The 265,983-nt window shown below is 46.0% G+C and overlaps 6 protein-coding genes across 10 annotated transcripts; 4 read left to right on the top strand and 2 right to left on the bottom strand.

The window, feature by feature from the left end:
* Positions 1-9,564: 9,564 nt before the first annotated feature.
* On the bottom strand, positions 9,565-46,286 carry IQCG (IQ motif containing G). Of its 5 annotated transcripts, XM_054040759.1 has the most exons (12): positions 46,142-46,199; positions 45,451-45,531; positions 39,363-39,595; positions 33,851-33,998; positions 31,026-31,273; positions 30,102-30,230; positions 27,524-27,605; positions 19,591-19,752; positions 19,153-19,227; positions 14,198-14,329; positions 12,728-12,829; positions 9,565-9,815 (listed from the first exon to the last, which is right to left on the bottom strand). In XM_054040759.1, exons 4-12 carry the CDS (start codon positions 33,989-33,991, stop codon positions 9,678-9,680), a joined length of 1,209 nt encoding a protein of 402 aa, XP_053896734.1. In that variant the 5' UTR covers positions 33,992-33,998; positions 39,363-39,595; positions 45,451-45,531; positions 46,142-46,199; the 3' UTR covers positions 9,565-9,677. The 5 variants fall into 5 exon arrangements, with proteins under 5 accessions (XP_053896734.1, XP_053896736.1, XP_053896735.1 ...); XM_054040761.1 differs by lacking the exon at positions 14,198-14,329; XM_054040760.1 differs by lacking the exon at positions 39,363-39,595.
* A 180-nt stretch (positions 46,287-46,466) lies between these two features.
* RPL35A (ribosomal protein L35a) lies at positions 46,467-54,154 on the top strand. The gene is made up of 5 exons (XM_054040590.1): positions 46,467-46,532; positions 46,988-47,030; positions 49,146-49,298; positions 51,860-52,004; positions 54,096-54,154. The coding sequence occupies exons 2-5, from the start codon at positions 47,020-47,022 to the stop codon at positions 54,117-54,119; spliced, it is 333 nt and encodes a 110-aa protein (XP_053896565.1). The 5' UTR covers positions 46,467-46,532; positions 46,988-47,019; the 3' UTR covers positions 54,120-54,154.
* A 4,068-nt stretch (positions 54,155-58,222) lies between these two features.
* LOC128842964 (uncharacterized protein C2orf72 homolog) lies at positions 58,223-60,325 on the top strand. The gene is made up of 2 exons (XM_054039356.1): positions 58,223-58,805; positions 60,234-60,325. The coding sequence occupies exons 1-2, from the start codon at positions 58,223-58,225 to the stop codon at positions 60,323-60,325; spliced, it is 675 nt and encodes a 224-aa protein (XP_053895331.1).
* Positions 60,326-68,232: 7,907 nt separating this feature from the next.
* On the top strand, positions 68,233-94,536 carry C9H2orf72 (chromosome 9 C2orf72 homolog). Its single transcript, XM_054040881.1, has 5 exons — positions 68,233-68,250; positions 73,989-74,588; positions 74,967-75,375; positions 89,012-89,125; positions 91,221-94,536. The coding sequence occupies exons 1-5, from the start codon at positions 68,233-68,235 to the stop codon at positions 91,310-91,312; spliced, it is 1,233 nt and encodes a 410-aa protein (XP_053896856.1). The 3' UTR covers positions 91,313-94,536.
* Positions 94,537-97,807: 3,271 nt separating this feature from the next.
* Positions 97,808-218,211, top strand: PSMD1 (proteasome 26S subunit, non-ATPase 1). The gene is made up of 25 exons (XM_054039301.1): positions 97,808-97,951; positions 100,962-101,005; positions 102,302-102,375; positions 102,641-102,810; positions 103,501-103,706; positions 105,045-105,188; positions 107,060-107,286; positions 110,189-110,249; positions 112,215-112,343; positions 113,413-113,501; positions 114,666-114,744; positions 116,766-116,939; positions 118,693-118,804; positions 119,714-119,910; positions 120,334-120,429; positions 121,062-121,126; positions 174,369-174,483; positions 177,452-177,568; positions 194,329-194,431; positions 204,583-204,752; positions 208,417-208,509; positions 210,549-210,641; positions 213,020-213,166; positions 216,836-216,991; positions 217,990-218,211. The coding sequence occupies exons 1-24, from the start codon at positions 97,936-97,938 to the stop codon at positions 216,980-216,982; spliced, it is 2,868 nt and encodes a 955-aa protein (XP_053895276.1). The 5' UTR covers positions 97,808-97,935; the 3' UTR covers positions 216,983-216,991; positions 217,990-218,211.
* Positions 146,912-160,774, bottom strand: HTR2B (5-hydroxytryptamine receptor 2B). Its single transcript, XM_054039302.1, has 4 exons — positions 160,548-160,774; positions 159,285-159,989; positions 150,510-150,710; positions 146,912-148,077 (listed from the first exon to the last, which is right to left on the bottom strand). The coding sequence occupies exons 2-4, from the start codon at positions 159,631-159,633 to the stop codon at positions 147,188-147,190; spliced, it is 1,440 nt and encodes a 479-aa protein (XP_053895277.1). The 5' UTR covers positions 159,634-159,989; positions 160,548-160,774; the 3' UTR covers positions 146,912-147,187.
* Positions 218,212-265,983: the final 47,772 nt, after the last annotated feature.

Raw genomic sequence — 265,983 nt, 5'->3', positions numbered from 1 at the left:
GTATTATGTTCTCATGTTATTTATCCCGTCTAGTTTTCAATTCTGTGAAGTTTGCACCAGTATTCCCCTCAATAATAGGAAAGTTTTTCTGATGGCACAAAATGTTTGTTCCTCCCTCCTTTCCTTCCTCCCTCATAACTAGAGTTTACAGCAAACAAATGAGAGGCCTAAAAGTTGCTAGCAGCCACAGAACTTCCTACCTTGCTTCATACACGCTGCTCTCCCTCCCACCCCACCTCCGGTTGGTCCACAGTGCTACCACATCAGCCGTGTCCCCCACTCCAGATCCACTCTTCAGATCCCTTAACTTTTGCATCAGTTTTCAGGCTCCGTGTTTTCACCTTCAGGACCCTGTACAGCTTGGATCCGGCCTCCCTCTGCCCTGCCCCGCCCAAGCCTCATGACTTAATCAGCCCTTGTGTGATCTTCTCTCAGCTAGTCATAGAGCTTAAGGCCAGAAGAGATTAACCACCAGATCATCTAATTTGACCTCCCATACCACAGTCCATTCTTCATGCTGTCTCTGGCCCTCTATACCTGGCATCTCTTCTTGACTGCCCTACGAAGGCCGCACCTGTTCCTCTGTGTGCCTCCCTCAAACACACTTCCTCCAGAAGGCCTATTCCCCCTTCCATATGGAGAAGTTTTAGTTTTGGATGCCTGATCTTCCCCTGCAAAATCCAAACAAAAATGGTGGCTGTACTAAGAACCATGCTAGACTCCCATTTTTCACTCTTGCAGCTCTTTGTTGCACTCTATTTCCTTGCATTTTTACATGTAATATTGTAAGACTTTCAAGGCAGGTGCTTTATCTTCTGTCCGTCAAGCATCTATCTTATTGTTTGGGGATGTAGACAAGTGGTGGAGACGAGGTCCCTTAGAGCTCACAGGCAGAGTTGGCTATAGAACGGGTGCAACCTAGTTGGGGGGAGGGATAGCTCAGTGGTTTGAGCAGTGGCCTGCTAAATCCAGGGTTGTGAGTTCAATCCTTGAGGGGGCCACTGAGGGATCTGGGGCAAAATCAGTACTTGGTCCTGCTAGTGAAGGCAGGGGGCTGGACTCAATGACCTTCCAGTTCTAGGAGATAGGATATCTCCATTTATAATAATCCCTGAGTCTTTAATTTAGATTGTTCTAGGTGACGTGTTGACAACCTTTTCCCAGCAATAATAAGTCGTCCTCTCCTTGCACCAAGAACTTGTTGGCTTCATTTCTTTTAAAACCTTTAAAATGTGTTGATGAACTTTAATACTGAGTCAAGCAACAGAATTGGCAGCCCTGAAGAGTGAAGTCCTCCGTTTTTATCTACAGATAAGTATTGCAGGTAAGTAGGAGTAGTGTAATCTTCCCCTCTGTGTCCTGATCTTCACTCGGACCTGGGGAGCTATTGCTGGGCTGAGAGAATAGTTGACTCTCCATTTAGTCCTTGTCTCTGCTAAGTTGTAACCGTCTATTTGGCTGCCATTTGGTGGTGGTGGTTTTGTGCCATAGATACTTGTCTGCTGAGAACTACATGGAGACCTTCCATGTCATTTTATATAGGTCACTGAAAAGTCATTGTATGGTAACTTTCAGCTGCTTACTAAAGTAGGCTGAATTTGATCAAGTAGCCTAAAAATGACACTGCTTGTCCCATGACTAATACCATTCTGAGCCATTCGGCCACTGATTTGCTGTATGACGTTGGGCAAGCCGCTTCACTGTGCTTCAGGTTTCACATCTGTAAAAAGTGGGTAATACCCAGTTCAGAAATACCCAGCTTAGAAATTACGGGATTTCCTGACCTCAGTCCTCTGCCCCAGTCACCAATTCTGATGTGGATTCTATTTCCATGGCACCTGTGTAATAACAATAATTTAATAGCAACAAAATTACTGGCTGCTTTCTGAGCAACGTGCAGCCTTATCAATTCATTTCCCAGGTTTCTAACAGTTGTATATTTAAACTCTATGTTCAGAAATATACATTCAAATTAGGGCTGTCGGTTAATCGCAGTTAACTCACGCAATTAATTAAAAAATTAATCGCAATTTAAAAAATTAATCACGATTAATGGCAGTTTTAATCGCACTGTTAAACAATAAAATACCAATTCAAATGTATTAAATATTTTGGATGTTTTTCTATATTTTCAAATATTTATTTCAGTTAAAACACAGAATACAAAGTGTACAGTGCTCAGTTTATATTATTTTTATTACAAATATTTGTACTGTAAAAATTATAAGAAAAAATATTTTTTCAATTCATCTCATACAAGTACTGTAGTGCAATCTCTTTATCGTGAAAGTGCAGCTTACAAATGCAGACTTTTTTGTGACATAACTACACTCAAAAACAAAACAATGTAAAACTTTAGAGCCTACAAGTCCACTCAGTCCTACTTCTTATTCTGCCAATCGCTAAGAGAAACAAGTTTGTTTATATTTATGGGAGATAATGCTGCCCACTTCTTATTTACAGTGTCACCTGAAAGCGAGAATAGGCGTTCGCATGGCACTGTTGTAGCCAGCATTGCAAGATATTTACATGCTAGATGCACTAAACATTTGTATGTCCCTTCATTCTTCAACCACCGTTCCAGAGGACATGCTTCCATGCTGATGATGCTTGCTAAAAAAAAATTAACGCATTAATTAAATTTGTGACTAAACTCCTTGGGGGGGGGAGAATTGTATGTCTCCTGCTCTGTATTATACCCACATCCTGTCATATATTTCATGTTATGGCAGTCTTGGATGATGACCCAGCATGTTGTTCATTTTAAGAACACTTTCACTGCAGATTTGACAAAACGTAAAGAAGGTACCGATGTGAGATTTCTAAAGATAGCTACAGCACTTGACCCAAGGTTTAAGAGTCTGAAGTGCCTTCCAAAATCTGAGAGGGACGAGGTGTGGCGCATGCTTTCAGAAGTCTTAAAAGAGCAACACTCCGATGCGGAAACTCCAGAACCCGAACTACCAAAAAAGAAAATCAACCTTCTGCTGGTGGCATCTGACTCAGATGATGAAAATGAACATGCGTCGGTCCACACTGCTTTGGATTGTTATCGAGCAGAACCCATCATCAGCATGGACGCATGTCCTCTGGAATGGTGGTTGAAGCATGACGGGACATACGAATCATTAGCGCATCTGATACATAAATATCTTGCAACGCCGGCTACAACACTGCCATGCGAACGCCTGTTCTCACATTCAGGTGACATTGTAAACAAGAAGCAGGCAGCATTATCTCCGGCAAATTGTAACCAAGCTTGTTTGTCTCAGTGATTGGCTGACCAAGAAGTAGGACTGAGTGGACTTGTAGACTCTAAAGTTTTACGTTGTTTTATTTTTGAATGCAGGGTTTTTTTGTACATGACTCTACATTTGTACGTTCAACTTTCATGATCGAGATTGCTCTACAGGACTTGTATTAGATACATTTAAAAATACTATTTTTTATTTTTACAGTACAGATATTTATAATCAATATAAAGTGAGCACTGTACACTTTGTATTCTGTGTTGTAATTGAAATCAAGATATTTGAAGATGTGGAAAACATCCAAAAATATTTATATAAATGGTATTCTATTATGGTTTAACAGCTCAATTAATAATTAATTATTTTAATCATGATTAATTTTTTTAATCGCTTGACAGCCCTAATTCAAATCGCTAATATGTGCCTGCAGCCGTAACTCCTGCCTTATAGTTTGTGTGGGAATTAGGTGTTAAGCTTATTAACATCTTTGTCAACGGAAGTCAGTCACCAGAGAAAGCAGCATGTTGTGTGCACGGCAGATAGGTACGAGAGTGCAGAGGCCAACAATTGTTAAATACGTATTGTATGGACTTGAACAGCTTGATTCTGCAGTTGTTTCATGGCACAAGGCACTTGATGGCTGTACAGCTTATGGGTTTGTTTATGGATCATGGAGAAGCTTGTTATATCTTCCAAACTCCTCTGACTACAGTATTTAATTAAGCACCTTTAGTCGCTATTGATGTTTCGAGGCGAAACAGTCTTTTAGCCAAGTCAGCATATCCTTTCTGCTCTGATGCAGTATATACTTACCACCAGTTCAGAGAGCTCCACTGCTCCATTTGCTCTCTATTGGGGGATACTTGGGCACGCTGGTCCTCTGAGCCGCAAAGCAGCATCCCTTTCACCTCTCCACTTAAAATTGCAGGGTCTGAATTTTTTCCAACAAAACTGGAGAGGTCGTTTTGGTTTTGAACCTTCTTTGCTGGAGTTATAACCGAGCAACATTTGGCTTTGACGCTTGGGGAACCCTTAGCTTCCCCTCAGGAGATTCACTCTGACATATCAGACAGTCACTCTCAGGGAACTGATGCTGTTAAGTCCCCGCAAATCTACCTCAAGGCAAATCTTCCAAATATGGAACTTAGTATGGAATCATTCCACAAACCTGCGTCACTAATCTCAACCCTCAGACCCAGAACTTCCTCCCCTCCAAATTACTGGGAAGTATCCGAAGTCCTGGCCTGTGTATAATGCAAGTGTGCAGCCACCAAAACATCTACTCCTATTAGTGGCACTGGGCGGCCCTCCCCTGCTACTGTCTTATTTTTTGCCAAGCTGTGCACACATACAGGTTCCGATGCCAAACTCCACCAAAATGTCTACTTTTCTGGGCAGCTCAACTTGTCCACTTACCCATTTGACTTTCCTCTGGGTCTGTTTCACCAAACAATGGGGACGTTCAGTGGGTTTCCTGTTCCACTGCCTTACCAAAGGACAGAGCGGGAGGCCGGGGGGAGATGGTTCGCAACTCAGAACAGCAAGTAGTGAGGAATGAGCTGGCCCTCCACAGCTTCTCTCAAAGATTAAACTGGAAGCCCTGGGCTTAGCAGGCCGTTGATTTCACGGAGGAAGGGGAAGCAAATGAACACAGAACAAATCTATTTTTTACATCTTAAGGTGGCAGCCGACGGTGCAGCATGAGTGACAGCCATACCAGTATGACGACGATGGGTACCAATCATAATATACCATCATCTGCCAAAAGGCAAGGGGCTGCTGCTGTGTAGCAATGCAGCCCCACGTCTGCCAGCCCCACGTCCGCCAGCACCCAGCATCGCCCTCGGCCTCTTCTGGGTGCTTAGCAGACAATATTGGGCAATTGGCAGAAAATAGTATATTACGACTGGTAACCGTCATCATCAAAACAGTAGCATGTCTGCCCAGGTGGCCATGATTGACAGCCATACCTGTATGACGACGACGGGTACCAGTCATAATATACCATCGCCTGGAAGGGGCTGGTGCAATGCAGCCCTACGGCTGCCAGCCCCACGGCTATCACTCATGCTACACCGTCTACCGCCAAAAGGCAGTTAGCAGCTGCTGCTGTGTAGCAATGCAGTCCCACGTCTGCCGGCACCCAGAGGACATATGGTGACGGTGAGCTCAGCTGAGCTGAGCGGGCTCCATGCTTGCCGTGGTATGTTGTCTGCACAGGTAACCCAGGTAAAAAGGCGCGAATCTATTGTCTGCCGTTGCTGTGACGAGGGGGGAGGGGCCTGACGACATGTACCCAGAACCGCCCGCGACACTGTTTTGCATCATCCGGGCATTGGGATCTCAACCCAGAATTCAAAGAAAAGGCGCGAACCGCTTCTCGGCTCGAGCTGTGGCGCAAACGTAGTATCTGACGGCCTAGGGGAAGGAGGGAGGGGGGCCGAGTGACGACATGGCGTACAGGCACAGGGAATTAAAATAAAGAACGGTGGCTGTGCATCAGGGAGAGACACAAACAACTGTCACAGACTGGTCCCCCCCAAAGATTAAACTGAAAACCCTGGGTTTAGCAGGCCGTTGATTTGACGGAGGGAGGGGGAAGCAAATGAATACAGAGCAAATCTATTTTTTTACATCTTAAGACGACGGTGCAGCGTGACTGATAGCCCTCGGCATCTTTCTGGGTGCTTGGCAGCAAATACGGGGCGGTGTATGACGATGGTCTTCAGGCCTATTGCACGAGCTGCTGCTCAGGGAAGACTCTGCTAACGTGCGATGACCCGACTTGTAATAGGCCGGCTAACAGTCGTAATACACCATTTACTGCCAAAAGGCAAGCCCCACGGCTGCCAGCACCCAGATCGCCGATGAAGGCTACCAGTCTACTGCACCGTCTACCGCCAAAAGGCAGTTAGCAGCTGCTGCTGTGTAGCAATGCAGTCCCACGTCTGCCGGCACCCAGAGGACATATGGTGACGGTGAGCTCAGCTGAGCTGAGCGGGCTCCATGTTGTCTGCACAGGTAACCCAGGTAACCCAGGTAAAAAGGCGCGAATCTATTGTCTGCCGTTGCTGTGACGGGGGAGGGAGGGGCCTGACGACATGTACCCAGAACCGCCCGCGACACTGTTTTGCATCATCCGGGCATTGGGATCTCAACCCAGAATTCCAAGGGGCGGCAGAGACTGCGGGAACTGTGGGATAGCTGTGGGATAGCTACCATAGTGCAATGCTCCGGAAGTCGACGCTAGCCTCGTACTGTGGACGCGGTCCGCCGACTAGAGCACCTAGAGCATTTTATTGTGTGGACACACACAATCGGCTGTATACAACCGATTTCAATAAAACCGGCTTCTATAAATTCGAACTAATTTCGTAGTGTAGACATACCCTCAGAAAGAGACAGGGCAGCCGTGACTGAAGTACTGACATTGGGGATGGAGGGAGGCTGCCCTTGCGGCTCTTAAGTTACTTTGGAGCAGGGCACTGCTCTGTGGGGCTCAGAAGCGCTGCCCAGCAGGAGATCATCTCTGGAGCTGGGAAGGCAGCTGCTTTGAGGAATTTGTAAGAAGGCCTGTCGGAGCTTGAGCTCTGTTCCTCTCCTGTTAGACCTGGATGACCGTAACCTCCCCCTACAGCCCTATGACAGTGCTTCAGCCTCTCTGCCACGGTCTGTCCCAATTCTACCTTCCAAACAGGGGAGAAAGGGTAGGCAGCCGCCCTGGGGGGCTGCTAAGCATTTCACTCACTGGAAGAGATGCTTGATCAGATTTATGTCCTCTAAATGTATAGAAGAGGGCTGAACTTTCTTAAAATGTTCTGCCTTTTTTTACATTAGAAACATTAGAAAAATATGAATGTAAAGGCTGATCTCCCCAGCTTCTGGTGGACCTCTTGCAGCTCCTCGTGTATTGTGAGCTCTTACACCAGCTGGAGTGTTGAGTTGTTAACAAAATCAAGTGTTCATTCGGCATTTGATTTATAAACGCTAACAAAGGGAAAACACCCACTTCTAAGCAGTCTGACTAAAGACCCTTTCTCCTCTCATATGCTTAATTTTCACTCTTTAATTTTATTAGTTTTCCAATTACCATGGAGTCTCCCAGGGTATGTTTGATAAGAAACAGCAAAGTGTGGGGAGAGGATGCTTTTTTGATGAAAACCATCCAGGCCCCATTTACCCTCCACAAATGAACACAAACCCAATGTTATTGTTCCTTTAACTGACATTTAAAATGTCCTCCTAATTTCAGAAACAAACTAACGTTATAATTGGAGTGGATTCTGGTATTTATGGATGTTTTCCCTTTTGAGACATAGTCAGAACCATTTCACTAAAAGTGATACCTGGATAATTTCATAACCACCATTACTGCCTCCTTTCCAGTTTGCATCATAATTCACTGCAGCTGGGTCACACAAATGGGGGCTTTGCATGTAATTTACATCTAGCACCTACCATGTGATACCCACTGGCTTGCAGTGTACCCCACTACAGTAATCCTCAAGGGTCAAAAACCTTGGAAGAGCCAAGGCAGTGCCAGTGGATTCGTGCTAAGGAACTGGAGCCCAGAAGTGAAGTTCCAGAACAATGTCCTTAGAATGAGAAGTGCTTTTTCACTCCCCTGTTGCCCCGAAGCAAGCAAAGGTGCTAATCCATACTCACCATCCTGCCCAGGCTGTTTCAAACTTTAGCTCTTTGTGCTGGAGCTGTCTCTAAAAAGGTGTGGTTAAGATTTTTTTTTTTTTTTTTACAATAGGAAAAGTGCATTTTCCCTCCTTTTCCATAACTCTCATGTCTGAAGGGATTTTGCTCAAACTTCACAATAAAATAAATAAATAAAAATCACCTGTCAGCACAGACCAAGCCTGGACAGTTTTAGCCTCAAAATGAAATGTTTCTAAAGGTTCTGAGCGCATGAAAAGGGGGAGTTAAAATTAAACTTAAACTGCAGCGGTTGCTGTGAGGCGCCTGCTAAAGACGTGTGACGTAATCATCATCCAGGAGTAAGGCCTGTTCTTGCCCCAATGTGGCATGAGGAAGACAAGTTACAATGTGTTCTCATTTGGGATCAGTGACTGAAAAAGGAGTGCTTCCTGATTAACGTAGAGTAATGATGCCAATGACTGTAACTCCAGCTTGCCTGACGTGTGTGAATTTTCAGAAGGCCACTGTCACTTCCATGATATATTAACGCAGAATAAACTCCAGGCTCCAGCCACCACTGAGCTCTCCGAATTCAAAGCCCAACAGCTTTGCCACTTGCAGTTGAAGTACTTTTACTTGAACTTAAGAGAACTTTTGGTACAGTTTGACTCTCCGATGTACATGTATTTGGACAGCTACACGCTCCTGATACCGCTCTTAAATGGTCTCAGAGTGAAAACAGCCTCTGATCCATCTCTTTCAGTGTGGGCGTATTAAAAACCCCCAACCCCCCTCAGCCCCTCTGCAGTTTTACACGGTTGATTGTTTCCACTGTGTACACGGATTGCAGTACAATCTCATTTCAAAGAACTGGACCCACAGCGGGGATAACAGAGCAGAACTCTGCCTTCCCCCCACCCCCAATTCTCTTTCAAGATAACAGCCAGGCTGTCATCACTTCACTGCACTCTGGCGTTTGAGAGAGCAGCTCTCGGGTACCAGATGCCAAAGGATGTCTTGCTCTGTACCCAGGACATTCTGTTACCTCCCCACAGTTACACCTCACTAGGGCATGATTCTTTCCTTTTTTCCTGCAGGGCTACAGGGACTTCTGGCAGGAGGACTGTGAGAATGGAAACAAACACTCTGAACAAGGCTCCATCTACACTGAGAATCTTTAGCAGTTCTCCTACCATTGATCTAGCACTGGCAATAACAATGGAAGCCCCACCCAAGACCAGCTGTGAGTGATGGCCACCAAGCTGTCTAGACCTGCTCTGAGCGGCATTAGCCAAAGCAGTGGTGAAGGACGAGTGCCCCCAGACCACCCTAGCATTTCGACCATTGCCAGCGCAGTGACGGGGAGAAGTGGTGAATATTCGAGTGCACAGTGCCTTTAATACAGTTGCATTTTCAAGCTTGTGAACAGGGTGTGAATTATACCCAGATGACTAATTAGTTTAAGGCTGCAGAAAAATCTTGAGGGCGATATCGTTCCAGCTTCCTGTGCTCTCGGGATAATGTGTGCGCTCAGCACAAGGCAGGTTCAAAATGGCAGCGGATTGCTAAGCTCTAGTTACCTTGAGCTGGAGAGGTCAGACCTGTGCAAGAAACTTCATCTTAAACTCCTTCCTGTCAAGAAAATGAACTCCAGCCTGGCCCAGAACGCTGCTGAGGGCTTTATTTCTTACTCTGTGCACACAAGCCAGTGTTCCTCCCTGACAAGAGCCCAAACGTCCAGGGCCCTGTGGGTCTAATGAGAGCAGGAGTCTATGGCCATCACTTCTTTTTCTTAGCTCCAGCTTTTCCCTTTTTCCCTTTGTCTTTGCCCTTTGGCTCGTCCTCTTTAGACTTCTTGAGGGCCTTATAGGGGCCGATGTTATGGCGAACCATTGTGCCTCTCCACCAGGCCTGTAGCTGGAAGCAGGAAAGGAGGAGAGTTAGTTTTCCAAAGCTAGAGTCAGACTCCCCCCTGTTCAGAGCGGCTGGTCTTGGGGAAGTCAGCTGCCATCGTGACATGCCTCCCCCTCTAGGGGGTATCGAGTACACCCCATTGGCTCAGTGCTGTGGGAAAAGGGACGGGCTTTCTGGTTGTCTGATGTTACATTTATGTAAAAACATTACAAGAAAATCCGAATGGTGAACCCGAGAGTGCCAGGGAATATTGCTCTGTGACACGTTCTGATCTCCAGCCTCCTCGAGGCACCCGCTGGGAGTGCCGGAGCCTGGATCCCGCCCTAAGTCTGCTGTCTGCCAGCGTCTCCTAGGCCAGCAGCCTGGTGCCGGCTGCCAGTGCTACCTCAGCACTGACCCGTATGCACCAACTCTTTGCCTTGGAAACATTCCAAACCTAAGTGCTTAGATCAGGGGTCGGCAACCTGCAGCACGCGAGCTGATGTTTGATGGCACGCTGCTGCCTGCCGGCGTCCTGGCCCCACTCAGCCCCCCTGCCCACCGATTTCTCCTGCGGGGGCAGGAGGCAGAAGCTTGGTCCTCCTGGCAGTCAAGCTCCCCCTCCCTCGCTTCTTCCCCCAGCGTGGTGCTTTCCTGCCCCTCCCACTCCCTCTCCCTGCCACCGATCAGCTCATCGCCCTTGCGAGGGGGAGGGGGAGCCGAGCCGAGCCACAGTGTGCTCGCTGCTCCTGGAAGGAGGCAGAGAAGAGGTGGGGACGGGGCCCTGGAGAAAGGGGTGGGAACGGGGCATATTCCCTCCAGCCCCCTGCCGTGAGCACTCCCACAAGCCGAGCACCCCAGTCTTCTGCCCTGACCCCTGAACCCCTCCCCCCACACACCCAGCCTTCTGCCCTGACCCATGAACCCCCCCCACACACACACACACAGCCCTCTGCCCTGAACGCCCTCACACACACACACAGCCTTCTGCCCTGACCCCTGCATCCCTACACACACACAGCCCTGACCCCTGCATCCCCTCACACACCTCCAGCTCCCGTTCTGACTCCTGCACCCCCCACACATACCCAGCCCCCCCCACACCCCATGCCCTGACACTTGCACTCCCCCACATCCCCACCCTGAGCACTAAACGAGAGCTCCTGCAACCCCCCCCACCACCAATTCCCACCTGCACCCCCAGTCTGGGGTTCCGGCTGCCAGCCCCTTGCCAGCCGGGGTCCCACAGGCCCCGCTCCACCCGCTGCCAAACTAGGTGAATGGAACCCCAGGCCGGCAGCGGGCTGAGTGGGCCGGCGGAATAAGATCAGCATTTTAATTTAATTTTAAATTAAGCTTCTTAAACATTTTGAAAACCATGTTTACTTTACATACAACAATAGTTTAGTTATATAATATAGCACAGAGAGAGACCTTCTAAAAAACGTTAAAATGTATTACCAGCACGCAAAACCTTAAGTTAAAGTACATAAGTGAAGACTCGGCACACCGCTTCTGAAAGGTTGCCGACCCCTGGCTTAGATACTAAGGTGATGGGTGCTACAGAAAACCCCTTGATAGATTTCCATGCAGTCTAGATTATAGACTAGCTGCTTTGGACTCTAGTTTACGGGCTGCACCCTGCTCAATTGCTAGTTCAGTGTTTTATTCAAGTAACAGCCTAGAGTGGAGGAGACTCCAGTGAGTCCTTCCGGCAACAGCAGAAAAACCCGACTAAGTGTTCCTGATTTTTTTCTGCCTTAAATTAAATATATGGTACAGATCTGTCTCATCTTACGCTGGGGTTACGTTCCGCAGTCAGCGCCTAAAACGAAAATCGCCAATAGTCAAAATTACATTGAGTGTAATGGCGGGCAGAATCGCCCGCACTACAGAAACAGTATTTAAATTGTTATTTTTCTCTTTTTTGTTGTTTTTTGTTTTGGTTTTGCCGACCGTGTAAAGCTGAAATCGCATATGTTAAATGCACCTAAGATGCGACAGACCTGTATGTTCACATAGAATCATAGAATATCAGGGTTGGAAGGGATCATCTAGTCCAACCCCCTGCTCAAAGCAGGACCAATCCCCAGACAGATTTTTACCCCAGTTCCCTAAATGGCCCCCTTAAAACCCAAACTATCATAAAGAAGCAAACAACGGGCCCAACCCCACTTGCCTTCCTTTTGCAGGTCATCTTTAAATCCTCTCTCATTAGCTCTTGGGGCCGCATTTTCTAAAAGTCCCATGTGCACAGGCAGTTGCCCACCTATGCTGGGACTGCACATGTAATCGGTACTCCCATCACCCACTGCTTCCGACATGTCCGTACTTGTTCTCAGCAAGTACTTCAATGCTACTTTTCTTAACCACATTCAAAAGAAACCCAGTACCAGTGGCCCTGCAACAAACCCTGTGAAAGGCCAGTGGGAGGCAGCTTGAAAGCAAGAAGGCCGCCAGGTACAGTGTAGACTGCGGCACCTGCTGTAAAGGGACCAATGTCCTAAGCTGTAGCAGGTTGGGCTCTTCCTGGCCTGTGTAGTCACTAGATGGTGGGCGGTTCTTGTACTGATGGAAGGGATTACACTGCAACCCTCCCTCTGTGGCGTCATCCTTGCTGCACAGATGGTGTGATGGACAAAAGGCCCCCAAATCTTCACCCTGGGAGCCAAGACTTTCCCTTTATTTCCTTCCTGATTCAGTAGGTGACTATTCACTTTGTGGCTGTTCTACCCAGGGAGGGACGAGAAGGGTGGGGAGAACAAACAGCAGCTTGGACATGCGGCAGACCCCTCTCTTCTCCCCACCCCAATGGCGGCGCTTGCCAATCCCAGGCCATGCTGGCCAAACCTTTCAGTACGTGTTGCTGACTGAAAGGAGCCCCTCGTGTACAGATAATTCATGAGCCATATAACTGGTAGCACTTTCCCTTTTACCTTCTTGACGCTCTTTAATTCCAACGCATCCTGCTCTACCTTCCTTCTTGCTGCCTCCTTTTCCACCCGATCCTCGATGATGACTTGTTCAAATAACTGGCACTGCAGAAATGCACAGAGACGCTCTAGAACATGCTTCGCTTAGAAATGGACTGAGGGCATCATGATGTCTTTGAATTCAGGAGCTCCCCGAACAAGGCTTGTCCCTCATAGCTATGCCATGGGGGCTGATGTGCAAGCCACGGGCCTTCTCCCTCGGTTCCTTTCCCTGTCGGCTGTCCCAGCTCTGCAGTGCAAATGCTGCATATAACTGTGTTCCCCATCATAAACCTGTAAGTTGCCCCATTCACTGCCTGAACATATTGAACCCCCTGATGTGTCTTGTCTGGCTTCTGGTGGAACAGGTGTTGGTAGCACGTCACCCCGAGCACATGGGGACGTGGCAGAATGATTGGGACACAGGGATGACAACTGACCTACGTTTTACATGCAGAATGGAAGATGAGTTGCTCGACGGGGCAAGGAGTTGAGTGTCCTCTAACTCCACAAGCAGGCGCTTAGAACTTAGTAAACAAGCTATGTCTACACTGCCCCGCAGTTCTGACTACCAGGGTGGGGACAAATAGTGTGCACTAGTGTAACCCTCTTCAACAGGACTATGTTCATGTGAACTAGGAACCTTTTTGTTAAACTACTTCTTTAGGAAGTTTTCACATGTTTACAAATCCTTGCCATGTAAATATCGGAAACAGAACAATCATTACACCAGTGAGATTTTGTTGAGAGATTCTCCAGGAACATTGTCATCAGAGCTTTCTATTTAACAGGGTGTTACCAGGGTTCAGAGTGAGCATCATTACAACACCTACAATAACCCTTTAGTTAATGCCCACGGGGGGGGGGGGAGGGAATTACACGCAGCACTTTGGTGCCACTGCTATTCATGCCCCCACAGTCCGAACTGCAGGGCAGCCAGCAAGCCCTCAGAGATAGCCCTTAGTCTGCACCGCCAGCGGTCGCTAGCAAGCGGGTTAAAATTCCACAGAGCCCCTCTCCCCCGGACTAGCAATAGCTTGTGTGACCCAAGGTGAGGCACACATTGGGAAGGGAGTTTGTCCTCCCTTGCCCCTCACAAAAGCCCTTCAGTTACTTGCCACTCTCGTACACCCAAAACGGCCATAGGAAAAACAACAAACAATGGCATTTCTTGACCAGAGTCACATGCAGAGAACAGAGGATTCATGCCCCCTGTGGCGCCCTCCTGACACCACTTGCTGTGTTGTTCCTGCCTATTCTATTGAACAGCTCCATGGGTTACTCAATCTTTTCTCTCCCGTAGTTCTCTTCCCTTGTTCTGGGTGAATGAAAAGAGTGAGGGTGGGGAAGTGCCCAGGGCCCAGCTTTTGGGATGTTGCCTGGGCAGTGAAATGCTGGTTCACGGAATCCTTTAGTCCGCTGCTGATCTCATACCTGCTTGGCTAGTTCCTGCAGTGCTGCTAAATCATTTGCCTTGGATGCTTTTAGAGTGTTCAGTTCTTGCTGTTTAGCTTCCGTGTCCTTTTCATACTTCTCCATCCAGTATTCTAGCTTCTCTTCCAACTTCTGTGTGGGGGACATAATGTGACACTTAGCACAGCAGACAGAATGCACTGAAAGGATTAGTAATGCTACTGAAAACTTTCTATCATCTGATCAGTCTGCCATCTTTCCGTCAGAGTAACATTGACGTTACACAGCACGGCAATTCCTCAGCATACCCCAACTCTTCAAAGAGCCAAAATCCTGGAGCTAGTGCGGAGCTACTAGTGGACTGCAGAGCCCATCCTGGAGGTCAAAAGCTTTGGAGAGCCAAGCCATGGAGGGCTAAGGGGATGTGGGGCAATGTCCCTCAGAGGGGTCTGAAGAATGGAAAAGTTGGAGAACCGCTAGATGTTGGCTTAATACATGGTAAACCCCAGTGCAATAAATGACAGATATCACCCCAAAAGTGCTGGCCAAAAGAAGTACATATGGCTCATAGCTTCATCACTGATGATTAGGCCCTACAGATTCTTAGAATTACAAAGGTAAACCTCCATTTAGGGCCTGCAAGCCACTTCCTGGACTTATCCCCAAACACGGCAGGGATAGGATCCATGGGACAGGTGCCCATGCCTTTTCAGGATGTGGACCGCATTTCAGTATGTAGATTGTTTCACGAACACCTGCACAGACTGCTTCCTCCCATTAACAGTTGAATAACATCCCTGGGGCAACAATCACTCACATGGCAAAGTAACCCGAAGAAAGTGCTGAATGACTTTTAAACTCTTACTGTGATTTAGCAGCCTGGAAAAGAGGAGTCAGCGCTGTATGCCCGGCCAATTCCCTGTGGAGCACAGACTACGGTATGACACCCTTGGATGAAGGACTCATACTTCTGCCTACATGTTATCACCTTTACTGGGAAATCCCCTCACTCCTGAACCTTGGTGGTGTCCAATGTCTCTGGGACGTAGGGAAAAACTACCTCAAAGTAGTCCCAAAGATGCCTTTTCTGACCACTGAGCCACTTGGCACCTGGCGTCCCCTAGAGATGAGGATGATAGTTCTCTATACCAGACACAGTACAGTATAATATGGTACAGTTAGTATATTTTCAGCTCATTCTCAGGTGGTGTCAAACAACGATCATGTATTGGGACTGCCAATGATGAGTTATAGTTCCCGTAAGTCCTCAGTGTGTCTTAACACTTTAAAATGTTGCCATTCTGGAAAGTGAACTAAACGTGGACCTACTGATTGCTGGGATACATGTTCCCTGTTTCCCCTTGGAAGAGATGTGAGATGTCGTGTTAATATGTGGCTTTTACCTTTTTCGGCTAAGAAGTTTGAGAGACGCTAAAAAATATTAATAGGCTTTAAAAGGCAAGCAGTATTTACTTACCATCAGAGAAGTCACCTGTCTGAAAGGCCCTGGTTCAGTGCTGGGAAAGCTTTGTTTGGACAGTTGCATCAGAGGTGACACAAGGACATGCTGTGATAATTGGGCCTACAAAGGTACCCTCATTATGGGCCTAACTGTGGGGAAGTGGACAGAAGTTTATAAAGCGAGACAGACTGAATTAGTTCAAACGAAAAGGCCTCCTGATATAATTCAAGGACTGTGTTAAGATCCTGCCTGGTAAACAAGAGAATTGTATGACTGGAAATCAATTGACCAAAACTGGTGTCGGAAATTAGTCCTAACTGATTAACAAAATGATGAGGGCATGGGATGTTCCACCCAGCACTCCCTTTTGGGGTCCTCGAGAAGAGACTTTGGGGAAAAAGCCAGCTACCGCAATGCTGGCAAACTGAATGGAGGGGAATTGTAGAAATGTATGGCTGGAAGGGACCTTGAGAAGTCATCAAGTCCAGCCCCTTGCGCTGTGGCAGGACCAAGTAAACCTAGACCATCCATGGCAGATGTTTGTCCAACTTGTTTTTAAAAGCTTCCAGTGATGGGGATTCCACAACCTCCCTTTGAAGCCTATTCCAGAGTTTAACTACCCTGAGAGTTAGAAAGGTTTTCCTAACATCTAACCTAAATCTCCCTTGCTGCAGATTAAGTCCATTACTTCTTGTCCTACCTTTACTGGGCATGGAGAACAGTTGATCACCGTTCCCTTTATAACAGCCCCTAACACATTGGAAGACTTAGCAGGTTCTCCCTCAGTCTTCTTTCCTCAAGACTAAATGTGCCCAGTTTTTTTAACCTTTCTTCATAGGTCAGGTTTTCTAAACCTTTGATCATTTTTGTTGCTCTCCTCTGGACTCTTTTCAGTCTGTCCACATCTTTCCCAAAGTGCAGTGCCCAGAATTGGTCACAGTCCTCTTGCTGGGACCTCACCAGTGCCGAGTACAGTGGGACAATCACCTCCTGTGTTTTACAAACACTCTTGTTAATACACTCCAGAATCATACTAGCCTTTTTTGCAGCTGCATCACATTGATGACTCATTCAGTTTGTGGCCCACTATAACCCCCAGATCCTTTTCAGCAGCACTACCATCTAGACAGTTATTCCCCATTTTGTAGTGGTGCATTTGATTTTTCCTTCCTAAGTGAAGTACTCTGCACTTGTCTTTATTAAATTTCATCTGGTTAAATTCAGACCAATTCTCCAGTTTTCCAAGGTCATTTTGAATTTTAAACAGACTCTCCCAGATTGGTGTCATTGCAGATTTTATAAGCATACTCTCTACTCCATTATCCAAATAATTAATGAAAATATTGCCTAGTACCAGACCCAGGACTGACCCTTGCAGGACCCCACTGGATACGGCCTTTCAATTTGACAGCAGACCATTGATAACTACTCTTTGAATACGGTCTTTCAACGGGTTGTGCACCCACCTTATAGTAATTTCATCCAGACCACATCTCCCTGGTTTGCTTATGAGAATGTCACATGGGACTGTGTCAAAAGCCTCACTGAAATCAAAATATATCACCTCTACTGCTCCCCTTAACCCACCAGGTTACTAAGCCTATCAAAGACGGTGAATAAAGGAAGTGAACACTGGCTGACAGAAGGGGAAGGAGTGAGCTTCAACCTGGGACCTTCTTTGTCCTAATCCTGAGAGATGTCCTGACCAGACTGAGCCACCGTCACATTCACTGGCTCTGGCTAAATCCTAGAACACAACCTGGGATGTGAGACAGTCTCTCTCTCTCTCTCTCTCACTCTCACTCGCACACTTTTTTCCTTCCTTACCTTCTTTCTTTCCTATCCCTCTCCTTTTGCCTAATAAGAGTCAGGCTTAGCTGGCCAAGACTGCATATTTTGCAACACTGCTGTAAGCCTATGACCAGAAAGGCAGCTAAAAGCAATGCCCTCAACAGGCTGATGCTGGTACAAGTTTTCCAGCTCTCAGAATGGGTGATAAGACCATGTGCTGGGCCTGTGTTTGTCCAACAGTGAGGTTGCAAGTGAAAGCAGGGCCGCCCGGGGGGGAAGGGGCCCTGCGAGCCCTGGGCCCCGCAGGGGCCCTGCGAGCCCTGGCCAAGAATCCTTTCCCTGGCTAGCGGCGCCTTTTTAATTTTTCCTCACCCGGCGGCGGTCTGGGTCTTCGGTGGCGGGCCCTTCAGTCGCTCCGGGTCTTCAGCGGCACTTCGGCGGCAGGCCCTTCAGTGCTGCTGAAGACACGGAGCGAGTGATGGACCTGTCGCTGCCACAGACTCGGAGCGCCACCCGGTGAGTACAAGCGCCGCAGCGGGTGGCGCCTTTTTTTATGTCCGCTCCCCCGCTTTGCCCCAGGCCCCCTGAATCCTCTGGGCGACCCTGAGTGAAAGTCAACTCCAGAGACAGACACTGCATTGTCTCTTTTCCCTTTTGCGCGTGTTTCTTGTTTTGCCTTCAAGGAAATGGGATCGGACTTTAACAACAGCAAGGACAGCTCCAGCTCATCTCAACTAATGTCTTCTCTCTTCCCCCAAAAGGACAATTATTACCATTTTTAACACCATCTTAGAGACCGTCAGACATGGGTTTTCTTCTTCTAAAGACTCTCTACAGCTTAAGGGAAGGGAACAGGTTTTAATTTTAACATCCCCTTACTTAATACCTTACATTTCAAATGCTTTAACTGCTTTGCCTCCTTTTTCTGTATCTTTAATAAAAGGTTTTAAAGGATTTTTTATAGTATGTTTGCCATGGTACTAAGCAGGCTGAAGTCTCTCTAGAGCAAACCCTGAACCTTGTCCAATGCTGTTGAATGTTGAACAGTTTCAGGGTTGTGTTAACATCTTTGACTCTTTGGGTCCTTTCTTCCATATAAAATAATACAACAGACATTATGGATCGTGGGCAACCTGAATTAATATAACAGACGTTATGGATGGATTGCAATCTGAGTCTATCAAAAGAGTTGTGAATCGATATTTATCCTACCCAGCTGGATTTCCCTCTGAGCAAACAGGCTAGGATAAAGCAAAAACAGATTGATGGCTTCTATAACGTCTTTCCTTGCCCCCAGTGTCCTAGTTTACATGTGCAACTCCTGGGCCTGTGAAGCTGTAGTTCTATTGCATGTATTAATGCCAGCTCCTGATGCTGCTGGAAGTCTGACCTGTTTGCAATGAATGTACTTTAACTTAAAGCCCAATTATCTGAACATCTGTGGTGGGGGGGGAGAACCCGCAGCATCTGGATGAACAAATCTGTCCCATCTCAATTTTGATTTGGAGGAAATAGATCCAGATTTAAAATAATCCAAAATTCAGGTAACCAGTGTTATGTTTTGGGGGCAAATGGTAATTCCAACAACAGTCTTGAAGCTGGTTGAGGGATAGATGGACATTAACTGTTTTCCTTAAAACACTAATTGCCACCCTAGGAATAAGCGGATGTGATTTTTATAGGTTGCTGCCTTAAGTGCTAATTGAAAACATTTGTCACCCACCATCTGTTGTTGCCTGAGGAAATTTTCAATCTCCACGTGGACTCTAATCTCCTCATCATTTTTGATCCTCAGCTTCTGTGATCAATAAAGACAGAACAGGTCAGAAGCTATCTTGGCACGCACATATGCATACACTGTGACGAGGTGCGCCGGCGAGCGACTGGTCGTAGTGGTGAATGGACAGCACGTCTGAAAGTGACAGGTTCTTGCTCTGCAGTGTCAATAAAAAGCCAGTTGTTCTATATAAGAGAGTGAAATCTAGGAACAAAAGGCTGGTGGGTGAGATGGAGGAGCTTGTGCCACCTGCGTGTAAAACAAACCTCTCTTTGCAGGGTGAGTTTCATGTTGGCTGTTTGGTGGCAATGCAATCTGCAGTCAGCCAGCTCTCGCCTTACTAGCTGGAGATACTTTACACGCAGGCCTAAAGACAGTGCTTACCTCAATTTCATTGAACAAGTCACTCTCTGCGTTGCTGCACTTTTTCTGGGTCTGGTAGACCTGGAGCTCTGTGTCTTTCTTCACATAGCGGCTCTCCATGTCTGTCTTGGCCTTCATTTCTTGAAGCTGGTCTTTGAGGTATGCAATCATCTCGTTCCGGTTCTGAGGAATAGGCAGGAGGGAGGGGCATATGGGGGGGCATACAAGCGAGCTTCAAAATGCAAGTCACCTCTCAATCTCTTGTGCCCACTACTCCAGGCAAACTCACCTGTGTCCCACCTCACATGTTTAAAAATCATAGTGCTGAAGGCTTCTCCCCCTCATCAAGACAGGGGGTTGGCGCCGAGTTATTGACTCTGGGAGATGGGAGAGAGGAGGGGCTGAGAGGGATTTTGCTCCCCACACTCTGTAGGGCCATGTTCAACCCTGGTAGCCTCCATGTTACCTTATCCTCCACCATCCCCCATGTGTCTCTGCTCATGTGTCAGAGTGTCACCTTCTGTTCATAATGCCACTGGCCTCAGCAGAGCTCCCAGACAGGAGCTACATCACGATGGGGTTACGGTACTGAGAGTAAAATACATCACCATGAGGGTGTAATTATCCGCCAAGCAAGCATTACAGTCTAGGAAGTGAAAGAATTAAAGTACTTCATTACTTAAACATATGCTTGAAAGGGTTGGATTTTTATGAATAAATTGCAGTAAATGTTGATTTCACTGTACACACACACAGAGATGAAAAAATATGTATAAAGATAAAATACAGAAATGCTTCTGGAGAAAGTAGAGTTTGATATAAGGATATTTATACTGTATATTTTGCATGTGACATTGACAATTTGTTTTTGAATGGTTATATGATTTGGCTTTTAGAATCTCAACATTTACTGTAATTAAATAATTGTTGTCTGACCATCCCCATAATTTCCCACAGCTTTGAACATTGAAATTGCAAACATTAAAAAGGACTTAAAAATAAATATCAATATCTATTGAAATTAAAAAAAGAAATAGACAAAATGAGTTTTGCCAAACCCACTTAACAGCAATCAGAATATGCTAGGGGATGGAAATTCACACCTAAGGCACCCAACCTTAATTCTGCCCTGTAGTGACACCATATTTGTTCCCATAATATAAGAACTAGGGGCCACCAAATGAAATTAATGGGCAGCAGGTTTAAAACAAATAAAAGGAAGTTCTTCACGCAGCGCACAGTCAACCTGTGGAACTCCTTGCCTGAGGAGGTTGTGAAGGCTAGGACTAGAACAGGGTTTAAAAGAGAACTAGATAAATTCATGGAGGTTAAGTCCATTAATGGCTATTAGCCAGGATGGGTAAGGAATGGTGTCCCTAGCCTCTGTTTGTCAGAGGGTGGAGATGGATGGCAGGAGAGAGATCACTTGATCATTACCTATTAGGTTCACTCCCTCTGGGGCACCTGGCATTGGCCACTGTTGGTAGACAGGATACTGGGCTGGACAGACCTTTGGTCTGACCCAGTATGGCCATTCTTATGTTCCCCCAGAGCGTTGTCCAAGTTCAACACGAGCTTCAAAGAGAAACCTAATTTTGAACCAACCGTACAGAAGGCAGCAAACCAAGAGGGAAGGCATGATTATCTATCTAGAGGTTGCAGTGACAGACAGGTCACCAGGCCTCTAGAGCCCTGATTCAGGAAGGTATTTAAGCACTTGCATCACTTTCAGTAGTTCCATTGATTTCAATGGCTTAACCTCCAGCATATGCTTAAGTAGTTTCCTGAATTGGGGTCTATATCTGGCTCTGCCACAGACCCCTGTGTGAGCTTGGACAAGTCACAACTTCCGTGCCTCAGTTTCCCCATCTATAAAAAAAAAAGACATCTCGGTTGTGAGGGTGCTAAGGTTTAATTCTTTAGTTTGCACAGCATGTTGGGCTCCTTGCATGGAAGTTTTTGTGTAACCAGAAAAACTAAACAATTGCAAAGCAAATTTAAGAACAGATGAAAATTGACCCTTGCTCTGTTCATATGTGCCACTACTTCTGGGAAAGCTTATCAGGGTGCACAGTATACATTTTGTTGCAAAAGCACATGCTCTGGGTGAGTAAGGCAAGCTAAGGGAAAGTAGCTGGCTATGTGCTGTCACCCCTTCCCTGCTCACTCTCACTACAATGGAGAGCTGATATTTCCAGATGCAAGTTGGGTCTGAGCGTGCTCCCCTGGCAGAAGGGACTCCGGAGTTGAGAGGTACTGAGCTGATGTCTGCGGCTGAGTGTGTTTCAAGATGTTTGAACGCACTGGGGAACTGAAGAATGATTCAGTTTAGGAGGGGGCTTTTTAGTTTTACTTCGTTTCTCGGGGTAACAGATGAAGATTAGCAATGCAGGATCGTAACTAAAGGAGAATTCTCTTTAATATGAAAAGCACAAGACGTGCTAAGAATCTAAAGATCATAGCAGACTAGTTTGCAGTTACGTAAGACTGAGCTTAATGCATCTGGTTTTACTTCTTGTGCCACCACGTGCCTTTGATTACTCAATCAGATTCTTCCTGTTTGCTTGCATATTACAATGGGTTCAACATTCATCAGCTGAAGCTTGTGGCTGAAGATGAAACACCGAAGTGCTGGTATTATTTAGGTGATTTGAAGCCCACAGAAAGGCTCACATCTTGTCGCTCAAGCACCATCACATTCCTTAACTGCATAAACATGGAAAGATTCCCAAAGGAAAAAGCCTGCTCCGTAGCACGGTGTTTAAAGGCCATGAGTCACTTGAAAAAAGTTCCTTTTCAGAAGAGTTTGGAACACTCAAAAGGAAAATCCTTCCTCCCCGTGCGCGCGCACACACGCTATCCCATCAGATATAGTCAGGGAAAGCAACGATGTTATAAGGCTCAGGACAATTAGGGCCCTTGGATGAGGTTTGTGTGTATGTTAAAGTCATGCATCCACAATTGTTTTATGGTTTCTCAGTCTGACAGCCCACACTGTCATATGACTTGAGACAAATGACTTTATAACAAGCAGAGACATGACCTATTTATGCTCCATAATATAGCAAGGTTAGCTGGTAATGGCTTGTATTTTCTTCCGTGAAACAATGCAGGAGGTGGGGGGGTTGTTGTGCTTCCAGCAGACAGAAAGGGGAGCTTGTCACATGGCTGCATTATCCGTGGTTTTCAACCTTTTCCTTTTGCGGACCCCTAAAAAATTTCGAACGGAGGTCCAGCTCAAACCCTTCCACTGATAGCAACTGCAGCAGGGTCACACACAGAGAGGGGGTCACTATGGTAAGCAAGCCCCAAACCATTTTAAGGCTTATGGGTTAAAACCAACACCTTGAATTAATATAAGACATAAGAAAGGCCATACTGGGTCAGACCAAAGGTCCATCTAGCCCAGTGTCCTGTCTTCCGACAGTGGCCAGTGCCAGGTGTCCCAGAGGGAATGAACAGAACAGGGAATCAAGTGATCATCCCCTGTCACCCATTTCCAGCTTCTAGCACTGCAAAGGCTCCTAATAAACAATTAAGCCACAACCACCCTTCCCCTAGTCCTGATCCGCAGCACCATGCTATCCCAGCCCTGGGCTCCGCGCACACACAGCTCTGCCTACACCCCTCTGTCCCAACCTGCAATCCCCTGCTCTCCCAGCCCCAGGATCTCCAGGGTGGCTCGTACAAAACATATACTTGCCCCCCTGTAATTATATACACATTCTAACTACCCTTTTATAGAACAGGACTACACCAAAAAGGGCTGAAGTTTGAAACGTGCCATGGATCTAGCTTTTCTTGAAGATTAGGCCCATTCTATGGTTTGAAAGAAACTTGTTTTGATTTACCAAAGAGACAGGCCTGTGAAAATGGCCTGGGGCTTCATCCAAAGTCAATAATAGCCTGTCCACTGACCTAAATGAGCTCTGGATTGGGCCCATGCTGAGCATGCATAGTAGGAAATGTCCTTAACTCTCTACAGGTGTATACTTAGAGAAAGAATGTGCTTGCGTGTGCCATTATTTAAATACTTGTTTTAAGGAAATTGCAAACTCCAGCAGAACTTGAGAAGTCTGTAAGACACGTCAGTCTGGATTGTTTCTTTTCCTTTTTTAAAGCATTAGGAACTTAAATCCAAGAAACAGTTAATGTAACACTAAGGCTATAACCGTAAGGAATGAGGAGTTGCAGAACAGGGGACGGAGCTTTCTCAGGGGACAGACCAAGATTGTGGCATGAACTCCCATAGGAACTAAGGACCATCACAAACCTCACCACCTTCCACTCCAAGTTCAAGGCAAGTTTCTATGACCTGGCTGCTTTACAGTAAACGCATAGGGGTGGGGAGTGTAAAAATTTCTAAAACAAAATACTACACGGCACACATTTCTCTTCTCTGCAAGAGGATGAGAGAACAAACATGACAAATGTTGGTCATGCTACTTTGAGCACCTTCTAGCAGTGCATTAATATTAAGGTGATGAGCATGGTATAAGAACCTCTACAGAAAAGAATGAATGAAAGCTAAGTAGCCAATCTAAATGTTAACTTGGTGTGTGTATAACCTACTCTCCCGCACACACCACGTTATATTCTTAGTTTTCTGCTACAGGTATGTAGCCTACTATATTACTGATTGCTGCAAAATGTATACTGTAAAATCTACAGGATGGGTAAAGAGTGCTGCTGGAACGTAAAAGTTTTCATTGCCTGACATTTTGATACCTACTGTGCAACCTTAGGGTTACATTTGCACAGTTTTTGGCATTCAATAATCAATAATCATAATCTGTATAGAATATCACCACTTCATCAATGAAAAGTTAAAAGGAAAATGCTACACAATATAAGTGACTACTGCAGCAGCTATAGCTAACTGAATAAATCTTATGCCTAGAGCTGAACTAAAGTCATTAATGATGCGGGTGCACAAAGAGAAGGGAAAGAACAAAAAGAGCCTTGTTAATTTCAGCTCTATTAGAAATACAGGTGAATGAGGAATCAATGTTTGCCAAAAGGACAAAATCAGTTGGGGAGAGTATTTGAGACTCATTACAGGGAATGAGGAGAGAAAAACAGCTGAATAGCCCTGTAAGTTACTAATTAGTGTCTTGTTAAGAGCTAACACAGCTCAAAGTCAGAACAGACAAGGAACAGCCCCAGAACAATTCATTTTCTTTTCTAAATCCATGATTATACCTGCTTGTTCTGTTTTCTCTTTCACACTCAGTCCGAAGGCTGGAGACTGCCAAGGGGGCTATAGTCCCCACCTCCCTCCCTCTATTGTTGTTGCTCACAATGCTCCATAATCAACATGCTGTTTTTTCCTTTTGTAAATTAGTTGGCAATGTGCCAAATCATGAAAGGCTCGGTAAAGTTGCCTATCGGAAATTCCTCAATGGACTGAATAGAAATCATTCTCCCAGGGAGACCTAATCGGAGCAGGTTATTTTTTAGCAATGGGAGGAAAGAGGATTTGAAAGTAACTTCATCTTGATTTGTTATCAAGGATCAGGCTATAAGGAAACCCAGGAAGAGGACTTTAAGTTGGAAAGAAAACGACTGCAGGCCACACGTTGTGAGGCGATCGCAAAGACAGAAGGAAGGTACTCAAAGAGCAGAAGGTAAAGTCTGAAAAACAAAGGATTATCACCTACAGCAAACGCAAACAAGTTTAACAAAGCTGAGGCCAAAACAGGGCCGCCGGGAGGTGGGAGGGGGGAAGGGGGCAAGTGGGGCAATTTGCCCCAGGCCTCGGGCCCCACAGGGGCCCCCACGAGAGTTTTTTGGGGCCCCTGGAGCAGGGTCCTTCACTCGCTCCGGGGGCCCCGGAAAACTCTCGCGGGGCTGGGCCCCCAGAGCTTCTTCCGCTCAGGGTCTTTGGCGGCAATTTGGAGACGGGGGGTCCTTCCGCTCCGGGACCCGCCACCGAAGTGCCCCGAAGACCCGCGGTGGCGGGTCCTTCCGCCCCGGGATCCGCCACCGAAGTGCCCCGAAGACCCGCGGTGGGGGGTCCTTCCGCCCCGGGACCCGCCACCAAAGTGCCGGGTCTTCAGCGGCGGCCCCCCCGCCGAAGACCCCAGGGCCCCTGAATCCTCTGGGTGGCCCTGGGCCAAAGAAAGCTCCAGCGGGTGAGGCACTTTTCCTAGTACTGGAAAGAGTTGTGGAAACTACATTAAAACAGAACAGCATGTGTAAGTTGGGCATACAAACACTGCTGGGCTTCTACAGCACTAACTTTGGCACCAGCTCTGCTCCTTATGTTGGTACAGTGCATGGAGAGCTTCCCAGCATTACCCTATGGGTGACCTGAATCTGAACTGGAGGAGACAACGTGCGCTAAGAAATGGACAAAATATAATCCTCAAGTAACTGCCACACTACTTGAGGCCAAATGAAACAACTAATTTATTTCTTCTAACTGCCAAACAGAGGTCAACAGACTTTTAAACTGTTCCGTTTTCCCCCTTAGGGCCTGGATATAGGCTTGAGTCCAGTTTCAGCAGCAGAAAAGAAATATCTATTAAGTCACACATCTCCCTTTTGCAGACCAGTCTCTGACCTCAGATTCCTTTAGACGCGGTGCCAAACTGAAGACACTGAAATCCTCTAGAAAAGTAATCCTCACTCTCCATTTCTCCTGGAAAACCTTTGAGCTCCTGCGTCTGTCCTTCCTTGGTTCACTACCTATCTTATAACCATTTGTTCCTTCAATATTGCCTTCAGTGGTTCCTCCTTTCTGCAAGGTTCACCTGGGTTCTTTTTGTCTCCTCCTTTTCTTCCTCCTACACTTACCCCAATTTATTTAATCTGCCCCCATTTGTCTCTTCTAGCCCCTCTATGCTGATGACTCTCAAACCTACTTTCCACTTCAACATTTCTTCCTGTCTCATCGATGTCACGTTTGGAGGTTCCTCAAACTCTACACCGTTATATCTGAGCACCTCATCTTTCCTCCCAAACCTTCTCTTCTCTTCTCCAATGCCAATACCATCCTTGTCCGACTTGCAACCGTAGGGTCGTTTTTCAGTGGCTCTTGCTCTTCCATGCGCATCCAGGCTCTCACCAAGTCCTGCTGCTGCTTCCTCTTCAACTTTTATAAAAAGTAGCCCTTCCTCGATGTGCCTTCAACTGGAAAAGTTTTTCCATACCCAAGTAATCTTCTGGCTCAACTACTGCTACGTCCTCCCCTCTGGACTCCATTTTCCATCTCACTCACCTCTAGTCCATCAAGAATACTGTAGATAAAATGACTCATTTATCACTCAACCGATCACTCCTTTGTACAGATCCTCTCCTGCCTCCTCCTCCCCTACTGAATCAAGTGTCAGATTCTTGTCCTTGCCTTCAAGGCCCTGCATGGCTCTGCCTCTATCTCTTCTGGTTTCTTTTCGCACACTCCTCACTCCATCAGTGTGCAGCAGCATCACTCCCTTCATTTCCCTCTCACTCTCTCCTCTTCAGGCTTTCTCCCTTCTGCCTGGATCAACCCTTTATCACAGAACATTATGCCCCCACCATCTCCATTAACGCCTTCCTTAGAACCTATTTATTCCACTAGACCTTCAAATGCTAATCCCTGTCGGTATTATGTCATCCCCATCCCAATTAGCACCATCCTCTGGGTTTCCCACTGCATTCAAATCTGATCTGCGTCTCTTTTAAATTGTAAACTCCCTGTGGAAGAGACTATTATAGCGGTACAGCACTGATTGGTGCTTTAACAGTAATTAACAATCATTCAACACCCAGAACACTGGTGATGTAGCTACACTCGCTCTTGTTTTGTTTCTATTTTTCCCTGCCTGCCCCCAAATGAGAGAGTGTTACTTGTGTGCTCACACCCTTTCATCAGAGACTGTGAACCTCCCTAGGAAGGAGAGGTCCCGGTCTGGGCGTGCTCAGTAACACATTTCCTCTCTAGCATGCTGCCCATCTCGGATATTCTCACCTGAAGTTCTAATTCCTTTTCTTTCTTGACATCTTGCAGGCGTTTCTGGAGGGACTTTATCTCCTTCCTTCCTTCCTCCTCCCTAGAGGAAAAAGCAAAAGGGGAAAAAAACCTACATTCCTTGAATACAGCAGGAGAGAGTAGGGTTAGCTTTCCCCAGGAAGGGGACTTCCTCCCTTCTGATGCAGTGTTGCACCTTACAAAACACAGCCCTACTCCTCCTGCTTGCGCTGAGAGCTTGTAGGTTGGAAAGCTCCCCAGGACTCTGCAGTACCACAGGGTGAGCCATCTTTCCTTGGCTGGTTGGCAAACAGGCCATTTTTTGTCCACTTTAAGCTTCAGTATCTGAAAGTCATAAACTGGGATGTGATCATAGCGCTGATGACGTGGTAAATAAATCCACAGTGCAGTGATGTATGGTTCATGTACAACTGCTGAGCCAGACAGGTGGGACTGATTGGGAGAATGAAGCAAAAAATGCAGATTTCTTCCAACAGAAGCCTGTATAGACTCCACAAAGACTTGATGTATTTGGTTGAGAGAGTAGAGGAAGGAATCCTACTATCTGGGGACAGCTTCTATACTAAAACTCCCATAAATTTCAATGCAGGATCATGTCCCTAATCGCTAGCCATTTCCAGATTACACAGGCTTCAGTTTTTGTATAAGACTATTTTTGTTAAGGGTGAACTGAAAATCTATATGTTTAAAAAACAAACCCGTTCAAATTCTCAAATCAGTAAGGGGAGATGTATGGACACCAAAATTGACAAAGATGTTTACATTTAAAAACAAAATCTTGGTAGTCTTTGGTGCAGGCATATTTTCTGTTATTGATGGGCAATTGGAATAGTTTTTTATTTGCACCAGCTTTCCACTTTATCCTTACAAAAGAAGAAGAAAAAAAATCTGTGCCTTAAAATGTATAGCCAGTAGCCTTCCAGCTTGTGTTACCCTAGCCCATGTCACTCTGATTTTTTTCTAAGGTTTTCTGCTTATAATCTAATATCCATACAGGGGCTTGGGTGCATATGGCACTTCATTAATCAATTTGACAGGTCCCTGCCCTAAGGAGCTTACACTCCAACATACATTCCATCTTGAAGAGTCACCATCTGGGTGAACGTGATTGAGAGAATGAATTTCCAGTCTTATTACAGGATAAAGACTACTTGTAGACTCTCACAGGTTGACACTTAAAAATCAAATACGTAAATTTCTCTGTAGACGTCCAAAAATCAGGGGGGCTCGGGGCTTTTGCATATACTGTAATGAATAATCTCTTTGTAATGTTCCCTAGTACACTTTAATATAGTACTGTTTCGAACAGCACTATCTTAAAGCGTACCAAGGAACCCTTAGTGTCTACACAGACCAATTAATCCACAACACATTGGTGCGCTTTAGAAACCACACCTCTGTAGCCCACATTACTGCTCCATTTAGACAAACCTTTAGACACATGTAACCATTTCCGGGGTTTATCGGTGTTGGGATTTTTTTTAATCGAGTGTTTTATCTATGTTTATTGGACAAAACCAAAAATCAGAAGCCATGTTATACTGGAAGACATATAGGGCTCACTCAAAAAAGTGCAAAGGAAGGTGAACCCTTAGCACTGATTAGACACATCTGATGGATGGGGAATAAACTGAGATGCCATTTTCAGGTGTTGTAATTTGTCCATTTTCTGCTTGAACTATCTGATGGTTATTCCACAGACAATCACCACTCGTCATTTTTCTTCTGCCCCCTGCATGGGTAAGCAGAACAGATCCCTCTAGTTTTAGATAGTGGGACAACTGTTGTATGCAGCAAGTATCCACTTGAGGAAATTAGACACTTCTCACTTAGGCCTCCTCTGCTTTGGGGATTTGCCTTGATCACAGCCGTTGGTGGCCACCACTGTAGCTGCTTAAAGCCATAGTGTGCACTACTGGTGCTTACATTTGTTTGAAATCAGGGTAAGCTTCACCCATGCAAATCGCAGCATTGCCTGCCTACGCTAGATGCAGGATTCTGCTGTTTGCTACACAGAGCAAAGCAGCCTTCAAACAGTGGGAAATGCTGGTGGTGAATTCCCCTCGCGTGACAGCTGCCATCTTGGCTGATACACCTGGGATTGAACTGAGGACCTCCAGAGCCAAAAAGCATGACCTACAGCTTGAGCTAAAGCTCTGTACTCGGGGCTGTAACAAACTCCTATTTGCTGCAGATCGCTACAGAGGGGAACCTGTAATGCACTCACCAGTGGGTTACACTTGCCTAAGGTAACGCTCTGCTGATGGAGGCAGCTCTGCCAACTCTGTGCTCCCTGTCCCCAGCATAAAGGGAGGCAGGGGGCACGTCAGTAGCATTCTGGTGGCAGGACATGGGCAGGAGGGGGGCGTTCCCACCGGAGACAGGACAGTAGGCCCAGAAGTGACTTCTCTCCCTAAATGTAATGTAGTGAATGTTTACGAAGTACACAGCAATGCTCAGATGGAAGAAGCCGTGTTCTCTTGTATCCTGTAAGTGAGAACATGTACTCAGGAGCAGTGGTGATTGAAGCTGGGAAAATGCCTAACACAACCCTAACCTGATGATGGTGGTGTAGAAGTTAGACTTCCTCTCCTCCTCTCTCCGCACAGCTTGCAGCAGACTCTGAAACGTTCCTGAAGTCTGCATTTCCTGCAGAGTTTCTGCAATCACATCGCTCGCATACTGCCTGCCGACAAGAACAAGGAGGAACACAACAGCAACTTAGACAAAGATGTTATTTTCTGGCAAGTCAATGCCTGGCTCAAACATACTGGCCCCTTTATTGTTCACTGCTAAAAAAGTTACAGTAACGCAATGTCCTGCTTTTCGTCTGTTCAGGTTCTTACACCAAATCCAAGGCGTTTCGTCTGCACTACACAGTTTTGCTGACATAGCTATAATGGCTAGGGGTGCGAAAAAAATCACTCCCCTTACCCACGCCGGCAAAACCTCTGATGTAGATAGAGTTATGTTTCCCCCTATAACTCCCACTTGTGCATCTGGAGTATTTTGTAGTATGGTGGAGGGATTACGTTTATGCCTTAAGACCGTCCAGTGTGGCTGAGTTATCATTTAACATTTATATTACAGTAGCACCAAGAGGCCCCACTCAAGATGGAAACCCATTGTGTTAGGTGCTGTACAGGCATTCACACAAACATGGTCCCTGCCCTGAAGAGCTCACAATTTACCAGCATGTAGAATTTCCTGGTGCATATGTGATTACATTCTCAGTGGCAATTCTGCATTCATTTGGGAATTTTTTTTGCACTGAATTTCCTTGAACTCCTTCATTTGATTTTGCTGCTTAATTATACAGGCCAAGATTTTCTAATATATGTGCCTCATGTTAGATTCCTTAAATCAATGAGCTGCTATGTGCTCAGCACTCTTTCAAATCAAGCCATCTAATTAGGAGCCTAAATATGGGCTAACATCTGGCACCGTTCACTAAAAGTCACAGTCCTTTCTGATCACTCACCTATCAGCTTGAACTTTTCTGAGGTTATCGGAGGACACAGCACTCTGTTTTGCAGCCCTACTAAAAAGATGATTGGCCCTTTTTAGATCTCCACTTGTCTCTTGCAGCTGCTGCCCCAGTTCTGTGAACTTCAGTGACTCGGAGGGAACTGTTGGCCTGTTCTCTGACCTTGCTGACATGAGATGTTCAAACTTAACCCCCAACTCCTTCTGGCTCTTGACGATTTCACTAATTTCTTGGGCATCAATCTACAAGGGAACAAAAGAGATGTATGTGCATAAGGGACAGAAGAGAAATGAAAAACTCTGCAATGTTATGTAACAGAAGAGGAAAAAGTTGATTAAACAATAAACGAGATTAGAATCATGCCCACAGCCATTGATATAGTGTATTAAATTACACACCAAAGAGACAGGAGTCTGAAATCCAAAAAAATGCAGTCTTTATTTATTTATAATGCATGCTTGATTTTGCAAAGACCTTTACCCCTCTTTAACTTTAAGCACAGGGTCAGGAGGGGAAATTCAGAATATTGGCCGCTACCTTCGTAACAAGCTATATGGAAACATTTTGGATATTTTAGGGCAGTCTAAGGTGTGAGTTGGAAAACAAACGATAGAGATCCTCCGCTGATGTAAATTATCATAGCTCCATTGAGTTAGGACAGTTAACCAGCTGAGGATCTGCCCAGATGTACTGTGTGTATGTGTATTTGTGTGAATAGGTATATAAATTGTATACACTAAATGTATACAGACAGGTGCAAATAAAAAAAAACTACTTTAAATGAACAATATTAAAATAGCTTGAATCTTAAGTTCTTAAATGACCGAACTTCAGAAAAACCTGAGCTTGGCAAAGAAACTGCTTTAATGTAATGTAGTATCTACAGGCCCTTTGATAGGTACCTTAAAATCCCTAGAATAGTTCAATTACCAAAGGATGGAGAGTTTGTAAATTGCATGAGGTGCCTTTTGTTCAGTCCGCTAGCAGTTTATTTTTTTGCGGCACAGTTTAGGAGGCAATTGCACTAAATTCAGCAAATGGAAACACTCCATTCCTCTGGGGGGGCACATGAAATGGAACAGTGCGCCCTAGTCATTGATTGAGAAAGTTAATGAATGATCAGCTGACACGGTGATTAATGTTATATAAAATGTCATAACTATGATTGACTTCTACAGCTATGTGCTAGGCAGAAGATAGGGTGCCTTGAAGTGAAACTGACAATTTACAATTGAAAAATATGGGATGGGATGCAGTGCAAAATGACAGAGCAATGGAGTTAGCACATAGCTGTTCTCTATATTGGGCATGACTTTCATTGACACTATCACAAACTGAACGTGCGCGTCAGGAGAACACCCCCTAGAATCCTTGGGAATGTGTTTTCTCTGTGGGCGTTCAATGCCAATGCTAATATCAGAAGCTTTCCACACGCTATTGAGAATTCATATCTGGGAGTAGGTGGAACTAGTCCATAGATCTCATTTCAGGGAAGGAGTGCCCTCTACTGTATGGCTTAAGCATTAGTCAGGCTCTGAATCCAGTACACACTTCAGATTCTGAGTATTCTCTGTCACAGTATAATAGACTTCTTGTTCTTGAAAACAGATAAGAGACAAAGGACTGGCATACAAAATTAAATTTTACTTTACTCTTCCTCTTTCTTTCTCTGCTGATACTTTAGGCTTGGTGAGAAGAATAAAACAAAGCCGCATTAGACCAGATAAACTAAGTTCCAGTAGTTTATGCCACCTCAGTCATGATGCTTCAATTATTTCCAGTTCCTTACTCAGAAGGAAAAGTTTTATAACTGCTCAGCCTGGAAATTGGCTGCTGCCTTAGGTAAAAGTTAAGATTCTTGAGGTGATAGCAGAGATCAAAACAATTTGCCTCTCAAGATAGTTAGACCCACTCTTGGGTCTTACCACCTCATTCGCCACTCTACCATCACCTGCAACTGCCTCCTTCTCCAAAAACATCTCCGCACTTCCAGTAGGCTGCCTCTAATACATGGAACACCCTTCTGAGCTGCCCTCTCCTTCAAATCTCCCCTCCAGACCCATTTATGCTGCGATGCCTAATGTGAAATCAGCCAGCTAATGACTCTAGGCTGAGGGACAGTTGGTTAGTTATAGATTTAGGGCGGAATTTTCAAAAATGTTCAGTGTTGGCCCAACTCTGTTCCCTCTGAAGTCAATGGGAGTTTCATTAGTGACTTCTATGGGAGCAGAATTACATCAGTACTGAGTGTTTTTGAAAATCCTATTCTTATTTACTTTTTAAAAAGAAATGCATGTATGTATATACAACTTAGCTATGTTTGATGGTTTTCCTTTCCCTACTCCTTTGCATTTTGTCTGTTATCTTAGATTGTAAGTTCTTTGGCATAGGAATCATGTCTTTGTTTATGTCTGTGGAGTGCCTACCTGAATGGGACCCAAATCCTTATTAGGGCCTCTGGATGCTACTGCAATATAAGTATTAAAATCAGTCTCCAGCTGAACAACAAGATGATGCATTTATAATAAGAACGGCCACACTGGGTCAGACCAAAGGTCCATCTAGCCCGGTATCCCCTCTTCTGACAGTGGCCAATGCCAGGTGCCCCAGAGGGAATGAACAGAACAGGGAATCATCAAGTGATCCATTCCCTGTTGCCCATTCCCAGCTTCTGGCAAACAGACTGTTCCTTCTCTCACGGGCTGTGGAGCGCTTTACAATGAAAATATATCCACGTTTATTTTTAAGAAGAGTCAAAAGAAGGTGTAGCATAAAGACAGGAAGGAAAATAAGAGAATTTTAAAAATAGAGGCACCTACATTGCTGATGTCTGTCCTGCCCTCATAGGAAACTGGCATAATATATCCAAGAATAGCAAGCTGATCGAGACAGTCCTCCAGCACAGCACAGATTTGCACAGCTTCCAGAGGCGAGAATATTTCCATCTTTTTATTTGCCATGTTCTTGCTAAGAGGAACAAGCACAGCATGTGACAATGAGAGAGAGCGTGGAGTTAGCAATAACAGTGTAAGTAATACTAGATACTGAAATAGCCTTACACCTGCAGCCTTTCATCTCTTTTCTAGTTTTTTGTATAAGCTGTCCTGCACTCATTACCCCAGAAATCCTGCTCCCCTAAGGGCTGCATTTGAACATAGCAGGAACCTTAACTCACATTAACAAACTAGTTTCATAGCCCTGCTCATCTTAGATATGTTTGGGCAGCCTGAATCCTAGGGCGCAATGCTCCAAATTGGGTCAAGTGGCCTGGCCCTCCCAGCTCAGATTGGAGCATCCAGTGCTGAGATTTGCAGACTCACCATCCATATTGAAAATGAAGGTGCCTGCTAGCTATGTTGAACTCCATAGGTTGCACTTTTGCCAACTTATGCTTTAAACTGTTCCTCATCATTACCTTGAATATTTTTGGATCATCCCATTGACCTCAATACGAGCTGTTGGGAGCTCAGTACTTTTTGAAAATCAGGCAAGAGCCTATGTAGGGACTGGGGAAATTAACTTTCGCCTCCTATTTTTGAAATCTTGAACAAGTTTATTTCTATTCAAATGGAAAAAGTATGTTTATATACAAATAAGCATTCCCATGCCACCTTTGCAAATCAAACAACACAGCATTAGACCACACTGAAACTAAATGGAAATCGACCAGTCGATTTTCTTTGTCCAAGCTGAGCAAAATGCATAAGTAAACATCACCATAAACAGTGGGGAAAGTATGTTAGAGTTTTTCAGTTTTGAGTTTGTCATCTAAACTGTAACATAGTTAAAGACATTTTTATTGTACATACATGGGATTTTTAATCACACTATCCCTTTTAACAACAAAACTTAGAAGGAATGTGTCTTAGATTTAGCTTTTTGCAGACAGTGGGGTTTTTAAAAGGAAAAATAAACATGATTGTGCTGAGATCCTCATACAATTTAAACTATCAATTTGTGCCAGTTATTTTTAAAGAAAAAGGAACAAATCCCAGTCAAGATCTTACGCAATTTTTTTATTTTTGCTTAGTAAATTTCCAGAATTATTATTTGGTATTTGAATAGCAGCTTCTCGTCCATGTTACAACCCCCCTTCCCACCCCTCACAAACAAAAAAAAACCCCATCACACATGCACACACGCATGAGTGCACACACACACAAAAGAGATTGTATTTGTACAGCAATCTAGCACAATAGGACCCTGATTCTGATTGGGCCTTCTGGGTATTACAGTAAAGTCTAATAATAGAAGTCTCCACTGGTCCTTATCTGTCTACTGTTGGACTTGGGCCATGTTTAAAATCTCTTGAACAAACACTCGAGGTCTGCAGAACATTACAGTCCCGGTCTGCAAGCACACTCTGGAAATGAAGCAGAGCCGTGATTAACAGGGTTGAGGCATTGTTATGCTCTATGAATACTAAAGAGTTTTAGATTAAGCCATTCTCTGTATCTGCACTGGAGTTAGAGTGAGTTACTTTCTTCAGCAACTTCCTGACTTGAAGAAACTGTAATCCTTTAATATTAGAATATGAAATTAGTTTCAAATAGGCAGAAGATGAATATAATTTGTTAGTTCAGGTCTACCAGGTTTCCAGCATCACAAGAGGTGGGGTGCAGTAAAAGGACCCTCTATTTTTAATTTGTCTGTTTCTTGACATTCTGTTTCATGGAGTATGTTCCTTGAAGATATTAATCCTTTCCAGCAGGTTTAACTAGCCACTGATGGCATCTTCAGTTTGACTCTATAGAACAGGGGTGGGCAAACTACAGCCTGGGGGCCCTTCAAACGTTTAAATCCGGCCCTCGAGCTCCTGCTGGGGAGCGGGATCTGGGGCTTGCCCTGTTCCACATGTGCCTTGGCTCCACACGGCTCATGGAAGCAGCAGCATGTCCCCCCTCCAGCTCCCATGCGTAGGGGCAGCCAGGGGGCTCTGCACGCTGTCCCCTCCCTTAACGCCATCCCTGCAGTTCCCATTGGCCGGCACTCCTGACCTCCAGTGCCTCAACCCCCTGCCCCAACCCTGATCCCCCTCCCACTCTCCGAATCCCTCGGTCCCACCCTCCTGCACCCCAGAGCCTGCACCCCCAGCCGGAGCCCTCACCCCCCCACCCACACCCCAACCCTCTGCCCCAGCCCGGAGCACCCTCCTGCACTCTGAATTCCTCATTTCTGGCCCCACCAGAGAGCCCGCACCCCAAGCCAGAGCCCTCACCCCCTCCCACACCCCAACCCCCAATTTCATGAGCATTCATGGCCCGCCATACAATTTCCATACCCAGATGTGGCCCTTGGGCCAAAAAGTTTGCCCAGCCCTGCTATAGAATCATAGAAATGCAGGGCTAGAAGGGACCTCAAGAGGTCATCTAGTCCATCTCCCTGTATTGACGCAGTGCCAACTACATCTAGACCATCCTTGATAGGTGTTTGTCCAACATGTTCTTAAAATCCTCCAATGGTGGGTATTCCATGACCTTCCTTGGAAGCCTATTCCAGAGCTTAACTTCCCTTAGAGTTAGAAAGTTGTTCCTAATATCTAACCTAAATATCCCGTGCTGCTCATTAAGCAGATTACTTCTTGTCCTACCTTCAATGGACATGGAGAACAATTGATCACAGTTCTCTTTATAACAGCTCCTAACTTAGCTGAAGATTGTTATCAGGTCCCCCTTTGGTCATCTTTTCTCAAGGCTAAACGTCCATTTTTTTTAACCTTTCTGCATAGGTCAGGTTTTCTAAACTTTTAAGCATTTTTGTTGCTCTCCTCTGGACTCTCTGCAGTTTGTCCACATCTTTCTTAAAGTGTGGTGCCCAGAACTGGACACGCTACTCTAGCTGAAGCCTTACCAATGCTGAGAAGAGTGAAACAATTCCTTCTCATGTCTTATCATGCTCTTGTTAATACACTTGTAGTAGGCTATACCTTTCTAGCACCCCCTTGGGGAGAGGGTCTCAGGAGGCAGCTGTGTTAGTCTGTATCCACAAAAACAACAAGGAGTCCGGTGGCACCTTAAAGACTAACAGATTTATTTGCCCAAATAAATCTGTTAGTCTTTAAGGTGCTACCGGACTCCTTGTTGTTTTTTTGGGGAGAGGGGTGGGCACTGCCCCGTCTCTCAGCCCAGGGCACAGGCCTCCAGCTGTGCTGTTCAAGGCACCTTGCAGGGGAGAGGGGAGCTAAAGGAATCCAAACAAAAAGTCAGTTTGCTTCCACAGCCCACAAAAAAACAGAGTCCAAGCCTTTGGGAAGTCAAAGAAAAGTACCAGCCCTTCTCCTTTCTGAGAGGACCTGAGAAGCCAACCCATTTCCCCAGTCAGTAACCCCTGCTGCCAGGAAGCTCTTACTTGCAATCCTGCTCCTACAGAGTACCACCCTGCACTTTGTCTTTGTTAGTGTTTTGACACAGCAGCCTCCTCATACGAAGCTCTGACCACCACCTTCTTCATTCATTGTTAGTCACGTTTTGGTTTTTTAAATATCCTTCTACAGCAAGGCGTTTTTTGCACTATTGCATTTCCCTGACATTCTCACTAGTCCCTGTAGGGAAAAATCTTTGATTCTGGGCGGACTCGATTTTTCATCCAGAAACTTTCCTTCCATAGAATATTTTCCACAATGCCATAGAACAGTGGTCACCATCCCATAGATCGCAATCGACTGGTCGGTCGTGATCTCCAGCTACTAAAAGTCCGGCAGCGTAGTGGGGCTAAGGTAGGCTCCCTGCCTGCCCTGGCCATGTGCCGCTCCCTGAGGTCCCAAGGAGGTGGGGCAGTGGTCTCCATGCGCTGCTCCTGCCTGCAAGCACTGTCCCCCGCAGCTCCCATTGGCCGGGAATGGGGAACTGTGGTCAATGGGAGCTGCGGAGGTGGTGCTTGCAGGCAGGAGCAGCACATGGAGCCACATGCCCCCCATCCCCCAGGGGCTGCAGGGTCATGCGTGTTGGTTGCTTCCAGGAACAGCGTGGGGCCGGGGAAGGCAGGGAGCCTGCCTTAGCCCCGCTGTGCCGCTGACTGGGAGTTGCGTGAGATAAGTGCAGCCCGGTGGGACCCCGCACCCTAACCCCCCCTCCCAGAACCAGCACCCCATACTCCCTCCTGTATCCCAACCCCCTGGCCCAGGCTCAGCCCGGAGCCCCCTCTCACACTCCAAACTTCTCGGCCCCAGCCCAGAGCCTGCACCCCCTCCCAAACCCCAACTCCCTGCCCCAACCCAGTGAAAGTAAGTGAGGGTGGGGGAGAGTGAGTGACAGGGGGGGATGGAGTAAGCAGGGCGGGGCTTCGGAAAAGGGGCAGGGTAGATCCTGGGTTGCACTTAAATTCAAAAAGTGATCTTGTGCGTAAAAAGGTTGGAGACCACTGCCATAGAACATCACCAACAGTTTCTTTGGCTTTGCACACATTACACAGCCCATCTTTATTTCTTTTTAATACAGTTAACTTACTATTTAAGGCACAAGGACCTGTTAGCCCTTTAAAAATGACTACTTCATTTTTTCTAACATAACTCTGGAGCATGGTATTATCTTCAATTCTTGAGCATACATCCTAAAACCTTAGTCCTTTTTTCCCCCTTAGTCCATAGTTCTTGCCATTCCTTCGCAAACTCCTCTGTTACCCTACTTTTGAATTCTTGTCTAGTTAAAGATATCTTAATATCTATCTCCTCATTTTTTCCAGAGCTTGTTTTGCTGCTTTGTCAGCCCTCTCATGTCCAGATATTCCGATATATACCAGAATCCATGCTATTGTTACAGATACCTGCTTGCATTAGTTCTGTAGTTAGGAACATTATTTTACTTATGTCATTTCGGCTTTCCCAATTCTGATTGTCATAATGCCTGACAGGTGCAAGTGCAGGTCAGTCACACATCTTTTACCCAGGTGTAACGATGCGGTTCTGGCGGGACCCAACTGAGAGTGCCAATTTAGGACAAATTGCTCCAACAGAGCAGTTACAGCCCAAGGCTGGGGTTTCTCCACCTCTAAGGCAAACCAAACCAGCCAGACAAAGAGGACTTCGGTCTTACCCCACTGGCTAACCACAAGTCACACAAGCAATTTCCTTAGCCACTCCAGTTTCCCAGTATCATCACCAGTGCCACTCATCATGGGGACAAATGGTTATGAAAATCAATACTCTAGTAAAAGAAAAAAGGTTCTCCTGATCCCACAGGACCAAGCCCCAGACCCAGGTCAATATACAAATTAGATCTTACCCACAAATTACGCTGTTGCCAATCCTTTAGAATCTACAATCTAAAGGATTATTCATAAAAGGAAAAAGATAGAGATGAGAGCTAGAATTGGTTAAATGGAATAATTACATACAGTAATGGCAAAGTTCTTGGTTTAAGTTTGTAGCAGTGATGAAATAAACTGCAGGTTCAAATCAAGTCTCTGGAGTACGTCCCAAGCTGGGATGGGTCCTCAGTCCTTTGTTCAGAGCTTCAGTTTGTAGCAAAGTCCCTCCAGAGGTAAGAAGCAGGATTGAAGACCAGATGGAGGAGAGGCATCAGCCTTTTATAGTCTTTTCCAGGTGTAAGAGCACCTCTTTGTCCTTACTGTGGAAAAGTACAACAAAATGGAGTCTGGAGTCACATGGGTCAGTCCCTGCATACTTTGCTGAGTTGCAAGGTGTATTTGCCTTCTCTCAGTGGGTCAGTTGTATAGCTGATGGTCCTTAGTGGGCCATCAAGCAGGCTAGGCAGAGCTAACACCAACTTGTCTGGGAAGTTTCCCAGAAGCATAGCATAAGTTTGAAATACAGACAGTATAGAGCCAATATTCATAACTTCAACTACAAAATTAATACACACATATAGACAGCATAATTATAACCAGCAAGCCATAACCTTGTCTTACACACCTCATTTGACCCCCTTTATACAAGATTTGGTGCCACTACAGGACTTTGGTTGCAACCGTGTTCTATATGGTCCCAGTTCAAATCAATAACGTGACACCAGGTTAGTGCCAACATTATCCCTATTAGTTCAGCCATCAGTATGGTCACACAATTCGACAGTCTTTTAGGGTTCTGGATTCCAAAACTAGGAACACAGAAGGCTGTTCCCACTCTACTTGTGCTGTCATCTTCTGAGCCATCTGTATAGACTTTGCAAAGCTGGTCCCATTTTTCATAAATAAATTCAGAAATGGCATTGGTCATAATGAGTGGGTTTTTCCTTCCCTCGTTTTTTCATATAGTTCCAAATCCACAAATGGGGGAATAGCTGGTGAGCTGTAGCGCTTCAGTGTAGACACTTACTATATAGACGAGAGGTTTTCCCATCACTGTAATAGTTAAGCCACCTCCCCGAGAGGCTATAGGTAGGTCAACAAAAGAATTCTTCCGTCGACCTAGCACTGTCTACACCAAGGGTTAGGTTGAGGGTTAACTGCTTTGTGGATTTTTCACACCCCTGAGCAATGTAGCTGGGTCAACTTAACTTTTTAGTGTAGATCTGGCCTAAGAGTTGTTTCTGAGACCGAACCTAAAGCTTGGCATCTATAGTCTAAAACTGATCTGATCAATGCTCTGTACATCATCGTCAATACCTTCTTATCTGCACCCCATTTGTTTCCAGCTATGCTTTTGAGTAAGTTCATCCTACTTTTACACTTTTGTATGATATTGTCTGTGAGTTGTACAAGCCAAATTATCAAACACTACTCCTAAGACCACAACCTTCTGAACTATCTGAATTTTTTCATCATAAAGAAATAAGTTCCAAACTTCCCTAATTTTCTTACTGGTTAAAGGCATTCCCTTATTTTTAGAAAGTAAGAATTTAAATCCCCGATCATTTCCCCACTTAGAAATTCTCGGAGTACCTCATTTGTCTTTTCCCGTCTAATTTAAGTGTATTATGCTTAGTCTATATAGCACAGACAGCTGCACGCTTTCTGGGAAGTCATTTATCATAAGGGAAAACAAAACAAGACTATAAATATTCCTTTGTGGAGTTCCATTTGTAAGCTTGTAGGTTTTTGATAAAGCTGTTCCCATTTTTACTAAAAAAAGTCCCTTATCCACCAAACCATTTCCCCTTTTATTCCAATTTTGGCTAGTTTATATAGGAGGTCTTCCCTCTATAGCATGCCCTATGCTTATTCAATGTCCAGGAAGACTGTTATCACAAAGTTCTTAGTTCTTATGCTTTTTTGACCTCTGTTTCTAGTCTCATGATATGGTCAACTCTGAATCTTCCTTTTCACAAACCACTTTGTACCTCAGTTAGACAGCAATATCATTTTTCTCCAAGTAGTCCACTAGTCTTACATTTATACTTTTCCCCATGATTTTACCCCACATGGCATGTGCGAGCAATAGATCTATAAGCATCAGATCTTGTATGAACCTTGCCTAGTTTCCTAACTGGCATCACCAATGTTTCTGTTCTACTGGCAGTAGTCCTTTCCCCCATATATCATTATCCACCCTACACTGACCAGGCATCTTCCTTTTTAAGAACCTGCCCATATATAGGCTTTGCAAGCCTCACAGATGTACTTGGTTGAAGCTGATTGTGCCCTGAGAAGCTCTTTAATTATTTCCTGATGTGGGTGGGGATCTGTCTCTCCACAACATCCCAGAATTATATTAACCTTTTTTGCAAGTGCAACACATTGTTGGCTCATATTCAACTAGTGATCCACTATAACCCCCAGAGTCTTTTCTGCAGAATTACGGCCTAGCTAGTAATTTCCCATTTTGTAGCTGTGCATTTGATATTGCCTTCCAAAGTGAAGTACTTTGCACTTGTCTTCACTGAATGTCAGCTTGTTGGATTCAAACCAATTCTCCAATTTGTCAAGGTAGTTTTAAATTCTAATCCTGTCCTCCAAAGTACTTGCAACCCCTCACAGTTTGGTGTCATCTGCAGATTATATAAGCACACTCTCCACTCCATTATCCAAGTCATTAATGAAAACATTGACTAGTAAGAGACCCAGAGCTGACCCCTTTAGGACTCCACTAGATACACCCTCCCAGTTTGACAGTGAACTATTGATTACGGCCTTTCAATCAGTTGTGCACTCACCTTACAGTAATTTCCTCTAGACCATATTCCTCTAGTATGCTTATGAGAATATCATGTGGGATGTGTCAACAGCCTTACTAAAATCAAGATATGTCATGTCTACTGTTTACCCCCATCCACTAGGCAAATAACCCTATCCAAGAAGGAAATTAGATTGGTTTGGCATTTGGCTATTATTTATTAACCTGTTATTCTCTAGGTGCTTACAAACGGATTGTTTAATAATTTATTCCAGCATATTTCCAGGTATCAAAGTTAGGCTGACTAATATATAATTCCCCAGGTCCTCTTTGTTCCCCGTTTTAAAGACAGGCACTATGTTTGCCCTTCTCCAGTTCTCTGGACCTCATCCATTCTCCAGGAGATCTCAAAGATAATCACTAACTAACAGTTCCAAGATTGTTTCAGCTATGTCTCTTAAATGAACACTGTCAAAAGAAATCACATTTTAAAAAATGCCTTTACCACTGTTACTGATATGACCTAGATTGTTAAAACAAAGAATGTAAAAATACCTCCTACTTCTCATCATTAATTATGTCTGTTTATTCTTTTCACTTAACTCTGACAGTGAAATTAATCTAGTAAATAAAGTTAGTACAAAAAAATAAAAACTTAATTTTTTCTTATACTCAGAAACTAATAATCCAAGGAAGAAGTGGAAAATACAAGTCCCTCTGACTGAATTTTGCTTGTTATAAATGACTTAGATAGTTTCCCTTTGGGGTAACATGCACTAGTACAATGTTGTGGTAGAGATATGTTTTAAATTAAAAATATGTTTTATTCATATTAACATTTTCTAAACACAACCGAAATTTTGGGTCTAAACTACATGAGACGAGTCCCTTTGCATCTGGTTTATATAAAGTTTGCAGCCACAAAGATGACAATATAGTTCAAAAGATTTTCTGTGGAAGAGCTGTGACAGATTATTATGCCAGCACTTTTAAAAGAAGAATAAAATAGTTGAAGGTTCTTGTAGGAAAAACTGATTTATTTTGATATACAGGTAGAATTTAATAGCTTCACCTCCTCCCCATCAGCAACTTCTATCCAGGAGAGAATTAATTCAAGATATTAATGCCTTTTAAGAAAATTTAAAGCTGGAATGTAATGTTTCTCTAAAGCCTAATGTTGTCTTGGTTCCTCCTGTATGCTTCCTCTTATATCCATATACTCAGCAGATGTTGGTGCCAAACCAGTAAGCTCTGCCAGGATTTATGTTCTATTATAGATGTAGAGGAAACCACTGTCTGGTGTACTGAGAAATATTACAAATAAGGAGCTCCTCTAGTTGAATTCTACTTTTAAAGCTATACACCAGAGGTAGGCAACCTATGGCACGCGTGCCGCCTTCGGCACGCGAGCTGATTTTCAGTGGCACTCATACTGCCTGAGTCCTGGCCACCGGTCCGGGGGGGGGGGGGTCTCTGCATTTTAATTTAATTTTAAATGAAGCTTCTTAAACATTTTAAAAACCTTATTTACTTTACATACAACAATAGTTTAGTTATATATTATAGACTTATAGAAAGAGACCTTCTAAAAACGTTAAAATGTATTACTGGCAAGCAAAACTTTAAATTAGAGTGAATAAACGAAGACTCGGCACACCACTTCTGAAAGGTTGCGTACCCCTGCTGTACACACAGAAAAGACAATCCTAGCATCAACACTAATTATTGTACTCAACCGAACTCCTTGATCAAATCTTAATTACAAGACAAGACAAGGTATGTGAAGAGACTCAGAGCTTCCCCCAAGATTGTGAGGTGATGAGCAAACTATCGTATGCTCTCCCTTCTGTCCTAAAGGGAGGAGAAATCTGGAAATTTAAAAAACAATATAAATGGTTTGGCCGGGTACCCCTTTGGGGATTACAGCCCACACGCTGCTAGCTGAGAGCCTTGTAGTCATGCCTTTCTCTATCCTGCCACCTGGTTGCATGAAACAGCTGCAGGGGTGGGAAAGTCAGGAAACACCTTGCATCTGAAATGCCCCCTTCGGCCAATTAAGAAGTGATGATAATCATGGGTACCAGTGAGGAAATTCAAAGCAGAGGCTGCCACTTGACCCCAACTCACTGTGTTTTGCCAGCATATTGGCAGAGTCAGACTGCTGAGTTCACATAGCAGCTGAGCCTTAAATAAGAAACGCCCTTGCTTTTATTGGACAATGGCTGTACAGAACCCTGACTAGCACTACAAATGTCAGAAAGCAAGTTGCTGATTTTAAAAAATAAATATTGATACGTGGCTGGAGGGGATAAGAACCTAGTGGAATTGAGTGGGGGGAGCATGGAAGAGCCCCCTTTGCAGAAGCTACTACATAGAGTTTAGCCTGCATAGTATGCGTGAAGACAGGACTTCGGGGACATCTACTCTCTGTGGCACCAACCCCCTTGGAACCTGTGGGGTTTTTCAGGTAAGTTAAGTTTGTCAAGGCAGGGATCACATCCTTTGGCTGTACAGAGAGGAATCTAGCATGCTTTTTGGTGCTGTTAAAATAAGAAGAATAATTCCTTCAGCATTAACTTCCTTGCTCCATCTCCAATGTAGAACCCTGTGAGGGGAATCCAGGAGCAGCAGTTCGGTGCCTGCGAACTCTTGCAGGAATCATATTATCAGGGCATGCTAGTGTAGAGGCAAGCATTCTCAGCATAGCTGGACCTCACCACACTGGATCTTCTCCAAGATCCAGTGGTTCTAGGGCTGAACTCACTGATGCTGACAAAATAAGAAGCATTTGGCAAAGGGAACATCACTGATTTTCATGTTCCCTATGTGGGAGCAGCTGTGAACACAATCAAACCTGGCAAATGTGCTCTACATCACATTATCAGATGCCTCAAACAGTTCCTCCAGTGCTTTATTTAAAAATGTCATTAATAGTGCTAGATCTTGCAAGTTGCTGAGTGTGTTTAAGTACTTTATTGCATCAGGGCCAGAGGGCTCAGCACCTTCACAGATCGAACCCTCAGCCTCCAGGGGTGAGGGGCTATCATAGAGTCGGTTAACATTTTCAAAGCACGTGAGCTACTTGGGAGCCTAAATCACATTTTCAAAAGTGACTTAGTCACTTAGGAGCCCAACTTCCAGCAAAAGTAACTTCTGAAAATGGAGTTTAGGCTGCTAAGTCACTTACGGCACTTTTCAAAATTTTATCCTCATTCCCTACAATGGCATTAGCTGCATGGGGGAAATGATAGACATCAGAGACAACGCCCTGATTCCGGAAAGCAGTTAACACATGCTTACGTCCATTCCTATTCAGGGAAACATTTAAGAATGTACTTTTGTCCCAGTGAAGCCCAAATCCTCAATCCAGACCTAAATGAAGGATTAAAAGTAAATTTTAAAGTTACTTACTATTACAGTAGCACTGAAGAAGCACCAGGGGCTGTCCCGGTGCATAGGAAGACACAGTCTCTTCTCCAAAGAGCTCACCGCCTAAAAAAAGACCAAACACAGAGGAAGGGTTGTGGGTACACTACACAAGCAGAGTGATCAGCGTGATGGCTCATGCACAGCTTGTTATTGGACAGTTTGTAATACACCCCCCAGCTGCCCCTCAACCCGGCCATCGTTTGCTGGGTTAAAGGCCCCTTTTTAAAAGCTACTAGTTGGGGTTTAATCCTCTGCAGTTGCCTGTTTGTCCATTGTAACCGTGGCCTTCCCGTGGCTGGGATTGCCTTGGCTCGGCTGCACTTTGCCCCCTCTCCAGTTAATTCCATGACTTGTGCCTGGTTTATTTACGTTTTTAACCCAGCCCCTATCTTCCAGGCTGTGTTTAACGGCAGGGGTGTGAGTTTCCGGGGCGTTGTTGCACCCACCATGACCTTGGCATGGGCAGCCCCTGGGCAGGGGAGAAACAACAGGAGGGGTCGGCTTGGCTGGTCTGCGCATCAGGTCTGCAGGCCTGTGTGCTCCCTGGGGCCAGGGGCAGCAGATGGGGAGGGACCCAATGGGGCACCCCCGCCTTCCCCCGCAAGGGGCTTCGCCATGCTCCCAGTGGGTGGGCTGCCTGCTCCCTAGCTCCAGGGGCCCCACTGCCACCCACCCTGGGGGGCCTGCACTGGGATGCGCTCTCCCCTCCCCCCACTGGGGGTCTATTATCAGCGACAACCAGGAGAGACTCACACACAGGCCTGAGGCTGGACAGAGCTTGTCTCCATAGCAACCATCAAACTCAGGGGGCCTAGCATCCAGATTGGTTTAGCAGGTGCCCGTCAGGCGTAGACACTAAACCACGCCCTTCTAAGGTTTATGCCTATGGAGAAAGGGGAACAGAGGGATGGAGGGGCCGTCGCTGGATTTTATTCACCCTTCCACGGGGCGTTTTCTAGTCAGGCAGTAATTACGGTCGCCTAAAGGGTCCTTGCGATGTCATATCCCGGCGTGCTTTGCGGCCGCTCTCCCTTTCGCCGCCATCTTGGGTCGGAGGCGCGGGGGTGAGTCCGGGAGCGGAGGTCCCGGGGCCGGTTAAGGGGGCTTCTCCCTCCACCATGGGGCGGGGGCAGGTGCGGCGGGGGGCGGGCTGTGGAGCGGGGGCCGTGTGCAGCGGGCAGGCGGCGGGATGAAGCCGATGCGGGGCGGATGGCGCTAGGCCCTGGGCTGAGCCGGCTCCGACTCGCCCGAGAGGGGCCCCTGGGGGAGGCCCCTTGACTGGACATCGCGGGGTGGGGGCCTGGCCTGGCTAAGGTAGCCGGCCCGTGCAAAGCTGGGTTCCGCCTCAGCCGGCCGGGGTCTAGCTGGGAGCCCCTGGGACTGCTCCCCTCTCCGGCCACCTGGTCTGGGGGGGTCGCCTGGGATCCCCTGGGGCGTGTGGCCGCTGCGGGGGGGCTGGTACAGCCGTTGGGTGCTAAATTCCCTACTGTGGCGTCTAAAGTCTTTTTGTGCTTCTCAGGCCTGCTGGGAGCAGGACTTCAGGACGACACCATGTCTGGGAGGTGAGCGATGGGCTCTGAAAACTTCCTTTCGCCTTTGCTGTCGCTGGACGTGTTACACGGGCTGGGGGGCTTCATACATCTCACACATTTCCTCTCCGTCTCACCATCTCCGCTGTAGAATGTGCTGTGTTAAACATATCTAAGCTCTGACCCTCTTGTGATGTGGTTGTCATAACCAATACTATTCTTCCCATCCCAAACATCGGTCAGCTATAACATCTTGCCAAGCCTGTTCCACTGCACAGTTGTACGGATCAGTACGTTCTTGGACATCTAGACTCCTAGCCCATGCTGCCGCACAGCTTTTCGCACAGTGCACCACACTTTGCAGAGTGCTCCGCACAGACAGGAAGTAAGACTGGATAATTAGGTCACAGACCTAGTAACTGGCCCTGACTGTGTCAAGAGTTGTTAGAATCTGATTGCAACCTACTGATTGTGTTACAGTTGGAAGCTACTTGTCTTGTGCATGGATGCAAACTGCATATGCAATTACCCATGTTACAGTTTGGTTATGGACTTAAGTGCAGCCTGGACAGATCTCTACTGTAAAAATAACCATGTTAGGAAACTCCTTTATAGCATAATTGCATAAACATAGTTTCTCAGAACATAAAAAACACCATACTGGGTCAGACCAGTGGTCTGTCTAGCCCAATATCCTGTTTTTCAACAATGGCCAATACCAGGTGCCCCCCGAGGGAATGAACAGAATAGGTAATCATCAAGTGATTCATCCCCTGTTGCCATTCCCAGCTTATGGCAAACACAGGCTGGACACTTCAGAGCATGGTTTTGCATCCCTGATCATCTTGGCTAATAGCCTTTGATGGGCCTATTCGTCGTGAACTTAGATAGTTCTTTTTTGAACCCTGTTATAATTTTTGGCCTTTAGAACATCCTCTGGCAAAGAGTTCCACAGTTTGTGTGGAAAAAATACTTCCTTTTGTTTGTTTTAAACCTGCTACCTATTAATTTTCATTTGGTGACTCCTAGTTCTTGTTTCAGAGTAGCAGCCGTGTTAGTTTGTATCCGCAAAAAGAACAGGAGTACTTGTGGCACCTTAGACTAACAAATTTATTAGAGCATAAGCTTTTGTGGGCCACAGCCCACTTCTTCGGATGAGGATGTGTTATGAGGAGGAGTAAATAAAACTTCCTTATTTACTTTTTCCACACCAATCACAATTTTATAGACCTCTATCATATCCCCCCTTAGTCGTCTCTTTTCCAAGCTGAAAAATCCCTGTTTTTATTACTCTCTCCTCATATGGAAGATGTTCCATCCCCCAGTCATTTTTGTTGCCCTTTTCTGTATGTTTTCAAATTCCAATATATATCTCTTTTGAGATGGGGTGGCCAGATTTGCACACAGTATTCAAGATGTGGGCTTACCATGGATTTATATAGAGGCAATATGATATTTTCTGTGTTCTTATCTATCCCTTTGCTAATGATTGGCTTTTTTGACTGCTGCTGCACATTGAGTGGATGTTTTCAGATAACCATCCACAATGACTCCAAGGTCTATTTCTTGAGTGGTGGTAACAGCTAATTTGACCCCATCTTATATGTATATGTTTTCCAATGTGTATTATTTTGTATTTATCAACATTGAGGACGTTAAGCATATGTTAAGTGTCCTGAATTGTGCTAATGACTTGGACTGATCACCGTGGGCATGTTTATGTTCTCTCTGAGGGAGAACATTTTAACTAGGTTGTTTGACATGGTGACTTCTGTGGCATAGCAGGCCCCAAGTTCCTTAGTATATTCTATACATGGTGAAGTAGATTATCTATCCCTTTTGGATGTTCGACAAGTGTTTGTGTGTTTTAAAAAAATGAAAATGTAACTTTTTTTAGAAATGGTTCTAGTAAAAGGAAGGAAGGAAAAGGCTAGTACAGGATTTTTATAATTGATGTTTTGTGCTAAAGAAGCTGCACTTTGTGAATGTGGGGGTATTTGCTCATGTGAAGCACTGTTCCTTTTCCCCCCTGTATGCTTTCTACTAGCACGGTATCTAATTATTTCAGAAAGTTTTGTTCAGAAAACTTATTCACATGCAATACGCTTTCGTGGTTGGCGATTCATTAATATGCTCAATATTTCCTAGACTATGGTCCAAAGCCATTTTTGCTGGCTATAAGCGTGGCCTCCGAAACCAGAGGGAGCACACTGCCCTCCTGAAAATTGATGGAGTTTATGCCCGTGATGAGACTGAATTCTACTTGGGCAAGAGATGCGCCTATGTATATAAAGCTAAAAAGTAAGTAACTGAACTCCTTGTTGTTATGCTAAATAGGCCTTGTAAAAATTGTCATGAAAATGTATCAGGCCACAATAAATGTATTTGCATACCTGTTGCCATGATAATGGTGAAACAAACAAAATGGCCAAGTAGAATTGTGCAAGACTGGGTTCCGTTTTGGGATTCAGTTTTAACTTTCACAATTCTAGATACCAAATTAATTCAGGTATTAAATGATGATGTATTAAACATCACTATGATTGCTCTTGTAGAAATACGGGATTAGAAGGCTAATGGTTCTGGTAGGAGTGATGGGTTCGGCATGAGTCATCTCACCTCCAGGATGCTGGTGTGAACTGAAGTCAAGTCAGTAGTGGACTGAACTGTAGTGTCCTTCCCTGTGATACTTCAGTGCTTTAAGTGGCAGAATTAATATAATCCCCTTCAGTGAGGGTTTGCTTTGTAACCTGAAGGGATTTAATAAATCCTCTTCTGCTTCTGGGCCTGCATATATCTGATCACTATCATTGCTGTGGCTGATGGATGCCCTGGAAGTACTTCAAGTTTGAGAAGTTTGGGATTATTCCCATCTCTGCTTGCATAGCAGGTTGACTTTTTCTATTGACATGGATCTTGGTGCAGATATCTGTGCCTTTGTTACCTCCTGATTAGATTAAGGCAGTGATTTTCAACCTGTGGTTGGACCCCTTAGGGCCCGCAAACTATGTCTGAGGTGTTAGCATAGAACAGTGGTTTTCAATCTAGGAGTCCACAGACTATGTCTAAGATTTCCAAAGGGGGTCTGCACTTCCATTTGCAATTTTTTAGGGGTCCACAAATGAAAAAAGGTTAAAACCACTGCTTTAAGGCACAGCTAGTGCAGAATGTGGTTTCCCATTTAGAATGTTTGATACAGCGAGTGCTTTTTCCCTGTGCTCCAGAGACCATTCTGGCTTTCATTATGTTTCTGGGTGGAATTCAAGGTTTTGGTTTGGACCTGGACATCTTCGAAACCTCTCCTTTTCCTCTACAGTTAGTCACTGGAGTCACTCAAACTGATAACTTCTAGATGAATACATCTAGAAGGGTTGGGGGAATCAGGGCATGCTTAGTGGGAAGCCCTCTTCTCCCCTTTGATAGTTTGCCAGACGCACAGAGCAAAGCGTTTCTCTTCTCGTGTTTTAATAGAAGAGGGTTGGGCTGTGTGAGAGTTTTGATTTTTCTTGCAGGTGGTCTGGGGATGGGTTAGTGCCTTATTACATGATGTGAATTGTAACTACCGTTGCATGTGACTTTAAACTGTGCTGTGCTCCCAGTGGTTTCGATTGCACCTCAAGATAGTGAACACTAAGCTTATTGCATATTGAGGGGAAATATGCTGTGCTTCGCAATGCTGTCAAATGTGAAATTGGCATACTTCATATTGTACTGTTGACACCGCAAAAGCTACGTGTTTTGAGTTACAAACAGCTATTAGTTCTCATTTGTAAGCTGCTGAGGTATATGAGAATACTGTGTTTTGAAATTATAAAAACAAAATTATGCTGTCATTGTTAGGTTTACATTTAGCAGTTTGACCCACATGCATGTAGAAATAGAATTCTAATGTGTAATATTGTTTGCATGAATATATATTATATAGTTATTTGCAAATCATCCAATAAATCACTAGGCAGAATACTTTTCCCAGTTAGTACCAGTACTTGAAATAGATAGTGTTTGGAATGGATGAGAGGGGAGTGATTGAAGCCTGCAAATCCCAGATATATCAGTTCTGAAAGGTAAATCTAAGGACTTGTCTACACTGGCAATTAACAGCACTGCAACTTTCTCGCTCAGGGATGCGAAAAAACACACCCCTGAGCGCAGCAAGTTGCAGTGCAGTAAAGCGCCAGGGTAAACAGTGTCCCAGCGCTGGGAGCTGCACTACTTGTGGGGGTGGTTTTTTTTTTAGAGCTCTCTCCCAGCGCTCTGCCGTGACCACACAAGGCACGTTAAAGCGCTGCCGTGTAGACTAGCGCTAAGATAGGAGGGTGATCTACACACACAACTTGCACTGGTTTAATTAATAGAATTAGTTAAACTGGTGCAAATCTCTGTGGACACAGTTCAACAAGTGTGCCAACTGGCTTATATCTACTTAGTTTGATTTAATTCTGTAAATTACTGAATTAATATAAGCCAGGTAGAAGACTGTTGCTTGAAGGGTGTTTTGTAAAGGGACACTGTTAGGTCCACCCAGAGCTTGACATGTTTTCGTGCTTTTATATTTGGGTTTAAACCCATTCCCCTGCTGCATTTGCAATTCAAACATCACAACCTCAGGCTAATGAGATCACCAAAAAAATCTCTTCACAATGTGCATGTCTGTCAGCTTGGATGAAAGCAAATCTGCGTTATGGGTGACCAAATAAATGTTTCTAAACTTTCAGATTGACTATCCCGGGGAGCCATGACAATAGAGGGAATGAAACTTTTTAAAAGAAGATGGTGTTTTTAACCTGCCACTGTTGCTTTAAATAGACCAGCACTTGGTTAGGAGTGGAATGCCCAGGATTTAACAGTCTTCTGTTTGTTAGCAACACCGTGACTCCAGGTGGGAAGCCCAACAGAACACGAGTGATCTGGGGGAAGGTAACGCGTGCCCATGGAAACAGTGGTATGGTTCGTGCCAAGTTCCGGTCCAACCTTCCTGCTAAGGCCATTGGACACAGAATCAGGGTGGTGAGTACGGTACTCTAGTAGTGAATTTTTTCCTAACAGCTGAGAGAGAACACTGAGAAAATGCTAACTTGACTGTTATCACCCCTCAAAGATTATTTACTCTTGCCTCTTTTCCCTCTCCCTCAAACTTTGTACATCTAATTCTTTCTTCTCCTCCTCTCTCCCCCAGGCTTTTATTTTCCGTCTCCTGGTCCACTCTCCCCATTTTGGGCGGGGGGGGGGGGTCAGGGTGTTCTGAGGTCTTTATTTTTCTTTCCCTCATCTTCCCCAAATGCCCTCACCGTATCAGCCCTGCTTCTGGCTGAGGACTAAATGAATCTCTCCCGAGTCTGGTCATGGACCCAAAACTCACATGTGCTGTTATCCATGCACCTCCAGGAGAACCTCCTCCTTGGCTGTCTGTGTCACCACTCAAACTATTGCTCCTGTACACGGTCATCCTAGTGATATTGTCAAGAGCAGTATCGGAGTGAGATGTGACCCTGCTCAGCTTTCATTATCCTATAGAAAAACCACTGTAGGAGGAACACAAGTGCTATCCTTCATTGCAGCTGGGCAAAAGAGAGCAGTTATCCTCTCATTCCCCCAGCTAGGCTGGAAGATGGTGCATGGGCTACCCCTGCAAAGAGCACTTCCCAAAGACTGAGCTATGTTCTGTGCTCTTCCGTTCTTCCATGTAGAACAGGGGTGAGCAAACTACGGCCCGCGGGCCGGATCTGGCCCACCAGACATTTTAATTCAGCCCTCGAGCGCCTGTTGGGGAGTGGGGTCTGGGGCTTGTCCCACTCTTCTGCTCTAGCCAGGGAGCAGGGTCAGGGGCCACTCCACGCGTCTCCCGGAAGCAGCAGCATGGCCCCCCTCTAGCTCGTATGTGTAGGGGGGGCAGCCAGGGGGCTGGGCTCTGCTCTGCTCTGCATGCTGCCCCCGCAGCTCCCATTGGCTGGGAACCACAGCGAATGGGAGCTGCAGGGGCGGTGCCTGCGGATGGGGCAATGCGCAGAGCTGCCTGGCTGCGCTTCCACCTAGGAGCCAGAGAAGGGACATGCTGCTGCTTCCGGGAGACGCTTGAGGTAAGTGCTGCCCCGGAGTCTGCACCCCTGAGCCTCTCCCCGTGCCCCAACCCCCGCCCCAGCCCATATCCCCATCCTGCCCTCCGAACCCCTTGATCCCAGCACCCTCCTGCACCCCAAACCCCTCATCCTCTGCCCCCCCCCCCGAGTCTGCACCCCTTCCCACACCCCAGCCCGGAGCCCCCTCCTGCACCCTGAACTCCTGATTTCTGGCCCCACCCTGGAGCCTGCACCCCCAACCAAAGTCCTCACCCCCTCCCGCACCCCAACCCCAATTTTGTGAGCGTTCATGGCCCACCATACAATTTCTATTCCCAGATGTGGCCCTTGGGCCAAAAAGTTTGCCCACCGCTAATGTAGAATCATCATCACTTCATGGCAATGTAGGGCTGGAAGGAATCTTGAGAGGTCATCTAGTCCAGCCCCCTGCTCCGGCAGGGCCAAGAGAATCTAGACTGTTTCTAACAGGTTTTTGCCCAACCTGTTCTTAAAAACCTCCAAATGCTGAGGATTCCACATCCTGCCTTGTAAGCCTATCTACCATTACAGTTAGAAATTGGAGTCCCCTGCAAATTATGTAAGCATATTTATTTGGGTAGTCTATTATCCAAATCATGAATTAAAATATCGACTAGTACCAGACCCCAGATTGACCCCTGCGTGACCCCACCCCCAAATACCGCCTCGCTGTTTGATAGTCAGCCTTTGGTAACTACTCTTTGAGTATGGTCTTTCAGCTGGTTGTGCTCCTACCTTGCAGTAATTTTGTATAGACCTCATTTTCCTCGTTTGCTAATGAGAATGTCAGGTGGTGCTGTATCAAAAGCCTTACTAAAATCAAGATCTATCACACCTACCGTTTCCCTCCATCCACTAGACCAGTAACCTGTCAGAGTGCTCTGTGCAAACTGCTAGCTATCTGTGTGGGTATTTAGAGAGAGATTAATTAGAAATGTGTGTTAACATTTTAGTTTAGTAACAAGATCTCTAACCTGATTTTTTTTTTGTTTTTGTTTTACAGATGCTGTATCCATCTCGGATCTAAATTTTTACTAAAAATAAAATTCAGAAATTGTTTGATTTTGTTTTTAATGATTTCTTATGACCTTCAGTTGGTGTGGGGAATAACTAGTTCATTTTCTGTTGTTTCTACAACAAGTGTTACATAATCCACAAAACAGGACAATGATCTAGTAATAGCAGATGATAAAGGGAGGAATTGGATTTGATACTGACCAAAGCATCAAAAGAGAAAATTACCTCTTAAATGAAAATATATCACAATTAATCTGACTGTTAGTTACCAATCTGTGGGTTTTTTCCTATCACTCCCATCGTGGTATCTAAGAGTGCTCTTCAATAAAAGTTTAACATCTCAAAATTGTGCATGTAAATTGAAAACAAATGCAACTTCCATACGGTATTTGAAAAACACTTTGCCGACTTACTAAAATGAAAGCTCAAAGTTTTGTTTCTCTTGCACTAGTTGATTCTTCTGCCAGATCGATGTAGATACAGTTTGTAATTTCAGGTGTAATACAGAACTCAATTTATTTGCCAAGATTCAAATTCGTTCAGCTCACATTTAAAAATGTGGCTTCTTGAGATACTCACGAAGAACAGGACTTCAGCACCCCTGAACAGTCCTCTTTGGCTCTCACCTACCTCTTAAGTCACTTCGGCTTTATGTAGTTTAGTTCCACACCTGCCTCCTGTTTGACACCCCTTCATTCTCCATCACCACAGTGCATGTTTCCTCTGCACAAGTCTTGACTTCCTGTTTTCCTGGATTGTTAGATACTGGTTATCCACTAGACTTTTAACAAGAAAAAAATTCTTATTTAAAGGCATAAGGGTCGTATTTGGTCATACCAATGGTCCATCTAGCCCAGTATCCAGTCTTCCAGCAGTGGCCAGTGCCAGGTGCTTCAGAGGGAATGAACAGAACAGGCAATCAAGTGATTCGTCCCCTCTTGCCCATTCCCAGCTTCTGGCAAAAGCGAGGCTAGGGACACCATCCCTGCCCATCCTGGCTAATAGCCATTGATGGATCTATTCATGAATTTATCTAGTTCTTTTTTTGAACCCTGTTATAGTCTTGGCTTTCACAACATCCTCTGGCAAGGAGTTCCATAGGTTGACTGCGTTGTGTAAAGAAATACTTTTTTGTTTTAAACCTGCTGCCTATTAACTTCATTTGGTGACCCCTAGTTCTTGTGCTATGAGAAGTAGTAAACAACACTTCCTTATCTACTTTCTCTATACAAGTCATGATTTTATAGACCTCAGTCATATCTCCCCTTAGCCATCTCTTTTCCAAGCTGAAAAGTCCCAGTCTTATTAATCTCTCCTCATATGGAAGCTGTTCCATACTCCTATTCATTTTTGTTGCCCTTTTCTGAACCTTTTCCAATTCCAGTATATCTTTTTTGAGATGGGGCGACCACATCTGCACACAGTATTCAAGATGTGGGTGTACCATGGATTTATATAGAGGCAACATGATATTTTCTGTCCTATTATCTATCCCTTTCTTAATGATTCCCAACGTTCTGTTCGCTTTTTTGACTGCCGCTGCACATTGAATGGATGTTTTCAGAGAACTCTCCACAATGACAAATTTTGCCACCTCACTGTTTACCCCTTATTCCAGATAATTAATGAATATGTTAAATAGGACTGGGCCCAGTGCAGACCCCTGGGGGACACCACTATTTACCCCTCTCCATTCTGAAAACTGACCATTTATTCCTACCCTTTGTTTCCTCTTTTAACCAGTTACCAATCCACGAGAGAACCTTCCCTCTTACCCCATGACTGCTTACTTTGTGTAAGAGCCTTTGGTGAGGGATCTTGTCAAAAGCTTCCTGAAATTCCAAGTACACTAGATCCCCTTGATCCACATGCTTGTTGACTCCCTCAAAGAATCTAATAGATTGGAGAGGCGTGATTTCCCTTTACTAAAACCACCACTATTGACCTCTCTCCATTCTGAAAACTGACTTAAAATCAATATACTGCATTTGTTTTATTTCTTCATGTCTGTTTAAGACTGGGTTTGTTAAACATGCAGAGAAGAAAACTGATTTTAAGCTCTTTGGGGCAGAAGCTGTCACTGTAAAGTACCTAGCACACTAGGGCCCCGAGTCAGGACCACTGGGCATTAACCATAATACAAATGTTAAATAATTTAAGTTTGATTTCAAGACTAACGGGTCATTTTGGGAAAGGGTGGGATTGTGACATCAGAGATAACCTGGCCAATCAACATACAGTTGACCAGCGAATTTGCCTACTGCAAAGAGTTTGATTGCGAGACCATTAGAAAAAGCTTTCCTCTCTAGATGGTAACACAGGTAAGTTATCTTAAAACTGGCTTTAGGTAACAGGTACACTAACCCTGTTTAAGATGCTGAAAATTGACACTCAGTCACATTGTGTTAGTGAAATGTAGCCCTCTGTCCATGCTTGTGGAATCAGGGACTTTTTAATCTGGCAGTGGAACTGCTGCTAATCTGTTAAATATCAATTATATGTCCTTTTCCTGGCGAGTGACACAAATGTGTATAAAGCGACAGTCCTGTGGTACCTTCTAGACTAACAGACGTATTGGAGCATAAGCTTTCATGGGTGAATACCCACTTCATCAGACGCATGTAGTGGAATGTGTATAATTCACCTTCTGGTCTGTTTCTGGTGTGAGAAGTAGGAGTGTCTCCCAACCTCCCTTGTTAGGGGAGAGTCTTTCACATTATCTCCCTTCTGCCTGTGGAGGCAGGGTAGCAGAGTGTATACAATAGCCAGTTTTCACTGTCTGAGGCCCTAAAGCGAGAACTTCTGGGCTCTTCCTTGTCTCACGCTATTTAAATGTCCTCTCTTTTAAAAGATACAGCAGAAATTAAAGCTGGTCAGAGGTGACACATCAGATGGTTAGATGTGTGGCCTGTGAGGGGAGAGTGAGAACTTTAACATGTCTATAGAGGCAACAAAGCAGAGGGGACATAGAGATGCAGAGAAGCTCCCTGGTGGGCTTCTCTTACTGTGAGAACAGGGACACTCAAGGAAGCTGTAAAACAAGTTTAAACCCGCTAGTTTTTCTTTTAAGCAAAAACACAACCTGTGCAATTCTCTCCCACAAGATATCCGAGTCCAAGAGCTTACCAGGATTTGACATGCTCCACTAGATAGGATTTTTTAAAAGGGGGGGGGGGGGGGGAGGAGATGAGAGAGAGAGAGAGGTATTGTTATGCTTCCAGCCATAAGCCAACCTCCACCTGAAGAAGTTAGTCAGAAACTTCCCAGTGGTTGAATTATTCCATATTTTCATATCAGCTGGATTCTAGCCCGTTCGGCTGCAGCATTTGTTCATGGACGCAGTTTGTAACCACGTACTGTGCTGCATGGGCTCCTGTCGGAACTGGACTGGCAATTCCCCTTTGGTCTGCCTCCCAGGGAGAAAATCCATGCACCACACCTCCAACAGCTTGGGTAGCTCACAGCAAAAATGGCCAATGACACCGATGTTTGGATCCTCCTGTGGTGAAAGCTCCCATTCGTTCTTATTTTTCCTCTTTGCTGTGCAAGACTTCTGATCCCTTGTTGAATAAACTCACGATATTTGAACTCTCAAAGAAGCAGTTCATGTCTACACTGCAGCTGAGAGCAAGCCTCCCAGCACGGGTAAAGAGACTCATTCTACTTCTAGCAGAGCTAGTGATGCTAAAAATCACTGTTGATGTAGCCTGGGTGGAGGCTCGGGCTAGGTGGGCAGGCTTGGACTCGGGCGCCTAGCCCATGCTGTAATGTTCACACTGCTGTTTTTATGTGCTCGCTCTGCCTGAACTAGTGTGAGACTGTCTACCTGGGCTGGGACTAGAGTGACCAGATGTCCTGTTTTTAAAGGGACAATCCCGTTTTGGGGACTTTTTCTTATATAGGTGCCTATTACCCCCCCCCACACACACACACACACTTCCTGTCCTGTTTTTTCACAGTTGCTATCGGGTCACCCTAGCTGGGACCCACAGAGTCTTAGCTGTTCTCTGCACACCCTTCCCACTCCCACAGAAACATTGGCACAGGCTTCCCTTGCGCTCCCTGTAACACGCCCCTTGCCGTTCTAGTGATGCTGTAGTCTGGGAGGAAGATATGGAGTCGGAGCTGCTAGGGGAGACCCCTGTGTGCTCCCCGGCAGAGCCAGTGCACTGGCAGTTCCTGACTCTGCTGGACACTGTGGGCAGGCGGAATGGACAGGTGCTAGTGATGGAGATGGATGATGTACATGAGGCAGCCCCGCTCGTGCAGATGGACTTTGCCCAGGAGCTCTTCAGAGGGATCGACCTAAAGACCAAACTCCACCGGAAGGAGGAAATCAAGGAGGAAGAGCAGGAGATGCAACCGCAGCTGGTCTTCATGCTCTGGCAAGCTGCCACGCTGAGGCAGCTCATGCAGTGGGAACACCTGGATGAAACACTCTGGAACTTAAGGAATCTCTTTCCCTGCATGCCAGCGGCTCTGGTCCTGGTGATGATCCAGCCAGACCTGCAGCACCAGCAGGTGGAACCAGGACGGGCAGCCGGGGCGCTACGGAGAATGCAGTGCTTGCTGGATGGTGGCTTCCAGGAACTGGTGGTGGAAGCAGCTGTTTACAGCCCAGGCCAGCCAGATGGGACCCTGGAGGTCAAGAGAGCTGCCTGCAGAGCCCTGAGAGAAGTTCTGAAGGGCCAAGAAGGTACTGGAGGGGTCAGAGGTCACACAGGACTGGGCATCATGTGAAGGGGAACGTGAGAGCTGGTCTTGCTGGGGAAGGGAGACAAGAAGAGCGAGGTGGGTGGAAGGAAATGTGGAAGCATGAGCCGGGTGCAGAGATCAAAGCAGAGTCGGGTGGGATACACCAGAGAGACATGAAAATCAGGGATGTGGGCACACAGGGTGGAGCTGAGCAAGGGGGTATTTGGGAGGCTGGGGGGGCACATGAGCTGGAAATTAGAATGGGGAAAGGGAACAGCCGTGTCCCTTTCAGCAAGCCATGGCACTGCAGGGCCTGAGGAGGGCCTTCAAGAAAGTGCATCAGGAGCTGCTCTTTACCCACCTTTCGAGCTGTGTGGCTCAGAGCCCCATAGATTTGCTGCTCCCTGTTGCTAACTGATAGGAGGAAGCAGCTCTGGGAGAGGAGGCATCTCGCATGTGCCTGAGAGCTCTGAGGAGAAAGTCTTGGTTCAGGGGCCATCCAGTATGTGTCCGTGGGCCTTTGGGGAACTCTGTGGTGGTGTCGATAAATGTTTGGGCCTTTTATCGTAGGGGCAACCTGTCCCAGTCACCTCAGTCCACCAACCCTACTTGGTGTGAGGGCAGGGGGCATGTTAAATCAGTGACGAGGAGGATTGTGGGTTGGGCTCTGTTTGAGCAGGGTTTGGGGGGATGTTCGGTCATTGCCCAGCAGGTCGGAGAGAGCTGGGTGCTGTCATAAACTAGGACGTAGGCAGTCAGGGCTGGAGTCATGAGCTAGAAAGTGGAGGTCAGAGACGGGGACAGAATGGGGAGTCAAGCCAAGGGTCAGAACTAGAGTCAGGAATCAAGCTAAGGGGTGGGAGGGGGGGGTGTAGCAGCAGGGATCTGGAATGGGGCTGGAGGACAGGAGCAAGGCAGGGCTCAGAAGGTAGCCGAGAAGGCAGGGTCCCGCTGCATGCCAGGGATTCACCTAGTTGCTTGGACAACTTCCTGTGCCGCCTCCTGGCTTAAATAGTGAGTGTGAGCCAATCTGAGAGCCTGGACGTCTCCTACCATTGGGAGCTTCATAGGTGGAGCCTATGGTGAGCGAGGGTGCACCAGCCTAAACTCTGGTACCAGCAAGCTGCTGTGAGGTTTGCCTGGGGACCTGGGTTCGAGACCTGAGATTCCTCACACAGGTGCTGGTGAGTCCCCTGTGATCCCTGAGCCCGTCTGCATCCCCTCCGTGGCCCACTTGACAAGCTGAGATTGCCAGGGACAGCATGCTCTGGGAGGAAGAACAGGTGGGAGGGGCTGCGCTGTGGTGTGGCTCTTCTGCCAAGGAATGTCGCAGGCTCCTTCGCTCAGTGGTTCATGCTCAGCGCAGCCTCCACCTTGCAGCTGATGCTCCCCCAAGCCAGTATTTACACTGTTCCTCCCCTCCCCCCAGAAATGACTCCCCAGGATCCAGTTACCATCCGACTCAGCCTGGGGGTGTGCAACACAGGATACGAAAGACGGTATGAGGACAGGCTCCCTTAGGCCGCATTGCAATGTGCCTGGAAGGTGGGTGCATCTCATCCCGTCCCTTCATAGCAATATCCACCCATTGCTACTGCACTAGCAAACCTGTTTAGCCGGCTGCTCCTAGCATACTTGTTGGAGGAGTGCTCCCAGGCAGGCCAACTCCTGCAAATACCTCTGCCTGAGGTGCCCTCCCCACTCCCCCAACTCTCCCCTGGCAGTTTGGGAATTCTCCTTCCTGCCTGCCTGCGACTGCAAGCAGGCCGTGCTGTGCTGGGGGAAGGAGGATGGGGGAGAGCAACGGGAGGGGGCTTAGATACCGTGGTAATGGTGCTATAGAAAACCTAGGCCAGACAGATCTTTATAGGACACCTCTTCCTCCCCCAGCCACGCACACCTTCCTGCAACGCTGCGCAATTCCCTGTGGTGTCACATACACTCCCCTCGCTGGGATAGCAGAGCTCGCAAGGGGAACGTGCTAGCAGCTAGATTGGGAGCCTGCATGAACCACCTGTCGTCAGCAGGGAGAGCTGCTGCTACAGCAACCCAGCTCCAGTCCCTTTCTTCCCTTTAGTTCACCTTACAGTAGTTCTGTGGCCATGAACCCTTGGCACGGTGGCATTTGCCAGGCTGTCCTCCACGCCAGTGCTCAGGGCAGCTGGTAGACAACAAGCCTAGCCCTGTTTGTTTCCCTGCATGCTAGGGGCCTGATCCGAACCCTTCTGAAGTCAATGGCAGGTCCTCCAGGGACTTCAGAGGACTTTGCATCCGCTTCCTAGGTCCCCTCCTTCCCTGTGCATCAGCAGAATTTTGATGTGCATGGTGCAGCTGCCGTGAGACGAGTCAGGTGGGAGGTAGAGCGCTGAAAAGCTATGGCAAAGTAGGAGCAGATATGGTTAGGGTCCTACCAAATTCACAGCTGTGAAAAAAGCATTATGGACCGTGAAATCCCATCTTCCCCCATTAAATCTGGCTACTGTAGAGACTAGATTTCACGGAGCTGGTCAGCTGGAGAGCAGCGGCTGCTGGCCGGGAGCCCACCTCTGAAGGCAGCATCACTGCCAGCAGCAGTGTGGAAGTGAGGGTGGCATGGTATGGGGGGGTTGTCATTATGGGTGGGCAAGTGGGTGACCACCCAGAGCCCCATGATCAAGGGGGCACTGAGGTCAGTCTCTTTCGCGCGCGCGCCAGCCAGCCAGCAGCCCCTTTAACTCCTGAGAGGTGGGGCTGCGACTGTGCGCTGAGCTCCAACTGCTAGTCCCGGCCAGACGGGGCAGGGACAGGACTTTCTCTTCTCCTGCACAGGCCACTCCCCGGGCCAGGTCAGACCCACCTCCAGGAAGCTCCATGGATGTTGGCCAGGCGCCCAGCTCTGAAGACAGCAGCACAAGAGTCAGGGTGGCAAGACTGCAGCCCTCCTACAATAGCCTTGTGACACCCCCCCTTGGCCCCCCCCCGTGAAAGTTCAGATTTAAATATCAGAAACCATGAAATTTACCATTTTAAAAATCCCCTGACCATGAAATTGACCAAAATGGACCTGAATTTGGTAGGGCTCTATATATGGTGATTGGGTATTCTAGCTGGTCTAGAGAGATCTTGCATCTTGATATGTGGCTTTGTGTGAATCAGTTTCGCTAGGTTCCTATGTAACAAATAGTACCTACAGTGCAGGCATATGAACTCCCTGTTCCAAGTAAAATGGACTGTGTTTAGCACATTCAAGTGTACACGACCCCCTCTATGGAGTTTCTCTCCATAGAGGGATAGCTTAGTGGTTTGAGTATTGGCCTGCTTAAACCCAGGGTTGTGAGTTCAGTCCTTGAGGGGGACATTTAGGGATCTGGGGCAAAAAATCTGTTTGAGGATTAGTCCTGCTTTGAGCAGGGGGTTGGACTAGATGACCTCCTGAGGTCCCTTCCAGCCCTGATATTCTATGAAATAAACTGATTTCACCATGTGTACAATGATCTTGTTAAATAGTCACTAGGAGTGGCACAACCTGCCTATGGTTGGATACAATCTGATGGAGAATGGCCGTGGGAGATATTTAGAGATTTTTTATCAGGGGAGGGAAGAGGCAATGTGGGAGGCAGGTGATTTGAATCTAATATCAAATAACCCCATTGAATAGCTGCATCCTCACCGGTATGGTGTAGAGGTTATGATTATTGCTGGCTGGGAAACTTTTCCTTTCCCCTGAAAATGTTGAGATTCCAGACATTTTCCCATTCTGCACTGGGACAAAACTGAGACCAAAAAAAGAGGGAGGGGAAAAAACCTACACAAACACCCCTCCCCATCTCAAAATATCCAGTAGTCTGAGGTTTGGGCACTCACCTGGGAAGGGGAACTCATGTTCCAGTCTTTGCTCTGAATCAGATAGAACAGGGACCTGTATCTGGGTTCCCCAATCTCAGCTGAGTGCCCCAACCCCCAGCCTGTTGGCTGTTCTGGGATCTCAGGGTGGGGTTTTTATGTGAAAATTTTTCAAAAAAAATGTATTGAAAAATTCCCAACCAGTTCTAATTATGCTGAATTGATTAACTTGACAACAGTTGGACTGCTGGTGGGCCGATACCACCGCCTATCGTGCTGACTAATAGTGTCTCATTGTTTCCTTGTCCCCCCTTTCTGTCTGTATCCATCTGTCCTCTTGTTTTATACTTCGATTGTAATCTCCTTGGGGGCAGGGAGAGTCTGTTTGTTCAGTGTTTGTACATCACCTAGCACAATGGGATCCAGGCCCATCCCTGGGTTCCTAGGTGCTGCAGTTATACAAATTTTGTTACAAATTATGCATTTTTGCATTAGAGACTTAATGTTTGTGTCTCGTTCGTTTTTTTACAGCTCCTGTATCCAGCTAAGATCTGAACTGCCACCAAAATTAAAAAAAAACAAAAAACAAAAAAAAACAAAATTACACAACAAAAAAACCCCACACATTAAAATTTGGAGTTTATTCTCTGCTTGCATGCCTGTGTGTATGTATAAACTTCAAACCGTTTATCACTTATAGCAGGGCAGACAAAACACCCTGGGACGGTGTTCATGTGAGGAATTATGTAAGGACACTGGACTCATCTTTATATTTACAGCTGCTTAAATATTTATTTTAAACCCTTGACATAATTAAATATTTTTTTAAATATTTCACAGCCAAAAGAAGTGATTTCTTGTTTAGTTGTATCATTCTCTCTCTCTATTTTAAGCTCACGAACGCTTCAGTCTGGAATCTATGTCTACACAGCAAAAACAAAGCAATGGCGGCGAGTCTGAGAGCCTGGGTCAACTGACTCAGGTTTGAGCTATGGAGCTGAAAATAGCATGTAGATGTTTCCGCTCGGGCTGGAGCCCAGGCTCTGAGACCCTCCCCGCTTTCCGGGTTGCAAAGCCCAGCTCAATGTTATTTTTGCAATGTAGATGTACCCTTGTATGCTTTGTAATGCACCTAGCACAGTTCTGGGAGTCGCACAAAAGCAACCCTGATTATTCTGAAGGAAACGTTCTGGCCTGAAGTGGCGTAATTTGCCTCCCAGGTTTCATTTTTTTATGGTTGGTTTGCATTTTGAAGGAATTTAATCAGCATCTGTGGGCATGGGAGGATGTTGAGTGCCAGCTAATATCACCAACTCCAAGCATTCCTAACTCACAAGTCAAGCTCCAAAAAATCATGAGCTTGGCTTAAAAATGGCAAGTTTTTAAAAAACCGTAACTGCTGTCCAAGGTCACCCTGCAGGCCAGTGGCAGAGAAAGGTGACCCTTTGCCGTGTCCTGGGCTTCATGGTATGAGTTCAGCTCAGTCCCTTGAGTAGCACAGCAGAAGTGGGTTTACAAGAGGGTTTTAAATGCAGAGAGGAAGAGGTCACAGAGGCTGGACCATGCGCAGGGGACAGTGTGGAAGAAGGCACGGAGATGTTGGAGAGAAACTGACACGTGTGGGCGGATGCCAGAGCAGAGGTAGCAATGGTGACGGGCCAGGGAAGCAGGGTGGGGCAGAGTTCTGCCAAGCTTTGGAGGCGGTGAGGAGAAGCTTGAATATGATGTGGTAGCAGAGGGGGAGCCAGGGGAGGGGTTCAAACAGTTGATTCACGAGCAGCATTTTGTGTGGGGCAGGTGGGTGTCTGGGAGGCCGGAGACAAAAGGGGTGCAGCTGGTGATGGACTAGAGGAGAGCTAATAGGGCTCTACCCTCTAACTTTTAGGATTCCTGCAGAGCACAATTTCCAGAACGCTGGGATCAGGCTGCTCCACCCTCTTGACGTGCCCTGGCGAAGGCTGCACCGTGCCAACGGAACAGGAGGGCTTGCTGCTCCGTTCGGGCACAATCACAGGCTGGGAGCACTGCCAGAGGGCTAGAGCCTTCTGCTAGGTTTCGCTGCCCCGTTAACCTCCAAACTTGGATCAAAAAGGGGCACGTGCCCAGGACTCTAAGCCGCCCCAGCTTTATCTGCCTCCAAACAAAATCTTGCTAAATCCCTCCGCCCATCGATCCAGCACTGTTTACTGACACAACGGGGCAAGGTCCAGTCGCCCCCTGGCCTTTTCATGTAGTGCCCCAGAAAGGAACATTCCCAGGGAATTCTCTCAGCCTTGGTCCCATTTAGGGCTCCTTATCACAGGCCAGTGTTGGGCTGCTCCCACATCCTGTATGGCTAAGGAGTCTGCATTCTTTAAGGTGAACAGCTTCCTGTTCTGACAGCCTGGAGTTCTGGCTTTCTCCACAGGCAATGAAATACAAGTGGGCCAGGCACTGTTTGGTCACAGCCAAACGGGCCAAACTCCATCTCAGCTTATCCCTTTCGACAGGGTCAGTGGGAGTGGAGACTGCAGACCAATCGGACTCTCCGGGAAGAAAGCAGGAGGCTCTGTGTAGGTGCTTGGGGGATGGGAGGAGTTGCATTTAGCACTGACCATGTAACACATCCACTGGTATCAAGCCTCTGTTGGAGGAGAGAGAGGGAGAGAGACACTAGTCTCTTCCATCAAATACCCCGGTAAGCTATGGGGACGTTCCCTGAACTGGGGAGGCGATAGCCATGAGTTCAGATCTCACCTCTGCTGACTGGTTTGTGTTCCCTTCTACCCTTATTGATCAAGGCCAGGCATCCAATTATGAGCTACAGTTCCATTTCACAGTTAACAGAGTGATTACACCAGGTCACTGCACGCACTGTCGGGAATAAGAACCCGCTAACATAAGATATCCAATTCTTAGCTGCTCCATCGCACTGCCTTTCAGGTAGGATAACAAAAGCACGTTCTGCCTCTAACCAATAAGCTACCCTCTTCTCCCCAAACCAAGGCCGGAACCCAGGATTCCTGATGTCCATGATGATCCTGACGTCTAACACAATTGTGTCCCCCTCTGAAGGAGTGTGTCGAGTCCTCCTTTAGTTGCTGAACTCAAGAGGCCTAAATTAGGGGTCTGATAGGCCAGGCTTCAAACCTTGCTGTCAAGGATATTGGTTAAAGTCTCTTATTCACAGTATCGTGAGTCTCACCATAACATTGCAAGTGTTGACAACTCTGTCAGCACCCATGAGGTGAAAGGCCTATGTTAAGTGAAGGAAGCCCATACTCTGAAACCCCTTCATGACCCTAATAAAAGTAAGACTTTGCTCTGTGAGGGCACCCGAGTTTATTACCCACCTGCTCAGCTATAAGATGAATTCCCCTCACAAGTTGGGTTGTGGCCTGCTTTTTGGGGCAGGAGCAGCAGTACCATGATTCTGGGGGAAGACATAGTCATGAGGGAAGAATCATGGCCACACACACAATGAAAGAAAAGCTATTCTACAGCATGTTGCTGTGTTACAAATAAACCCCCCCACGGGGAGAGCTCTATGCTGTGGGGTTTGGCTGCTGTGGAGAAATGACTGGCCCTTTTGGAAGCAGCCTGGCTGGTCTAGAACCTCTGATATGGACTAAGACTATGAGTTTAGTATGATTTTTCCAGGGCCTTGTATCGCTCTATCCGAAATGGATTTCCTACGTTGAGTGTGATTGTGTCCAGTGAGCGCAGATGGTATGGGCTATGTGGCTGATGTCTAGTGGGAAGGAGAGGAGCTCATTAGGGGCTAAAGTCATTGGTGCCTGGTGACTTTCAGAATATCCACTAGTTTTTGATAGCTAACCCCTGGCAGCCCCTAAACTGTCTGGATCCCATCTGTGGCCCCTGAAGGACATTCTGAGCTGGGTAGGTACAACATGAGCTGGGAGTACAGACTGGTATGGAGAGCTCTATAACAATTCAGACCTTGGGTAAGGGGGGAGAGAACATCTGAGGCCTTTCTGCTGTGGTTGCGTTAAATTACATACAAGGTGCACAGTCTAAGCCGGTGACAGTGGGTTGCTTTCCATTTCTGTAGCAGGGTGATGGGCCCTTGCTACCACCAGCTGATGAGGGGTATCTGGGGTGTTGTGTTTTTAGATTTTTACAGTAGGCACCTCTGCAGTATAAAATAAAATCGTTCCTGGCAGAATTCCGTCCCTGGAGTAAAATTGACATCGCAATGCTCTGTCTAGTGTAGGGATTCTTCTACGTGGGCTCCTTCTTCTGGGTCTGATCCATGTGCCTCCCTCGACCCCACATGGGTTTCTCTCTTTCTGTTTCCTATTTTGATGTTAGATTTTCTCATTCATGCTCAGCATGCCTGCAACAGCCACATGCCTGTGTTCTCTAAGGGAACAAACTCTTTCCATGACTCAATCAGTTTTTGCAGCCTATGAGACTGTGGATTTAGGGGATTTTGTGCTGTTTGTGCAGTGATATACAGAGTGGGTTTGGACACAATAAACCGCTGTAGAATCTGACAACACATAACACTAGGATCTGATTAATGACAGGATCCTTTTCATTTTAGGAATTCAGTTTGTTCCATTTTTGTGACGACATGTTCCCCTCGTTCTCTCTGCTTGCAGACATAGGGCATGGTCCTGGCTCATTCCTCTTGATCGGATTTTCACCTTGATAAAGACTTTACTGCTCTTCAGTAGCAACACAAAGGTGACAAGGAATATCAGACTTTCAATTGGCTCCATGTGGAATGTCAGGGGTTCTGTTCAGCTTTTGAAATCCTATTGTACAAATGGAGAGTCACGCAATCGCTGTGATTTTCTTTGAACCTGTGTGTTAGCTGGTTTGTGAAGGAGAAGGAATAATAGCAGAGTCATTAGGACCAGATTCTGTGTCCAGTGACGTTCATGGAAAGACTGTCCATTGAGATCAATGGGATTGAATCAAGCCCACAGCCAGATATGCTGAGAACTTGCCTTTGTTAATTGTTAGCCTAACTGCTGAAAAGTAGGTAAAGGTTTATGAATTGTTACAATGACCTTTGATATAAAGGTCTGTTTAAAAAAGATATGAGAAGGAGCTAGACCAACTGACTTAATTTAAACAGAAATGGTCGTCTGATCTCACGGAAAGACTGTGTTAAGATTATGACTGGTGAACAAGAGGAGCAGAGGATTGGAAATCAATGAACCAAAATCGGTGTGTTGGAAATTAAGCCTGCTTGGTGGACAAAATAATGAGTGGCTGGATTATTCCACCCATCGCCTCTTTGGGGACCATTCAAGAGACTTTAGAGGGGAGACTAAACCTTACTGACATCACCGCAGCTGCAGTGGAAGGATTGTTGCCTGCATTGATACTCCAGTAGGGACGCTTGACCATCAGTGCTGCAAAAGCGAGGACCTCAAACTGATACATGTGAGATCCTGCTCTGTCTTCTCCTCCCTTGTGTACTTCTTTTTGCCCCCCTATCTTCCTCCTGAGTTATCTCTCTCAGCTTTTCACCTGATTCTGAAATCAGCTGTACTGCCCGGCACCAGGTTGGTGAGACGAGAGACAGCCCGTCCAGCATTTCCCAGTCTGAGAAGGAGCAGTGATTGAGAGGGACTGAGCAGACCAACCAGATGATGCCCCTGACCCAGAAGGTGAGCCAGGGTCCAGGGCAACAGCTGTCATGGCCACCTGCCAGCATCCGTCTGTGCCTGGCCAGCCACTCTGTATCCCAAGAACATCAACAAAAGCTGAATTTCCCCCAGCTTTATTGTCCTATCTCTTCTCTCCCTGTGTGTGTCCCCGATTTGTCTAAAGCAGGAAAGTGATGATTATTCCCTATTCAGAATTGAACAACAGCACTAACCCTTTCTTCCCCACCACGAAGCACGGTTTGACTGACTGAATAAGAGACTTTAGCCAATATCCACTGTCTCCAAAAAGGGACCTTGCTAGGTTTTGATTGTTTGTTTTGCCTAACAGGCAATTTCAATGGCAGTGCTCTTTACTTCCTGTGGATTATTTTCCTTTGGTGTGTTTCAGTCAATAAACTTCTGCCCTGTGGCATGAATTGAATTATGTATTTGCCATGGCACTAAGCAGGCTGAGTTCTCTGCATACCAAACCAAACAAGTGATTGGGTGTTAACACCTTTAGCCCATATATTCCATCTAACTTAATATAGCAGGGCTTAGGAGGAGAGCTAATAGATGGTCCATAAACCTGAACTGGAACTGTTGGAGAAAAACAGAGTTTTTACTTTTAGGTTGGGTGCAGCAAGTTAGATACTTTATTCTTTTTAGCAATTGCGTGGAGGGAGAGAGCAAAACAGGTGGTTTTTTTTAGATAAACAATTACAGCAAGCATTTCTACCTTTTGTTATAAACAATAATGGGCAACAGCTGCATTTTGTTTATACATAGGTTATTTTGATTTTTTTTTTTACCAATTTAAACTATAGTTTAAAGTTTATACTTATTTAACTTATGGTTGCAACAACTTTTTACCCTGTTTTTTTTTACTTGCCTAACACAATTTTTGCTTTTACAAATGTTGTGTTATTAGGGTTACAGCTAGCCTGACTTTTGCTTACATAAAAATATGAAATTTTCTTTAAATTTCTGTTAGTTTTTTTTTTACTTTTACAAGGACTTCTTGGTCAGATTAACTTTCCCTGCTCAGGAGAGATCCAGGATGGGAATAATTGGCAACACTGCAGATCATATCTCTTTAGTTCGGTGCCTAGCTTTAGTCAGGATCCCACTTCCAATTGCTAACAAGTTGGGCCTGTAACCAGTGCAGCGTGGAAAAGACCAGTGTTGTCTACTACTTCCAGGTCTCATAAGCACCTTTGATATAATTGCTTGGGTCTGAAGAGATTTAGTTTGGGCTACATGAAAGTCACTTGCAATGTACCACTAAATTGGTAGCTGTTTTAAATTCTGTTTGTTAGGTGCTAGCTCTGTTTCTTGAAAAACAATGAATAGGAAGAGAAAGCTGCATTGGCAATTAGAGCGAACCTTTGTTAATGAATAGAGAAATGTAAACACAGTTGTTTGGAAACGGTGGATTATGTTCACGTTCCCTATGGACATAGTGACAAAGGAACATCTAAACAAAACGAGCTGTATTACGGCTGAGCATAAAAAAGAACGGGGTCTTTACAGACACTTTCATTTGGAAAAGTGGTTGATTTTTTTATTCAAATAAGCCAGGTATCTGCTGCCAAGCAAAAATAATCCGTGATGCTCATCCAATTTAAGTATGGATTCTTTTGCCTTTTATGTCTAGGATGTCCCTACATTAACCACAGGGCTTCCAACCGGAGGGGTTATTGTCCCAGAACAGGTCAGGGTTTGGATGCTACTCATTGAAAAGCTATATAGGAGCTAGGGATTGTTCATACTCCAGGTAAGGATTCTTCTTTTAGCTTCAGGGGATAGGACTTGAATGGCACAGGACACTATTTTGCATACTAAGGCACAATTTAAACACCTTTGTGTGGTGGGGGGCTTTGTCATTAGTTAGCATAAATAATGTCCTGCCCCCTTAAGGCCCAAACATAAATAGAGAAGGGCTTTCATCAGTCAAAGTCCAAAGCAAAATTGTAAAGCATGGCTCACTCCTGCCGGGGCGAGGGAGCTAAGAAGAAGACCTCACCTCTGGTTCTCTTCTCAGCAACAGGGCTCTTTCTAGACAGCTTTCCTTCCTGACGCACTGCTGGAATAAGTTCCCAGCTTCCCACAGCACTTCCCTGGGTGCTATGAAGTGGGGGGTGGAGAGAAAGAATAAATTTCCCCCAGCTCCATCTCTAAATAGAGTCGATCTCCTTCCTGACCCATTACCTGCTTCAGCCAAAGGAAAACTATAATAAATTAGGTATTGGGTATGGAGTTCCTAGAATCTAGCAATGAGAAGCGAAAGCCAGGGGGCCCCAGCTATGTGTCTGTTGCCTGTGATCCTTCCTTGTTGTTTTCAAAGTCTGTAGTATTAGAGACAGAATGTATCTACACCAGATTAGATAAAGGGTGATTGGCAAGACTTGAAAGAAATGAAAATAAATCCTTACACAAACTCCAACTAAAGCCCATTCCTGTCTATTAGATTGTATCTGATTTTATAGCTTTAGTACATGGCCCATTCTTTTCAGAAGTGGGTGACCTTGCTGTCAGTGAGGTAGGTCAACATAAGGTCTTATGACAGCAGAATGTGATCCCTAGTTAAGATTCCCCCCCCTTTAATCGGTGCTTGTCAATTACTAAGTTACTTTCACCAGTCACTTGCCTATGACTCACCTGGGCTAAGCCAGCTCTTTCTGGCCTAACTCAGGGGGCAAGCCCCTGTGGAAGAAAGCATGCTTGGAGCAGAGTTGTGATGGTGCAAAGCGCTCACAACCCTTGTTTCAGCAGGGGCGCTGCAGCCAGCATGCTTGCAAATTGAAATGGGGCTGGTCAGGGTGCACAAGCAGCCATACATTTTACAGCCCTTCTTTTGTTGTAAACATCATGGAACTCCATTGGAGGAAGGAAGGGGGGATGTCATTGCCACTCCCCAAACTGGTGATTCCTGCGACCTGAGAGCTTTCAAGCCTGATGTTTAAACCACTGATTCTTTCACACCTTGGCCAGGCCTTCGAGGTGGAGCAGTACCCTTAAAAGAGTTTGGGGCTTTGCCAGCCTGGTGTTAGGAATTTATGTAGTTTTTATTATTATTCTCAGAGTGCAAAGCATCATAAAGTCACATCACAGTGAACACAACGCAGGAGAGTCATTGGCCAACGATCTTTCTCCATGTTTTGCTGTCTTCACACAGTCTAGAGAAGGGTGCCACACCACATCCCGCCCAGTTAGCCACATCATCAAACCACACTCGCTGTGGGCTTCCCTGGCACCAGTCATTGGTAGGGAGAGAATGTAACATAGTCCCCTAACGGAACGGTTCTCAACCGCTTCCATAGCATGACCTCCTTGTCTATATTGGGAAACCCCCAACCCCCATGACTTGCCTTCCCATTTAGCAATAGGGAACGGCAGGGTGGTCGGGACCTTCATCTCCAGGTCGAGAACCTCTGCCCTGACTCTTCCTCTTAGCCTGTCTGTGTCTGGCTGGGCGATAACTGTGGAGTGAAAGTAAATGCTCCACCCTCCCATTATTCCCTGTTCCTTTAATGTTAAAGAGAACTGCACACAGCCACTGGTGGCTAAATAGATTCCAAATTCTTTGCAAAGCAGATGTGGCTCCTTAAACATACGGTGCTGGGTGTCACCGTAACTCCCATCAGCTGGAAGCCCTGTAAATTATTAGCATTGCATCTTCTGCGGGGGGACTAGGCCTGTGAGTGGCCCTGTTTATCAAGGAAAAGCAGCATGAGAATCCCATCGGCTGTGATGCCGCTGCTTTCCCAGCCCGGCTGACACACATTTGTCCATTTTGTAAACTTCACGGTACGTTCTCCCCTGGCTGTTTGTCACTCGATGTTCTTTCATGTGAACAGGGCTTCCTTGTATGCTTAGTGGTCAGCGTGTGCCCCTGCAACCGTCATGGACAAGTTCAACTACAGTTATTTCCCGGCTCACAACTGAGGCTTTATATTTGGTAACACAAAACCTTCAGTAAGACTTTGTGCTCCCCCCACAAACACTCAGGGCCGGCTCTGGCTTTTTGGCCGCCCCAAGCAAAAAAAAAAAAAAAAAAAAAAAAAAAACCGGGGCGGCCAGAACGTCAAAGCAAAAAAACAAAACAAAAACCAAAACCAAGCAAAAAAAACCCTGTGGCGTGGCCGGAGCGCGGGTGCAGGGGGACCGGCTGGGGGAGGGGGGGAGGGAGCGGGTGGGAGAGAGAGAGAGAAGGGGGCGGCCAGGGCTACAGCAGGGCGCTGCCACGCGGCCCCTCCCGCTGCGCTGCCTCCTGCCGCGAGGGCTCCGCTCCGGTCGGCGGGGAGGGAAGGAAGAGGACTGCCCTGCAGGGCGCTCTGGTTCTCCGCGCTGCCGCCCCCTACAGGGCAGCGGGAGCAGAACAAGAAAGCAGGCAAGCAAGCAAGCAAGCGGCCGTGCCACCCTAGGATTGGGCAGAATGCCGCCTCGAACAATCTGCCGCCCCAAACCCCCGCTTGCTCAGCTGGTGCCTGTAGCCGGCCCTGCAAACACTGCACGCTAAACATGTACCCCCGTGTTAATACTGAATATTTGCTAACGCTGCCGACCCTGTGATTAGAGGTTTGCATTCTGCTGGGAGGGAGATTGATGTGTTGTGTGTTTATGGCGCTGTTGGAAATGGCTTGTGAAGAGGCTGCAGGGTCTGTCAGTGTCCGTGGACCTAAGCTGTGTGGGTGTTAGGGTACAATTAGAAAGTGTCCTATAACTTGGCAAGTCGTTGCTTTTAAGGCTTTTGGCTAGGAGGAGGTCACACTCACCTATACTGTATATCACCAACTGGATGAACTAATGCACTTTGCCTTTCTCCTGTCAGGCATGTTCCTCTTTGCCCTCCGGTCCCATCACCCCCGCACCCAGGAGTCTTTCTCCTGCGCCTGGTCAGGCTGTATCCGTCACACTCCACCTTCAAATCCCTCAAAACTCCCCTTTGCTGCGAGGCCAGGAGGCCTACAAAAAACTTGACAGTAGTTAGGTTGCTGGTGTGTGGTGACCACTGCCTATCACCAACATTGTCTCCTTCTGCTCCCCCATTTGCCTGAATCCATCCATTATCCTTGATTGCAAGCTCCTTGGGGCAGGGACTATCTTTGCCTTCTGAGTTGGCACAACGCCCAGCACAATGGGGTCCTGGTCCATGACAGAGGCCTCTAGCAGCTCTACTATAATAATACTAACAAACCTTGGGGGTCACTCAGTTATCAGGGCAAGATTCACAGCAGGAAGGGGGTTGATGTACTGTGTGCAGTTGCTTGTGCTGTTCATTTCTCATTCTCTCTTCCTCCTCCCAGTGTCTGAGGGACTCAGAATTCGGGGCAAGAGGACTTTTCTCTATTGTCAGCTGGCTTCTGCTTCCCAAAGCAGAATTTTCCCTCCACTCAATGCGCAATTAACCTATGGAATTCCTTGCCAGGGGATGTTGTGATGGCCAAAAGTACAACTGGGTTAAAAAAAGAAGGAGATAAATTCATTGAGGAGAGGACTGTTAGCCAAGATAGTGAGCAATGCAATACCATGCTCAGGGTGACTCTCCTAAACCTCTGCCGGGAGAGGAAGAGGGGGGAGGATTGCTTTAACTACCCAGTTCTGCACACTCCCCCTGAAGCTCTGGTACTGGCCACTACTGGAGACAGCAGAGGGGGCTAGATGGAACATTACTTTTAATTGATGCCCCCCCGGGGCACCTCTTATTTTCTGAATTTTCCTTTTATTCCCGGTGTGGCTGTTGGTCCGATTGGGAGACTGCAACCAGGGCAGGCCTGACCCCCGGCAGCACCCCTTGGTTCCAGCTTATCCTAGAAGCCTTGGGCTGGTGGAGATCTTTTGCCCACAAAAGCGGGTGGGTCATAAATGTGCTGGGCCCCTATTTCCCCCTCCCTGCACCCCACACGGAGTTAGGAGCAGGAGCCGCGGGGGAAGAAGCCAGGGAACAACCTGAAGTGGCGAGGGGCGGGCTGTGCCCGGATCCCGGGGCGGGGCAGGCGCGGAGCCCCGGCCCGGCGCTGCAGAGGGAGACGGGGAGCGCCCGGAGGGCGATGGAGGGGGAGCCCCCGGGTCCCGGGGAGCAGGCGCTGCAGGAGTTCCAGACCCTGGTGGAGCTGGTCGGGGGGAAGCCAGAGGTGCTGCTGGTCGGGGAGGTGCTGGAAGGGGGGGAGACCCGGGCGCTGCTGGGGGCTTTTGCCCAGGAGCTCTTCGGGGAGCAGCCCGGGGACCAGGCGGGCAGCGAGGGGAAGCCAGGGGAGCAGCCCGGGGACCAGGCGGGCAGCGAGGGGAAGCCAGGGGAGCGGCCCGGGGACCAGGCGGGCAGCGGGGGGAAACCGGGGGAGCGGCCCGGGGACCAAGTGGGCAGCGAGGGGAAGCCAGGGGAGCAGCCCGGGGACCAGGCGGGCAGCGGGGGGAAACCGGGGGAGCGGCCCGGGGACCAGGCGGGCAGCGAGGGGAAGCCGGGGGAGCGGCCCGGGGACCAGGCGGGCAGCGAGGGGAAGCCGGGGGAGCGGCCCGGGGACCAGGCGGGCGGCGGGGGGACGCCGGGGGAGCGGCCCGGGGACCAGGCGGGCGGCGGGGGGAAGCCGGGGGAGCGGCCCGGGGACCAGGCGGGCGGCGGGGGGAAGCCGGGGGAGCGGCCCGGGGACCAGGCGGGCGGCGAGGGGAAGCCGGGGGAGCGGCCCGGGGACCAGGCGGGCGGCGGGGGGAAGCCGGGGGAGCGGCCCGGGGACCAGGCGGGCGGCGGGGGGAAGCCGCCTCCCCAGGTCCGGGTGTGCCTCGGCCCCGGCGGCGCCGGCCGGGAGATCCGCTCCCCGCTCATCTTCCTGCTGTGCCGGGCCGGCTCCTTGCAGCCGCGGCGGGCCCGGGCCCGCCTGCGGGAGATCGCGCGGGACCTGCGGAGCCGGCTGCCCCGGGGCCCGCCGGCCGCCCTGGTGGGGGTGATCGTGCAGCCCGGCCCCGGCGAGGAGGAGGAGGCGGCGGCGCTGCTGGAGGCGCTGCTGGGCGAGGTCTTCCAGGAGCACCGGGCCGGGCTGCAGGACACGGTGCAAGCCGCAGCCTACAGACCCGGCCGCCTGGACGGGACACTGGAGGTCCGGAGAGCCGCCTGCCGAGCCTTGCGAGCGGCCCTGCAGCACCGGGCAGGTACGGGGGCGGGGAGCGGGGAGACATCATGCTTGGGGCGTCGGTTTCTTTCTTGCTTCTGGTTGCCATTTGCTGCCCCATTCCCCTGTCTGTGTCAGCACCGGTTGGCATCCAGGAGGGCTGATTCTGCCTGTCCCCACCAGTCCCCAGCCTCTTGCAGATGACACAGTGGGGCAGCCACCCATGGCTGGGAGGCGGTGGGTCTCCCTGGACACGCAGCAGTACTTGGGTGGGGGTAAGGGAAGCAGAAGGCCCTGGGATTTGCAAGGGGAATGTGGCTCCCTGAGTTGGAATTGGGCAAGTTCCTTCAGTGAACGCCCTGGGAATGATCCCATGCCAGTCGCACAGCTTTCCTTGCTGGGACATTGGTTCAGAAGAAACATAGCCCCCGGTGCCCCTGTTTTACGGTATCCCGGAGGGTTTCCCAGCCCAATACTGACCCATCCTGACTGCTCAGTTCTTAGGTCTGATGGGATCACAGCACAAGACAGGACTGCGGGTATAAATGTATTATAATAATTCATAGCTGTGAGGAACACCACTGGTTACAGCGGATCGGTGCTATGGTCTTGAACCCACTTCTGTCTCAGCAGCATGGTCTTGGGGCTTGGCACAAGTTGTTCTGGGTTTACTAGACCGGTATAATTAAAGCAGTACAAGTGTGGATGCAGGTCGTGTCTACAAAGGGAGCCTTACCAGTATAGGTATACTGCTATGTTATACCAACAGGGCGCTCCTAGTCCGGATGCGGATTATACCGGCATGTAATGATGCTGCCTTTGGTAGGACACAACTGAGAGTATCGATTCAGGACAAATTGCTTATTAGGGTATGTCTACACTACGAAATTAGTTCGAATTTATAGAAGCCGGTTTTATTGAAATCGGTTGTATACAGCCGATTGTGTATGTCCACACAATAAAATGCTCTAGGTGCTCTAGTCGGCAGACCGCGTCCACAGTACGAGGCTAGCGTCGACTTCCGGAGCATTGCACTATGGGTAGCTATCCCACAGCTATCCCACAGTTCCCGCAGTCTCCGCCGCCCCTTGGAATTCTGGGTTGAGATCCCAATGCCCGGATGATGCAAAACAGTGTCGCGGGCGGTTCTGGGTACATGTCGTCAGGCCCCTCCCTCCCCCGTCACAGCAACGGCAGACAATAGATTCGCGCCTTTTTATCTGGGTTACCTGTGCAGACAACATGGAGCCCGCTCAGCACAGCTGAGCTCACCGTCACCATATATCCTCTGGGTGCCGGCAGACGTGGGACTGCATTGCTACACAGCAGCAGCTGCTAACTGCCTTTTGGCGGTAGACGGTGCAGTAGACTGGTAGCCTTCATCGGCGATCTGGGTGCTGGCAGCCGTGGGGCTTGCCTTTTGGCAGTAAATGGTGTATTATGACTGTTAGCCGGCCTATTACAAGTCGGGTCATCGCACATTAGCAGAGTCTTCCCTGAGCAGCAGCTCGTGCAATAGGCCTGAAGACCATCGTCATACACCGCCCCGTATTTGCTGCCAAGCACCCAGAAAGATGCCGAGGGCTATCAGTCACGCTGCACCGTCGTCTTAAGATGTAAAAAAATAGATTTGCTCTGTATTCATTTGCTTCCCCCTCCCTCCGTCAAATCAACGGCCTGCTAAACCCAGGGTTTTCAGTTTAATCTTTGGGGGGGACCAGTCTGTGACAGTTGTTTGTGTCTCTCCCTGATGCACAGCCACCGTTCTTTATTTTAATTCCCTGTGCCTGTACGCCATGTCGTCACTCGGCCCCCCTCCCTCCTTCCCCTAGGCCGTCAGATACTACGTTTGCGCCACAGCTCGAGCCGCGAAGCGGTTCACGCCTTTTCTTTGAATTCTGGGTTGAGATCCCAATGCCCGGATGATGCAAAACAGTGTCGCGGGCGGTTCTGGGTACATGTCGTCAGGCCCCTCCCTCCCCCGTCACAGCAACGGCAGACAATAGATTCGCGCCTTTTTACCTGGGTTACCTGGGTTACCTGTGCAGACAACATGGAGCCCGCTCAGCACAGCTGAGCTCACCGTCACCATATGTCCTCTGGGTGCCGGCAGACGTGGGACTGCATTGCTACACAGCAGCAGCTGCTAACTGCCTTTTGGCAGTAGACGGTGTAGCATGAGTGATAGCCGTGGGGCTGGCAGCCGTAGGGCTGCATTGCACCAGCCCCTTCCAGGCGATGGTATATTATGACTGGTACCCGTCGTCGTCGTACTGGAGTGGCTGTCAATCATGGCCACCTGGGCAGACATGCTACTGTCTCGATGATGACGGTTACCAGTCATAATGTACTATTTTCTGCCAATTGCCCAATATTGTCTGCTAAGCACCCAGAAGAGGCCGAGGGCGATGCTGGGTGCTGGCGGACGTGGGGCTGGCAGACATGGGGCTGCATTGCTACACAGCAGCAGCCCCTTGCCTTTTGGCAGATGATGGTATATTATGATTGGTACCCATCATCATCATACTGGTATGGCTGTCACTCATGCTGCAGCGTCGGCTGCCACCTTAAGATGTAAAAAATAGATTTATTCTGTGTTCATTTGCTTCCCCTTCCTCCGTGAAATCAACGGCCTGCTAAGCCCAGGGTTTCCAGTTTAATCTTTGGGGGGACCATTCTGTGTGACAGTTGTTTGTGTTTCTCCCTGTTCCTGTACCTGTACGCCATGTCGTCACTTGGCCCTCCCTCCCTCCCTCCCTCCCTCCCGCCCTCCTTCTCCTGGTCCATCAGATACTACTTTCGCACCTTTTTTCTGACCAGGCGCCATAGCTAGCACTGGGATCATGGAGCCCGCTCAGATCACCGCGGCAATTATGAGCACTATGAACACCACGCGCATTGTCCTGGAGTATATGCAGAGCCAGAACATGCCAAGGCGAAACCCGGACCAGGCGAGGAGGCGATTGCAGCACGGCGACGAGAGTGATGAGGAAATTGACATGGCCATAGACCTCTCACAAGGCACAGGCCCCAGCAATGTGGAAATCATGGTGTCACTGGGGCAGGTTGATACCGTGGAACGCCGATTCTGGGCCCGGGAAACAAGCACAGACTGGTGGGATCGCATCGTGCTGCAGGTATGGGACGATTCCCAGTGGCTGCGAAACTTTCGCATGCGTAAGGCCACTTTCATGGAACTTTGTGACTTGCTTTCCCCTGCCCTGAAGCGCCAGAATACCAAGATGAGAGCAGCCCTCACAGTTGAGAAGCGAGTGGCGATAGCCCTGTGGAAGCTTGCAACGCCAGACAGCTACCGGTCAGTCGGGAATCAATTTGGAGTGGGCAAATCTACGGTGGGGGCTGCTGTGATCCAATTTGCCAGGGCAATGAAAGACCTGGTGATAGCAAGGGTAGTGACTCTGGGCAACGTGCAGTCAATAGTGGATGGTTTTGCTGAAATGGGATTCCCAAACTGTGGCGGGGCCATAGACGGAACCCATATCCCTATCTTGTCACCGGAGCACCAAGCCACCGACTACGTAAACCGCAAGGGGTACTTTTCAATGCTGCTGCAAGCCCTGGTGGATCACAAGGGACGTTTCACCAACATCAACGTGGGATGGCCGGGAAAGGTACATGATGCTCGCGTCTTCAGGAACTCTGCTCTGTTTCGAAAGCTGGAGGAAGGGACTTTCTTCCCGGACCAGAAAGTGACCATTGGGGATGTTGAAATGCCTATCGTGATCCTTGGGGACCCAGCCTACCCCTTAATGCCATGGCTCATGAAGCCGTACACAGGCAGCCTGGACAGGAGTCAGGACCTGTTCAACTACAGGCTGAGCAAGTGCCGAATGGTGGTGGAATGTGCATTTGGACGTTTAAAAGCGCGCTGGCGCAGCTTACTGACTCGCTCAGACCTCAGCGAAAAGAATATCCCCATTGTTATTGCTGCTTGCTGTGCGCTCCACAATATCTGTGAGAGTAAGGGGGAGACCTTTATGGCGGGGTGGGAGGTTGAGGCAACTCGCCTGGCCGCTGATTACGCGCAGCCAGACACCAGGGCGGTTAGAGGAGCACAGCAGGGCGCGGTGCGCATCAGAGAAGCTTTGAAAACGAGTTTTGTGACTGGCCAGGCTACTGTGTGAAACTTCTGTTTGTTTCTCCTTGATGAACCCTCCAACCCCCCCCCCCGACCCGGTTCACTCTACTTCCCTGTAAACCAACCACCCCACCCCACCCTCCCCTCCCCCTTGCAGAGGCAATAAAGTCATTGTTTTTTCACATTCATGCATTCTTTATTAGTTCCTTACAGAGGTAGGGGGATAATTGCCAAGGTAGCCTGGGATGGGTGGGGGAGGAGGGATGGAAAAGGACACACTGCATTTTAAAACTTTAACTCTTATTGAAGGCCAGCCTTCTGATGCTTTGGCGATCATCTGGGGTGGAGTGACTGGGTGGACGGAGGCCCCCCCACCGTGTTCTTGGGCGTCTGGGTGAGGAGGCTATGGAACTTGGGGAGGAGGGCTGTTGGTTACACAGGGGCTGTAGCGGCGGTCTCTGCTCCTGCTGCCTTTCCTGCAACTCAACCATACGCTCGAGCATATCACTTTGATGCTCCAGCAGACGGAGCATTGCCTCTTGCCGTCTGTCTGCAAGCTGACGCCACCTATCGTCTTCAGCCCGCCACTTGCTCTGTTCTTCCCGCGATTCAGCCCGCCACCTCTCCTCTCGTTCATATTGGGCTTTTCTCATCTCCGTCATTGACTGCCTCCACGCATTCTGCTGTGCTCTATCAGCCTGGGCGGACATCTGCAGCTCCGTGAACATCTCGTCCCTCGTCTTACGTTTTCTCTTTCTAATGTTCACGAGCCTCTGCGAAGGAGAAACATTTGCAGCTGGTGGAGGAGAAGGGAGAGGTGGTTAAAAAGGACACATTTTAGGGAACAATGGGTACACTCTTTCATTACAAGGTCGCATATTTCGGCTTGCAGGCAGCCATCGTAGGCCACAGTGTTTTGGCTTTTTTAACCTTCTTAACATGCGGGAAAGGTTGCAAACAGCAGCGCATTTCCCATATCAAGGATGAATTGGGTTGTCCATTTAAAATGGGGTTTCAATGTAAAAGGAGGGGGCTGCGGTTTCCCGGTTAACATGCGGCACAAACACAAGTAAACCACCCCCCCCCACACACACACACACGATTCTCTGGGATGATCACTTCACCCCTCCCCCCCACCGCGTGGTTAACAGCGGGGAACATTTCTGGTCAGAAGAGCAGGAACGGGCGCCTCTGAATGTCCCCCTTAATAAAATCACCCCATTTCAACCAGGAGAGCTTTCTGGAGATGTCCCTGGAGGATTTCCGCCCCATCCCCATACACGTTAACAGACTTGCTTGCTTTTTTTTTGTAATGTTTACAAATATTTACAAAGTTACACTCACCAGAGGTCTCCTGTGTGCCCTGAGGGTCTTGGGTGAGTTCGGGGGTTACTGGTTCCAGGTCCAGGGTCACAAACATATCCTGGCTGTTGGGGAAACCGGTTTCTCCGCTTCCTTGCTGCTGTGAGCTACCTACAGTACCTCCATCGTCATCTTCCTCGTTCCCCGAACCGTCTTCCCTGTGTGTTTCTCCAGTGAGAGAGTCATAGCACACGGTTGGGGTAGTGGTGGCTGCACCCCCTAGGATCGCATGCAGCTCCGCGTAGTAGCGGCAAGTTTGCGGCTCTGCCCCGGACCTTCCGTTTGCTTCTCTGGCTTTGTGGTAGGCTTGCCTTAGCTCCTTAATTTTCACGCGGCACTGCTGTGTGTCCCTGTTATGGCCTCGGTCCTTCATGGCCTTGGAGATCTTTTCTAATACTTTTCCATTTCTTTTACTGCTACGGAGTTCAGCTATCACTGCTTCATCTCCCCATATGGCGAGCAGATCTCGTACCTCCCGTTCGGTCCATGCTGGAGCTCTTTTGCGATCCTGGGAGGACTCCATGACGGTTACCTGTGCTGATGAGCTCTGCGTGGTCACCTGTGCTCTCCACGCTGGGCAAACAGGAAATGAAATTCAAACCTTCGCGGGTCTTTTCCTGTCTACCTGGTCAGTGCATCTGAGTTGAGAGCGCTGTCCAGAGCGGTCACAATGAAGCACTGTGGGATAGCTCCCGGAGGCCAATAACATCGAATTCCGTCCACACTACCCCAATTCCGACCCGCAAAGGCCGGTTTTATCGCTAATCCCCTCGTCGGAGGTGGTGTAAAGAAACCGGTTTAAAGGGCCCTTTAATTCGAAAGAAAGGGCCTCGTTGTGTGGACGTGTCCAGGCTTAATTCGGTTTAACGCTGCTAAAGTCGACCTAAACCCGTAGTGTAGACCAGGCCTTAGAGCAGGGCAGTTACAGCCCAAGGCTGGGTGTCTTTATTATTAAGGCACCAAACCAGCCAGAGAGACTTTGGCTTTACCCCGCTGGCTAACCATCAGTCACACAAGCAATTCCCTTAGACCAGGGGTGGCCAACCCGTGGCTCTGGAGCCGTTCAGAGGTTAATATGCAGCTCCTTACCTAGGCACGGATTCCGGGGCTGGAGCTAGAGATGCTAACTTTCCAGTGTGCTGGGGGGTGCTCACTGCTCAACCCCCTGTTCTGCCCCAAGCCCTGCCCGCACTCCACCCCTTCCCCTGAGCCTGCCATGCCCTCGCTCCTCCCCCTTCCCCCCCATAGCCTCCTGCGCTTGTGAAATAGCTGATTGTGGTCGGGGGGGAGGTTTGCGGGAGGAAGTGCTGATTGTTGGGGGCTGGTGGGAGGCACTGGGAGGGGATGGGGGGCTGCTGACGTATTACTGTGGCTCTTTGGCAATGTACATTGGTAAATTCTGGATCCTTCTCAGGCTTAGGTTGACCACTCCTGCCTTAGACATTCCAGTTTCCCAGTATTGCCACCAGCACTGCTCCTTATGGGGACGACTGGTTATGAAAACCAATACCCCAATAAAAGAAAAAAGGTTCTCCCGATCCCAAAGGACCAAGCCCCAGACTCGGGTCAAATGATAACTTAGATCTTACCCAAAATACACGCTTATAACCAATTCTTATTAACTAAACTAAAATTTATTAAAAAAGAAAAGAGAGAGTGTGTTGGTTAAAAGATCAATATACATACAAACTTGAATTCAGTTCTTGAGGTTTGGGTAGTTGCCAAAAGTCCTTTTAGAAATAGTCCACAGGTTATAGTCCAATGTCCGTATTCAGGGTGACTCCAGTCAGTGACTGGGGATCTCAATTCTTATGGCTTAGGGTTTCCCCTTCTTGAAACTCAAAGCAGATCTGAGATGAAGAAAGATTTTTCATACCCAGGGTTTTTATACATTTCCAGCAGCCACTTGGCCTGAGAAAACAATAGGCTTAACTTTGTCTCCCAAACATCCTGGCAATTAGCATAGGGTAATTTATCCAGTAAACAGTTCAGATCCAGGTTACCACAACCTTCAAAGAGACATAGAGACAATAATACTATTTCACTCAAATGTCTTCCTAAATGTTAATACTCCCTTTTTGATCTTTGAATGAAAGTAGTACTAAAAGTAGTAATAGACTAGACTTGTTTGCTTACATCACAAGACCTGAGCAAACAGCTCCCCTTCTATCTCTAACAATGCAGGCGGCATTTCAAAGCGCCATTCATTTACAGATCTTCCTAACTAGTCTTTAATGTTCGGCCATGGGTCAGGTCAGTGTGGGAGGTAATTAACTCTTTCTGGCCCTGTCACCTTTCAATGAGATATTCTATTACACTCATAATGTCACATAGAATATCAGGGTTGGAAGGGACCTCAGGAGGTCATCTAGTCCAACCTCCTGCTCAAAGCAGGACCAATCCCCAGACAGATATTTACCCCAGTTCCCTAAATGGCTCCCTTGAGGACTGAACTCACAACCCTTGGTTTAGCAGGCCAATGCTCAACCCCCTGAGCTATCCCTCCTCCCAAAATTCATAGAGATATCCTATCTCCTAGAGCTGGAAGGGACCTTGAAAGGTCATCAAGTCAAGCCCCCTGCCTTCACTAGCAGGACAAAGTACTGATTTTGCCCCAGATCCCTAAGTGGACCCTTCAAGGATTGAACTCACAACCCTGGGTTTAATAGGCCAATGCTCAAACCACTGAGCTATCCCTCCCCACAACTGTGGCATAACTGTGCTTTTCCTGGTACAGCGTATTCCAGCTGCTCACACTGGTTCTCCCGGAGCGAAACAAGCAGCATGCGCAGAAGCTTGGTGTTGCCAATATAACTGCATCTACTCTAGGGACGTTTGCCTGCACAGCTGCATCAGTCACAAATGATGTCTTATCACACCCTTGACCAAAGGAGCTAGGCTGGCCGAAGTCTGTAGTGTACATGTAGCCACATTGACATTAATGTAAAGATTCCGGTATAGTTTATTCCTGTAAGGGGAATAAGCTTTACACATATAACTACATCCCCATTAGGGGCGATACAGGTAAAAACACTTTGCTAGATGATCATACCCCTAACTGGTGTGGTTATACCAGTACCTCATCTGCGTGTTTATGTGCAAACAAATGGCAGTTCAACCCCTCCTCCACACCCCTGGAGCTCCCATCCTTTTTTGACAGTACTTGTCTTAGGCCTGGGCTACAGTAGCGGGGGGTGGGGGGTGTTTGAACTAAGATACGCAACTTCCACTATGCTATTCGCGTAGCTGAAGTCGAAGTATCTTAGTTCAACTTACCTGGCCGTCCTCACGGCGGCGAGTCGACTGCCGCGGCTCCCCCGTCGACTCCGCTTACTCCTCCTGCCAAGGTGGAGTACGGGGGTCAATTAGCAGATCGATTTATCGCGTCCAGACGAGATGCGATAAATCGATCCCCGATACATCGAACACTATCCACCGATCTGGCGGGTAGTATAGATGTACCCTCAGTCTGTCCCATTTTCTCTCTCCCCCTCGCTTTCCCTGCTTTCCCCGCATGCTTGGATCCCATCCAAAGGCTCCTCCCTGCCCTTCTTGCCCTAAGGGCCCTGCAGCCATAGGTGCTGGAACTAGGGATGCCATTTCACCCCCCAGCTTGAAGTGGTTTCCATCGTATACAGGGTTTACAGTTGGTTCAATGACTCTCAGCACCCCTACTATACTAACTGTCCAGCATCCCTGCCTGCAGCTGTCCTCAAATGCATTTTCCTCAGACCCTCTCCAGATCCATAGGGCCCCAGCCAGGATTCATAGGCTCCCCAGAGGCGGCAGCCCCACTTCAGCCTCTGTAGTCCCCCCTCAGAGGACCCACCTCTTCACCCTTCTTAGTGCTTTTATTTTTCCCCCTTGGCCCAGTTGGCTCCTTCTCATGGAGAAACCTATGGGGGTGGGGCAGAGGGGCAGAAAAGCTCCCTTGCTGAGTTTCCTGACAAGGCCTGTCAGCTTCCCTGGGTCAGGAGCCAGCTGCATGGCTGCTGCCGTGGGGCAGGGGAGACATTTGCAGGGTTTGGGGTTGGGTTGTGTGGTGTTTGCCTTTTGCCCCCCTGTCCCCACTCCAGTGCATACAGGAGGAGACGCTCAGTGTCTGGGTTTTGGATCTTGGGTATCAAATAGAATACCCCTGGTCAGGGTTCTAGGCATGTGTCTGTACAGATTTGTTCCTGTGCTTTGTCAGGGAGTTTTTTTTTAGCAGATGGTGTAGTTTCTTTAGGTAATCCTCAGTGGGATCAGAGGATAATGGCCTGTAGAATGTGGTGTTAGAGAGCTGTCTAGGTTCCTGGGTGTTTCCTACCCACGTCTCAGATCCCTGCTCCCTGATGTTATTTCTTGGCTTCTCGTCATGTCCCTGTTGTTTGCCCTCCTTGTCCTGTCTCTAGTTTCTTTTCTCCGGCTGGGGGAGCTGCCAGGCCTTCGCCCCCTGCTGGCTCTGTCATTAGCTGCACATGCAACGGCTCAGACCCAGCTTGCTGACACGGGACTCTCTGCCCCCACAAGCCTTGGGAATACTGGCCTGGCTACCCCCCTTCTGCGCTCCACAGAACCGTATTGGGCTGACGTTCTGCATCTTCTGTCACAAGGGGCCTGACCCTCATCCCTATGTTCCCCTTTGCCCCGATAACTCCACAGAACTGGTCTCACGCTGTTGCAGGTGAAACTTCCGTTAGGGATGTATCCAGACTGGGACGTTGGATCCCGCACCCCAGGAACCTGGGGTGTCAGAGAGATCCAGCAGTGAGATTTGGAGCCAGATCTGGAATTCACGACTCGGGCCTGTCTCTATCCAGATGGAATCAGAAGCAATCCAATTACTCTCCCCTTTCCCTGAAGTCCAGGTCTGAATGAATCCGGCCACGATCTTCGTGGTTCAGGTGCTATCTCTCTAATGAGCTGACCTGGAACCCTGAATCTGCACTTTGGGGAAGCTTGGATCTGATCCCGGCCTAGTCCCTTCACCCCTTTCAAGCCCGTACTGCCCCCTTCTGGTGCTCCAAGGCTAGTGGCAGTTGCAACCTTTGCACCTGTGTCTTTGTACTGAGGCAGGAACACACAGCTTTTCCATCCCTCACTTCCACGTGCCTGACACTGCTCTCCTTCGCCCATCTCTCTCCCATCAAGGGAATCCTGCTCGGGTCTCGGCATCTGCTTCACACCCTCTTCTTTAAGTCACTCTCCCAAGTGCCCCAGAACCCTCTGGATCCTTTCGATTCCAACATCCCACTAGAACAGCAGCAGAGATGGAAAAACATATCCCTCTTTGCGTTATCATGTTGCCCTAGCAGCTTTGCTTTGACGTTAGGGCAACTGGTGCTTGTGGATTCTCACAAATATTGATAGACACACCCCCCCCCCGCTCTTAATTCTGGCAGTGGTGGGGATAATCTGGCAGGTAGCAAAGAAGAGAGCAGCATCTCTAGGAGCCTTCAGTGGGTGCTTCAGAAGGCCTGTTTGCATAGGGCCCCGGGCTGTACGCTCATGTTTTAGGTGTCTGGAGGATGCTTGTCACTGCAGCTGGCCTGCCTGAGCCCTCCCAGGGGGATGATCGTTTTAAACTGGTGCAGGTGATAACAACAAAGTACCGATCCTACAACCCATACCCGTGCTAGTAGCACTAGTAAGCTTACTCGTGTACATGAGGAGAATTCACAGGAGTCAGGACTTCAGGGGTTGGCCCTAATTGCTTTCACCACCAATACAATGGGGAATAGTATTTTTAAACTTGTGCGAGGGATGAACAGCAGTGATTTGAGCCTGTTGCAGTGTTATGAGGGCATGCCATGTCTACCTGGGAAAGTTACATTGTTATAAATAAGGTGTGAATTTAAACTGCTGGAATTATACTGGTATAACTCCCAGTATGGGCGGGGGCATGCTTATTCTGGAATAAGTGTGTGTTGGTCTTGGTTTGGTTCATGTCATTTGGGAAGGGGTGTAAGCTACGCTGAAAAAAGCCACTCTTATGCAGGAGTGTAACTATATTGGTATTACTAGTACAACTTTCCTGTGTCGACAAGCCTTTGCCTTTCCCCTTTCATCTCAGTTTTGCTCTGCAGCTTTCTACTACTATTCAAGCCATGCCACCACCCAGCTTCTCACAGTGCAGACCTGAACTACAGCACCCCTTTGCTATTCTGGTCCCACACCTCTCTTGAACTTAGGGTCTGTAGTGTAGATGCAGCGTATGCTGATGGAAAGAGTTTTCTCGATCACTCGATAATTGTCCTGTTCTGTTCATTCCCTCTGAAGCATCTGGCACTGGCCACTGTTGGATGACAAGATACTGGGATACATGGACCATTGGTCAGACGCAATATGGCTTATGTTCCTGCTGATGTAGGAACACCCTCCTTCTCCCCCTCCCCTCCAAAAAACCCCCAATAACAACAACCCACTTCCCCAACAACCTGACATTAGCTATGGTGACAGAAGCACTTTGCACTGGTGGTTTTGTTGGCATAGCTGGGTTGGTCACACCCCTGACCAATGCAGCAACACTGGTAACAGTTTTAAGTGCAGACCAAGTCAGATGTGGATGGAGACAATGGATATCCACTTACACTTACGACCTTAACTAGATTGTGCACCCAAGCGCTAAGAGGGGAAATGCTAGTGTGCTAACCTGCTTTCCCTGAGCATGACATTCATCTATGTTCACTAGGGACTAAAGGGGGGAACAGTCATGTTGTAAAAATTATTTTATTGAGGGATTTGTTTTGTTAGTCAAGAGGATCACTTTGTGCGGCTTAATGTTGCATAAGATCGATTGCCTTAGTAAGGAGAGTCACTGCTAAATCGGCTGATAAACTTAAGTTTCTTGGAGATAAGGTTTGATTGGTGGATGAGATATTGCATATTTTAGGATTTGGGGATACCCGATTGCTCCAATAATCTGTTTGTCATGTGAGGCTGTGTGAGAGTAAAACTACCCTTGTCTAATATCCTAGTATTTTACAAAAACAACGAGGAGTCCTTGTGGCACCTTAGAGACTAACAAATTTATTTGGGCATAAGCTTTTGTGGACTATAACCCACTTCATCAGATGCATGGAGTGGAAAATACAGTAGCAGGTATAAATATACAGCACATGAAAAGATGGGAGTTGCCTTACCAAGTTGGGGGGTCAGTGCTAACGAGGCCAATTCAATTAGGGTAGATGTGGCCCATTTCCTACAGTTGACAAGAAGGGGCTCTGGTACCCAGAAGTCAACTACTACAGGACAGGCCCAACAAAGAAAGTAACAGAACACCACTAGCCGTCACCTACAGCCGCCAACTAAAACCTCTCCAGCGCATCATCAAGGATCTACAACCTATCCTGAAGGACGATGCCTCACTCTCACAGACCTTGTGAGATGGGCCAGTCCTTGTTTACAGACAGCCCCCCAATAGTCTTGACTCCTGTGAATTAGCCCACGAAAGCTTATGCCCAAATAAATTTGTTAGTTTCTAAGGTGCCACAAGGACTCCTCTTGTTTTTGCTGATACAGACTAACACGGCTACCCCTCTGAAACCTAGTATTTTACAGTAATGGCTCAAGATCTAATAGTAACTCACCTTCCACTGGAGTGTTCTTTTCCTTATGCAGATTCTACAGCATTGTCAAGTACAATACAAATCTATTTCCAGCAGGTCTCCCTGGGAGGGGGGAACTAGTCAATCAATAGGAAGCAATAATATAAGTGTCTGGGGCCGAGGCCCAGACGCAGGATGTGAGGTTTCTGCCTGCCTTCTCTCTTCATTTATGTTTTAGCTCTCACAGCTGCTCTGTGTGTGTGCACGAGCAAATCCGTGCCAGCTTCCTTGCTGTGCTTCCTGAGGCTGCCAACAATCCTCTCATTGAAGCAAATACAAAACCCATCCAAACCCAACTGTTAGTGAAAATCATTAAGGAAATTCTTGGCAGCAAGAAAGCGTGGACAAATAGTGCTTATTCCGAATGTGTCCACTCTAGGTAAGAATTTTCACCAGGGGAGGAATGGATTTCTGGGTACCGTTTAATGATTTCACATGGTGAGTTCTATCTAGAGGCCCAAATTTCCAACACCCCAAGGTTGAGGAGCAGGGGGTACCACTGTCTGCCAGCAGGGAACAGCCGTACTATACGTGACCCAGAATAAGGCAGGTCCCGCTATTGCCAGCAAGGACTTGAGAAAGTCCTGTCTCTTGCTGATAACTCCCCGTGCTCTTTTATTTCCAAGGTGGGGAGGAGAGAGAAAAGCGGAGATTCCCCTCCCTCCTGCGGTGCGTCCCCTGGGGCAGGAGGAGCCGGAGAAGAGGCCGATCGGCTAATGCTGCCAACAACCTTCATGAGGGTATGCTCAGCTCCCTTGAGGTGCTTCTGTTCTCCACACGTCCAGCAGTGGGCTCCTAGCAGGACAGTTGTATTTTATGATGTGCGGCAACCGTGTTTTTTTTCCCCGGCAGCATTCCCAGATCTTTCCAGTCTAAGGAATGGTCGATCGGGAGAAGCCTTGGAACCCGAATCTCCCCTATGATGATGCCGAGTGCTCCCACTAAGCCACAAGGTCTGGCCTATGGTCCTTTTCTAGTGAAACCCCAGCAGGCTCTGATTCCCAAGCCTAATGTGGGCTGGCTTCCTTAGGGAGAACGTCTCAGTACGCACGGGCTGATGCATCAGTACTAACTGCCCCTGGAATCTATCCTCTGCTGGCAGCACATATAACACCATAGGCACAGCCATCCCCACAACATCCAAATGCTGAGAGACAATCCCTGTAGCATGCTGGCTGGGGTGTTTCTTTTAGTGTTGTCTTGCCCCGGTATTTTATGAGCACATTGCTGGGTCCCTCTATCTGCCTGTGCTCACTGCAGTGGCCTGCACGCAGTGTTGGTTGTAATGTGGCAGTGGAGTGGCAATGGATTTGCCAGAACATGTCTGAACTACAAATCGCTAACTGGGTCGCACCACTCGCAGCACTTTGAAGATGTTAATTGCTGGGCCTGGCCTACCTGCACAGCCCCAAGGCAGGCACCCCCTGCTATATGTGCATCTGTACCCTCCTGGACTTCTAAACTCACATCCACCCCTGTTCTGCCCACCCGCTTTTTTCAGTCTCTCACCGTCTCACCACCATGAATGTTCCAGTTCTCTCTCGCCCTGCTGGGTCTGACTCATTACCTCTCCCATCCATTGTCTTTATTGTAGTAGCAAAGGACCCTGTGTTGGTAGGTGCTTTGCCAGCATCTCTTAGGTATTTTATCTGGTCCAATAAAAACTCAGTGGGCCCAGTTCTCTCTTTATTTACACACGTAATGTCACTGAGGTCAGTGGACTTCTATGGGTGTAGCTGAAACTTGGTCTACACTTAAGTTTTGCTGGCAGAGTGATGTCATTTAAGAGTGTGAAAAAATTCACACCGCTAACTGACATAGCTGTGCTGGCAAAAGCCCTCATGTAGATGCAGTTATACTGCCAACAGGGTCCTTTTGCTGGTATAGATGATTTATTTTGTTCACCGAACTGGTGTAAACTATACCGGCTAAAGAACTCTTTTGCTGGTATAAGATGCATCTCCACTAGGAAGGGTTGCTGGTATAACTATGCCACTGTCTAGTGTAGACAAGGCCGGACACAGAACGTATCCCTCTTTCTAAATAATGACTTAGAGCCCTACTCCAGATCACTCTTGAGGTTCTTTGGAAATGCAGTTTCAAATACTGTTCCCGCAATTCTTGCATTTCCCAGCAATGATCCCCTTTCTGCAGGGGCATTGTTGGCCAGAGGCTACAGACTGCTTTGGGAGGAGTCCTGAATAATACTCTTTTGCCTTGCTAATTTCCAAACTGATCCATGACCAATGGTGAGGAGGACACCCCACGTGGAGAACCCTCTTGTTATAATAATTCGTTATGTGACGGGGTGCAACTGGGGGCTTCAGATTAAACAGGAGCCTACGTGGGCAAATCACTGAAATGCCCAGTTTGTGAAACGTTTGGTACAGATAGGGCATTTGCTCCATTGAAAATTGTGGTGGCAAGAAAATCCAGTCCAATAAACATTCAAGGCCCTGGTCCTGCAATCGATTTCAGGCAGACAGACCCTCTTGCCCGTGTGGAGTCCAATGGAAGTTGATGAGGCATCACACGGGAATGGGGGTTGTCTGTGTGGATCAGATTCCAGGATTGGGACCCAGAGCGCCTTACCCACGAGCGGGTGAGGTGAGTCACCTTCTGGTGTTAGTTTAAAATCCTGTATGCTGCCAGAATGCCCCAAATTGGAGCCGATTATGAAAAGCCTCCAACTTATGGTTAATTTATTGCTTAAACCTTGATCCTTAATTAAAAATGAGTCACAATTTGCATAAAATGAGAGTGTTGAAAACCGGGACTCCTGTATGCATCTTCCTCAGTGACCGTGCTGTGTCTCCCTTTCCCTGCTCCCTGTAGGTGGCCTGCAGGACCCCGAGGAGGGAGTGGCTCTGACAGGCATGTCACTTAGCGGAAACCATGAAGAAGCAAGCAGAGGCACAGGCGCTTAAAGCTGTTGGATGGCGTCAAGGCACCACCCTTGCTGATTTGCTCTTATAGCGTGAGGACGACGGGCTGAATTCACCCAGGTGATCTTCTGGAAAGGGGACATGGAAGCCATCGTGCAGCTCTCGGGAAAAGCTGCTACCTTCTGTAGCAACAAACAGTGTCCGAACCAGATAACCGTCCTGCTCCCACCCCACCATTGCTGCAGCAAAACCCAGAGGGGGGTCATGTTCTACCACCCGGTAGAGTTCATTTCTAGATGCTAAAATGGACTGTGGACCTTTAAGAAATCCCGTTGGATGCATTTCACTGGGGATGTGACAGTGCAGGAATCCCAGGTATAAAAAGTGCCCAGCTGCTAAAAGAGAGAGTCTCTCATTTGAACAACAAAATTCCCCTCCAAGAGGCCTTCTGGGTTTCTTTGCTGATGAAACCAATCTTCTGCCTTGCCCTCGTGCTTTATTGCTGTTCTAAAGCTCCAGATAGCGGCCTCAATAGACCTTCCATTTTCTGTTCTAGCTCCCCCGTTAGGAAACAACAGGCAAGTGGGGGAGAGAGCGATAGAGCTGCAGGGAGGTCACGGTGGGACTGGTCATCTCCATGTACAGGCCTTGGGACATACTGGCGAGTTGAAGAGGATTGAATGCAATAATCTAATGTGAAGAAAGGCAATAATTGTTGCTGTCATGCCGTACGATCCTGTGCACGGTGCAGAAGTCACTGATGATCATGTCAATAGGAGAGCGGTCTGAGAGAGCAGATCATGCCACACGGCTAATCCTGGTGCTGAGTGAGTGATTTACAGGTTGCATTGGAGGCAGAGCAACCGACAACGCTTATAGCATTTCCACGTTCTGATGGGGGTGACAGATGTCCATCTCCCCCCGCCAACTTCTCAACCGTGGGATCCCAACAACCACATGGCTTTCAGGCCCCGCAGATCACCCCATACATTCCTCTCTCTTAAAGATGTGACTTAATATATTGTTTTTAGGAAATACAATCTATATATTTTATAGTTTTCAAAGGTATTTTTTTAACCTGTCTGGCAACCAATTGTTTTAATTAGGCTTTTACTTCCATGGAGTATTAATGGGACACTGGGTATGTCCAGCTACAGCATAACACAGGTTTGAGTTTGGCTTGGTTTTCCGTTCTCTCCGTTGCGAGTTTTCATCTGGATCAGGCTGTTGGCAGGACTGTCTCGCCTCGATTACGTCCCATTTCACTGTCCTCCAGGCTGGCTGAGCGGCTCTTTCATTTGGGTCAGTCCATCTACAATCGTTTTGTCTTCCGTTGTTCTTTGGTTGGCAGAGAAGCGGCTCATAGCTGAGCACTGTGTAATCCTAGCCAATCCAAACTCCTGATCAGATGAAAATTGGTCACGTCCCTCCTGAGAGCAATGTGCCTTAGGCATTCCTTATCTATTGTGTAGAGTAGGGGTGGGCAGCCAGGACACCTGGGTTCTGTACCCAGTTCTGACCACGGACTAATAATTTAATTTCTCTGTGCTTCAATTTCCTCAACTGTAGAATGGGGATTTTGATATTTACCTACCTCACACAGGCCTCATTAATCTCTGACAAGTGCTGTGAGATCCTTGGAGGTGCCAGAGAAGGGCAATGGGAGAACAAGAGTGTACTATAGCCTACATGTTAACATTTTTCCCTTCTGGGGTCTCCCAATGGTGCTGCAGTGATGTTTCTGCTGAATGAAAGCGGCTCGCTGCATCTGGGGTGATTCGGTGGCTGCTGAGCAGTGGAAAAGAGCATTAGGGTGTCAGGGTGGGGGGGGAGTGGGAGGGACAGAGTAGCTTGGTAAATGGGGAAATGTTTTCTCTGATCCTCGACTGGTGTTTGGAGAAATTCTTTGGTGGAATTTTATGTTGTAATTCAGGTCACTTGAGAACTTTGCTGCTGAGAGTCTTTGTGGCTCATGACTTAGGCCTTGTCAACGTATGTGTGTTCATAACTCTGAGGTTCTACTGTAGTGTCATAGCATGTAAGAGTTTATATATGGGGGACCAACACCACCCCGCTTCCAGATCACGAGGTATTCTGTACGTTAAATTTGCTTTGAGGGAACATGGTTACAAGCAAATTGAAAATACAAATGTAATAATGTGATTTAGTAAAGTCATTTATTGTGGGTGGCTGCGTATGTGATGCTGAATTTCAACACTGAGTGGGAAACAGTTGATAGTTCCAGTACTTGAAGTGAGCGCATTAGCTAGCATTGTCTTCTAGCACAGCTCATCTGTGGAGCTTTGCAGGTAGATAGAGGGCATGTCTACGCTACAAAATTAAGTCAATTTACGTTAAGTTGATGTACAGCCACCGTGGTAATTAAAGTGGTGGTTCACATCCACACTTGCTCCTTCTGTCAGTGATGAGCGTCCTCACCAGGAGCGCTTCCACCGACTGAAGTGGGGCATTGAGAGACACTGACAGCTGGAGCCTGGTAGCCCTGAGGTTCACAGCTGTGCCCGTTCTCCCCTGCCCCCCGCTGACAGCCATGCGCGGGCTCACAGTCAAAAGGCAATGTAAGTAAAGTCTACATGGACATTGCGTCACCTCAACTACATCGACATATGTGCTACGCCGTTCGTGGAGTAGTTAGGTCGGTGTAGCTGGTCACTTACTTGGGCAGAAGCAGCATTGAAGTGTACACACTGACATAATTAGGTTGACGTAAGCTGCCTTACCTCGACCATAACTGTAATGTAAACCAGGCCTGAGTCTGTTATGTATTTACGTTTCTTTCTGTTTGTCTCTAAATTAAGAGCAGGTCACTTATTCGAAGTCTTCCTATTAATTTAAATGTTTACTCCCATAACAGCGGTGACGGTGTTATGCAAATCTTTGTAATCTGTTAAGGCCTGATGAATTAACCATTTAAATTATCGCTATAGAGACCAACAAAATGTATACGGACTTGGGCCCAAATTCTGCTCCAGATTTACACACGTAGTACTTTATTGAAGTCAATGGAATCATTCTAGATTTATATGGAAGTAAACAGGAGCAGAGCTGGCCCCATGTACCTTCCACTGGACATTAGTCTAAAGAAGGAAAGTGACTTGGATGATTTTTTTTTAACAGGTTAACTGGCCTTTTATAGGTGAAACAGGTGTTTTATGTAATATTTAATTGGGGGACTAATTTGGGACATTGTTACCTTAAATACTTGATGTCAGGAATAAATAAACCGATTTAAATCCTGTACTGTAGTTGATTGCTTCTGAAGTTTTATTGGTGTCTACCAGAATGTTCCCCCCAATAACATGGATGTGCGGCTTACTCTGACTTTCAATTGATTTGATTTAAGCTAAGCTGGGGGAGATGACAGTCACTCTATACCCCTTTGAGGACGGAAGGGAATAGTGAAACCTGTCTTTGGTGGCAATCCACAGCGCACAAGTGGGCTTTAACTAGTGACCGAACACATGTACTTGGCTACCTGGGGATGTTCACTGAGGAGGGGGACCACTCTGCTGCCTTTTCAGGCATGACCATTACAATTCCAACGCCAGGGTTTGATTGTGTAGGATGCTGAGCCCCTCTATATTGACTTAGTGGGTTGTGAGACTCCGCCTATAACGCTTTTCCTACTAGGTCAGAATCTGCAGAAATTGACTGTGCTAGAGAAGGGTCAGAATTTTGTAAAACTTCCAGTTTTCGGTTTGGCCTGACTTTCCCCTCCTCCGAGTTTCCCAACCGGAATGTCAGATCTGTCCAAACTGGACCCAGAGCACGAGTCTACAAGCCTAACCGCTGTGCTGATAACCAGGGCACTACATGAAAAGCAGAGGGGGCGTTTGGACCTTGCACTGGTGTGTCAGCAAACAGCGCCAGGCTGCTGTGGAGAGGGATTTGGTAATGGTTTGTTAGAGGCAGATAGCTGGACTGGCTGCTTTTCTGGGCAGGTTTCCCTTTTTTTCAGCTTGTGAACTTAGATACGATGAGAGAGAACCTGCCATGAGGGCCCTTGCTTGCTGTAGTTCCTGGCCTTGCCCTGTGATTCCTGCAGGTGTGGGGTAAAAAACCCTCCTCCTTCCTCCCCCACCAACTTCTGGGAGAAGCTGGGAGCACTTCTCACTGGGTAGGCTCTTCAGGGCAGCAACCATCTTTTTGTTAAAAAACAACAAGGAGTCTGGTGGCACCTTAAAGACTAAGGTGCCACCAGACTCCTTGTTGTTTCTGTAGATACAGACTAACACGGCTACCCCCTGATACTTGACATCTTTTTGTTGTGTCTGTACGGCACCTAGCCCAATGCAGCCCGAGCCATGACTGGACAGTTATATTGCTATGAGCGCTTATAGCAGCAAAGCTTGTTTCAGTGAAGAGCTGGGGGTAAACGAGCCCTTAGGAAGTTCCCCTGATGTTCAGCCTAAGCTTTCCCATTCTTAACTTCACAGCTCGCTCAGTGTTCCTTTTCTCCTCCATGTTTCATGGCTCCTGGTAGCGGTGCCAACGTTTTACCCACACAAAACCACCCTTGCCCCGCCCCCAGCCACGCCCCTCCTCTGAGGCCCCGCCCCGCCCCTATTCACTCCATTTCCCCCCTCCCTCTGTTGCTTGCTCTTCCCTCACTCACTCATTTATTTTCACCGGGCTGGCTCAGGGGGTTGGGGTGTGGGAGCGGGTGAGGGCTCTGGCTGGGGGTGCGGATTCCAGGGTGGGGCCAAAAATGAGGAGTTCAGGGTGCAGGAGGGGACTCCAGGCTGAGGCAGTGGATTGGGATGCAAGAGAGGGTGAGGGTTCCAGCTGGGGGTGCAGGCTCTGGGGTGGGGTTTGGGGTGCAGAAGGGGGCTCCAGGCTGGGGGGTGGAGCTGAGGGGTTCAGAGTATGGGAGGGGGCTCCTGGCTGAGGCAGGGAGTTGGGGTGTGGGGGGGTATAGGCTCTGGGCTGGGGGTGTGGGTTCAGGGGCCAGAAATGAGGGGTTCAGGGTGTGGGAGGGGGCTCTGGACTGGGTTTGGGGTGCAGGGGGGTGAGGGCTATGGCTGGGGGTGTGGGCTGTGGGGCCAGGGATGAGGGATTTGGGGTGCAGGAGGGGGCTCCAGGCTAGTGCTGAGGGGTTCAGAGGGTGGGAGGGGGCTCAGGGCTGGGGCAGGGGGTTGGGGTGTGGGGTGGAGTGAGGGCTCCGGCTGGGGATGCAGGCTCGGGGGGGGGTAGGGGATGAGGGGTTTGGGGTGCAGGAGCATGCTCTGGGCTGGGATCGAGAGGTTCAGAGGGTGGGAGGGGGATCAGGGCTGGGGTTGGGGATTGGGGGTGCAGGCTCTGGGCGGCACTTACCTCAAGCAGCTCCCATTGGCCAGGTGGCTCTATGTGCTTCCCCATCCGCAGGTGCTTCCCCTGCAGCTCCCATTGGCCACAGTTTCCCCTGGCTGCCCCTACGTGTAGGAGCCGGAGTGGGGACATGCCGCTGCTTCTGGGAACCACACGGAGCTACGGCAGGCAGGGAGCCTGGCTTAGCCCTGCTGCATCGCAAACCGGACTTTTAACGGCCTGGTCAGTGGTGCTGACTGGAGCCGCCAGGGTCCCTTTTCGACCGGGCATTCCTGTCAAAAACCGGACCCCTGGCAACCCTAGCTCCTGGTCTACAGCGACACCGGTGGGCTGGGTGCCAGGGACATGCAGAGGTGACGGGATCTTGGAGCAATTGTGCCTCTAGTACGTTGTGTGCAGCAGGGGCATCATTTCAGTTTTGTGGGGACAGAGAAGTTGTATCAGCCCACACCCCCTATCTCAGGGTAGTCAATAGGTGAAGCACCCTACAGGCCAAATCCCGATTGACAGATGCTTTTGAATGGACCCTGAAGTCTTTTTATTGACTTATCATTTTTAAAAATGATTATTTCTTTGGAATCTGGACCTGGCCTATAACTTGACCAAGAAATTTAGCCCTTGACCAAAAATAATGGATTACTCTGGCCCTGTGTGATTATATTGCATCCTGGAAAGTCGGGGGTGACGGTTTGGGGGGAGTGGAGCCAGACCCATGAAATGTCTTGGGGGGGGGGGCAACTGCCCGAGGGCAAATGACACCCCTACTGCAATGCAAAGGGGTCTAGGCACGAGTGTGTGTGTGTGTGTGTGTGTGATGGGGGGCGGGGGGATCTGCCTGCCCCAGCTGCTATGGGGGCTGGGCTAGGGCCGTGCATTGCCTTCTCCTCCAGCGGGGAACCGGCCCCTGTAGGGCGAAGAGGCTGGTCGGTCCCCCACCTGCCCGGGCTGGGGCTGCCTGCCCCATGCTCCCCGGGAGGGGCCCACGCCGCGCGGGGAGGGAGGAGACAGTAGTCCAGCTCCTGCCTGACAGTTTTACCGGGCCCATGCCCGCAGGCCGACGGCCGGCTCGGCCCCTGCCCCTTCTCCCCTCGCTCCAGGGCCGAGCCCCCCATTTTCCTAACGGCGCCGCCGGGTGCTTTGTGATCGGGCAGCTGCGAGGGCAGCCCGCTCGCCGGGGTCCTCTAGGGTCCTTTGACGACACTTCCGGTCCGGAAGGAGGCGACGGCGGCAGTGCTGGTCACGGCGCGGCCCCGAGTCCCGGCGTCGGCGGCCCCCGAGCCCCCAGCCCCCACCGCGGAGCAGCGAGCACCCCGGGCCGGGCGAGGCCAAGCGGCAGCATGATCACCTCGGCCGGTGAGCGCTGGGCCGGGGCCGCCAGCCCGCCCGGGATTTAGCTGAGTCAGGGCCGGTGACTGGGCATGGCCCGAGCCGCCCCCGCCCCTGGGGACCGACCCCTCCCCTCCAGGGGGCGGCCTGGCGGCAGCAGAGTCACCGTGAGGGCATCGCCGTGTAACCGCCCCCCCCCCCCGCGCGCCTGCCTCCCCCCCCCCCGCTGGGCTCGCCCCTCTCGGCCGCCTGTGAGGGGTGGGGTGGGGTGGGGGTGGGGTGTGGGGGGAACTGGTCAGGGAAACTCGGACTCCTGGGTTCCGTTCCTGTCCTCTGCCCCCTGCCTGCTGTGTCACTTCCCGCCTCCATGTCCCCGTCTAGACCGGAGATAGCCCGGAGGTACCTGCCTCAGTTTCCCCATCTAGAACAGAGACCGCAGGGGCTTGGCTGATGTTCCCAAAGAGCTTTTAAGATCTCGGAGGAGCCTGGCGATAGAAGGGAAACGTGTTTTTTTTTTTTTTCTGGGAAGCAGCTCTTTCCCTTCACTTTGTCACGGCCCTGAAGATCAGCAGCGGAAGTGCTTAGTGTCAGGAACTGAGTTTAAAGGCTCTGACTTGCAGCTGGGCTCCCTCAGAAGAGGTTACCCTCTTTAGATCTTGCTCTCTGGCTCATCAGATCAGCTCCAGGTTTAGCAATATTCATCTCAAGACACATTTATTTGTCTAAACATTTTAGTAACTTGATCTGAGTTTGTGCTTTTTCTTTTAACTTCCTGTAGTTAACACAGGGGTGGCCAACCTGTGGCTCCGGAGCCACACGCAGCTCTTCAGAAGTTAATATGAGGCTCCTTGTATAGGCACCGACGCTGGGGTTGGAGTTACAGGTGCCAACTTTCCAATGTGTCAGGGGGTGCTCACTGCTCAACCCCTGGCTCTGCCACAGGCCCTGCCTCCACTTTATCCCTTCCCACCCCCTCCCCTGAGCCTGCCATGTCCTTGCTCCTTCCCCCTCCCCCCCCTGCATGCCACAAAACAGCTGATTGGGAGGGAAGGGGAGGTGCTGTGCTGATCGGTGGGGCTGCTGGTGGGTGGGAGGCACTGGGAACGGGCGAGCTGATGTGGGGCTGATGCCGTATTACTGTGGCTCTTTGGCAATGTACATTGGTAAATTCTGGCTCCTTCTCAGGCTGGCCACCCCTGAGTTAACATGACTCACTGCCTGCGTGATAGACATTTTAGGGACTAGTTACAGTAATCACAAAATGTGTTTAGCCCTTGACATCCACTGTTGCACGTCAGCTGCTACAGCTGGGAGAAAGATCCACTTTCACTGGTGCTCTGAACTCCATTGTGACTTAGCAGGATTCCGTCCTGAACTTCTGGCGCTGCAGTGTGGATGCCTAGTCATAGGCAGACCATTTGTCCAGTTTTATACCATGGCCCTACTTTTCTAATGATCTTCCCCCATCTGGTGCTGAGCCAAAATCAGACCTGGCTTTGTCTGGTATCATGTGGGGGACACAGTTTTAAAGAGAGCACCGCTCTGCCCCCACTTGGCATGACCTTGCTCACACCATGTGTGGGAGATCATGCCAAGTGGGGGTGAGGTCATGCCAGCAGGGGCAGGCCCACATCATTCACAGCTCATTCCTGGGAATGTGGTGAGCTGCCTAGTGGGAGAGGTGCTAATCCCTTCCATCTGACTGCTCCAGTCACCTGAAGCGCTAGGGCTGCTGCTCTTTGCCTTTGCAAAGTGTCACTGAAATGAATAGGGCACTTGTGCTTTGCATCTGAATGGGGCTTGGCGCAGTAAGAATAATACTGTTAGTAAGATCCTGTAGAATAACAATGTGGTTTCTGGCTTAGTCTTATAGCAACAGTTATTTAAATTTATTTATTTTAAATTATATAGTACGATCATTGTCCACTGTATGCAAGTGACTGTGCCAAACCAGTAACAGATCACTGTCCCAGGGAGGTTGCAGTGTAGAGACACGAGGCTATTGTCCAGAATAAACACGGGTGTTTGGATGTTATAGCTGAAAACTGAATAGATGAGTTTTTATAGCTTTCTCGAAAGCAGTGAGGGTGGTGAGCAGTGTGCTTGGTGTATGGGTGACTGGGAGCCTGTTTCAGATCTATGGAAGACCTGAAGTCTGGAGTGGGTGAAAGAGATGAAGGGTGAGGTTAGCAATTAGCAGAGTATAGGGCTCATCAGGAAGTAGAGGAGGAGAGGAAGGCTGAGAGAGGGGCAGGTGCAGAGTTAGGGGGAGCTTTGAAGTCAACAAGAAGTTTGACTATATGGAAGAAGGGAAGCCAATGTAAAGATTCTAGAATGTGGGAGACCTGGGCAAAGCCAGCAAGAAAGGAAAACATATATTTTTTGGCTATTGAGGTATTTGCTATTGAGGTATTTGTTGCCTGAACACTTCTCAGGAGAGAGAAAAAAAAGTTCATGGAAAAATTAATGGTTATTCTTTCTAGTCTGCAATCATGATTTCCTGTCCCCAAGAGTTAAAAGCTCAGTTCTAGGTCTAAATCCCATTTCTGACTGGGGAGAATCAATTGGGATCATGTTTTGAACAGGTCATTTTAAGAATAAAAAAATGGTGTGTGTTGGAGGGAGATAGAAGACAGGAAGCAAGCCTATGCTATTTCTGGTAAATCAATAAGGTATTGAAATTTACAAGAATCCTGTATGTGGAGTAGGATTGTATAAGATTCATTCCCCTACCTGTTCTCCCCTCCAGGAAGGGCATGGGCAGGCTGAATAGTGCATACATCAATGATAAAGGATACATTTTCAAGTGTCCTAGCGATTTAATATTTTGATCAAGAGGCTTATACAAACGTATATGCTGTTTTAAAGGATAGATTTGCTATACGTTCGCAGTCAGTCTTTAAGTCTTTACCTAATAACTAAAACCATAAACTAGAACCATGCTTTTTCTTTTCACCGTATTGTTTTGGGACTAAGTTAAATTTTCTGTTGCAATGCGTAAAAGTTCATCCCGGATGACAAGCTTCTTGTTTTGCAGCTGGAATTATTTCTCTTCTGGATGAAGAAGAGCCACAGCTCAAGGTAAGCTTGAAAATGCTGATTAGGCCTGAGAGCAACAAACCACAAGTTGAAACTTTGTACCTTTTTTTTTTTTTTTTTTTTTTTTTTTTAAACAGTAGAAATAGGCAGATTCTAGCAACCAAAATAGTTAGAAAAGGACAGGTAGCATTCAAGCTGAATCCAGTCAAAAGGACTCATTGCCAGGAGCCTGAGATGCACAGGCAATCCATGTGAAATGCAGCTAACTGCAACCAATCTTTTCTTTTAATGCCCAGGATGTCTGCAGGTGCCAACATGGGTCATGCTGGGATCTCTAGTTTCTGGAGACTCTGCCTCTCTAATGATGGCAGGAGTTTCTAGGCTGCATATGGCCCAGGGGTGCACTTTGGATGTTCTTTTGCTCTGTATTTTACTGTTTGAGTCACAGTTAATCTCTTCTCACAAGTCTCTAACATAATTTGGGAGTGGGAGAAACCAAAATAATCTAATATCTCCATATAGTCTTCTAAAAATGTTTAGTTTTCAGAGTAGCAGCCGTGTGAGTTTGTATCCGCAAAAAGAACAGGAGTACTTGTGGCACCTTAGAGACTAACGAATTTATTAGAGCATAAGCTTTCATGGACTACAGCCCACTTCTTCGGATGCATATGGGCTGTAGTCCACGAAAGCTTATGCTCTAATAAATTCGTTAGTCTCTAAGGTGCCACAAGTACTCCTGTTCTTTTTTTTAAAAATGTTTAGTAACCCTAGTGGAGGGAGAAGACAATAACCATGGAGACCTTACAGTTTATAAAATATACATGTAGACTAAAAAGGCAACAGAGGGCGGAACACAACAAATAACCCAAATCAGCAGAACAAAGAGGCAGTTGGCAGGTTGATGCCATCATCTTGCCCACAGGTTGTAATCAGGGTGGTCTGTATTCCCTGCGGGATATGTGTTTTTCAGAATAGGCTGCTTTAGCCAGCCTGCAAGAAAACAGGGACAAAGACAGCTGTGAGTCCGTTCTGGAGACTCCGAGCTTTTTAAGGAATCTCGGTAAATGTCAGTTTGGCCCAGTGCTGCTCCCAGTGAAGTTGGGGGGAAGCAGCATCAGGGTTCCATATCCCCACCTATAAAATGGGGATAAAGAACCCTACATTTCCCCCAGGGGAGTCATGAGAATAAATTATGTTTGGAAAGCAGTGTTAGGATGTAGATTGCTCTGTAAGCAGTGGTGTTGGTGGCTTTGAGATCTTATTGTAGGATGCAGTCATAAGGAGAAAAATAGAATGAATGCTGCTCTTTAACAATGAAACTTCTATTACTTTCCATAGGAGTTCGCTCTTCACAAACTGAATGCTGTTGTCAATGACTTCTGGGCAGAAATCTCTGAGTCAGTGGATAAAATGTAAGAGAAGAAATAATTTATTCCTGGAAGGGTGGGTGCTCAAACTGAACATGGAATATAATGCATCTGCCTTTCCTCTGGCTGCTTGATCCCGGTTAACGTAGCAGTTATCTCCCCATTTTCCAAAAAGTGTTCATTTTAGCTGGCTTTGGTTTGAGAATCTATTCTCCCAAAGATGCTGGTGAGGTTGAACATTTCAGTTGGCCTATGCCTTTGCGGGGAGCTTTGCATGCTCAGCTGATTGTCTTTTCTCTGACCTTTTCAGCGAAGTTCTCTATGAAGATGAGGGCTTCCGGAGTCGCCAGTTCGCTGCGTTGGTGGCTTCCAAAGTGTTTTATCACCTGGGAGCCTTTGAGGAGTCTCTGAACTATGCCTTGGGAGCAGGCGATCTCTTCAATGTCAATGACAATTCAGAATATGTGGAGACTATCATTGGTAATTGACAGTGGCTCTAAATGGAAAGCCTTCTAGTTGGTAAAACTACTAGAACTTGAGATCCCACTTGCCTTTGCTGCTGTCCTCCAAATTCCCTGATCTCTGCTTAGAATTAGCTAAACAGATGTTGTAGCTGCTTTTTCCAGCCTAGTATTTCTTGACTTTCTTTGTTTATAATTCTGTCTAGATTGAAGAACCAGCTTACCTAGGTGCTGTGATAATACAAATAAATATTGTGCATCTGGGAAGTCTCCTGCTGTTATATCCTCATCCAGAGTCTCCTGTTTGAAACAGTCATGTAAAACATGTGTGCCTTCAGCACTGAAATCAAGACTTTGGGACATATAAGTGTTCCCCCACTTAACAGAACTGGTGCCCACCCAAGTGATTTCCATGTGTTCCCATGTGTAACTAAGGGAACCATTAAATAGGTTGATAGTGGGGTGTAAATGACTTGATAATTTAACCCTAGATTGTGGTCATGTAGTTGGTCAAGTACATTTAATTTAATGGATTTAGACAAGGCAAAGGTGATGTTAAATGCTTGTATGTGTAGACATGCATCTTATTGGAGGGTGCTTATTTTTCTCCCCAAACTCTAGTAGTCAGATTTTCAGCTGCCTTGTACTACTTTTGAAGCTGTGTGTGTCCAGGGAGCTGATGGTGATTGTTCTTTATGTTCCATCTCAGCAAAATGTATTGACCACTACACCAAGCAGTGTGTGGAGAATGCAGAGCTGGCCGAAGTGGAGAAGAAACCTGTCGACGAAAGGCTGGAAGGGATTGTTAACAAGATGTTCCAGCGGTGTTTGGATGATCACAAGTACAAGCAGGCCATTGGTATTGCGCTGGAGACTCGTAGGCTGGACGTCTTTGAGAAAACCATACTGGAATCGGTAGGTGGAGGATTCACTTGTAGGGTTTAACTTTCCCCTTCAGGGTTTGGATCAAGAAAAGAGAGGTTCAAGTGACTATAAAACTACAGATTTTGTTGGGGAAAAATAACAGTGAAGCTCACTGGGAAATGTTTGGTGAAACCTAGTGATTCAACTTGAATGATGAGATTTTTACCCTGTCATGTTTTGTCTATTTTATCTGTTGCCCCTTTTTAATATTTAAAGGGGCACTTAATGTGCTGTGGTGGATAAGCATCAGACAGATAAGTTTCAGTTCTAGTGACGTTTTAATTTCAAAAATAATTTATGCAACTTTTTTCATGAACAAATCTGAGGAATGAAGAGTTGGCAATAATTAAACCATCTCTTCCCAAAAAAGTTGTTCACCAGGAAGTGGAAGAGCCTCTCTTTGTTTAAAACTATGTATAACCCACCTATTGTAACCGTGGAGGTTCTGATTATCCACAAACATGGCTCATCCTTTTTTGAATCTTGCTAAGCTCTTGAACTCCGTGTTGTCATGCAGGAGTTGGACGCATAGGTTGAATATGCATTATTCAAAAAGTATTTCCTTTTATCTGCTTTAAATTTGTAGCCTTTCCATTTCAGGGAATGTACCCTAGTTTTTGAAATATGAGCGAGGGTATCTAGGAGTGCCCAAATTACCTTCTTTATTCCATTTGTTGTTCTGTATACCTCTGTCATGTCCCATCTTATTAATCTCCGTTTCTTAAGCTAAATGGTCCTGATCTTTTCAGTCCTCATATGGAAGTTTTTCCACACACCTAATAACTTTGTTCCTTTCTGAACCCCTTCTGTTTCTGCTATAGCTTAGCTCAGATGCTCTGATCAGAGCTGAATAGACTTTTCTCTTCTCGATCTCCTGCATGAAGCATGTGTATAAGTGGAATTCTTCGGCTGGGTGGTCCATTTGGTTAACATTTCTATGTTGAACACCTGCATTTCCCTGGGTTGAGTACCTGATGGTTAGGGAAAAGTGTGTGGGACAGAAGATTTAAGTATTGAGCTCTCAAGGGACATTTGTGCTTATGTTTTGAGGTTTTAATTTGGAGTCAATTTGCGTCATTCCGTGAGTATTGTTTCTTGGTGGTGAAGTATGCTTGTTTTGGTTATAAATGGTCTTCTGTTTGGGTCACGTTTGTATGCATGTGGTGTTTGAGTTTCAATGAAAGAGAAAAATAAGAGACCAGATGTCAAGTTGTATGTATTTTTCTGTCAACATAAAATAAATTACATGTAAATGGTTTTATTCTGTAACCTTGTTTTTTAATAACCTCTGTTACAAAATCTGGACGGTGTCTTTTCCATCAATTTCAGAATGATGTTCCGGGAATGCTCGCCTACAGCTTAAAGCTCTGCATGTCTCTGATGCAGAATAAGCAATTCCGTAATAAAGTGCTGCGAGTTCTGGTTAAAATCTACATGAACCTGGAGAAACCAGACTTCATCAATGTGTGCCAGGTAATGTTGTGTATCTCTGCTCTTCATAAACACTTTGCTTAATAAAAATTACTGTCTTCTAGGTGTATCTAACTCAATTCCCACATGGGCTTTGATCGTATTTAGTTAAACAAATGAAATTCAGTTGCCTAGGTGGGTGCTAAATATGGATTGAATGGAGGTCAATATTAAAGGTGCACTCTGATATTTCATACTTGCTCATGCTCATTCTTTTGAAACAAAGCTTGCTCTAAAACAACTAGAGGAGCTAGAACACTTTTGTCAATGATCTGGAAGTAAATATAAAATTACTGCAGATTAAAATTTGTGGATGACAAAAACTGGTGGAATAGTAAATAATAATGACAGGCCTGTCATACAGAGCCATTTGGATTGCTTGATTCACTGGTCCTATTCAAGCAAAATACTTTTTCATACAGCCAAATGAAGTTCATGCATTTAGGAACAAGAAGTCCATACCTACTGAACAGAGGACTGTGTCTTGGAAAGCAGTGACTCTGAAAAGGGTGTAGGGCTCATAGTGGAAAAGCATCTGAACATGAGTTCCCAGTGCGATGCTGTGGCAAAAAGGGATGATGTGATCCTTGGCTGTATAAACAGGGGAGTAGTGAGTAGGAGTAGGGAGGTGATTTTTATTTTTGTATAGGGAATCGGTGAGACCGATACTGGAAAAATGCATCAAGTTCTGGTGTCCACGTTTTTAAAAGAATGTTGAAAACTTAGAGAGGGTTCAGAAAAGAGCCTCAAATGATTTGAGCACTGGAGAGAATACCTTCCAGTGAGAGACATAGATCTCACTCTGTTTAGCTTAACAGAAAGAAGACTGAGAGGTGACTTGATTTACAGTGTACAAATACCTTCAAAGAGAGAAAATACTGGGTACTAACTGGCTCTTTAATCTAGTAGACAAAGGCAGAACAAGAGCCAGGGGCTTTAAGCTGGAGCCAAAGAAATTCAAAATGGGAATAAGGCACAAATTTTTAACTGTGAGGGTGATAGCTATTTGGAGCACCAGGGGACATGGTGGATTCGCCATCTCTTGATGTCTTCAAATCAAGACTGGAGGTCTTTCTGGAAGTTGTGGTTTAGTTAGACACAATTTACTGGGGTCAATACAGGGGTATCTGGATGAAATTCTCTGGCCCATGTTATACCAGAGGTCAAACTAGGTGATATAATGGTCTCTTCTGAGCCTACGCTCTGTGAATTATGACTAAAGGTTCCATGCATCATTGTGGGGGATCAGGCCGTAATCACACAACTTGGAACCTGAAGAAAATTTAAGAACTTCCTTTCTTTTCTCCAGGAAATAAATACAACTTTTTGTTTTCAGAAAGCTATTTCATGATCACCTTTACACAGCTGGGTGCTTAGGTCTTGTGCCATCGCAGCTTGCCCTAGGTGTGGGACTTCAAGAGCATCACACCCTGTTCTATTTTATCTTAGGTATTTTAGCAAAATGGCACATGTTCATTTGGTAAAACCTTTCAATCTTGTTCTAGTATTAGTCAGTATCATAACTAATGAGGTTAATCTGAGATTACACTATCATTTCAAGTAATGAAGTGGATGGACTATAGGTTATGCCCATACAGCTTCAGAAGATGCTGTTATACATAGGAAAAAAATTAATTCTTAAGAAGCTTCTCTGACAGTAATTGTGTTTAAAATGACACTAAGGAAAATATTAAGTGTACTTACAAGAACTACTGTAAGATTATTAGTATCTGCCATGGGTGGGAGAGACTTCTGTCCCAGGGAAACGGTACAGAAATTAGTAGGGGGAATTGGTGCCTATTCTTTCATCTTGCAGTGTTTTCTACCTGGTGGGTTTATCTTTCTTTTTTTTTTTTTTTTTTTTCTCCTCCCAGTGCCTGATTTTCCTGGACGACCCCCAGGCTGTAAGTGACATCTTAGAAAAGCTGGTGAAGGAAGACAACCTTCTCATGGCTTATCAGATCTGCTTTGATCTGTATGAAAGTGCCAGCCAGCAGTTCTTGTCTTCTGTGATCCAGAATCTTCACACTGTTGGAACCCCTATTGCCTCTGTGCCTGGATCAACCAACACTGGGACTGTCCCTGGATCTGAGAAAGACAGGTGGGGATGTTGGCTTGAGTAGAAATATAATTGTCATGTTCAGTTAGAATACAATTGTTGTATTATTTTTTGGGGGGCGGGGAGGGGGGAAATTAATTTACGCAGGAACATTGGAAGGGCATGCGTCAATATTCTTAGACTTAGGGGAATGTATGGCCCAGGGACTAGTAATACGTAAGTCCCTTAGACTTCAGTTTTTCTTTTGTTTACAATTTCCTGGGAATTTAGTGGCATTTATTACAAAATTTTTAAAAGGTGAAAATTGCTAAAAACAAATTAATGACCCAGTTTTCTGGGTAAATATTGGGGTTAATACTCGGGGATGGGAGAACAGAAAAAAAGCAAGAGTATTGAAAGTAAAAGCAGTTTAATGCTGTGGTAGTTTATTTCATTAACTGTATTTAGTTGCATAATATGTAGTGTTACTAGATGGTACCTGAACCTATTGGAGCCCAGAGATACTTTAACAGAGAGAATTGAATTACATTTAGACTAGTTGTTTATTGACATAAACACATCTTACCTAATGCTATATTGGATTTTCTTAGCATAATCAGTATTTTCAGGTACTTCAGTAGTCTACAGTTTGGGTGAAAATTGGTCAAAACTGAATAATAACTTTTGTAAAACCTGGGAAATTTTCAGTAAAAACCAGAAATGAAGGGCCTTATTATAACTGATATGATACAAAGCCTTTCACCTCTTGGACAAAGCTCACTAGTTCCAATCCAGCCTAGAACTTTGTTACCAGAAGATTATGACCATTTGGGGACGGTTGAGCAATCTGTATCACAAGAGCTTCGTGGCTAGATATCCACATTACACGACACCCCCACAATTGGGGCTAATGGGTCGCCTCATTTCATCTCCTCTTTGGTCTCTCACAAGTAGTCCGCACGGCATGAAGACTCAGCTGCCCTCTCTTTCCTAGAGGTGGCCCTCTCTAGGTTAAGATGGAGGCATGTGGATACAGCCTTGTGGAGGAAGCTGGTAGCACTGCTGTTCTTGCTGTGCCTGTTCTTTAGCCTCTGGAGCTGCCAGACAAGCACCCACATCTAATTAAATAGCGTTTAATGGGGACTGTAGTCCAAACCAAGCCTACCAAAACACAAGGGCCTATGGAAATGTAGGAAACTGGTTCCAAACACCTTTGTTTCTTCAGTCAAGAGTGCGTATGTAGCGGGTAGATCGGGTTGGGCAAACTTTTTGGCCCGAGGGCCACATCTGGGTGGGGAAATTGCATGCAGGGCCATGAATGTAAGGCTGGGGCAGGGGGTTGGGGTGTGGGAGGGAGTGCGGTGTGCAGGAAGGGGCTCAGGACAGGGGTGCAGGGAGGAGGCTCAGGGCAGGGGGTTGGGGTGCAGGAGGGCTATGGGGTGTGGCAGGGGACTCGGGGCAGGAGGTTGGGGTGCAGGAGGGCTGTGGGGTGTGGCAGAGGACTCAGGGCAGGGGGTTGGGGTGCAGGAGGGGGCTCAAGGCAGAGGGTTGGGGTGCAGGGTGCGGCAGGGGGTTGGGGTATGGGGTGCAGCAGGAGTGCAGGGTGCAGGCTCTGGCCCGGCGCCGCTTACCTGGAGCAGCTCCAGGGTGGCAGCAGCACACAGCGGGGCAAAGGCAGGCTCCCTGCCTGCCCTGGCCCTGCACTGCTCCCAGAAAGCAGCCGGCACCACATCCCTGCAGCCCCTGGGAGTGGGGGGGCAGAGGGCTCCGCGTGCTGCCCTCGCCTGTGGGTACCTCCCCTGAAGCTCCCATTGGCCGCAGTTTCCCGGCCAACGGGAGCTGCGGGGGGAGGTACCCACAGGTGAGGGCAGCGCGCAGAGCCCTCTGTCTCCCCTCCCCCAGGGGCCGCAGGGATGTGGTCCTGGGAGCAGCACGGGGTCCATGGCGCCACAGGGGTGGCAATCCTGTGGGCCGGATCGAAAGCCCTGACCGGCCGGATCTGGCCGGTGGGCCGTAGTTTGCCCACCCCTGAGATAGATGTCCCCCTGTTGTGATGTCCCCACAGGAAGAGGGAATATGTACCCACAAAGCAATTTATAATCAGCCTGTGCAATGTCTGACCTCGATTAGTCCTCTTTGAGGCTGCCTCTGAACACTGATTGCATTGCAGGGGTCAGCAGGCAGCAGCCCTCTCCCTCGAACACTGGAAATTCAATTTTTGATCATTCCGAGAGACCTGGACAGATTCCTCTCCCCAGCATTGGCAGAGCCTTATGCTTCAGGAGGTGCTGTTGCTTGGAAGAGATGTGAAATAATTATCCCCTCCAACTTGCTTGTAATGCCCATTCAGTCGTGTCAGTGAGAGAGATGGATGATGCCTGAAGTGTTCTGGCTGGCGTGGCACTCCCCAGGAGAGACTGGAAAACTGCCTGAGTTTATTTTAAAATGTCAGGCAGAGGGAGTCTGTACAGTATATTGGGCTACAGCGATAAATGGAATGTTTCCCTCCACTACACAAGTCTGTCAAGGCCTTGTGTCAGTGCCAGCTTAATGGCTTGGATTGCTTTCCCATTCATTGCTACGTCCATCCTTACTGACAGTGGTGGCCCCTTGGCTTTTGAGTATGGAGGTAGTTCCTTTGCTATGTCTCAGACACATTTCCACCAGTGGGTTTTCCCTCACGTCTCCCTGTCCATACAAGCTTCTCCAGTCGCTGCACTTTCCAGCCAGCGTGAGGGCCAGGATTCTCCCAGTCTTTTATCCCTAACTCCCCTCTGACTCAGATTGCAGAGGAGGACTGCTACACTTGTGTGTGTCAGCCCTGTGCCATGCCCAAGGTCTCTTATCCCTGGAGCTCACCTTCACATCCCAGGCTCCTGTGTCAGGGCGCAACATTCAGCTGCTGCCAGAGCATTTGGCAGTCATGAGATGTGAACTGGGTTGTATTTTTTGTGTTTAATTTCAGTGACACCATGGAAACAGAAGAGAAGCCAAGTAGCACTTGTGCTGCGAAGTCTGCAGAATCTGTGAGTGCCACTCTGTGAAATCAAATGTGCTGTGTTCAGCTGTCCATACACTTTTGCTTAGATCCCTTCCTCTTCTTCCCTGTCACAAGGTGGGATGAGCCTTTAAGGGAGTTGGGCGTACCCCTATCTGTGACTAAATTAGCTCCCTCCTAAGTGATAGGTTTGAGGCTAGAGGTCAGGTGATGGTCTGCAGATAAAAGGCCAGCAAGCAGCTGAGAGAGAGAAAACTGTAGGGAGCAGGTAGGCTTCTGCAGGAGACTCTGGGTCAGGAGAAGGGGCCAGGTAGAAGGACCTGGTTTATCTGTTTGATTTGGACTGCATTAGTATTGAGGAAATTAACTCCTCCCCAAAGAAAAGCACTGAAATTCTGCTGCTGTTGGGGACTTCATTCTGATGCACTGGCCGGTGAATTGGCCCACTCCCCACAAGCCATTCAGTCACAATTTTCCTGACTGGGAGAGCTTGGACGTTGCTTCTGGAATGCCAAAAGGAGTTGCTAGAGTAATACCAGGCGCTCATGTTCCCTGGGGGCTGTACACTTTGCTCTGCAGTGTTTACAGCCCACAGTGAAGGATAGAGCTTGGTGCTTGAATTCTGATCCCTGCTGGGGAATAGTGCAATTGTGCTATTGCTGCGCTACTTGGCTGGCTCATTAGATTTCTGTTGTGTAACGCTGCCTCTCTCAAGTATGTTAGAAGTAAATATACATACATCCTAAGCAGCAACTGTAGCAGCCGGGCCATGGTATTTTCTGGAGCTGGTGAAAGGAAATAAATAAAATGCCACCCAAAGGTAATGCACACATGTGAACTAGTCATGGGAATCTTTGAGATTTTCTTGTAGATAGCTGAAAGGGAGACATTCTATTCATTCAAATGTAAGTAGAGAGATTTGCTGAGACGAGGCAAGGAAACAGGGTGGAAGTCCTTACTTCGTCAAGAGCCTGCGAGCAGTGCACTCCGGGGGCAGGGTGTCTTGAATTAGTTTCTGTTACATGAACACCATTGGTTGTGGCAAGGGGCAAGCATGCATAAGCAATCTTTGTGGCCTGAAGCATTCCTGAGTTTAATCTGCCCCAGATCAGAAAAGAAATAATTGAGGGGATTAGTTGAAGGGCTAAACTAGCTGTATTCGGTGGGTCTCTTTAACATAAAGCAGCTACAAAGAGACCCGATGTACTTTCCACCCTCTGTGAAAGAGCGCCAAGCAGAGACTTACCCTGCAGACGTTATCTAGGGCTGTGGGGACGAGTTATTCCAGCAGAGCACTGGAAACGCGCAGGCAGTGGAAATACAGCAGTGAACGGTCGATTGTTCCAAAAGTCATAACACTGGGTTCTCCCTCCCCGGCCATTGTACATCGGAGCAGGGTGGCTTTAGCACATCCGCTTCCATGAACCTTCCGCATTGAATTAAGGTGTGGTCTGATTTCCTGAGAAGTTCTAGCCATATCATGGGGCACAGCCTGTGACGCCCAAAGTATTGCTGCTTTGAGTCCTTCCCCACTATAATCGCCAAGGAAATATAAGCACAATGTGACTATAGGCGACTGCTCTTGGGGGAGATTCTTTTCTCCTCATCTGTTGAAGAAGGTATAAAAGACCAAAGAAGGCAGCATGTTGAGGCTTTTTGGCATTTGGTACAGGTCTCCTCGCAATACCTTCCATTCAGTTCAGTGGCTGCATTTAATCGTAGGGGGTCTTTCCCCTACTCCTGTACATAGAGGCACTCCCATTAATGTTTCTGGGAGCTGGGTTATAGGCATTGAGGGAAGAATTAATGCCCTTTTCTCTTCCCAGAGGTGCTGGTCTCTGAAGCACGTGACGGGGCATGTACTGTTAAATATGCCCATCTATTAGCTCTCTCGTGGGCAATGTTTTAACAGAGCTTGATCCTGGGGGAATACAGGGATTCTGATGACCTGTTTTTTGTTTGTTTTGTTTTTTTGGGTTATTTGTGTGTGAAGAACCCAGAGCCTAAGGACCAGATTTCAAAAATGATTAAAATTTTAAGTGGTGAAATGGCTATTGAGTTACACCTGCAGTTTTTAATACGAAACAACAATACAGACCTGATGATTCTCAAAAACACAAAGGTAAGAGACCTTGGATTGTCTTTTTCTTTCTGGAAACATCACAGATTTTCTGGTGACTGTGTTTCAATACTGAATGTAGTCTCCTCCTTGAAGCAGTAGGCTTTAGCCAGGTCAGTATGTCTCTTGGAGGAGTCTATTTATTCTGTCTCTCTCTTTCCAAGGATCTAGTTTAGTATATTGGTCAGACCAGATTGATTTTAAAACTTGAAACTCCAAGGCTAAGGGAGGGCTGCTGGTTCCCACTCTCTGGCCCAAAGCCATCAGCCCCCAGAGTGTGGCCCAGGGAATCCTGAGGTGTGGCTTGTGGACGCCTTTCGCTGTGTCTGTGGGTTGAAGATAAAGCTGCTCAATTGCAGTATTTTAATGCAGGGAATAAACTGAATGTATTGGGGAACTCGCGTAATTTCTATTTCACTAGGGAAGATATTCAGAGAGAGAGCGAGTGTGTGTGTGTCTGTGTGTTAAAATTTATGTGCAAAGTAGGTGCAGCCCTTGGGCTCATGGGAAGCTTTGTCCCTTCTGTCCTTTAAGACAAGTGATTATTGTTAATCACAACAGAGAGATTATTTGAATCTGAAATGTAACTTCTGTCCTCAGCAAGAGGTGGTGTGAAACCGTTGCTTTAAGCAAGTACACGTCTGTTGGGAGGTTCCATTTTAAATGAACTGGAAATGCCTAAAACTCTTTTGGGTAGTGATTCGGCGTAGCCTTCTAGGAAGGGCTTGAAATTGCTGTGTAACAATAGGTTCCTGGAGCGCCTGGCTAGTTAAGAGAGTTCTAGTCTCAGTTTGTGCTGTTGCGTCATTCCAGAGGTGTACAGAAAGGACTTGTCTGCACTAGAAGAATTGGGTTGAGATTAGATAGGTGTGTTAACAAGCAATGCACCCCCATCAGGAAAAAGATCATGCTTAGGTTGGGGTTAGTTAATACAACTCTATTTAATTGTGACTTATTTTTCTAGTAGCAAGTCCAGAGTGAGCAGAGCTGTGCGTCTTAGTTGTGAATCTTTGCTGCAACCTAGTGTCTGTTTCTTGCTTCTTGGTGATGCTCGTCTATTTTGCTCTTCCAGGATGCAGTGCGGAACTCTGTATGCCACACAGCGACGGTTATAGCAAACTCCTTTATGCACTGTGGGACAACCAGTGACCAGTTCCTTAGGTAAATACATTGCAAAGAAGTCCAGTTAGCATTCAGAGAGCTAGAATAGTAAGTGCAGTATTGTTCACCCCGTCTCCGAAAAGACATTGCAGAACTAGAGGAGGATCAGCAAAGTGGTGATAATGATCAAGGGGCTTGAAAAAGCTGTCCTATGAAGAGTTTGGAAAGATTAGAATCCTTTCCTTTAGAAAGGAGATGGATAAGCAGAGAGGTGATAAAAGTGTATGAGATAACGAATGGTCTAAAGAAGGGCGATTGGGAGCGTCTGATCTCCTGTCTCATAACACAAGAGCAAGGGGACATTCAATGAATTTAAAAGGTGGGAAATTCAAAATCAATAGAAGGAAATATCTTTTCCCACTTCATGTAACTGGACTGTGGAATTCACTGCCAGCGGAAGTCATTGTGGCCAAGAACTTAGCAATATTCAAAAAGGGTCTGGATATTTACATGGATATCAAGACTATGCAGTGTTTCTATACATAATTATAATTTTAAAAGTGATATTAAACCTTGTGCTTTATGGCTTAAACCAGTCTCTGACTATTGGAGATCAAGATGAGACCGAGTGGGAGGGTCAGATTATCCCACATCAGCCTGTTTGTGGAGTTCTTACCCCTCTGAAGCATCTGGGTCTGGCCACTGTCAGCGGTGGAATTCTGCTCTAGATGGACCATTAGTTTAGTCCAGTCTGGCAGTTCCTATTTTCCTGTAAATAGAGGCTGGCTTACTGGTGAGCTCGTGACACTCATGGAGGTCAAAGGTGGGGACTGAACCCACTGCGGGAGGTGAAGAAAGAAAATGACTCTATGATCAAATCCCTGTAGTTGGACTGGGAACAGTGTCGATGGACTGCGTGGCGAGCAATATCCAACTCTCTGGAAGGATTGCTCAGCCTGCAGCCCGGTCTTTGAATATGTTGAAGTAGTAGATTTATGTAGTTCTGTGTCGTCACTTAATGCTGCTGTTCAGGACGGTGATTTCCAATGTTCAGCAGCTGAGCCGGGACCAGCCAGAAATCAGGGCTGCTCTAGGCAGTGGAGCATGGAAGCAGCCCCTCCCCATCTCCAACAGGTGCCGGTTTTGACAACAGTTTTTTCTGATGAAATGTGGGTGGTGGGTGTTATAGAAACGATATTTAACCCCTGACTTTCCTCCTTCCAGAGATAATTTGGAGTGGCTGGCCAGAGCCACGAATTGGGCTAAGTTTACTGCTACTGCCAGCCTGGGTGTCATACATAAGGTAATGCTGCCTTCATTCCTGTGTGCCTAAAGGTAAACTCTTGCCATGCCAATGCTGAGACTGTTTGTTTGTCTCTTTTGGAATGGAGTGGGGTTTCTGGATTCTACACTCCGGTCCTGGTCACACTCCAACTCGTAACCAAGTTTGTACCCAGTCACTGATCGGCTGACTGTAAATGTGGCCCGATTATAACTTGGTTGGAACCGAAGCAGCTAATGGTACCTGACCCACGCCAGAGCCCTTGGTTGGCCCATGGTCGTCCTTCTGTGAGCGGTTTGGTCCTTTCTTTCTTTATTTGCAGTGCAATCCAGACACTCTAACCATGTTGGTGTAACTGGTTTGGTTGAACCTTAGGACATCTTGGAGTGCATTGTCCCATGTGCTGCCAGTGCCACCTTTTGTGTATGTTCTCCAGGCACTTTATTGCTATGGAGGCACCACACCATAGAAGAGCTGCCCAGACTTTCCCCAGATTTACTGGTACAAACGTAGCTAGGGAGCCTGTGGACATGCAAACACGTCACTGATGGCAGAACAGTTGCTGTGTGGACACAAACTGAACAGTGTTACCTATAACCAATTTAGGTGATTTGGCCTCTGGCTGGTTACAAAACCACTGTTAAAACTTGTGCTGTGGACAGGGCCGAATGTTTTAACGAGCGTATTCAAATATCATAAACAGGACATTTAATTTTTAAGAAACATCAAATACACGTGGCAGCTTCTTAATCAGAGAGATGTGCGAAGACTCTGTTGATTTCCAGTTTTTTTTTCTGACTGTATACATGCATATAGCAGAACGTGCACTGGGCTAAACAAGGGCATGTAGTGTAATTATGGTCAGAAAAGTGGTGGAGAAATATGGCTTAAAGCAGGGGTAGGCAACCTATGGCACGTGTGCCAAAGGTGGCACTCAAGCTGATTTTCAGTGGCACCCATACCGGGTCCTGGCCACCGGTCGGGGGAGGCTCTGCATTTTAATTGAATTTTAAATGAAGCTTCTTAAACATTTTAAAAACCTTATTTACTTTACATACAACAATAGTTTAGTTATATATATAGACTTATAGAAAGAGACCTTCTAAAAACATTAAAATGTATGACTGGCACGTGAAACCATAAATTAGAGCGAATAAATGAAGACTCGGCACACCACTTCTGAAAGGTTGCCGACCCCTGGCTTAAAGGGAAGAACCTTCAACTGACTTATCAAAATCTAAGTGCACAGGAGAAGAATACCGTGAATGAACAGATGATTTAAAGTACTTACAAGGACCATTTGGATGGAAGGGACCTGTGAATACTAAACCTGTGAGGTGGATTTAATTCTCTAATCCAACCCTGATAGATCACATCTAGCCTTGAATATGTGCAGTGAAGCTGTGATCTAGACAAATGTTTGTCCAACTTAATTAAAATGGGGGGAAGGGCTCTTTTTGCTACTGTACAGTCAGAGACCCCACTCTTCTCCCCTCCTTTGCATCAGTTGCAGAGGATGGTGGCTTCCATTTACCAAATGTCTGTGGTTTTATAATTTTATTTTGTGGCTTCATGATGTTACTGAGCTTCGTATGGTGATATGTTCCAGAGGAGCATTGATGGTGGCTGACCTTGCCGATTCAATGCTGGGAAAGCATTTTCCAGTCTGAAATAGTGGGAAACCATTGTAATTGCTTTGTGGGGCTAGAACCTTTACTTAAAGCATCCTGATTATTCGGCCAGATATGGTTCCTGAGCCAAATTTCTTTGCATTGGCTTTGGATAGCAATCATGTGACCGGAGTGTAGTCACATGGCTCTGTGTGAATAAGTAGTTCAGAAATGCAGAGAACACAGCATTAAAAGATAAAAAGATTGAACATGTTGGGTTTGTTTTAGATCACAGCGTGGAAATTGGTGGCTAAAGCAGATGTTTCCTACTGAGTGTTTAAAATATTGTAACAATGTCTTCTAATTAAGCACTATTTTCTTTCTCCTCTCGTTTTTCCTTTTTCCCCAACCCCTTGGGCAATGACTTTGCAGGGTCATGAGAAGGAAGCTCTACAATTAATGGCAACATACTTACCCAAAGACACCTCTCCAGGCTCGGCCTATCAGGAGGGCGGAGGTCTCTATGCATTGGGTCTGATTCATGCTAATCACGGTGGTGACATCATTGACTATCTGCTGAACCAGTTGAAGAATGCCAGCAATGATGTGCGTACTAGATTTAACAATGAACCTAGTTGTGTTCTCTTGTACCCAACAGTGCGCTAGGTGCTTCACACAAACCAGGCCTTTGACCGCTTACACTTTAAAACAGATATGATACAACAACTGATGACCATTAACAGCCTGATAACAGCAGAAGGGCATGACTAAGACAATGGCTACAGCAAATAACCCTAACGCCCTTCTTGTTAGAATACAAGTGGGATTTTAGGATGGACTTGTATACTTGTTTCAAAATAAATGTAATCTACAGCATGACTTTATACCCATCCCTCCTTTGTTTTAAGGTAGACTTACTGTATTATGCTCTGATTTTGGCTCCAATTACCTACCAAAGGAATAAATTGCTCAAGTGACTGTGCTGCAAACTATCTTATGTGTAAACAGTTTCAGCAAGGATTTGCTGGGCTTCTTCAACTCTGACCCTTATGTTTGGAACAGCCTCCTAATTAATGTTTGCCCAGAACCCTTCCTCTCTCTCTCCTAGGGTAGATAATAAAACAGAAAATATCGTAATGCCACTATATAAATTCATGGTACACTCATGTCTTGCATACTGTGTGCAGTTCTGGTCACCCCATGTCAAAAAAAGTACTAGAATTGGAAAAGGTACACAGAAGGACAACAAAAATGATTAGGGGTATGGAACAACTTCATTTGAGGAGAGATTAAAAGACTGGGACTGTTCAGCTTGGAAAAGAGATGACTAAGGGGTGGGATATGATTGAGGTCTAGAAAATCATGACCGGTGTAGAGAAAGTGAATAAGAAAGTGTTTACCTCTTCACATAATACAAGAACTGCGGTCATCCAATGAAATTAATAGGAAGCAAGTTTAAAACCAGCAAAAGGATTTACTTCTTCACAAAACATACAGTGAACCTGTGGAACTCATTGCCACGTGATGTAGTGAAGGCCAAAAGTATAACTGGGTTCAGAAAAGAATTATATTAGTTTGTGGAGAATAGGTCCAACAATGGCTATTAGCCCAGATGGTCAGGGATCAAACCCCATGCTCTGGGTGTCCCAAAACCTCTGACTGCCAGATGCTGGGATTGGACAACAGGATGGATCACTTGATAATTGCCCTGTGCTTTTCATTCCCTTTGAGGTATCTGGCATTGGCCACTGTCAGAAGACAGGATACTGGGTTAGATGGACCATTGGTGTTGGCCAGTGTGGCCATTCTTATGTTCTTCTAGGGTATCTTCTAAGTTTCCCCCTAGGTCTGTGAATCATTCTAGCTGGAAAGATCACACTCATTTTGGGCTTTATTTTATATTGTATTGCTCCTTCATGCCTTCAGAGAATACAAGATGATGAGGGCCTTATGAATACCTGTATACATTTCCAGTCAGGGTCTATTGGGGCAACACATTTTGCCCATTGCATATCTCTGTACAATGGTGGCCCTGTTTAAATAATTCCTTGGGAAGAATGCTAAAAATAAATCATCAGAAAATCTGTTGTACTGGGCTTGTAGCACCCCTTACTGGGCAGAGCTCTGGGCTGGCTTTGGGAACATAGCTGTTGTCTTGATCAGAGAAAGCGATGGGCTGGGGCTGGCTGGAAAAGTATTGGGATTCATAACTAGGGGCAACAGTTCATTTGAGTTTTCGGGGAATAGGGCCATACACTGCTGGTTTCCAGCTTAAAGCTCTGGCTTCTTCAGCCGAAGTAGACACCTTCCCATTGTAATACATTGAGCAGTAAGGAAAATGGTTGTGCTTTTTTTGTAGATTGTCCGACATGGTGGTGGTCTGGGTCTGGGTCTGGCTGCCATGGGGACTGCACGCCAGGATGTGTATGATTTGCTGAAAACAAACCTCTACCAGGACGATGCAGTGACAGGTAAAGATGCTGCTTCTAAAACATGAGCCCTGGCTCGTAGTATAGACTATTTCCACTGTGCAACTCTGTCCTGGCCTTTCCATGACCTACAAGGTCTTTTTATTTTGTTGCAGGTAATGCCTGCGGGCCTGATTGTATTGGGTATTGTACAGACACCTAGCAAGAGACAGCCGCTGCCATAGGAAGATTAGCCTAAGAATTGCAGGGACTGTGATTCAGTGACCTGATGCTTCTTTTTAGAGGGTCCTTTATTTCACTCATGGGGCCTCAAAGAAACTCTTCTCCCCTTACACTTTTTTAAATCTGTTTTGACCCCACATTCCTGCCAGATCTCTTTGGCTAAGAGAGGCTGAGTGGAGGGGCTCACGAAGACCACTACTGTATTGGCTCAGGTTAACAGAAGAGCTTATGAGATGATCTGCCTGAGTACTGGCGTGAGAAACCTATTGAACCTGGGAGGGCATAGCACTAACCCCAGGGCCCATGGGCTGGTGGCTAGTAACGTGATATGGGCATACATCAAATACACCTTCCACAGTGATTCATTAAAATGAAGACGCTGCTGCATTAACAATCTATCTTTTAAGTAGCTTTATAATATTTCCCAGGGAGTGATTTTATTATACTGCTGTCTAGTTAAGGCTTCTGCTAATGCGGCTCTGTGTAAACATCATCGGTATGCATTCGCAATTTCCCTTTAGAAACGTCCTTCCTTCCTGTAGCTTTTGTGAGTGAGTGAACACCATGCTGAGCAGCAGGTCTGCTGGGCACAGTGTCTGGAAACTCTGTATTGGCCTGTATCTCAGTAGGATAAGGGGCTTCTGGGTATTGTGTTTACATTGGAATTGATATATTAGCCTATTTCGGGAGCTCTGCATGCTTTACTGATTCCCTTTTGCTGCTGTGCAGGTGAAGCAGCTGGTCTGGCATTGGGTCTGGTAATGCTGGGCTCTAAAAATGCTCAGGCAATTGAGGACATGGTTGGCTACGCGCAGGAAACGCAGCATGAAAAGATCTTGCGGGGCCTGGCTGTGGGCATCGCCCTGGTGATGTATGGGAGGATGGAGGAAGCAGATGCCCTCATAGAGAGTCTCTGCAGAGATAAGGTGAGTGTGTCTGCGTTTTGATACCGTCATGGTCTGTTTCAGAGATTTCCCCCTGCTCCCTTCTGAAATCTCCAGCTTTGGTTAGGGTGACTGCTTTCACCAGAAAAGTTTTTCCGAATAACTGAATGTGTCTATGTCCCTGTTGGGTGATGTGTGGCAGTGGTCAGTAAAGTTATTCTGAAAGGGTTGGACGATTCACAGCTCATGATACTTTTTGCCTCTAGGTTATTAGTGCCAAATGGCATTCCCACCTGATGGCTGTTCTGTGGCATGTCCCATGCCTAGTAGACAGGTGCCTATAGCCCGTTTTCCCCCCTGTTGGTAGCTTCAGAGCCCAGGAATTGAGTAGACTTGAAAACTGAACTTCTGACTCCTAGCTTTGTCTGTAGAAATATAAATATTGAAGCACTCTCTGTCTTCCAGGATCCAATCCTCCGTCGTTCAGGAATGTACACTGTAGCTATGGCTTACTGCGGCTCAGGGAACAACAAGGCAATCAGACGTTTGCTGCATGTCGCTGTAAGTTCTGCGGAGTCTGGGGCAGGTAACAGGATAGCTGGGGTGGTGGCAGCAAATACACAGTCCATTGACAGAACTCGGTAGCTGTAATGTTAATATTCTAATCTCAAATAGTGATGTAAAGGGAATAAGTGGCCTCTCTTTGCTTAATGGAAACACAAGGATTAGAAGTCATAGGGTTTGCAAACATTAAAGCTAAGAGACATTCAGCAAGAGAATAAACAAACTCCAATATCGCTTAAAGCAACACTATGCTAAAAAGTAGAACACAGCCCTAGAGTACTTGCTAGCTGGGCCTAAGAGTTTCTTATCTGCTCCAGATAACCTTCCTCATAATTTATTGTGCTCAGCAGAAACCGGGTAGCTTCTAAAATATGGAGGCCATCAGCTCTTTCTGACTAATAGGTCTGTGAGCCAAAAAAAATAGGACTTAAAACATGTCAGTGTGGGAATGGTAGTTCTTTGGGAGTCTATTTCAGCCAAGGATCAGTTACCTCACTGAATGTGACTGTTAATTTTTCTATCTCTGTAATCCTAGGCCTATATCCCAGATCAAATCACCTGCATGAGAGCTGACACGAAATGTTGGGGGTTTGAACCATTCTCTTAACATCTTGTTTCCTCTTTCATAGGTGAGTGATGTCAACGATGATGTGAGGCGGGCAGCAGTTGAGTCACTGGGGTTCATTCTGTTCAGGTACAATTTCTAACTCCATCAGTTCTTCAGCCTTCAATTTGATTTGTCTGGGAGATTTTTTTTGAAAGCATGTGTGCTTCCTCCATCTCACTAACTGAATCAGTTGCTAATGGAAACGCATAGAATAATGGGAGAACGGAATCTGGGTCAGTAGTAAAGCCCATCTGCTGTGAATTTAATGGACCAGTAGATGTATTGGTATGTACTGGGATGAGATATAGATAGACGAAAAAATGAGTCGTGCAACCTTGCGTTGTGAGTGGTGGTGTGGTCTCTTGTGAGAAGTCATCTGAAACTGCACAGTGCCCTGTTATGGTGAATCTACACATGGGGAAATGACATTTTGGGGCAAAATGTCTACTTTTAGTGAAAACCTTTGACTGATGTAGTAGTTTGTATTTTCTCTAAGTGCCTTTGACTGACTTTTGGGGTGTGTGAAGGGTAATCGTACACCTCAAGTGAAAGTTGCAGTTTCTGTACATGTTTTAAGGAGAAGTTGGCTTAAATCTAATATGCAAAGTATGAAGAAAATAAAAATTGACCCTCTGAGCTGGTCCCAACTCTTGGGCGCTTTACAGGAACCATTGGATATAACGTATGTAGTCTCTGGCTCATTGTGTATGAGGAAATAAAGTGGATTAAAGTAAGTTTCTGAGACGCTCTAGCATGTAAAACTTCTGTGTCTTTTAACTAAACTCTTATTGAAATTTTCCACAGCGAGTTGCCATGTGGAATTAAGCGAGTGAAGTCTAGTTACAGGGAGTGTGATTTAGGGAATGTATCTGGTTGTATCAAATAATGGATGGCTAAGACTTGAACAGCAGTTTTGCTCAGTACATATTGGATAAAGTAACTTTTTTATTTTTTTTTATTTTTAAGAAACTGCAGTCATTTATAGCAGTAGACTTCCTAAATAAATATTCAGCAGACAACTTAATGAGCTGTTCAGGAGGTCTCCAGACATATGGCCCAATTGCCTGAATAGAGTAGAGTGAGATGAAGTTGGAAAACTTGAATTCCTCATTCCGTTTGCAAGATAAGTTCATTAAAAGTCGAATATACAGTCTCTTACTAGACACCCTTGAGATGACACTTCCAAAACAAATGTGTCTGCCTGATGACTGCCTAAAATGTTACTGGAAGCAGTTACTTCTCTAGAACTAACTTTGAAGGTAGGAGATTGTTTTGAAAACAAGACTTTGTTAAAAATAACCTCCACATTTTAAAACCACCTTATAGTTATGCAGACTGTAATGCCAAAATGGGGCATGTAAGTCTTTCATCTTCTGAAATTAGTAGGAGCAAATATTTTTTGGCCGTCGTCTTCTAGTGTCAAATCACTCTCACACTGATTCTGTGGGTAGCACTTTACAAAGCCATAGGCATGTGTATTTATCAACTTGGGAAGATGGAAACTTGGCCTGAAATTTTCATTCATATATTAACATGGGAGGCCAAGTTTCAGACTTGGACTATCATTCTTGTATATTGGTACTGGTATCCCCTTCTAGGCACCTAAATCCCACCTTTGCATGCCCAAGTCTAGAGAGTGGGTCTGTAGTCTGCACAACACGTGGGATCATTCTGGGTGAAATGTGCTCTACTAAGTAAGATTTTATTACTAATATTTTGCTCTTCTATGATGGCTTTTGTCTGGCGATCTCAAAGCACTTAATGAATTTAGACTAGAACCCTGTGAGTTAGGTATGTGTCAACCTAATTTTACAGTGGAGGAAATTGAGGCATAAGGGGTGATGTGACTTACCCAAGATCATACCAGCAAGTCTGCTCCCAGTCCTGTGCTTTGCCATAAACTCTCGTCTTCTCTTGTCTTTTTTTTTTTTTAAAACCTAACGCTCACACTAATAGAACAAGGTGTGGGGGATAGTGAGTGAAAACAATCTTTGCTTATTAATGAGTAAACCAGAGAGAGGATGGTTGCCCAATTACTAAGCTTGCTGGTAGCATCACCATCCTAGGCACAATTGTGATGTGAGCTAATTTCCCATCAGTGAAAGTATCTATCTAAATAAATGAGTAAAAGCTTTTAATGTCAGCCTTTGCATGGAAGTACTCCCATCACTCCCCCCTCCCTCCTCCCCCCCTCCCCTCTCCCCCCCGGGCAGCCTGTCTCTGGTGCTTTTTGGGACTCCCTGTTTACTTACCCACAGTTCCACATGGGCGCAGCTATTTTTCTGGCTGAGGAGAGCCGCTTCTCTATGGGCATTAGTCAGCTTCAGCAACGTAGAACACTTGTCCCCAGAGCTGAGCATGTTGTCTCTGCTTTGCTCCAAGCCCTAAAGAATCGACTCCTGGGAAGGCAGAACTTTAAGGGCCTCCCATGTGGCTGTAGAAGAAGCACTTTGTGAAGGAACACCGTTTCAGGGTTATCAGCCCCATTAACGCACCCCACCCTTAACCTCCTCGTGGGCACCCTCTTAAGGTTTCAAGTGTCCTAGCAGTCACCCCTTTCAGGCAGAGACTGGTGTGTGTCTACATTCAGATCGGCGTGGGGGTTAGACTTAGTCTCTCTGCATCTCACTGTGATTTCCCCAACAGGTCAGACTGGGGTCCAGCACCTGTAATTTACTCTTTTTCTAGGGGCTACACAAGCTACCAACCAGCCTTTACAAAGCAGATTACATTGATTCTTAGGGAAAAAGCATCACAGGGAAAACCTCTAAAAACAATACAGGGATTTACGTGTTTACTAAACACTCAGTAATTGCTGATCAGCCCTATGAGGTCGTGGTAGGCCAAAGGCCTTCCAACCCCTCAGTAAGAGTTGGGGGTCCCCCTCCAGGACCAAAAGTCCTGTCCATTTGCTGAGTCAAACAGAAGACCCTGAGTCTGTTTATACTCAGTGTCTTGCTTTGACTCTCAGCCTCTTGAAAACAGGTAAACCAGTCCTTTCTTCTATCTGCCAGGTGGTCAAGCTTCAAAGCCAGCCTTGGGATTTTGCTCTAATCCCCCTGTGATTCCAGGCACATACAAATGCACATAATTTGTATTGTCTGCAAAGGGCTATGAATAGTCTATAAAACATACGGTCTGGCCTATCTCCATATAATGGCTTTTTGAGGTTTTCAATGTAATAGACAATATGGTTCTGAAAGATATTGCAACCACATGCAGTATATGTTCGCAAGGAACATTATCTGTGATTTCACATGTGTTGATATGAAACCAGAAGAAGCTAAATCACTGTTAGATGCTCCGGCTCTGTGACTTTGCAGGCTTCACATATTAGCGCAAAGATCTGCTCACTGGGAGAATGTCCTAGGTGTTTAGAAGTCTTCATTGGGCACTTTGCAGGTACTTCCTGGGAAATTAGTGGCAAAAAATGCAAGCAAGAATAGAGGGTTGCGTAAGGGGGATAAGCACTTGCTTCAAATGATACAAATAGCACGTGGGCTGGCTTGGTGACATGATGTTAATACTCTTCCCAGTGTATGTCTACACAGCAGTTAGGTGCCCATGGCTGGCCTGTGCCAGCTGTCTTGGGGTATGTCTATACTTATCTCCAGGTCCGGTGGTAAGCAATCGATCTTCTGGGATCGATTTATCGCGTCTTGTCTAGACGCGATAAATCGATCCCGGAAGTGCTCGCCGTCGACGCCGGTACTCCTGCTCGGCGAGAGGAGTACGCGGCATCGACGGGGCAGCCTGCCTGCCGCGTCTGGACCCGCGGTAAGTTCGAACTAAGGTACTTTGACTTCAGCTACGTTATTCATGTAGCTGAAGTTGCGTATCTTAGTTCGAAGTGGGGGGTTAGTGTGGACCAGGCCTTGGACTCATGGAGCTCAGGTTACAGGGTGGTTTCACTGTTGTGTAGACGTCCGGGCTCAGGTTAGATCCTGGGCTCTAGGCTCCTGCAAGGCAGGAGGGTCCCAGAGCTCGGGCCCAAGCCCGGACATCTATACAGCAGTGAAACAGCCCCGCAGCCCGAGCCCTGTGAGTCCGAGTCACCTGGCTGTGTAGACAGACCCCAGAGGCCTGGGTACAGTACACTCCCCAATTCCACTCTAGTTCATTTACTCAGTCTGTTAGAGGCAGCATGGCCAGTCCTAAAAAAAAAAAAGGGCCACGCCTGCTTTCTGAACAGGAATCACTTCATCCCATTAACAGCAGATATTTCAAGAAAAAGACTCCTTAAAAATCACTGCTTCAGCACGGACTGTTCAAGAGAGTTACTGTGCAGACGGTTGGCTCGTGTTGCAGGCCTTGGTGTGAACACAGCATTATCTTCTAGTGGCTAAAAGGACTTGGAAGTTATCTGGGTTCTACTTCCTGCACTGCCATTGACTTATTGGTGTGGCCTTGGCTGTCTTGGTGCGTGCTCCCCATTTTTAAAATGGGATAATGCTACTTGCTTTTGTAAAGTCCCGTGGGAAGCGGAGGTGAAAAATATTATTGTGTAAAGTATTATTACTTTATTGGCTATTTTAAGCAGAAGACAAAGTACCAGCCTTGTTATTTAACACTTATTGCAGTATGTAAAAGGCCGTAACCAGGTTGGGCCCCACTGTGCTAGAGGCTGTTCAAACCCATCATAGATGTCAGGCCATGCCCCAAAGAGTGGACCGGCTTTAAGACAAAGACATAGCAGGTGGAGGAGACAAACAAGGAAGCTGGGGTAGGGTCTGGGAGACAGGATAACAAATATAGCAGGACACACACTGGTCAGTAGAATGATTGCAGCTTTACCCTGCCTTGCAGTTGTCAGGTTGCTGTTTACCCAAACACACTACAGAAGAAGTGAATTTTGAGGAAACACTTGGAGGAGAACAAGGTGATGGCTTTCTGGATTTTGCCTGGGTGCTTTCACCACTCGTAAGGGGCGATGTGGGTGAAAACACAGAAGTGCTTATCAGAGACTTGGGCAATGGAGGCTGGTGTCATTGATGGAGCAAAGGCCGGAATTGACCTTGCAATAAGCTAATGGGGCATATAGGTAGGTGGGGCTAAAATGTGGAAGGCTTTGTCAGAAAAGACTGGAAGTTTGTGTTGATGCAGTGGATTAGGGGGAGCCAGTGGAGGGACTTAAAAAGAAGGGGTGATGTACTCAAAGCAATGAGCCAAGAGAAGTTTAGCGGTGGCATTTTGAACAGATAAGAAGGGGGTGAGTAGACATGCAGTATGCTGTCAGGTTTAATTGTGTGTTTATTTTAATTTTAGGAGTTTACCATTTAAGACCTTTGTTTACAGAATGCCAGCAAGTCAAAGAAGAATTAATTCACACCTGAAAAAAGGGCCTCTTAAAAGTGCCTAAAGCCGGTGCCCAAAAATGGGGTTACCACAAATTACTTGACAATCTTGATCGCAGGTTACAAAACTGTCCTGTTCGTCGTCTGAAAAATACTCAGTTTGATTCTCTTGTGTGTGATCCAAGACTTCAGCACATAGTGGTTGTCATAATGAACTCAGTTTATAAATATTCTCAATTCCCTGCATGGGCAGCAGGTGTCTCCCAAGAGCTGTTCTACCATGCACATGGGCACAACCCCTTCTTCACCACACAGGGAGCTAGCGTCGCCAGAGCCCAACTGGTACTGTTTAAGTGACCTCTGTGTGTCTGTAAACAAAAGGAAGATTCCGCACGCTCCTTCCATTCTCGCAGGGATCTTTCATCCAAACAGGTTCTGGCAGAACATTTTTGTTCTTTGATCTCACTGTCACTTACCCCTCTCCACCAACACAAAGCGTAATTGGTAATTGATAACTTCCTGCTACAAGGGGAGGCTTTCAGGGCTCTGGTTTAAACCGTTTACTGTATCCTGACATCTCTGTGGCGCACTAGGTACCAGCCTGCTTCTGCAAGTATCTTTTTATTTTCTGTTGCTGTGCCTCTCCTTAAATTTGACATGCAACATGGCATCTCTACCTCCACAGAACCCCCCCAGTGAGTAGCGAGATTAGGACCTCCGCATGGCACATGGCATCTCTTTAAACTAAGCTACAGATCTTGTGCATGCTAAAGTCTAGCCAGGTGAGCTGGAAGTTCTGAACCTGTTCTTATCCCCATTCCTGTCCTTAATCCTTGCCCTGGCTACAGCATTTACTCTGACTCTGAACAACCAATATGATAGTTAGGAGCCTAAAAATGGAGCCAGTAATGGAGCCTAAATACTAGGAAACTAGGCTACCAGGCAGGACTTGGCCTGGCCTCTGTACTGCCGAGGATTGGATGCAGTCCTTGGATGCTTGGCAGAGGACTCTTGAGTAGGAGCAGAAGTTATTTTACCTCTCTACTAGGCACTCGTGCAACCGCTGCTGGGATACTGTGTTCAGTTCTGGTGACCACAATTCAAGAAGGAAGCTGATAAATTGAAGAGGGTTCAGAGAAGAGCCATAAGAATGATTAAAAGATTAGAAACCATACCTTATAGTGAGATTAGAACATAAGAACGGCTATACTGGGTCAGACTAAAGGTCCATCAAGCCCAATATCCTGTCCTCTGACAGTGGCCAATGGCAAGTGCCCCAAAGGGAATGAACAGACAGGTTATCATCAAGTGATCCATGCCCTGTCACCCAATCCTAGCTTCTGGCAAACAGAGGCTAGGGACCACATTCCTGCCCATCCTGGCTAATAGCCATTGATGGACCTATCTTCCATGAATCTATCTAGCTCCCTTTTGAACGCCATTATAGTACTGGCCTTCACAACACCCTCTGTCAAGGAGTTCCAGAGGTTGACAGTGCATTGTGAAAAAATACTTTCTTGTGTTTTTGTTTTTAACCTGCTACCTATTAATTTCATTTGGTGGCCCCTTGTTCTTGTAATTTGAGAAGGAGTAAATAACACTTCCTTATTTACTTTCTCTATACCACTCATGATTTTCTAGACCTCTATCATATCCCACCTTAGTTGCCTCTTTTCCAAGCTGAAAAGTCCCATACGGAAGCCGTTCTATACCCCTAATCATCTTTGTTGCCCTTTTCTGAACCTTTTCCAATTCCAGTATATCTTTTTTGAGATGGGGCGACCACATCTGCACGCAGTATTCAAGACGTGGGCGTACCATGGATTTATATAGAGGCAATATGATATTTTCTGTCTTATTATCTATCCCTTTCTTGATGATTCCCAACATTCTGTTCGCTTTTTTGACTGCCGCTGCACATTGAGTGGATGATTTCAGGGAACTAACTACAATGACTCCAGGATCTCTTTCTTGAGTGGTAACAGCTAATTTAGACCCCATCATTGTATATGTATAGTTAGGATTATGTTTTCCAATGTGCATTACATTGCATTTATCAACATTAAATTTAATCTGCCATTTTGTTGCCCAGTCACCCAGTTTTGTGAGATCCTTTTGTAGCTCTTCGCAGTCTGCCTGGGACTTAATTAACTTGAGTGGTTTTGTATCATCTGCAAATTTTGCCACCTCACTGTTTACCCCTTTTTCCAGATCGTTTATGAATAGGTTAAATAGGACTGGGCCCAGAACTGTCCCCTGGAGGACACCACTATTTACCCCTCTCCACTCTGAAAACTGACCATTTATTCCTACCCTTTGTTTCCTATCTTTTAACCAGTTACCAATCCATGAGAGAACCTTCCCTCTTATCCCATGACTGCTTATTTTGTTTAAGAGCCTTTAGTGAAGGACCTTGTCAAAGGCTTTCTGAAAATCTAAATACACTATATCCACTGGATCTCCTTTGTCCGCATGCCTGTTGACCCCCTCAAAGAATTCTAGTAGATTGGTGAGGCATGATTTCCCTTTACAAAAACCATGTTGACTATTTCCCAGCAAATTATGTTCATCTATGTGTCTGACAATTTTGTTCTTTACGATAGTTTCAACCAATTTGCCTGGTACTGAAGTGAGGCTTACTGGCCTGTAGTTGCCAGGGTCATCTCTGGAGCCATTTTTCAAAATTGGCATCACATGAGCTATCCTCCAGTCATTGGTACAGAAGCTGATTTAAATGGTAGGTTATAGATGACAGTTAGTAGTCCTGCAATTTCACATTTGAGTTCCTTCAGAACTCTTGGGTGAATACCATCAGGTCCTGGAGGCTTATTACTGTTTAGTTTATCAGTTTGTTCCAAAACCACCTCTAATGACACACCTCAATTTGGGACATTTCCTCAGATCTGTCACCCAAAAAGAATGGCTCAGGTTTGGGAATCTTCCTCACATCCTCAACAGTGAAGACTGATGCAAAAAATCCATTTAGTTTCTCCACAATGGCCTTATCGTCTTTGAGTGCTCCTTTAGCATCTCGATCGTCCAGTGGCCCCACTGGTTGTTTAGCAGGCTTTCTGCTTCTGATGTATTTAAATTTTTTTTTTTGCTATTACTTTTGGAGTCTTTGGCTAGCTGTTCTTCACATTCTTTTTTGGTCTTTCAATTATATTTTTACACTTCATTTGCCAGAGTTTATGCTCTTTCCTATTTTCTTCATTAGGATTTAACTTCCACTTTTTCAAGGATGCCTTTTTGCCTCTCACTGCTTCTTTTACTTTGTTGTTTAACCACAACAAACCTCTTCTTTAGTTCTCTTACTATGTTTTTTTAAATTGGGGTAAACATTTAAGTTGAGCCTCTATTATGGTGTCTTTAAAAAGTTTCCACGCAGCTTGCAGGGATTTTACCTTTGGTACTGGAGCTTTTAATTTCTGTTTCACTCACCTCCTAATTTTTGAGACGATTCAAGGAGCTCAATCTATTTAGCTTAACGAAGAGAAGCTTAAGGGGTGACTTGATCACAGTCTGTGAGTACCTACACGAGGAACAAATATTCAATCATAGGTTCTTCTGTCAAGCAGAGAAAGGTCTAGCAAAATCCAGTGACTGGTAGTTGAAACTAGACAAAATCAGACTGGAAATAAGGGGTACATTTTGACAATGAGGGTAACTAACCACTGGAACAATATACCAAGGGTTGTGGTGGATTCTCCATCACTGACCACTTTTAAGTCCAAATTGGATGTTTTTCTAAAAGTTCTACTCTAGGAATTATTGTGGGGCAGGTCTCTGGCCTGTGTTATACAGGAGGTCAGACTAGACCAGTGGTCTCCAAAGTGGGGTGCGTGCAAGAGGATCCTTCAGGGTGCATGGCAGGAGGAGCGCCCTTTTTTTTTTTGCTTCGTCAGGCGGGAGTCCGAGCGGCTTTTTTTCCCCCCTCCCCCCCACTTCGGCAAAAATGGTAGAGCCGGCGCGGCAGGGGGTGCATGCTCAAAATTTTTTTACTGATAGGGGTGCGCAATCAAAAAAGTTTGGAGACCACTGGACTAGAGGATCACAGTGGTCCGTCCCTTCTGGCCTTGGAATCTAGGAAAACCTCGTGTGCTAGAGATCAGGAATTGAATAGCATCTTGCATGCCCATGCGTGCACCCTGAAACCACTATGAATCTTGTCCTGCCTCTGCCCTTCCACACTGGAGGATTAAAGACCAACGTATTCTTGCATGAAGATAAAAAACATTTATTTATAAACTATGGCTTCGGTTGTCTTAGAAAGCAATGGCTTGAGTAGCCTGCTTATCCACTCCAGAATTGTAGGGCTCAGCCCCTCTGAAAATCAGGATTAAGTCCTTGCGTGTTTATGGCTTACATCTGTTTTGTACTCAGTGGAGATGAGTGAGCTGTCTGCAGAGAACATTTGAAGTAGCTGGACTGCAGCATGGGAAGGAGGTCAGCTGTTAGATTGCTAAAACTGAGCTTGTCCTTTATGCACAGTGGTGCTGAGGCACCTGGGTCAGGAGCTGGTTACTCCGGCATGCCCTCGGGCTCGTTGTGGGAAGGAGGAAACAGTGGCCGTGTTTGTGACAATTTTAAGCTACCTTTGACATAGCGCTTTACGCGCTTCTTATCCCTGTTTCCTGAGCTGTGGCGCCTCTGCTGTTTGAGATGCTGAGATCTGTTAGAAAGGCAGCATCAGTCTCCTCTTCGGTTTATCAGCAAAGGAAGGGCTGATCTCTCACTGGCTTTTGGAGGTATTTACACCTTAGCCCACTCTTAGCTGAGCCCCCTTCTTTAGCAGTTTTAAAAAATGGTAACAAGTCAGCCGCCGTGTTCTGTCAATTTATTGCCTTTCCCCTTCGACTATACCTTCAGCTTCCTAGTTACTCTGCTCTGTGGCACTTGCAGCGTCTTCCCCGTGCAGATGTTTCCTAAACCTGTGCAAGTTCAGTTCTAAAGTAACATCCGTGGGTTGCTGGAGGCTAATTGGATGTGCTTGCCTTGGAGAGGCAATAGAGGAGAGGGCACCAACTACTAGCAAGTTCAGTGAACTGCTGGTCCTCTGATGTTTCACATGCAGTTGGGAGTTGCTCTTTTGTAAGTTATTTCTTAATGGGAGTTGTCCCTTGTTTGACTTGAAAATTTTTTATTAGACCTAATCTGTGAGCACAGCGGGTCAAGCCCCAAGCTGGATAAGACATATTTCATCTTAAGCGCTGGAGTATGATCAAGGCTTCCACAGGAAGAGGGCATATTGAACTTTCTCTGCAAATGGTTCTGATGTGAAAGATGTGCAGATGATCTCAAAATAGGAGAATGGATTTGCGTAATGATTTATGTTTTCCCTAGGCAATTAGTGCTACTGCTGTAGGACAATTATTGTTAAAAGTCCCATCACACGCTATTAAACATATTTTCCCCTTGGGCTTCAAGTAAATCTGTAACAAGTCCTATAGCAGAGTCTTAACAAAGATAAAAACAACTTGACTTTTCTTTTTCAAGTACATGATACCTTGTTTAGCGATCAGATCTGAAATGACTTCACAGTTAAGTGTTTGCTTGATGCCAAAAAAATTAATGAGCAAAGGAAAGTTTTAACATATAATCAGCATGCAGCAAAGAATTGTGGTTCTCAGATTGGTTCATGTGCCCTGTATTCCTAATTGTAGTTAATTTTTTCAGTGCTTGAAAGGTGGTTGATTTAATAGATTAACTTTCCCTGAGATCACAACCCTTTGGTCAAATGGATACTTCACTTGCATATTTTATACCTTGGAAAGGCTGGGTGTGAACAGTAGCATGCATCTATAACAAATCCCTGAAAATAATTGTTCATGGAGCTAACTCTGCCACAGGTTTGGGCAGATGTCTGCCTGTATTTGGCCTTTATGCTGGTGGCACTGACATGGCCACAGTGAAATAGAATAAAATGTGTAGCTGACGTTAAATTTTTTGAAAGCATCAACCTTTAGAGCTCTAACTCAAAGCGATTAACAGGTTTTTTGGGTTTTTTTAAGCATAAACTTGTGATCCGGGAAACTTTTAACAGCAAGGGTAATTAGTCACTGGAACAATCTATGAAAGAAGGTGGTACATTCTCTATCACTTGAAATCTTTACACCAGGATTGGGTGTCTCTCTCTAAAAGAGACGCTCTGGTTCAGCCACAAGTTATTAGGCTTGATCCAGAAATTACAGGGTGAAATTTATGTCCTGTTAGGCGGGAGGTCACATAAAATGATTACAGTGGTCCCTTCTATCCTTTAAAATCTATGATCCCTTTTCTCCCATTTGTAGTTAGTTTTTGACTTTTGTTATGGGTTACAATATAAATTCAGACAGGTGGAATTATCTTAACAAATTTTTCTGCACAAAAAGCAGCCTTGATAACAAGGTAGGGAGAAACTCAGTGCTTTAAGCCAGAAATAAGGTATTGGTTATCAGAAAAGGTGGCATCGCCATTAGCGAGAATGCTAAAATCTTGCTCTGACTTCAAGATGACCTGCAGCATTGTAAAGTGCATGTTGTAATAGTTGCTTAAGTAGTGAAAATTTTAAAAATTGCACTAGTAGCCAAAGCTGAGAGAAGACTTGCTCCAGTTTGAAATAATGCAGTAGTCTTTGTCACTGTAATACAGAGGTGGGCAAACTACGGCCCGCGGGCCACATCCGGCCCGCGGGACCGTCCTGCCCGGCCCCCCGAGTTCCTGGCACGGGAGGCTATCCCCCGGCCCCTCTCCTGCTTTCCTCCCTCTCCCACAGCCTCAGCTTGCTCGCCCTGCCACAGGCGCAATGCTCTGGGTGGCGGGGCTGCAAGCTCCTGGGGCAGTGCAGATGCAGAGCCCAGCTTGACCCGATCTCTGAGCTGCGTGGTGGTGGTGGTGTGGCGGCATGGCCCAGCTCCAGCCAGGAGGTGCGGCTCTAGCGCCGCCAGCCACCGGTGCTCCAGGCAGTGCGGTAAGGGGGCAGGGAGCAGGGGAGGTTGAATAGAGGGCAGGGGAGTTCGGGGTGGTGGTCAGGGGGCAGGGGTATGGATAGGGGTCGGGGTGGTCGTGGAGGGGGCACAGGGGGTTGAACGGAGGCAGGAGTCCTGGGGGGACAGTCAGGAAGGAGCGGGGAGTTGGATGAGGCGACAGGGAGCAGTCAGAGGCAGGGGTTCTGGGGGCAGTCGGGACAGGGAGAAGAGATGGTTGTATGGGGCAGGGGTCCCGGGGGGGCCATCAGGAATGAGAGGAGGGGTTGGATGGGGCAGAAGTTCGGGGGGGGGAAGATAGGAGGTGGGGGCCAAGCCATGACCCCTTCCCCTAACCGGCCCTCCATACAATTTATGAAACCCGATGCGGTCCTCAGGCCAAAAAGTTTGCCCGCCCCTGCTGTAATAAATGACCATTGCTCATGCACTGTAAGGAAAAGTGCTTCCTAGTTTCTTTTATTTTAAGGATTTCTTGGCATTTTGTTAAGGAGATAGATAGGAAGTTGCATTTTGAGGATGTGAAAGAGCTCCTCGTTACGGTTCTTTTAAATTAGAATGCAGTACTGTGGTACTTCTTATCTTTGTCTCTCATATAACTATAGGCGTGGTAAGTCATTTCTTGGTCATAGTGTTCAGCAATTTTCTTCCAACGCTGCACTCCAAAGTGTTTCTTGGTTGCTTGGAGGGATGGGGAAAGATCACAGTGAAGTCTTCATTTCTGTAGCAAGAAGGCCAGTCTTTGCTCAGCAAGTCCCTTATATCAGGTTGAGTAGTACAAAGAGTGCTCCTCCGATAAGTGCTCCACTGTGCGTGAAATCAGGTGTGTGTGTGGGGGGAGATGCTTTGAGACTAGAGAGCAAGACGTAGGGTCTCAGGAAAGTTGTGGGTTATCATAGCTGTAGCTGGTGTTATATACTGGGATGCCAGCTGTATATTTGCATGTCATGTTTAGGAATGTAGCGGTAGCAGCCTCGCTACTTGGAACATACAGAAAGAGCCTGGGCAAAGTACAGTGTAGGGCCCAGTCTTGCAGTGGCTGAATTGAAGGACGAGAGAGGCTATATAGCTTGATATGGCTCTTCTCCAACTTAGAGCCTCACAAAGATGGGGCAATTAGTTAAATCTTTTTCTCAAGGGTTTCATGTTACTGGGATAAATTCTCAAAGTAAACTGTATACTGGGAAATCTTTCTCTCAGGATAATAAGCATCTGTAGTTAGTAAAGCCAAAAATGGCATTGGCTTGAAAGTTTTGGATTTTACGGCTTCATTTTTTAAATGCATGAATCCTTAAGGGAGGCTTTGTCAAAGTAAAATATTATTGTAAAGCAGCACGGAGGCATGAATAAACCCTGAAATGTTTTGAAGGTCAGGGTGTTGATTGCAGGATAGCACAGAAAGCAAGTGGATGGCTCAGCGGTGTGTTTACTTTGATGCTGTTGTGTATCTGTCTGCTTTCCCCTCATCCTGCTCTTTTTGCTGATGATCATGGGCTACAAATCCTCTCTCCTTGCTGATGTTTACGTGCTACGTAATATCAAAGCGGTTTATAAAATATTTATTGTAGCTGGTGGAAAACAGCATTTAAATTTATGATTTCTGACCTTTTTTCATTTAAGAAGGACTGTAAAAATAAAAATCGTATTTTAAATTTCATTTCCTGCATTACCACCTCACTTCTTTAACTGGTAAGAATGTTTACAATCTCTTTATTTTTCACAACCTCTCGTTCACTCTGCTCTTCGCTCAGCATAGGAATGGTCTGTAGAACCAATTTCATTTTTACGTTCTCATACATTAGAACAGTTTTCAACCGTTCCAGACTATTGTACCCCTTTGAATCTGATTTGTCACATGTACCCTGCCTCACTTGCTTGCAAAATCAGACCTAAAAATACAGAAAAGTATCACAGCACACTATTACTGAAAAATAGCTTACTTTTTCTAATTTTTACCATAAAATTAAAAAATAAAATGATTGGAATATAAATACTATACTTACATTTCAGTGTGATACTTGCGCCTGTTTTTTGTCTGAAGCCCAAGCCCCAGGCAGGGGGCTGAATAATGTAACTTAGCTTCGTGGGGCATTGAGCAATTGCCTTGCTTGTTACCCCTAATGCTGGCCCTGCACTTACGACCCCCCCCCCAACCCATCCTGTGACACCCCCAGGTTGAGAAACACTAATCTAGATGAGTTGAGTACCCCCTGGAAGACTTCTGGATACCCTCAGGGGTACCCTGGTTGAGAACCACTGCATTAGAACAATGCTGTGCAGTTTGAAAACACTTCAGGAGAATTATGAAATGCAAAAAAGATCTATAAATGTAACAATTGTAGTTAGGTGGTCTGAATCTGGACTTAAAGTGCTAAAAGTATGATTCTAACGAACAACTCCTTTAGCTGGCAGCTGTAGTAGGCTTTTATTTTCTTGTGGGAACCACTAGAGGGGGCAAAGACTCACACTCTGCTCTGTGTATTGCAGAGAATACAGTAAAACCTCAGAGTTACGAACCTCTCGGGAATGGACGTTGTTCGTAACTCTGAACAAAACGTGATGGTGGTTCTTTCAAAAGTTTACAACTGTGAACATTGACTTAATACAGCTTTGAAACTTTACTATGCAGAAGAAAAATGCTGCTTTTAACCATCTTAATTTAAATGAAACAAGCACAGAAAGTTTCCTAACCTTATTCAGTCTTTTTAAAAACTTTTCCTTTATTTTTTTAGTAGTTTACGTCTAACATGGTATTGTACTGTATTTGCTTTTTTTGGTCTCTGCTGCTGCCTGATTGCATATTTATGGTTCCAAATGAGGTGTGCGGTTGACCGGTCAATTTGTAATTCTGAGGTTCTATTGTACTTCTAATTATTTTAGAAATTGGGGCCTAAATTACCTGACAAATATATTTTCAGCTAGTGGTATGCATGTAGCTTATGCATCTATCCTAGTAGGGATGTATTAATGAGATATCATGAATGATTTCTTATGTTTTGGGTTTTTTTTATAAAGAGCCTCAACATCTTGGCAATTGAGGGCTGGTTTCAAATTAAAAAATAAAAAATGAAACCCAAACACTTGATTTGCTCCCTCGAGATTTAGAAAATCTTTTCTAAGGCTCATGTAGCCTCCTTTTGTGCAAAAGGCAGATGGCAACTTTTCTGGCTAATTGAATACAGACCTAAGTGACATTATCTCGTCATCTGAACTGTTATGTTCTTGACACGTTAATCAGGAAGGGGAAATTATTTGGGAAATAATTTACCCAATTGTTAAATCTTGTGTGGAAAAGGTTAAAAGGGTTTTATTGAACCTTCCACGTATTTTATCTTTATTTGCCAGATAAAAGGGACCTTTTTTTCTTAAAAACAAACAAAAGCTTAATAGCAACAGAAATGCCTTCGTGACTTAAGGAAAAAAGGAAATTAAAACTGTTTGGATTTAAAAATTCCGTGAGTGTTTGCAACCCTTGCTTTATGCTAGTACAGGAGAACCCAAAGCTGAAAATGATTAGAAACTAGTGAAACTGACTAGTCTATTTTCATTAACCAAAGCAGAGCGTCTTACAGAACATAGCAACAGAGGGTCCTGTGGCACCTTTGAGACTAACCTTTGAGACTAACTTCTGTTAGTCTCAAAGGTGCCACAGGACCCTCTGTTGCTTTTTACAGATTCAGACTAACACGGCTACCCCTCTGATACTTACAGAACATAAACACCATTCATCATGAAAGTGATCTAGGACATTACAAATTTGTCAGGTTTAATAATCAGAGTTCATGTTAGTAACGCAAGGAAACTTGTTCCAAAAATTGGATTTTTAAGACCGTGGGTAAAATTTTCAGAAGTGCTATGTGATTTAGGAGCCTGACTCTCATTGAAAGTCAATGGGATTTAGGTCCCTAAGTAGAACTGGGTGAAATTTTTCAACTGAATTTTTTTGGGCAAAAAATGCAGATTCAGGTCAACTGAAACATTTCCAGAATTTGTGTAGTTTTTGGTGAATTGTTTTACTTGAAAACCACTTAAATAAAAAAAAACGTTTCATATTTACATTTTCAAAGTGAAACTTTTGACTCTCGTTTCTAAATCACCTTTCATTTTATTTTGTAAATAATAGGGAAAGAAAGATGAAAACAAAACATTTCAGGTCAAATTAAGCATTTCATTCAACTGATTTTTTTTTTTTTTTTTTTTTTTTTTTTTTTTTTACTTTTTGATTCACCGGAAATTTTGAAAAAAATTCTGTTTTGAGTCAACCCACATCTAATTCTTTTCCCTGATTTTTTTCGGAATTGCCTGTGAACTGAAAAATCTGTCGTCTGCACAGCTGTTCTCACAAGTGTTTAAGGTCTGAGCTACATTTGGAAATTCTATCAATAAAACCGTTTCAGTTAACGATAAGGTGTGTGGTGTTTTTTGTTTTGTTTTTGTTTTTTTGTTTTTTTAAACCAAAATGGTTAGATCAGGTTATGCTCTAGGTGTGGACGCAGTTATGTTAGCTTATACTTAATAGCGCTCATTCCTCTTTCCGTACAGGAGTGAACTATACTGGTATAAGCAATTTTATTTTGGTAGAACTGAATCCACACTGGGGACATTTTGATGTGTAGACAAGACCTTTGCAAATGGGACTTAAGCTCCTAAGTCTCTTATGGACTTTTGAAAATGTTGTGTCTTCAACTCCTAATTGGAGGCTAGAATGCTAAGACTACAAGTGGACTGATGTGTTGGGTTTAAACCTGAGCTAGGTGGCTCAGCAGTCTATACCTGGTTTTTATCCTACTGAGACCTGAAACTGTTTCTTCATGGAGTAACACACTCCTTTATATTTTAGAGCCTAAAAATATTCTCTCTAGTAGGAGTCATTCCATGTCTTAGAAATCTTTTGGAATGGCTAAATCCTAGCATGCATAATGAGAAGGGGAGAAACACATGGTCATGTCTGGTATGCTTTTTTTTTTTTTTAATTCCAGCAAGTGTTCAGAATTTGTGAAACAACTTATGTAAGATTGTAAATATGAAATTTCATTACTCAATGACAAAACAAAAGGAGAGGCAATGGATTTCTTTATAATGCATGAAATTAGCAGAGGGTTTTTTTATTAGGTAATTTAAAAATGGACTGTTCAGAAAAAGAAGTTTCATGGTAAAGTCAGGAGAAAATACTGAGATACTTGAACCATGAAATGAAATTGTTTGGTGAAGAATTAATAACTTTTATTATGGCAGAGAAACTTGCTGTTGGATATTTACTAGAGAATATTATACCTGCGTATTTTGCAAAATAAGTCATTTGTTATGCACTGTTTAGTGACTTTATGAGAAATGAACCTCGCTCTTGTAAAAGAAAAGTACCCTCCGTATTTCTAGAAGTGTGTGTATGTAAACATGATTCCTTATAGGACAAAGAGCTTTCCATTTAAAGGGACACTGTTCTTTTTGTTTTTAAGTATCTGGGAAGGATTCACATACAAAGATGTTGGGGGCCTCAAATTTCTAGATAGATGGGGCTTGCAATTTAGTCAATTACAAAAATAAAATAAAAGCAGATTCAAAAGTAGATGATAGTTACTGTGATTAGTTTCCTATTTTTAAAAAAATGTCTGTCTGTCTGACTTGCTGCTGTTCGGAAGACCCTTGCAAACTGAGGAGAAACTGAATATATAGACAGGTTTCAGAGTAGCAGCCGTGTTAGTCTGTATCCTCAAAAAGAACAGGAGGACTTGTGGCACCTTAGAGACTAACGAAAGCTTATGCTCAAATAAGTTTGTTAGTCTCTAACAAACTTATTTGAGCATAAGCTTTCGTTAGTCTCTAAGGTGCCACAAGTCCTCCTGTTCTTTTTGTGAATATATAGAGAAACCTCAAAAGTGGCTATCTAGAAAGTGCTGTCAAATGCAAAAGTAAACACTGTAAAGAGAGAGTTTTTCTACTTTCAATTAGTCAGTGGTGGTTACTTGTATAACAACAGTAGTTTAAGTATGTTTTAATCAGAATGATCAAGAAGTTTTATACAGTAAGGTCATTTTATGGGGGTATTAAATACACCTCTTAGGTATCGGGTATGTTGGTACTTCTGTGTCCATTTTGCATGGAAAGGATCAGGTACCTCTGTAGCAATTTCTGGTGGACAGAGAGATACTTTCTGCAGTTTCATATTGCAAGTTTCCATGTTGTTCAAAGTTCCATCAAAACATTTGCTGCCCTTAGATTATTTTACTTTCATTGCTGATGTTACATACGATATACAGCATAAAAAGAAATTTGTAAACTACTACCAGCTTCTGCTGACTTACGGTTTTTATGTACAAGCTCCTGAAGTTGACTTTTCCATTGTGACAAGTTTCAGAGTAACAGCCGTGTTAGTCTGTATCCGCAAAAAGAAGAACAGGAGTACTTGTGGCACCTTAGAGACTAACAAATTTATTAGAGCATAAGCTTTCGTGGACTACAGCCCACTTCTCGGATATGCATCCGAAGAAGTGGGCTGTAGTCCACGAAAGCTTATGCTCTAATAAATTTGTTAGTCTCTAAGGTGCCACAAGTACTCCTGTTCTTCTTTTTCCATTGTAGTAAGGAAATAATTAAAAAAAAATACTGCCTCCCCCGATAAACTCCATGGAAAACATGCCAGTTTTGCTAACATACAAAGTTGTATTAACTCTAAAGCTAGCTTTCTAATACACAGAATGTTGTACGGTTTCATGTTAAAGATTTGTTTAATACATTTTTGTATGGAATTTTTTTATTTTGGAACCGTTTGGAAGTTGAAGCTAATGCAGAATGCTGTAGCCCACTTAAGTGGAGTTCATAGTTGGAGCGCGCTAGACTTGCACTCTGTGAACTTTACTGCTTGCCAATAAGCTTCTGAACGGAATTCAGGATATTGAGTTCTAACCTATAAAGCCCTAAATGGCCTGGCACTTGGTTGTCTGAGACCCCTCTTTCCTCGGCTCCTTTCTTCTCAGCAGGACCGGCTCTAGGCACCAGCAAAACAAGCTAGTGCTTGGGGCGGCACATTTTTAGGGGCGGCATGGCTGGTGCCAGAATGCCACCCCTAAAAATGTGCCCCGGCCGCCCTAGCTCACCTCCACTGCTGCTGCCACGGCGCGCGAAACAGCTGATTCGTGCGCTGTGGTGGCTCGGGGTCTCCCAGGCTCTCAAACCTGGGAGGGAGCGGGAGATCCCGAGCGGCCGTTTCGCGCGCCGCTGCTCCCCGTCCCTCCCAGGCTTGGGAGCCTGGGAGGGAGGGGGAGAAGCAGCGCCCGTGCCGCGGCCACTCGGAGTCTCCCCCTCCATCCATCCCTCCCTCCCAGGCTCTCAAACCTGGGATGTGGGGAGACTCCGAGCGGCCGCGGCGCGGGCACTGCTTCTCCCCCTCTCTCCTAGGCTTGAGAGCCTGGGGGGAGGAGGCAGGGCTGGGGATTTGGGGAAGGGGCGGTGTTGAGGCGGGGCCGGGGGTGGGGTAATTAAAGAACCGGGGGGCGGGGAGGCGGCCAAAATTGTTTTTGCTTTGGGCGGCAAAAATCCTAGAGCCGGCCCTGCTTCTCGGTTCTCTGTGAGCTGAGGGATGAAAACATTATCTACCACCTCCACAAGGGAGATCAGCAGAGCTGCTGAAGCTGCTGGGAGGGCATTGTCTTCTGGGGGTAGAGGGTGTGCCTTGAGTTTCGAACCTACTCCCCCCACTTGGTCTGCAAGATCCCAGATTTGTTAACTGCTGAACATGCTGCAAAGCTCATAATTCCTCCCTCTTTGTTAAGGCTGTCGAGGAGGGTGTGAGTGGAGGTGGATGTTTTTATGAGCAGTCCTTTTGTCTCTGTTTATGTTGTAATTTTGACTTGCGGGATATGCAGCCAGAGCAGTAGATAAGCATCTGTAGATATATTTTAAAAATTGGAAGAAATAAACAACCGTATGATCAAGCATAACAGTTCTGAAGGAACCGTTCTGTCCCATGCCAGTGTGTATATTAACTCAGTTTTAAGGAGTTTTCATCTTGTGTCTCGTAACTTAAAAAGACAATTCAACTACCAAATCTGAGTTTCTGTAACAAAGAAAAAATCAAGCAAACTGGGAATTGCATAATTTAATATTCTATTTTGTACCTGGGACCTATGGGAGTTTCCAGATGGTTGATTTAGCACAACACGGCCCATATTCTATAAGAATTAAGAGAACTGCAGCCCAAACACTGATTATTATTTTTTTGGTACTTGTGTAGATTTCAGACCTTAAGGGTTAAATGGATTTTTTTTTTAACATTTTTTATTAAACAGAGTGTAGTTTTCATCCAAAAAAGGGCTTGAGTTTTGCTGGTGAGTGATTAACTGCATTATAAACGTTTATAAATCATTTTTGTTTATGCAGATACCTATATATACTAGAAGTTGAGAATTGCAAAGCTTTCTCACTTGGAAGTGTAGCTAAAAGGAAATGTGCAATGACAGCAAAAGGATTATTTTCCAAACAAGTTTATTCTACTTCATGCTGATGCTAGCAGCTGGAATGTCTATCCATCTGACTTTTCTGCGCCCTGCACAGTGTAATATTTAGCTGCTGTATAACCAATTGCTTACCCTCCAACAGTAACTTGCAGCAGTTCCTTCATATCAGAGCGCCTCTTACTAATGGAGGTAATTTGTTTTAGTTCTTCTGTAGTCTTGTAGATATTGTTGCTAAAATGAGGACTCTTCTGTCCAGTATGATTTTTTTTTTTTTTTTAATTCCCTATCCCTGTCTTCCTCTTCTTATCCTCCCCCCCCGCTCATAACCACACTTTTTGGGTATGTCTGCCCTGCAGCTAGAAACCTGCGGCTGGCCCACGGGGCTTGGGCTAAAGGGCTGTTTAATTGCAGGGTTCATGTTCGGGCTCAGGCTGCAGCCCATACTCTGGAACCTCCGCACCTCGCAGGATCCTAGAGCCTGGGCTCCAGCCCAAGACCAAATCTCTATACCACAATGAAAACAGCCCCTTAACCCAAGCCCCACAAGCCCGAGTCAGCTGGTATGGGCCAGCCAAGGGTTTTTAATTGCAGTGAAGAACATACCCTGTTGTGAATTGCCCTCTCACCAAGATGTTTGTCTCTACATAGAAGCATGCTCGTCTCTAACTAGCCTGGTTTTCCTTTCTGGATTTTTCAGGTTAAAATCTAGTCTTACACAATCTCTTCCTCGATATGGATTGTGACATGACTGAGGTATCCTTGCTCAGTGTCTAAATTGGGTAACTGGGACAGCTGATAGGAGTTTCTATTGATGTACATAGACCTTGGCAATTAAATTTAGATGACTACTTGCTGGATGAAAGAGGGTTTGGTGAAATACATGTTTGCTTGGGTGAGGCAGTTGCTCATGAAAGCCTGTTCAGGGGTTGTTTTCTGCTGTTACTCTCACAGAAGTCCTCCCCTGAGACACACTAGGACTGGGACACAAACTGGATTTTGACTTGGGATTCTTATTACAGACTGTCAACTCTACCAAAGTTGTTGCTGAGGCAGCCGATGAGCTAAATTACCTTTTGCTCCTTCAGGGTGCTCCATCCTAGGCCACAGTTGAGTTGGTTGGTGGAATGAGAGGAGAAACTTCTATTACTGCTGCCTGGGCTTTTGCTGTATCCTTTTATTGCCAATACTGCTTTTCCTTCCCAAGACAGGGTATATGTGAATAAATAAATCACTTGCTTTGCTTAGGCATCCAGTAGCTTTCATCAGAAGCACATTAGAGAGCTGTTTTTGTTGGTTGGTTTTTGTTTTTGTTTTTTAAATCTAGAACAGTTCCTGAAGAAGGGTGAGGAATTTTACCTGATACACATGTTCAGCATGAGGATGGATGCAATTGTCTGCTATATGACCGTTTTTTATGACTTGCTAATTTGTATGAACCCAGGCTCTGCTCCTCAGAAATGTAGTCTCTTGGCACTATTACGGTGCTAGACAATCCAAAGTGAACTGTGTGCTGGGTTAGTTTGTCATCTTAAATATTCCCCCTTCACGAAGGTTGATATTGCTTTGATTGCAAATTGTTCTAACACATTTACTGGTCTGCTGTGATCAGACCACCTATGAATTTGACCCAAAGAGGAGCTCTGTCTACCTCGAATGCTGTCTCTTTCACCAGCAGAAGGTGGTCCAATAAAAGACATTACCTCACTTACCTTGTGTCTCTAATATCCTGCGACCAACACAGCTACCAGAACACTGCAAATATGAATTTGAACACACTTGTGGTTTCAGAGCATCCTCCTTATAACTTGGGTGATAATGTGCAGGTATATACCTGAAGTTGGTTGAATATTTTTGTTGCCCTTCAAAATATTTTTAGAAGAAAAATTTAGTTTAAGATAATGCAGATCGAATTGAGGCTTTCGATTATCAGTTGTTCTCCCTTAAAGTTTGGCTGCTATTCACAGCTGTAACAACCCATTACTACTGGGCTTTCTGATGACAGAGGTATTGAGCAGAAATTTTGACTAGTAGAAAAAGATTCCAATGTTTGTTTATTTTTTTTTCAATGCTTAATGAGGTGCGGGGGGAGAGGAAAAATGTAATATAACTACCAACGAAACACGTTTTAAATCCCTTTCCTGGAATTCTCTGGCATTGTTACTTCAGGTTCTCTTTTATGTAAAATGTATTGGGAAGGCCATGTTATCTTTAGTGCTCTCCATTCTGTAGATAAACAAATAATTTTGCTGCATAGGCTTTATTAGCTTTAAAAAGGAGCTTTAAAAGCTTAAAGAAGGGTGGGGGGAGCTTTGTGCTGAAGCTGATACAGATTAGAAATGAAAACTGTGAAAAGATAAGTGACTGCAGACTGTAAGAATTAAAATAGCTTTGGGAAATATGATTTTCTTCCCAAGAAGAAACAGTGATGTAATCATCTGGAACTGTCAAGAAGTTTTTGAGCCCCCGGATCTGCAGTAGCCATTGCGTTAGGTTTTTACAGCTTGTTGGGAGAGATAAAGGGACTCCCTTTCCTTTAGCAGCACATATTTGTAGCTTTGTGTCATAGATGATTGTGTTGCAAAGACTGCAGAAAGTTGTTAGATGTAAATTCTTTCCGATTCTTTAATTTTAATTAAGAATCTGTAATTCTTTCTAATTCAGTTGAAGTGCATTAACGTACAGGTCTAGCTGATGTGGAAATGTCCTGGTAGGTCCTTTGTTGGTATCAGCTTTGAGAGCCGATGTATAGGTAGGCTACTGGCTGCTGACACCATTTTAAACTCCATGTCATCTGAACCTGATCAGAACAGTGTCACGTTGGTAACATCCAAGGGGCCTGTTCCTGCACCCATTGAAGTCGATGGCAACACTCCCACTGGCTTGAAAGGGTGTAGGAATGAGCCCTAAAAAACCACCAAGTTGTCCAATTTCATTAGCGCTCCCAGTGTTACTTACTCTGAAGGAGCTAAACTGGCATTATGCCAAAAAAAATAAAAATCCCACCATTGCTATCTTCCCTTGTCAAGGCAAGGCTCAGTCATTCAAACAGGACGCTGGAAATCAGGAGGCTTTGGGGTTTTCTTTCATACTCTGCCACTGACTCACTCTGTTTTTAAGAAAGTCACTTGCTCTCAGCTCCCTAATTTCCTGTTCCTACGAAAGTGACTTCATCCCTATTTTAAAGGGTGTTGCCATCCTCTGATGACAGTTGTTGTATAAATACAAAGTAACCTTATTCTCTCCTTTTGATAAATTAAGGCATTAAAAGTCTAAGTGCCTTGAGTTTCACCCTGCTTTATTTCCCTGGTAATAAATGTTCATACGTTTGTGAGTGCATTATCATCATTAATGCACACTGGTGTACCCTGGGGTATGAGGCTGAAAGCAATAACTGCATCAAAGCTGAAGGAAGAGGCTGTGGTTAGATCACGTTCCACAGAGAGTAAAAACTGCTTTACTCGTTTTAGGTTTCATAGTTCCCTATACCTGTTTGATCTTAATTTTAAGAACGCCTCTTCTTCCTGCTCTTTAAAACAAAAACAAAACAAAAAGAAACAGGATAGAATCTGAAGATACCTGTAGCTGGTCAGGGCTGAAGTTATCAGCATCATTAATTACTCTTAGTTTGGTTACCAAGTTACTGTTATCTGCTCTCTTGGTACAAACCATTTTAAAACATGCTTTCTTAGCAGACCACAGTTTCACAAACTTTATCTGAGGAGGTGAAGGCTGAAGCCACCAAAACACTGGATTTTCAGGAAACCCTAACCATCGTTAGACAGTTGGTAAATCTTGTTTGTTTTTATGGCAATATTGTAAAATAAATATTTACATAAAAGACGAGTGACAGAGTTACAAATTAGCATGCATAACTTGTTTAACATTCTGAAAATATTTTAGGCATTCTTTGAGACTGGGAAAGCATAAATGTTCAGGATAGATGGCCAAGTATGTGTTGAATCTTGATTCTACTCCTCTTCTCCGCCCATTGAAAAGAACCCTGTCTGATCTAGTAGTTGGAACTAATCAATGTTGATTTCAATTATATTGTTCGATGTCTGCTTGTCCCAAGGCCATCTGACACCAGTTAAGGCAATGAAATTTCTGATGGGCACATTTTAGCAAAAATCTAGAATCAGTTTGGTATATCTTGTGTATTCAGACTGAAATCTTGGCTCCTTGAAGCCAGTGGCAGATCTCTATCGCCTTCATGGAGTCTAGGATTTCATGCATAGGGGTTAAAAGGATCCCCATCAGCACACCTTCCAGTGTATGTGGCAAAAGGCTTTACTATCTTTTCATTTGGTGACTGTGTAAATTTTGGGCCAGGGAAGGGGATTTAATTCATTAACAGTGAGCAAAAAAGAGAATTTGGCCTATTAAATCAGTTATAACTGAGGTAACTGTAAGAGACATTCTCAGATTCTTGACTTCCTGTTGCTCACATAAAGTAGAAAAGTGCCATGCCATCCTTCTTACTAAAATAAATGCCTCAGCTTTTCTTCCGGTAAAATAAACTAACAGCTCAATATTCATGAGTAACCTGAAAATAACAAGGCCATGTGTGAGAGCCGCAGAGGGAAAAAGAATTCAATAAGGTAAGAGATTTTCCCCTAGGCAGAAAACAACACATGGGGGCGATTTCAGCATGTGGAATTTCCATCTCATTGTACTGGCAAGGACAGGGTTGTTCCCTGGAGAATGGGCAAGGGAAAATTTCTCTCTGATACCAATGGATTTTCCTATGGCACCCTTTCCCCACAGCACAATAGGAGTGAGTAGGAAACCAAGTGTGGGTTACTGCTGTTGGACAGTGTTATCTCATAGTTTGATACAAAGAATCAACAGAGTATCCAATAAAAAACTCTACTGATCCCTTGTGTGCTATCCTAAAGTCATATGTTCTGTATACTCTACACATGTTTAAATCAAAACTTTGGCATTTCAACAAGCATATGTGCACTTGGTTGTTTCATCCCTTCTGTCTTGGGCAGAATACCAGCCTATATGAGTCCTGTCTGCTTTAAGCATAAGATCAAGGAGAGCATTAAAGTAGTGTTTATATACAAGTGTGTCTTCATAGAAATGGTACTTTGAAAAGGCTGGAGATAATGGAAAATTAAAGTCACACACGCAAGAGTTGCCTTAGCTTCTTTTATTTATACCCCTCCGCTTCTAAACTACAGTGCTCTGATATTCACTATTTATAACTGAATGAAATTGCTATTACTTCAGTGAGATATTTGTGTTTAAATTGGTAAAGTAGAGGAGATCCTAGATAAAGGAACCATAGTTTTAGAGGAGATGAATTAATATAATATAGCTTCAGTAAGGTTTTGCTTGTTATAAATAACAGAAGACAATATTTATATCCTCATATAGCATATTTACGTACAATACATAGTTGTATAATTAGTTGTGAACTTGGTTTTCATTCCATTATACATAGCTCACTTGTTCTTCTGTTTTATCAACCTCATTCTCTGTGAGCAGCAATGTGTCCAACAGAATGGCTGACGATGACTGGATTGGTGAGCTATGAAGCCTCATAGGGCTCTGGTACATAACGGGACTAATCCCATTTCGCATCCCATGCATCATAAAGAGTTTGGAGTTTTCTGCCATTGAATTTCTGAAGGAGATCCTGCTAGAGCATTTCCGAAGGGCCTTCATTGGCTTTGCGGTCCGATAATTGCAGGTGATGTACCTGCCAAATGCCTCCCTGAATGTCTTGTTGAAGAGCGTGTAGACTAGAGGGTTCACCCCTGAGGATACATATCCTATCCAAACAAATATCTCCATGAGCCTTTGAATAACTTCCTGGCTACAGGAGTCACACAGAACTGAAGTTATGTTTGTTATAAAGAATGGGCACCACATCAACAAGAAAAGAAAAAATACAATCCCAAGGACTTTTGAGGCCCTTTGTTCATTGCTGATGTTCTGCACAGACTTCTTTCCAGCAGTGGACATTCTGCGTATGAATATCTCTTCGTTTGTGCTGGGCATAACCTTGTCCTTTCTGGAGCCATCTAACATGGCCACCTTTTCAGGTGATGAGCTGGGTGTTACATCCCGTTGGAATACTGTAGACACGGTAGACCAAGTTAGGCGCTGAGGTGGCTTGTTGATCAAGTAGGCCTTCTTACGAAGCACTTGTATGGTCAGAAAGTAAGTGACTATCATAATTGCAAGCGGAACAAAGAATGAAGCTAGCGACCCGTATAGGATGAAGTCACGAAAACGATCGGGTGTCAGGGCACATGTGATGTTTGTGGAGCTGCTGTCTCCATCCTCTATACCTCTGATTGGGATTGGAGTGGCAATGCCTACAGAAGAAAAACAGAAATAGTTCAGCTTATCTTCAATCTCTCACTTGGTTTTGCAGCTTCAGAGTGCCTAAGGGAGCATGATTTGAGAGAGCTATACTGAGCAAGTGAACAAGCAGTATCTGTAGTTAAGAATATTAGCTGGAGATTTGGGTAAATAGAACTTTAATAAATTCAGCAAGCTGGATATTAAAAGCTTGCCTTCTTTAACTGAGGGTGACCCCAAAACTTAAACAATTCAGGAATCAGGGTAGACCTTAATATTAAATTAAACTCTGGAACAGTTGCAATACTAAAGTAACATTTTTCCTTCTATCTCCTACCCTTCCTGAATGTCATTTTTGGGGTTTCTGAAGACCTGATCCAGAAAATAGACACAATTTAACTCTATTTCATCTTGAAGCACATCAAGTGATCAGACTCAGTCAGCCAGCAGTCTTTCACACGGGTTGATTCTCTTGAATATACAAATGGTTAAAGAGATGCCATGTGTGCTCAGTATAGATTTGTTGTTTAAAGTCTCTTGGCTATTTAGAGTCTTTAAATGAAGCTTTGTTGTTTTAACTGTTTTTTAAAAAAAGCATACCTCCGAGGGCTTGTCTTAAATGAACTTTCTATAACTGAAATTACAGACAGTATTTCTATTGGTAAAGGTCTATCTGATGACAAAAACAGGTTCCTGTCTGTCTGATGAAGGTTGTTCGTGCTACTCATTCCAACACCTTTCAGTAAGATCTGGGGATTTACTGTACTTCTGTGTTCCCCAGCCTTCTTAGTGGTGTCGGTCGAAAGCCGTGAAATGACCTAGCTTTCAGTCACTTGATCCCTTCCTTAATAACAGACACACCTTTGGAAACAGCAAAGATTTAAAACAAAGACTGAATCAAATTAACCTTTGAATCAAGAAGCCATGGCTCAGCCGTTGAGTACTTTTTATGATAGATAAGAAAGGAAGCAGTACAGTGCTGATTAATACAAGTAAATCAGATATTAAAAGGTCAGCTTCTAAGTATCTTGCCTCCACAGGAATTTCCTTTCTCATGTTAAAATAGAGAGAGATCTTTTCTCTGTACTCCTCTGAATGTATTCATATTGGGAGTTCCTGTTGTTAGGGGTACATACGTAGGTCAAGAGCATAGATATAAATTCTTTTCACCTATGCTGTGTCAGTAGTCTAAGTTACCCAGAGAAAACTGTTTATGCTCTTGGCAGGGTATTGCTTGTTCTGTGTGGCATTATTTGCTTTTCTAGCACTGCTTCTGAATCTTACTGTCACTGCAAATGAGTTATTTGGATTAAATGCTTTAGCTTCTCTGATCTCTGAATCGGATGTCTGAAATTTCATTTTGTGCCCAAACTTATTAAAGATGGGCAATATGCCATAAGCAAAGAGTTCAGAAAACACTTAGAAGTGTAAAATAAACCTGGGGTTCTCAACCTTTTTCTTTCTGAGCCCCCCCCGACATGCTATAAAAACTCCACAGTCCACCTGTGCCACAACATCTGGTTTTCTGCATATAAAAGCCAGGGCCGGCATTAAGGGCTAGCAAGCAGGGCAATTGCTTGGGCCCCCAAACCACAGGGGGCACCAAGAAGCTAAGTTTCTCAGGCTTCTGCTTCAGCCCTGGGTGGCAGGGCTCCGGGCTTCAGCCCCATGCTGTGTGTGGCTTCAGCTTTCTGCCCTTGGGCCCCAGCAAGTTTAACGCTGGTCCTGTTTGGCGACCCCCCACCCCCACCCCTTAAACCTGCTTGCAGGCCCCTGGTTGAAACCACTGATATAAACCATTACATTTTGCACTTCACTTATAATTTTTTTTTTTTTAACACTTTGACTTTTTGTATCTTGGCAGCACACCTTAATTTCTGAAATGAATGTTACTGGCACAGCTCACTTATTTGAATCCGTGATTGAAAGATGAAATTTTGACAGTCATCCCTCTTTCTGTACAGCATTAAAATAAAATTCTCAACCCTATTGTCCAGTTTTTTCTCTTTGGGTAGTTTTAAGTGAGGCAGCAATTTCAACAGCAACTGATTCAGGGCTTAAAATCAAAACTGTTACTGATAGGCATCAAATTGACGGCATTGGAACCTAAAGTCTCGCATCTCTAGAAAAGATACCACACAAGCAGCTGCAATGCAATCCATGCTGCCCCTTAGTGTGTTGCATCCTTCTATGGGTGGGAAAAAATCTTTGAACTTCGTTCCTATTCAGTCCTTAACCTCTGCAATAAGTCTGCCAGCTAGTACCTGTTAAATGGATTTTGTGACATAGCCACCTGCTCACTAGGAAGTGGACCGAAATCAGCTCAGTTGATATAGGCTGCCATCCGCTCGTACTTTGCCATTTGCAGTCGTGCCCCAGTTTTGAACTAATGATTTAGCCGTGAAAGGGTTTCTCTCCCCTTCCCAGTCTCAGAAGCCCCACGTACCTATTGAAATGAGCCACACCACAGTTATTTTGATGAGAGCGGTAGCCCGAGAGTTGTATTGACTGGCCTGGATTGGCTTTTTTATGGCAATATAGCGGTCCAGTGAGATGGCGCAGAGATGCATAATGGATGCTGTGGAAAAGAGGACATCAAGAAATAGCCAGACAGGGCACAAGTCAGGTGGAAGCGGCCACGCGTTATCTGAAAGAGAACAGGAAAGCTATTAGGTTCATTTCTAATGTCCTTTGAGTGTTCAGTGTGCATTTTTTCCTTCATACATGTCATAGAAGTGTCTTAATAAACTCTTTGGGACAATACCCCACTCCATACCTGCCCTCAGACCTTTCTCTCCTCTCCTTCCTTCCCTCCCTTGTTTTTCTCTTTAGCTAATCCCTCATATGATTCCCCCCCCCTCCCCACACACACACACACACACACACACACATCGCCAAATTCCCCTGCAGAAAATGGTGGAACTAATGCTTGCTGCCATCACATTGATGTCTTGTATATTATTATCCATTTACCCCCCCCATCTAAGCCCCCCCCCACCTTCCTGACTGCCCTCCCCGGGACTCCTGCCCCCATTCAACCACCCCTGTTCCCTGCCCTCTGACCACCCCGCCCCCATCCAAACCCCCGCCCCCCGACTACCCCCGCCCCCCGAACTCCCCTGCCCTCTTACCGCGCTGCCTGGAGCACCGGTGGCAGGCGTCGCTACAGCTGCGCCACCCAGAGCACCGGGTCAGGCCGCGGCTCTGTAGCTGTGCTGCCCGGCTGCCCAGATCATTGCACCGGCGGCGCAGTGAGCTGAGGCTGCAGGGAAAGGCAGGGGGCTAGCCTCCTGGTCCAGGAGCGCTGGGGTCGGGCAGGAGGGTCCCGCGGGCCGCAGTTTCCCACCTCTGGTCTACAGCTTTGTACAGTGCCTAGCCCAATAGGGTGCCCTGATCTTGGTTGGTCCTCAGATACTATTGTAATAAGCATGATTAATAACAAACCATATTGATTGTATTTCACATGTACCGTCTCCATAAAGTCCACTGGATTAGAGGTATATTTAACAAAGGAGAAAATAAGCAGTGACTTGTCTATCAATAGCGATGCACAGGCATGGCTTAAGTTCCAGGACTGGGGATGTCTTGAACATCTTTCTAGTGCATACAGTTTTGTAATGAAAGGGTTTGTTGTGTCACTGCATCACATCTGTGATGGCTCAGCAGGACGCTGCCATCAGTGAGTGGATACCTATTTTTATTCAAAAGAAATTGCCTGATTCCCCTTCACCTCATTTTCAAGAGCAATAGTTCAGGCTTCTACACACAGTCTTAAAAGTTGTAATTTTTGACTAGAGCTAATCTGCTTTAATGTTATCTGTGTAACAAGGTAAATAGTCCATCAGCTGCTTTCTGTTCAGGATTGGGACATTCACTTTGTATTGTTTTCACCTTCCAAAGGGTTGGTATTTGAAAGCTGTGTCTTCCCTAGTGAAGATCTCATAAATATTTACTCTGCTGAACATCAGCAAATGGACGTTAATGAAGCTCTTTTGAGGTTTTTCATAAACTAATTGATGTCACTTACAAGTGATTTGTGTCACAAGCCACAGCTGTTGGGTGGCTGTTGCGTTTAAAAGGCGCATTAGTGTTCTGTGTGGGTATGAACATATTGATTTGTAGGTGCAGTTAAGGTACTACCAGAAAATTATCAGCTCTTTGTAGAATGATGGGTTTTTGTGTGCTAACAAGTCAGATTTGTTTTAAACCTATTTAGTTTTGAACCCTCTGCTGTGAATAAATAAGGACTGACTGTTCTGAGAACGTTAAAGGAACTCATCTAGTAACTGAGTCCGTTATTTTATCAATAGTGCAATGTTGCAGCAATTTTAAGATTTGAAGCTTGATTTCACGCTGACATTATTGTGGTGAAATGACATGGTGGTGCAGTAACTTTTGTGTTTCAAGCAAGGGAGAATGGGGAAATTGCATTGAAGCAGGCTAAATTATGCTGGTCTGCCCTGATGTATATGTTGAGTCTTAGCCATCTGGACGAGGAGAGAAATGGATGGAGATTTGAGAATATGACTGCACCTCTCCTAAAGCAGCGAGCTCCAGGTGCTAGCGTAACCGAAAAAGCATAACGGATAGCACCTCAGGCATAACAGAAAAAGATTAACTACTTTTGAATAAACTAACCACGAGTCTTGATATTCAGTTGCATGATTCCTGAGTATCAGGCAGAGTGGAAACTTAGTTACAGAAAATAATTTAAAGTTGATTAATGAAGTAGGGTGCAGATATATGGAAAAATACACGATTAGAGCATTCATCACACACAAATTCACTTTTATCTTTCTGTGCACAATTTCATTAGGCCGTAAGAGGTATCTTTTTTAGCCTCAAAGGCCTGTAATGTAGTCATTCAACCAACTATGTAAGTCAGCATGCCAGAAAAAATAAGTAGTTAAAACAACCAATTAATTTGGTATGTTTGGAATGTTGAGCTTTTCTCTAAAAAGGCAAGAACTGTTTTATGGCTTAAATAAGTGAAGTTAGCACAGCTCTGAGGATGAGGTGTGAACTGCAAACGTGTACATTTTGCATACTAAAGGATGTTCAGTTGGCATTAATAGCTGAATTTCAAATGAATGATTCAGTGTTTCCTATCAAAAGTCCTTATACAGTACTCCTTAGATGGTATCTCTTAGATGGTAGCCTTGCAGAGAGGGGACATGTGCATTGCAGTAAAATGGATTTTCTTCATTTTCAGTTAACCTGTTCTGTACAAAAGACATCATTTAATGCTTGGTAATGGAGCTGTCCTTTCCTTGTTCTGAACTCAAGTTTTTTGTATGCAATGAAGCCTTGTATAATTTTACAAGATCTGCAAAGCTTTTAGTAATTGCTGACCACAATGTAAATGTAGAAACCTTTTTCTGTTTATATTTTTCTTTGAAACAGGGAGGAGAGGAGTAGCAGCCTTTCATGTTATGAACTTGTGTAAGATATGGTTTTTCCATCAAAAATTACTCCAGAGCCTTTGAATACAGTAGTTGATGAGAAACAAGGGATATAGTCACCCTAAATCTTCGTTTGAAACAAAATTACAATTTTAACACGGTCACTTCTGTAGCTCAGTATGAAGAATTGCTCAATATGATCGTGGTTCTCAACCTTTCCATACTACTGAACCTCTTTCATGAGTCTGATTTGTCTTGCATACCCCAAGTTTCACCTCACTTAAAAACTACTTACTTACTAAATCAGACATAGAACTACAAAAGCGTCACAGCACATTACTTTCTCATTGTGTCCGTACGAAATTTTAGTTTGTACTGACTTCACTAGTGCTTTTTATGTAGCCTGTTGTAAAACTAGGCAATTATCTAGATGAGTTGATGTACTCCTTGGAAGACGTCTGCATACCCCCAGGGGTAAGTATAGTCCTGATTGAGAACCCCTGTGCTAGGTTAATAACATGGCATCTCTTGCTGTATTCCCTAATCTTGTTGATTTATTTGTAAATAAGTGTAATAAAAGATAAATGCTGTGAAATGAATATTTGAGTACCACTCAGTGGGTACCTCTCAAATGAGAGTTTGGCTATGCTCTCTTTGCTTTGCTGGTCTTGTTGGTCTGGGTGCTAATGTTGCTTCCCAATCTGGCACTGCCAACAGGGCCCTTTCAGTTACCTGATGCTGCCATCACTGAAATCAGTGGGCACGGGTTCTACCCTCTGTATCTTGTAACATTAGATACGTACAAACAATCCTAGTGTATAAAACAAAAACCCTACATGATTCTCTGCTGTTTTGGGGCAAATTGCCCTTTATAGAATCCAGACCAAGACTGGTAGATGTGTAAGACGAAGGTCTTGAAGAAAAATATTTGTTAAAAATACATCTCTGCCTTCCAAAAATATATTTAATAGTTGTGTTTTCATGATCTCCACATCTTCCGGTACACAGTAGAGTTTTCTATCTGTGAATTGTCATTTCAGATATGTCTGAAACTTGGGGATTGGGAGGGGAAACATTCCTCAAATGCTTGAAGAGCAGTTTTTGATCCTTGAACATTATAGCAACTTGTTGAATAAACGTCTTGTCCCTGTGTGTAAATATTCATAAAATCTTTTTTGACAGTAAAACTCAAATACATGAAATAATGGAGCAGGGAGGCAAAGTTTTTAACAGGGTGGATTTAGTTTGGGAGGTATAGCTCAGTGGTTTGAGCATTGGCCTGCTAAACCCAGGGTTGTGAGTTCAATCCTTGTGGGGGCCACTTAGGGATCTGGGACAAAATAATCTGTGAGGGACGGTACTTGATCCTGCTAGTGAAGGCAGGGGGCTGGACTCGATGACTTTTCGGGGTCCCTTCCAGTTCTATGAGAGAGGTATATTTCCATATATTATTATTATATTAAATAGTGATTTCTCCCATCGCAAATGTCTGTTTTGTCTGAGGCAAATAATTAGTTGTGTGTTTAAAACTTATTCTGTAACGCTGCCTCTTGGTAATAGGAATGTTGATTTTTTTTTTTTTTTAAAGATATGTAGATTTTTAAATGTCCCAAGAAAAATTGTGTTTTTCTTAATAAAATATTCCTGATTTGGAGCTCCAATGTTGGTTTTTTTTTTGGTTTATCTTGAGTAAACGATGGGTTTTTACAGACAATTTCTGGCTTTGATTTACTGAAATGAGGAGGAAAGCTTTATGGGGAATATCAGTTTTCAAGGTAATCTTTAAAACTAGATACAGTATAGAGGAACTGCTCCTGATTTAAGCCAGTGAAACATTCTTTGAATGCTTATGATTAGAAGGCACTAATTATGTATTCATGTAAGTGAGATTAAGGAAGTCCTTCACATAAGTGTTGGAAATTATTATTTCACCTTTGTTGTAATGTGCTCTGTAGTCTATTGAAATTTGTTGCCTGTAAGGGATTTCATTATGAGTCATTTTGTTGATGTAAGGTTTTTTATTGAGGTGGAAGTTTGACTTTTTTTCATTTTCATGTAAGCTCAGGCTTTATTTTACAAGTTACTGCGTGTGTAGCCTCTCAAGTAGGGTTTATCCTGATGACAATACTTGATGACGGGGCCTTCAGTGGTTTTGGTATTCAGCTTGTATGGTTACATTCAATTTTCTTGATTAATACAACTAAAATAGTAGTTGGGGAGAAGTTATTTATCAAAGTACCTTTTATTTTATAGTTAACTAAAGATGCTTTTTATTAAAATTTGTCCTGAAACTTTTTTAGTTTCCTTCACTCTTGCGGATTTTGAAAATAGTCAGCCATCCATGAAGTTGGTCTGATTTCTTTTGGTGATATTTCTAGAGCCTTTTCACAATTGTTTACTTTCTATCTTCACTATAGTCCCATAAATGAATGAAAGATGAATGATTTGCAATGTAACCTAACTATAACTGGCATGAGAGAGCTTGAGATTCCCAGTTTTCTTGGGTGATGGACATTATAATAGTTTACTGCTCAGAAAATCAATATGACCTTTTATTTTATTTTAAGGATATATTTCCAGGGCACAAAATATCAACACTAGGAATACTCTGTGTTGTTTTTTTTAAGGAAAATCTCTATTTACTCTCAACCAGCTCTCCCTAAAATCTCAGGTACTGAGCTTCCAGCCTCAAACTTCATAGAAAAGAGATGGATCTTTACACAACAAATCCTGCATCTACGAAGGCCGGTTTAACTTAAAGCGCTCTACAGCTGCAAGTGTAGTCATACCCTTATGACTACATCCGAAGAAGTGGGCTGTAGTCCACGAAAGCTTATGCTCTAATAAATTTGTTAGTCTCTAAGGTGCCACAAGTACTCCTGTTCTTCTTTTTGTCATACCCTTAGATGACATTTGTGGTCTCTTGAAACCCTATGATTCTCTTGTCCCCCCTCCCACAAATTTGTTGATTCCATTTGCATGAGGAGTCCTTGTGGCACCTTAGAGACTAATAAATTTATTAGGGCATAAGCTTTTGTGGGCTACAGCCAGTGGTTTCAAATATTATTAATGGAGACAACACAAGGCTAATTTTCAGAACACGCTTCAATTTACTAACATGCTAACCTGTTAATGAAAGCAGTGCAAACAGTTTAGCTGTTAATAAAAACAATGAACACTTCACACATTCTGACATTTTAAAGCTTTTTTTTTAAATTAAAGCCACCAGATGCATTCAATCAGTGTTGAAATACGGTTCAGTCACTCACTCTGAAGTTTATATGATTTCATTTAAGAACACCACTATAGTAGTGAAGTTGTTACGTCAAATGTGGAAAATGAGCCTCTATTACTGGAACAGTTAAATTTATTGGTGTTAGCTTTTGTAAGTATTTGCTGGGTGGAGTCAGTCTTTGTAGTGGATTTTAAGTTTAAACTTACTGTTGCATGTTACCAGCAAAGATTAAAGTGATTGCTGCTGCTGGATTTAAATAGTTCACACCTTTCCCCACAGATCTGCCATATAATTAGATAAGTGACAAATCAGAGACAAAATATTTGTATTCTGTATCAATAGCTGGCACATGCTTATTTCACTATTATGAAAATGTTCTTGTCTGAAAACATGGGAAGGGTAGATTTTAATTGGCTGCCTCTGTCAGTGGTTATTCTGTTGTTCAAATAGTTATCTTGTTAACAAACCTTCGATCCTGTAGTCTTATGTGCTTAATCATCTTGTTCCAGTCCAACAACCCCTAACGTTTTGCTCCTGTTCTGAACTTTCTATAAACACCTCAGCATCTTCCACCAACTGCTGAGGAGGCCAAATGTTTTTCTATTTGGCTGCCAAGGAGACACCTTATAGAAGTCATTTCAATGGTTAGCATTGGTCAGTTATGTGAAACGTCTGCCAGGGCCTTACCACACCTATTTAATTATTTTTAATTTTACTTTTTTCTTTAAAACTTCCTGCAGCATGAAAGATGCTTTTGTTGAATTCTAAATTAAGATTCCTAGCATGTTTTAACCTTGGTTACAACAGCTTTAGCTCCAGATTAATTGAGAGATTAAGTAGCAATAAAAGAAAAAGTAGGAAAATTAGAAAGGCAAAATCGGTTATTGGGAGACTAATGAAATTCAGAAAGATAAAGTTTAGCTTCTCATTGTATTGGCTGCTATTCAGATTTGGCTGATTATTTATGATGATTTATTAATAATTTTCTGATTCTCTAAGATGTCATCTTTCAGCCTGTATTTCTTACACTGTCTTCTGTTCTGTAAATGAGGTATTGGGAAAGGGGATTAGTCTTATTTGAGCGGGTTGTTTTTTTTTTTTTTAAGGAAAACTATGAAAATTTTATATTAAGATCTTGAAGTTTGTGTACATTTTGAGACCGATTTTTTCCCTTCCCAATTAGAAAATTGTACCCTAATTATGCTTAGTCATTTTCTAGAAACTGTTGCTTGAAAAGAACATGCCCCTTATCCTTACTGTGTTGACTGTTCTGTAGTCAGTTTGACATCTCCATATATTGAGTAACACTTTATACTGGAAACTAATCGTGAGGCATTTTTATGACTTGAAAGAAATTGTCACCAAATTGACAGCAGTCGTTTGTGGAGCGGTAGGTCTGCTGATTGCCTCTATGCGTTTAATACTTTAAATTTGTGTCTGCTATCCCCAAGGCAACCCTTAGAGTTTTAATATAAAAACACAGAACTCCTGCTGTCTATCATTAGTTATGGGTCAGTGGTACACTTTACCTCAAAGGTTGAGTTACCAGCATGGGGGTATTGCATGGGGTTTACTTGCAAAAATAGACAGACTATCGCTGTAGCTCTTAATCATCTATTTGGCATATATTCGGATGTATAAAAAAAATTACAACTAAAAAAAAAATTTTAAGCAACTTTAAACAACAAAAGAGAAACCATTCAGAAAATTTCCCATGAAGTTGTTACCAAATTAGGTATAAATACAACATTTTAAATATTAGGTCCCTGAAAATATGAATGTTTTTGTTAGTCATTATGGAATAAACAAGTAAATGTCAAACTCCAGTGTATAATCTCATCAAAATCTGTTTTATTCCTCATGAGTCAGTAAATGGCAACCTGGATCTCCTACATCAGGTGCACAGATGGTCTGATATTGGACTAGCTGGACAGATGGACCATCTCTCTTTGGAGTGCATTGTGAATTTTGCCATTTCCCTAGGGCAGTTGAAAAATCAGTTTTCCTGCAAGTGACACCTTAGAATTGTTGCCATCAGTGATCCTAGAGATTGCCTGAAACTTGCACCTGGGTTATATAAATGAGACCGAAAATTGTCCTCATTGAGTGGTACCAACTCCTTGTGATGTGGTGAAAAGCTATTCAGTCCAATGAAACTATCCCAAACTGCTTAGCACTTTTGAGAGAGAAAATTTCTATTATGAATATAATATCTAATGAGCAGATGTTCAACATTGCACTGCCAATAATAATTCACCCTATACCTTTTTTCCAGAGTGTGGTATCTGTAGTTGCTCCTCAGAGGTGTAAAATTCTTTGGAGTTGTTAGTTTCTCTGATAAAGGGTGGGAGGCAAGGGAAAGGATGTTCATAGTAGATTTGTTTAAGCTTGTGTCTTGAGAAAATGTATCTTATGATTAGAGGTAGGGGGAATTGAGAAGTGTTTAGCCAGATGGTGCTCACAGAAAATAACATTATCACAATTAAGCGGGGGAAGTAAACAAGCAGTTGTCCTATTTAAAGTATAGTTAGCATATTTGCTTCATTATGGACGCTTGATGGCAGGAACAAAGTGAAATACTTACCAAACAGTATGATGATAAGGGCAATCGGCATCACAAACAATCCAACCAGCAAGTCTGCCACCGCCAAGGACATTAGGAAATAATTTGTGGCATATTGCAACTTTTTCTCCAGGGACACAGCTAGTATAACAAGTATATTCCCCCCGATGGTGGGGATGATCACCATTAGGATCAGCAGAGCTGCCCACCGTGGTCTATTCCCCTGTTCGTCATTCAGGTAGTTCTGTTTGAATTCCCCTGTTACTGAGAGCTGTGTCAAAGATCCGTTGCCAGATCCATACCCGTTTAAGGGATAGGACATCTTTGTGCCCAGCAGGATGTATTCAGGAATTGTGTTTTGCTCAGACATTTTGTAAGGTATAGCAGCTGGCTGTTCCTCTCTGGTCCGGTACGATCCTGAAGAAAGGCCAGCATGGTCAGTAAGGTAAACCGGTCATCTGATGCTGTGATATGCTGCACCCATGCCAGGGCGTTGGATCTAAACTTGTATTCCGTTCCTTCCTGGATGAACGTACCTCTTAAAACTGAAAGTATTGACTCTGGCTGGCAGGGTCAAGTGGTCTGATTACTCTTGTAGAGAAGCTTAGCTTTCAGAAGGGTTTAGGAGAGAATTCAATGGCTGTGAGAAGTCGACAGTTTTTAGCTTCTTGTGTCTTCCTACAGCAGGAAATATGGTGTGTGAACTTGCATGCCGAAAGGTTCCCCCTATATACAAAATATGTAGATTGCATCATTTTTTTATTTACAAAGTGCAAAAAACTGATGCTTGTACTGTGTATGTACAACTCCTCCTCCGAGTGTCTAGTCTACATTAGCATGCATGTAGGCAGAGTACAGTACCTATATTTTCCCTGTTAAGAATCCTGTTTCCCCAAGGAGCTATCATCCCCCAGAACGTGGTTGTGAATGATATAGAATCTTTCTTTAATGGCTACAGTCCCTCGTTTATCAGATGAAGGTCGGAGCGCAGCTAACAGTAAAACATTCGTGACTACATCTCAAGAGAGTCATAGACAATTATGGAACTCAAATATCTTAAAGTTATCCATTATTTAAATGGGAAGGACAAGTAAAATCCTCACTATTTGGAGCTCACTTTCTTTAAGGCTTGAGCAAGACTTGAACTAAACGCAGCCTCCCCTAGCTCTAAACTCTGTCTTAACACTTGCTTTTCCCTCTTACAAGCAGACACTTTAAATAGCCATATGTTTAAATATTTTCTAGATTTGGTTTGTTGTAGGTTTTCTGTGAAGAAAGCCTTACCTTAGATTTCTCTTGGATTTTGTTTCCCTGAGGGTTCGAGAGGGATAAATTTCTTCTGCAGTTTGATCTTCTTTTTCATCACGTGCTGGATTTCAGCACATAATTTTTTAACGTCACTTTCCAGAAGACAAGTTTTTTATTCCTTTGGGATATGCTTAAAATAAAAACCTTTGTCCATACCTTCCCATTTGTTTTTAAACGTCAAGATTGAACTTCTTCTGTTTTTAAAGTCAGGTTCTTCATGTATGTATTTTCTCCAACTGGTATTGAATGGAGGGGGGAAATAATTCTTGCCACATACTTTTTTTTTTTTTTAAAAACAAAGTTGTTGTTTTTCTGCTTCTCCTGTTCTTTTGGGGATCTGACTTACGTGTTTAATGCCTGTCTCTTGGGTGTTTCACAGTTCTTCTCCTGCATCTCATTCTGTGTGCAGTTTTTGCTGCGTTCGTTAGCAAAGCTTGCTGTCTGCTGCTATCGTTGTTTGTTGATTGATTCATTCCAGTGCATCCAGCTCCAGTGATTGAAAACAAGGAAATAAATGAGTGCGCTTTTTTACAGCTGGAAAAGAGCCAAGGAAGGTTATTTCCTTTTTATTTATTCAGTGCTTCAGACCTATAGTGTACATTCCTCGTCCCTGTGTCTGGATGTGCAGATGCAGTGTATGACCACACTTCACGCTACAGTATACAACTGTATTCAAAGTAGTTCTCGTTCGTGTTCTCTCTCTCTCTCTCTCTCTCTTTCTCAACATGAGCACAGTTAACCCTGGAAAGTTCAGAGTTAGTGTAAACTCTTCTGTTAGTTTGTCAGGCTTTGAAGTGTTTTGTTATTTTAGAAAAGTGTGTTCTAACATATCCTTTTAAATGCATGCACTGTCACTTTAAGCCTTCCTAGATACAGCCGCTTTTTATTACTTAGAGTATTTTCTATTCTTACCTTCCAACACAGTTGAAAGTTGCTAACTTGATCATACACCCCATCTGTAAAACAGAAATTGAATTTACTTCTGAGGACAGCCACGTGGCCAGTGTGTAATAATCAGACATAGGTGAGGTCATAGATTCCTACAGTTTAAGGCTGAAGGGACCATTAGATCATTTAGACCGACTTGTATATCACAGACCATTAAATTTTGTGAATTGCTTATACTCATGGGGCTTTGTCAGGACCAGGTCCCCAGTGAATCATGATTCATTCCGTATTAATCTAAAAAAATTGCATCCACTTCCTGGAATCCACATAGGTGAAGCGAGAAATCTGCTGTAAATAATTTATGGAAATAATTTAATTTATATATATGACATTTTTTGGACCTGAACAGCAACCTCTTAAGATTAACAGTGCACATTACAGATAAAGTAGTTTAGGATATCTTTATGTCAAAGTTTTTTTTTCCAATTTACTACTTGCTGGTTAATAGGAGAACAATAAAATATTCATACTTGTATTTTAACCATTTCATGGTCATATAGCCCAGTTCATAGAATCTGTTTGTAGTATATCTTTCCTCCATGTTAATTCTATACGTTAATGTTTTATTACAGTGATTGTTATATAGTACTAATAATATGCTCATATTTTGTACTAATTTCACATGGATGAATGGAGACTTAAATTACATTGATAACATGATAGCTTGTTCCTCCCACTTGGAACTAGATTAGGCCAGGGTTAGTAATATGTGAATGGTTTAAGAGACGATCGTACCAGCACTTGCATCTATTTATACTGATTAAAAAAAACCTCTGTTCCCACTTTGCCCTGTAAGCTTTTAATTTAACATGGAATTGTTTCCTATTATGGGCCGTCAATATATTTTTCAACTGCAGTGAACAATTCATTTTAAGGATTCTCTGTTTTCCCCCCTAGCAGATGGGATGGAGAGTCACAAATAACATCCAGGATTCCAACGCCTTAATACAATTGCCTACGTTATGAAAAATAAATGTTGGAGAATTACTTCTGTTTTTTCTGACACATCTACATGGCACATACACCTTATATCTGCATAAAATAGAATTTCCAGCAAAATGTATGCCCCTTATTTTATATAAGGGAACTAGGACAGAAGATCTCCTATTATCTCAATCCCTAGGGGTCTCATAGGATCTGAGACATTTTATTTTCTCCAAAAAAAATTTTAGGAAATGAAAAATCCAGGTGCAGTAACCACCCCGTCCATCTAACCATCATGTTCCCTCTTGAAGTATCAGAAAAATAAACAATATCACGCACATGAAAATAAAACTGAAATTAATACAAAGAGATAAAATATCACTCTCTAGTGACCATTTTTATCCAGTTTTCTCAAGGCTTCAACTAGGCCTTTGGTTTTATGCCCGCATGTAACTGCAGGTCTGATTTTTGTAGTGAAAATAATCGTGGGGGCATTTTTCAGCCCACAGATCTCTATCTGGTTTGCAGGCCTCATCAAGTGGAGATTAAATGCTATAAAATGCACCTGCATTTATTTGTAGGCACAAAATGGAGGCTGTTTCTGAAAATCCAGTCCTATTTGTTAGATATTCTGATTTGTTGAGCTATTTGAAGGGTACGAGTAGCTAGAGAAAGTGGGAGAGAGAAATGAAGGAAGAGAGGACGAAAAGTAGAAGACACTTCCATGTGCTAAGGCCAAATTGTGCTGTGCCAGCACTAGCAAACTTCATAGCCATAAATCACCACCCTGAGAGGAGTTGGATGACAGTGATGACAATGAATGAGTCTTATCTACCCTTCAGCTTCAGTTCCACCATTACTAGCTTCAGTGGAGCTCTTCTGGGGTGATTTATGGTTATGAAATGTGCTAGTATAGACAAAGCCGTGCCGTAGGCAAGGAACACGTCACGTAGGGTGTAGAATTGGTGTCCTTTTGTAGACAGGAAAAATAACTTTTTGGTGGCCCAATCACAAGGTCTTTTCTCTCTCTGCTGATTTTTCTGATGTACACATCTGGATTGAGGTCACCCACACCTTTTATACCTACCACCAGACAGCAGATGTTAAGCATTTTGCTTGTCACTGAGCTGGGCTTAATTCAAACCAGTGACATCGCTTGTATATACGCCTTTGTGACTCTTATTCAGCAATACAAGGTGCTCCCCCCATCTATTCCAAGACCTCATTAGCTCAGCAGGTTATCTCCATTTTCCAAGCCGCTGCTCCGCTTTTATTTATTTATTTTTTTTAAATTTTGAAAAACGTCTTTGTTGAAGCCAGGCCCAAGCTCCCATTGATTTCAGTGGTGCCTGGCTTGCGCCCATTGTGAAAATGTAGATAAGTTTTGTGTTCCTCCAGGGTTGAGACTTGACTGAACTATTTTTTTTTCCTTTGCAAGAGAGTTTGGAAATATGACAATATGATGATGTTGCTAGTGTCTGAATCGCTAACACCAAAAAAATCCGGAAAAGGACCCAAGTACATTAAGACAGTGGTTCTCAAACTTGGGCCGCCACCGCTTGTTCAGGGAAAGCCCCGGCGGGCCAGGCCGGTTTGTTTACCTGCCGCGTCCGCAGGTTCGGCCGATCGCGGCTCCCACTGGCCGCGGTTCGCCACTCCAGGCCAACGGGAGCTGCAGGAGGGGTGGCCAGCACATCCCTCGACCCGCACCGCTTCCTGCAGCCCCTATTGGCCTGGAGCGGTGAACTGCGGCCAGTGGGAGCCTCGATCGGCCGAACCTGCGGACGCGGCAGGTAAACAAACCGGCCTGGCCCACCGGGTCTTTCCCTGAACAAGCGGCGGCCCAAGTTTGAGAACCACTGCATTAAAAGATACCTCAGGGGTGAAATTAATCTCATTGACTTAGTGTGACTACTTGTGTGGGTATAGGAAGTCCAGGACTTGGCCTCACATGTTCAAATTTAAGAAACAGAAGTAAAACCTCTGGAGGAAAAATACAAACTAGCTCTCTTAAAAACTGTGGTGGATGTAGTCTCCTAAGCTATTGATATAGGCCTATATTGGATCTGCGTCATTATTTTCAAAGGGGTTTATTATTTTTCATTTGTCACATTTCTAAATTTTCTCTTTCACAGCAAGTTCAGAACTAACCTTAAATCATTTTAAGGGGGGAAATGTCTGAACGATAAAAGTGTAACTCTGTCAACCTAAATTCTCTGTTTCCTCTTGTGAAGGGACTCGCTGTCTCCAGGTGGCTTTAAATAAATCACTTGCTCTGGAAATTTCCATTATGAATCCTACATGTCTGAGAAACATCTATTTTGACTTGTGCAGTGAGGGCTGTTTCTTGCTGAAGTGAAAATTAAGTGTTTGTACTCTTTTGGAGTGCCTCACTTGTGATTATATGTTGTTGTACCATACAAATAGCTCTTGTTGCCTAGCTGTGAGAATGGGCTCACTTGAGAGCCTGCTGAGACACACTTTTCTTCAGTCCTGTGTTGTGATGCTAGTTATGTTGCACCAAAAAAATGTCTTTGTATCTTAAGGAAGTAGTAGCAACTACTGTACACTGTGATTGGGGGTGTGTGTGTGTCTCTTTTTCTCACTCACAGTAAAAAGGAGTGCTTTTTACACACAGCCTATGGGAAAATAAACTTTTCTTGGTAGGCCCATTGGTACAAAAAAGTGTTGTTATAGTGGTGTAGAGGCCTGGTATAATGGATATTCTTAATAGTCTGTGGATCTCTGATTCCAGTTGGCTAGAAAGCTCAACTCCTTGTGTGATGGTTTTTGGATTTGTACCTGCCCAGGTTTGAATGGCTGTCCGAGAAGCATTTCCTTCTGCAAGTTCCATTAGGTAACAGCAGAGACTCACTAACTGAATACTTGCTACTTTTGGCTAGCCTTTCTCCCCTGGTAGTTGGCACCAAACTGGGGCAAACTTTCTCTTAAAACTTTAACTCACATTTGCCCAGGGAGATGGGAAACCGATATTACAATGTATACGTTTTTTAAAAGAGCTATCATAATTTCTACAGCCCCGTAGCTATGCTTGATAATTACAACCACAAAGTTAAGCTAAGGGCATAATTCTAGAAGGTTCTGAGTGCCTCAATTTCAGTTGAGTCCTTTGGTGGTTGGGGGCACTCAGAACTCTGGATATTCAAGCTATTAGACCTAGCATAGTATAGGATAACAAAGAAAGCCAGGAGATAAAGGAAGGACCAAGGGGAGACGTGAAATATCCTGAGATATTATGCTTTAGCTGTGTACAATCTTACATTTTTCATTTTTGTCCTTTAGATCTAGTCATTTTCCAATCTTTAAACTATAACTGACAATTTGAGGGACTAACAGAGCAGGAGTGATTCTGTGTTAATTTCATCTACTTGCATACTTCCCCCTTATCTAGTCTTGCCTGATCCTACTCATGTTCCTCACAGCCTTCTCTAGAATTAACTCTTCTAACTAATGTAACACCTCATTGTTCACTCTTTTCCAGATCATTGATACTATTTTATTGAATTATTCCCTCTCTACATTAGATAAACTTGCGCAAGTGAAACTACAGCTATGTCATCAAACTGGTGCGAACCCCTAATGTAGATGTGATGCAGTAATGTAAAGAAGAGCTTCCCTAGGGGTGACCAACTGCTAAGTCTCCCGGAAGTTCCCTCTGATAAATGACACAGAAAAAGTTATAATGACTTCAGCAATAATGACTTCACAAAGTGGAAAAATTGACATCTAATCACAAGATTTGGAGTCTTTTCTACAGAGAGAAGTATCAATGGCTCTTTACAGACAAGACAAGACAGTCTCTACCCCAAAGAGTATTTTAGAGAAAGCTACTGCAGGGAATGAAGCTGGATTGGGCACAGCTTGGATTAGGTTTTTCCGGGCATGAGAATGGAATGATAAAAAAGGTTTGGAGTTTCTTGAGAGAGGAGCTGATGAGCAGAATTAGAATCTGCCTGCCAAACATAACCAAACGGTGTAACATCCTGTTGCATTCTCTCTCTCCCTTCCCCATAGTCTGTTTTCTCTTCAGTTGCATGCTCTTTGGGATAGAGACTGTCTTGTCTTGTCTGGAAAGAGCCACTGATACTTCTCTCTGTAGAAAAGACTCCAAATCTTGTGATTAGATGTCAATTTTTCCACTTTGTGAAGTCATTATTGCTGAAGTCATTATAACTTTTTCTGTGTCATTTATCATGGCAGTATCAGCGTGCCAAGATATTCACTGTATGGAAATAGTTCCATATTATATGATTTATTAAGGTCCAATAGTTGGGGGAAAAGTCATAAATATTTGGAACTTTCTGAAAAATATGCAGGGAGAGTTAAGAAGTTGTTAAAGTATATTTGGCATTATTCTTTAATTTTTCAAGAGTCTCATTTTTCTCTAAATTATAAAATCCTTAAATATTTAGAGTCTTAAAAAAAAAAAATGCTTGCGTAACTTCAGTGGTGGTTCAAACACTTCCATTTTTAGTTCTTACCACACATATGATGTGATGGTTTGCTTTCAGCAGCCTTATGTACGTATTGTTTACTTTCTGTGTATATTAACGGTTTATTAATTAAGTGTTGCTGAAATGTACAGAGGAAGTAAAGTCAATCTCTGTCCTGAAGAGTGCACCGTGTACAAAACAGACACAGAAGACGGGAGGCACTGAAATGCTGTTACCCTGGAAAATAAGTATGATATAAGTACCTGAGCATACTAGACACTGGGAGACCCCAGCAGAGGAACTAAGTTTGTTTTAATGTAGTGTCTATTATCTTACTGCTTATACACTTCCTGCAAGAAGGAGTTTATAGGAGGAATGTGATGAGAAAAGGGTGCATACACCAAAGAATATCCCAATGAGATCCTTCTAGACAAAATCCACTAAGCTGCATTCTGCAGTAGTTAGGACTGTAAGTGATCTTCAGGGGAAGCCCCAAATAAAATGCCTTCAACTATACCAGCATACATGTTACAAAAAATTGGGTCAGAGGGGCAAGGGAAGGAAACTTCTGATAACTTTGGAGATCAGGGGAAGCCATTCATGACTATCACTGAAACGTGACCATCCATGTTCAGCTGATCAAGATGTCTCTGTACTCAGACCACCCTGTGTTCTGACTGGTTGAATCCTCTGCAAGGGCTGTATTACAACCTTACCATATATCAATTTTCTGCTTTTACGATATGAAGTTTTGCATTGTGGATTTAGGAAAAGCTCCCTTCCCACTCTCGTCCCTGGGAGTGGTGAGGAATACCACGTTTTTTGCTCCTCTGAATAATGTTTTTGGTCACATTCAATGTCATGCTTAGTTGCTAATTGATTTATCTGTTTCCAGGAGACTAGCATCTCTAGGAACTAATGAGATAATAATTCAAATGGACCAGGCCCTTTGGATGATAAAGTTAAAGAGCCTGTTCTGTGCTGTCTCTGTTCTGGCCCCATGTTTCAGTAAAGATTCAAAATCTTTAGCTGCATGAACTGTTAGTTCCTCTGAAAACCTCTAAAGAAAAACAAACTGGTGAGTAAAACTAAATAAAATATCAGCCATTTTGTTCTGTTGAGAATCTTTTTTTGCTGTCCTCTTAGACTCTCTTAAATCTTTTTTTTAAAAGGTTTTGTTTATTGCTCGTAACATGAGCCAGTTTGAGACGTGGAGACTGAAGTCTTTTATCCACAGAATAGATACCAAAGCAGTAAAATCTTTCCTGACCGTGTCTTCTGGAAATTTGTCTCCACCCTACCCTAGTGGGGTCAGCTGCTGGACTGGGCCCATTCAGTCTCTGGCCTTTCTAGTAAGATAGTCAACAAAGAGGCGCCAGTTGTGTTGGTGTGTTTTGGCATATGGACACTGGTTCACCAAGATCGGAGCTTCATTTTCCACATAGGAGCCATTGAGCAGCCATTAGATGGTAATAAGCCCAAGCCATAGATTCATCACTGGTGTTCTAGAGCTGGAAGGTTCTGTATTGCGGTACTTATTCTTTGAGTCCACTTGGCAGGTGACACAGGAACAATTTTCAACTATCTGCCATGACCCAAATAAGATTTCAGTGATTTCCTTTTTACTAATGGTGTAAAGCAGCATAAGGAAGTTAACTCTTGTAGGAGAAATGCTAAACCCTGGATTTAGGTCTAGAGAGGTAAAGAGCTTACCAGTTCACTTTAAAATACTTGAGTAATTTTTTTTCTACAGGGATTTGGTAGGGATAGAGACTAAAGTCTGTGGGAAAGTTTGTGATGTGCAGGGCTTAATTTGTGCCAGGGCTTGCCAGGCTTGGCGGTTCATAGCCCTGGCACCATAGCTTGCCACGTCAGCTATGAAAGTAAAAGAAATTGCTTGAGCCCCAGCATATCTTTCATTACAAATTACGCAAAGGAGGTGTGGCTACATATGAAAACATAAGTTGCTGGCATTGAAAGCTGTCTTGTGTTCGGCTCATGGGGGAAACTTTGTAAGAAAACTGTATCAGATGTTGACAAAGATTCTGTATTGATGAAGTGAAAAGCTTTGGACTGCAGAAGAAATGTGTTATGCTGCACTGAAGTCTTGGTTTGCATTTAACGGATGTGTCCTTGAGTAAGCATGCATTTAAGAGGGCTCCATGGTTTTACTTGATAAGGTATGTATTAATTCAGGAGATTTGTTCCAATAGTGGGCAAGGATGTGGCTTCCTTTGGGATGTTTATTCTTTTAACTGGTTTGTTAAAGCAACATCTTCCAGTGACCATTTTTTTTAAATGGCCAGGCTATACAAGACAAAAAATTAAATTTGTTTAAAAGAAGGTTTCTGTCATTTGCTTGTGCAAAAGCCATGTTCATATTTGTTAGAAACAAAAAGAAGGAACCCAGATAATTCAATTTAAGCATAAATATTTAATGTCTTTCTAAAATATAAATGTTCTAGTTTAATCACACATTACAGGGCTCAGTGCAGGAATTACTGGGTGAAATTCAATGTATGGCCTGTGTTGTGCTGGAGATCAGATTATATGATCATAATGGTCCCTTTTGGCCTTAAAATCTATCAAGTATATCTGTTTTCAGATTTTTCCCCTCTAAAAGCTGTAGTGCAAAATTGAATCCTCATTGAGATTTCTACCCACTGAATCTGAAGATCTTATCCTGGTGTGTCATGTTTACTTCCATGTATAAGATTTAGACTTGATACAAGTCTGGTTGTTACTCGTTAGTAGGGTTGCCATATTTAAACAGTGAAAAAAGAGGACACTCCACAGGGCCCCTTCCCCGGCCCCGCCCCAACTCCGCACCCTCCCCTGAGCACCCTGCATTCCCCCTCCTCCCTCCCGCCTGCTGCTGTGCTGGGGAAGTTGCTTCGGCCCCCGTTGCCGTGGAGTGCGGTGGGAACCGGGAAAGTTGGAGCCAGGGGAGGAGGCGGCTGCGCGCTCAGATGCTGCCGCCGCCTCCATGCCCTGGCAGACGGAGAGAGTTGTTAGTTTTGGCTTTGCTGCAGCCACTCGCACTCGGGGTCCCCTTACCATGCCTCCCTATTTTCCTGGACGTGTTCGGCTTTTTGGAAATTCCTCCCAGATGGGGATTTGAGGACCAAAAAGCCGGACATGTCCGGGAAAATCTGGACGTATGGTAACCCTACTTGTTAGTCTTTTAGATTTTCATCTGATCACTTTGCAAAATGGCGTTGTGTTTTGTAAATGGCACTAAACATGGCCACCATTCTGTCCCAAATCAAAATGAGTCTGAGTCTTTATGATAAACCTTAGAACAGTGGTCCCCAAACTTTTTACCTTGCGGCCCCCCTTGCCCCTGTCCGCACCCCCACCCCACCGCCTGGAGCCGGGGCTGGCAGCGGGCCCGTGGCTCCGGGAGGGGAGGGATGCAGACAGGGATCAAGGGGCCGAGGCTGGGGCCAGAGTTGGGGGTGGTGGCGGGAGTAGAGCCTCAGCCGGGGGCCTCGGCCTGCAACCAGGGCCAGGAGCAGAGTTGAGTAGCAGTTCTTCCCCACTCCTTGTGGGGGCTGGCCTGGGCCCCAGCCGTGCCCCCAGAACATCCATCCATGCTCCCCTAGAGGGGCTCACGCCCCACAGTTTGGGGACTTCTGCCTTAGACTGTTGTAAGCCTGTTACCCACAGAGAGACTGACAAGTGTTATTCATTAAGCACTGATGCTAAAATCTGTCCTCCAACATCACAGTGCTCTTCTTTTGTCAAAGTAGTTTTATAGAACCTTGTTTCGTAGTTTAGCTCATCCTCCTGTCTCCAGGCTTCCACCTTTTAGCTCTTCAGAGGGTGGGAAAACGTGATAGAGACTCTACTGTGGAGCAAAATGGGTTATTGAAAAGAAATGAATGAGGAGTACTTGTGGCACCTTAGAGACTAAGAAATTTATTTGGGCATAAGCATTCATGGGCTAAAACCCACTTCATCGGATGCATACAGTAGGAAGATATATATACACAGAGAACATGAAACAATGGGTGTTGCCATACCAATTATAACAGACTCATCAATTAAGGTGGACTATTATCAGCAGGAGAAAAAAACTTTTGTAGTGATAATCAGGATGGCCCATTTCCAACAGTTGACAAGAAGGTGTGAGTAACAGTAGGAGGGGGGGGAATTAGCATGGGGAAATAGTTTTTACTTTGTGTAATGACCCATCCACTGCCAGTCTTTATTCAAGCCTAATTTAATGGTGTCCAGTTTGCAAATTAATTCCGATTCTGCAGTTTCTCGTTGGAGTCTGTTTTTGAAGTTTTTTTTTGTTGAAGTATTGCGACTTTTAGGTCTGCAATTGAATGACCAGGAAGGTTGAAGTGTTCTCCGACTGGTTTTTGAATGTTATAATTCTTGACGTCTGATTTGTGTCCATTTATTCTTTTGCATAGAGACTGTCCGGTTTGGCCAAAGTACATGGCAGAGGGGCATTGCTGGCATATGATGGCATATATCACATTGGTAGATGTGCAGGTGAACGAGCCTCTGATGGTGTGGCTGATACCTAATCACATCAGCAGAGTAGATATGCATGCAAATAATTCACAATTTGATTCTGTGAGGAAGCTGGTCTGTATTGAGAGCTCCAGTTACTAAGAGAGAATGCTTTCCCCCTGCGCGTCTAGTAATGAGACTCAGTTTATCCAAAGAGTAAATATTTGTATCAGTTTAATTGCTAATATTTTTTCCTTACTCAGACAGGTACATTTAACTTTGCACATTTCAAGTGTCTGGAAAATATCATCAGACTTCATTACTGTTTCACATTTTGTTTTCCAAAAGTGGGTCGACATACGACCACCCATGATAGCATTTGACTACTTTAATAATGAGCTATAGATAAAAGCATTCCAAACAATTGTCAGAAATCATCTTAATTGTTGTAGATCTGTCTGAGAGTTCTATAATAAATTGGTTTAAAGTAATCCCAAATTTTTAGTAGCAGGCTATCCTAGAACATCTAGCTCTGAGGCATTTGTCATTAAACTCAGGTTCAGAAAACTAGGTTTCACAGCATGATTAATGCATGTGGCTATTGATGCTAGCAAAATGTACAATCAAATCTTTGCCCAAAGATGTTTTTCTATACTTTGGCTTGCAGTCTGCCTGTTGAACTTTTGTTGACGTAAAGCAAACACAAAGGTGTTAAGAACGTTAGTTCACCAGCCTAAATGTTCTGCGCAGCTGAATGCTTAGGCTCATTTATTAAAGGATTTGTCATTCCCTGTCTCCACAACAGGTCGTTTTTTAAAGACACTGTCAGTGTTTGAGCTGTTATTTAAGCTAGAAGATAAGTCATTTTGTGTGGGTTTTTTTTTATAATTTATATAGTCCTCACACCTACTGCTAGCTTGCAAGGAAGGATCCAGCGCTGTTCCCTTAACTGACCCTGAGCTCTTCCTCCTTCTATTACATTCTTAGTCAAGGTTGCATCTTGGAGACGGCGAGCTCCCAGCCTGGCTTGACAGAAACGAACTTGAGTTGTTCTCCTTTTGTTGGCTTTTCTTCTCAACTGTTGTCATTGCTTTTCCAAAAGAGCTGCACTGGATCATCTCTGTGCTGTCTATAGGTTTCGGCGAGGGAATCTTGGAAGCAGAATGGGATATTGCTGGAAGGGGAAGTGATCTATGTGGCTATGTAGAGGGGGCGTGCACTTGCTCAGAATTTATGGCTTTCCCTCTGAATTATGAGAGCCAACCATCTTATCCCCATACAACCACTTGCTACCATTCCTGTTGGATGGTTGAGAGGCCTGTCAAGATGAACTGCTTCAGCAGCATTAAAAGCAGAAATGGCAGGCAACAGCAGATGTTAGTTGGCAGTGGGAGGCAACAGAGGGGGTGGATAAGGGAGTTTCGATGAAGATAGCAATGAGGGCTATTGGGAGAATTTGTATGGGGAAGGTTAGCAGCACAAAATAGCGGAGTAGAAGCTGTTCGGGTGTCTGTAGACAGTGGATTTGGGACCTGGTCGTGTAGTTATTTAACTATGGTCAGTGAAGTCAGTCCTATACAAAACAGAGGAAGACACGGTCACCACTCCCAGATGTTAGGTATACATTAAAATAAAAAAACAAATGTTGAATTGTAAATTGTCCTTTTGTTCTGGCGGCTCACCTGGCTCATTGTTTGACCTGGATGTCTTGATGGAATGCTGACCTTTTAATTACTCTAGATGTCACGTATTACTTGTGTGCAAACGTTAATCCTCGCAAATCCCCCAGGAGGTAGTTTTCTATCCCCATTTTTCCAGAGAGGAAGCTGTTGCAGAAAGATGAAGTGAGTAGCCGAAGGTGACACACTGAGTCAAAACCAAAAACTAGAACCCAGGAGTTCCTGGCTCACCTCCTGGTCAAATTATTAGATACTGCTGCCTCTTAATATAAACTGGGTTAAGTTGTGTGGTGTTAAATCTGGGTTTAAAATTACAGGCATCCATACAAAGAACAGTCGAGAATGGAAGATATCGTGAGATGTGCCTGGATAGTACAGTGATGGGCACTATAGAAATATCTAGACAACTGCAGTGACTGAACTATGACCCAAAGTTTCCCTTCCCTCTCTTTCAGAAACGTGTATGTTCTAACTGCTCTCAGTATATTGCCATTATCAGTAGCCTTGTCAAGCAGGCTATATTTAAAAGATTAACCTTGACAAATGTGAGTGGAGTTTGTAGTGCTCATGAGTTCTGAACTTTGGTTGTGAAGAGAACGCTGTCTCCTTTTGAATGGAGAGAGTTCACTTCGGTAGGCTCACTTTGAAGAACTTCTGCTTTTCTAGGCCTGAACTGTTAAAACAGGCAGTTCACAGTACTTTGAAGAGTTGTATATGTCTCTCAGATTAATTGAATAATAAAATAGGATCTGTAAATACAGGAGAGAAATTAATATCCCCACAACTGAGTGGCTTACGTGCTGCTTCTCAGGTATTAAATGTTCACAGTCCTTTCATTGCCACAGGCTCTATTGACAGGCCTAGCCGACTGCTGGCATATTTGAAATGGGCTGGGTCTGTACCATTTTTAGTCTATAGGTGTCAACTGACTGAGACAAAGTACTGAATGGATTATGGATTCTGCACTTCTCTCGCCTAGAAGCAATCTTGGGCTGCTATTGCCACTGGTGTGTGGGTTTGAGGGACAAAGAGGACTTCTGTCTAATCCCAGCACTCTAATCATTTTAAAGAAACACTATCAGTTATCTATAAACCTTTACCGATGGGACTTGTGTGTGTCATCTGCTGTGCACAATAGAGCACTTTACAGAGGGAAGTTCACAGGGCATGCCTGTCCTTATCTAGCACGGTCGTATAGCTTAATCAGAAAGGTAGCGTGTGCAAATTATGTGGAAGGAGGATTTATTTTTTCAGTATAGTCAAGTAAAACCCCTACGTTCTCAAACGATATAATAATCTGAGCTATTCTTTTTGTCCTTCCCTAGGACTCCTGAACAGTGTCCCAGTGTAGTTTCTTTGCTGTCAGAAAGCTACAACCCACATGTGCGTTATGGGGCTGCCATGGCTCTGGGCATCTGCTGTGCTGGTACAGGAAATAAGGTAAGGACAAAAAGCCAATGATCGCTACGCCAAGGCTCTTTCTGCTATCTTTCCTTCTACAGATACGTTCATGAAAAATATCGCAGAAATAGAGTGTTATTTCGCACACGTGGTCTTCCAGCCAGTTGGAGTGTGTCCGCATTTCCTCAGATTCTGTGCTTTATTGCATTGAATGAAGCAATCTCTTTTTTTCTGGTTGTAGGAAGAGCAAGTAGATGAGCAGAACAAAATCCATTTGTTCACAATTTCCACCCTCTTAGGGTTTGTCTATAGTAAAGGGTTTTTTAACTCTAGTCCATTGCCAATTAACTTGTTGGGTTGCATGTTTGTACATGTCTGGATATGTCACAATCATTTGTTCCAAGACACAAACATTTGTGGTTTACCCCAGAGTTTGACCTTTTTTGGCTTCCATTTTTTATTTTTTTAGCACTGAGGGGGAAAAACAAAATCATGTGTATTATCCTGACACTCTTTTCCATGTTTCATAATCGGCATGATAGCCACATAGCAAAGTCAAATCGCAAAAATGAAGTTTCCTTGAACATTTTGCACTTTAAATGCTTGTACGTTGAGGGTTCTTTTTCTTAGGGGTGCAAGCACTATGTATAGGGTTTAGCTGTCACAGTAGGTGGGGAATAGTTAGGAAATAAAACTTTTACTGCTACTAAATTTTAACTGATCAGATTAGCAGATTTCAGTCTGGTGTGGTACAAGGTTTTTCTGATGGATCATAAAGGTCAAGAACTTCATCTGTGGTTTCCAGTTTTATCCCCATCTCCACACCACCACCACCCCTCCCCCCGCTTCCCAGCCTTTACTAAAAATCCATTCCTAGGTTCTTATCTGTTCCTGCACACTCATGAATACAACACCTATTTGAAATGCACACAGTTATGACATTCTCTGTCTGCACTCATACGCTGACTTGCATGTAGCCTGAAAGCAAATTGGAAGCCATATTTTATTCCAAGTTACTGTTTTCAAATGGAATATGGCATTGAGGAACTAATGTTCATTGACATGCTGCATCTGAAAAGTTAATTTAATGGAAATGCTCTTAGTCATACAATCCACATCTGTTTTATTTCCAGATAATTTGTATGATCAAGATAATGGAACCTGTCTGGCCGAGGTTCTGTGCTTTGTTTTTATTTCTTAAATAAAGATCTGAAGCATCTGTTTATGTTACAATGTGTCTTCTGGGGCTTATATCAGCATGTTTTAAAGGCTAAGTTAATGCATCGTAACTTCAGAGATTGGAAATGAAGTTAAGCTTTTTGTTAGGCTGAAGGGCACTTCCATCATGCATATTCTATAAATAGTATTGAACACATACAATGTTACTGTGAGGCACAAATGAATACATGTAAGAAGACACAGCACAGCCTTTTAAAAGTAAACTGCATGAATTCAGAAAGTTCACATGGCAAAACGTAGGTCTGATGTTGCAATGTAGTACCTAGAAATGGTTCTTGGCTTTAGTATTCTGGTTAAAGTCAAGTTGATTTTATTAGTTTTTCTGCTGTATTCCTAGGAAATGTCGACATTGGTGGGGACATTGCCAGTATGGAAGCCCTGCATGAGAGATAGTTAAAACAGGATGGGATCCCGTTTACAATCAGAAGATTGTAGTGCAGTAATTAAGTTGTAAAGTAATTTGATGTTTACCGTAGAGCAGGTGGAGTCCCAGGAATGTGTATGAACAAACTAGGTATTACGAACAGCTATTTGCATTCTGTGTTTCTGCATTCACATGGATGAATTCCTTTCTGAAAGACATCCCCAAAATATTGCAGAATGCCCCATAGATGCCTCTGTGGGATCTATCACTGGAGACCTGTGGATGTACAAGTAGTTATGACACTTTTTTTTTTTTTCTGTTTCGTTTTACTCTTGCTCTTGAAGATCTCTATAGAAAATATAATTTTGATTTGTAGTAACTGTTTTTAGGAAGCAATTAGAGTATTTTAAAGGATGACTTACAAAGTGGCTGAGCTCCTGTGGCTAGAGATTAAAGGTGTATATGGTGCTCAGTTTTCCAACATACCAAATTGACACCTACTTTACAGAAAGGAACAAGAGTGCTGGGTATCCCTAAGCAACATACATACAATAGATTGTCTCTTCTGGACAGTTCTTGTTTCTTTACGTAATCCACGTGCAATGCTGAAATACTGGTTGATACATGCTTTTGAGCTTAGTGGCGCATCTATTGTATGTCATGTTGGCTTTCCACTAGTAACTGTCAAAGAATTTTCTAACCTCAAACCATGGAATCTAAAGAAAGCAATTATAAGTTCTGAAGCAGCATATTGGTCTTCAAAACATAGCTCCACTGTATGTGTATATCTGTGGAGATAGCACCACTTGTATTATAGAAGCGAGATGTTCTTACTTAGATTTAAAAGCTTTGTGGTCTAGTGGATAAAGCACAGGACTGGGAGTTAGGAGACCTATTTTGTATTACGGGCTCTGCTATTGACTCATTGCATAACCTTGGGCAAATCATTTGACACCTCTGTGCCTGTTACGCTTTGGGTAAAATGAAGGTAACATTTACTTACCTTTGTGCTCACTAGAAAGGGAAGCAGTGTATAAGTGAGGTGAGAACAAGATATAGAAGTACAAAGTATGATATTTTGATCATTATCAACAATAATTCTAACCTGCCAGATACTTTTCACATTTCTGCTTGCAACAAATACAGATTTTGGTTGTTCTGGCATTGTTTTGTTCAGCAAATTCCTCCAACTCCTCTAGCTTTGAGCAAAAGTCCACTAGCGTAAGTGCACATTTCTGTAAAAATTTGCCCAGATATCACAATGATGGGCAAAATATGAATAATATAGTAAACTATACCTCATTGCCACCTTGCTGACGGGCCTAATTCAATAACCCTTCATTAGACTGACTGAAACCTCCTGTTTGAAAAGTAATAAGCTTAATTTGTGTATTTGGTTTTTAGGAAGCAATTAATTTGCTTGAGCCAATGACAAATGATCCTGTGAACTACGTGCGTCAAGGAGCTCTGATTGCATCTGCCCTTATCATGATTCAACAGACTGAGATCACCTGTCCAAAGGTGAGTGATGGGTTATACATCAGCTGGTGTGGTGAGAAATGGCCCAGGTGGTGGTGATGTTTCAGGGACCAGGTGTGCTAGGCCCTATACATACCCATAGTAAGAGAGGATCTGTGCCTTGAAGAGCTCATGATTGCAAGAGTGAAATTTAGAATAGTGCAGACTGTGCACTTTTGAATGGGAGATGGACGCTGACTGGCACTGATCAGGTAAACTGTCACTGTTTTAGCTGTTGGTGTTATATAAGTAAATCTACATTTGCTCAAAAAAATTGGAAACCCTGTATAAGGGGATGAAAGCGAGATTGGAATTGCTAACGGACACACGCCTAGCATGTGTGAACATATTTTCTTCTCTTCTTTACTACAGAGATTCTTGTTATGTATTATGTGTTAGATTTAGTACTGGGCAACATTTGATGTACCTGCTATCAGGGGAAGTCCTGTTATGTGCATAGTTGTAGCTCTGCTTCTGCTGTGACTTGTTTCACTTGGGACAATTTTGCTGTCCTAAAAAGTTGCAGCAACTAAAGAGTGAAACTCATTTTTTCAAAAACGAGTTTTGTCACTGGGTTAATATGCACTATTAGTTTTTAAAACTAGATTGCCTGTGAATAGGACAGGTAATATTATACAAACTGCTGCGTCGGCTAAAAAGTTCCGCATTAGCAGAATCAGACACTGACAACGTGGAGTTCCCACATCTGATCAGCCCAGAGAGGTACTGATGCTGCAGGCCTTTGCTGGTTATACTGGATACTGCTAAAACAGCGCTGCCTTGTGCATGGTAACGTTCAATGGCATTGTTTTGCAGTGTAATTTAGCTTTTGAAAAAATCATCCTTTTATTGCCCCTTTTTTTTTTTATTGCACTTAGTTGCTGAGAAAGCAGAAGCTTTTTCCAGAAGAAACACACATTTAACCGTGGGGTCAGGGAGAATAACTAGTTCCAAGGGAAATTCCACAAAGACAAGGGTTTTTTTATATTTTCAAGCACTTCTGTGTGAGTCTGCTGGGGATTGTGTAGATCAGGGGTCGGCAACCTTTCAGAAGTGGTGTGCCGAGTCTTCATTTATTTACTCTGATTTAAGGTTTCGCGTGGCAGTAATACGTTTTAATGTTTTTAGAAGGTCTCTTTCTATAAGTCTATAATAGGTTTTTAAAATATTTAAGAAGCTTCATTTAAAATGAAATTAAAATGCAGAGCCCCCCGGACCGGTGGCCAGGACCCGGGCAGCGTGAGTGCCACTGAAAATCAGCTCACGTGCCGCCTTTCGCACACGTGCCATAGGTTGCCTACCTCTGGTGTAGATTTTGCTGGTAGACATCACTAGTGTCCTAACACTACTATAAAAAACACTTGGGTTTCGTTTGGAAGAAACTGAAGGTGCTTTATATCACTATTAAAATTCTGCTAGATTATTGAGTGGAAAAATAAAGTTCTAGCAAATCTCCTCATCCTCTGAGACCAAATAATATGAAGTAAATGTTTCTCTACGATGGAAATAAACTCAGGAAAGGAAAAGTTTAGATAGGATAAAGCAATCTCTAACTCTAGGGGAAGAAGGATCTAGAGGTCAGGGTTCTAGCTTGGGGACTTAAGAGACCTGCTCTGCCATAGACTTCTTTTGTGATCTTGGGCAAATCATATAGCCTCTGTGTGCCTCAGTTCCCCATCTGAGGATGATAATGCTTTCCTACCTCACAGAATATTGTGAGGATAAATACATTAAAGATTGTGCAGCACTCAGATACTGTGGTGATAGGGGCCAGATAATTACCTCAGAGAGATTCTGCATATGAACTACCTACTGAGTCCATTTGTAATGCTATCAGTTTTGAGTGGTGTTATGCAAAAGACTTCGGTGAGTATCCAAAGAAAAGTGCAGCCAGGAAAATAACTTGCAAAATTAGATGTTTTTTAGGGTTGATGAAAATTGGGAGACTTCTTTACTGAAATGGGACTGAAAACTCAGACTGTAGAGGTGCACACCCAGATGCTCTTCCCAAGGTTAACAAAACACAGTTGGTCAGGCAGATGTAGGATGAGAGGCGTAAAATTGGGGTTGAGTGGTTTATAAAACAAGCAGGGGTAACATGTGACCATTGTATATTTTTTTAAAATGAAGTTCTATTTACAAGCCGACATTTATGAATTTTCGGTTACATACTTCCGATGTAGATGGTAATTTAATTGGCCATGCATAGAGGGTGGAGTGGGGCGGCTGCCCCACTCCATGAGAAAAAGGGCTGGAACAGGCCAGAGAGGCGGTGCAGACCAGCAGCCAATCAGCAAATGCCTGTGGAGAGCCAATCAGGGCAAAGAAAGAGGCAGCCATTCAGGGCCAGGCTGGGCCCTATAATAAAGGCTGCCTAGCAAAGGAGAGAGCAGGCTCTTCCTGACTAGCAAGGGAGGAGGACTGGCTCCCGAGGGAAGGAGGTAGCACCTTGGACAGAGCAGTGCTGAGCAGGCTCAGGGGAGCACAGGAGAGCTCCGGCCCAGTTACCTGCCAGGCTGTGACCCCTGCTAAAAAGGGTCAAGAAGGTGCACGGGGCCAAAGGGGAAGTGGCCCAGGGAAGATAGACAGACAAGAGGGGAGAGAAGGAGGGCACAGAGAGACTGCCGCTGGAGGGTCCCTGGATTGGGACCCAGAGTAGTGTGTGGGCCTGGGTCCCCCCCTTGCACTGCACCTGGCCACAGAGGAGTGTGCCCGAGACAGACTGCAGCTTGCCCTGAGGTGAGAGGCTAGACTTTGGGGTTGTGGTTGGCCACTAAGGCAGGTGCAAGCCAAAGGACTGTTGTTAACCCTCGCCCCCCTTCCCCCCCTCCAGAAGGGGGGGGAGAATGAAGTAGTGGATGCTGCCGGAGGGCAGTGTCCTGAAGCGGACGCCGCTGAGCAGGGAACAACATGGGTCCCAAACCAGCAGAGCAGACAACGGGCGAGACACCACGCACAGAGAGCGCTCTATAGCTGACAAGAGCTAATTCCTGGAGCAACCAGCAGGAGGCACCAGCGATGGTGAGTCCTGACCCTGCTACAGAGGGGTTGAGGATGCAAGCAGGACCAAGACACTTGAAAATAATAAGTGCTCCCTGAAATCATCAGCTAAAGTGGATCAGCTTCACCCTTCCTTCAAGGAAGAAGTTCAGCCAAAGGTCGCGGCAGCCCTTGCTGCTAATCAGACAACTATTCTAGGAGTGCAACCAAAATGGCTTTCATGAAAGATTAAGGTGGTTTCTCCTTATGAAACCACTGAATGACATTTAAAGGAACATTTCCTGGCAGATGTAATAAATTGTGGAATGGCCTCCTAAAGGAAATGAATGGAAGCCTTACGTATTATAGGAAACTATCCTACATTGCCAGGGAGGTGGACTAGATGTCCTAGTTTTTCATCTCTAATTTTTATGGTTCTAAGGTAATGGGAATAAGAATTCTCTGTAGTTTATCCGGATGTACTGGGGTTACATTGTCAATTAAGAATTTATTATCCTTGGAAAACGTCTTCAGTGCAGTTTACTAGTCTGAGGAGAAATTCTTTTGATCAGATGTTAAAGATCAGAGTTCAAAGGGTGGCACCAGCCTTTGGACTATTGTGGTGCATTTTATTTTGTTTAGATTCTTATACTGCACTCATAGTTAGTGTGAAAGTCCCCCCATTTCTACTCAAGCAGCTAAACATGTGCCAGATGTTTGGGTAGGGTTTCGGGTAGGGTTTGCAGAGGTGGACTCGATTGAGTTGTCAAGAACCTAAAAATAAGGTCTTTTGTTAACTGTTGTGAGTACACCCAGACACTTTGTGTATAAGAGATGGAGATTTAATACATATGACATACTCTAAAACTCTTCTGCCAGTATCAGTAAGAGCCCTTCTGACTACATTTAAAAAAAAAAAACTTGAAATATTTCATGGGAGAAGGTAGGAATAATTTCCCAACCAGCTGTGATTGTAAGGGTTTGGGCTAGAATATTATTATACTACTATTTGAGTAGCTGTGATTTTTTTTTTATGTGCCCCGAGATTTACATGTAGACTTGTATAGACTGAGAAAAAGATGCATAGATCTTATGAATGAATGACAGTGTGGTTTATAATATGATATACAGTTAATCTGATGGGTGAACGATTAATCAGCTGAATTTTGCCTTAGTATCTCAAGTCTGATTTATGAAGAGCATGCATCCTAGTGAAAGACGAGTTGCTGTGTTGGTCTGTTAGGTAGATTTAAGTGTAGGGGTAATGAAAGTGAATGTTGGTTTTAGCTTTGCTAGACTGTAGAGCCAGGGTAACTTGCAACATGGAAAAACTACTCTCGTAGTAGCTTTCTGAAAATAAGTTGTTGGTTGCTCCTAAAGGCCAATGAAATTCAAAGATGGGAAGGAGCTGAGACACACAGGCCTGGGATTTTTTTTTAATTCCCAGAGCTTCTGAAGTTCTGGGAGGAGACAGCCCAACAATATACCATCTTGTATAAAGTCTAAGAGCTGAAAAGTGTGTGTGTGTGTGTGTCTCTCCCACAGTAGGTGTGCATTCAAGACCAGAGTTTTTTTGAATAGCAGTGTCTATCAGGGCGCTCCCATATCCTAGGACATAAGGGCAGGGCAGCTGTGACCCTCCCTCAGTTCACTCATAGGTAGGCTGACCAGGTAGCAAGTGTGAAAAATCGGGATGAGGGTGGGGGGTAATAGGCGCCTTGTAGTGGACCCTCACTCACCCCGGAGGAGGGAGGCCATTCCGTCCGGTCCTGTTTGGCCAGAATCCACAGGATAGTCTAGAGCCCACAATAGGGCTGGGCAACACACAGTCCCCATCAGGAATTAGTCCGATCTGGGCTACTCAAGCTGCCGGCCCTTAAACCGAGTCTATAAGTGGTCTGGGGCCTGGGCTTGCGGAGGCTCAGGCAGGCCGTAACAAAACAGTCTCGGGGCTGGCTTTAGCCTGGGCGGGGCTCAGGCAGCCAGCAAACAACAGTCTATGGTTATGCTGGGGCCTGGGCTTGAAGCGGCTCAGGCAGCCAGCAAACAATATAGTCTTAAAGCGGGCTGGGGCCTCGGCTCATGGAGGCTCAGGCAGCCAGCAAACAATGCAGTTTCAGGTGGGTGCCTGGGGAAGGAGGCGCCTTCTCCACAGCAGGAACTTCCCAGTACCAGGCAGGAATTTGCCCCCCAGGGTGGGGGCAGGGGGACACGGGCCCACCCTACTCCACCGCATCCCAGCCCAGGGCCCTAGCAGGTATCCAGCTGCAACACGCCGACTTAGCCACACCCGGCCTTGCAGCCGGCGGCACTGTAGCTGTCCCTGGGCTACTTCCTGCCTCCCCAGGGGTTGGTACCTCTTGCCTCCAGGCCTCGCCTGGCTCCTCGAGGTACATGGCTGTGGGCACTCCGGGCCAGTCCTCGTCAGCCTCCAGGGCTCCGGCACAGCCAGGCATAGGTTCCCCTTTGGGCCACTGCAGAACAGGTGGAGCATCCTCCTCCTCCGCAGGTTCTGCCCCGACAGGCTGCAGGGCCTGCCTTTTATAGTTCCAGCCACACCCCGGTACTTCTGGTGAGGGGGGCGGGGTGACCTAGGCTCCGCCCTCCAAGGGGAGTGTAGTGGACCCTCACTCACCCTGGAGGAGGGAGGCCACTCCGCCTCACTACACACTTATATAAGACCAAGCCCTGAATATCAGGACTGTCCCTATACAATCTGGACATCTGGCCACTCATATCGCTTATGGCAGCAAGACGGAACATGGCAAGCATCCAACCCACTAGTTCTTAGCTCGTTCTAAACTTTTTCAAAATCTTCCACAGTCTTCCAAACCACTTGTGATCTATGACCTCCATGAACTGATCCAGTCTGTCTGGACCAAACTCTATTGGTCAGACCCTGCCCTTGCACCTGTTTCTCTGTACAGGGCTCCTTGTGTCAGACTGAAAACCTGTGGTTTCAAGCTTAGTCCACTGCAGAATGGACAGATCCCCCTGAAGAGAGACAGTATGTCTCTCTCTTGCCAGGGGAATTGCATATTCCAAGCAGATGCTTGGTAAGCTTGTCCTCTGCTGGAATGCATTAGATGCGAGGCTGACACTCCATCTTCTGGGTCAGTCCTCGAAGTTTTTGTCAGACCTAAGGAAATGGACTCCAGAATCCTACCAGTGAACAAGCCAGGATTGTTCAGTGTCTTGTCGAGCAGATAGGCAATGCCTAAAATTAGCATGGTGAAAAGATCTGGCACAGACATTGGCTCCAGCATGGAAACAAGCATTGCCATCTCTGGTATGGAAATCACGCCCCAAGAGGGCTGCTCTGACCACCAGTGCAGAAGCTCGAGAAGGATACCCTTGCCTTTCCGTAAGGCCAACACTGCAGAGCCTTCAGAAAGGAGTACAGCAATCCTCACACACTGTAGAGAATTGGTGAGAGGGGGTCGATGTGGACCAACTATTATCAGTACAGGGTTCTACACTTTGGACTCTCCACAGCACCAAGCGTGTTCACAAAATGCCTGGCAGCAGTGGCCACAATTTAAGACGAAAAGGAATCCCACATCTACCCATACCTGGCTGAAAAGGGGCAGTCCCAACAGGAGACTGAGACAGCCTTGCAATACATCCTTTTCCTGTTCTCTCAACTAGGTCTTCTGGTGAACTATGAAAAACCCTTTCCTCACATTATCAAGATGATAAAGTTTATCAGAGCTTTAATCAGCTAAAGATCGGCAAGAGTCTCCCTGCCAGAGGACAGGTTCCAATCCCTCCAGTGAGTGGTAAAAGAGCTGTGGGCTAGTCCAACAACAGTAAGTAGGTGCCTGTGACATTTAGGCCACATGTCGGCATGCACATACATGATGCTGCTTGCCAGACTTCACCTACGACCTTTACAACTGTGGCTCCCCTGGCAGATGTCTCATGAAGAGGAGGATCAGTCTTGCTTCAAGTCCCACGAGAGCTCACTTGGTGGCTAGACTTGGTAATTGAGAAAGGGGTGCCATTCTCTGTTCTCTTCACAACAATGACTCTTATCACAGATGCATCAAGAAGAGGCTGGGGCACCCACCTGACCCATCTGCAAATGCAAGGCACATGGTCTTGAGACAACCTGAAATTTCACAAGTACCATCCTGGAGTCAAGAACTGTCAGATTGGCCTGTATAATGTTCCTACTGTTCCACGCTAAGGTGGTCTCAGGATTCCACCTAAGCCAATTGATTATTTTAACAGTCGTCTTTCTGAAGCTGCGCACACTGGGAGAAAAGCAGCTTTTGACATCTCCAAAGCTTTGTCCTATTAGTTCAACAGAAACAAACTTTCAGGCTGTCTCCCTGCCTCTCCATGGCCATAGCCTGACCTCTTGATGTCCATGATATCTTGTTACAGAGACTCTCATTGCATGAACCACTTACCATTTCCACTTGCTATTATTTGGCTGGTGAGTCTCTCCCTGTGAAATCAAGGCACACTCTACCAGTGCACTGGCAGCATCTTCCACCTGTTTCAAAAATGTGCCAGTCTCTGAGAGCCTCAAGGCAGCCATCTGGAGCAGCCCTCTTCTTTTGTTAAACATTATGCACTTGACATGGCAGCCTGGTTAGATGTCCAGTTTGGGAGAGCAGTACTTCAGTCACTGTTTGACACAGCTGAAACTCCTCACTCTGGCTCTCCAGGGAGGACACCTACAGTCAGATCCACAATGACACATACTTGAAGAAGAAGAAGAGAATGGTTACTGAACTTGCAGTAACTATGGTTCTTCGAGATATTGTATTCAGTGTAAATCCCACAGCCCACCTTCTGTCCCTACTTTCGCAGTCCTCCGCAATGTGGGTTTGAATTGAAGGGAATTGAAGGAAAGTCATGGCCGTTCCATCCTTTATGCCTTCATATGGGAGCATGAGGCAGCACAGGGTGCATGCCCACCCCAACAAACACTGCTATTTTAAAAAAACAACCTCCAGTCATATGCCTCTACAGTAGGTTCCACACTGATTACAGCCTCTCGAAGAACCCCATTTACTGTAGGGTAGGTAACCATTCTCTATTAAAAATACCTTTCCAGCAGCAGCCCTGGGTAAAATGAACTTTGAGAATGAATGAATGGTTCTGGAAGTAGTTGCTGTCAACTACTAAGCAGAGTCTTGCTTGAATGGCATCATGGTTATTCCACAAGCCTTGTTTGTTAAATGAGTTCATCTGACTGGTTAATTATCCCCTGTTGTTTGGAACTTAATGATTGTTATAAATTATATTTTCCCTCATCTCCCTCTGAGTGCTGCTTACAAACAATATTTTGTTAGTCTTGAAGTTTTAAGCCATCAACATATCTCAAAAGCAATCCTCCTTTTGCACTCTTAGTAGAATGGGGCAAATCAGATATATATATTTTTTTAAAACCAAAAATTCTAGGGCTGTGTATCCGAACATTACGGAGCTCCACTTCTGTTTGTTGTATCATTGCATGAAACCCACTTTTTCACTTACCCATGAGATTAGATTAAATTCTGTTTTGGAGGTTGAGAGTGCTATAGTTTATAACCATATCTGCACAATTTATAGTTTGTCTCCTTTAAGGTTTGATGTGCTGTTAGTTTTATGACCCCTTCCATCTCTTGGGGAGGAAGCAAATCTGTCACCTAAACACATGCATAAAGCTGTCTCTAATAACCCCAACAACAAACTCCTAGAGGATCACTGTTTCTGTCTCTGCATGGGACAGAGTCCTCTGTGAGTGGGAGGGGAGGCCGCCTAATGGAAATATAAATTATGAAAGCATCACATGCATTCTTCTGGCAAGTGGACTTCAGTAGTTTAAATAAAATCTTGGCTTTGTTAGACTTCTCTGGAAATTACAAACTACGTAGCAAACATTGTGCAAAACTGAGAAGGTTTCTTTGGAGTCAAAACTTGAATTTTTCCTCCTCACTGGGTGTGGCGCTGGGAGAAGATGCTTTGTTACATGTAAGTGTAAAGACCCAAACTAGCTATATACCAGCACAGCACAGAACTCCACTTCTCTGTTTGTTATGTCTTGCAAGAAACCCACCTTCTCACGTAATCAGGAAGGCAGCAGGAATGGCTTACTTTGTGAAACACAACCTTACACTCTAGATGCAATGAGAACATTGCAATACAGATATGTGACAACTTCATTATATGTGTTAGTAACCTGCAAGGTTGGTTAGGAAAGCAAAGGGGGAGAAACATTACCTGTCTGACATGTTAAATCTGATTTACTTTGGGTTAGCTTCGGTATCTTCACAGAATCAGACAGGACAGAGTTCAGGTGAAATCGAGAGCTCCAACTTTGGCTTGTTGCATCTTATTCTGACAACTCCTAGCCCTGCTACCAGAACTTCCCGTCTTAATGCTGGCGCTTCCAGATCTGTCTGAGGACCAGTGCTGGCCTCTTCCTCTAGATCCAAAATCTCTGAGTCTTGAAGTCTCATGTTGGCATTTTGTTGAACTCTGACTTGAACATATATATGGTGCAGAAAATCTTTCTGGGGAGGCATAATTAATAATAATAAACACCCCAGCAAGGAAAACCTGTGCTTAAAGTAAAAACTTCCCATTGCAGGTCTCTTGCAACAGCATTATTCCGTGACACAAGTCCTCCATTCGTGGACTATTACCCTGGCCCCTGTTATAGACCATTTGGCAATCAGATCTGCTTACCAGCCTCTAATAGAAGGATCTTCAGTGTTTGCACATTCTATTGTGAAGCAATTTTTGAAAGCACTAAATATGTATTTTCACCTATTGGTGAGTTGCTGCCATTTTGTGACTTAAATCCTAATGCTCATGACATTAATAAAATCGCCATTTGAACCTTTGAGAGGATGCTCTCCGTATCCTCTATTCCTCAGATCCGTGTTCCGTGCAGTGATGACCTCTGCCAGGAGAGTCTGTGAGATCCAAGTCTGGAGGGCCAACCGTCTTTTATACAGAGAGCCATAAGGGGAAGGTGGCTTTATGCAGCATCCTAAATAGCTGACTAAAGTGATTTCTAATTTCCATTTTAACCAATCCATTAATCTCCACTTACTCTTCCCTAAACTTCACTTAGCACCAGAAGAGGCTAGGTTGAATAGCTTAGATGTTATGCTCTTAGCTTTTATTTAGATAGGGCAAAGCCCATATGAAAATTGCCTAGATTAGACTTAGTTTATGTGGATAAATCTGAGGGGGATGGAAAGCAGTGGCATAACATCTCTGATCGTGGATTTTCTGATGGATAAAACTTCGTGTGCTGTCTTATCTATCAGGCATTTGCAAAGTACCAATCACCATTGTAAGGTATCAAGGTGGTTCTTCATACACAAGCATTATGATCACCTACTTTGCAGGTGTCCCTGTGTCTGAAAGTCTTAACACACATACTTCACCTTGTCTAAAGCAACTTCCCTAGAAAGTCTGATGAATAGTTACAGAGAGATGCATTTCCACTACCCAGTATTCTATTTGTACCTTTTATGAAGTGTTCCTCTAGATTTGATAGTTAGGTCTGATTCCCAATGCTGGAGAACAATTAACTAGCATTAACAAATCTGTAAAGGAGGGAAGTACAAGAACAACTAATTAATCTCCCCAGCTGTGGGATCTGTAGTGACACTACTCAAAGGAGAAAGGTGTGTATATATACACAGTAACTTCAGCTCTTCAAACAATAAACTTATATTGATCCACCCACTCCCCATTTTCAAAACCTTACTCTTTTCTGAGGTGGGTTGGAGCCACAGCTCCCTAAATAATCTTGACCTTAAATGTTTGGTTGGTTTTGTGAGGGGGATTGTGCACATTGCCCCAACTGGCTACAGCTGTCTTCAATGTGCTGTTGCTCAATGACTAAGCACTCCCTTCTTCATAGTAAACAATATTTCAAAGTCTGTTTATTATGTATGAGGATCATTAAGCATGGGGGGGGGGGGAGTTGATTTTCATGCATTATAAAAAAATGTATTTACCAGAAAGTTGCAAATGAACCATTTCATCTAGTCTTGCATCAAACAAAATGTCAGAGTCCCGTGTTTGTTCTTGTGTTCGAAGCATGTGTCCTCAGGTATGTGAGCCTGGATTATTTCCTCAGCATTTCCGATATTGCTTGTTGATAGTTTAGCTTTCAGTGAAATGATGGCCTATAGTTTTGGCCTTTTTTTAATGCTCAAGGTGGTAAATTGTTGTATATTATTACCAGAGATTAAATGAGTCACTGCTCAAATGTTTTGGGTTACTTCCAGGAGAACACAAAATAAATTTTGAGCAGACTTTTCTAAATACTATAATACTTGAAAGTGCCGAGAAATACTACAGGAGTGAGAAACAAAGCTTCTTGGGCTTCATATCACAGATTAAAAAAATTATTTAATAACTGTCATGTGCTGCTCATTGTGACATCTGAGAACATGATTTGAATTGAAAACAAGAAACAGATTAAAGTAAATTGCCTTCAGAAGCCAGCACCTATCTACCTCACTGTACTGCTCCAGTCCATCATGAGAGAAACCTCACCAGCAGGAGTCAGTCAGCCCTTGACCAAACAGATGTATCTTGCACTGCACTATAAAGGTCAGCCAACTCTTGACCTTGTCGATCTACAGCTGGGAACCTCTGACTGAAAACACCCTGATGGAGTCCTGCTGTCACGTGTTCATATCTAGGAATTGCCAGCAAAAGTGCCTCAACCCAAATACTACTGAGGATGACCATGCATATAAACTGTCAGATCAGCTCTTGGATAAATGATTTGGGTAAATATCACCCATAGTATTTACCCATGGCCAGAATGGCTCCTGCAGTGGTAGTCAATGTCTTGCATTTCAGAAAGTAAACAGCATAACAACTTGATTTGAAATAGTTTCATTCTAGCTATTAGACATTAATTAATTAACAGCTGCTCTGTGACCATTCCACACAGGCCATATGGTTTCATATGGAGATCTGGTATAAGTGGCCTGATAAAGTTAGTGACAGCAAGATGACTTTTATTCTAGTTTGGTTTCTTGCACTCCTCATGCCATGGCTAACCCTGCCGGACAGGCACTGCTCCTGTGATGATATTGCTCACAGGTTCTTGGTTCAGGCTTGGTGTTAATGCATTTGATTCGTATGTTCTAGTTAATTAAAAGAAGTGTATTTATCGTGTGTGTGTCAGCAGCATAAACCATCTACAGATAGTTTGTGACTAAGGTTTGCTGGGCTTTGATGCACAGCCGGAAGCGAATAACTTCCTGCCCCTGCCCCAAGATTTGTACACACAGGCACTTCGCTGTCAGACTTCAGACGCCAGTGTGAACATTAGCAGTTCTGCTGAATGTCTCTTTGCTTCATCCAGGATCTGTTTCTCTGAAGATTTGATTACTGTGTAAATTCCAGATTACAGCTCACGTGGCTAGCAATTTTGCAGAGCTTTGTAGCAGTTTTTCTTTCTGAGGCCCACCTAACATGCTATAAAATCTCCACGGCCCACCTGTGCCACCAGAACTGGTTTTCTGCATATAAAAGCCAGGGCTGACATTAGGGGTTAGCAAGCTGGGCAGTTGCCTGGGGCCCTGCAAAGCTACATTGCTCAGTCTTTGGCTTCAGCCCCGGGTGGTGGGGCTCAGGGCCCCGGGCTTCAGCCCCATGTGATGGGGTGTCGGCTTTCTGCCCTGGGCCCAAGTGAGTCTAATGCTGGCCCTGCTTGGTGGACCCCCTGAAACCCTGCTCGTGGCCCCCTAGGGGGCCCCAGACCCCTTGCTGAGAACCACTGGTCTAGAGCAGTGGTTCTCACCTGGGGGTATGCAGAGATGTTCCAGGGGGTATATCAACCCTGGGCATATCAACCCAGTTCTACAACAGGCTACATAAAAAGCACTACTGAGGTCAGTACAAACTAAAATTTCATACAAAGACTTGTTTATACTGCTGTATATGCTACACACTGAAATGTAAGTACAATATTTATATTCCAATTGATTTATTTTATAATTAGATGGTAAAAATGAGCAAGTAAGCAAATTTTTTTTCAGTACTAGTGTGCTGTGACACTTCTGTATTTTATGTCTGATTTTGTAAGCAAGCAGTTTTTAAGTGAGGTGAAAATTGCTGGGGGCGGGGGTATGCAAGACAAATCCGACTCCTGAAAGGGGTACAGTCGTCTGGAAAGGTTGGGAGCCACTGGTCTAGAGCTGCTCCAGATTAAATGTGAAGAGTCTGGTGGCACCTTAAAGACTAACAGATTTATTTGGGCATAAGCTTTCGTGAGTAAAAACCTCACTTCTTCGGATGCATAGAGTGAAAGCTACAGATGCAGGCATTATATACAGACACATGGAGAGCAGGGAGTTACTTCACAAGTGGCGAACCAGTGTTGACAAGGCCAATTCAATCAGGGTGGATGTAGTCCACTCCCAATAATAGATGAGGAGGTGTCAATTCCAGGAGAGGAAAAGCTGCTTCTGTAGTGAGCCAGCCACTCCCAATCCCTATTCAAGCCCAGATTAATGGTGTTGAATTTGCAAATGAATTTTAGTTCTGCTGTTTCTCTTTGAAGTCTGTTTCTGAAGTTTTTTTGTTCAATGACAGTGACTTTTAAATCTGTGATGGAATGACCAGGGAGATTGAAGTGTTCACTTACTGGCTTGTGTATGTTACCATTCCTGATGTCCGATTTGTGTCCATTTATTCTTTTGCGGAGGGACTGTCCGGTTTGGCCAATGTACATGGCAGAGGGGCATTGCTGGCACATGATGGCATATATGACATTAGTGGATGTGCAGGTGAATGAGCCCCTGATGGTGTGGCTGATGTGGTTGGGTCCTCTGATGCTGTTGCCAGAGTAGATATGGGGACAGAGTAGGCTACATCCACCCTGATTGAATTGGCCTTGTCAACACTGGTTCGCCACTTGTGAAGTAACTCCCTGCTCTCCATGTGTCTGTATATAATGCCTGCATCTGTAGCTTTCACTCTATGCATCCGAAGAAGTGAGGTTTTTACTCACGAAAGCTTATGCCCAAATAAATCTGTTAGTCTTTAAGGTGCCACCAGACTCTTTGTTGTTTTTGTAGATACAGACTAACACGGCTACCCCCTGATACTTGACAGATTAAATGTGGTGACTTCTAAAGGAGCTGATTGCTATTGTAACCAGAATTATTTGTCAGAAGGGCAAGGAAAGAGGATGGGGTACGGTGCACTTTTCCTTTAAGGCAGCTGTGATTCAGACAGCACAGTGGGTTTTTTCTGTCTGAGAAAAACCTTTTTTGCATGGAACACTACGCTGGCTGAGGCACAGTTTCTAAACCAAAGCGTGACCCATCCACAGTCACCGACTAAACAGTCTTTAAAATGAGCTAGACCTGAACCAATTTTAAAACTAGCTCAGGTAACATGGATTTAGTTCCAGTGTAGCTAGGGCTTCTGTAGACTTTCAGAAACAGTAACTGAAAGAAAACAAATATTTGTTTGGATAGAATCCCATTTCCTTTGTAAGAATCCCATTTCCTATCAATGAATCAGCAGTGTTGAGAGACATGTCATGTTATGTTTGGAAAGAAACCCTGGATAATTCCACAGTTCTCTAACTATATTTTTTCCCAACAGCTTCTTAATACCTCGAGTCCAGAATTTGCACCATGAAGTGTAGTGGAGAAATCATTTGCTATCAGTTTGGAACAAGAGACTGATTCCTTTTTAGCTCTGAAGTCTGGTGTTTCCAGGTTCACATGGTGTTTTTAGCCTCCTGTAAACATTTTTACTATAAAGTCTAGCAATATTTTATGTAAAATATCTCTTGGATTCCAGTCCTCTCCTGATCCTCACCCACTATGATTGTTTTCTTCCAACTTTGTTGAATCTTGGTCTAATAAAATGTAATTCCTAACACGGTTTGCTGGTTTGTTGACTTCAAGACTTTTCAGACCAAGGTCAGAAGGGACCATTGTGATCATCTAAAGTCTGAGTCGTGTTAATGGTCTTTCTATTGGTGGAACAATCTTTCTTTGGATATTTTTTTCTCGTAGGATGCAGATGGGGAATCTAATAGTCTGAACTCAGTACTAGGAGCCAGGACCTCCTGACTTCTAATCCTACTTCTGGCACTTCCTATTCTGGTCTTCACTAGACAAGGAAATAGAGATATTGATTGCAACAATTACTCTTGTCCTTGCACCATTCAGTATATCCACATAACTCTTTTGATGCATTCCTGCCCAGTCCACATGCTGCCCAGGGTTTCACTAATGTATAATGGGTCTCCTGAAGAACTGTTGCTGGGAGCAAGGACATTTGATAACTTCAAAACATGAAGCAGTGCATTGTGGGATGGAGCGAGGAGGGACTGGCTGAACTAGTGCAGTTCCAGTGCTTGAGGTCTCCTGTACACACTGCGTAGAAACTACGATTGTACATTGTTCCCCAGTCAGCCACACCTGAGCGGAAATCCTTGTTCCAAGTCTTACCAACAATTTGTTCTAGTAATCGTTGGTTATAAAATACCTAAGAAGGCAGCAGTGGGTGGAAGATGAGCCATTGAATGTTCTGATTTCCATGACATGGGACATTGTGGAAAACTCGTTCCATTTCAAAAGGAAGAAAAATAGAAATGTCAAGATCTCTGCAGAACGGAAATCTGAAAAAACTAATTTTAAATACTCATGGTTTTGTTTCCAAAATTCCAAGCTCTCAGGCTCCCAGCTCCCCATCAGCCCTGTCCCAGGCAGGGAGCCTGGAAACTCTGAGAGCCCCCAAGCTTTCCAGGCTCGTGGTGCTGAGCCGGGAGTCTGGAAGACCTGGGATCTCCAGCCTTGGAGCAGTCCTCATGGCAGAGTTGCCTCAGAGCCAGGGTCCTGGAAGTGCAGGCTTCCCAGCGGCCTGCCAGGTGTGCTGGCAGAAAGCAAGGCCAGGTTTTGTCAGAACACTGCCTGTGTTTATAGGAAGTTCGTTGAAACCAATTTTTGTGGAACATTTTGGTTTCAACAAACCAGCGTTTTCCATCGAAAACTGGTTTTGCTGGAAAACTCCTGACCAGCTCCAGCCACAGTATGTCTTACGAGCATGCGCAAGGCATTCCAAGCTATGGCATGCTGCTCAGCCATTTTGCTTACTTGTGGGCGTGAATACTGTGTGTCAGCTGAAATGCGAGGGTCTCTTTCGAACACTTCATCAATGGGGGCAAGATCACGGATTGGTCTGGACTGTCCTCTGGAGAAGAAGGTCCTCTGGGAAAATGATTAATAGGTATTGGGAAGTATGTTATGGCAGGAAGTGATCAACTCTTGATAGAGTTTTGAAACTGCGTTTAAAACATTGGAAATCTCACTAGGGATCAGCTGTTGTTTCCGACTGCCTCCACAGTAGCTTTACTGCCTTAGCAGATATATCTGCCCGCTTACCTGCAGCTGTAGTGAGTACCTGGAAAAAGGACTTGGGGATTACCAGCAGCAAAATGAACCATGGGGAAAGAAGCCTGCTCAAACCACCTTCTAGTCATGCCTGGGATGGTGGAAGTCTTTTTGATGGGTCCTTTTCAGTCCCTTGGGATTGTGGGCATAGATATAGTTTGGGAGGGTCTATCGCAGAAACTGGCGATGAAGGGAAACTGGTGCTACCATCAGATGTCCTGTCTACTCTGGAGATAAATAAAAGAATCCTAGTTGTTTGACTTGCCTCTTTTTACTGTGATTGAATGTGATTGAACCCTTACAGAGGAAGGACTTCCTGTTTTCTCTGGCTAGCTTTTCTGTTACTGGTGTAAATCAATATTTTAACCTCTAGTTTTCTTTCTCCTCTTACAGGTCAGCCAGTTCAGACAGCTCTATTCCAAAGTCATTAATGATAAGCATGACGATGTTATGGCCAAGTTTGGAGCAATCCTGGCCCAGGGCATCTTGGATGCAGGTAACTTCCTTTGGATTAAAGCAGTAAAAAGTTCTAAAACTTTGATCAGGGCCGCCGGAAGTGTTCTACGTCTCTTGAAGTCGATGGTGTGAAAGATTTGGAAGCCTGGAGCTCTGGCTAATCTAGAGCTATTCATTATTACATGGGAGTTTCACAGATAGATGTTTATCACAAAGGGTATGATAGTTACAGGGGTATCAGAGCTTCCACAAACCCCTTGTTTTCAGGGGGTTTCACCTAACTGCAAAAACAAAACCTCTGCAACAGTTTCACTGTAAAACTGTTCCAAACTTTAAAGGTAATTCTTTTCCAGATTTCTGCCCAAAATGTCATTTTTCTTTGAATCAATTTGTCATCCAAAGCCTTGATTTACAGTACGTAAGTGGTGTTTATATGTTGCTTCCTTTTTATTGTAAGTAGTTTCTCCACAAGTCAGTTTGGAAACCTTGTGATATTTGTGTCTCAGGTTTCTTTGGGTTCTGTGTTAAATTATGTTTTTAACCCCATTAGTGAGCATGTTTCCTCATTGTTGGGGAAAAGGTTCAGAGAAGGAAGCACAGTTAATTGTATCAGCATTATTGCAGAAAAACCAAAGCTATTGTCATCAAAGGGCATCTGCTTCTTATGTCTGTAGCTTGCCAGTTTGGAGAATTTCATTACATGACTGCTAGTGACTAAGTGTTACACCATGGTTTTAAACTACTAAAGCCTTTATAACCCCCGGTGCTGAACAACCAGGCCTATTAAGGAAAGATTCCATGGAGAAAAGGAAAACAAATTAAAAGATGTGCCCTTTTCTTTCCCAAGAGCTCACTCTTGCAGGGCTCTTATATTTAGTGATATCAGATATTCCTCTTCTTCTTCCAGTGCTGGCTCATGTCAGTTCCATTCTAGGTGTGCACGCCCCCATGTGCACAGTCGTTGGAGACTTTTGTCTTACTGGTATCCGTAGGGTCGGCTGTGGCGCCCTCTGGAATGCTGCGCTCATGCGTTGGTATATCAGGCACCGCCAGCCCCACACTCTCTCAGTTCCTTCTTACTGCCCATGGGGGTCAGTCAAAGCGCCTCTTTCCCTTGCTTCGCAAGTGGTCGGCGTTTTTTTATTTTTCTCCTACTTGAGCTCTGTGCTTTAGCTGTAAATAGCTTTGCATGGTATCCCTGGCCTCCATCATTCCCTCCCTAGATTCGGGAGACTGATACGCTGCTCTCGACTTGAAAGACGCTTATTTCCTATATATCTCTATCTCCTATATATCCTTATATCTCTATCTTGCCAGGACACAGATGGTTCCTTCGTTTCATGGTGGGCCAGTGCCATTTCCAGTTTATGGCGCTCCTCTTTGGCCTATCCTCAGCCCTGCGGATCTTTACAAAATGTATGGCCCCAGGAGCCACTTACCTGAGATCCCGGGGGGTCCACATCTATCCTTATCCCAACAATTGGCTCATCAGGGGGCAAATCATGGGATCACATGCAGAGCAGCCTTGATCTGGTGTGAGCCACATGCCACGACTTGGGCCTGCTAGTGAACGAAAAGAAGTCAACCCTTGTGCCAGTGCAACAGATAGAGTTCATCGCGGGGGTTCTCAACTCCACGCCGGCAAAGGCATTCCTTCCGGAGTCCTGCTTTCGAGCCATGTCGGATGTAATCTCCTGGGTGAGGGATCATCCACTCACCACTGCCCGCACCTGCCTAGGGTTGTTAGATCATCTGGCAGCCTGCACCTACGTGGTCCACCATGCCCAGCTTCATCTCCGCCCGCTGCAGGCATGGTTGGCATCGGTCTACATCCCCAACAGGCATGGCCTGGACCTGTAGTCAAGGTGCTGGACCACACAGCGCACCTCCCTGGAACCAGGAACGTTTTGGTAGATCGCCTCAGCAGAACCTTCTCATCTCGCCTCGAGTGGTCTCTCCATCCCGATGTGGTTGATCAGATCTTCCGAAGGTGGGGGTTTCCCCAAGTAGACTTGTTCGCGACTCACCACAACAGGAAGTGCCACCTGTTCTGCTCATTCTGGGGGATCGACAGGGACTTCCTGTGCATGCACCTTTTTGTTCCCGCAGTCGGGGTCTCTGATGTACGCTTTCCCGCCAGTGCTGTTGCTCCACAAAGTCCTCACGAAAGTCAAGCAGGACAAGGACAAGGTCATCCTGATTGCCCCAGCTTGACCTCGCCAGCACTGGTTCAACATGCTTATGGACCTGTCGGTGTTGGCCCCGATGGCTGGATCTCCAGTCGCAGAATCACAGCTGTCTCCTGCACCCAAACCAGGCAGCACTGCACCTCACAGCTTGTGATCAGTTGGAACTGATTCAGTTGACTGCTGAAGAGCAGGAGTGCTCAGCCCGAGACCAGCAGGTCCTACTGGGAAGCAGAAAGCCCTCCACTAGAGCCACCTATCTGGGTAAATGGAAACGCTTCATGTGCTGGACTTTGGCCCTAGGGGTTGGGCCTGAGCAGGCCTCGCTGCAGCTGATCCCTGACTACCTTATGCATCTTAAGCTCCAGGGGTTGTCCCTTTCTTCCGTTAAGGGCCGCTATATTGGCTTTTCACCCTCCGTTCCAGGGCAGATCGGTCTTTGTGCATGGCATGATGGTCCGGTTCTTCAAAGGTCTGGAGCAGCTCGATCCCAGACTTGAGGGTACTGTCCCTCTGTGGGACCCTAATCTGGTACTCACCCGGCTCACGAAAGTCCCCTTCGAGCCCTTGGTGTCCTGTTCTCCTCTTCTGCTCTTCTGGAAGGTGTCATTCCTGATGGCGATAACTTCTGCCCAAAGGGTTTCTGAGATTAGGGCACGCACCTTGGAATCACCTTATACGGTGTTCTTCAAGGACAAGGTTCAGCTGCGACCGCACCCGGCTTCCTGCCCAAGGTGGTTTTGCAGTTTCATACGAGCCAGAACATATTCTTGCAGTCTTCTTTCCAAAGCCTCATAAGTCTGAGGAGAAATGTAGGTTGCACTCCTTGGTCATCAGGAGAGCGCTAGCCTTCTACATCGTCAAGACCAAACCGTTTCGCAAGTTGACTCAGTTGTTCGTCGCGGTAGCAGGTAGGATGAAAGGTCGTCCAGTATCCGCCCAGAGGATTTCATCTTGGATCACCACCTGCATCCGTTTCTACTATGATCAGGCGAAGGTGCCTTCGCTGGCAGTCGTCACCACACACTCAACGAGAACTCAGGCCTCAGCGGCGGCCTTCCTGACCCAAGTGCCCATTCCAGATATCTGCAGAGCGTCTACCTTCACGTTCACATCTCACTACGTGCTTACCCAGCAAGCTTGAGATGATGCTGGCTTCGGTAGAGCAGTGCTGCAAGCTGCATGCCCGTGAACTCCGAGCCCACCTCCAGGGATACTGCTTGTGAGTCACCTAGAATGGAATTGACATGAGCAAGCACCCGAAGAAGAAAAAATGGTGACCCACCTTTCGTAGCTGTTATTCTTCAAGATGTGTTGCTCAGGTCAATTCCATTACCCGCCCTCCTACCCTTTTGTCGGAGTTGCTGGCAAGAAGGAACTGAGAGGGCATCGGGCTGGTGGTGCCTGATATACCAACGCATGAGCGCGGCACTCCAAAGGGCGCCACAGTCAACCCCACGGATACCGCTAAGGCAAAAGTGTCGGACGACTGTGCACGTGGGTGTGCATGCACCTAGAATGGAATGGACGTGAGCAACGCATCTCAAAGAACAACCATTACGAAATGAAAGTAACCTTTTTTTTTTTTTCTTCCCCTTTGCCGCACAATCAAATGTGGCTTCCACCTCCCTGTCCTGTTGTACTAGGGGCCATTTCCCCCCTTGAGTCCTCTCATCCTACTTCTAAGAGCTCCATTCCCAGCACACTTGCTGCAGCTTGGTCAGAGGACAGACACTGTTCTTTGTTTTAGGACTGTGGTCGGTAGGAGACACTGGTGTCACTACAGTCACCTTCCTTCCTCTGTCACTGCCCCTCCCCCTTATCAAACCTGAGTTCCAGCAGCCTGATTGGCACAAGACTCAAGGCTACTCCCAAACCATAGTCTCTTGTAGTGTAGCATGTTGCCATGAAGCCTGAGGCCAACTGGGTCATAGATTTTGTTTCATACATGTGGACTTGCCTTGAACTTTTATCTCTGTCAGGATCAAGTTAAAAAATACAAGTAAAATCTTGTTTCCCATCTTATTCATTTATCATACAATAGCTTGGAAGAGAAAGAGAAGAGGTAGGGTGTGTGTGTGTGTGTGTGTGTGTGTGTGTGTGTGAGAGAGAGAGAAGGTGGGGGGAGCAGTGTGTGAGAGAGAAGGGGGGGTGGGAGAGTGTATGAAGTAATCACAGGACTGGAAGGGACCTTGAGAGGTCCTCTACTCCAGTCTCCTGCACTCAGGCAGGACTAAGTATTATCTAGACCATCCCTGACAGGTGTTTGTCCAACCTGCTCTTAAAAGTCTCCAGTGATGGAGAGTCCACAACTTCCCTAGGCAGTTTCCAGTGCTTAACCACCATGATAGTCAGGAAGTTTTTCCTAATGTCCAACCTAAACTGCCCTTGCTGCAGTTTAAGCCCATTGCTTCTTGTCCTATCCTCAGAGTTAAGAAGAACAATTTTTCTCCCTCCTCCTTGTAACAACCTTTTATGTACTTGAAAACGGTTACCATGTCCCCCCTCAGTCTTCTCTTCTGCAGATTGAACAAACCCATTTTTTTTCAATCTTCCCTCATAGGTCATGTTTTCTAGACCTTTAATCATTTTAATTGTTCTTCTCCAGACTTTCTCTAATTTTGTCCACATCTTTCCTGAAATGTGGTGTCCAGAACTGGACACAATACTCCAGTTGAGGCCTAATCAGCACGGAGTTGAGTGGAAGAATTACTTCTCGTGTCTTGCTTACAATACTAATACATCCCAGAATGATGTTTGCTTTTTTGCAACAGTGTTACACTGTTTACTCATATTTAGCTTGTGTTCCACTGTGAGCCCCAGAGCCATATCCTCCTCCCCCAGTAGCATGACAGCAGTCCTCTCTAACTGGATAGCTTCCTCAGCCTTGGGCATCTCCATTTGAATACGCTCAATGCGTGTGTGAATTCAAAGAAAGCCATGGGCTACAATTTTCATAACCTGCTACCTCATTCACCGGAGACTCTTCAAAAAGAACATACGTTAATCCCTGTGTTCCCTTTATCTTCGGTGCTGCACTAGAAATGCTTATCAGAGGCAGGGAGTGGCAGAGGCTGAAACTTGAATCACTGTTACAGGAAGAGAGGCTTAGTGTTATCTGCTGTAGCTGGTGCAGTTGAACTTGTAATTCTTTATTGGAAGGAAAAGGGGAGCAATTCTATCCCAGCGACAGGCCTTTGATACGGAGGGCAGCATTTTCAGAGTGTTGGGGAGAGCTGTCAGGTTTTTTTTTTTTTTTTTTTTTGCTCCCACAATGAAGTAGTCATTAGACTTGTGGTGTCGCCTGGGGCGGGGGGGTTGCTGTTGATGAAAATAAAGAACTTGGTCAGTGTTTAATTGTTAGGCCTAAGCAGCTGCATTTTGCTAGAGGCTTGCTTTGTTAGAAAGCATTAAAAAAAGCCGGTACACTGAAACTGACTAGGTTTTCTCCCCAAACCCCTAAGCTTGTGTAGTCTTTTCCTCTCTTGTCCTTAGCTGACAAAGGTTCTTTCTCTGTCCCTTCCCAAATTGACATACATTATCAGAAAAAAATATATATTAGTAGGTTCAAGTTCTAGGAGTGAACTTGTGATCTCTTTTAGACCTCAGAGTTTAACCTACTTTAAGAGATCCTCTGTGCTCTAAGTATCTATTCTGGTTTTAAATCTTCCCCTCACTACGAGTGAGGAGGAAACACCAGCCAAAGTCGATAAGCCAGCATTTTTGTAGTGCCTCCAAAATGCATTTGCTGCTCCAGTGGTTGGCTCACGAGCAGCCGCTAACTAAATTGCTCCTGAGTTAAAATTGATAGCACTGATAATCCTGAGGCTGGGAACACACAACCAAGTTAATTTCAGTTTCAGCTAAAGAAACAAAAAACACATCTGTGTTAACTAAACGCAAAGGGGGAAAAATACAGTTGCCTTCTAACAGGAGAATACAAGCAGAAGTAAAGTACTGATACTTTAAACAAGTCAAGTGCAGGACAGTGCACTGCCCCTTGAAGGGCCCTGTTTTAGTGTGGATTATCTTCCCCTCTCAGTCAAGAGTGTGGTGGGGGTGAGTGGATAAGGAGTATGCCAAAGATAGTTGAATGGGTCCTTTTGCCTTTTGGATTGTGAACTTCTTGCATCAGGTACCATCTTGGTTTTATGTCCTATACTGTGTAGCACAGAGCTCAGAACTGAAGCTTAACTAATAATGAATAGGTAAGAAGAAGTTAAGATCCACAGGGGTGAGGCAGGTGGGACTGAGCCATCAGGGATTTTTCGTGTGGTTGTGATGCTCGGAAGACGTCTCGGGAGGGTGAGGTAAGAGGGTTCCTTCCGAATTACTTACGGAAGAGCTCACTTTGGATTTGTGCTTGTAAGTCCATCTCAGTATTTTTACCCCAGTAAACATAGATCTGTCTGGAAATGCTTTTCCCATTTCAAATCCTAAACTCTTTTGATTTCTTGCAATAATACATTCAGCTGCACAGAGGGGTTCCCTCATATACACCTCTACCCTGATATAACGCTGTTCTCGGGAGTCAAAAAATTTTACCGCATTATAGGTGAAACCGCGTTATATTGAACTTGCTTTGATCCACCAGAGTGCTCAGGCTCGTCCCCCTGGAGCGCTGTTTTACCGCGTTATATCCAAATTTGTGTTATATCGGGGTAGAGGTGTACCGCCAATTCAGTGCTGCTTTCAACTCCTATTAGACACAGAAAAAGCACTGCTCCTTTCCCCGACCTTGCCCGCATTTGTTTAGAGTCCCAATTTAAAATCAGACCTTCCATCAGTAACTCTAGCTATTAGAAACCCAAGTCATTATATACATTAATACTTTTGCCTACTAAAGGAGTGCTGTCTTTTGTGTTTTATTGCATATGCGAATCATCTTGCTGACAAGAGGCTTGGTGGTTTATTGGATGAAATATTGACCTTTCTGCTCTGGAAGTATAGCACAGGTTGTCTTCAATCTGTCGTAGGTGAACTAAATGATGTGTCTCTGCTGATTTAAAAAATAATCAATTGAGAGGAGCACTTGGACATTTTTTCCAGGGGCTGTGAAGTACCATCACATTGTTGTATGTTGATGTGACCCAGTGATGATGTGCTGAACATCATCATATTGCATTGAGCCATGCTCTCACAGTGTCGTCAGCAAGGGATTTGTCCCATCAGACAAACTTACAACTCGGTAGGAGGAAATCATGGAAGTTAGACCTTGTCTACACTAAAGGGAAAAGTCGATCTAAGCTATGCAATTTGAGTTACGGGAATAGCGTAACTTAAATTGACGTAGCTTAGATCTAGTTACGGTGGGTTCCACACTATGCGATGTCGATGGGAGATGCTCTCCCATCGACTCCCTCTATTCTTCTCGATCCTGGAGTTGACGGGAGAGCGATTGCCGGTCAATTTAGCGGACCCGCTAAATCAACCACCGATGCATCAATCGCCGCAGCGTCGATCCTCTGGTAAGTGTAGACAAGCCTTTAGATGCTTGCAACTTAAGGCATGAATTCACTGGTGTATAGAACAGCATAACCTAGTTTGTGTTCTTTACTGTTATGAGTCCATATAAAATCTAGGATAGCAGATCCTGGTTATCTAAGGGTTATACACTGCAGGTCCAATAGATTTTTGTCGGTAGCAGTATAGGTTTGGGGGTGAGTCTTATGGTTATCTAAGGAGCCCTGAAGATCTTCCATGTTTAATCTCCTTAAAGGGCTGGTCTACACTATGGGGGGAGGAGGGGGATCGATCCAAGATACGCAACTTCAGCTACACAAATAGCGTAGCTGAAATCGAAGTATCTTGGATCGAATTACCTGGGGTCCAGATGGTGCGGGATCGATGGCCGCGGCTCCCCTGTTGACTGCGCTACCGCCGCTTGCTCTAGTGGAGTTCCGGAGTCAACGGTGAGCGCGTTCGGGGATCAATATATCGCGTCTTAACGAGATGCGATATATTGATCCCGGATAAATCGATTGCTACCCGCCGAGACGGCGGGTAGTGAAGACGTACCCTAAGGCCTCGTTAGAGACATCTTCTCTGGCCTGGAATGTATCCCTTCTGAGCCCGTTGGTGCTGCTGCTTAATCAAGGCAATAACTGTTGTGCAACACAAGGTCCTTTCATCTTTCCTGCTCCCCCCCCCCAAAACCGTGGATGTGACTGTGGAGTGTGCATGTATGGAGAGCAGAAACAATAGCATGAAAGTGCATCTGAGATCTGTCACTCAGCAAGGAAATTCCAAAGAGTGGATCATATAATTCTGAAGGTTAAAAATAAAAGGTTGGAAAATTAAAATTCCAGTAGTTCGAATAAAAGAAGATTAAAGTTACTTCAGCAATGTGCAGTTGGTTGCTTTTCACAGTCTATCTTATGATCATATAGACAGTAAGACAGTAAAGTAAAAGCTTAAACTTACAAAGAGAGAAAAGGCTAGAAACCATGAACGTGCAATGTCTTTATTTGCAGGGACTATGTTTGTGTGCTTGTACAGTGCCTACCACAGTGGGGTCCTGATCTCTGATTAGAGTGTCTAGCGGCTACTGCAGTAGAAATAAATGATAACAATAAACCAACTGCAAGAGAGCAGTGAGCGGAGCACATAAGAGGTGTTTATAAGATGAGATGGCATCATTCCCTTTCCTCAATAAGAATACAGCCCCGCATTGTCTCCTTTCAGAAGGCAAAGGAATGAGTGTGAAATCTTGTGGTGACAACAGGCAAGCCCCAGAGAAAGTGGGTGTGCAGAGCACTGGGATGGCACAATGCAAGAATCCTAGATTTCACTTCAATTCTTTTCCTTTCGTTTTGTGTGCGTTTTAAATAATGGTTTTCCCATCTTGATCCCGAACAGCAGAACTGATCTTAATCAGCTAGAATATTAGCAAAAATTGATCTCATTATCCGTTGCTTCTCAGTGCATCTCCCAAACTCTGCCAGCAGCAGCACTGAGCAGCGGCACTACAAGCGGCTACTTATGCAGGGCAGAGGAATGCTGATCTGGGCCTGGGAATCTCGGTTATAAATTGCACTGCACTCGGAATGAGTGCTTGATTGTATTTTAACACAATTAGCCTCTCTGCACCTGGCCTCGTCAGCGGTAATGGACTTGCCTGTTGCCCTCTTCAACTCAATCTGCTGAGCCCATCAGAGGATTGAAAATCAGATTAACACTTTCGCTCTCTGCCTGCAGCCCTAGCCTTCCAGTTCAGTTTCTAGCTGAATGTTTCTGCACTGCATCAACATGTTGAGTTGTTTTGGTCTCTGCTTTGCAAGTACAAAGCTAAAGACTTTGTTGTCTGACAGAGATTTAATTCTATTGCAAAGCTTGCACAAGCTTGTCTCTTTGCTGCTTAGATTGATAACCTCTAGAAATTACTGTTGAAGTTGCTGCTGTTTACATTTTTTTTCTACTGGGATGAATAAAAGCATAGGCATATTTCATCTGTAGAACAGTAGCAGTTCAGGGCATGAGCCCTAGCATTGTAACAGTCCTATTAAATGAATATTGTAGAAAACCAGATGCGCAATCTGTGTTTCCTGTGATGTGTCGGTGATTTGCATGCTGAAATTGGCTGGACCACAGGTTTTGCTGTTTGCTCATGTGCTGACCCTTCCTCTTTCCATACCACAATTGAAGTGTTGTTGTCTTGGTGCCCTCTTGACAAAATTACTTTGCCAGGGGCAGGGAGGGGTTGTCTCTCCACTGGTTCCATGTTGGGACAATAACTAGCCGCCCAAAGCACCACTGTAAATTACATTGCCACTGACGGTGGTGCATAACCTGAGACCAGAAGCTGAACTGAGAGGGGAACTGCATCCCAGAGGGTTTGCTCTTCAGGTTGAGTGTTGAGGACATTGTGGTTTAGTTTCCGCTATAGCTGTCTTCGTGGTAGTTGTTTCAGAGGCAGCTGGTTGAAGTGTCTATGTTGAGCAGCGCTGAGAAGCGGACTGGAAGCCCTCTCCTAACTGACTGTTTGTGATTTTCCTCTTCTCCTCAGGTGGCCATAACGTAACTATCTCGCTGCAGTCAAGGACAGGACATACTCACATGCCTTCAGTGGTGGGGGTACTGGTCTTCACCCAGTTCTGGTTCTGGTTCCCCCTGTCACACTTCTTGTCGTTGGCTTACACCCCAACCTGTGTCATTGGCCTTAACAAGGACCTTAAGGTATGTGTTTCCCTGGTTGATACAGTAATCTGAGGAGAGATGAAATAACTTGATGGCTGCAGTTCCCTAATGTGTTCCATCGTAACCACCACTCATTCGTTTTCTGCGAGTTTGTTCATGAAGGGAATCTTACTACAAACAGCATAAGGGTCATGTGTTCTGCATGGTGCTGAAGAGTATCACTAGCTGAATGTTTATAATGAGTTGCTGGCACAAAGTGAACAAGGCCTTTCCTAACCCTGTTCTTTTCATCACCAAGGGAATGCAGTCTGTAAGTTTTAACTTCCTGGGGTCCTTACATTGCACCAGTCCCATTGTGCCTGGTCTCTGCGTTAGCTTTCTGGTTTACCCCCTTGTCATTCTGAGTGCTCTCCGATCAGCTGCAGAGAATCTGTGGAGGTCAGCCTGGCAGAGCTTTGGGCACCATCCAAGTTTGGGAACTCTTTTTAAACTGTTCAGTTGAGCCAGCTTCTAACAGTTGCGTGGCCATCATGTCCTAGCTGCTTATTATACAACCTTGCTGCCTTTGGAGGAGATAGAGAAATCATGGATGTGGCAGTGTTACAGCTAGGGGGGATATGAATACAGTCCCTATCGTTGTAAATCTCTGAAGGAGTCCAGTTGTTTGAGGAAAGAGTTCCAATGATACATAGACTGCACTGTGCCCATTGAAACACTATACTGTGCCTTGGTAACGGTGCATTAAGACGTCTAAATGGGCGTTTTAGAACATATTGTGGCCTTATCCACCGTAGCTAGCTAAAGTGTGCTAGAAACTGTAGCTGGAAGAGCGTGAAAAGCTAATATTAATCATAGCACCTCAATTTTGTTTGCGCCTTAGTGGGTGACTGGTGGGATTTGAATCATTCAGCCCCTGTGGGTAGAGACCTGAGTATTAAAGATTGCATCGTGTAAGCCCTTCAAAAGGTTACACTTTAAAGCTTCCCATTACAGAAAGCCTAGTGCCTTCTGGCTAAGGATGTGACTCTTCACTCTCTGGGTTTGAAAAATATGCCTAAATCGTGGAATGAGATGAGCCAATATTTCACTCTGACACTAGTGAAAGTCACTGGTAAATCAGCAGTTTGAGTTGAGTCAGACTCTAGAGTGGAGGAAGCCTGAATGTTTTGCAGTTTGTGCTGCAGCCTCCCTTTTTGTGCTGGAAAAGGCCGATCGTGCACAGCAATCTTTCTCAGGCTTATTTACGTGCGTTGGAGTATTGTATTCGTTATCTGGTTTTCTCTCCTGCGCTGTGTACATATCACTACAGGGAGATGAAACCTTTCAATTTCAGATTCTCTCATCAGATGGCACAAGCGTCATTAAAGTATTGGTAGATTCTAAACCAGAAGTGAGACTAGAAATAGGACACGCTTTCTAGATTCCTAGATATAAAAGTAGGGAAAGGACCAATTGGTCAGCTAATTCCTCTCCTGACATTGAAGCACTTCAAGGGCTATCCTCCCCTCAGCATGCCAAGTATTTATTAGTTAACACTGGAGGGATTGGGGAACACACTTGTTGCACTGCTGACATAGTAACACTGCCCAAGTCCTGTAGTTCTTGTTTGTTGTTACAATGAAACTTATGCTAAGATTAGGACATAAATTCAGCTAGAACTATCTGGAGCCCAGCTCTGGTAAATATTTTCATGGCTCTGGGGGGCCGTGAGCCAGTTCCAGGATGTCCGTGGGGCTGCACAAGGCTGGAGCCACAGCCCCTTGCCCCACCACAGGGCAGAAGCCCCGAGCTCTTTCCCTCCCCACCCCCAGTCTGGTAGGCGGAAAATGGAGGGGGCATGGTGGGCTTTGGGAAATACTTCAAGAGAATTTAAGCCTTGGCGAAGACCCCACATTTATGAAGGGACCAGTTCAAGGTATTGCCAAGTATTTTCCACTGTTAATTAACTACATCTCAACTCAACCAGATATCACCCTATCCTCCTTCCCCGATCATATCCAGAGACTCATGAGGGGTGCCTGGTCTTCAGCCTCCAGAGCTCTCACTGGAGTCCCACATGGATCCACCTTCTCCCCCATCCTGTTCCACACTTACGTAAAACCACCAGAGTAGACTGTGGAACAGCATAGACTGGAATGCCAGCAATGCCCAGACTGTACCCAGTTCCGTCACCTTCACTCACCCACAGAGTGCTGTATCCCAGCTCTGCTGGGACCTGGCTGAGATCAGTAACTTCATCCAGGAACAGCTGAGGTGACTTTGGCAGGGAGAGAGAGAAGCACTTTGAAGAATTCACTGCCTCCCTGGCATCCTCCTCCATCAAGGGCCTTAGAGCGTCAGAGCAGCCGTTGGCCATGAGGAGCTCTGGACTCCTTACCACATCTGGACTCCAAATAGCCACAGTCATGGGAAGCTCCCTTTCTGTCTACTCTCCCCCCCTCCTGTCAGGGTCAGACTTAGCCTCAGTGACCCCTGTATCCGTCCCCTTGGGTTGGCTAATGTAACTCCCTCTGCCAAGGAATGAAGCCAGCAGCAATATGTTTTTTTAAGGTTCCAAATAAAGCAGTACAAGGCTCTGAGAATCTGTCACCCCCCTGCTCTGCTATCTGCACTGGCTCCCTGTGTTATATGAGTTAAATTCAGGATTACGGTTCTTACCTTCAAAGCAGTCAGCAGGACTGGTCCAAGTTGCAGGGCTACAGCTGCTTGCCATCACCTGGCATAACGTCAGAGCCATCTGTGCCAAGGGACCGACACTCCAGAATGCTCTCTCGTTCCATGGATGTTAGTGTTAAATGATGGCACCCTTTTGTGTGCAGCTAACGAGTGACGTCTGTCTGAAAGGAGCTCGGTTCAAAAGGCCGTTTCTGTGTGAACTCCCCATTGCCGTAGTATCAGAGCACCTCTCAAATACTAACAGAGGGCACCCAGGGAATTGATCCCAGATCTCTTGAATCCACATCCAAGGCCATTGTGCCTCCCTAGGCTCTCTGGGGCTGTCAGCTCTAATTGTGCTCTAATTCCTTGTGATTATTTTGTAAGGCGCACAACATTTTTCACGTAAGTTGAACAACTCCATTTTACTAGCTAAAACCTTGTTGGTCACATAGCTTTCAACACTCCTTCATCTCGCCTCTTCCAACTCTTCCCTGTTCTCGCACTGAAGAGGTGTGTTGGGAAGGAAAAACAGCTTAGATACAGTGCTGGTGAGTGCAATATCAATATTTGGGATGGCTAGATGGGAGGGCAGTTGAAGAAAGCTGTCTGGCTGTATCCGACTGGGGGAGTGTAATGTAATGGGAAACCAGTGAAACTTGTACTATCCTCGTGGTCTCGTCTGCCCTGCACAGATCAAGCTGATCCTGTTTTAGGTCTTAAGGCCAGTTTTGTGCGAAAGACAGAGCCGCAGCTAAACCCTGGCAGCATCGTAACAATGAAGCAAAAGCTGGATGTACATTGTGTGCCGTAAGCTGGAGAAGGAGAAAATGTCAGACCAGAGTTGAATTCTGTCATAATTGAATAACGATGTTACAGCTGAACATTTGCCACTGATGGCAGCTTCTCAGTTTCCGGAGGGAAAAAAGGGATGATTTGTGTTTATCTTTGCAAGGAGGAAAATGCAACCAAGGCAGCTATTCTGCTGTTTGGGTCTTTCCCTTTACTTTCCTGTAACCATTCTTTCTAAAGTCTGTATCTTTTTTAGATGCCAAAAGTCCAGTACAAATCCAACTGCAAGCCCTCAACATTTGCGTATCCTGCCCCTCTGGAGGTACCGAAGGAAAAGGAGAAGGAAAAGGTTGGTAAGCTGATCAGCTGACTTTTATACACTGTGTGGACTCGCCCACTATGAACATTAACCTTCCCGGCATTAGCCCCGGCAACGTGTTCCTTCAGGGATGAAGAAAAGATTGTCAGTTGCTAGTATCTCGGAGAGTAAATATTACGTAACTCTGGCCGTGTAGCGGCGTTATTTTCCTCACTGACGTCTTTCCTTTATAATAGCAGTTGCACTCAACATACCTGGACGCTTTCTTATTGCCACGTGAGCTTTGTGAAATGGGTGAGGGTGGCCATAAAGATTGGTCCATTGATTTTAATTCACTGAGCTCACCACCTTTCTCTCTCTCTCATTGGTGAGTCTGGAATTCACTGTCGCTTGTAATCTCTGTGCTGGGATTTGACTGGCGCCTTCCTTGACTAGCCGGATGAGCAGGAGAGCTGTTAAAGGAGTATTTACCATGTACATATTGCTCCTTTGCACATACCTTCTTTTTGTTCTGGAGTCGTACAGCACCAAGCACAGTGATGTCATGGGCTATGACAAGGGCTCTTAGGTGCAATGGTAATACAAATAATAAATAACAATCCTTGAGGGCAGGAGTCCAAAGTGACCCATTAGCTAACGCAATGCATTAAGCATTCATGGGCAGAGTCTGTGGGCCCGTGCGCTGCAAAAAGCTATATGTCGAAATGGTAACGTCCAGGTAAGAAAATTGAGCCTCAGGTGGTCGTCTTTGGCAGCATAGGTGTCCTCCCACAAAGAAGGGCAGCTCGTGCACCCGTACAACTTGATCATCGTCATCCGTGGCTTGACTGTAGCAGGCGGAGCAGACCTGCCAGCCGCCAGAGAGCGGCCGCAGAGGTGTGTACTCAGGCACCTCTTGCTCATGTGTGTGGCACCTGGTGAAAACTGCTAAGCAGTTTAACAAAACCGAACACTAGAAATGAGAGGTTCTCGGATTTAGAGAACAGAAGCCTGTCGAAATTAGCCCAAGTGGGGGGCTACCAAGCAGCTGTTTTTTTTTCCTTGGGATTGGACTGGGTTGTGCATGAAGGCAAGTAATATCATAAGAAATTTCACAGTGGCAGGTACTTCTGGACATATCCCTCCCTTTCTAAAATTCAAACCCCATAGCTGAATCTGGCCCACCCTTAGAATACCTTGATATGGCACCCTAAGACTCCACCAAAACCTTAGGGGAATGGATAATCTTTCCAGGAGCAGGAGCAGGAACAGATGGGCAGGGCTGCCTGCTGACCTTGTGGTGGTGGTTTTGTCTAACAATGGTTGTTGAGAAGCTGGGGACACTCAGAGAAGTTCAGCACAATTGTATCTTCCTCGGAAGAAACTTTTCACATCCTGGGCAGTTGTACTATGTCTGTCTGTGTGTGCCAGTGACACGTAACAGCTGTGTGATTACAGTAGCGCCGGGGTGGAGGAGTGGTGAAAAGGATTACGACATTGTCAAGAATCTCTCTTCTGGCTTGATGTTGCCTTGCCACTGAAACCATGGGAGCTAACTTCCCCATGGTCAGAATTCCTTGTCACTGCTCAGATTTAAAGAAATCCCTTTGTAGGGAAAACGAAACAGCACTGAGTAATCTCTAAATTAGGGAGGTTGTTCTCTTTTCACTTACGCAATCAGATAAATAAATAAAAAATAAAAATAAATTTAATGGAGATATCCTATCTCTTAGAACTGGAAGGGACCTTGAAAGGTCATTGAGTCCAGCCCCCTGCCTTCACTAGCAGGACCAAGTACTGATTTTGCCCCAGATCCCTAAGTGGCCCCCTCCAAGGATTGAACTCACAACCCTGGATTTAGCAGGCCAATGCTCAAACCACTGAGCTATCCCTCCTCTGGTCAGTTTCTCTAGCACCCTTTCCCCTCCTGCATGCCACTCTATTTGTGCTGCTTATAAGGTAGTGGGTGGGTAGTGAAATTGAAAATTGGCACAGTGCTGACTCTCCTTTTGGTCTGCTTGCCTGGCTGGGAGATGAGCACTGCATACAGTGTGAAGCCATTCTGAAAGCCTTCTTTATTGAATGTCCAGGTTTCTACTGCTGTGTTATCCATCACTGCAAAAGCCAAGAAGAAGGAGAAGGAGAAGGAAAAAGAGAAAAAGGAAGAGGAGAAAATGGAAGTGGTGGGTATAAGCCATAAATACCAAAATGTCTTCCAGCGAGTTTCGTTTAGGGGGCTGCGTATCACATGAACACTGTCTCCCCTGCACATCTCTGTCCCATTGTCACCTGCATTACAGTAGTTTCTCAGCACAGTGTTAACATGTTTCAGTATATTGAGTAACTTATCCAGGCACAAGTTTCTTGTGGAGGGGGTGGAAGAAATGTAATAAAATTCCTATTCTTTGGTGCACCACTGGTGACTTTTTAACGATCTTTCTTATAGCAGTTGCTTGGAGATGACTGCTCTAGGTAAGGTTCCCAAACTAGTTAAATTCTAACCCCCTGTTTTCACACCCGCATTACATTCTGAAAATATTCATCTTTTTGCCTATAATTTTCATGTGTGCTGATCTGTCGGGGCGGGGAAACACTTCCTCCTCCTAAACCATTGTTGGTCTCTATGTCCTGTGGGGGCGAATGGCAGATTCTGGATTCGTAGGGTGATGTCACTGCTTTGGCAGCATTAAATTCTGTACTCTTCCAATTCCATGGTTTTTCCATTTCCAAATACCTCCCCTCACCCTAGCACTATATAAATAATAGATGTTCAGTTAACTCATCCTTGCAGAAAACTCCTTCCAGGTAAACAGTAGCAGCTGTTGAAGTTTCATTTTGCCTCATTCACCTTAACGAGATATCTATGTCGAAGCCTACTTGGGCCTCGCCAAGGTTATGAATTAGGGGCAGCTTCTTTATTCTGTCTAATTGGAAACAAAATGGCATGCGGAAAAACAGCAGTGTAACATCAAGATGGCACACTTGCCTACAGCAACGTGAGTGTGACCACATTGTGTGCACTCAATATATGGTACAACTTCTAAAGAGTTAATGGTACTACACAGCCTGAAAAGTGAATAGAAGTTATGTATGTGCAACACATAGATGAGTTAAAGCAGCTGTTGGGATCTTTAACGTTTGTGTTGCTTGACCCTTTCACAGCACAATTGTAACATTAACATAGTCTTTGCATTGTATTATTCATACAGCACCATGCACTAAGCAAAATGGGCCAGGCAAATGAGCTTTCCTCCAAACCGCTTTATGGTCTAAAATCACGTGAAAGTGAAGAAAGGCTGCGGTGAGTCAGAAGGGTTCTGTGTATATGCGTCAGCTGTGTGGAAAGCCGCCCTAGACACACGGAATTGTCTGAGAGGGAGAAGCTGCGGGACAAAGAGAGACTGCTGCCCCCTGCTGTGTTTGAGCTAACGTAGGGTCTTGGCTGCCTCCTGCTTTCCCATTTTCTAGTACAGCTCATATGAGATTTGCCGGAGTCCTGTGGAATTTGCTGCTGTTAGTGAATCTGGTACCTGAGAGGGTGCCTTCTGCTGTAACACGAGGTGCCTGCTCTGAACCTTACATTTCGTGCCTATCACACAGTTGCTTTCTATAAGTACCTGATTATTCTCTCTGACCTCCTCCCCTCTTGTCAAACTGTGACCAGCAGAAGGGAAAAGGTGACCCACACTCTGAATGTTTCCATGAGGCCACATAAATGCGTCTGTCTCAAATCGCAGCCTCTGCTGAGTCCAGGACTGAGCAGAATTGTACCTGGAGCCATCTTTAAAGAGTCACCAGGACTGAGTCATTTTGGTTGAGTTGCCATGACTGCCAGGGACAGCTTTATAGCTAGGAAAATCCCACCTGTATTTGGCACCTTTTGTGTGCCGGGTTGTAACATGAAACATGATTAAGGGTACGTTTACACTACCCGCGGGATTGGCATGTAGTGATGGAACTATCGGGGATCAATTTATCACGTCTAGTGTAGACGTGATAAATCGATCCCCAATCGCTCTGCCGTCGACTCCTGTACTCCACCGCGGTGAGAGGTGGAAGCGGAGTCGACAGGGGAGCAGCGGCAGTCGACCCCGTGCCATGAGAACGTGAGGTAAGTCGACCTAAGATACGTCGACTTCAGCTACGCTATTCTCGTAGCTGAAGTGGCGTATCTTAGGTTGATTCCCCACCCCAGTGTAGACCAGGCCTAAGTAGTAGTAAAAATCCTGGGCTTTATTGAGTGGCTATTGAAAGTGAAAGTCTGAAGTTTGCTCGGCCACCTCAGTCTCTTAATAACTCTTTTGCCACTGGAATCTGGATTGTTCTTACAATAAGGTTCTGCTCTAGGGGAATTCAGATGCCTTGGGTTTATATAAGCATTCACTGTGCTTTGTGGTGAGGAATTAGCCTGATTGACTCCTTCATCTTAAGAGAGTGTCTCTTAAGCAGGTTTTTGAGTTACTGCTCATGCTGTGTGGATCAAGTAGCGAGTTTGACCCCAGCCTCAAATGTGCGAGGATTGAAGGCTGCAGTTAAACCATGGTGGTCTTGTGTTTTGTAGGATGAGACTGAGAAGAAGGAAGAGAAAGAAAAGAAAAAGGAGCCTGAACCCAACTTCCAGCTGCTGGATAACCCAGCCAGAGTCATGCCTGCTCAGCTGAAAGTCCTCACCATGACAGAGAGCTGCCGATATCAGCCTTTTAAACCAGTAAGTGCAACCTACCGTATGCAAACCTAACACTCTGTTCTCACGCTCGGAGAGTTCCCAGTGGACGTGCTTAGCGCTGGGATCGTGCATGTAGATGTGACAGCTCGGTGTGTTCCTGAGAACTAAAACCATAACAGCTGATGGCTGTACTGTACTTTAGAGGCCAGATGACATATCCCCATGTCTCATTTTTACTTCCTTATGCCCCTCTTCTCCATTGGTTTCACACATTTGTAGTTATTGGAAGGCAGAGCTACTCTAGGCCCATATAATGCCCTAACGCTATTTCTTTAAGTTCTCTTGCCCTATGCTCTCTTCAAAGATCATGACCCAGAAACTGATGATACGCCCATTGACACCTAATAAAAACCTCATGGGGGACTTGGGAATTGAACCATCATAAGACTGTGTAATAATTTGCAGTAACTGCCAACTGAAGCCTGGATCTGTAGCTTGTAGGGTTACCGGAGAGTTAGGGTTACCTTACAGTTAGTCTCTCTGTGTCTTGCACTCCTCCATAGGTTCTAAGGTGAAAGGGCAGATGGACTGGAGAGAGTTCCAGGGTGAGCAATAATGATAAAAGGTTTGGGGATGAAGATTTGTGCCGAACGTTTCCGAGAAGCAGGCATGTTCAGTCTAGCATGAGTCTGCAGACTCTAAATGTATGGTATAAACAGCGAGTAGGGGTCGGTTATTCTCCTTCATTAAGGAAAAACAGCCAGTCAAGGGTCCTACGCTGCAGCAGGGAAAACTTTAACTTCCCCAGGGCAGCTTTTTCCAGTGAAATTTCCACCAGTGGCGCTATTTGAGAATAGCTTACAGCCCCCTATATCAGGGAAGGCTTGGGAATAATGAAATCCACCCTGCCATGATGCACAGCGGATTAGGGGCAGATGGCCAGGAGGCTACCTCAGTCCAGTTGATTTTTTGTAGTGGTGGGAAACGGCAGCTCATTATGATTAAGGATGGCAGTGAAAAACCTCATTCAGAGTGTAGCTTAGGGCCTCACAACACTCACGCCCCTTCTCCAGAGGCTGATGTTTCGAGAGTGGATGGTATATTTTCCCTTCCACTTGTCTCCCGCAAAGTTGCTGCTGCCATTCATGGCTGGGCCTGCAAGGGCTGCTTTCCCAGTGCTAGCGGCCTGTATTCCACCTAGAACAGAGGGCAGGGGTCTCCATTCCAAGCCGGCATCCCTGAGGTCGGAGATGGGAGAACTGCCATCCCACTGGCGGGCTGCAGCAGTCCTGTTTTTTAGGGTTGTTCTCAGATGAGTTTAAGGGACTTGAAGCTCAGTTTAGTACATCATGCTCACTGAGTTTAGATCTTAACATAGCTCTGAAATGTCTAATAGATTTGGTGTCAATACCTTGAAATTCATGATCACTTGTGCTGGGGTTTTATGCAATGGGTTGTGTGCATAGATGGTGTTTTTACTGAATAGATTTATTATTCCATTGCACCTGATCTCAAAGAAGTCATGGTCTCTTGTTAACATGCAGAGGGAATGGCATCTGATCGTAGAAATGGGAGATGGAAAAGTTCTATTACTAATAGCCCATGGATTTGCCGACTAGTCTGTGAAACGCTGTGGTACAGTGGAAGGCTAATGAACACATTGTCAGGCTGCAAATGGACTGAGTCAAATTCTGCTGGCTTTTGTTATTGGGCAAGAGATGGATGAACATGGGGCATAATCGGGTGTGAGCACATGCACCCTGGAAATAAATACCCTGCCCAGAAAATTGGTTCATGTTCTTAATACACTTACGTTTACTGGTATTTCATCAGCACGTGGAAGCTTTGAGAACAGTTTCTTTCACAAAGCTGGGCAGGGGTGGTTCTGTCCCAGCTCTTTAAGAGGAGGAGGTGGCCCAATTGACCTCCCAGCCTGGACGTAGCTGCTGCCCAGCCCCAGAACAAGCTCAGTCCTGCCCCTGAAATGTTCGTGTGCGCACAGTCATCAGCCCTGCACTCAGCTGACACGTGCAGTTGTGTGTTTTGTCTGCTCCCGGGGGAGAGAAGCCCTAGGCCTGAGGCAGCCTGGCAGTAAAGCCATGGCTGCCCTTCAGAAGGGAAACATGGGGTAAGAACCACGGCCGCCTGGCTTGAGGCAGCGCAGTGTGTCAGTGAGAGAGCAGTGGAGCCCCCAGGACAGCGGTGGCCCGAAGCCTCGCTGGGGAGCCAAACTACTTCCAGTACAAAGCCGGTCAGTGAGTGGAGCATCCGCTCTGTCTGCGAGTGGTTTCCTGAAAGAACAGAGCAGTGTGTGTCTTGCCATGATGGAGCGGTGGAACCAAGGTGGCTTCCCAGCATCGACACAGAAACATTCAAAAATAGCACTCTGCTGGCGGGGCACCATCATAAAAGGTCATTTTGAGATGCTAATTATACCCTGGAATTCAAATGTGGGGGAGGCTCTAATTCCAGCCAGGCCCCAACACAATGTCCATGTTTCCGTACCTCCACAGGTAGCCACTGGCTTTGGCGAGTTGCAGGTTTTGTGCTTCATTCTTCTTTTGTCTTATGAGGTTCTGTTAATGGAATTCTCAGTCAATGGAAGCTGATGATCAGATTTGGCTCCGCTTCTGAGAGTCTCTGGGGAGGAGTTGAGCCAAGATCTGACTCTGTTTTGTCTTGCAGAGACTGAATCTCATGAAACAGTTGTGTTTTGATTTTTAAAGCCGTATGGAAAGTGCCAGATTATAGTGACTGCATAAATCCACAGATCCAGATGTCACCTTCCTGCGAACTGAGAGATAGATAATGGAAGAGCAGAGGTAGCTTAGAATGGCTGTTTATTTCATTAACGTACAGTGCAGCCAACAGGGTGGTACCTAGACACAATAAACTCCCAGCTGTAACACCGACATCAGAGATAAAGATGGTGTTTTCAGAGAGAGCCTTTCAACGAAGGTTTGGCTGGCAGGGACAATTGCACAATTCTCTGATGGTCCGCAAACTCTGGCTCTTATAGAGGGTGCAAGTGCTGAAAGAACAAAGCGGTGTGTCCGGGAGTCCTCGATCCTCGGGTGCAAACCTAGGAACCCTTATCCAAAGCACCTCCAGTGATCTCTGTCATTGTGGTAGTACTTAAAAAGCGAGGCACTCTAAGGTAGCAAAGTCCCAAACCATAGAGGGCTTTCTAGACCCAACACCATGATGTTATCCAGAAACATATGCTATACACATGTCCATAGAGCCATGGTCACAGTCATTTATTCCATTCCCCTTGTTATGAGGCTAGAATGTGAATGACTGGATGCCTCTATTCAGAGTGTTTCAGTAACACTCATAAAGACACTGTCCCTAAAGCCTATGAGCTTCCAATTTGGTTCATAAACATTTGAGAAAATCTAGAGCTTTCAAGCGCCGCATTTTAATATATCCGTGTATTCAACCCTTCCCTCCTGTCCCTTTATGTTTTGTCTGCCCCTGGTGGTGTGACACTGGTATGTACAATGGGAGAATACTTTGCTTTCATTGTAACCGACCACAGAGAGCTGTTTTCACCCCTTGTTTTGCGTAGAGCATTCACACTGATGGGGTGATTTAACCCAGGGGACTTGGGGTCCTGTTTCTGTCCTAGGTCAAGGACAATCCTACACGAGACAGCGCTGTTCTTGAACGTCTCTAGGCACTGACACGTTCTCTGCACTTGGCTTCTAGCTTTCCATTGGTGGCATCATCATTCTGAAGGACACCAGCGAGGCTCTAGAGGAGCTGGTGGAACCCGTGGCAGCCCATGGCCCGAAGATTGAGGAAGAGGAGCAAGAACCTGACCCACCAGAGCCTTTTGAGTACATTGATGACTAAGACCCTGAGGTACGGCGCAGTTCTCTGGCGCCACCATTAATAGGGGGAGTAAAAACTCCATCCAATCAAAGGACCCGGTGTTTCAATGTTTTGCCTTTTTTTTTTTTTTAAGGGGGTCATTGTGTGCGTTTGTGCCAATATAAGTATATTATGCTGATTTTTTTTAAGAGATTGGTAGCAGTAGAAATTGAAGTCCTCTTATGTGTGTAATATATTCCAGTAGTGCAGTCTGTGGCCAGATGCAATGTAAACGTCTGTTACCTGCTACTCAGCCCTCATGTGACTGGCCAAACCACCATTTTTAGACCTAAGGGGCTACTGAGACTCCACACAGATATAGTCCTTGGCCAATCTTGAGTAGAGACTACCCCCGTTGTGCAGAATTATGTAAAGTATATAATGACTGTAATGTGGACTGTGCATCAGTTTTGCTGAGAACACCACATTCAGTTTGTGTCAAATGGAACCACAATCCCACAGGTGGGAAGTGTTTTCTGTGATTAACTGTCATCACCCACTTTATGTTCAGCTTCACAATGGCAGTTTTAGTCGAAAGGGAGAGGCTCCCTCTCTTCGACCTTAATCTTGTTGTCCCAGAGTTCATGTTTGTGCACAGAGAGAGACACGAGCCACAATCTCAGCTTCTGTGACCGTATCCCTGAGCTAAAAAGTCCACCTATTCCAGGCATTACATTATCTAACTGCAGGCTCCTTCGTAAATAACATGGGGCATTTTGGGGAGGGAAGGGTGCAGGTGTGACTGAGCTGACATGCTGGTTTGTTGATGAAAATCAGAATCCAGTTGCCTTGTTTCTGAGTATAGGGTTAAAAATGCACATAGATTGCTGGTCAGTCAGGATAACTAGTTTCTTGCCAACAACTGGGTGTGTCATGAGCACTGGAGCTTCGGTACCAGACCCAGAGGAGCATACACATGTGGGCTCTTTTGGGAATGGGCAGAAGATGGCCTCAACTAATGTTTTTGCCTTTCTGGTCTCTGTCTCCAGGACCAGCTCTGCTAAAGAAGATTCTTTGTCTGATATTGGAAACACACAGGAGGAAATTCCTATGGAGACCTGCCATTCAGTGCATGCCGCATCACCTCTGCGCTGACCTAACGGAGATGGTCTGTGGCTTGAGTGCAGAAGCGATATATGCTATTTAGTGTTACTCTTTCACAAAACTTTGTTTTCAAATGAATATATTAAAACCTCTTGATGGAAAACTTGCTTTTGTTTTGACGTCCCAGTTTATCTAAAGGAGGGGAAGGTGCGTCAGCCGCCCAACGCTTGAATGTACAGGCTCTGAGTCGTCCTCTGACTTCCTCTTCTTCCTCTATTAGGTGGGTTTCCCAGCGATATCCAGTGCTGCTGGCAGGCCTTAATCTATGGTCGACTAGAACAATAAGGATGCCTTTTAAAAATGACCCTTGCACATTGCTCCTTTTTTAATGCTTGTTTAGGCCAAGTGATGCCAATAAATCCAGGCTGATTCAGCCCTTGCACTAATCTGACAGACTGATTTTGTTTTCCCTGCAGCCCAGCATCTGCCCAGAGGCATTTGCAAAGTTGACCCTCATTGATTTAAGAACAGCGTTAATCTTTACACTGGTCATCCAGGTACAGTGATAGATCTCTGCTAGTCTGCCTGGTGTGCTACAAAAGTGCTGTGCACCCGAGGTGGAAAAAGAAAATTAGTATCGTCAAAATACACTTCTTTTCGTTTACGCCCCAGCAAACTACCCCTTGTTTTGTATCAGAGGGGTAGCCGTGTTAGTCCGGATCTGTAAAAGCAGCACACCTCAACTGCTAGAAGAGGCCCTCATCCCCCCGATTGAACTAACCTCGTTCTCTCTAGCCTGACTCACTCTTGCTTGCATATTTATACCTGCCTCTGGAAATTTCCACTACGTGCATCCGACGAAGTGGGTATTCACCCACGAAAGCCCATGCTCCAATACGTCTGTTAGCCACAGGACTCTTTGGTCCCTTGTTTTGTGTGCCTTGATTCTTTTCTCCCAATATGGAAATATAGCTGGTTTAGTCAGTAGGCTAAAAGTGCATTCTGGAATTAGACAGGGTGAATCCAGACATGCAAGTTCTTGTGCTGAAAAGTGAATCATTGGCCAAGGACAAATTTATGGCTGGGAGCATGGAATTTGCCTCAATCAGAAAGAATGAATGCAACTCTTCCATTCACTGTCTGAACTGCTGGGCTTCACCTCTTGTGCCTATGATGCTTTGGGTTCCATCACAGTCAAGCCAGAGAACCTCAGATGTGGCCAACTGTAAAACAGCCTCTTGTCTAAGGTGCGTCACTTTGAAACAACCAGCCCTTAAACCTGACAAGTTTTTTATTAAGTGTATCACATCCAAGAAAGAATATTGTCCCAAGTGAACTTAATGAAAAAATCATGTGCATCATAGCTAGGTCTGTAAAATATTCAAGACCAACCTTTCATGTATATAGTTTATTCCAGCAAGACGTTTATTAATTTCTACATTAATAGATCAGTCGGCCCTCTTTCCCTGCAGAATTTAAGTGTTAGTTTGGTAGAGACATGTAAAATATACCTTTCAAGGGGCTGAGCAGAAAAGTAGCATCTGTCCATCCGAGACTTTAATCAGGATTCACCAAAGCTAAAAGCATCATTCCTTAAAGCTGTGCTGGTCCTGACCCAGGGTTCTTTTAAGAACATGATTCAGATACATTTTTTTCATGGAGCAGAATTGGGGATAAGCATAAAGGGGCTTGTCTGTCGGGGTAGTCAAGAACCGGACCACAGGCCAAATCTGGACTGCCAGACGCTTTTGAACAGACCCAGAAGTCTTTTTATTTACTTCTTATCATCATTATTTTTTTTATGAATTTCTCTGGAGTATGGACCTTGACTACACTTTGACCAAGAAATTTGGACCTTGACAAAAAATAGACTACCCATGGTCTATGTAAAACATTATCGTGCGTAAAAGAATAGAAACAAAGGGATAGCCCCTGCACAAACTATTTGCACAAACAGCAAAATGAGGCTTTGCGGTGCTCGGGGGAGACGCAGCCTATGAAAGGGTACCATGTTTTTTATTAGTGTTTTTTTTTAATTAAGCTTCTCAGCATAGTATTTGAAGCATCTCACAAATAGCATTTTTCATCTTTAGATCTCAAAGTGCTTTACAAGGAGGTCAGTATCAGTATCCCTGCTATACGGATGGGGAAACTGAGGCACAGAGTGGGGGAAGTTACTTGCCCAAGGTCACCCAGCACGCCAGTGACAGAAGTAGGAATTGAATTCAGGTCTCTTGAAGGTCTCCTATGCACTAGGCTATATTGCCTCCCTTTATGGCTTTAATCTCACTGTGAGCTTCGCCCATGTGAGATAGGGAAGTGTTGTCTCCATTTTACAGATACAAAAATTAAGGCACCAGAAGGAAAAGTGACTTTTCGAAGGTCACTCAGGATGTATGTGGCTGATCAGGAAGAGAGTCCAATATCCAGATTTCCAGTCCTTTAGCCATAAATAAAGCTACATTTATATCCCGGAGGTCATGGAAGTCACAGAATCCGAGACTTCCAGAGACCTCTGTGACATTCTCTGCTTCTGTCCCAGGGGCTGCAGGACTCTGGAGCTGGCAACTAGCGGGGCTCTGACAGGGTTCTAGCGACGGGGCCCCCTGCAAGGTTCCAGCAATAGGTGATAGACTTTTGAGGGGGCCCTCCTCAGGGTTCCAGCAAGGGGCCACAGCCTTGTGCGGGGGGGGGGGGAACACACGCCTCGGGCGAGCGGCTGGGCGTGTCCCGTTTTCTCTATGGGAAATATGGTCACCCTGCAGCTCCCAACTGCCCTGGGCAGAGGGGGACCCCGTTGCAACTTCCAGCTGCCGCGGGTGGAGTGGGATCGCCACAGCTCCCAGCTACCACAGTGGTGGGGAAACCATGGAGCTGCTGCAGCACAACTCACAGACAGGTCACGTCTTCCGTGAATTTTTTGTTGATTTCCCGTGATCTGTCTGTGACTTTTACTAAAAAAATAACCATAACAAAATCTTAGCCTTAGCCATAAGACCATCCTTCCTCTCCATATCAGCAACTGCCCACAGTTAGCATTGTGTACGTTTTAGGCAATCTTTCCATCCATCCATCATCATCATCTAGTTTGCGAAATGGAAAGATTAGTTATTCTTTAGGAATTCTGTGAGGCTGGTGAGGTTTGGAAGAAGGTATGAGAGGAGGCAGAGAGAAATACCACGCTGATGAGCACATTAGGAGAAGCATGAATTTCTCAGAAGGCAGCTTATAGAACTGAAGAATTATTCACTGCCACATCTCTATTCTTTACCCTCAACGGGGCTTTGCATTTATTGGTTTAAATCCTCTACTGCAGGCAATGTTCATGCAAAATCAGGCTATAGTCTCAAAGCTTATTTGAGCTTGTCTATGTGAACAATTAGTCTGTGGCAAGCTGGGGTGTGAATCTATTCGGCACTAGCCTGCTGCGGACTAACTGTCCATGTGAACCCTACTGACACATCTTACCAGTTTGTTAATGCGCTTCGATCCACTCCTATTTCAAAGAGGACTGGATCAAAGCACATTAACGAATTGTTAAGGTGCGCCAGCAGAGTCCACACAACAGTTAGTCTGTAGCAGGCTCCTGTGGGGTAGACTCACATCCCAGCTTGCTGAGAACTAAATGTTTGTGTAGACAAGCCCTTTGTTGCACTGTTACCCATGGCTGCAACCACTCCAGACAATGGTGGGGCTGGAAGCTGCTGCAAACTCTTGCCTTTGCCCGACCAGACTTCTAGTGGGCAGACTTTTCAAGAAGAAAGGAATATGATTGCGAAAGTGTTAGTTTTGCTGCTCTGGGTTCACCATGTCCAGGACCCGAGGAGGAGGAGACGAGGGAAATGGTGTCAATCACAACCAGCCAGAAGGTAGCGTGTAGGTGACAGCACCACACACTGGTGGCCCAGGGTATTTACTTTTGGAGAGTGCATGGAGGTAGATGATCTGAAAGACCTTGCTGATGCTTTATAGGGACAAATGGTCCCCACCATATCCGCTAGCTTGGCCTGAAGCTCTTTTACTGAGAAACCGAGTAGAGGAAAATCTCACCAAATGAGGGTCAATCCATCCTCATCATCATATCCACTCATTCTACTCCACACCCGAACACAACCACTCTATGAACTTCATACCCTCATATCTCAATGACTGTACTTTGACCCATCAACCTTTTACCCCCAATCAGGGATATTGCAGATTATGTATTCCTCATACCACTTTATCTTAAACCAAACTTTGCACCCTCGATAATCTGTATGTTCTTCTCTGATAACCAGAAACGTCTATGCTCAAACTCTGTTCATTATTATTTTTTTTTATCATCATCTTAATAAAATGTTTAACTTCCCTGCTAATTACCTGGGGGTTGGTTCTCAGTCTCGCTCCGGACTGAATCTGTGCACGCAAAGCAGTTCACAATGAGCTACTTTGCACACTGGTTTTCCCTCGGGAACACTTCTGGTTGACTTTTGTGTAGGGTGCTGTCCAGATGAGCTGACTACACTTCACAGAGATCTCATTACAAATGTTATTCCTTCCTCTTCCCTTAACCTCACCCCTCCGTTAGACAATGTTATCTTCTGGCGTTTCCCTTGACACGTGTAACGTTTAAAAGCCTCAGATGATCTCATGCTTGGAACTGATAGGAGGCTTGAAGGTGGAGTTCTAATAATCTCCTATTCCAAGAGGTTACAGGAATGAGTAATTAGATTCCTCTCCAATTCGTGTCTTAATGCTAAGCCTTCAGTAGCAGTTGTCAGACTCCTGATTGCCAAGGAAGAGTCTTTATGAATGGCACCTCTGATGTCAATATAAGCATTAAGACTCAGCATTCGTCTGGTTCTTTGTATTATCAGTGCACTCAGCAAGCATCAGTGGGAATCACGCTCTTCAAACTGTGAAGCAGAAAGTGGTGCATGCAGAGAAATGTTACCTAGCCTCTGGCTCTTCTCTTCAGGATGTTCCGCTTTTTGAGGCAGAGAAGAGACACTAATTAAAAGACAATCATAGAATCGGAGGACTGGAAGGGACCTCGAGAGGTCATCTACTCCAGTCCCCTGCACTCAAGGCAGGGCTAAGTATTATCTAGACCATCTAACCTGCTCTTAAAAATCTCCAACGACAGAGATTCCACAACCTCCCTAGGCAATTTATTCCAGTGCTTACCCACCCTGACAGTTCCTAATGTTCAACCTAAACCGCCCTGGCTGCAATTTAAGTCCATTGTTTCTTGTCCTATCCTCAGAGGTTAAGAACAATTTTTCTCCCTCCTCCTTGTAACAAACTTTTATGTACTTGAAAACTGTTATGTCCCCTCTGTCTTGTCTTCTCCAGACTAAACAAATCCAATTTTTTCAGTCTTCCCTTGTAGGTCATGTTTTCTAGACCTTTAATCCTTTTTGTCCCTGGAGGGAAAACTGGGAAGGGTGGAGAGGAGCTGGAGAAACGCTGGACAAGATAAGGAGAAAGGCACTGCTTTCAGGAAGAAATGAATGGGCATTGGTCAACAATGTATGCTGGCTAGATATTCTGTATTATCTGCACCATATCTACGTTAGTATGCATTAAGCACAACTAGTATAGCATTTATATAGCCTAAATTGGCCTACACCTTTTACTATAATCCTGTTCACTTATGCTAAGTATCCCATAACCCCTTGTATTAGCTGAAGTAAGACTTGGCTTAAATAGAAAAAAGAGCGGTCAGAATAAGGACATATGAGTATTTTACCATAGCAATAGGTAGGGAGTTATTCTTACAGGCCAGGACTGAACGTCCCAGAGGAAGAGGACAAGACATAATGATTGTTCTACCCTGGTACAAACCTAGAAGTTACCTTCATGGACCAGTACCTGGAATGCTAGTATCCAAAACAAAGATAAGGAAAGGAACAGAACAAGAAGTTAAGGAACTGGGACAGACTGATGGGTTTATTTTAGTGACATGTAAAGAAATGTGTAACTTGATAAATCATCCAATAAATACCACCAGCTGAAATGTAACTTGGAGGACACAACTGCATAAAGTAAATGTAAAAATGCTACACAAGGCGGCTTCCCAGAGACTGGTATCATCTAGAACTTTTTTCTCTTATTCTATTATTATTGGCTGAGAGAAATAAACTGGACTGACCTTGGTTATTTGGTCTCTTGAATATATTTCATAACAGCCTCGCTAACCTAGAGTCTGAATAAACTGTGCCCCTTTCAGATAAGAGGCACCAGAGTCGTGGTGTGCTTCATATAAGAAGTGAATGACCACACTAGGTGTCTGGTTGGGAAGAGGTGAGATGTGGGGTCTGTGAAGTGGATGATCTAGAGAAGGCAAAGCTGAGCGTCTCATTTACCCTTTTCAGGTGCGCTGGCAAGTGAAAGGTGACACATTTGAAAGAGAGAAAATGAAATACTGGGTGTAACTGATTAACCCGTGGAACTACCTGTCACAGGATGCTGCTGCTTTGCAAATTCCATTTGACAGTGGCAAATCGACTAGCTTAAGTGATAATGACCAGATCTGAGATGGGCCAGGGATGTTCATGAAGGATGTACAGTTCCACCCAGTTGCTCTAACCTTGGAGAATAAAGATCATCTGGTTGCTTTTTGAGGTGCTGCTGTCATGTTGGTTCCATGGGGGCAAGTTCCATGTCAGTTTCATACAGGTTCAAGGTTCTGATAAAGGTTCCTGTGGACCAGCAAAATTCTTAAGCTTAGAAGGCCGCACACTCTCTGCTGGATGTAGGTGGCATTGGAAGAAATAAGAGAGGTTGGTTCCTGCTGGTTCAAGATATTAGATCTCTCTGAAAGGGAAATACTGAAAACTAAACTCTCAAATGTCCACCTTAAAAGAGTTGATCCAAGTGGTCTCCTGTCCAGTTGTGGCTGAACACTGAAAGGGATCTCAAAGGAGTTCCACACGTCTGTTGCTCCTGTCCTGCTGGGGGAAGGGTGGACATAAGCTGAACATCCAACCAGCCAGTTGTAGGGACTTAACTAGAGATTGATCTAGCACTCAATCTGCAAGGAGGCTACATCTCTTTGGGATTTGCCATGATGATGATACCCTAGTAAAGAATCCTAAGGTGCTTTCCCAGCTATAGATACCCAGTGCAGGTGAAATGTAGTCATCTTTGAGCTAGAAAATCATGACTAGGCAGATTGCTGGGCAAAGACGAGGTGAGGACATGAACTTGAGGTTGACAGCACAATCGAATAAAAATGATCATCCGCTCCAGTTCAGTAACACTGTCTCCTAGCTCTGCTATCCTCCATCCCTCTACCCCATGTCCTTTTCTGTCTCAATACAATTATGATGGCATGTAGCTGCTCTGTTTCCCCTTGCTTTTGCATGCACACAGAGTTTTCCCTGGTCCTGTAAAAACATTTTTTTAAACTGTTTTAGTGTTCTGACTCTGTCAGAATGTGCGTTTTCTGCAATAAGTCTTAATTCCCAGCCCCTCGACTCTATGCACTAATGTGACAATCAGAGTCCAGGCACCCTAAGGGGAACACAGAAGGTTTAGGCCCCAAAAATGAGCAGTTGAACCAACTGATTGCATGCTGTATTGTGCTATGGAAGTATTACTGAGTAAGGTCTTTCATGAGAGCTTGTAATATTTTGCAGCTGATTGTCGTCATGTGATATGTTGTCTATGATCCCTTGAAGTCGAGGTATTTTTTTATGGGTATGTTAGTCACTAAGGGGTCTGATCCTTGAGCCGCAAACTTGTTGGCAGACATAGCAGGTGGTGTTGGAAGGGAGAGTCAGGCCACGATCACTGCATGACAGTCGTCTGTCCTTTATTTTCTGGGATTTTTCAGTGGCCAGGGCAAAGCGATTTTCCTTAGAAGTGATTGTCCCTTCTCAAACCAGTCTTCGCCAGTTTTCCCTATTCTGGGCTACTATCTTGCAGTGTGTGGTGTCGATGTCACATCTCTGGATGTTTATCTTGAGGGTGTCTTTGAGGTGTTTCTTTTGGCCTCCATGTTTCTTTTCTCCTTCGGTGAGTTGGGCGGATAGCAATTGTTTTGGTAGGCGTGCATCAGGCATGTGCACACAATGTCCGCTCCACCTCAGCTGTAGACAGACCATGGTTACAAATGTGTGTGAAGGGATATAGAGAAAAATGTAAATTGTAACTTGTGGCACAACTTTAGCAACGCCTCCCAGTGGGGTGATGAAGCAATCAGGCCGGGAGCGGCTGCTTCCCAACCAGTTGTCTGCACAAAATCAGCTTCAAGTACCCATCCATTCACCAGCCCAGGAAAAGACAACGGAGGGCCATCAAAACAGAAAGACATTGAGATAAGTTGGAATTCCCCCACGTTGAATCGTTAGATTGACTGAAGGGAAGAAAAAATATACTGCAAACCTTTTTAGAACGGAAAAGGTTTGAAGTGAAATCCATCCAGAAACTGAGGCCAGATCTACACTAGAAACTTATATCGATATAACTACACCTCTCAGGGGTGTGAAAAATCCATACCCCATGAGCGATGTGATTATACCTACCTAACCACCCTGTGTAGAAAGCTTCTCCTGCCGACACAGCTACTGTCTCGTGGGGAGGTGGATTACCTACACCGACGGGAGAAGCGCAGTTGCACCAGTGTACCTGTAGACAAGCCCTGAGGGACAGCCTCTAAGCAGGAAGTGGTCTGTGAAATGCTGGATTCTCCCCTACAGTTAGGGGGTACACTGGGAACTTGCTCAAAGGCAATAGGTAAAATTCCTTTTTTGATACAAGTTATCTAATATGGAAGTGTAACGTCTAACATTGCGTCTTTATGTTTATTTACTGTGTAACTTGTATATGTTTACTGTCCTCTTACTACGTAAGGATGTAAGAACAGCCAGACTGGATCAGACCAATGGTCCATCTAGTCTAGGATCCTGTCTCCCCACAGTGGCTGGAGCCAGATGTTTGAAGGGGACTGAACGGAAGGGGAATTTATAGTGATCCTTCCCCTGTCGTCCAGTCCCAGCTTCTGGAAACTTCCTCTTTGAATCTGTGATTTTTCTATTCCATAAACCTTTTTGTTTGTTTTTACCCCAAGCAGGTCTCTGTTGTGCAAGCGATGGGGAGTGTGTGCGCCCAAGCGAAAGGATGACTGGGGGCAGGTTTTGTACCTTCAGGAGTGACGAACCAGAGGGGGGAAATCCAAATGTCCAGTGGTGAAGAACTCTGGGATGATGGAATTGGGGAGACTCAGGACGGGGAGGGTTGGTGGTGTCCCCCTGGAAGGAGTAACTAGGCAGGAGGAAGCCTGGGTGAGTGCTTGTGCTGGTGGACACGCTCCTGACGCGATAGCAGTACAGCATTAGGGCACCCCAGGTTACAGGGCAGGCGGTGACTCTTATTCACCTGGGTGACCCCCAAAACATCACAACTAGACACCACTACCTGGCACTCTTGTTCGCTTGGCTCTAAGATCCTGAACAGAAGCGAAGACTCTTAGAGGTCTCTCTTCCAAAAATGGGAAAGTCCAGGCAAATTTGGGCCTGTTCTCGACAACGAGACCAAAGCCTCGGAACCTCCAAAGACCTCGATTCCTTCCCGTTAGCCCCTTCCAAGTAAATGAAAGTTTGCCTGATGTCATCTTAGCCAGCTTGGCTATTGGCCAGCACCTGTGGAGGGCATCAAGTCATTCAGAAAAAAGCCCACTAGTTTCCTCTAGTAGTAGTTGAGGGCCAGTTCTTTGGACTCGTGAAGCTGGACTGATGCATCCAAGGAAGAAGCAGGAGTCTGAACTCGGCTCATCAGTGGGTAGGTGAGCTCCGGCTGCTCAGGAATCAATGAAAAGGCGACAGAGATGATCGAGGGAATGGAATGGTTTCCATAGGAGGAAAGAGAAAGAAGGGGGGAGGGATAGCTCAGTGGTTTGAGCATTGGCCTGCTAAACCCAGGGTTGTAAGTTCAATCCTTGAGGGGGGCCACTTAGGGGTCTGGGGCAAAAATCAGTACTTAGTCCAGCCCTCTGCCTTCACTAGCAGGACCCAATGACCTTTCAGGGTCCCTTCCAGTTCTAGGAGATAGGTATAGCTCCATATTTAATTTTTTTAAGATTAGGGCCACTCATCTTAGACAAGAGATGACTCGGGGGATTGGATAGAGGTCAATAAACTCATGAATGTTATGGAAAAAGTGAGTAGAGAAATGTGTTTACCCTTTCCGACAATGCAAAATCCAGGGGTTGCCCAATGAAATGAATAGGCAGCAGGTTTAATACAAACAAGTAGTACTTCTTCACACAACACACAGTCAACCTGGGGTGCTTGTTGCCATGGGATATTGTGATGGCCGAAAGTATAACTGGGCTCCAAAAAAGAACTAGATAAGTTCATGGAGCACAAGTCCATCAATGGCTGTTAGCCAAGATGGTCAGGGACACAACCCTATGTTCGGGGTGACCCTAAACTTTTGACTGTCAGCAGCCAGGAGTGGAAGACGGGTGAATCTCTCCAAAATTGCCCTGTTCTGTACATTCCCCCTGACGCTCGGGTACTGGCCATTGTGGGAGACAGGATACTGGACTTGGACCATTGGTCGGACCCACTATGGTCATTCTTACCTTTTTATGAAAACCAAAGGTTTCAACACCTCCGCCGTAGTACTATTGTGGTAGAAACTCGGCGCCTCAGTCGTCACGAGCCAGGACCCCATTGTGCCTGGTGCTGTTCAGACCCATTATGCAAGCCCGGAATGAGCAGCCTTTTTTCTGTGGTGTGAGCTGGTGTGAATAATTCAGGGTGGACTGATCCATCTGTCGCTGTTGGCGAAAGGGGTGTTCAGACCCTTGCTGAGGGGGGCAATTTTCCTTCCGATTTGGGCTGCTGGAATAAAACACAGCAAAGCCTCCGAACAGCCTGGGTCTCTCTCCCCACCCAGCTCAGTCGCTCAATGGAGCGAACCGATCTGCTCTGAGTTTCTCTTTCTGGCCACTGGCCAGACCACTGCTCCGCTTTTCCCTCCCCTGTAGCTGTCTGAGTCCTCTTTCTTCTCACCTCCAGAAATCTCCCAGTTCTGACCGGCTCCTCCATTGGGCAGCGAAAACGTCCTACCTAGTAACGGTGGTTGGTCGGATGAGCCTTTCTGCCTATCACTGCAGAAAGGTCCAAACACTGAGACCACCCCCACGATCCTAAAGGGTCTATTAGCCATGCCCTGAAATTCAAGATGGCGCCACTGGAGAAGCGGCGGCAGCAAACGTTGTTGTTTCTCTTGGCATCTCTGGTATTTAAAGTCTTCATGATGCTCTCCCTATGGCGTCCCTTTCTTGGTTTCAGCCCGTTATACCCCCTTTGGATCCCTCTGAATATTTCCCTGAGTATTGGACAATTATGTCTCCTGCCCTCTGATGCCATCGCGTAGCCAGACTGTACAAGTTAATTCCTTTTCTCATTCTAATTTGCTTCTTCCAGCCCCTTAATCGTTTTCCTGGCTTTGTTCTGAACTCCCCCAATGCGTTGGAGGCCAGAACTGCCCAGTATTCCAGGAGCACTCTCAGCAAAAGGGCCGTTCCTGACCTGCCTTTGCCTACACAGTCTCACGCTGCGCTGGCTGGGTTTGCTGACACGTTGCCCTTTTCTTCCACAGCACCCCTGGGCCCTCATTTGCCCCTCTCCATAACAGGGGCGGAGGCAAAAAGTGACACGCACATGCACTCGAGTCCAGTTTATCTTCATCAACTGCTGGAATGTATCTGATTCCAAACAGGGTCTATGTTGTCCTGTCCGGGCTGGACTTTTTTCTCTTTTTAAAGGAGACCTTTTCAGAACAGAAATAATAGACCCCATTACATTTTATAACCATGCATACCCGCAGGGATCAAGCTTTCGCTTACTGTGCAGGTGCCCGGTGCTGCTTTGGCACTGGGCAGTTTTCTGCTTTCCTTTCCTCGGTGTTTTCCAAATCTTTGATTTATTTAACATAAAATTCCATTTGAAAAAACAAACTTTGACTGTTCCCGGGCACTGCCCAGCCGCAGCTCTTGGCAGGGCGTTGCGGTGATTTGGATGGAGATATAAACCTGTTGAAATATTGCTTGTGGTGGGGCATGCTTTAAGTACGCTCCACTGTTCTGTGTCATCTGGCTGTCATGGGGTGAGTGAATCAAGGTTTCGAAATGATCATATGGTTTTGAAATGGATCATGGCCTTTATTGATGCAAACAATGAGCCTACCCTTGATAAGAGTGTTTTTCAGCTCATTCCAGTTTTACTCACCATTTAGAATAACCTCTTGGGAGCTTGAAACCAAGACCTGTCTTGTCAGGAAATGTTGCATATGCACTGGTTTGTTCGTGACGAATGGGCTGCATGTATTGATTGGTTTGTTGTAGGGCTGGGACGTGCTGTCTCTGCAGTCAATGCTTCCCCATTATTTTTATTTGCTATTTGAACTGAAGGAGGCTCCAGTTGTGGCCACAGGGTCCCGTTGTGCTAGGCGCTGTACATACACAGAACCAAGAAATGGTACATGCTCCAAAGATTGTGTAATGGATGCCATGTTGTTGTAGCTATGTTGGTCCCAGAATATTCGAGAGAGAAGGTGGGTGAGGGAATATCTTTTACTGGACTAACGTCTGTGGGTGAAAGAGACAGCTTGTGAGCTTACCCAGAGCTCTGCTTCAGGCCTGGCATGAAGATCTGAAGAAGAGGTCTGTGTAAGCTCAAAAGCTTGTCTCTCTCCCCAACAGAGGTTTAAAGATGAAGACAGCCATGGACTGTACTATAGAGCTAGAGGACCCTTTGCTTAGTGAGTGGAAAGGTGTCCACCGAGAGGCAACTCTCCAGTCTGCAAACTCCTGAGCCAAGTGCACCAGATACAAATGGGGCCTCCGAGCACAGATCCCTATGGGTGGATCAAATTACCTTTGACTTGCTGTCAGACAGGAGCAGCTGCTGGTGTGGAATCTCCCACAGAGCCAGCTCTGGAACAGTGGTGTTTGCAGAGTGAGGGGAAGTTTACAGCTCCCTACAGCTGGTTGGAAAGGGTTGGGTAACTTTTTCAGGGGGGGGAATTGGCTTTTTTTAAACCAAATGATAAAAAACTAGAGTTTGATTTTCATTGAAAAACTAGAACTCTGGAAAATGAATTATGGTTTCACTTTTAAACTGAAACAATTCCATTGTTCTGTTGAAAATTCACAATCTTTCGCGGAAAGCTGAACTTAATTGAAGAAAAAAAAAAGTTCATTTTTGTTTAAGCTTTCCACAGTGGAAAAATAAATTCACGACTAGATCTATGGTTAAGCCAAAGTCCAGAGGAGAGTTTACTATTTTTATGAGGTGTTAAAATATAGCTGTAGAGTACTGACACTGTTACTATTGCAGTTCGCAACCGCCTCCTGTTTTTCCAATTCACCCGTGAGATCGCCTGCTTATCCTTATTGTTGCTGCCGGTAGTGCTAAGGGACTGGAATATGTTTGGTTTTATGAACATTTTTTTAAATCATGTCACATGCACACAACATTTAAACCCAACCTTTTGCTGCTTCAAGAGGAAATTGGGGGGGTTATCTTTGACTTCTCTTCGTGGCCATTCAGTTCTGGAGCTGGTCCTTTGTTCAGCTCTGCGTCTACATTCCCTGACTACAGATGAGTTGTTTCTTCGTGTGTGTGTGTGTGTGTGTGTGTGTGTGTGTGTGTGTGTGTGTGTGAGAGAGAGAGAGAGAGAGAGCGCGCTTTGAATGGGCCCTTAATTTGTTATAATGGGTGATCTTTCTCTAGCGTTAGCTTTTCTTTTGAATTCAGAACATGCATGATGTCTCAAAAAGCCAACTGGCCAGCCGGTGAGCTCATGATACCGCTGTGGAAATGCTTATTTGTCTCTGTTCACAACAGTCCGACAGGTTGTACGAGGCTATAAAAACATGCTTGTATCACTGATACCCCAAGTTTCCTCTTCATTCCCCGTCCTTGGGTGTCGTTTCCTCCATCTGTTTGGCTTAGACTAACATTGTCGATGCTTTGGGGCAGGAACTGTCTGTGTCTATACAAGGTCTAGTACAATGGGGCTCTGACTTAGCTAGGCATCCAGATGCCAGTATAATACAAATACCAGGCCCGTTCGTCTGCCATGAACAATGTTAATTCGGGCCCCACGCCTTCCCAATCCAGCATTCGCCCCTTTTGCAGACGTTTACTCTGTGGTTCCGGTTAAAAGGGGCCCCGGCCCATCACCATATCCTTCTTAATAAATGTGCCAATCCATCTTGCTGAAGCATTAAGAGAAGGCGAGGGCCCAGCGCTATAAACTCCAACACACATCCTCGTTGTTTGGTTCTCCCCTTCCTTTCCCTCCGTGTTCTCATTGGCATCAGGCGCTTCCTCCCCGCCAGTCTCAGAGGGAGGTGTTGTGTGGGGTTTGGCTGTCCCACACAATCTGCTGTCTCTGCAGATTCATAGCAGCCTCTTGCCAGCCAGCGGCACCTGTTGCCAAGGAAAGTGGACCGTGCCTGCGAGCCTGGGTGTGAGGAAAGGGGAGGATGTGCCAGCAGATTGACAGGTCCCGAGCGCTTACTGACAACTCCAGAGAGTCGACAGGTTTTTGCAAGCTCAGCCATTTATGCAGCGGGTGCCTGCAAGTTGGATCCTGGCAGCGCAGTACCAGCTGCGCAGAGGGGTGTGATTTGTTTCAGTCAGCGAGCGCTTGCTGCTTCACAACCAGCCCCTCCACAGCACAAGCCCCGCTGAGTGGTGCTTTCCTGCTGCAGGGTGTTCTGGGCCGGCCAGCCCGTGTCTGTGCTAGGAGGCGGGCCGCGCTAGGAATACATTGAGCATCCCCCGCTTCAGAGCTTTGCCCCTTCTTTTCAGGAGAGGGGGCGCCCGTTCCTTCCCTCAGCCGAGCCATCTCTCTCTGTCGGGGATTTGTCCCGGTTGCCTACATTTTCCTTTTCTTAAAGCTCTCCGGCTGCCACTTCCACTCAGAGCCTTCCTCCCCCCGGACAATTTTCTCTCTCTCCTTGGTGCTCAGTATCTTTCCACCCGCTCAGGCAAATGGCTGCCGTGGCCCAAAGCAGGAGAATGGCCGTGTGCGTTCTGTGCCCTCAGCCATGGCGCTGGCGGGTTTCCAGGCAGGCCGTGCTAACGCCGTTTCCCTGGAGTGGTTTTGAAGCGGCAAACGGGCAGCGTTCAGGCTATCTCCCCCTTCCCCCCCCTCCCCCCACTGTCTCTTTCTGGCCACTAGCTCTAGCCGAGGGAGGTTTGTGCGTTCAGCTGCTCTGTAACGGTCAGTTTGAGGGTGTGCTCTGGCAGCTGCGAAGGAGCCGAAAGCCCTCCCTGGCTGTCGAGTTGGGATGGCTTGTCCTGAACATTGCCTGGATTGCATCGCGAATACACCTCCGCGCTTGAGTGCAGCTGCGATCCTGGCTCCGGCTGGGGGTGCTTATTGCTGTGTGTGTCCCCCCCCCCACGTCCCCTTGTTTCAGTCGGCTCTCCGTGCACCTGTTTGGCACTCTCCCAGCCGACGCTGCTGCTAATGGGCCCAGACTCCGCCAACGCAGAGCCCCCTCCGGGAGCTTGCGGCCGAGCGACACCGTGTCTTGCAAGGGGACAGGCGCCTGTAGCTGCAGTACCTCCTCATCAAAGCTGAGTTCAACCCTGGCAGACGTCCACTCCCTTCCTCGTCTGCTAACGAGGCTCCACCGGCAGGCGGTAATTTCCCCTCTGAGTGCTTGTGATTGTGTGCATGGAGAACACCGGCTGAAGGCTCTTTCCCGGCAGCATCTCCAAAGCTCCCCCTCCCTCCAGGCTGTCTCATCTGCCTTGGGAACAAGGGTCCTTCTCAGCCGGGTCCCAGCCCGCAAGCCCGGCCGCTGCAGCTGCTGTCGTCTGTGCCACCTTTGTCCCCGTCAGACAGACCTGGGTGCTTCCAAAAGCTTGTGACAGGGATACACTGCACCGGGATTCACCGGTTAAACCCTGTAATCGCCATGTGAGAGAGGATTTATCCTCGTTTTAAAGATCCAAGAGCTTGACTTGTCCAAAGGGGCCAAGTGAGTCCGAGACAGAGCAGGGACTGGAACCCAGGAGTCCTGGCTCCCTGTGGCCCCTGGCTCTTCTGATTTAAGCTCCCTCCCTCATTCAAAGCCCGGACGCCTGCCGCTCCTGGTGAAGATCGAGAACCGGCTTGGCAGAGGGTGTATTTTGCCATTTGGTCAGTTTGTAGGTTCCACTGACAGAGGGAACATGATACAGGCTGAGCTCTGGCCCTGTTCCAGCGGGAGGTGTTTAGGTGGCAGCTCATAAGGAAACCTCCAACTGCCTCGTCACCAACCACATGTACAGGCGGCCGTAGCAGCCAGGGTGTGTCTACACTGCAGTTAGACACCGGCGCCTGGCCTGAGCCAGCTGACTTGGACTCGCAGGGCTTGAGCGAAGAGGCTGCAGCCTGAGCTGTGGGACCCTCCCACCTCGCAGGGTCCTTGAGTCTGGGTTCCAGCCTGAGCCCAGACATCGACATGGCAATTAAGCAGCCCCTTACCCATGTCAGTTGGCCCACGCCGGCCGTGGGTTTGGAATTGCAGTGTAGACATACCGTCAGGTGACAGGATGTGTGTTGCGATATTTTCAGCCTGACCAGACATATTAAAATGCAATCTCGTGACACAGTTTCCCTGTAGGAGGTTTACAGGTGAGAGGAAAGTCTTATCATTAATTCACTGGACTGGGACTCAGCAGCTCTGCCACTGACTTCCTCTCATACCTGGGCAAGTCACTTAAACTCTCTGGGCCTCAATTTCCGATCTGTAAAATGGGGGATAATAACCCTTCCTTTCTCGCACTGCCTGTCTTGCCTATTCTGATTGCAAGATCTTCAGGGCAGGGACTGTGCCAAATGGGACCCCAATCTCTGTTGGAGCCTCTAGGTATAACTGCAATTTCAGTAAGATTTTCTGGCCTTTCGGCGTAAAGGTGTGAGAGAATCCCCTGAGCTCTTCTGAGTGTTTATCTGACCTAAGTCTTGGAACATTTTCAGGTTCTCCTCCACTTGCTGTATCCAGCTGGCCTAGTTCTCTGATGCATTCTCTAGGCTCAGCTGCTTAGCAAGGGGTCATGCACCCCTCCGCAGGCAAAATGCTTTGCTCCCAACATCACGTAATGGGGATGAGCCAGATGTTGGCCGGCCAGACAGCCGTGTTTATGCCACAGCCGCCTCCTCCATCATCACCAGTAGGGGGCCGTACCCCTGCACATGCTCACTACTGAGATGGTGACTGAAGCAGTTAGCAAATAGCCACTTAATCCCTTCCATTGAATGTGGCAAGCAAGACCCCGGTGGGAATCTCTGCCCAGCACTATTTAGAGACCCCCACTGAGCCCTGGCCTAGAAGCGTGGCAGACATTTGCAGGGTGATGATGAAATGCAAAGGACAGAAAGTGCAAAGCTGCCGAGAGCTGGATCCAGTGGTGCTACCTCAGAATGTGGCACTGCAGAGCGCACTGGTGCCGAGTGAACGGCTCCAACTGTGTGTCAGTTGCGGTGCCGTCAGCAGCAGCTGCAGCTCTGAACTCTGGGTCTTTGTCAGCTGAGCAGCTGTGAGTGGGTGCAGCGGAGGGAGAGGGGAGCGCCGTGCTCAAGGGACAGCCGTTTGTCAGACTTTCATGCTGCAAGGTGGGAAACTGAGGCCAAGGACACTGCCCAACAAACGCACGGTGGGGTCGGGTTGGCTTCTGATCGCAGCTTTTTGAATATGGTTGAGGTGTTTTCCCAAACTAATGCTGGGTTTCCTTTCCCTTTTAATAACCGCTCTTGTTTGTTATACCGACTTGGTGCTTGCGAGTGGGGATAGAGTGCCTCTTACTGAGGGGTGGTGGTAAGTTTTCCCACACTACCGGGTAGGGGCTTAAGCTGGTTCTATTTTGTAGTGTTAAGAGGAATCGCTAAATATTGAATCCGGCCCTTGTGACTGCCTGCTTCTCTTGGCAGAAGGGTTACAATGAAACTTTCAGACAGAAAGTACAAAGCCAAGGGCCGACCTAGCTACTGAGAGAGAATAAAAAGAACAGGAGTACTTGTGGCACCTTAGAGACTAACAAATTTATTAGCGCATAAGCTTTCGTGGACTACAGCCCACTTCTTCGGTATGCATCCGAAGAAGTGGGCTGTCGTCCACGAAAGCTTATGCTCTAATAAATTTGTTAGTCTCTAAGGTGCCACAAGTACTCCTGTTCTTTTTATGGATACAGACTAACACGGCTGCTACTCTGAAACCTGAGAGAGAATGTTGTCTTTAACTTGGTATTTGTCATGACCACTTCCCTGCCACAGTGCCATTGCCACATGGGGTGTCTGTTACTTCTGTCCCTTGGATTGTTTGCTTCTGAGAGCTGGCCTATGCTATGGAGTGGAATCGATCTAAGTTACGCAACTCCAGCTACGTGAATACCGTAGCTGAAGTCGACGTACTTAGATCTACTTACCGTGGTGTCTTCACTGCAGTGTGTGAACAGGAGACGCTCTCCCATCGATTCCCCTTGCATTTCTTGTTGAGGTGGAGTACCGGAGTCAACGGGAGAGCGATCGGCGGTCGATTTATTGCGTTTATATTAGTCACAATAACTCGACCCTCTCTGCAAGCCAGGATCATGTTGCAAGGGCACTGAGCTGTGCTGGCAGGTAATGGTAGGGGGAAAATACACTCAAAACTAGCTGTCTAGGTATTTATATCGTCCCATCACCATAGCATCTGAACACCTACTACCCGTTCGCTGGCTGTGTTGGTCAGGAGACTAGATGTGATGACGCTCCAGCGAAACCATCAGTCTTGCCAGCTGGATGGTTGGGCAAAAGTATCTGCTGACTTACGAACGCTTGGGCAGGGAGAAGGGAAATATGCAACAAGTAGTGGCAGGTACGTCCATCCAGACTAACTGAACGGCACCAGCTGTTGTAGGGTGTTTCTAGCAACAAGCCTCCTTCCCCGTTACGGAAGCTGCGGAGCTACGTTTTCGACCGAGCTGACCCCAGGACAACAATTCCGTTTGGTGGCAACTTTCAAGGTTTCGACACTTGTTTCCGTTCCTCCGGTGCATGGGGAGGCTCAGTGTTGAGGCAGGGACAGCGCCAATTGCAAAAGCCCAAAGCAGTGGTCCCTGGTAGAGGTGCCTGTGGGTGGGACCCTGGGGCTGGCATATGGCTGGGGCAGTGTCCTGGGGCATCGAGAAGGGCCTTGCCATCTCTACTGCCGGCTTCGGGGGGGGGGGGGGGGGGGGAACGTGTGGAGACCTTGAAACTCTTCTCTCCTCTTTAAATACTGGAGCTGACATTTAGCCAGCGTGACTCATTCGTGCTAGTTCCTTAGGAAACTTCATTCTCTCAGGTCTGGGCTGAGCCGCGGGAGAGGAACCCATCACTGGCTTGTGTGCAAACAGCTCATTAGGGCTGAATGCCGCTGGAGGCAGGGGCAGAGCCAGCGGGCGGAAGACTGTTACTGTCCCTGCTCTTATGATTCATGGGCATTGTCCCTAGTGAACCCTGGCTTCCTCTGCTGGGAAGAAAGCAGCCTCTTGCTCAGGTTGACATACAGGGCACTCGCCATCTCTGCCACGTCCCTCAGCATCGGCCCCGTCTTCCCCTTTCCTCGCTCGAGTCAGGACAGTGGGTGCCAAAGGCGCTGCTTGGAGCGCAGCACCGTCCTCGGGGGACGAGAGCGAGAGATACACAGGGCGAGCCCAGGGGAGGGTGCCAGCGGGCCGGGTTAGATAAGGAAAGTCAGGAGAGGAGCACTGGACTGGAGCGGCAGACGGCAGGGCCCGGCAGGCAGGGAATGTTTCCGTACCCCCTTGGACATAGTTTTCTGGTCTTGTGCTCAGGAATCTCCCGGTATCCTCCCCTCTAGGTGGTGCCGCCTCTGTGTCTCTTTCCTTCCTCGCAGGGTTAAGCAAAGCTTTCCCTCCTGGCCTTTCCATGCAAAGCCTTATCGTGGCTGATAATGGGAAGATTATCTTCGGTTACCTTCCTCCTGTCCCAGCTGCTGGAGCAGACAGCGGCTATCTCTCTCTCTCTCTCTCTCAATTTCTCCACCTCCTGCTCATTAGTCATTCTGCTCCCCGGCTGCACTGTGCTTGGTCTCTCCAGTTTTCCACTGCTGGTTTATGGACACGGGTTCCAGGTCAAGACTGCCTGAGCCGTGCGCTGCGTTTGGGGTGAGATGGTCTGAAAGGGTCAAAGCTCCACGCAGGAATTTGCAACAGGCCGGCTGTGATCTTATGAAGCATTTATGGGATGGAGGCCCGAGTTGGTTGGGTCTGATCTGTTCCTCCTCGTGACTCGTGTCTTGATGGATGGGTTTGGGGCCAGTGTCTTAGGCACTCTTCAGTCAGACGTACGGTGATGTGCTCCCCCTGGTAAAGAGATGAACGTTGTTGAGGCTCTTGCCTTGTAGTCCTGGGTTTACAATGGTGCCAATGGCGCCTTGGCCCTGGGTCCACATGCAGAGGGGCCCCAGTGCCTAGGGTTACCATACGTCCGGATTTTCCCGGACATGTCCGGCTTTTGGGGGCTCAAATCCCCGTCCGGGGGGAAATCCCCAAAAGCCGGGCATGTCCGGGAAAATCGGGAGGGCTGGGTGGTGCTCAGCCGGGGCCGGCGGTGCGGGGCCGGTGCGGGGCCGGGGGCATGGTGCCGGGCCGGGAACCAGGGGCGCAGTGCCGGGCCGGGCGCGGGGCCGGACGGGGAGCCGGGGGCGCGGTGCCGGGCCGGGGTCCGGGCTGGGAGCCGGTCAGCCGGGCCGGCGGGGAGCCGGGGAGCTGGGCCGGCGGGGAGCCGGTCAGCCGGGCCCGCGGGGAGCCGGTCAGCCGGGCCCGCGGGGAGCCGGTCAGCCGGGCCGGCGGGCCCGCGGGGAGCCCGGGGGTGCGCCGGGCCGCCGGGGGCCGGCAGTGCTGGGCGGGCCGGGGGTGGTCGGCCGGGGCCGGCACCCCAGGGCCCGAGCCGACCCAGGCTGGAGCCGCCGGGGGGCCAGCCTGGGCCGCGCCTCCTCCCCCCACACCCCCCCTTACCTGCTTCAGGCTTCCCGCGAATCAAATGTTCGCGGGAAGCAGGGGAGGGGGCGGAGACTTTGGGGAGGGGGCGGGGTTGGGGCAGGGATATGGGCGGGGCTGGGGGCGGGGCCGTGGAGTGTCCTCCATTTGGAGGCACAGAATATGGTAACCCTACCAGTGCCCAGACCGTGGCCCCGCCCCCCACTCCACTCTGAGGCCCTGCCCACCACTCGCTCCTCTCCGTTCCCCCTCCCCCTTGTCCCCTGCTTGCTCCTCTTCCCCCCCCCCCCCCCCACAAGCGGTGGGTGGGGCCTCGGGGGCAGGACATTGAGGTGGGGAGCAGGGCCATGGGCCGGGGTCCACAAAAGATTAATCCGGCCCTGTTGCCTTGGACTCAGAGGATCCAGGTTCAATTCCCTCCCTTGGGCCCAGATCCCACAAGGTAGTTAGGAGGCTACCTCCTGTTGATTTCAGTGGTCGCTCAGAGCCTTGAGGCCTTTGCCTTTCTAGGTCTCAGTTCCCCACCTGTACAATGGGGATAATAGCACTGCCCTACATCAGAGAGACGTACGTTAAAGATCGTGCAGGGCGCAGATTCTGTGGTAAGGGGGCCAGGTAGATGGGTAGGTAGATGAGACCCAGGAGGAACGGCCCATCGGAGTGTATTTCGGTTTTGCTTTGAGCTTGTAGTTGATCCATTTGGCTTATTGGCGAGGGAGCTGTTTGCTGCTTTGGTTGAGGTGGTGCCAGAAGAGCTTGTTCTTTTCCAAGTGTTGCCTGTGAGGCGGAATTGCCCTTCTTCTGCCCGGCAGAGCCTGCTGCTGGAGTTTCTGCTCAAGATTGGCTTAACGCTGCTCCCCAAATCCCACCGCAGCTGGGCACATACTGCTGGGGTGGGATTGCAGAACCCCCGGGGCAGGGTCTGCTGCAGTTGGCTGTTGAAGGAAGAACTCAGCTTTTGCTTCAAAAATACTGTGTGCACGTGCGTGTGCACTTATATATGTCATGGACCGGGATGCAGGCAGTCGGACCTAGTGGTTAGAGCAGTGGTGGTCAGGCCTAGTGGCCGCAGCAGGAGTGGGAGCCGGGAACTGGAGATGGGGGTCAGAGTCGGGGGTGAGGCGGTGTAGAAGCAGGGATCTGGACCCAGGCAGGGACAGGACGGCAGGACCCGATATCGCAGCCAGCCAGGGATTCACCTAATTGCTCAGATTCACTATGTAGGCACAGGAAAGTCTGAGCCAATCAGAGAGGCTGTCCGTCTCCTCTGCTCAGGAGCTCTGTGGGTGGTGTCTCCCTCAGGTGAGCTAGGAGCCACCAGCCCACACACCCTGCTGGTCCCAGTGGCTGCAGTCCCAGGATTGCCTGGAGCCCCACAGACCCCCGTTGGAGAGCCGCCATTCCCTCCCATCAGCCATAGCTCTCAACGTGCTTCATAGAGAGGGATGAACATCGTCACCCTCATTTTACAGATGGGGTTAACTTAGACTCAGAGAGTGAAATCCTTGCCCCACTGCTGTCATTTGAAGCTTTTCCTTGGACTTCAATGGGGCCAGGGGCCCACCCCGAGAGGTTAAGTGACAGGGCCAGGGTCACATGGTGAGGCAGTAGCAGAGCTGGGAACAGAATCCCAGGTCTCCTGACTCTCATCCCTCAGTCTAGTAGCCCACAGCTGCCCTGTCTATGTGTGTGTGTATATCAGTAATGTGTCTGTATATATATTTTCCTTTGTGTTGGCAGAGACCATGCCGAAAATGGACGGTGCTGGGTCTATAATGTAACGCTTGGAGTGAGCTGGAGAGGGGGAGAGATGCTGTGTGTACAATAGGCCCACAGAGAAGCAGAGTTTCTCGCCCAGGGCTGTCTTATTCTGAGTCATCTGTTGCTACGATTCCTGCTGGGATCGAGATGAGGCGTTCAGGGAAGAATTCCGTCCTGTAACATTTCTGCGGTTTCTGGGCTTCTCACAGCTATTCGCACCGTGTCCGAGAGGCTGGGAGAACGGAGCCGTCCGAGCTGCGCAAAGCCCTGGGGCTCGATGCTGCGGCGTGTGGGGGCTGAGCTCCACCATTCCTTTTGGGGCACATCTGGGTTTCGGAGCCGGGCGTGTGGCTTTCGCTCAGACAGTGGGTGTGAGCACACTCATTAAATGGCAGCCAGCTCCCCTGGCTAACAGGATAAATAGCTGGTTCAGTGACCTCGAGGGGAGCTGCTAAACAAACAGGGTTCTAAGAGGTTAATTGTCTGTATGAATTATGGGTGCATTGTTCCTCTAAAGGGGACCTGCAAAGGAAAAAGAATGTGAGTTGGTGCCATTTTTTGCTTCCTTACAATCGCTTGAAATATTAAGGGTTTTTTGTTTTGGGGTTGGTTTTTTTTTTTTTTTTTTTTTGGCTTGGCTTTATACATACGTATCTTTGAGGACTTTAGTTCTTTTCCTCCCCTAGAAGACTCCATGGCTGACTGGAGAACTTTGTAGCTGGAGAAACAGAAATGGGGAAAGCCTGGAAAGCAGAGCTGTAATCTTGTGCTTGGTTAGTCCGGGAGGCTAGATTGCTTGTAAAAATATATGAAAAGAGCCACCTAGCAATATGGCTATGAAGGAATGACCTGGGACACAATAGGTCCTGGGAGATTGTTTGCTGATTGCTACCTATGTTCAGCCAATACAAAAGTAGCCAATCAGGATCATTTCTCTCCATATAGAGAAAAAGGTTAATTTAAAACAAAAATAAAAGCAGGCTGAGATTCGCCATGACACTGGGCCTGTGGCAATATACTCCCCCGGGGAGTCAGAAAGGCAGGGAGAGCTGACACAGCTGCTCTCTATGGCAGGAGCTGCGGAGGAGAAGGCTCTTGCATCTACAGAACTGGTACTGAGGGGAGGGATAGAGAGGTGGCTGGACAGAGATAGGGTGGGCAGAAAGAAGACCAGGTCAATGAGGTCAGCTGGACCTACAATCAATTGTCTGACTCATCCCTAACCAACAGTCACCATGATTTATTAGCCCTGCCTTTCCCCATCTATTGTAGCACTCTGTAGTGGTGACAAGCTGGTTACTACAGGTCCGGACCAAATCTACCTTTTTTTAAATTTACCCAGAGATTGGATTGTTTAGACTATTCCCCTGGCCTAGGCATGACCTCAGTGACAAAGGGTTGACTAGGAAGAAGGTGCTGAGTGGAAACTTCCACATCAGAGCTCAAGGTGATATGACTGTGAACGGGATTATCTGATGATGGAGCTGCCGGTGGTAGCAGGCCCTGGACACATCAACCCAGGAGATCCCTTCCAGGCCTATGTTCCTATGCAGCCATTCATGCCAAATTAATTAGGGAACCAAATGACAACAGGTGGCTCTCGGTCTGTGTGCCTGGCCAGAATCTGAAACAGATCCAGGGGAGTTGCCATTCATAGTTGGTCTGGCTGCCACCCGTATCTCGTAGACTGATAGACGTTAAGGTTGGAAGGGACCATCATGCTTAGGGACCTACCAATTTCACGGCTGTGAAGAAAATGTCACAGACTGTGAAATAAGCCTTTCCCCGTGAACCCTGATCTCCCTGAAATCAGGGGCTTCCCCTGCACTGCTGTTATCAGAGGGAGATCTGACCTACCTCCACAGGCAGCACAGAAGTGAGGGGTATGCAAAAGATGAAAAGATCAGAGAAAGGCTGGTTATTGGGTTAACAGATAAAAATCTTTCACAGCAGCTACAATTGAAGAGAGATTTAACCCTAGCCACAGCTATACAGAGAGCAAAGCAGTCAAAATTAGTCAAACAGCAGAGCAAAAGGCAGGAGCAACCTGAAAAACCTGAGACTAGCTTAGAAGCTATAAATAGACACTTGAGTGTTAAAAGTCATTATCATAAAACCCCTGAGATAAGGAGCGAGAACTCCCAGGCTGAGAGGCACAAATTCCAGCCTGTGGGCACAAGCTGTGGGAAAAGTCATATCCCAAGAGATGCTACATCTCCTGCCAGAGATGCCCGGTGTAATAAATGCACGAAATATGGACATTTTGCAGCTGTTTGCCACACCAAAGCAGTCAGGGAGTTGACGCGTATTTCAGATACTCAAGAGCCATTGTTTCTGGAATCTAGCACTTGTGATGACACAGAGCCTGTCTGGAGCGTGACAATGAATATTCATGGCAAGACTATTGACTTTAAAACTGACTCAGTCATCTCAGAAAGACTTACAAGCACCTTCAACCCCTCCCAGAGCTGAAGTCACCTGACACAGCTCTGACTAACTCTGGGGGTATTCTGAATTGCAGGGGCCAGTTCATCACAAAAACAACTTACAAAGACTAAAGCTATTCATTCAGAATGCATGTGATCAAAGGATCACAGACCAACAACCTTCTCAGCTGCAGTGTGGCAGCCACAATGGGCATAATGAGAAAGGAGGAAGAACTCAATGGAGAATTTGATGGTGTTGGACTTTTGAAAGGAGACCCAGTACAAATCAACTTAAGAGACAACGCTGGATCATGCAGTGTACAAACACTTCTACCAGAGAGACCTTGGAAGAGACTAGCTGCAGATTTATGCAGATTCAGAGGACAGCATTATCTGGTTGTCGTGGACTCTTTTTCCAGGTATATAGAAATAATGTACTTGAAAGACATAACATATTGCAGTGTTACTGAGAAACTGAAGTGCACTTTTGTTCACTTCAGTATTCCTGTAGCCTGATCTATAGAGTAGGTATTAATTATATTGATTACTTAAGAATTCCCAGGTATTACTTTGAGGGTTGATAAGTTCTTGTCCCAAGATCAGGCCCAGTATTATTAAAATTACTATATAGTTGGGAACCCCGATGTGCACGGTTGCAACACTCACTCTATAGGAATGCATCTATATTTACAATAATTTATTAATACATTTAGCAGTCAATAACACCAGCTCAGTAAGGTAGATAGAGATACTATAGAATGTACATCTAAACATCCATATATTCACACCATTCCTTGCAGGACAACCTGAAATGTGAGACATCATCTTCTTCATCACCAGTGGCCATCATTCTGGCATCTACCCAGAGTTACGTCTCTCTCTCTCCTACTGCGCACAGGCTGGGATGCAACTTTTACAATATGTTACACCGATGCCATCTTGTCTAATTCATATTCAGCAGGGGGTTGTCCCCTCTTCCTTATTTGTATCTCCTCGTCCTACTAATGTTGAGGTGTTCTTCTATAGGTTAGTATATTAATATGTGTAACTACCATTTCAGCTCATGATCATACCCATCACCTCTTGCTTAAGCAGATTTAGCGTTATTACTTTGTTCCTTGTGGTTGCATTTACTGGAACATTCTAACTTCTACTGTTGAGAAACTCTTCTTAGTTTCCAAAATCTAAAGGTAACCGTTAAGCTATGCAAGGGTTACGGCCTACTTAACCATACTTATGCTAACTTATGCTTCTGCTAATATCTTACAGGATATAGGCCTGGAGGTTTCTTGCATTATGGCTGAATATAATGAAAGCAGCTAGATATAATGAAGGTAAGCCAGTGAATATACTGGGCAAGCTTGCCTTATGGGCAACATTCCAGAACAATGAGTGATGGATAACAGACCACAATTCACTGCAGCAGAATTTATCACTCCAAACAAAATATGATTTTGATCATATTGCTAGCAGCCCACGTTACCCACAAGTGAATGGAGAGGCTGAGAGAACTGTACAGATAGCCAAGAAAAATCCTACAGTGGGAAGATCCTGTGATGTTATACCCCATATTCTTCATAGAAACATAGTTATGATATGAATATGGCCTAACAAAGATATATTTTATGCAAGATGGGTCCTGTAAGGTATCATTGGAAAGATCTACTGAATGTGTTTATCCAATTTGTATGCATGTATCATTTCTGTATCTGAAGTTAGGAATATTGACTTTGTAACAATTACAACTGTATGTGTATTTGGGGGAACGCCCACCAGACAGTAGGCAATCACCCTGAATGAGCCATTTAAGAAGGACAATAGAACTTTGGAAATACTAATCTCCCACCATCCTGAGGAGCTACCTGGGATGTTGCCTTGACATCGCAGGGCCATCTGATGATGTCACCAGGTACGGAGTCCCATCTTGGACACTGCTGGTATTTTTCTACGGGGAACAAAAGATTCCCACCTTATGTAAATTCTATTTAAGGCTGGGAAGTCAGGCAACCAGGACTTGTCTCCATTGCCTGCCTGCCTGCCCAAGAAGAGAGACTGCTAAAAACACCTGAAGGGAAAGGCAAGGGGTGAGTCCAGACTGAGACAGGGTCCAATCTGTAAAGAGAAATAAGTGGAACTCTAAGCTACAGAAACTCTGCAACCTGCCTAAAATAACATTTCGGGTAAGAAGTTACATTTTGTGTATTAAGCATAGCTCAGATATTTTGTGTTATTTGCTCGGTAATCTGCTTTGTTCTGTTTGCTATCCCTTATAATCACTTAAATACCTTTTATAGTTGTTAAACTTATTTCTTGTTTATAACATAACCCAGTTTGTGCAATTCATATCTGGGGGGCGGGGCGGGGGGGGCAAGAAGTTGTGAAAATCTCTCTTCACATTGAGGGAGAGGGCGAATTTTTATGAGCTTGCGCTGTGCGGATCTTTCTATACAGCGCAAGACAATATACCGTTGAGTGTACACTCCAAGGGAGGTGGGCCCCTTAAGCTGAGTCTTTCCAGAGCTGATCTCAGTGTCCGGGTCTTTCTGCAGCTGGGTGTGGCCTTGCCTGTCTGTCTGCTAGAGAAGGCTTAAGAGCCTGGCTCAGCAAGGCAGGGTAAAGGGAACCCACGTTGGTGGAACAGGCAGGCTCAGTGGTATCCCAGTACATCAGGTGGCACCTTAAAGGGGGGCAACCCGTGTCAGAGCCATTCCTTGCTCTTCTGAATTACAGTTCGGCACGAATAGCAGCTACTGGTATAGTCCAGTGCAGCTCCTCATGGTTAAGACCGCTATCTCCAAAGTGGCCAGACATGAAAACAGTAACCAAATCAGATAGAGGCAAAAAGAGCCTACAAACACTTCGATAATAGATGGCCCTCAGAGAAGTATCGGGTCTAGCACTGGGTGACTGTGTTTATGTCAGATTGGATGGAGAAAAAGGAGGCACAAGTCCAGCTGTCCCAAAGGAAAATCCTGATGATCGAGCCCGACAGTGGAGAGTTCAACAGAAACCTTTGACATCTACAGTTTATTTCTCAGAGAACATTCAACAGAGCAAACTCCACAGATGGCAGCTGCCGAACGAGAAGACTCTGAGATTCCAAACTGACCACAGCCAGCCATTGCAGGGCAGTTCTCACAGCACTGGCAGGGCCAGCGGGACTTGAATCTACTTATTTCTCTCTCTCATTAGTTCAGCCATGCCTCCAGGGGCTATTGCCATGCAAATCATAATAGTCACAGAAAATCTCTGGATGATCTGTGGGCTGACATCTCTAAAATGGCCACCTGTTTTGATGTGGCGCCATCTTTGGGTGCCCAGTCCAAAACATCGAATAACAGCCCATCAAAACAACCACTTTATCCCCGGCCACCCCTTCAACCTGTGCCTGGGGAAATAAGGGCATGTCTACACAGCAAAGAAAAACCCGTGGCTGGCTCATGCCAGCTGACTGGGGCGTGCCAGGGCTGTTTCATTGCTGTGTAGATTTCCACGGTTGGGCTGCAGCCTGGACTCTGGGACCCCCTTACCCCACAGCGGTCCCTGGTGGCCTCGGAATCCGTGAAGCCCTATGGAAGTGCTGGGTGAGCGCTGGCTGGAAGATGCTGTATAAACACCCAGGCTTAGGGACAGGGAGTCTAGTGGGAGGTTCTTCCTGGGGTTAGAGCTTCACCTCAATTTTTCATGGGGCATCTCTTTCTCCCCCCTCCTCTGCCACCCCCACCCTGATCTCCTGCTATTTGTGGATGGCAAACTTTGCCATAATGCCAAGCCAAGCCATCCTCTGAGTCGGTGTCTGCCTTGGGCGGGGGCTGCCTGGGCCACACTTTTTTTTTTTTAAATGGAGATATCCCATCTCCTAGAACTGGAAGGGACCTTGAAAGGTCATCAAGTCCAGCCCCCTGCCTTCACTAGCAGGACCAATTTCGATTTTGCCCCAGATCCCTAAGTGGCCCCCTCAAAGATTGAACTCACAACCGTGGATTTAGCAGGCCAATGCTCAAACCACTGAGCTATCCCTCCCCCCGTGTTCCATTTCTGCTATGAGCACATGGCAAAGGGGGCCCAGTTTTTTGGGCCGAGGGCACTGGGCCTCCATTATTCCCTCCTATGGGGGCAGGAGGGAGAAGGGGAGAACAGACCAGCCTTTTCTCATCTTTCCCGATCGAATGCAGGAAGCAGAATGACCGTTGCGCTGGGAATTACAGAATTACCTGGAACTAAGCCTCAGGAACATTTGCCCCGGACCGCCCGATACACTTCTCCATGGACCTGCCCCTCTCACCTCCACGCCTTCCTCCTCCTGCCTTGTTTGGCCCAGTCAACCCAGACCCAGGACGGAGTGTGCAAGAAGCGATGGCCTCGGGAGACGATTTCAGGGAGCGGTGTCGCTCTGCTCTGGCTGGAAAGCAGGTACCTGCTGCTGGCTCCATCCATCACCTTCCCCAGCTCACGCTCCCCCGTTAATGCTCCCATGGCAGTGGGGATGTGGGTGTGTTTAGACAGGATCCCCCCAGGCAGCACCTGGTCCCAGGGAGATGACACGGTTCCCTAGGCTGCGGTTTCAGAGCCGCACAGCTGTCTTTATAGACTTAGGGTTTCAGGAGCTGCTTGCTTGTTTGTTTGCCTGACGCCAGGCAGGGCCGGCTCCAGGCACCAGTGCAACAAGCAGGTGCTTGGGGCGGGCAACGGAAAGGGGCGGCATGTTGGGCTCTTCGGCGGCGGGTCCCTCAGTCCCTCTCGGAGGGAAGAACCTGCCGCTGAATTGCCGCTGAAGAATGAAAAAGATGTTCATGGCTTTTTTCCCCCCCACCCACCCCATCGCTTGGGGTGGCAAAAACGCTGGAGCCGGCTCTGACGCCGGGGGCTCTGGTTTGGCTATTTCCAGGTGCTGAGCCCTGTGAATTTAAACAAGGTGTTAATAGACTCTGGGCTCTGGCTGCTGCAGGGTGTGACGCACCTGGGCGCTGGAGTGGAGTCCAGGCCGTTCCTTTCTCACAGATACAAGATTGGTTCCAGGTTTTAGGGGTAGCCGTGTTAGTCTGTATCGGCAAAAAACAACGAGGAGTCCTTGTGGCACCTTAGAGACGAACTCATTTATTTGGGTGTAAGTTTTCGTGGGCTAGAACCCACTTCATCAGATGCATGAAGTAAAAAATACAGGAGCAGGTAGAAATACATGAAAGGATGGGGGTTGCTTTACCAAGTGTTGGGTCAGTCTAAGGAGATAAATCCCTTAACAGCACCTGGGGCGGGAGATGGGAACAGAGGGGCTGGGGTGGAGGAAGGGACCGGGAAGATGTGGCTATTTCAGGAGCAGAAAAGCCCCTTCCAGACCCCACTGGGTGTGTCTACGCTGCACGCTGAGCCCAGCCTGTGACTTAGGTTTGAGCCAAAGCCTCCCTTCTGTCCACACACAACTCAGTCTGACTCAGGGCAGAGGATCCGAGAGTCCCAGGACCCTGCTGTAGGCCTTGCAGCCCATTGGGTGTGGACCACTTCTGGTATGGACTCAGGGAAGGTTATTTTCACAGCTGAATTTCCTGTGGTGATAAACACCGGGGTGAGGGCAGGGGCAGGCTCGCTCCCCACCCTCAGTCTCTTTGCACCCTTGGTTTTGGTTTTGGAAGGGTGCAGGGGGCCTCAGGTTCAGATTTTGTAACGGGCCCCCAAAAACTTTTGTGCGGCCCTGACCCTAGAGGGAATCAACCTCCTGCGTTCAAGGCTATTGCATGTGAGATATACGGTAATAAACTTAGAATTCATTTGGCTTTTTAGGGAGTAGAAGGAATAATACGAGGGTTTAGTGGAACGCACTTTGGACCAGTTGGTACCCGTCACCCAGCTCCTATCCGAACAAAATAATGAGGTGTAAGCACCGCCATTGCAAAAACAATTAACCCGTTCTTGGCCACTCCAGAAGAAGTAAGCCTCCATCCATTGTTTGCTTTTAATGGTTGTACAGTTAGTAACCACCCTTGTAGTCTTGGGAATGCGGTGCTTGGTAATCAGCCTTAGAAAAACCAAGCAGAAATAATTGTCTACGATAAAAAGACTGCTGTGCTAGAAAAGAAAAGAAAAGGAAAGAAAAGAAAAGGAAAGGAGTGGACATGTAAGCTTTGCGTGCACATTGCCAGCAGAAGTAAGGAAGAGAGACATCAGGAAACCGAGGTTAACAATGGACAAAGCATAAACTCCCAAGAGGCCTCGTAAGTAATGTGTAGTTAGTAGCTAACGAAATAAGAAGCAGACTGATGTGCGCTGAGTTTGCAGCTTCGGTTACTAGCATACTTTGCAGCTCGTGGACAATTCATGCTCTGTACAGGGATTGGTTACAAAAGTTAGTCATAAAGTGCGTGATACGGTGTATTAACCAATAGCATTCAGCGCAAGTGTGTATACAAGCTGATTCATGATTGTGTACGTTGGATGTGTGGAATGCCCTGGACACACTCCCCACACTTAAGCCTGATCAACGCAAGTGTAGGTTGCTCGTCTGCCAATAAAGAAACTTCAGTGGTGAGTTCGGAGTCGAGCTGAGTTCTTGGGAACCCAGTGGATAAGGTCTCAGAGCTACCCCCAAACACCTGCTGGCGGTGGAGGTGGGTCAGAGCCTGAGTCCCGCTGTGACTGGGGTCCAAGCCTTGTCATTTTGCCATGTCCCAAGTCAGACGGTCCACGTTGTGCAGTATGGACGTGTTAGCACGGCCGGGAGACCCAGCACCAGCAATTGTAAACTGAGGTTTACAATGCAGTGTGAACGCTCAAGCCTGGGCTGGGAACCAAGTCAACCAGCCTGTGTCTGAGTCCCAGGTTTGCAATGCAGTGTAGACATCCCCATTGAACCCTTGGGCTTGGCTTTGCCTCTCAGCCCCTGCCTAACACCCTTCCCACCCTACTGACCCTGGGAGAAGGAAGACCCCAAAATCCAGGTGGGGGCCTGACCCCCAGGGGTTCCCATCCCATACCTTATGGATCCCCAAGAGACCTCCTACTGAACCCCAGCAGGGCTTTACTGGGAGGAGGGCAAAGGGGTTTGTCCCAGGCCCCGCATTTGAAAGGGGTCCCCAACTGAGTGGCGTTGCGATCTGCTGTACAGGGTCACAGCGCCATTCAGGTTTGGCACTGTGATCCCTGTGTGCCCGGTCATAACGTCTAGAGTGTGTGTGGGGGGAACCAGACCCAGCCACTCCCCTCCCATCAGTGTTTTCGCAACTTTGTTTTTTCCGGAAGGGAGGGGGCCTTCTGTTCCAGATGTTGGAGCAGAGGCGGAGCGTTCGGGGGAGGCGGGGGGAAGCGAGCAGCCAGGAGCTGTCCTATGTGGCCCCCATTAGCTCGCCTCACAATCTTTAACACAGTTATCTTCACAACACCCCTGTGCCGCATTTTACAGATGGGAAACTGAGGCAGAGACCCTTCGGGTCTGTCTACACTGCAGCTAGGAGAGCGCCTCCCTGCCTGGGTAGACAGCTATGCACTAGCTCTGCTCCAATCTAGCACGCTCATTTTCGGCCTGGCTCGCAGATAAAGACAACTGCTTCCAAACTCATTTCCGAAGTGGCTGCACTGGAGGTTTGGCTTGACTTAGAGAGAGAGAGAGAGAGAGAAAAGCAAGATATTGGGCAATAGCTTAGCAAGATGTGGCAGGTTTGGAGTGTGCAGTGAAGTATGAGACAGATGTGCTGAAAGAACAGACCCAGCATGGAACAACCCGGTCTATTTCCTTGCGGTTCCTTTGGGATCATACAGCCCAGCTCTGCCGTGCATCAAGGTTACAACAATATCAGTCTTTGAAATGCAGGAGGGAGCTGAATTACTGAAGGCTGGTTTAGAAAAGCATTGAGCAGCTCCAGAGTTGGCCCAAACTTCGCCTTCCAGCACTTTTCATCCTTTGCGGCGGTGGCATCCCCTGCGCCGTGTTCTTTCTTGGAGCCCTGAAACTGATCTTCAAGGGATGATTTTTGTTGTTTGTTTGGGGAAGCCAAATGTTTGGAAACGAGGATTGCTGGGGATTGGATGGCTCAAGGAGCTGGTGATGGGTGAGGGAACCTTTGGCCCCTAGCTCGCCAGTGTCTGGGGACCCCAGGCTCGTTACCCTCTGATGCCTATTTGGGGACCCCTTTGTCAAGTGGGTTGGTGGTTTTCAGTCCAGTGCCTAGTGATCAAGTGTCACGGTGACCCAACCCATCATCGCAGCTGGTCCCCTTCTTGGCAGTGGAAGAAGCCAAGAACTTTGCAGTATGCTGACACCAGAAGCAGTCGCTCCAGATTAGGGATGGGGCGATCTGGCATTGAAGCTGCCTGTGTTGTACCAGTTTGGGGGATAATCAGAGGACATCAGAGCCGGAGCAGCCAGAGAGAAGAAAGACAGTGCGATCTAAGTCCTGTGCTTCGAGCTGAGACTCCCCCCACAAACAGTGTGTGTGTGGGGGGGCTGGGTAGGACTGCAGCATCCTGCCGGGCTGGGACATTCAGGCTCCGGGGGGCCAGCAGCAAGCCCTCTCTGCAGTGCCGGCAGGTACTAGCAACGAGCAACGGGGATGAAGGCAGCAAGTTCAGCATCTCTCCTCAGCCTCGTGACAGGTCATCTGCATTGGCTTCGATTAAATGGAAGAAGGCCAGAGCTGGCGGAATAGAGGCCAGGGGCTGGTACCCGGCTCCAGAGAAAAACGGTCAGTGCAATTGCAAAGACCCACATCTGTCCCCCGGTGAAGAGAACAGACTTCACAGCCTGGGCCATGGATTCCTGCAAGCGGAGCGGGGGGGTGGGAAGCGTGACAGGCCCTGGCACTCTCTTTTGGCATTTGTTTCAGGAGCAGCGGTGCCGAGGGGCCCTCCTGTGGCAGGCAGCCCTGGGCATGTGTGTGCTGCCAGCTGAGCAGGGTCCAGGCGCCAAAGCGATTTTCGCTGCCCAGCCATTAGCAGCTGGGTTTTGTGGGCCGCCCGCGTTCACTGATTCCTCTCCTCAGACTGCAATGCCTGGAGACACCAAGCTGGTTTCTTGGCACTGGTGTCAGGTCGCTGTGGTGTCTCCGGGGCTGCAGCCTGGTAGAATTGGGGGCAGGCTTGGGAGGGGCAGATCAGAAATAATTTATTCAGCTCAATGAAGCCGACATGCCTTCTATCTCCTGAGCCGCGGGCTGGTGGCCAGGGAGGAGGAGATAGGCCGCCAGCTCGGCAGACGCTTCCATTCTCTGTGACTGGAAGTGGGGGTCTGAGGCAGGCACCCGGCTGGAGAGAACGGAGCCGTTCTCTGCTGCTTCTATAAACATCCAGGTCCCTGCGCTGCCTCCGTCTAGACTGCGAACTCGGGTGGGCATCGCCCACGGGTCAGCCACCCTTGGCTGAGAAACAAATAGCTCCTCCCAGCGCAGAGTGCCCTCCTGCCCTTTCATCTTCTGGGTTTAGCTAGGCTCCCGGCCAAGGGCATCGAGGGCTCAGGGCTTGATCGAAACGTGTCCCCCACATGCGGCCGGAGAGTCTCGAGGACCCGGGGAGGGGCTCTGAGCCCTCCCAGAGCGTGCTCCTTTGGCACGGAGTCTGAGCACGAGCTGCTTGTGCACAGGTGACGCTTTCAAAAATAATCTCCCAGAGGCAGTGCCTGCGCTGGTATTCGGGGTGGGGTGGGGGATTCTCCCTCTATTACATGAGCCCTGGGGCAGCTCCACGGGTGGTCGCCAGCGTGGGAACGCTAGCAGGGCAGCATTGGCACCAATCTTGTTGTCTAGGGCTGCCCTGAGCCAAGCGTTAGATGACTCTGGTTCTGAAAACGCCCAAGCCCTGTCTAGTGCTCCCATCGCAGCTGTTTCTGGCGGAGCTGCACCGGGGCTAGTGCCATGGTGGGATTTCTCAGAGGTTGCCAGTGTAGGGGGAGGTTTTTATACCCAGACAAGGGAGAGGAAGAGGAGCAGCGACTCCTTGCTGTGACCCTCTCCAGTCTGAGCAGGGCTGGGCCTGGGGAGGTGTTGTATGAGAGCACAAGGGAACAGCAAGGTGCTGCAGGAAGGGGTGTTAATGACCCGGGAGGGGTGGCCCTATTCCTCCAAGTCCTGATTTAATGTCCCCTGGTGGTGCTAGTGGGTACGGTGCAGTCCCCAAACGCAGGTCCCGGGATTCCTGTAGCTATTACAGATCCATGGCACTTTTTGTCAGGTGTCAGGCTGTTAACCCCGTGTTGTGGCTATACTCCAATCCGGGGATGATAGTCTAACCAAAGCACATTCCCCTGCAGTTCTTATTCCCCTCCTGTCTTGAAGAGCTGTGAAGTGGTGCTCTGTGCTGTTAAGCCCTAGCAGTGACAGGATAAAAAGCAATCGCTGTGTGCGGCAGGCAAAGTGCCTTGCCATGAAATGTGCTATCTAAACGTGGGAGATTTATTTAATTACCAGTGGGAAGATCAAACCAAGGGAGCTCCTGCAAAGATGCAGGCCTGAGCTGTGCTGTGGGACAGAGCGCAGGGCAGCTCGGGGCTGGGAGCTCCGGCTCACGCTGTGTTCTGTGCAGAACCCCACCGAGTAGACTCTCTCTAGGGGGACCAGATGTCCTGATTTTATAGGGACAGTCCTGGTTTTGGGAGCTTTTTCTTATATAGGCTCCTATTACCCCCCCACCCCTGTCCCGATTTTTCACACTTGCTGTCTGGTCATTCTAATGCTCTCACGTTCCATGGCCCAGGCTTCAGGGCCTCATGCTGCTCCCTCTCCATGTGACAACAGGGTAGAGATCTGATCGTGTCTCTTGCTGGGGGTTGTGGGGGTGCGTTATTCTGCTTCAGCTCTTTGGGGAAGGGTGAGGGCACTTGTCTCAGCTCTCCTCTGTCCCTGGCCTTTCGTTGCCCTTCCTCTTTCCTTGCTCTTTGCCCTGGTCTGTTCTTGGCCACCTTCACATCTTGAAAATGCCGCTGGATCTTGCAGAGAATTGGCTCTTTCTTGCTCCCATCCTTGCTGTGTCCTGGCCCCCGTGGAACGGAATCAAAGTCTTCGTTGTGCCGTGGCTTTCTGCTTATTTTCTGCAAGCCAAAGCCCTGAGCCTGAAACAGAGACCCTATTGCAGAGCAGGAAGGCTTTTCTTCGTGCCCACATGCCGCTGACTTCTGTGTTCTCCGGGCTAGACACCAAGGGCGGGGTGTGTTTGGGAGGGGCGGTGGCGGCGGTGGTGGTGGTGGGAACAGCATGTGCAGCATCCCAGACACATTTGCTGTGGCCAGATGGTGTCCAGATTCCACCCAGCCGGAGCGTGCACTCGCTGGAGCTGGGTGGATGGTCAGTGAAGCGTCCTCTCTCTCTCGGCACATCTGCTTATCCTCCCCCTGCCCCTCCCGGGTGGTGAAAGCGAAGGGCAGGAATATGACTATTTTCCCTGGGAGAAGGATTTTTCATCCCAATGCTGATTATTATTTTTGAATGGCCGTTTGTCTGGCCAGCGATTTCAGTTCCTGGAAATGACTGCAAAGGAGTCTGGGTATAAATAGCTTGGTGTGGCGCTGCCTGCGCGCTTGTGTGGTGAGGGAGGGACAGGCGGAATTCACGGCTTGGCAATGACTAATCAACAGTGGTCCAGCGTGGACAGATCAGCTTTATGCCGCATGGAACCAGGGAGATCACAGAGATGTTCAGCACGTTTGCTGCCTCAGCTTCCCCCATGGGGGTGCAGGGAAAATACTGCTGTAGCGTGGAGCGTAACTCTTTACATCAGCTTTCCTGATGGCTGAGAGCATCCGTGGCAGCTTCCCACCAGTCCAAATGCAATCCTTGGTTTAGCCTGTGTGAACATGTCTCCCCCTAGTGGCTGGTCCCAGTTAGAGCTGGTTGGGAAATGTTTTTTGTTCTTGCCAAAAACTTTGAGAACAACTAGAAAGATGTTGCTTTTGTCTAAACTTTGCTTCAAAAGTTTTAATGGGAAATCTGAAAAGCAAACGTTTTTTGGCTTTTGACAACCGAAAACGGAGAAATTTCAGCCGAAAACCAAATTTGGTTTTAAAAATGTTTGGGTTTGGGCCAAAATGGTTTGGGTTGGTGTTTTTTTTTGTTTTGTTTTTTTGACAAACCCCCCCAGAAAATGTCATCAAAATGGGACATTTCCTGCAGAAATTTCCACTTTGACAGAAAAGCCACTTTGTGTAGAAAAAAGGTTAAACACAAAAATCTCCACCAACTCGAATCCCAGTGACTGCAGCAGCCTGCTGCCTCGTTGCAGCTAGAGGAGTTGTTGTGCTTTTAGCTCAAATGGCAGAGGCTTGTGGTTGTGGCTCTGAAGGTGCCAGATTTGATCCGCCCCATATGGATGCATCCATGGTTCAGTACACATGAGCTGCAGCTACCATACATAACGTGGAGCAGATTGTAGCCACCCTGTGTAAGTCCCAGCATGCCATGCTCCCTCTTGATCCATGTGACCAGGAAGGTCTGGTGACCAGCTGGCCTAATGATCAACTCATGGCCTTACAGTTTCTGCCAGTCCAGTTGTCCCAGGAGGAGTCCTCACTCTCCTCAGAGCTCAGTCATACAAAGCAGTGGGAGGGGCAAGGTAGGGCCCCCTGGTCCCTCTCACTTCACCAGTCCTAACCCAGAGATCTACGTATCTCTCAGTGTGAGCTACCACATTGTTACCCCCGGGGTCACTTCCTACCAGCCTGGAGCTCCTCTGTTTGAGGTGCAGTCACTGGCATTGCAGACTCTCCTCACGTGTCCAGTCAATCTTGCTCCCTTGGGGCTTTCCCACGTCCCTGCTGCTAGAGTAGCCTTCACAGAGCTGTTGCCACTCCCTGCACTGCACTCAGCATCTGCCACTCTGCTCCGTGACATGGGTATTAGGCTGGGATCTCCACTGAACCCAAGGGGTCAGATCCTTACCTGGTGTAAATCGAGATAGCTCCATTGAAGTCAAGGGAGCTGGGTCAATGTAGAAGTCAAAGGAGTTACGCCGCATAAAACCTGGGTGACGGCGTGGAGAACCAGGCCCACTGGGTCTGGGGATATTTGACCCTTTCAGGACTTTGACCTAACGGATTCACCTCTCCTGACTGTGCTTTGCCATCTCCCTCTGGGACTCCAGTCTGAGGTCATCCTGCTGTGACCCAAAGCAGTCAGCATCTGCTCAGGCACCTCTAGTCCATCTGCCCCTTCCAGTCCCAAAAGTCCATCCAGCAAGAAAGGAGGCTCCATGCTCAGGCAGTGTTGAGCACCAGGTCAAACTTGTCACAGAATGGGTCTGTTATCGGTGACTTGCCAGATTGGCCATTGTGATCCTTGGTTTTCCTGTACACAATCTGTAGGGGCTTTGATTTTCTCCCTGAACTGAGATGCCATCCAGACAACCCCCATCCCCCGCCAACTTCTTGGAGATGTCCAAGTAGAACTGCAGACTTGGGCTAAGTCTCCCCGGGGTTTGCAGCTAACTGGTTTCGCACCAGAGCGTCGCTGGAAGCTTGATGGGAGCATCTGGCCAGCTGACAGCATACTGGGAGGGTGACTTCTCTGGTCAAGTGCCATGGAAATGGAGCAGGGGGCGTGACATGTGGGGTTCAAATGCCGACCCTGTGTATAGAAGCTGGAAGATGGCTTCTGGTGCAGAAGGAGGGAGTAGATAGAGGGGGAAAAATACAGTCCAAGGGGAATTGTGGGAAGGTATTGTATTGGAGGACTATCCTCATTGCAAAGCAGGTGGGTTACCAACCTGGATTAAAGCAGAACCCAGGTTCAGCTAGCCTGGATTTAAAGCACCATTACACCTGGATCAGAAGATTTTGGTGGGGGGGGGGGTTTCAGGGCGGCCCCTCTGTTAAAGCCCAAGCTAACTCTGCAGTGAAGACATGCCCTAAGATGTCCCCCAATGCTAGTGTTGCTCTAAAGACAGCAAAGATAATAGGAAATGCTCAGGGAAACATAGACAAGGATTCAATCATATCCTAGATAGGAGTGAACCATTGGTTAGAGAGAGAGAAGGATCCTTCCTTTCTCCTGAAATGACTGTCTGACTGTGGCTACAACACGAAGCCTGGGCAGGATGAGAGAGATTTGCATCCCGACGGGGAAGAGAAATTCCAGCTCATCTCTCCAATAACATCCCTCCTTGAGCTTCAGTTGGTTCCAGAACTGGATTTCACTCGGGTTTAGCTGCTCCAGTGCATGTCTGGGACAAGGCCAGACAGAAATCAGGTCAAACTGGAGACAGAGGGAGGAGAAACCCAGCAGTTAAAACCCGTCCCTCAATTCTATCGGCACTTTCAGATCACCATGAAAGCTAAACAAACCCGAGAAAAGGAACACCCGGAATATTATAATAATGAAGGCAGCTGCAGCTTGTCCTGTCCAAAGACTTTGAGTCACCCACTAAAAGGGCCGTTTATGTCTTTGACTTTAAAAAAAGGCTGCAGTAAATTAGAGGGGGGAAGATCACAAATAGGAGGCGCCTGTATGTTGTGTATTACTGAAAATCTGCTTGGGCGATCAAAGCCCGTTTGTAGCACTTGGTGTGCAGTTGCCGTCCTTTGGCTGGAGGCAGACGAGCTTGTAGGACTATAAATACAGTGGTGGTGAGATATTTATAAATGGCCAGGGCCCTGTGCAGTGTTTTCTTTCTTGCTGGGAGGGCGGCAGCAACCTTCCACTGCGGGCTGCTGAGCTGGGCTTCTACACCATAGGGATTGCTAGGGTAACACTTCTTCAGTCACAGGCCGTGAGGCGTCCAGGGACTAATGGTCTGAGTTGGTGCTCTTAGCTACAGAGCAGGGCACAGGATGGCATCCCTGCCAGGCTAATGCAAGTCTCCCTGGTGCCATGGGGAGAGTCAATGCTGGGAAGTGGAATTTCCTTCTCTTGACGGATATTCATGAATTCTGTTTTTTTTTCCTGTCCCTTGAAGCACTCACATGCTAAGGGAGGTAGTATGGACAACAGCAGTGCTTTACCGTACACCCCTTCTGATGATCTGACATGATGGTTGCTAATCTCCTGATATTTGCTTGCCCTGCTACATTCCCTCTGCATGTGAGATTCATCCATTTTGCTCACCCTCTGCATCCCGGATCACTGCAGGCTGTTTTATTATCTACACCTGTTTTACACCCAGGTTACACCTCATCCGGATACTCCCTCAGTCCATCCAAAATGCTGCAGCCTAAATCAATCCTTTTCACCGATCCTCATGACCCCATCACCTCCCTCTTTAAACACCTCTACTTGTAATAGGAAGTATCAGGTCCAAGCTCCTTGTCCTTGCATTCAAGCAAGGCCCTACATCACCCAGTCCTAGCTGTATCTCTGACCTTGTCTCTTGTTCCCCTATCCCCTCTGTTCTACTAACAAAACAACTTTGACATCCTTTTGTTTCCTTCTCCCATTCCTGGCCTCATTACCACCTTCGGTCTCTGCTTGGATCCTGCTCACCCTGCCCCTTCCCTCTTCTCACTGCAATCCCTCAACACTGCCAATAATTCCATTGGAAAGAAATGTTCACCATGCATGTGGTGTGTTTCCTCTTTGCCTTTCACTAGGACAGTGAAACCCGCCCCCTTTCACATCCGTTTCACTTTCTGGTGCTGGTGCAGAATGTTGATGAGGAGTCTGGGTTTTTTACATGGCGTTGCCAACTCTCATGATTGTCTTGTGAGTCTTATGATATTTGCTGGCTTTTTTTAGAGTCCCGGCTCCTGGAAGTCAAGAGATTATGCGAAAATCTCAACTTTCCATATTTTTTAAGAAAATGTTTTTGTCCTCAAAGCTGGGCAGAAAAACCTGAATATGGAATCCCCTAAAGGCTCAGACCTAATAACCCCATTAAATGTATTATTTTAATTAGTAATTTATAATTCTATTAATAAAAATTTAATAATTTTCATTATTTTTTGAATGCTTAGGGTTGGCAGGACTGCGCGGAGTGCAGGAGAATGCTTAAATCCCAAATTATTTTCACTGACAGAAAGAAAGAAAAACAAATCCATACAAACACTTTTATTCACTTTAGGTTTTGTAACTTCCCCCATGTTATACCCCTTTCCCCACCCCTGGCTCCTTGCAAACATAAATACTAAATGTTGAGTCTAAACCAGGAGGACAATGTCCCTTTAAAAACACAACAGCCGGTTTTGGTTGGTTATTTGTATGTTACAATAATAATTCCTAGCTCTTGTCATCAGAAGATCTCAAAGTACTTTACAAAGGAAGTTGGTATTGTTTCCCCGCATTTTAGAGATGGGGAAACTGAGGCACGGGGAAGGCCAGAGTCACCCAGCAGCAGAGCTAGGAAGAGAACCCAGGTCTCCTGAGACCCTGTCCAGTGTTTTATCCACACTGCCCAGTATGAAGCCCATTTGTTATGGCTAAAATGCAAGCCGGGGTCCTCCCTGGGAGGCCTGAATTAACTTTTATAGGTACATGTTAGCCTTAGGTATTTTCGTCATAAACACTGTGTACTAGCAGGGAGTGAAAAAGCACAGGGGAATTCAATGAAGGCTAAAGCAAGTACATCGCCTTCCTCTGCAAGGCCCTGTGTCTGCCAGCGGCATGAACATCTTTTCCTCCTCTTCTCTGTCCTGACAGCTAACCCTGGCCATCCCCCTGCCTCCCACTAACCTTCAGTCTCCCAGTCTGGCAATTTACTTTATAGCAGCCTGTGACTTGCCTGGCAGCCCTGCGCTGGCTGTGAGGAGGGGCAGCAGTGCTGTAGGCCATGGTACGAAACCCTCCTACGGTTTATCTAAGAGACGCAGCATCTATTACTCACGGATTCCCGCTCCCTCTGGACGAACTGCAGTTCCCAGTGTTTCTGCAGACTCTCCCCGGTTTGGCACATCCAACGTATATTTGAATCAACGCAGGGAGCGAGAAAGGAAAGAAGGGGCCAGTTTTTATGTTGCATTTCTATTCTATTCAAGTTCTTATACTGCTTCATGACTGTGGTCTCCGAGCACCTTCCAGCGGGGTCTGAAGTGTGGGACGAACATCTGTCACATGGTTCATTCTCTCGTTCATCCTCTCCCCAGGGAGAGAATTGGGTGTGTTGTGTAGAGTTTTGGTAGGGTTCCTTTTAACATCTATGTGCTGCTTTGTGTTTACCTCAGAGAAGGCTGGTTGAAGCAGCATGCCTGGCACTGGGAGTGGAAGATGGGGAAGTTTGTGCCGGTCCTTAGTGCTTGGGGAGGTTTTTTTTCTACCAGGACTGGCTCCTAAGAAAGCTCGGTCCCCTGCTCAGATGAGCTTCACCTTGATGGAGGAGAATTCTATTGGCCAGAGGAACAAAGTTGGTCCATGTTGCAAAGATGAGCACCAGCGTTCAGGACGAGTTGGAATTTCCTAAGGCCCAGGTGTACGGCTTAGCATTGCTGTAAGTCTGGAGAGGATGTGATGAATCATAGAATATCAGAGTTGGAAGGGACCTCAAGAGGTCATCTAGTCCAACCCCCTGCTCAAAGCAGGACCAATTCCCAGCTAAATCATCCCAGCCAGAGCTCTGTCAAGCCGGGCCTTAAAAACCTCCAAGGAAGGAGACTCCACCACCTCCCTAGGGAACGCATTCCAGTGTTTCACCACCCTCCTAGTGAAATAGTGTTTCCTAATATCCAACCTAGACCTCCCCCACTGCAACTTGAGACCATTGCTCCTTGTTCTGTCATCTGCCACCACTGAGAACAGCCGAGCTCCATCCTCTTTGGAACCCCCCTTCAGGTAGTTGAAGGCTGCTATCAAATCCCCCCTCATTCTTCTCTTCTGGAGACTAAACAATCCCAGTTCCCTCAGCCTCTCCTCATAAGTCATGTGCTCCAGACCCCTAATCATTTTTGTTGAAACATGTGTACAACCAAAACCACGAGAGAAACTGAGTCTCCTAGCCAACTGGAGATGGCAGAAAGTGTTACTTATGGATGCTGGGCTTGCCCATCCCCAAAACTCATGTGCATCAGATCTGATAACAGGCTCTCCTTAGGGAGTGAGTGCTCTAGACCTTTTGAATTGAAGAAAGGGGCCATGCTCACAGAGAAACTCCCAACTCTCCTTGTAACTTAATGGAGACAACTGTTATAGGGAAGCCAGGGTCATGATTAGTCCAATGCATCTGTTCCTGGCTCAGAACTGTCGTTTCCCCCACAGACTAAAAGTCTTTATAGGATCAGAACTGTTTAACAATTTTACTACTGAAATCATGTTCAGCAGGTGGGTGTCACTTTGGGATAGGTGGGAGGAAATGGCTGTACAGCGTTGGAAGCTGGATGGAGTTGGGTCTGTGAAATGAGCCAGTCTAGCCCTCAAGGTTGAGATGGTTTGAATAACTGAACCATGTTGCATAAAATGTATCATTGTCCTCCTATTATTGTTGTTATTTGTATTACTGTAGCGCACAGAGGCCCCAGTCCCCATGGTGCTTGGTGCTGTACAGACACAGAGGAAGATACAGTCCCTGCTCCAAAGAGTTTACAATCTAAATAGACAACCTGAGAGAAAGAATTATGTCCATTTTAAAGATGGGGAACTGAGCCACAGAGCGTTAGTGACAGTCCACGGTCACAGTGGGTTTGTGGAAAGCCAGGAATTGAACTTAAGTGGTTTCCTGAGTTCCATACTGCTCTAACCTTAAAACCATCCATCCTCCTGAAACAGGAAGTGAGTTTAACAAGCTTAAAATAATTAATTCAAGATTTGCATTATTTAGATAGCCACAAATTTGTGGCTAACCGTTTTTTGCTACCAGTGAGAATAGTGTGGATACCATTCATTTTGCATCCACTGAAGTTGTCATCTTTGCAGCTACCCAAGAATGACAGAGCTAGAGTGATAATTATTGAAGTACCTCTCATTTCTATCTTATATTATAGATTTCAAACCAGACCCAGAAATTATATAGAATGGGGTATTCCCACAAACATGGAATAGGTGAGCCATAGATAAACAACGTTTTGGGGTAGTGTCTGATAGTTTTAGCCATATTTTTTACAATTATGTGGGATTAGTACAGTCTATGGGTAACAAAATACTGTGTGTTTGTGTGCGCGCGCGTGTGAATGTCATGATGTTTCTAGCTCTAGCTCAATCTTATTCTTAGGAGAATTCTGCGCCAAAAAATTAAAAATTCTGTGCACAATATTTTAAAATTCTACACAATTCTGCATGTTTTATTTGTCAAAACAACACCATATAATCACACCAGTTTCAATTGTTTAGATAATTTATTTCAAAATACCTGTCAGCAACTATGTCTGTAACATTACAGACAACAAAAAAATCCCCCCAGGAGTAGAGTTTAAAAAAAAAACACCTAAAACCACCCAGTTTTTGTTTCTCTGCCCCTTTCTCCCGAGAGCCCAGCCGGAGGGCCAGACACCCACACCCCCTCCCCCCTAGAGCCAGCTGCGGGGGCCCCCCCAGTCCAGACACCCGCACCCTCTCCCTACCATAGCCCAGCCATGGGGTGCTCCATCACCTGCACCCCCTCCTCCCAGAGCCTAGCTGTGGGGAGCCCCCCAGCCCAGACAGCCTCACCCCCTCCCAGGCCCAGACACCCATACTCTCTCCCCCATAGCCCAGGGATCCAGAGAGATAAACAGCCTGATGCAGGGTCCTGGGCTTGTACGGCATTTTCTGCGTACTGGGAACCCTCCCAGCTCCTGCCTCCCTCCCCCCAGCAGTGTGTTCTATTTGCAGGCTGGAGGGCCAGGCTCTGCCAAGTCCAGCGGCCCCTATTGGTGGTTAGCAGTTCTGCAGCGCCAATTCTGTGGAGGGAAAAGGAAATTCTGTGCAGAACATTAATTCTGCACAAATTCTGCATTGCGCAGTGGTCCAGAATTCCCCCAGAAGTACCCAGTCAACCTTTGTCTGGGCCCAGGTGTTTGTTCTAAGTATGTGGTGTAGAATTATATTTTTCATCCAAAATATTCCAAAGCATCGTGTGAAATGTTTAGGATTAATTGACCAATTTGATTAAGGCAGTGGAGTCTAGAGGTTAGAACAGTAGTCTGGCTGTCAGGAAACCTTACTACTTATCTGCATTCTGCCACTGACTCATGAATAAGGCCCTACTTGAATCAGGGGATGATTGTCAAAAAATTGTGACTCAGTTATGGACAAGCCATGGAAAATCTCAGGGGGCCTTATTATTTGAAGCAATGAGATCCATTATTACTTTTCTGTGACTTTCTGCTGTCGACGGCCTAGGGCTGAGAACGGAGGCTCCTGCTGTTGGCAGTTTGGGGCTGAGAGTGGGAGCCCGGGGCTGAGAGCAGGAATCAGGGCCGGCTCCAGACACCAGCTGAACAAGCAGGTGCTTGGGGCGGCCAAGGGAGAGGGGCGGCACCTGTGGCAATTCGGGGGCGGCAGATCCCTCACTCCCTCTAGGAGCGAAGGACGTGCCGCTGAACTGCCGCCGCCGATCGCGGCTTTTTTTTTTTTTTTTTTGCTTGGGGCGGCAGAAAGGCTGGAGCCGGCCTTGGCAGGAATCTGGGGCTGATGGCGGAAGCTTCCACTGTCGATTGCCTGGAGCTGAGAGCAGGGGCTCCCCTCTCAGCCCCGGGGCAGCAGGGTTCCCACTGTCAAAATTGTGGTGGAAGCCTAATATTGCGGGATCTGCAATTTTTGCAATATCACAAATCAAGTAGGGCCTTACTCATGAGGTACATCACTTAATCTCTCTGTCCCTGTCTTTAAAATGGGGACAACAGTAATTTTTATAAAACTCTTTCTGTTTCCCTAATTAAATTTACTATATAAGTGCTATGTGTTATCACGATTAAGCAGTTCAGTAAGTTGGAAGTGTCATCTCTGGTTTTTGCTCAGTTACTTTGATGTCCCCTAAAATATTAGGGCAGGGAAGGAACTTCCAAGACTTTTATTTATTGGCTATTTTCTGCCTTTGTCTAACCAAGTGATTTCATGGTCTCTGGCTTTGAACTATAGATTTGTGTATGACTTGTGTATACTTCAGTAAACAGACTGAGCATGGGGATTGTTCGGGCATGGAGGGGGCTGAAGAAATCACACGATACACTATCAAAGCAAACCTTTATTCCTTTTATATGCTGTGTAGCATACCACAAACTAATGCAGCTTCAACACCTGCAACATTCCAGAGTGCAGGAGATTATACGGTAGATTCTGGAAAATATGAGGTTACTTTGCAAAGAACACTCCCCTTCTGTAGCTGACAACGCATCTTTTTCCTTTGAGTCCTATAGATGGTTGACTTCATTACATTTTTAGTTTCCTTAAAACACGCATTTAGTAGGTTCAAAAAGACAACAGCATCTCAACACATTATCTGCCTTCTGTCTTTTCTCTCTGATACAAATTTAGTTTCCCCGAGTCGCTGTATTTAGCACATCAGGTAGACAGTTTCCTCAATGCACCAAAAAGTGCACTCCTTTTCTTTAAAGGCTGTGCAAATATTATCAATGTAAAAGAAACTCCACGGTTTCAACATGCTCCAAAAAGCCACAGGGTTACAGAGATTTCTCTGTTTACAGCAGGAAGCATCTGCTTTTAGAATAAACAGAAGGGGACCTACAGTAATTTTAGCTTTGAACAGCAACACAGCAGCATAACCCACAAGTATCAACAATCCTTTCAGCCTTTTGCGGATTTGCCAGGAGAGGCAGATGTTTCTAGTTTCTGGAATTTCTGAACTCTGAATACATCCAGCGATATTAAAAAGCACACAGTATTTACACAAGAGATAGCTGTTAAAACAGCCATAAAAAGGTGGCTGAGTGCCACAGTGAGTGAGGTTGTTGCTCGTAAAGGTGAGGCACTAGCACTGGCTTGATGAAGGAATGGTGAAGGCTGACATTGTACAAGTTGTCTCCACATCTTTGTGACTTTATTTTAATATTGACTTGCAGAATATCATGCTATTCCAGTCCTCCCTCTTTCCCCAACTGCGCTGCCTCCTCACAACATCCCCAGCTAATCTGTTCCAGGTCCCTTCACTGAACTCTGCCAATGCACCTCACTCCTGACCCATAGCAACCCCTGCTGTTCCAGCCTTGGGTATCTCCTAGATTCTACCCTAGGGTTTTATTCTGCTGTCCATCACTCCAGTATCTGAGGGCCTTCCATGTAAAATCAATAGCAATAGTGAAATCTCTAGGAGGACTTCATGGAATCTCTGGCTCCTCTCTCTCTGGTATAAAATTTGTGCTGGAGGTATATTTTTGGGTTGGTTGATTTGTTTTAGGTGATTTGTATTGTTATGGGGGGAGGATTTTGGGTAGATGGGGTGTCCATGTTGAGAGTCTCATTCTTTCTACAGTGGGGAGGTGGGTTTTTTTTTTTTTTAAGAGAGGAAGATTTAGCAGCATTTCCTAGAGAGGGTCAGACTCCGGATTTACCTAATTTCCCCTGGAAGTTCATTCCATTGCTCGGTCCCCTTGACTGAAAATGCTTGTCAAATGTGATTATTGTGCAGTAATTTTTGATATGGTTATTCCACCCACGTGTTTGGGATTTTCTAATGTGCCCATCTGCCATAATGGAATTTATATCCATTAATCCCACATGTACTAACAGCAGGAAAGTTCCCAATATGTATTTATACTTTTAAAGTGAGATGTAAACAGCGAAGTGATGATGAGTTTACCTAGCAAACGGGCCATTTTCTCTACCAGCTGATATACAGGATATATACAGTAGTTTGCATTATTGCAGTGCTGGCTGGTGCAGTTTCCCACTGACAATCTACCACAGAGTTTTATATTGCCACCCATCACCACTGTCTATTTAAAACCCCAGTGAAGGGGCAGCTGTTTTGCAAAGACAAAGTGTACTACAAAAACCTGTCACCTGTA

Source organism: Malaclemys terrapin, chromosome 9 (genome assembly GCF_027887155.1).
Source record: "Malaclemys terrapin pileata isolate rMalTer1 chromosome 9, rMalTer1.hap1, whole genome shotgun sequence".
NCBI lineage: Eukaryota > Metazoa > Chordata > Testudines > Emydidae > Malaclemys > Malaclemys terrapin.
This window is presented reverse-complemented; position numbering and strand designations above follow the sequence as displayed.

Coding starts and splice junctions, on each gene's coding strand:
- IQCG (XM_054040763.1), bottom strand. CDS start 46,286: ATGCTAGGCCCCCTGAGTTTGATGGTTGCTATGGAGACAAGCTCTGTC. Junction 27,606..30,101: donor TTCTACACCACCATCATCAG/GTTAGGGTTGTG, acceptor TTTTTCCTCTAG/GGAGGAGGAAGGAAGGAAGG. Junction 12,830..14,197: donor TGCAGGAACTAGCCAAGCAG/GTATGAGATCAG, acceptor GCATTTCTGCAG/TGCCAGTTATTTGAACAAGT.
- RPL35A (XM_054040590.1), top strand. Junction 49,299..51,859: donor TATGTATATAAAGCTAAAAA/GTAAGTAACTGA, acceptor TCTGTTTGTTAG/CAACACCGTGACTCCAGGTG. Junction 52,005..54,095: donor TTGGACACAGAATCAGGGTG/GTGAGTACGGTA, acceptor TTTGTTTTACAG/ATGCTGTATCCATCTCGGAT.
- LOC128842964 (XM_054039356.1), top strand. CDS start 58,223: ATGGAGTCGGAGCTGCTAGGGGAGACCCCTGTGTGCTCCCCGGCAGAG. Junction 58,806..60,233: donor AGTTCTGAAGGGCCAAGAAG/GTACTGGAGGGG, acceptor CCCTCCCCCCAG/AAATGACTCCCCAGGATCCA.
- C9H2orf72 (XM_054040881.1), top strand. Junction 74,589..74,966: donor GGGAGCGGCCCGGGGACCAA/GTGGGCAGCGAG, acceptor CCCGGGGACCAG/GCGGGCGGCGGGGGGAAGCC. Junction 89,126..91,220: donor TGCCAACAACCTTCATGAGG/GTATGCTCAGCT, acceptor TGCTCCCTGTAG/GTGGCCTGCAGGACCCCGAG.
- PSMD1 (XM_054039301.1), top strand. Junction 177,569..194,328: donor CTGAGATCACCTGTCCAAAG/GTGAGTGATGGG, acceptor CTCCTCTTACAG/GTCAGCCAGTTCAGACAGCT. Junction 204,753..208,416: donor GCCTTAACAAGGACCTTAAG/GTATGTGTTTCC, acceptor TATCTTTTTTAG/ATGCCAAAAGTCCAGTACAA.
- HTR2B (XM_054039302.1), bottom strand. CDS start 159,633: ATGTCTGAGCAAAACACAATTCCTGAATACATCCTGCTGGGCACAAAG. Junction 150,711..159,284: donor CCTTATCATCATACTGTTTG/GTAAGTATTTCA, acceptor GTTCTCTTTCAG/ATAACGCGTGGCCGCTTCCA. Junction 148,078..150,509: donor GGTGTGGCTCATTTCAATAG/GTACGTGGGGCT, acceptor TTTCTTCTGTAG/GCATTGCCACTCCAATCCCA.